The sequence below is a fragment of the Labrus mixtus genome, chromosome 3, assembly GCF_963584025.1.
Source record: "Labrus mixtus chromosome 3, fLabMix1.1, whole genome shotgun sequence".
In the NCBI taxonomy this organism is placed as follows: domain Eukaryota; kingdom Metazoa; phylum Chordata; class Actinopteri; order Labriformes; family Labridae; genus Labrus; species Labrus mixtus.
The window spans coordinates 14,757,610-15,041,174 of record NC_083614.1 but is presented as its reverse complement, the minus strand read 5'-3'; the positions used below and the strand labels follow the sequence as shown (position 1 = coordinate 15,041,174).

Here is a 283,565-nt window from a genome sequence, read left to right as displayed (position 1 = left end):
CCATTTTTTTCATGGAGGGAAAATAGGAGGAGGAATATAAAGGAGGGGTAAGAGACAGAGAGAGAGAGAGAGAGAGAGACAGAGAGAGAGAGAAAGAGCGAGCGAGCGAAGGGAGGAGCAGAAATGGAAACATATGGATGTGTTTAAGGACCACCAGGGAAGGGAAACTTGTGCATTTTCGCATAAACCCTGATAAACTCCAAATATGTAATTACACGGGGTTTAGGGCTTGTCTGTTGCCGATTCATTCAGGAATTTCTGGTTACGTCTCTCTGAGAGTTGGGGTGTAACAGGGCTCTTTATCGTTCTCAAGTGGCGGATCTGCTCGGCTTTAGTGCGGCCGAGCCTTCCACACACACACACACACACACACACACACACACTCAGCTGTGGACCTGCACAGTATGAGAGTGCCATTGCCCCCCCAACCTCTTTAACAAGGCGGTGTGTGAAAGAAGAAAGCAGTCAAAAGAAATACCTTCAACTACATAAAAAAGGCAAAGGAGTGGGGACCCTTGTAAAATACCTGCAGCACGTTTAAAGATTTCATCACGTCGCAATATTTATAGTTCTTCCAATTTCTTGTCAGAGTTTGTAGCCAATTTGTTGTGCGCCAATAAATAGACTGGCCTATTTATCAGCAGACCACATGGCAGCCATTTATGATGGCTAACAAGAGGCAGATGTGTTGTGTTTATGTTTTCACATGCAGGTTTGACGCGCTGACAGGCCGAGACAGATAGCTGAGATGTACAACCTCTGTCCTGAGTGAGGAACCGGCTGTAAACATCAGCTCTGATTAGACCGTGGAAAACACAAACATGCCTCTCTGGTCATTCCTGAGCTGTATTTGTCTTCCCATGACAAAGGTCTTAGATTTCATGCACTGCCTGCGACGCTCTAACATGCGCTGTCTAAGGGAGGGTGCAACTTTTCCTGCAGCCTGTGAGGCCTTGTGCATGTGTGATGTCTATCCCTGAGTGTAAACACAAACTCTGCCTTATGTTAGTGCATTATGTGTGCGCAAGTGTCTATTTCTTTGTACTTCCTCATGTTGTGTGTGTGCATGTTATGTGTGTGTGTGTGTGTGTGTGTGTGTCTTGAGTGTTGCCAATTACCCAAGCTATAAATACAAGATCCCCATCCGTCACTGAGTTTCTGGGTGGCTGCAGCACCGCCATAATTGGTTTCAGATGGTCACCGGGATCTTTCTCTTGCTGCTGCAGCACCGTCACACTGCCTGTGTGTGAGAGCGAGCCGAAGGGGATAGCAAGGTGGAGAGAGAGGGGGAAAAAAAGATGAGTGACAGGAGTGAATAAATACAGAGTGAGCACAGGAATAAACAAGTAGACACTAAATGTTTCGTTTGTCCTGAAATTCTCCTCAGCTGACAAGTGGTGAGCGGGGAGGGAAGAGGAGAATTTGACCTGTTAACTGTGTAAGTGCTCAAGGTTTTATTTCCATTTTTAATCAGTTTTGGTGACAGTATATTTAGGGTCAAGTTTTCACCTTTTTTTTTAATCAATAATGAATGCAAGTGTGGGAAAGAAAATTCTGCTTGTGCCAAATGACCTTAAAAACAAAAATATAATACAAAAATTAATAACCCCTACACAGTTTGACAGTAATATTTTGTAATATTACATTTTCCTAATGAGGCTTTAAACATATTCATTCATTCAGTTATACGCTTTGGGTCTGCATGGCAACTTCACCTGATGCTATGTATTTCATGGGATGTTAAGGATTTTAGTGGAACAAGGCTTAAGTGCTGTTTCTCTATCGGGTCCCTGAGGACACTTAATCAATGAACATATTAATGAATTAGCCGACTGGACCTATTGATTGACAAAGCAGAGGACACTGTGACTCAGTGACAGCTGGTGAGTGGCTCAGTCTCAAAAGGTTGGATCGAAGAGGAATTACAAGCAACCAAATCCGGGAACTGTGCCTCTAAATATAGAGCCTTAAAGAAAGAAAGAAAGAGTAGGTTAGGACAATGTAGTGGCAAATGAAGAAAGGAGTGACCTTCAGTTGGCAATTAAATGAGTACATTTGAAATCTATTCAATAAAAGCAATATATTTATTCTTGACATTTATTTTTTAAGAGGCCATGAGTAAAATAGCCTATGCACACCAACTAATGACACAATTATTGTTTATTTATAGTGACTATTTGCACCTCAAAGGTATTTAAAATATTTAAAAGACCATGCTCTAAAGAAAAAATGTTCTGTCCGTCTTTTTGACATCCCCTAGCCACTCCATGCTAATGTTTATGTCACTCTGAGAAAGATTATTTTCTAACAAACTTTACCTTTTAATAGAGTTGTCACTATACCAGAATTTAGACTTCGATAGGATTCAGGTAAAAAACAAACAATATCAATAACAAACAATATCAATAGCTGTTTCAATACCATGCCAACAAATGTAGAAGTCCTAGTCACGCAATATCGGGTCATTTCGCGTTGTTTTTTTTTTACGATACGGAAACGTTGCCGACATATTTCTGCCGTGTAGACAGTGTTCTCTGTGAAGCTTTTGGTCAAAAATACGACTGAAGATCTGAGGTATTTTTAAAGATGATTCATACTGATTCTTTTTTCCCTAGTTTTGAGATTGTATTGTTTACGACATGTGGTAACAAAATGATTTAAAGTATAATAACCTGATCAAATGGGCTTAATTACATGGGAAAAATACCCCCCACCCCCAACACACACACACACACACACACACACACTCACAATAATAAATACATTTCCTTTATTGTGAACCTTCAGGTCTACATTTTCACACACACATTTTCACCCACAGTCCTCCTCTCTGTGCACAGCATCTGTGTTGTTCTACCTGTTGTCATCATGGCCGTGGGAACAGTTTGGAGGAGATGCTGAGTTTCTATCTCTCTCTCTCTATGCTTCATGTTAATGTGAAGGCGGCTCACCAATTATGACAGACATTTCTAGTCCGCCAAGCCACCAAGACCGTGCGGACACACAGGAATCCTCCACCGCTTTAAATCCATTAAATCCCTTTCATTAGAGCGCGAGCCTCCTTGCTGCGAGGCGGGAAACTGTGCAGGGGCGCGTGCCGTTTCTCACACACTGGATGTCGCCATGCCCCTGTGCGCTCCCTCCACCACAGTCATTAAGTGCTCACTGAGGCTCTAATTGCTTCACTTTGTTGACAGAAAAAAAAAAAATACAACATCAGCACAACATCACAGCTCAGCTCATTTCAACAGCAGTGTAACTCCAACAGAGTTAGAGGCTGCCATACACTGTGACTGAGAAGGTAAATCCTAAACATAGCTTTAAAGTATGTTAGTAAGTATTCAGCAAAATATGTGTCAGCTCACATGTAATATAGATTTAGATTATATTTCATTATTGTTTGTTGTTATAGATTTTTAGTACTTGATTGGATTTTTCTGCTTGGTTTTTTTAAGTTTTAAAGAAATGTTGTAGTCGTAAAATGAAAAGTACATTTACATAAATGAAAGTACAAGTACCTAAAACATGTAAATAAGTACTGGACAAGGTAGTAAAAACTGAAGGAGAGTTTAATATAAAGATTTGGTGAACAATCACTAAGACAAAACCCTCCATTGCTGTAGCACTATATCCCAGCATGCAAAGGGGGAGTCAGAGAAAACCCTCAAAAGGTGACCAGTTACATCACATGGCGAGCTTCTACTAATAAAAACAAAAAATATATTTTTATTCTTAGATAAACACAGCAGTTTTTATTATTAATTTGATAAACACCACGTCTATCCAGCTGTGGGCTAGAAGACACTTTCAGGAGAGCTGAAGGAATTTCTTTACAAGCAGCAACCTTAACATGGGCCATTTCAGTGGAAAGTTATTTTACAATATTATTCAATTTCCTGTAATATAGTATGACACACTCTCATTTTTATTGTTTAACTGGAAAACGAGTGAAAATAGAAGCTAAAATAACAAACCCTATACTCTTGCCAGGGCAAATTTATTGCAATCCAAAACATCCAGCAGGGTCGCTTGCTCCATTTTAAATAGGAAAAGTGAGTTGTTTCTATAATGCAGTGCTGCCCCCAAACTTGATTTACACACAGGTCCATAAATCACTGTGACATTTTCAACTGTGTCAGCTGAATCCTGTTTTTCACGGTGTACTCTACACTGTCTGTCAACAAGTGATACGTCTGTGTCAGAGGGGATTAAGACATAGGGGCCATGCAAGAAGTCTTATTTGGCTTTTTTCTTTTGTTTAGCAATTGGAGGAAAAGTGGTAGAACTGCGGAGCAGAGACAGCGGGAGTACAACGGGGAGACACTGCTAGAAGAGGTGTGTATGTGTGAATGGGGGGGGGGGGGGGTTGGCTGAGGAAGAAGTGAAAGGAGAAATAAGACAGGGAGGTGAAGGAGAGGACAGCAGGCACTCATCAGAAGGAGAGCTGAGAGAGGAGCGGAGGCCATGGCGTGGAGAGCAGACACTTGTGAAAATGGAGATGTACTAAACCTTTGCTAACCTGGATCGACCAAGATAAAATATTTATATATGCTATTGTGTGACGGAGCGTCGGGCTGAGTAGAGCCTTAATTTGTTTTCCTCCGGGGTAAATTAATTCCCTCCCCATCATCAGCGGAGTGAATCCGCAGTGATTACTGCTCAGTCTCCCTCTGGCCCCTCCTGAAACAAGCACTCAAGAGAATTTAATGGTCAAAGTCCACAATACAATTATACTTCATCTGCTCCATACATTTCCATAGATTAAAGGTGAAGCAGACACACTTGAGAGGGATGAGCTCTGACTTTCTCATCCTCTTTTCCATCTCCCATCAGTCCTTTCTTACTTAACCCTCGTCTCAATCTCGTCTCTGGTGTCGATAGTGTAAACTATTCACCATAACAATGAAACAGATTTGACAAGTACAGACAGTCAAATATTTACCCTTCAGATGTAAGATACAATATGTGCCGAGTGGGTATTTATATGGAAAATGTAGATCATTCTTAACAGTGTATGTATACCATGTCATCTTGTACATTGAATGGATGCATAAACAGGATCAACAGAGAGGAGACAAGGCTGCATCTGTGGATGCTAACTATATGTAAAACACACAGTCAAAGTACAGAGTGTGAACAACATTTGCAGCCTGGCACAGATTGACACTGATTGTCATGCTATTACAGGCAAATAGCAACACTTGTTCGCAGGTCGACAGGGCATAATCATGTGTGACTTACAGCGACTGGAGAGAGCGCTACAAAGGGAAGGCAAGACGGTAGAGGCACTGGCTCTTTGTCTCCTCTACCATCTTCCTCGTCTTTTGAGTAGGAGTGAACACAACAGTAGATGATAAAAAAGATGGAAGCCACTCAAAGTTCAAGGCAGAGGTGCCCTTTCATCTATTTCAAGACAATCATGTTGGGTTCTACATGTACATTACTGCAAACTACCAATCTTAGCTTTCTGCAGAGGGAGCGACACAAGGGGAGAAATAAAGAGGTGGTGGCACAGCTAACTCATGCATATTACTATTTGCAAATAACTTTGGTTTTTGCTTGCAGGACAAAAAGGCAAATATAAATCAAAAGGCAAATCTCATCTACCCAATCTGTAGTCTTTAAAGAAACATAATTCTACCTGAGATATGTTCTGATCAACATCAGGATGGGCCTCGTTATTATTTTAATTTATCAACACATCTGCCTTTGTCGCAAAAAATGTTCTAAAATAGGACATTTACAAAATGTTACACACTATTCTGCAATCAGTGCAACACAATACTTTTGACTGTTAAGAAAGCATTGTAGTCTTAGCTAGCTGAAAGTGTGCGAGTCAAAAGTAAGTCACAAGTGATTTGCAGCCTCAGAGAGGAAGTGTTGAATTCAGTCTCCTTCAGAAAAAGCATGCACACATAGTTATTAGACAATCATTTGCCATCTAAATATGATTTGTGAATGCGAATAGCTTTTGATGTGTTGCTGGACAGCTTGAAACAATGTTACAATTCCCTTAGCAGAGGACACACCGGAGATGTAGCTCAGCTGGGGATCGAACTCTCAACCATCTGGTTGAGAGGCGACGACAATACCAACTGAGCCACAGACATATAACTAACATAACAACAAGAAAACCCAAAATCCATAAATATATACCACAAAAAAATAATACTTTCCACCCCCTTTACCAATCTATCTGGTGGACCACTCCCAGGACGATCAAGTAGTTATGTGAACACCAGGCACTCTTATATGAGCACACCCTGGGAGTGGAGACAGGTACAGGTAACCCCTAAATTCCACCAGATGCGTGTTCGGTCCATCTTTGCTCCGTTACTGCAGCGGAGGGTTTTACTTTAGTCAATGTGTGTGCTTCCACTGGTTTCACTGCGTTTCAGCTCCGTTTCAGCTCCGGCAGTCCGGAGTCCTCTATATCGCAGGGTTTTTGTGTTTTTCTAACAAGCGACACATCTCTAAACCTGTTCTCTGACGCCAGAGCATGTTATGACGTCTTTATCCTGCAAACAAAGAAGCTACTTCACTAGCATGTTTGAATCTCTTCCAGTTGGGAATCAAAGTCATTTCTGCACCGACCGTACATCACAAGGCAGATGGAGGAGGAAGTGGTGATTCAGCAACATGCATGACTCAGACCAACAGTCAGTCAGACGGCACGTCAGTCAAGGAGCCAGAAGGTCCACCACAGCTTGTCTTCAGCATTACCTTGAAACATTTTCTCAGTCATGGTGGGCCACCACAGCAGCAAAAAAATTGTAAGCGCTAAGCCCAATTTCCTTTCATTTGGCAAGTACGTGAGGAGCTGTTTTGATGCTGCTACATGCACCAAAACCACAACAGGAACCGATGGAAGAATTAACTGTAATAAAACTTACTCAGCACTACTGTCCAACGGTCATTAGAGAGGTTTTGTTATCCTGTGTTGCTCATTCTGATGAGGGCCAGTAAGGGCTATTTTGACCTCTAAATAAAATTTTATTTTTGCTTCGAGAAGCATTTCTGTCAGGTTCTTTTGATCTCTCAGCTAACCATCCAGCTCATCAGATAATCAGTCAAACAAGGAGTCAGTTGCAGGCACAGAGTAAAGTTAATAACTGTTCCTGCCACGCAGTCTGATAATAACATATGCATTACAGCCTTACAGTGGAGCAGCAGCCTGCGGTTTAATGAACGAAACCCAAGCTCCCTGTTAAACAAACAGGCCTAACCTGTGAAGAAACCTTCCACATCACCCTTTCTTCATGTCTCATTAAAACGGCTTGGACACACAGAATGAGTCAGACTCAATGGCCGCCTTCCAGTTCTTTAATCTTTCAATTACAGTTACTGCTGCTTTTCTGCATATTTTCACAAGGAAACATTAGAAGTTGCTGCTGATGGGATTTGCCCTTTTTGAGCATGTGGATGAATGATCTAATTGATTCATCGTGACACCAACACGGAAGGGGAAGACTGTCTGATAGAAAGATTACAGATAAATGATACGGGTTTTTACCCTGTGTCAGTCTTCCTTCTCATTTAAACTTTTTTCTCTTTTCTGCTGGGTCGGTACACAGAGTTCTACCACTTTCTAAGTAGAGCTCATTGCAGTGTTTTGGTGTGTTTTTTGAAAACTAAATGAAGCATATTTTTGCTAGTTTCCTGGCAACATACACTGACTTCAAAGTACTGGGAACTCTTGAATTACACCTGCAGTAATACAACTTAAATTACTTTGCCACTCACTATTTTGGAAGTGAAGTTGGAAAAAACCAAGAGCACATCTCAAAAATATGCACGTTCAACTTTATGATGACCGGATAGTTTACAGCTAACTGTGTACTAATTACTCAGGGAAAAGGAAATGGTAAGTTCCCTGCACACAGACCCTAAAGAGAGATGAGTGTTTAAGAGAGAAGAGACCGTCTGGTTATGTGGTCTGCAATGTCAAAAGTAAGACTCATCCTGCTCTTCTCACCCGCCCTCTCACTGTGTGCTTTGCCCCAGCTGCCTATCAAAAACTAATATCCTCAAATTTAACACTGGTGTTGTCCTTTGAAATTAGAAAGAATCTGTGTCTAATGCAATAAGCCAAACCTGGCTGCTGTGAACTCTAACCTCCTTCCACTGATTTCCATCTCCCCCTTTTATCCTTTTTCCTCTCTGTCCAGTCTGTGCTGCTAAGACTAAGAGGGACACCCAGGATTTAGAGACCTACAGCAAACACCCCCCATCTCCCCTTCCCCTGCTGCATAAATCGCCCCTTCCACCATCCTGCTCGGCTCTCCAGCCATTTTTAAATACAGTAACACAATCTTAGGGAAAGCTGATATAATCTTTTCTAAACTATAAAAGTCAGTCACCCAGAGAAACATCTGCACGGTCAAATTTAAAACAAACTGTCAGGGAGTCTGGTGTCCCCATAAAGAGGGAGCAGAGCGGTAGGGTGGTGGGGGGGGGGGGGGGGGGGGGGGGGGGGTACATAGAGAGGGAATGATTTTAAGGAGGGAATTTTAGTGCTTTCCATTTGGCCTTCACTTAAACAAAAACCTCCCTCAGGCCATCCCGGTGCTAGCAGGGTGAAGCTAACTCATCAGTAATGCTACCAGTCTTTTTTATGGCTGTTAGAATTACAGAGTGGTTGTCACTGTTTTACTGTCTGTTGATACCTGAGACAGCCAAATACGTAAATGTCTTCATGGGTGACTTCTTTACTGACATACGTGCTTAACACATGTATACACTGGACTGTGTACTACACAATAATGGAATAAGGTTTCAGACCAATCACCTGAGGAAATGTTTAGGGGCAAAACCCAAAATATGATAAATCAAAATTGGGTATGACAGTGAAGGACTACCAGCAAACACCAGCAACCATTTATGCCACATATGTTCGGGACTCAAAGTAGCATTCACCGCAGGTTTTCTGAATATTTTTTTACCCAAAAAATTGAGAAAGAATGAGGAAAAATGTCATATCAAATCAGGCCCTAGAAGAGGTCAGCAACCTAGACGCTTAACAGTGTGCTGTGGACCAATTTTCAGAAAAGAAAAAGGTGGCTGGATATTACTTTTGATCCGCCTACTGAGCTGTGGAGAAATTATTTTTTATAAAGTGAAATGAGACATTCAAAGATGCAGCCAGTCAGAAAAAAACAGATCGACCTTCAACTTCAAAAAGCATACAGGAAGTGTGCCAGACTCCACATATCCGACTTCAGTACACAATATTCATCAGCTCTAGGTACCTCAGGATGATAACGGTCCTTCACGGTCTCTAGAGTGCATTACACTCACGTTCTTGATCATGAGCTTCAAATTGATTTGTTCACCAAAATCATGAGCACTATCGATGGACACATTAATTTAGTGCGTTAAGACACATCACTGGGAACATGGCTATTCCCTGCATCCGGTAGGAACACACAAGCAGAGTCATTACTCAGGATGATGAAACACTGCTAAAATAAAACAAGTGGACATAGATTACGTAAATTTCATAATAAAGTATTTTGTACCTTTCTTTTGGAGGGGGGGGGGGGGGGGGGGGCTGACAGCCTCTCTAAACGAATGGTAGGGAAACACTACATTCCCATGGGGTTTAGCTCTGCCCTGTCTGTTTGTTGCTGAGTGTTGGATTGCTTTAATTGATTTAATGGGAGAGCATGGAGTCACGGTGGGAGATGGGGAACACAGGATGCTTTAGCAAAGTCAAGTGTGTGGCGCTACCTGAACTTGATCTTAGACAGCTGTGTCAGCTGTAAGAAACAGGGATAGCGATGACACATATGGCAGCAGGCAAGTACACACAAGTAAAAAAAAAAAAAAAAAAAGAGCATACATTTCTCTATCATGTATAAACACCCACAAATTCACACACTTGTTCCAAGCAGAGAACATCATGCTCCCTGCTAATGGTTTGAATAACAGCCAGAGTGGGGTGATGAGGCTTTAGCCAGTTGTGTGTGGTGTGTGTGTGTGTGTATTCTCACACAGTGTGGGGAACACAGTGGCAGCAGCCCGTGCTAATGCCACCCTGAATGGTGTGTCTAATTACTTGGCCCAGAGATAGCTTTTAGCTAAATCACCCCGCCTTCTGAAGAGCCTGTATCAACAGTGACAAGAGCCTGGACAATTACATTAGCCCTCTACCCATCCACCGGGTCCAGCACTAACAATCAGTGTGATTTGCAGCCGCTTCATTGTTGTCGTCCCTCTATCCATGACAATGATGTTTTCCCTGCTGGAGAGACGGAGAGAGAAGAATGGAGAATCTGTGAGAGAGAGAGACAGAGAACGAGGGAGAGATTGCAAAAAGAGAGAAAAGAGGTGGAGAGAGAGTGGAATAGTGCGATATGAGAAGAGAGAGAAATTGAGAGGGAGAGAGTTGTCAGTAGAGGGCTTATGTTAATGTTTTCCCTGTGAGTGTGTTGGCAGCAGTAGAGAGCTTGGTAAACCTGGGTGACAGAAGCAAGTGGAGTGAGCGGGTGACTTTAATTGATACTGGAGAGGGGTCTTTTTGCTGGATTGCTCAAGAGCCGAGCCAAACTCACCCACACTCACAAAACCACATTACGAATACAGTAGCCACCCACAGAATGAACACACCAGCCAAAGCTCCAAATCACATAAAAGCCAACGCAGAAGTTTCATTCAGCTCGACTTAGCGGCCCTTACATCTTTTAAGTAATCACATACAAAATAATCTTTAACAGTGGACCTTTCCACCAAAAAAAATGCAGAACATTCGCCTTTTTTATTTTCCTTTTCTCAACACCAGTCGCCTCACTTACAAAAATGACTTCATGCACACATGGGGTGCACACAAACACCAAAAATAAAGTTGACATAATAGTCACAAGGGAGTAACTTTACAATACATGAAAACGGGGGCTTGATGGAGCACAGGAAGACACAAAGTTAGAGGGTCAAACGATGACCCCTGAACTCTCAGCCAAGGCTAAAGTACCAGGGGGGGACACTAAACATCAGCAGGAAGTGTACAGAAAAAGAGAGGGCAGAAGACTTGTAAGAGTTGATTTTGCATTAGGAAAAAAAACCTCAACATACATAGCTCTGATATAACTGTAAGAAAGTAAAAGCTGTAAAAAAGCTGCGGATATTAAGGGATTTTTTTTTTTAAGTTTTAGACTATTAAATGCTGCTTTGATTCAAGGGAATTCTCAATATGTGTGATAGGGCTGGGAATCACAGGGTGACTTGCAATTCGAGACAATTGGATACGAGACGATTCGATACATGGCCAAAGATAATAATTTATAGTTTGAGACAATAATATAATGATCCATCACAATGTTTGATTAAATGAAAATATAGGGGCGCCGGTGGCCTAGGGGTTAGTTTGTGCGGCCCATGTACAGAGGGTATATAGTTGTATTACTGCAGGTATAATCGAATCATATTTTATGTCTTTACTTCTCTTCACCGCTGCCCTACATTATCCTGCTGTCTTTTTGTTCTTTGACCATTTCAAGTCTGTTTACCTTACCGTCATTTTGCCTCATGAAGAAGTGACACACTGGCTAGGAAATCTTTTTCTTTATTGTGTCACACGAGTCAGGATGAGGACATACTGCTGTGTTTGTATTTTATTCCTAGTATGTAAAGACAATTTGAATCCAGCAAATGACTGGCAAACTCTGCCACTAACATGAAAAGGTCTATAAAGACCAGAGTTACTAAGTAAAAGAAAATTCAATGGCTACTGCTTCAAAATTAAAACATTAATTGATATCAAAAATGGGGTATGATTTTGTGAAAAACGTTTGGATTATAACTTTAAATGCAAACGTGACAGAACTGGAACAAAGAAGGAGTTGATGCTAAATGTTATCACTGATCAAGTGGCAGTAGACTACAGATAAAATGAGTGACCTCCACAGGGTTATCAAAGTGTGATGACGATAGTGAAAAGCAAGATTTCTGTTTTAAAAGTGATGATTGCATAAGGTTACAGTTCACAATAATGTAAAAAGTTGAGCTCAGCTATATAACCCACATGTTATGGCGCTGATGTGATGAGGAAAATGGGGAAGACGTAATAATGATCTCATGCTGATAAAACTTCTTGAATAAAATTGAAAGAGAATTGAAAAGGAGCGTCAGAAGAACGAGAAGAATCCTGAGTGGGATACGGACACTATGGGGAGCCGAGTGGTGCCAAGTGGGGTTGGATCACTCGACAACGGCCTGTCCCACCCTATTAGCCTCCAAATACCCTAACCTCTCCAAATCTCCCCACCACCACCATCACAGTGTCCCCCTACTCTGTGGGGTCACACCACCCGTCGCAACACAATGACAGCAGCACTGGGGCTTACTGGTTGAATACAGAGAGAAAGAGAGCATACAAGGGAGGGTGGAAGAGAGAGAGAGAGAGAGAGAGAGAGGATGGTTGGGTGCTCTTCACTTGGAGGGCTTTGCAATCACTGCACATATTTGATGGATGCACAGTGTCATTGCAGGAGACTTAAGAGGGTTTCTTTCACTTATGAGGTCAATTTTACGAAACCTCTGATGCAAATTAGACATGCCTGTATGTTTTCTTTCAAGCTGCACTTCCATGTTGTCTACCTTTTTTTAGTCTGTCCAGCAATGTTTTTCGGTTTGCACTGATGCTCACCACAAGTTCCTAACCGATTAAATTAAGTTCTTTGAATTGAATATTTATTATTTGACAAATTGATTAGCAAAGTAAAATTTGTTGCAAAAAATCTGTATAAAAAATTGTACAATTTATGTCTTGATTTTTTAACGAGAATCAAAATTTTGTAAGAAAGTCTCCTTTACAAATCAAGCCAGAACCCTTGGTGTAATTGTGAATTCAGTCCTTAATTTAACAGCCACTTAAAGACAGTAACATAATCAGCCTAATACCATCATAAGAATATAGCAAGAATCAAATGATTTCTGTCTGAAGAGAACGCAGAGAAACTTGTCCACGCTTTCATTTTTAGCAGGCTTGATTATTGTAATGTTGTTTTGACAGGTCAGACATCCATCAGACAGCTGCAGCTCATCCAGAATGTACTGCCAGAGTCCTCACCAACACCAAGCCAGTTGAACACAAAACACCTGTCCTCAGAGCGCTCCACTGGCAGTCAAAGTATAGATTTTAAAATCCTATTCATCGTTTCTATAACACCAAATGGTCTTGGGCCAACATACCGTTCAGATCTTACAGTCCCTTATGAGGCATCCAGACCCTTCAGGTCCTCTGGGTCAGATTTACTCACTGTTCCCAGAACCACAACCAATCAGGGTGAGGCAGTCTTTAGTTTCTATCCCCTTTACCTGTGGAGCAAACTACCAGAGAACCTCTCTAAATCAGAAAGCGCTTTTAAATCAGGACACAAAACATGTGTAACTACTGCTGCTTTCCCATAAATTTAGTGTCTCTTCTCTACTTATATATTTCACTGTAAAATGGTCGTATTACAGTCATGAATGACTTTAATTAAAATGAATTATTAAAACAATTCTCGGCATCTTAATTTGCATTAGTTGAGAGTTGGGCTGTGTTGGGTAATTGGATGTCTCAGACAGCCTGTGAGCCTAATTCCTTAGAAAAACGTTTATCAGTGGATTGTTAAAGAGAATCCACTTCGATTAGGAAAGACCAGCCTCTGATTGTGTGTCCTGCGGGACAGTAAAACTTTGTGGTCAGCGACTTCAGAGCACTGTATTATTACAGTAGTACAGTAATCGTACACTACTATGGACAGACCCAACTAAAATCTCGATTACAAATTGGCGTAGTGGTAAATTGTAACAACTGTGGGTTGATATTACCACCACAGCACCCCTGGGTGGGGTTTCCAGGGCAAAGTAGGGCTGTGCCCAACAAAGAAGACTGAGCATAAAGTGAGCCTAAATACTTGGGAAGACGTTCTGGGGTGGATTGTTTAATACAATCAGAAAGGTAAGACTCTGAAGTCCCTGAAATGTACTATATGGATAAACTTGCCTTGCTGCGCCTTACATTCAACCATCATGCTATGAGAACAAACTGCAGGAAATATCAAAAAGAAACAGAACGTGTGGATAAAATGATAAGACTATTCTTCAAATAAAACAATATAGTAATAAAATAAGCGCAACCTAGATTAAGGTTTGATCAGATTGTTGGCAGTATGACTAAAAGGCTAAAAGGACAAGAGAGAGGAATGAAAAGTTGAACACTTTTGGAAGCCCCCTGGCTCCCCTGGTGTCAAGTAGGCGAACCCAGAGGTCTAAGATAACCATTCAACAACCGGAGCAGACCTGTCTCTTTCACAATTCTTTTTATCTCTGATCTTTTTCCCCATCTTGCTCTCTGTCTTTTCCGAGGCCACACAAAAGGCTTGTTGGGGTGATATAGGGTAGACGGGTTGAAAGACCGGCATGGCATTTTAATGGTGGTGGAGAGGAGGTGGTGGGGTTGGATAGGTGCAGAAGCTGAGAGGACCCCAACCCCCACCCCATCCTCTCCTCTCCTCGCGCAGACACACATACAAAAATAAACACGTACATGTGCACACACAAACATGCACATACACACAAGCACACTAGCATCATTGTAGGGGGCTTTTTTATCTGAATTATTGCCCTCAATTAGATCCCTGTTCCCCTGGAGTAGGTGAGAACAGACAGCTATCTGGAGAGGCGATGGTTGGGGGGGGGAGGCAAACCAGATGGGATCATTGCCGGACGAGGGGGATCGCATGGATACCACAAGAAGACAACTTGTCTGTGATTGGTCTGTTTAAGCACGCGTTTCGTGCAACAATTTTTGTGTGCCAGTGTAAATAGCTGAAGTTTAATGATTTCCAAAATCTTTTTGTGTACATGAAACAATGGAGTCATCCTGATTATTGCTTTGTGTATGTTTGACGTGCTGTATTGGAATCGCAGAGTAACTCACAATGCGATAGATAAAATACAATACATGAAACTTGGTCAGCGATAATGATTGTATCACGATACAGAGATTCTGCGATAGTTGATATTCCATGATATGTGATAAACTGTTTATAAAAAAATATACAAAATACGATAAATATCAGTTTATATGATACAACAGGGGCATTGAAATGTGCCAAAATTGGGCTTTAATTTATCATTTTTTTCTCCCCTCCTCTTTTCCCTTTCTGTGTTGTCTTGTTTGTCCTGAGTGTGTGTTCACCTGGAGCTCAGTGTGGAGCCACACACCTTGCCACAAATCAAGCCTGCATACCTGCGGCTCATCTGCAATCAAGCCTTATATACATATTTTTGTAATAATCTTTGAAGACTTAAGTTTTGCTGTGTTAATCTTGTCCTTTCCTGTGTCCAGATTTCCATATTCCAACGCCCAGCTCCTGGAGAAACTGAAAACCCAGACACCAAAACCCCGCTCTCACACCTCAGACCTCCCAGCCAGAATCCAAAGTAACAGACCCTGTACAATAAATAACTGCTTTACCTTACTCCATGACTTCATCGGCATTCCTTATAACAATAGTTGTTTACACAGGCAATTTGTAAACACACTTGGCACTGGCTTTAAGAGTGTTTATGCTCAAAGTGAGTTGGGTTTTGAGAACCGCTAAATGGCAAAGTGCATGAGAACAAGCCTTAGTACTGTGCCTGAATGCATCCTGTTAGGATTAAGTACCACTGAGTCTGCTCTTCAAAATTTCTGATTAGGCTGTGTAGGCACCGTGTAAAAACTTATAGCATGTTGCTATAAATGAAGTACTGTATTTTGGTTAAATTGGATTATGTATCTTTGACCCATTTTTATATATATCTTTCTTGTATCAGCAAGCATTGGGAAAAAGTATAGAAGAAGTCCTTGAACCTTTAAACATCAGTGTTTACTAATTTCCAAAAATCGAAACATAAAATCCAACAAGGTAAACTTAGTCAAAATACATGTATTTCAAATTAATGTATCCATATGTGGACTTTGAGAATAAAAAAACAGGTGAGGTGAATACTAGTGAGGTTTCAGTTGCCAACATTAAGTAAAGTGGCTGACTGAGTGCACTATTTTTCATCCCAGTATGGAGGCCGACATAGTAGTACACAGTCAAAGACACACACAAATCAGACACACCCAGGATACAGAACATCAGCCATTCCCATTGCTGCCCACCAAAGCCCACTGTTTACTCTGTTTTGTTTTTAATCACAGCAAGCCTAAACTCTAGATGTAATTTTCCACTCTGCATACACCTAAACACAAACACAGACACATAGAAAGACACATACACACCAACACATACAGTACGCTACACTCAGCACTACAATTACCCCTCAATTAGAGATAATAACAAGACCACTTCCTGACCAATCACCTGCAGCCTTGCTATGACTCACACAGTGTCGCTCCACAATCACACACATGCATACATGCACGCGCGCACACACACAGGGTCAGATGGTTTATAAAGTTAGTGGTGGATGTAGAAATTGTTGGTTATTTTTTCTGACCACCGTACTTTGTGATTTTCTCTGTATCAGGCAGGTGGAGCAAACCCTTTCCCTCATTTTATGGAGATAAATGTTAGCTTTCTGTGGTTTCCTGTATATACTGACTGCTGTCAAGACAGACACACACACACACACACACACACACACACACACAGATACACAATACTGAGACATTTCCTGGAAAAACTGAAATAACCTTTTCTGTCTGCTTGTCTCCCTCATGGATGAGTGGGAGAATACAGTCTCTTCCAACTTCATGGCTGCCACAGCTGGTGTTAAATACACTTATGTCTTTCCCTTAACCTCCAGTTTGCCTTTTATTTTCTCAAGCAAAGACATCAGAACTGCTATTGTTAGTACAGGCCTCCTCAGACCACTGAATACAGAGGCTTCTACCTGAAGGACAGAAATTGGTATTTAATCACTGACCTTATTCCCTATGCAGCCATTTTCAACTTAAGTCGTGCTCAGGCAGGGAAACCTGACTCCGAAAGAAAAACCGACATTACAGCAGAAGAATTTACACAGATTTACCACTTATTTAATCATCTGACAGTGCTGGAAGCCATAAAGCAAAAACATTTCTAAAGGAACCTTGTTTTCACTAGAAAATCTGTAAAGAGATGTTGTTTTTCAAATGTATCATGTAAAGTCTACATGAATAGAGACATTACTGGATGTCTTTTTGGACTAGTGGTTGGGATGGTACCATGGAGAACACAATGTCCTTGATTTGATTACACACAAGGTCCTTTGTTGCATGTCATTCACCCAATCACTTCGTATTATTCTAAACTGCCTCATAACTGAAAAAAAAGAAACCCATCAGAAAAAGCTGGAGTTTTAAGTTACTAAAAAACAAATATTGTAAGTAATATTTAAATAAATTTTTCATCAACTGGAGTTGTGTACTGGCTAAAGTGATCTACATAACTGATAAGCATGGGGATCATTTTGTTTATTATATACCGTCCAAAGCGTTGTCCAGCATTATGATGAATGAAATACTTCATTTTATACTTATACTTACTTATACTTTATACTTAAATACTTATTTATTTATCTGGAACTTGGGTTGCAATAAAGCTTGCATAGGCCCTGTGTAGGTGTACAATAATTTGCAAGTGTTCATTTGCATTGGAGATGCCAACAGAGGAACATTTAAATACTGCATTGTGCGGTATTATGTTGTTTTGCTTATTAAAGTAACAAACAGAAAGTAAAAAATTTAAATGGATTTAATATTAAGTTTTCAACTATTTACTGCTGTTTTCAGTATTTATACACTAACCGTCTACTAAAAAAATATTTATAGAAGAATAATCTTAATCTCAGGAGTGTTAACACCTACGCCTGACAATAATGCACACACACAAATGAACACACAACACTCCACACACAAAAACATGTTAATTTCTGCCGTGTGGCACAATATTGATACAAATCCTCAAAGACACCTCCCCCCAAATAGGATCATCTACCCGCAACATACCAAACATTAGCGGATTGACACTATCACACCGGCTATCCGGCTGAGCCCCTTTCACACATAATTACAGGCTCTTATTTCCCCCGCCAAGGGAACAGGTGCAGGGGGAGAGGGAGAATAGTTCAGGCCCACTGTCTCATTGGGCTTAGGGCCTTTTCCTGGCTCTGAGAGGCCTTTATTGACAGAGACCGGGGGGGTTACAGCGCTGATAAATCACTAAGAACATGTAAATGCCACTGCACCACATTCCGCCAAAGAACAGGAGGCCAAATGGCTACAAGTTCCTTTCTCTTTCTGTTTCTGTTGTTTTAAGACCTGACCCCTCCTACTACCCACACACACACAGACACACATGTACTATCCATGACTGATTTCTTCTGTCTCTCCCCCCATCTCTCTCCCCCTCTGTCGTCTCTCTTCGCTCCCCCAAGCAGCTAATAGCATAATTTAAGGAAGAATGTTCCCGGAGTTTCCTGTGAATTCTACCATTAGTCATCCGAATGACCTCTGTGTTCCTCCCCTTTCCCTTCTGTGTCACTCGCACAGCGCTGCTATGGAGTGATAGCTGCCTGGGGAGGAGGGAGCTAAATAGGAACCAGAGGTGAGTGCATGGTGTGTGTGTGTGTGTGTGTGTGTGTGTGCGCGTGTGTGTGCATGTGTGTGTGTGTAAAAAAATATGTGTGTAAAAAAAAAAGCTGTCCTTTTATTGTATGTACATGCATTTTGAGTGTTCTGATCAACGTTTATTTTGCATCTCTGCAGTTGCACAATGTGTTAGTATGATAATCTGAGTGTAAATGTATGTTAGAGTGTGTGTCTTTGCATATGTGCTTGTGTGTGTGTATGTGTGTGTGTGTGTGTGTGTGTGTGTGTGTGTGTGTGTGTGTGTGCGAGATGGAAGTTCCCCCACTCAGCAGGGTGTAAAGGTAGGGCCCCAGTACTTACCCCCTGACATTGAGCTGTTAACTGGGAAAAGTAGAAAAGGAGATGTGCAGGGTAGAGTGGGAGTGGGTGGTGTGTGTGTGTGTGTGTGTGTGTGTGTGTGTGTGTGTGTGTGTGTGTGTGTGTGTGTGTGTGTGTGTGTGTGTCATGGCGGGCGAGAGATGAGCCGTTCAAGAGGAGAAAACTGGGCATGAGAGAGAAAGTTTATGTTTCCACCACAATGAAAGCTAAAATTACCCGTTTATTTTCCTTGAAGCTCTAATAACAGAAGCAACTATTTGCTTTCACAGAGCTGTTACTACTTTGGCTGCATGTCTATATCGGATTTATTTGGATTTATTAAACAACAAGACGGAGAGAGAATGGGGCCACTATGCTGCACAGTTAAGACAATTACATATACATAAACATCATTGTTTACAATAAGTTGGCCTTTGCTGAGGGGAGCGTGCAATTGGCTATGGGGGAGTTGTATTCAGAAGGAAAACAGACTTCAACAAATCAAACTCCAGATGATGCAACATTTTTTGGATCTGCAAATAGATGTGGGAATCTGAAACCAATTATTTACAAAAGGAGATTGGGAGAGATTGAAAGTTGGCTTTTTAACAGATGTTTTTGTAACTCGTGACTGACTGTGGAAAGGATTCTTATAAGCAACTCTTTCAGGAGTAATCCTCCACGGAAACAGGTAATTGGTAGACCTTGCTACAATACTCCAAAATATTTATGTTTAAGTCATTGGTTCATTGTACCAGCTGTAAAGATGTATTAAACATGTTCTCACTGGATTAAAACAGAGCAGTGAGCTGATAGAAATGAGGGATCTTCAGACATAATGTTAACATGTAGTAACCTTACACTGTACAGCAGAACCGCTGGGCCCCTAAGCGGCCCTAAATCGGATTTTTACCTATCCATACACTCCTCCCATCCTCGATCCCAACACCCTGAGCCTCCGCACCTCCATCCTCCATCAACCCCCCCACATCAAAGGCCATCAATCTCCCACAGTACAGGGGGAAAGGCAAATATTTAGAGAAGGACTGAGCCCCCATAAATCTGTAGCAGGAGAGAGAGAGAGAACATGATACCGCCCCTATGCCTCAAATCCTCCACCCCTCCACCATCAACCCAGTCCCTTGCCAGTCCTAGGTCTTGACGGCTAGAGGAAGCCTTGGGAGGCCACAGGAACCGGAGAGGAAGAGAAAAGGAGGTCTGTGGCAACACCAACAAGACAGACTACGGAGATCCAAGAAGAAAAAAAAAACCCTCCCACACTGGGTAGAGACATGCACAGTCAGTCAGTCAAACAAAAACACACTCTTATACACAAAGAAAGAACTCACACACGCAGACACACACAGTATGGACACATGGACACAGTGGTGGGACTCCTCTTCTTGGCCTTTGATTTACTACAACTCTTAGTTCCACTCAAGTGAGACTCTAGAATATCAGAGCGTATTTATGTCCTTTTTCATTTGAAAACAATACGGCTTTCAGTAATAAAGAAAGGAACGCTGCACTGACAGGTCAGGGTTGGGAGGTCACTGGGCGAGTAAATTGAGGGCAGATGAGATCCTGAACAAAGCTAGGCTAGCTCCTACAGAAACTGTCCAGCTAGAGAAAAGAGGCTGTTACTGATGGCAGTTGAACGACAACTGTGCTTACAGAGAGACAAAGCTTTTTATTCTTCTGGAAAGATTAGGTTTTATACAAATATCCAGGGATGAAAGCAAATGTTTCCTATACAGAATAAATCACAACAAACAAGCTCAAGAATTTAAGGCACACGTCTCTTTTCCAAATGCCAAGAGGCTTAGCAAAAAAACCTGATCTGTTAACCACATTGTTGTAGAATTATAAAGAAATCTGATATGGAAATATACATGAGGAAGAAAGGAAGCACAGTTTAAACCAACAAACCAATACACATGCATCAATATACAGTATGAAGTCACACTGTATTTCCAGACAAAAATAAATCATGGAAAAGTGAAAAGGAGCTTTAAAAGGACATCTATAAAGACGCACAACAAAGCAGACTACATTGACATACACACTCACACAAAGAGGTGTCCCCTGCAGTCAGCTGTCAAACCAGTACGAGGGATTTAAGCAGCTTTACGAAGCTCTTGATGCCCCTACTGACTAAGCGAGAGTCCCAGGGGTGAAGGGCATTGATCCCTGGGCAGAGTGTGTGTCCTGCTCCCCTGACAGACTAGTTGATTGACTTTTTAGCCCCATTGGGAGCAGGAACAGGCAGATAGAGACATGTGAATGCCTTAACACCAGTGGGCTTCATAGTAATACATGCACATGTCATTGAGGTTGTAGACTGTGAGGACATGCATTATATGTGGGTCAAATTGTACTGACGCACAAGCAAACACATGCAGTAAGACACAGTATAAGCATGCATCACACACCCGCTTACAACTTCACCTCTGTCACCACCACAGCTGCCATATTCATGAGTGGGATCTGCACTGAGCTGCATTATCATGGCCCTGATCCTGCCTTTGTTCTGGCCTTTGTTGGCTTTCCTGCCTCTGTCAAATGTCACGTCTCTGCAGACGCTGTATTTTGAGCATCAATGTCAATAATTAGACATACAACATTATGGAAGCCTGTGTGGACCCTTTGCTCAAGACACATTGTGACATTTTTTGTGTGTAGTTTTGTGCATTTGAATCTCCTCCATGTTTCCCTAAACACAATTTTGCATCTAAATCACAGCACTTACTTTTGAGTTGCTGCTTTGATGTTGAACATTTTTAGAGTAAGGTTTTTTTTTATGTGTTAAAATAGGCCTTTTTAATTCTTCATCCTACTGTTTACCACTTCCTGCTTTCACACAGCCACTCCTCTGTAGCTTCTTCTTTTTCTCTGTTCTTCCTTTTCGTTCTTTGAAATCTAATTCTGCTACAAAGGAATCAAATATTTTCAGGTTACCAGTCTATTGATAATTTCTAGTTCTGATGGCTAACTCACATGACTGCTCCCTGCCATGGTCTTCCCTTTTTTCTCCTCTTTGTCCTTCAAACACACACAAACACACATAAACACGCACTAGATGTGCATGGGGGAGAACAACAGTTCTGGATGTTCAGGGAATGGGCCCTAATTGCTTCTTACTGATCCAAATAGCACATCAGAGGCAACGACACTTCAGTGGACCTCCGAAGAGATCTGCCAGGTTGGGCCTGTTCATTACCCTGCTGACCCCCCAGCTCGACCCCTCATACGCACACATATTACACGCACACCTCCACCCCTTCACCTACCCGGCTCATTGTCTCTGGGTTTTAATTGGAGCGATGTTCTCCATTGTGAGCGGGCTCAATGGCAGTGGAGGGCTCCATTGTGGGGCTGAATGAGGGCAGGAGTGTTCATTAGGTGAGTCTCTGAATAAGGTCTCCTGGAGGCAGGGTACTGAGAGCTGGGGGGCTGCTTGGGACCTCCGGGTTGGGTGAAACTGCATGCTCTCCTCTCTTCTCCTGCTCTCTGTCCTCCCTGCTCCTCTCCTGTTGTCTCCTTCCCTCAACAGCCTGACGCTTGGCCCTGAAAGCAGCGGCTGCGTTTGTTGGATGAGGAGTCTTTGTCTGGAATATGAATTGTAGGGAAAGAAGAGAGACAAGGATCAAAGGCAGATTGCAGAAAAAAGCAAGGGCCACCTCCTCCGATTAAGGAAGAAAGAGAACCGATGAGCCTTGGCCTGAGAGAAGTTTCATCATTCCTCCGGTTGGATTCAGAGCCAGCCCCTCACTGGTGGTCCCAACAAAAATACTTAATGGAACACTACTGTAAAAGTGATACTTCAGTGATCCCTGTTGGGAATATTCTTTACACCTGCCCTCATCTGGGGAGGTCAGGCCACTGGTGCAGAGCAACACTGCCTGGGCTAATACGGTTGCTTCCTCCTTTACATAAGCCTCAACTGGGCCACACTGCAAATGCAGCAAATGCTTCTTGTACCACGTATTTGCGCAGTAGCTGAACTCTTAACAAAAAAACTTGGCAATAAAGAGGAAAAATTACCAACTGAACTGTGGTTAAAATGAAAGCTTAGGAAAAAAGGATAATTTGTATGCCCAAAATATTACTATGCAATATGCATGCAAAATGAGTACTCAACACAATAACATACGGTATTAATGGATATTAAAACTGAGAGAAAGGAAACAGCTGGACCTTTCCCCGTGTCTTACTGAGGGAATCAGCAACATTCACAATAGAAAGACACACAGCCACATGTATAATACAGCATAGACACAGACCTACACAGCAGATTTACCCACTCATCTTATTTCTGTTTGTCAGTTTATTTCCTTTAGGGAGTCGTTTATTTGAAGTTAAAATCTACAAAATAAAAGAAAATCATATTCATCTGCTTCCTAATTGACCTTAAAATGTGCAATTTACCGTAGAAAAGTACACACAATTTCCTTTCAGTATGGCCATGGAAACCTTTTAATGCTGAAATCCAATGCCAACATTTGGTGTGACTGTTACTTTTCTCTTTCCAGACTGTTGCACTGAAACATTTAGGCTGCCACAGAGCTGACAGACTTTGGCAGACCACCGTCATCCAGTCCTCAGGCCCCTGCCATGGCTGAGGGCTCTGTTGTGAGCGTGGCGTGCAACTGGACGTCGTCTGTGTGACAGCCTCGACTTTCACACTGACCAGAGCCCCATCACCCGCTCCCTGCCCAACCGCTGATGTCACCATCCGTCCGCCACACACACACATAAAACACACAAACACACATGAAACGTCTCTGCTCTTCCACTCTCCCTTAGCCGCTACCTTCCGCTGTTTACATTTCTCTTACTGCCCAAAAAACAATACCAGACATCTCACTCGCCGCACTGAATACGTACTTGATTCACACACATATAAACACAGACCAAACCTCTGGCTTTATGCTAATCTGACATCATCGGGGAGGTGTGTAGGGTTACACAGGATTATGTGAAACACACAGAGCCAAGTCTTGGAACTGTGTTATAACTGGCGCACACAAACACATATTACTGCTCCTTAACAAGGCTGCGTTCAGGTTTCTGAAACAGGATGGTTCATGTGTCTCTCCACAGCTCCCTGACTTCAAAAAGACTCACTTTCCTCTCCTCCCTGGCTGGCTGTATTTATTTTTCTGTCTGAACAGCTCACATAAAGCCTTGCATGGACAGTGTAGCGTCTGCCTGGGTTGTCACGAGTACTGCCGCACTCTACCTCCAGCACACATCAACACTCAAACACTAGAATGAACCGTACACACAAACTGCAGGTGTGAACACATGCTGACATGTTATATGTGGTTATTTGCAGGCACATAACCAACGATAAAGTTCGTGATTCACTTAAACAAGCGACTTAATCCACACTGAGAGGGCCTGCTGATGTGGGTATGTGTTTTGAGTCCCCAGTGACGGTCTCCTGTCCCTTCCTGTTTAGCCTGAGAGTCTGCTGCAAATAAACACTCTGGGGCCTCCTCTGCTCCAGAATATGTAGACCTGTGGAGACAGTGGGGGGGCAAGAGTCATGGTTTCAGTCCCCCTGGAAAGCCAGATCAGGGGAGGCCAGTGTACGGACTGAATGGAAGGGGCATTGTGGAGGGATGATGATCCTTAACCCAAACTCACCCCAAATCTAAACTCGCTCTTTCCTCTTTGTGTAAAGGTACTCTATGGAATGTCCTTATAAACAAACACAGTTACAATGTGTTTACATCGAGTGTTTCTCACTAAACACATTGTTTGCATCCTTGAGACATAAATGATGATTCTAATGACATCCAATATTTTCTTTGCTGCCAAGAAATGAAAAAAAAGAAACCAAAACCATCACTCATTCGAACATAATAACTATCATCCGTGTTGCTGAAGACTGCCCCTAGTGTTGTCACAACTTAGCACTAAGGCACATTTTCCTTTTGTATGATGACCATGGGAAATGTTTATTTTCAGTCATTGGCCTTCTGCCATAAATACTCACTAGCCAAATCTAAAGCTCCAAATAGCCCCCAACAAATACACAAATAACTCTGGTTTGATCAATGTTTGCTGAAACTACAGGGCTTAGCAGAATAAGATCATTGTTTTAGCTATAAAAGAAATAAATACACACTTGTAATAGTGTTTTTAGTGTCTTTAGGAACACATGGACATGGGGCTAAGGGCCTGAGACATGTTGTAGAATGGATACAGAGAAATACATGAAGGGTTTTTGTCTCTACAGAAGATTCATGGCAAAACGGAATTTATCAAGGTATCAGTAAAATACTCGTTTAGCTATATCTCCCTTTAATAGTATTTTTAAATGAACAGATAGTGAGTTTTTTAAAACTATAAAGTCTAATTAACAGGTGCACATTGTCAATAGTTATTGACATATTGATATATATATTGATATATTGTTAATACTTTTCAGTAGGGGTGTAAAGGTACACATACTCGGACCGGACCGTTTCGGTACAGGGCACGCGGACCGATCCGAGTACGCCCGGAACAAGACCCACACAGACCGCAAAGCGGAAGCACACCTCAGGGTGGAGGAAGGCTGCGGCCGCTGGTATGGGACACAGCTTCTAGTTAGTAAGTTGTAAAAAAAGTTCAAACATAAACTGTGCAAACTGCGCAGATTACTAGTTCCTCGAGCCCTGTCGGTTTGGACAGTTGCATATAACCGGGATGGAGTTCTTAAGTTTTGTTTTCATTTTCAGTGATGATCCCGCTCCAACAGCGCTGCGGCGCAAAAGGGGAGGGGTCGTTGTTCAGCGGACATCGGGTACGTCGCAGGCCACACGTCCAACTTATTAAAGCACTTGAAAAGGCACCACGCGAACGTAAACATCACTGCAACTAGGAAAAAACAGACAGCCTTTTGCTAGTAATTCTGAACGGGCCAAAGCCATTGAAGTTCTTATATTAATAGTTCTGTGATGAAACTATACTGTCCCAGATGTGATTAGGTTTATTATGTGCTCAAAGGGCATTCAAAAAACTGTTGGCTTAATAAACTAAAAGGTGTCACTGTAATTAAAAGAAATATTTTTACATATAGGCTATATTAATTACTCCATTTCATTCTAAAATACTTTATTTCATTCATGTTTTTTATTTATTGGAGAATCTTTTGATGCAGCATATGTTCATTTTATGTTTTTTTTTTACAATGTTTACTTTAAAATGTTATTAAAAAGTAACCTGAGCAGTACAAGTCTGAACTGTCGATGCTGCACTTAGCACAATGTGTAAAATGGAAATTCTAAATGTTCCTAATAAAGAAAAAAAAGTGTTGCATCAGGTCCCTTTACTGTACCGAAAATGTACCGAACCGAAGCTTGAAAACTGAGAACCGTACCGAACCGAAATGTTTTCTGTTCCGTTACACCCCTACTTTTCAGAAATTGCTTGCTTCATTGCCAATGTAGGTTGCTAGTTACTGAAATAGCATTCAACTTTGTGGTGTTATATGGCTGCCCTGTCATTTGATGGACACTTGGTTTACCTGCTGCTTCTCCTTTTCAAACTGACAGAGTGCACCTCTATGACAAATCTTGTCCTTACAATGGTAGCATTGGGTAACACAGTTAAACGGGTGGAGGAAAATTTAACAAAAGGAGAGGTACTCTTCAAACAATAGCACAGGGAAATCAACTAAACCTACAGCATGCATGTATGATCGTAGTTTTATAAGATTAAGTGGGATTGACTTTCCTACTTTCCTCCGCCACCGTCCAGACTCCTGCTCTGATCACAGGGACGGATTTAGTCGGAGATAATGAATTCAAGAGCACAAACCCAATGCTGCTGCACCCAACTCCCTCTCATCTCCGACATGGAGGGGAATCACTATGACACCATCTGCAGGGATCAGAGAAGGACCACACAGCAGGAACTAAAGCAGTCATCAGTGTGAACATCTAGTTATGGTCTGACAATGATAAGATGTTATGGTAAACTGCACAGTCTGTCCCCTGTATAATTAGTCTTACTGCATGCACGGCTGAAAGTAGGAAGTGTTTTGAGAAATTGTGAGTACCATTAAGTCCGTTTTTGAGTTCAGCCGCAATTATGTTGCACTGATTCATCACTGTTTTACTCTTTCAGAAGTTTTAAAAAGGTAATGTGCACTTTTTGTACCACACTGATTGAGTCATGACAAGATACTTCTATCATTAACTTTTAGTGTATGACACCATGTCACGTGTGCTGCTCGGAACACAAGCTATGGTATTCACACACATGCACAGTTGCTTTAACTTCAGCATGCATGAATGTGCACATGCTTGAATTACTGCTGACAGGCCTTAGAAAAACTTGTCCCCTGCAGCACTGTGAGAATGTTTTGCTGGCTGCTGTGTAAAATTCTCCAGTTTGTATGTTTGCGTTTCCTCTGTACCATAAAAAGTTGGTGATGGGCAATTGGTCCCGCCCTGTTTACATCGCAAAGCTGCCACTCCAAAGGGATGAAGCAGGGTAGGCCTGGGGAGCAAAGGCTTCCCCACACTAACTCACCGCAAAGGAGCACTGATTACGGAAGCTGCAGGGAGTTTGACGTGTAAACGACTTGCTGTGGGGGACACCAGGGAGAACACAGGTATTGGTGAGAATCTCCTGCATGACAAGACACCTTCATCTCTGCTCTTTTCGTTACCTCATGTAGTCATACCGCTACTCCTATTAGGGAGCTGAATTCTGACTTAAGCCACATCACAAGGCCGCCAAACAAGACACGAGAAAAATAATTGAGGATGAGAGAAAGGAACAGAAAAAGAAAAAGAAAAGAATACTAAATACATCCCCCAGCGGTGAATATCCTGCCTGTAGGAGTGCCATCTGGGTCTGAACGTTGAAAGGCAGAGAAGAGAACAGAGAGAAGAGAACCGGGGCTTGGGTCCGTAAGAGAGGGAAGGTGGGAGTCCAGCTGGGTCCCATTAGGGCCGGACCACATGTGCCTGCAGGGAGGGGGGGGGGGGGGGGGGGGTGTTTAGTGGCGGACAGAGGGGGGCAGAGAGGGCAGCAGGGAGGAAGTGCTGAGAGCGATGGGCCTAGACCCTGTGAAGCTTTATAAGGCCTGTCGTCTGCTCTTCTCAACGGGGCCGCTCACACCCGCTGCCCAACCTTAGCCCCCTCTTCTACACCCCCCTGCCCTCGGGCACCACCAGGGCAGAACAGTATAAAACTATTAGAGGGAGGGAGACAGGACTAGACCACCCAGACACACACAGACACACATACTCATACACACAAACACACACAAACACACCCATAATGGCTACCAGGAGGAGGCCCCAGCCTGAGAGCTGCAGCTGGAAATAGAGAGGGACAGATACATGTGCACACATAGTGACACAAGCTACACACACTGAAGTGCCTCTGCAATAGGATCCCTTTAGTGCTTCATTCAAATGTCAGAGACACGTGTGACAGAGACATTTCTTTAATCTCGTCTGTATTAGTTAAACATTTTGGAATAAACTCTGAAGGACATAACGGTCACAAATGCATTCATGCCAGCACCACCTGTGGCTCTCTCCCCCCTTGTGGTTGAGAAAGGTGCAGACATCTGAGTTGCATGAATGTATATGTGTGAGAGAGAGAGTTAGGAGACAGTCAGATATTGTTCTCATGCATACTCTATACATGCCTTTATATGTGTATATGCTTAAATTTCACAGTCCTGACATATCTGACATGCCTGCAGGCTCATCTGTGTCTCTCTTGCGTTCCTACCACCCATCTCTCCATCCCTCCCTCTATCGCGCCCCAAGGGACGCGTGAGAAAAGCCCGCCTGGAATCTGAGCCCTTCCTGAAATGCTGACCAGCACCGTGAGTGGATGTGTCGACTGTGTCGGAGTAATGATGGTGATCATCACACAGGGAAACGGACAGATAATGAGCCTCATGACGGAGAGCTGTTGGTGTGGCATGTCAACATTAGCATACAGAGTTCAAAGTGCCTGAGTGCAACAGGAAATCTCAGGTTTGACTGGATGTGGAAGGGATCAAAGGACCTGGTGGTGCCCCACAGTGGCTGTGCTTCAAAGCTTCATCCAAAATAGTCATTGACAATTATTGCAATGCATGAAACAACTGCCAAAAAATTACTTAAAACCTTTTTCCCTGTAAATTATAAATATATTTACTTTCTGTGTCAGGGAAATATCAAGATATCTGCAAGATTTGTATAGGATATTGAAACTTGTTGAAATGTTATGTAAGACTGGATAAAAAGCTAAACAAAAAGAGGCAAAAGGTTTCAGAAAGCCAAAACAAAACACTAGAGCTTTTTCTTTAGCTTGAGGTGTGTAAAGGTATTCATTCAGGACAAATTATAAAACTTCAATATTCTCTCAAATATAAACATTTACAGAACTCTGCCAAGATAAGTGTGTGATCTGTGAGTGTGTGTGTATGTGTGTGTGTGTGTGTGTGTGTGTGTATGTGTGTATCTGAATTAGAGCTTATAAAATTGCTCAGACAGTATATATATCTCTCTTCTCTCGCCTCCTACTCATCCAGGTCAGGACCCTACAGCCAAAGTTAAAAGGTTTAATACTTCAGCCATTCTATCATTACAGCGTTTTACACTCCCCGTCCCTGGACTTCTCTCGCTCGTAAAGAAAATAATATTTGTCTTTCCAACTGCTCTGTGGACCACAAAGTCCTCATGTTTTATTTTAGTCAGAGCAGTAAAACCCTGTTCTTCCCCCTGCGAACCTACTTACTTTGCACGTGTGTGCGCGCGCGTATGTGTGTTCAGCCACAAAAGGAAGCACAGAAATTCGAGGTGGAGGTCAAGGCTGCCTTAGTTTTTTTACGTTTATTTCCCAAAAACTCTGAGGTGAGAAAGAGGGTTTTTGCTGTATGAAAGGAGTTTTTACTTTTATTTAGAGTTTTTTAAAGGGTTTACTTTTATCATTTACAAATGATCATGAGAAAAAGAAAACATCATTTTAAGAAAATATTCCTTACATTTTCTATTGTCCATACATTTACAGAAATTTAGATTTGGATTTGGACAATCTTTATTGTCCCCGAGGGGCAATTTGGTTTGCAACAGAGGTCTATACAGTCAATACATCCATAAAAAAACAGCACAATGATATAAATACATATAAAACATAACTACCATGGATATCACCATGATGGACGTGAGTGATATAAGGGACAAAAGACCAACAGTCCATAGTAAAAGTGTACAGGCAACAATGCCTATTGTTTATTTAAAAACCCAACAGCTGCACAAACGATCTCAGGTATCTATTTGATTTCGACCTCCTTACATAAGTGAATCTCCGCCCTGTTGGCAGAAGTCTAAACTCTGCATGCAGGGGGTGCTGAGGACATAAAGACGTGTTTGTGATTTTCCTATTTATCTGTATCGGAAACTGTGTTTTATAGGTTGAGGGGATCAAACGCTCACACTTTTTTGATAGAAATTGGATTGCATGACTTTGTAAAAGTGGTCCCTGCATAAAATATGACACATTTTTTTGTTTTTAATGCATGCATTATGTGCGTCTTTGCTTAATATACTCTAAAGCAGAGAAACAACACATAACAGTATTTTATTCTTTGTCATATTGTGTTCTTAAGTTGGTATATGTGTAGCATTGAATGTCAAAAACTTTACGATAGCCACACAAGTTGATTCATTTTGTAGATCAAAGGGCAGAAAACTAGTGATTTCCTCTGAACAAAAGTTTTGAAAGGAGAACAAGGAGAGTTGTTTTCTTTTTTGTATGCTGGTCAGTTGCTTTGCTAAATTCTAAATTTAATCACAACGGAAAGATTATTTTGTACTGCACAAGCCACAAAACCATAATTGCAACATGCAGGCATTTCTTTTAAAATCTGAAATATTCAACCTGGATCTAAGCTACATGAGAATTGAGTCAAAAGTGAATATCAACAGCCAGGGAAAGCTCAGTTTACAATGAGGTCTACCCCTTTTTTTTATAAATATAACTTACACATTTCACCAAAATAAATGTAATTGTAATGCAAGTGAGTTGATGAGCCTTATTTTTCCCGGTCAAGAATACACCTAAGTTTAACAATATATATATTTATATTGGTATTTTGTTTCTTTGTTATATGTTAAGAAAACTAAATCCTGCTGGTTTCACACAATACCCTGATGACAGTGACCGAGTAGGCAGAATCATTTTATGTGATAGGGCTACAAAACACTTTTTGTGTCATTTCAATCTATTTAGATTTCACTGTTTCATTCTCATGTTTAGAGATTATTATTAACTGTATCATAGTCTCCCATATGTGTCTCTAGGCAGCTGCAGTAAAGCATGCAGCTGAACTGGAAAGTGTTTTTTTTTTATATACTGTGTGTACAAATGGACAGAATGTGTGCACTGAATGACAGTGGCATTTCAGGAGGAGATCAGGGAAAGTGTCATTGAAGCAGCAGTGAGTGGGACTCCTGTCGTACAGAGAGCTTGACCTGCTCTCAGCTGATCCCAAAGATGAGATTAACACTGTGATAGAGAGAAGAGGGCCTCCTATCACAGATAATCATTGCTCTGAGGAAGACGCTGCTGAGTTGAATGACCTTACTGCTAAAGCACTGTTATTTCTTTGTCACTTACTCCTGACTATGTACACACAGGATGTTTTCTTTTCTTTTAGGATGACAAAATGGTTTCAAGGAGTTAAAAACCTTGTTGAAATCAATTATATAATAATAAATTAGACATATTAAAAACATTTTTTAAATCACAAATCTTGAATGAATTGTATTGTATCTGCTTCTGCTTCCTTATGTAACTTCTTATCATACATAATCACTAGATAAACTGTTTCTCCAACAACCAAACGGACCAGCTAGCTTTTCCCCAGCTGCTCCTGAGTGTTTATGCATAACACTGAATCATTAGCCACAAGTGCGTGTTTAACGCCGCCTCATTAGCTAATCAAACCAGAGTCTCAGACATACGAGGAGAGATGTCTCATTAAGTAGGAGAGGACATGATAAGATGAGAGAAGAGCCGTCTAGGGGATTATTTAAACTGTTGTGCAGTTATGTCTTTCTCTCTGTGCCAACTCAAACTAAATGAGTGATCAGGATAAATGTCTGTAGTGTGCTTATTTGTTAAAGGTCAAAGTTCTGATTTAGAAGTCGTTTTCAAAAGAGTTCATGTTTAAATCAGGCATTTGCATTAATTTCTTTTTGCAGATAATTATATTCAGAAAGCTGTTGACCTCATTTTAAAGTGATATCCCATACTGGTAATCACAGAAAGGCTACATCATTTTTGTGCATCTTAATTTATCTGTGAGTGATTTGAATAATACAGCCGAAAATAGAAAATCAGCATACATTTTTAAAAAGTCTGAGGGAATGGAAAGGCAGAGACAGGTTAATGGAGTGTGTCAGGGGTCGGCTTTGTTATGGGTATGGATTTGAGAGCGCTGGTGCACATTAATGACCAATGTTTCATCCACTTGTGTGCTAAAGCATAAAAGTACAGTCACATAATAATGGAGGCCCTCGAGTGTTTGTATCAGAGATTTTAGGTATTACATGTTTCATAACAGTTTTTCTGTTTATGTGAGAGTAGGTGTGCAGGAGAAAAGGGTTGTTTTGAGGAGCTTATAGAATGCATTTTATCATCTCTTACACAGGGAGGGTAGAGTTACAGTTCATTGTGAGAAAAGTAAATGTTATGCAGCATGATTGTGCTGTGTGTGGTGGTTTCATTGACTTTGGGTTGTATTGCAATAAGGAAATCTATAAGAAACAACGAGAGGTTATTAAACATTAACTCACATCTTCAGCTATGTGCTTTTAAAGCACTAACTTCCTTTTGTCGGCCTTTCTTCTTGTTTTATTCCCTCCGTCCTTCTGGCATTCTCTTGCTACCATATTTTCTTTGCCCCCCTTCACCCCTTTTGAATTTCTACCTGTCGAACTGCCATCTTTCCATCACCTTAATATTTGCCTTCACTATGGCTGCTCATTTATAGAACTATTATAATCACAAATGTATGATTCAAATTGAGATTGTAGGTAAGGTTCTGTGAGAGGAGAAAGTGTGCAGCGCCAAAAGAGGGGAGCTGGATTCACAACACATAATGCTGGAAATCGTTGGAAGCTGGGATTCTAAATGAACATAAAATTAGATTAATCACCCAGAGCTTGCAACGGCTTACAAATCAAACACATTCTGGGTACACAAACACCAACAGAGGCACACAAACTCCTGGAGCCATAATACGAGGTGTTATAATTCACACCTTATCATATTATGATACTGTGGACTACAGTTATCTGTAGCTACTGCAGAATAAGGGGCCAAGCTTGGCGGTCCCTTATCAGCTGTTTACAATGCCAGTAAATATGGGCTGCTGATTTCCACCTTGACAACCATCACCACCATCTGCATTAAAATCAAAAGCTGTACCTGTCAGTGAGAGAGTGCCAAACATGACTCTACGAGCTGAGGTGAGTGACAGAACAGCGCCCACTGCAGCTGGCTGAATGCACTGTCTTGTTCACTGTTATACCTTGAAGCTCTCTTCCCTTCGGCCTTAAACTGCCCTTTAAGGTTGTTTGATTAAGTGTTCGCTACATGACCCTCGGTGGGTGTCACACTGAGGTGCTCACCTGTCTCCTTTCCCTCTGAGGGACAATGATTCTGTGTGAACACAAAGGGGCATCTGATGGTGGCTGGGGAGTCATTTTTCACTTTCACACTGGAATGTCAAATCCATCTGTCTTTCTATCTATGTAGCCTGAACATGACCCAAATAAAAGATTTAACTGAAAGGGATAGTTTGATTTTTCAAGTGGGGTTGTATAAGTTCTCCTCAATAGTGTACAAATGATGGTAGACTGCAGTCAGCACATTCCCTGCTTGTAGAAGCCAGTCTGCAACAAAACATGTATAAGTCCCCTAAAAAGGCAAAAATAATAACAGCTGGTATGATTCACTGTGCTGCATGAGTAGCAATGGGAAAGTTTTGCTGTAAAAAAAAAAAAAGAAGGGGGGCCAAAGGAAAGGGCTGTTTGACAGCAAGGTGATACACTGAAAATATAGCATACATTAACACGGATAATATTTTTGAATGGTCCAACTGAGGGGGCTTAAAACCCACAAACCCATTCAAAATGATATTCAATTCAATGAAAAACTATCCATTTAAGGACCTCTGCAGAGTGCAAATGTCGTGGTGTGATTCAAAGCAATAGAGCTTTTTGAATGTTGTATGAATGATAACGAAAACAAGTTAGCAGGGGGGAAAGACAAAGAATAATAAGTTACAGAAGAAATCAAGAAAAAAGAAAGCAAATGACAGGAATGTAAAAAAATGCTCAATTTCAGTTACAGACTTTTAAATTTGGGGAACTTGAATTCTTCTTATCTTTAAAACTAGAAACATAAACCAGGACACAGGGGCAAATAAAAAAAACAGATTGTGAAACAGACAAAGAGACAGAGGGAAAGACAGACTGGGGGTTGATGTTTGTGAAAGGGAACATGTAGTGGCAGTCTGAGTATTCAGTGTCAGGGTTGGATTGGGTTTCTAGCTTCAGCGTTGTCAACACTTTCACTCCTTTCGCCTGGCTTTGCATCGCGCTGCAGCCCACCATGCATCGGGCAGGATGGGGTTCACCCTCAGAACAGGAGCTGGCGTGGGCCTTCGTGCCAAAACCACTCTGACTTTACAACACATGGAACCTGCGAACACGACACCGGCGCTGGATGGAAAACAGCATGCAGGAACAATTCTGTCACGGCCTGGGCCATCTGAAATGAATGTTCTCGCCCCACATCGCTTGATCTTGCTGATCCATCCCCTTACTCCTGCCAGGTTTGTATTCCCCCCATTCACAAACACATTTGGTCACACATGAACCCTCTGGATCAAAGCCAAATAAATCTAGAATGCCTCTCTTTTGACTCTGTGTTTACCTTATGCAGACCTTCTGCCATGTGTGCATTTGGGAGATATCCGCTAGAGAGACAGCACAAGAAGTAAACGAATCAAAAGATCAAAGATGCCGGGTGTGTACAGAATAAAAGAAAGAGCTGGGTGGGAAGATATGAAGAAAAAATGTCTGAGGGTAAAACCAAAGGAGTGAGAACATGTGTGCGTGTTTAATGTTGGTGTGGGAAGCTGATAGGAGTGTAGTAACAGGGTGAGAGGGAACAGGGTCTGTGGCTGCTAGTGTTTAGGTTTAGCTGCATCTGGTGACAGCTAGCTGTACTTGAATGTGGCTATGAGCTGCCCTCACTGCTGCTACAGCCTAAATGACAATGACTCAGGAATGCATAGGTAGCAGTATGACTGACAACTGGATGTGTGGTCGGATGGATAAATTGATCCAAAACCATATCTCAATATAAAACAAAGAAATGTCAGTTCTGAGTCAAATCACATGGGCCAAATGCCATATGCCAAATGTGGTACCTAGGTACTTTAATTAACAGTCAGATGAACAGTGACATGTACATGAAAAATGACGTGAAAATGAAATATGCATTTGTGAAATAAAAATAAATAAATACATTTTAAGAAGTGCATTGCACCCTTTGGAGGGCTCAAGTTCAGCATTTCGGGGTTGCCATTTCAATGTTTTGGAACCAGAAGTGACTATTGATGTACTTTCCGTTTCCTTTTTGGTGGTTTCAAACATTTTTTATTTATTTATTTTGGCAAATTTTCTTTAGAAACTAAGAAAAAAAATGCTAACCCTCCATACTTTAAGAGATATTATTCAGCTTTTAGACATAGCCTTGGTAGTTTAGCATAAACTTTTAGGCAAGAAGCATACACATTGCATAGTTAGTAGAATAGTTAAATTAATTTTTGATTACATTAAAATACTTTTGTTAATTTATGAGATTTAGAGATACATAAAAGCCAGGCCTATTGTTTCCAGTCCTAATGCAAAGGTAGTTTTCTAGCTCTAGCATAACATTCAGATACTAGAGCAGTGTGGACTTGGCAAGAAGGCAAAAACATGTTTTTCTCAAAATGTAAAGCACCATACTAAAAACCCTTAACCGAATATAGACCCCTGCTTGCAGTGTTTTTCTTATAAAGAGCCTGTATGAAGTGAAACACTTAAGCTTTCAATACTTGATGCCTTTTTTATTCAGCCTGGTTATTTTATGGTCGAGAGGAATGAGTTATATTGGCTAAATGCAGTTTGTTTTTTTAGGACCCGTGCTGCTACCCGATTAGAGTAGTCGTTTTGGCCTACACCTCATTCTGCAGCCAATAAAGAGCAAAACCTCAGAAAACGATCATGTGTAAGCTCTGAGTGGAATAACAATGACACAAGTAAAGTTGCGGTAGCCTATGGAAAGAAAACTGATTAAACACAAGAATACAAACAGCCTCGAGGGAAATTTGAGATACTTTTGATTATTACAAGAGAGTAGAAAGTCAGCACACTCAATGTCCGTTAACGTCATTTAATCTCGGTAGAGCCAGCAGTGTACGGACCAGCAACGGACGCTAGAGCCCTACCCAGATTTTTAAAAGTGTGGTTGTGCACCTTAAGAGTTTTGATTGTTTGAGTTTGCTCATTTTTCTACTGTTAGTGCTTTGAATATTTCCACAGTTGGACACTTAGCAAACAGAACTTCTTTCTGTTTCTGACTTTCTAACATGAACACACACATGTTGCCAATCATGCCGACCACTCAATCGCTGTCTCGTAAAGGAAGGAGACTTGACCCACTCAGTTAAAAGTTCCCAATCTCATTTGTTTGTTTGTTAATTCTTGCTGAGACTGTTACGTCATCTGGCGGGAATGACGGGAAGATCTGGGTATCTGAGAGTGGATTATTGCACCAAGTGAGGTGGTTTACAGTATATGGAGAAGAGAAGGGGAACGAGCACTGACCCTTGAGGCACCCCTGTAGATTGTGCTCTTCAGGCACCTCTCCCTTCCAAGGTACTTTAAAAGATCTCCCTTTGAGAGGTTGCACATGAACCAGCAGAGGGCAGATTATAAAATGCCAAGTTTGTGGACAGGAGTATTTGGTGGTTAACTGTCTCAAAGCCGACAGGTCTAGCAGCAATAGAACGGACGACTGACCTGAGCCACGGAGGTGTTACGAGCGGGTTTGGGCACCGGAGGGCAGAGTTTTAATGTCGTCAACCATCGTCTTGTTTTTCAATTTTTTGTTTTTCTTAAAAGTATCGACTCAGGCACCACTCAGCCACCGGTATCGGAAAAAAAAAAAACAATACGCAACCCTAATGATATGCAAATGAGGAGTAGTTGCTTAATGGGAAGAGCTTATTGAATTTCCATGTTTTGGAAATAAGGATACCTAATTCCACCTTCACATCTAAATAGCACCAAGAGCTGCGACTACACCTGGAGGAACTTTTAATATGATCATTTTATCTACACTGTCTACAAGCTGTTAGTCCACAGAATGAAATGATGATACATTTCTCCTTTTCCTTTTCACTAGGACTTAAAAACAGTCCAGAACAATTCACAGGAGCAGCCTGCATTATAAGCAGGTCAAATGTGGCATTATTTGTAGCTTTGAAAATAATTTTTCACTGCAAATGAAATGATGCTTGTGTTTGTTCATGCAGTGGTGTGTTTTTACACATGCCACTTTTAGCATAACTGTTGTCTAGATGTGCACATACAGTGTTATTGTATATCCTCTTTACTGTGAAAGTATGTGTTTATGTGGGGGCAGCTCCCAATGCAGCACTCTTTATAAACACATCAGTTGGGCTGACAGTGCACAGCGGGAGAGAGAGGGAGCCTTAAGACAGCCTGGGACAGAGGCCTCATAAAAAATCACTTCTAATTTATTTCCCCCTAAATTGGAAAGTGCACGCTCACACCTGACTAAATCATCATGCGTCAACTGGAGACGGCCCCCCACTGCACACTGGTGAAACCTGATCCTAGTTTTGCTGCACAGGCCCAAGCCAGTCCTGGCAGAAAAAAAACACAGTGTCATGCTGCATACATCATTCATACACAGTCGATAATGTTTTTTGCAGATGTGCTGCTCCTGATAGCCTCTAAAGTCACCTCCCCTTTCTGTCCACTGTGTTGTGGTTTGCATGGACTCTACATGCCCTTTTGCTCTTTCCGACCAACTTCTCTCTCTTCAGTAATTCCCACACACAGACTATATGGATGGGCCGCGCAAGTAAATTTGACAACAATTTTGGTATTTTTTATTCCTTTTAACCCGTTATAAAATCCCCATCTAAGATCAATAAACTAAAGAAAAACATCCCCTTACTCCATACTCCTCGCAAAATTGTTGCAATAAGCATCTGTGTGCTCTGCAGGTGATCAGAGAGATAGAGTGGTTCCGCTGTTCTGTCTCTCCTTAAATGTGAGCGCTCTTGTGCTCTTTTTTTTACATTTTGTTCAGCTGGTTAAGCTATTTTATTCTGTATCTCTTAGTTTTGATACATTACTGCTGCTATGATTACAGAAAGGAGTATGAAACTTTTTAAAATCGGAGATGTGTTGAATGAACTTTATAAAATGTACTGCCAATAAAGATTTTCAAAGGCAGAATGAAACGGAGCAAGGTGCTGATGTCAGTAAGGTTCTGTCCTCGGCTTGTTTGTTTTCTTTTTTTAAGGGTGTCATTCTAATCAGGATAGTGTCATTTATTACCGTGCATGCTGCTTTAAGTGATTTAGTCAGCAGCTCTCTCGTTCAGTGCACACGCAGGTGCAAGTGCATTTCTATGGTTACTGTAATGTTTTTTTTCTGGACTTTCTTTGGATATTCTGTCTCTGTTTATTAAAATACAAGTACTATAAAAATTATAGAACGCTCACTTCTTTGTAACAGGTCAAACTTACAAAATTAGCAGGGGATCAAATAATTATTTCCTCCACTGTATATGGAAAAAAGGAATTTAAACTAAAGTAAAACCAATACAAAACTACATATGGACTTTACATACTAGCAGACTTCATTATAACAATAATTGACATCTGTACATAAAATTCATCAAAATGCAGGTAAAGTAATGTTTGGTGCTAAAAATCTTATGCGGAAGACCCTCAGACACCCCCTTACCAGATCATGCCAATGGTCCCATCTGCCACAGACCCACCACCACAAGTTCCATCATTCTGTGGGAAATACTTCTACTATTTCCAACCCTTTTCTCTTCTTTCGTTGCCATTCTGCCATTTAATTCCAACCTACATCACTTCCTACCTTCCCTCCTTTGTCTCATCTATCACTCCAATACAAAGCCTAAACTCAGCTAACTTTGTCTCTGTCTATCTCTCTCTCTCTCTCATTCGTTGATTTATCATATCCCCTACTTCTCCTCATTTCTCCAGAGTTAAGTCCCCCTTATCAAATGTACTAACATATGGAATTACACAACATTACTAATGGCATTCATAAACTTGACAAACGCCAAACAACTGGGGTGGACAGTTCTACTGGAAAAGGCCAAAAAAAAAGGCATGCGTTTGTGGAATCTAATTTTTTTTTGCATGATGAGTGTTCTACTGACAGCACTAAAACAACAATGAAGCAAGGAGGCGGGGGGCTTCAGATTAAAATATATGTACTTGGGCTGCATACAATTATTTAGGGTTATAGGTGACAAACTACATGAAAGTTTAGTGTGTATTTTAAATATGTGCTTTTGAAAATAGTTAGGCCTTGCCCTTTAAACTTTCTGACTTAAAATACCACAACATTCATACACAATACCTGCCATTGTCAAACATTCATTTCATTTGACATGAAATACATTCACCTGCATCTCAACAGAATTTTACAACACTGAGAAATTAAAAGCCACCTTAGGAGTAATGTAGAAATTCACCTGCTCAGCAAAAACAGGATTTATAGTCAAATTACACTCAGTTTAAGCCAACAACAGAACAGTACATTAACAAAATTCACCTCTGTCAACCCTTACAGTGTATGCTGTGAACCATAAACAAGAGAGGAGGTTAAGCCACCTGAGTGTTAGCCTACATCATAAGCACTGCTAATTAGTCATTCACTTACCTACATCACCTGCTGGAAGGTACTTGGCAGTAGCATCCTTTCCCCTAAGAGTTTGCCTTCAGCTGTTCACCCGTCCAGAGTAATGTTACTCATTCCTCCTCCTCCTCATGGTCGTTACAGTAAATGTTTTTTTTACAATATTAACGTTTTGGTAATAATATTTTTTATTTCTGTGACTTTTAACTTCTTTGCTGAACTTTTTCGCTTCGGCAGTTTTTAATAACCATTTAATTATTGTTGTCAAACAACTTTTACATTGCATGTCTTCTTCTTCTTCTTTCAATATAATGGCGGGTTACAACCATAGACTAAAGAGGTGCATACCGCCACCTACTGTATCGGAGTATTTAGCTTGAGCTATGTGACACTACTTTACATTACATGTAAATAAATGAAAATAACAAAATAAAAATAAAACTATTAAAACTAAAACATATATCTAAATCCTATTATATAACCTTATATCTTTCAAATATGTTATAACAGCTTTCTTTGTTTTCTTTAGTCCCTCAACTGGTTGTTCCCAGTAAACCCTAAATGTTCCATTTCCTCCTTGACTCACTTATCTTTTGATTTAGCCTTATCCTCTCTTCCCTGTATTTTGTACAATGTAACATTATGTGTTCAACATGTTCTATGATTTTACATTCCATACATTCATCTGTTTCTTTTTTACTTAACAAAAATGTTTTATTTAACCCTGTATGGTCGAACCTCAGTCTAGTTAAAACTCTAGTCTCAGTCTAGTCTCCTCCCTTCTATTTTTTTCTATTTACACGTGCGCATTTCTAGATTTCTATATACTGTAGTATTTCCTTCCACTATTATCCCTGTCCCATCTGTCCTGCCATTTCTTTATCATTTCTTTTTTTTTTTTTTTACCAATGCCTTAATTTCTCCTAGATAGGCCTATATCATAACATCTTTGATCTTGGATGAATTTTTAGTTATTTTGTCTGCTCTCTAACAAAATCTCACATCTATAAGAAGTCTGTAAGGCTGCCACCCTCCGGAGGAAGCTCATTTCGGCCGCTTGTACCCGCAATCTTATTCTTTTGGTCACTACCCATAGCTCATGACCATAGGGTTGGAACGTAGATCAACCGGTAAATCGAGAGCTTTGCCTTCAGGCTCAGCTCTCTCTTCGCCACAACGGTCCGGCACAACGCCTGCATTACTGCTGACGCCGAGCCAATCCGTCTGTCAATCTCAAGCTCCATCCTACCCTCACTTGTGAACAAGACCCCGAGATACTTGAACTCCTCCACTTGGGGCAAAGACTCACTCCCAACCCGGAGAGAGCAATCCACCTTTTTCCGGCAAAGAACCATGGCCTCGGACTTGGAGATGCTAACCCTCATCCCAGTCGGTGGGATGAGGATCATACAGGGACCGGATGGCTCGTACCAACGGCCCCGGGGCCCCATATTCCCGCAGTACCCCCCACATGATCCCCCGAGAGACACGGTCAAAAGCCTTCTCCAAATCCACAAAACACATATAGACTGGATGAGCAAATTCCCATGCTCCCCCAAGAAGTCCTGCAAGGGTAAGAGCTGGTCCACTGTCCCACGGCCGGGACAGAATCCACATTGTTCCTCCTGTATCCGAGGTTCGACAATCGGCCGGAGCCTCCTTTCCAGCACCCTAGAGTAAGCTTTCCCCGGAAGGGGTGTGATACCCCGATAATTGGAGCACACCCTCCGGTCCCCCTTTTTGAAAATGGGAACCACCACACCGGTCTGCCACTCCAAGCACTGTCCCAGATTTCCACGCGACATTGAAAAGGTGTGTCAGCCAAGACAGCCCAACAATGTCCAGAGCCTTTAGCATCTCAGGGCGAAGCCACAGCCCTCCGAGCCACCTGATACCTGTCAGATGCTTCCAGAGACCCCTGTGCTAACCAAGCACGAAAGGCCTCTTTCTTCAGCCTGACGGCTTCCTTCACCACTGGTGTCCACCAGCGGGTTCTAAGGTTGCCGCCACGACAGGCACAGACGGTCTTCTGGCCGCAACTCCTAGCCGCAGCTTCTACAATGGAGGCTTTGAACATGGACCACTCAGACTACATGTCCCCAACCTCCCCCGGGATGAGGTAGAAGTTCTTCCGGAGGGGGGAGTTGAAGAGTCCATGGACAGGGGCCTACACGTTTGGGTTTGCCAGGTCTGTCCAGCAGCCTTCCCCGCCATCTGATCCAACTCACCACCAGGTGGTGATCAGTTGACAGCTCTGCTCCTCTCTTTACCCGAGAGTCCAGAACATACGGCCGCAGACAAAACAACTACAAAGTTGATCATCGATCTTTGGTCTAGGGTGCTCTGGTACCAGGTACACTTATGAACATCCCTATGCTTGAACATGGTGTTTGTTATGGCCAATCCATGACTAGCACAGTAGTCCAACAACAAAACACCATTCGGGTTCAAATCGGGGAGGCCGTTTCTCCCAATCACTCCCCTCCAGGTGTTCCTGTCGTCGCCCACGTGAGCGTTGAAGTCCCCCAGTAGAACTACAGGTGGAACCCCTTCCAGGACCCCACCCAGAGACTCCAAGAAGGCTGTGTACTCTGAGCTGCTGTTAGGTGCATATGCACATTCAACAGTCAGAGCCTTCCTCTCTGCAACCTGAAGTCGCAGTTGCCCCTGACAACACAGCTCCCAAGTTCACTGGGACACGCAAACTCCTCCACGTTAAGGTGGCGATTCTTGGAGGAGTACATTCACTGTTGGTATACATATTCCATACATATCTTCTTCATCTTTGGATCCATCTGTATACATATTGAGTGATCTTTTGTCTGCCCCCCACTCTCGTCCAATTATTGCTCTCATTAAATTTAAATGTAATTTTCTCATATTTTGATTCTACTTTTTGAATATGTATTTTCCATGTACCCTTTTGATCTAACCAAATACCCAGATATTTGAAATGATCTACTTCCATATTCTGGCCATATAACCTAGAATTAAGTTGGTCTATCCCTTTCTTTCTGGTAAATAACACATAACAGGATATACTTGGAGAAAGCTTAAAGCCCCAATTATATGACCATTGTTCGACTTTTCTTATTGCTTCCTTGTTTTTGTTTTTAGATTTTATTTTTGGGCTTTTTGGGCCTTCAATTGAGAGACAGGACATTGGATAGATCCAGAAACCAGGGAGAGAGAGTAGGGAACGACAAGCAGGACACATTCCGGACCCGACCCCGGGCCGCCCTCCCGGAGGAGCAAGGCCACCAGCGCCCCGCTTCCTTGTTTTTCCTATCACGCTTGGATCTAGTCCTCTAGCCCAGCATTTCATGTCTTGACTTCTGTTGATTGTTTTCAGCTTGAAATGGACAGGGTCCAATTTGAAGGAGTGAGGGACGACAACAGACAGTATCTGTCATACAGTAGGTGATGCTGACAATTTCGGAGCCCTGTCACCCCCAGTCTATATGATAACCGTTGGAGACTGGAAAGTCCCAAAAAAGTAGAAAAAAAATACATAGCCTACACATATATATATATATATATATATATATCTTGTGAGCAGAAGATATTAACTTCTGCAATATTTTGTCTTTACTTTTGGGGGCTTTTTGGTAGGCTAGGCCAAAAGTGTGGAGGGGCATTCAAGACATTTTGCCACATATTTTTCAATACTATAGTTTACATCTTATAATTTAACTTTTTCTTGGTCAAAGTTAATTTTATCAACAAAAAAATAAATTATCATCATAATAACTTACCATGACCTACAAAAGAATACAAGATTGTCAGATGTGTCATGTCATTTTTAGTGTCTTTCACTGCTTTTATGGCTGTCAGGCAAGGAAATTAACAGCCCAATCACCATGAGTGCCTTTGTTTGCAATTACCTCAGCAAAGAGTCATGATGAAGGGCTGGGGCTCGAAACATCACATATAGTGATATACTTCATTAAAGGTTTAATATGCGATTTTTCACACTTAAATATAATAGAAATCAAGTATATCCTCTGAAAATAACTCTGTGAGTAATGACTGTCTACAATGGGTGTAACACCTGAGTCCCACTGTCTGTGATGTTTTCAGAGTTTTTTTTCTGTTTGTTGACATAGCTGGCCCGACGGATGACTCCTCCCCTCGCGAATAAAAGTTGTTAAATTGAGGGACTAGAGAAAAGAAGAATAACATACTGCACTCACTGCTTAACTGTGTTTCAAAGGAAAGTAGAAAAAAGGAAAGAAAAAACCTTGTGACTGATAGATAGTTTGCTTCTCTTGAAAACAACAAAGTTCTTTTTGCTGACTCATCAGAGTTTATAAAGCTCAACACGGTTGAGTGACCAGTCATGCATGTGTTTTCTAAACACTGTGGTGACCTCCACCTTTCCACGACAAATACTTTTCCCCTTCATCATCTAATCGAGACTGTGGCAGATGAGTTACACACCAAACACAACAATCCCAACATGCTGTGTGAAAACAAAACATTGCTCAAGAGACTCAAAGAAAGAGACAGAAAAAAATGAACTGTGTCACTGTGTCATGAGCACTCCCACAAAAGTTAGAAAATAAATAAGAGGGTTATAAATGGGTGGACCAATACACAGTTTGCACGTAACATGAATTCATAAAAAATGTAAGTGCAAACATAGGCCTACACATTAACAGCATTATAACATTCTTGTGCTTTGGATAGAGTACCTTTCTCTCCATTCAGGCTGATCATATGAAGCCTGCTGGTTGGCTCTATGACTGACTTGCTTTCTTACCGCCTCTTTTTTTATTGCAGTTAGTGAACAGGCCGGTCATATGTTGAGGTCACTAAGAAGCAGTTTACACACTCACCCCGAGGCCTCAAGGTTAAAAGCAGAGGGCAGCTAGTTGCTGGGAGGAAGAATAGAGACACACGATGTTTTCACAACGTCGGTTTGCTGTCCATTTGGTGTTTGTTTGTTTTTCTTTTTCCCAGTCACTACATTTGTCTTTCCCTTTCTTTTTGGGTCTGTATCCTTTTCTGGCAAACATTTTAGGATAAGATTTTTAATTGAAACCAATAGGACACTTCACTATATTGCAATAAAAACACAATGCTTTAATGTGTTTCTGTTGACTATGTATTTGATACATTTTTTGGTCAACTTTTGGCCATGTCAGGTTTTCAGCCAAAGCAAGATTTGTTTTAGCTGAACAAATCCTGAGCATACAAATTGCTCCCCTTAAAGTAACTGAATATTTTTTTCGGGACTTCAGGGGCTCTGTAATAACCCCCGAAGGTCTGTTTCAAAAGTGAGCTGGGGCTTTCAAGACATTTGGCTACATATTTTTTCCACGTTACCAGCCTAGGATTACTAGTTGTGCAGACATTTGTCATAATTGTCATATTGCCGGTATTAGCCTGTTCTTTAGCGACGATGAATCAACCCAGATTTAATTAAAACTACAATACCTAATAGAGTTTACATCTCAGCATCAACATTGTTCTTGTTCAAAGTGATTTGTATTACTTCAAAACTAGATTATCATTATAACTTACCCCAAACATATTTTAAATATTCTAGTTTGCCTAATAATCTTAAAATTAGGCCTATTGCAAAACTCACATCGACACCAGATAGGTGAAAAAGTTAACTTTTTACAACTTAGTTCAGTATTTGGTTGTGGTTATGTGTTGTGTGTTTAATGGTTTAATTTAGGATCCAGTTATATTGATTAAATCAAATGCTTTAGTTTTGTATTTCATCTTTCCAAACCCTTGTTTTCTTATAGTTTTGAAGTTGTCTCTGAAGATAACTTCCTGGTTTAGGACAGTGCTCCTATGAACAAGTGTACTTGAATGCATCATGGTCTACCAAAATTTTGCAATCTAGACTATACCAAATTGGACTTTTTAATAGGGTAGGTCCAATGTTTTCTCTTTTTTCATTTTGTTTCAAACCAGCTATGAAAAACCCAACATTTGCTTGATGAATTGTTATACAGCACTTAATTTAAATCCCTGAATAGAAAGATTGATGTTTCAAATATTTTTGATAGCAGCAATAATCTTTTTAATTTTACAAGTGCAAGTCGCAATATGGCTTAACCAGGAAGTATTTAGAGATCGTTTGTGCCACATGGTATCTTTGTTTGTCAGCCGACACCCCCCTTTAAGTGAGTTTTACTTAGTATTATAATGATGCCATTTTTGATGTATGTTAATACTAAGACATGGTAAAACAAAAGTACTTTGAATTAAGTTTCTTCAAGAAACTTTCTTGACTGTTGTGATTACTTTGGTTCTCCAAATCTCCAAGACATGTGGGTCGAATACATCTTGATAAACAGGATTTTGAATATATTCTGTAACAGCCTATCAAATTGCAAGACTGTAGTCTCGAATTGTTAAAATAATTCACAAATGAAAATTGTTCTGGAAGTTCTCAATTAATTTCCAGATGGAAGTTATTAAGAGGTACTGATTAGGAAGCAAGTTGAGATATGGCTTTTGGTTCAAAGAATTGTGGGGTTTTAGGCCTGACATAACGCAGTCATTAGCCAACACTTAGCATATGTACTGTATGTAAGATGAACGTTGTCCAAAGTTGTTAATACTGAGGCGTAGCCACTTTCCTAACATCAACGGCAGCCATGGTGGTTCATTACAAAAATGCCTCAACTGCAAAACCTGAATTTGCAAATTAAACTTGTGTACGACATTTATTTTGTATATTGTGAGGGTGATGAAAATGTCAAGTCTAATGCACACCTAAGCTAAACTTACTTCAATAGATCCTTTAGCCTCAGCAGCAGACAGAACCTTATGATTTCCCTTTTCTGATGAACTATCACCTGTTAGTTTGGATTCTGTTTCTGATTTTAAAGGAAAATCATGTATTGCTCTTTGGCTTGCAAACTGTACAAATGATGACTAACTGATTTACAATGCAAGCAGCCCTATAGGGCTCAGATATAACATCCTTATAAATATATAAACATATAAATAATTCAAGGGTAAAGTGTTTTCTAATTTCTGTCTTATTTTCTGTCTTTCTATTGCTGTAAGGGATGACAAACTTTATGTCTTCTGTTCCTGACGAGATGTTCTCCTTTGGGTTACCTGGATAAACCCTCCATCAATCATGTCCTGAGTCACTCATCGACTCACTCTTTATTGACACTGTCACATCTTCATCATCACACAGGTAAAGTCCATTAAATCAAACTGGTACTAAATAAAGCTCCAAAGAGAACTTTTATCTTATTATATTATCCAGTGCAGGATTTTCAGATTATGTTAAATATCACGTTATATAGCCACATTAATCTCAGGGTTGTCAATAAGACACATGTCATTAGGAAGTGATTACATTCCTTTAAAGGTTTAATATGCGAGTTTTCACACTTAAATGTAATAGAAATCAAGTATTTCCTCTGAAAATAACTCTGTGAGTCATGACTGTCTACAATGGGTATAACTCCCGAGTCCCACTCTGTGATGTTTTCCGAGCTTTCCTAGCCGTAGCTTCACTTTGTTTACATCGCCGGGACGGCCGGCAGGCTCATCCCCTCACATATAAAAGTTATATAAATACATATAAAGCCTTTAATGTCCACAGGTCCTGTTTTTGCATGAATGTTTTTTGGGTTGGGTTGGATTTTAAATTTAATCTTGTAAGCCTCTGGGAGCCAGTGCAGAGATTTTAGTATGGGAGTGATGTGAGTCTTGGAGCCGGGACAACCCAAAGGCCTTGCTAGGTTCAAATGTAAATGTAGTTGTAAATATATCATCTGCATATCGAAGATGTGCAGTATTAAAACTTTTTATAATCTGTGCTAGGGGAAGCGGATGGAGGGAGACTAGCAAAGGTCCCAGGACCAAGCTGCTGAGAGACACCACAAGATAATGGAGAAGGGTCGGACATAAACTCACCAATGAGACAGTGAAGCTCCTGAGATATGAGATATGAAGAAAACCACTCCAATGCTTTATCTGATATTTCCACCCAGTCCATAGTAGTATTGTGGTCTTAAAGTCAAAGGTGGAACTGAGATCAAGGAGTACTAAACAGTCACCTTCATCAGCAGACATTAAAATATCATAAGAGTCCCTCAATAGAGCTGTTTCAGGGGAACACCTTTTCCAGAGCCCTATCTGAAATGTATCATAAATGTTGTTACTCTACAACACAGCAGACAGTTGGTTGCCCATGACTTTATCTTAAACTTTGGAAATAATGGCAGTTTTTATATCGGCCTTTAATTCAAAGGCAGTGTCTAGATTAGATTTCTTTCAAATGGCCTCAATGCATCATTGCATGTTTGAAGTAGGTGGGGACATAGGTGGTTAAACATCCAAGGGGCAATGAGACACCTTTGTTTTCCTATTAAGGCAATCAGATCCTCCAAGATGATAAGGTGAAAGCAGTCCAAGACAGTAGGGGAAGCAGAGAAGCTTGCAATAGGGAGGTTAGAATTTTGCTGCATGTTGGACCTAATAAGCCTTACCTTGTCAACAAAGAAGGAGAGGAAGTCATTGCAGTCATCAGTTGTAAAGCATGGTAAGGTGGATGGTGGTGAAACAATATCATTAATAGTGTCAAATACAACCTTTGGATTTCTTCTTGAGAAGGACATTAAACTGGCAAAGTAAGCAGTTCTGGGTTCCTGTACCGTTTCATTAAAGAATGCAGCAGATCTTTGAGATAAAGGCAATGCACCTCTATTCCAGTGGATTTCAGGCCTGCGATGTGCGCACAGTATCGGGTCCCAATAACTGCGCAGTCCTTGGGGCCCTTCCTTTGTCATGTACTTTGTCTCAATTAGGAATAGGAAAGACAAATTCTGCCTTGAAAATAAGTCATTTGAAGTTTGAGCCTCATTTGCTACAGAGCAGACATTAATCAAACCCATTTTAATAGAAGTCTGTGTTAACAGCACTGGAGCGTGCAATTTATACAGATCACTTGCCCACGATGGTGAAATTAACAGTCCTCCCCTTCATTCATGCTTCTTGTCCTCCAGGATGTACGTAGTTAAAGAAACATCAATCTCATTTTTGCTGAACATCAAATAAAAATGTTGTTTTTTTCATACTGTACATGTGGAGTCCTTCCTCACCCCCATAGTATTGAAGTAGATCCCCCGAGTGATGACCCAGCAACCTACAGACCAATTCCCCGACCCCTCATATCCTGCTGCATGCACAAAGGCCACTGGCCTGGCCAGGGGCAGGTGAAGCCCTCCATTACATAATGACAGAGGAAGTCATCCGTCAGTGTAGTAGAGTGGGATGGCACTCAACTATGTCCCTCTTTTTTCCTTGATTTGAGCTGTTGCTTGAAGCGTGTTTGACAGGGCAGTGAAACTAAAGTGTTTGTTTAGGCCTAAATCAGTTCTAGAGGGCAGGAAACAATCATGGGGGACTCAAATGTGTATGTGTGTCCATCCCTAATGATTTATTGTCACAAATGATCAGCCATAAATAAACAACAAGCAAGCCGCCAGTCTGTCCACACAAACAAACAAACAAACAAAAGGACACAGACACACATGCCATTAGTTAGAGTGACAGTAGGGTTTAGGATGATCAATCACAGTTACTCAGAGATCAGTGCACGCTTGTTTGGACTGCATTTGTTTGTCATATTAGTGCTTTGCGTGCATGTCTGCACGTCCGCTTGTGTTGATGTGTGTGAGCATGTGTTTTCGGTCTTTTTTATGTACGTGTTTGGTTGTTGCCAGTCTGCCTGCCTGTCATATGTGTGTGTTTCTGAGGGAGAAAGTGTGTGTGTGTGTGGGATGTAACCCAAGCCGGAGCGGCACAACACAGCAGCCTGTTCAAAGGGCCGTTTGTATTATTACAGCTTGTCCAGCTGCTCAGGACAGACAAACAAGACTTAGAGCTCTGTGCTGCAAAACACAGACCTCCCACCCCCATCACAGAAACCCCTGCGGCCCGGCCCGGCCCAGAATTGTGGCTCAAAAAAATGGACAAACAAACGCCTACAAACAGACAAACTGCAAGGCATAAAGGGGAGTTTTGTGCAGGAGAAATGCAGGATGCATTCAAATTCCAATCATCAAAAAGGAGTGTTTTCTTATTTTATTGTATTTCTGCTGTACAAAAAGATCTGTGACTGAATGTCTTCCAAATTGTATTCCCAAATAGAATGACGCAAATATTATGTTCATTATTTAAAATAGATATGGTATTCTTGTGATACTTGTGTTAACATTTGTACAGTGGGCTCCTCATCCGCAGAATTTAAAGTGTGCATACATTTCCACACCACACTGTAATGAGTAATGTTACCTCCTGTAAAAATATTGAGTCTCCATCCAGTCTCCATTTGCTTTTCCAAATCTCACACACTACATTGAGCAATGATCCTAAAAACAAAATATTGCTTTATACACACAGTGATCTCCTTAGAAGGCTGATGAAAATTAATGCCTGTATTTCTAGTGGTGACGATATTTCTTCTCAGTGTGTACTCAGTTTGCACTTTGAACATTTCTCTCTCTCTATCTGGATATCTCCACCAAACGTATCGAAATGATTGTGATTAAGATCAGAGTAAGCTAACACTCCCGCTGCCTGACACCTCTCCCTCTATCTTTTTCACTTCAACTTGTACCATTCTTCCTCCCCTTCAACCTCGTCTCTTGTCTCTTGTCTCTGGTCTCTTGTCCTCCATCCTCCTCCTTCCTCCCCTCCCCTCCCCTCCCCTCCTCTCCTCTCCTCTCCTCTCCTCTTCTCTCCTCTCCTGCTCTCTCTCCTTCTCAGACTCAGGGTCCCTGTGTGCCTGTATGTAACATCAGTAAAGCTGTCAAGCAACCAGGCCAAGGTAAACAGCCCAGCACCGGGTTCAGGGGTGACGGGGGCCGAGATGTTTTTCCTCAGGAACCCAGGGACCCCCGGAGGCTTCTGGCTGGGGCCAGGGAGGGGCCGAGGGGGGGAAGATGATCCCCTCAGTTGCCCCCCACATGAACACACAACAACGGGTCGCTCTCATTTCTCTCTTTTACAGAATCTCATTGACAAATGTACGATAAATCATCAGCACTCACATACTCCCCTTACTCACATTTTGCTGCTTATATCATCCCCGTGTTGACATAGAAATATACACATGTATGCCTTAAAATATGTCCAAAAGATACAGTATGCAGAATGTCAGAGTTCCCAAATCAAAAATGTAATTAGATTTTGTTCCAACTCTCTGCTGCTCATGGTTTTATGAGATACTTTAGGTGAACTTCTAATAGGATCTTGGCTTCTTGTTCTTCTTGGGGGAATGTGGCAATCATTTATTTCACTTGAATAGGAAAAACTAGGAGGAACAAGAGGAGAAGGAGGAGTAGGGCTGTCCAAAAAGGAGAACATGGTAGAGAAAGAAATATAGCAAAGGGAGAGGGAGTTAAACGGTGAATATGGATGGATTGATAGAAGGATATTGGGGAGAAATGATATCTTTAACCCAGGCGTGACCCCTCTCAGCCCCAGCAAGCTGCTCCCTAAGAGGGAGGCAGACAGCCCGGAGAGGGAGAGCAAAGATAGGGTCCATCCAGAGGTTGCAAATCAGAGGCAGCACTAAAAACACAGCAAACTGGGAACATGAGAGACAGGGAAAAAAGGCAGTGAGCACTGGGAGTTGAAGAAGAGACTAAAAAAGAAAATTAAAAAAAAAGTGGAGAAGGATTTAATGGAGAAAGGAACAAGGTCAGGGGAGAAAAAGAAAGAAGGGAGGCAGAGGGCGAAATTGTTGAAAGAAAACTTGAGCCAGTCAAGCCAAGAAAAGCATGTAGAATTGAATTAGGGGAGGGGAGAGCCACTGAGCAAACCAACAGGAGAGGAAAGTAGGGGTGCAAGGAGGAAGAGGAGGACCATTACCCTTCGTACATCAGCCGTTACATCCCCTGGCGGCTGCCGTTGAGTGTGTGTGTGTGTGTGTGTGTGTGTGTGTGTATGTGTGTGTAAGGAGTGGGGGGATTAGAGATAATTTGGGAGGGGTAAAACGGAGAACAGATTAAGCAGGAAGATAGGTTAAGACCAGACTTTATTACAGTCTACAGGCATGCATTTATAAGAATTTACTATCCGTCATGTCATCATTGACTTCCAATGAACTGCAACGCTTCACAAAACCTTTAATCTCCTCTTGCCCTTAAAAGCCTACCTGCGACTGGAGTCCTCTTCCTGTTCCTGTTTCCCAGCAGCCCTTAGTCATCCTGTTGCTGCAGCCTGTACCTCATCAATTTTGCACTACCACAATGGTCTGTGACAGCGTCCGTGACAGGCCCGTGACAGGCCTGCCACACGGACAGCCTGTCCCTGCCAACCAGCCCACAATACATGAGAAGACAAACAGACACGAACAACTCACTTCCCTCCTCCCAAAACTGTGTTGGCGCCTGACTGTGTGGCCCTACTCTCTCTAGTTGTAATCACTCTTCCTCTGTTAAAAAAAGAAAAACTACTCAGCTGCCATTACTGTAAAATGCAAGGGTAACACTTTGGACCTAAATTCTAGCTCTAGATATTTGAGCAAGTTTTGTTTCACTTTCATTTTCTCTTGAGGAGGAAGCTTACTGACTTCAGAAACTCCCGCACTTTTCCAAGCACCACAATGAGGATAACATTCCTATAACACATGAATAAAAAGATTTTAAAAAAATAAAACAACTACAGTCTGAATTTGCAAGAAGTGTGTTAGTGACATTTATGCTGACAAATTGTTTTCACTTTGGTCCTGGCCCATCTTTAGGTCAAACATTTAAATGTCTTATTTTCTAGAATGACATTCCCATCATCCATAGCTGACCTTTTTTGTTTATTGGTAAATAGCAAATGATAAAATGCCAACATGCAAAATGCCACAACACTTCCTAAACATCCAAATGTTCAAATGCTTCTTTTGGTTATGATAGCATTCTGATATTATTTAGCTCAAGTTATTTCTTTGCCTTAGTGGCTTAGGATTTTGGGTGTAGTTTTTGTGTCATTTTATTTAGTTGTCCCGTGAAATTGCAGGTCTTTCTCCAGGTTTTCATGTGTAATAAGCCATTTTTGCCTGAATATCTGTCAGTGTTGTGTCTATTTATCTTTCTACTGTTGGTTATCCTTTAAGCACTTTAACCTTTAATCTGACTTTATGGTTCCTTCTTTAGTTAACTTTTAGCCGTAGAAAACAATACACTGGCATTGCAATAGTATTATTGTAGAAAACAATCGGAGAAACAGTATCCCCGTACTTTGTGTCTACTTCAACAATCAATTTTAGGCCATAACAAAGGTGAAACGAGTTGTATGGACTGAGTTGGCAGGTAAATCTTAATTTATTGAAAATATACAGATCATGATCAAACATGATCGGGAAGGCATATAATGATAAAAGCTGATTTCTCTTTCATTTTGTTTGAAGGGATCTTCATCAAACCATTATTACTTCTACATTGATTGGAGAGAGCATTTTTAAATGTTGGAGCTGGATATGACCAATGAAAAGTTTACACATGGCTACCAAGCATTATCCACATACTCCACTTGCACTCACTGTAAGAACGCCATTAAAGAGAAGAATCCAAATTGAATGTTGATTACGTTGCTTTAAAAGGTTAGAAATCCGTCACCAAAGCAACAATGTCTTGGTGGTATTCTCTGAAATAAGGCATGTCGGAAGAACCGCTTTTCTTCCCTTCCTGTCTCTCCAACACACATACACACACTTCTGCTCTCAATCTGCTTAGATCTGCAACATCTAACTGCCACTTAACCTCACTTTCTCTACTTACCCATCTGCTCGCCCCTTCAGCTTCCAATCCATCATGCAGCCGCGCTTCTAGCTCTTTGAAATGACTGTACTAGTCATGAACAACATTAACCCCCCATCATAATACACACACACACACACACACACACACACACACACACACGTATGTGATAGATGCCCCTTTACCTCTACTCAGGGTACAATCTCAGCCTACTTCACCCCTGCATCAGCCTCTCAGTGTGCAGGCTGTTGTTTCTCTGTTCTACTTCCCTTCCTTTATATGTGACATCGCTCCTCCATAAGAAGCCTCAGAGTGGTCCCATCATCTTTGGCCTTTTTATTCAATTCCCCTTTGAACCTTGGTGTTTTCTAGACTTTCTTGCACATACAGAAACACAGAGGTAAAATCCCAACCCAAGAATATATAACAATAAAACACAATTATGCACCCTTCTTTATTGTCTGTGTGTGTAGACTGGGATTAAAGGATAAACAGGGGAAATAAACAAAACCACATTCTATGCATGTTTTTGTTCTTTCTGAGCCCATGTTGATATCAGTATTTATTTGAGTCTAGGTCTTCATGTGTGTGGTGTTTGAGAAGGTCTTTCTAGGGCAAAAATGCACCAGCTGCTATTCATAAGACTTTTTATGATGTTTTGTCTACCTGCAAATGCATTGTAACTCTTAACCACATAAAGCTGAGCAGGATCATCATGTACTGATGTGAAGAGAATTTTTAAAGCCTCCTGATATACTAACTTTAATATTTGCGCCATTTATAGAGGGGATAAGAGGTTAATTTTGCAGCTTTAAACATGCACAATCAGACAAACTGCACAGGACTTTCCTGCATGTGGGGCTCACACGGTTGCCCTGGAGTGTCTTTGCGTGGAGATGTAGAGAATAAATTGCCAAAAAAAAAACTACTACAGCTATAATAACACTATTGAGAAGAATATACTGTGAAAATAACAAAGGTTGTGTTACCTGTAGCCCTCCCTCTTGGTTTTTTCCTCCCTCTGACTCTTCCTGTACAATGTGCCTCTCCAGTGAAGTGGCTGCTCGTAGACTGTGATGCTGCTGACTCCATAACTGCTGTTGTGACTCCTCAGGGCTCTTATGTGCTGGAGAATCATATGGGGCTATATTGTGTGCAATTGTACAAGCACTTTTGGTCTATAACTCACGAAGAAAAATGCCTCAATCTTAGGAGACTCAAGGTTTTCATGCTCCAGAACTAACCATGTTTGAGAGCATGTTATTTTATATCAGCCAAATAATTGTTATTTTTCCGGAAATAGCACCTGTAGTTGTTTTTTTTCCATTGGAAATGTAGAAAATACCAGTGACTCAACTCATGAGCTATTGTTTGTTATCTTTAAAAGGAGGTCATTTTTAAGCATAGCAAACTGAATTAGGACCACACAAATAATATAGTAACCGTGAACACATTTTTAATTAAATCTTTTTGGGTATTAACTCATGCATTATCTCATTCAGATTTTTTACAGGTAACAAAATGATACTAATCCTGTCTAATCCCTCAAAAAAATGACCATGAAGAAGTTTCACAGTGTGATTAACGCTGTCACTTGACAGAAGGTCCTGGGCCTCACTGCTCTCCTGTGTGTACACATGTGCTTTCCTCTGGGTAAACTGTGTGCTCAGTGCGCATGCTCGTGCTCTGCAGCGCTGCCTGCGTTGCACTCTCGTGTCCAGTCTGTCGTCAGATCGACGTTGGTGGCGGGGCGCGAGCTGCCCAGAGGAGGAGAAAGCGAGGTGTTGGAGGGGTGAAGTGTGGGGGGATGAGGGGCGGCTACAGAGGAAAGATGGTAAAGATAGAAATGGACGGCGCGGACACAGTGTCTAATGGCAGATCCAGCTGAGAAAACAAAAATACCCGAGGAACACTAAAACCTGAGGGGTGAAAAATATGCGGCTCTGGCGGGAGGTCAGATTCCCCACCGTATCTAATTCAATTTTACAAACTGTAAGAAAACACGCTGCTGCTCTGTGAGCACTGCAAGTATGCACGTTTTACACCTCAATGAAACTTTTTATTTTGGGGAAAGTTGGATAAGGAATATTTTGAACAGGATACTATGCCAATATTGCAAAAGTGAGATAAGAGGCAATACATAACAGCATAGGCCTATCTCAAAATGTTGTTTTTTTTCGTAAAAAATGGCCTACTTGCCTTTACAATTATCCTACGTTTTTTTTAGATAACATTGAGATTACATATTAAAGAGAAACTAGACACGTATTTATAAAATAGCCTAATTAGAACGTCATCTGGCTGCAGTTGTCAAACTATAGGATAATAATGCAGGTATATGCCTATTTTTTCTCTATCTTTTCAGTGAGTTTGTGTAAGGCTTAAAATCTTTATTGGATAGCCTTTTTTCCCTGTATCTAGCAGTGGATGTATCCCTGCTATAAGGCAGCATGCAGAGACGTGATAGAAGGTTAATCGTGCTGGTGGTCTGCTCCGGCCTGCTAAAGACATTAGTGCTGCATTCTGGGAGAACGGGGAGTCCCATAGACAGCGCTCACTTCTCTAAATAAACATTAGTCTTAAAAAGTTTGGCCCCACGACCTCGGCGTGATCGCATTTCACTCTGGATAGTAAACTTCAATTTTATCGCGAGGTTTCTCCTACTTTTGAAAAACACACTTTCACGCTGAAAAAGATTAGATCAACAAAGTTTCATTTCCAACCTTTTTCTGAGGGGAACAGGAGGCTGCAGTGTCCCTGGCGTGTCTTATAACACACCCGAGGAGGACTAAGGTAAACTTCAATCATTTTGTAGCCTAACCATTAGGCTACATTTCTACCATTGATTGTTATATTGTATTGCTTATCAGGAAAGCAGACAAATAACAATACTTGCATTTTCTCCCATTGATTGCACTGTGACACATGTTTTTTGTAATAAAAAAATCTACTATTTGATTTAAATGTATCTATTTTTTTTATATGCAGTGGGTCTAAGAAAGAGAAAAACACATGCATTTCCAAAAACTTATTTTCACGTTTTTCGCACAGAGCCTGAGTTTAATCCACGCTGGCATGTTTTTTTTTTTTTTTTTTTGCACTTTTTTCTTGCACTCTCTTCAACCGCAAAATGCCTCGCACTGGTTCAAATGATTGCACTGAATCCTGGCTGTGAATCTGACGCGCGTGTAACAGAGGTCAAACAGAAGAAGCCATGCAGTGATCGCCCGCACCTTACTGAGCGTGTGAGAGAGACCAAACAGCAGCTGCGCCTCTCTACAACACACTAAAGTGCTGCACACTTGCCTTGCGTCCTAACAAAGCCAAGGCTATGAGAGGAGCTGAGAAGACTCATGTTGCCTAACATGAGGTCCGTTGACCCTCAGGGGGACGTCGAAAGGCACCCATTAGGTCCCCATTTATAAATATATAGAAAGTAGGCTAAATGAATGCATGGTTTCTGCATTTAATGGTTTCAATGATCCGCGATGCTTTTACCCCGTAACATGTGTTGGAATTAAGGGGGGGCATATACGGAAGATATCAGTTAACGTGAGACCACCTGAGCTCCAATGAAATACAAGAAGATCAAAAGTCTTCCGAAGTTTTTGATCCAGCAGCTGAAAGGAGATGGGAATCAAATACAAAGACAATCCAAAAATATGCCTACATAAAAAACGTCACATTAAAAACTACATTTGCTTTTGATTTGGAGGTTTTAATTGTATATCTGCTTTTTATGAGTTAATGTGACATGGTTCAGTTCTGAATACGCGCAAGCAGCTGTCCAAGCATTTAACTCTATATAATCTCTTTTAAAGGACATGCCTATGTTATTTAAGACTATATGTTTTTACACAGTGGGGTAGGCTATGTCAAATACATGGCTGATCTAATTTATCCCAACCATCTCAAAAGACTTGTAGACGAACGTGCACGTGAATGTTTTCATTGTCTTGTAAAACAGGTGCAGAAACTGCAGATCATACATCTAGTGGCAGTGAGTGTCTGATAGAAAAACAGGCAGAGGGTTTGATCTCTTATCAGTTAGGTAAAGTGTACCGAATTCCTCATCTGCAGATCTCAGCCGCCTCTACAATACACAATTTAATCTGAAAAGTGTCCCAATCATTATACATTTAATTATTATTATTTTAAATTTTAGGGGGACAATCTGATCAAAACTTTCGAAGAAATCCTTCATTCTTGTCCGGGCCTCTTTTTTTTTTAACCTAGCAGACTTTACAGTAAACATAGTCTCTCTAAAACAGGCCTGACTGACGGGTATCACCTGCTATCATATTCTGGTGATCTGTGCAGGCTAATATCTGCCGTCATTAATACCCCTGCACCTACTCCAGAATGCGTGTACGTGGTTGTGTGTGTAGTCTTATGTTTGTGTGCCGCCACTGCAGCAGGTGTTCGTTTAGTGTGTCAGAGTCGGCGGGGCGAAGATCTTCCAAAGTTAATATTGTGTTTCCAGAGAAGATGGGGAGTTCACTGTCCTCGCTTTATTTACACATTCTAAATTAATTAAGCGCAGGATTCCTCTTTCTGTTGCAAAAACACAGAGGCTACAGGGAGACCGGCAGCAGCGCTGGGGAGGCTGTGATTTATAGCGGCTGTGCTGCTGCGGAGCCGCGGCTCCACGCTCCTCCAGGCCGGGCGGGGAGCCGCGGACCGGGCCAACATTCCTCTGCGGGGGCGATGAGGCTCATCTGACTTACCACACACATACATACAGGGAGGTGGGGGTGGGGGGTAAGATGAAGGACAATTTGTTTTAATATGAAGAAAAAAATGTGAATTAGTTGCAGCGAAAAGTTGGGGGAAAATAACAACAATGTTTGTTATAGCTACAGGTGATACATCACTAGAAAATCCAACTAAAGGATAAGCTTTAGCCTATATTTTTTGGGAGACATTATGAAACAAAGTTTAGGAGATTCTTCTAAAATTTAGATAAAATATAACATATAAGTTACATTTTCAAATATTGGAAAAACAAACAAAAATAACTGCCCTTGGACGTGTTATCCAACAGGAGCTTATTTTGTACGATATAAAGAGTGTTAATGTCATGGTGAATAAAACACCCAAAGATCTTCAATATGTCTTAATCACCCCCTCTCTTCTTCACCCAAGCTACACTAATATCAACCTTTGCGAATTGAAATTCTGGTGGGCCAATTTGGATTTTTGGTAAGGGTTAACGTGTAGCTTCATAATTGCATGGCTTTAATTATATAAGTCTGTTTATTACATTATATTATATTATATTATATTATATTATAGTCATTTAATAGTTTGATGACGAGAGTCACCTTATAGCCTATGGGTTTCTCATGGTGTCCGCACGGCCTCTGTCCTCGTGTCCTTTAAGACGCAGCCCTCTAAGAGTCTTCGATCCCGGAACGTAACGTTATTGGCAGATGAGGTAAAAGATTTGACTAAACGATTTCATTTAATCTCCTGCTGCTGTCATGCGCTGTTTAAGATAGATTCCTAACAAAAAAAACTCACATTTAAAGCTAATGTCTATTATGGCTTTAAGTAGCCTAATACGTTCATCTGTTGTTTATCATGTCATGTAATTTCTTAAACTCCCATTGCAAATCCTAAAAATAGAAAGGAAAAAATATAACCCATAAGTCTCTAAATAGCCTACATTAGAGCGCGTGCTTATGCCAAAAAAGAGCATATGGGAGCGCTTAGAAATGGATGGGAATAGCCTTGTAATGTATGAATGTGTTTTTGGGACCGTTGAGTCATATGGCTGTCACTCCACATATCACTCACTTTGTATGTCATTTAAGAAAACGTCCAAAAAAAATGACTCATATCGTCGCAGGGCCTGAATTAAGACACTTTCTCTGGTGCTGAGGACGTGGGTGGTCTAAAGTGACAACCCGCCCGGAAACGGAGATTTTAGTGGACAATTAACGTGTCAAAATACCAGTGATGATGATATCCCATAGGCAGTGACATGAAAAATTAAAGGGCGTTTAAAAGATTCGCTGTGGATGTCATGATCAGTGTTTATTGTGGTTTGAGGAAGAAGTTGCAGGTCTATTTTGGTCACGAGCCTGTAATGTATAGGCTACAGCAGAGGTGAAGAGTGTTGGGACGCATTTGAGCTGAAAAACAATAAGAATGGGATCAGTTTCATATCGTCCTCCCCAGGTCCATATGTGTGTGTGCCTTATGCATTGTATCCGCTGATTGCTATTGGTTTACTCCTGGTTCCTGCCGTTATTTCAATGGGTTTTTTTAACCACCTCTGCAAACGCCTCATGTGGATTTTAATGGACTGATGCGGTGCGTAATGACTCCCTTTCAGGGGCAGTGCGCGCAGAAAACTTTCAGAGTCTGCTAATGTTTTTCCATCTCATTTACTCTGGAAATTACATAAGCAGGTTATCAATTAACATCAGGGATCCAGCGGGAGAAGCTTTAATCAGCATCATTTCCCGAATCACTATTTATCAAATGTCCTATTTGCGCTCACAGTGACAAGAACGAAAGAAAGAAAGAAAGAAAGAACGAAAGAAAGAACGAAAGAAAGAGGCTGTGTTTAAATAAAGAGAGTAGTCATGTGTTGGTTTTCGTTTCAAAGACTTCCAGTGAGCTGTTCTGAGGGAAACAGAGGAGTCAGCCCTCCCACCCTTCATCCTTAATAATCATCTGTCAAAACAGCCACAAACTAATTGAACCGTTTGCACACAGATCTGGTAAATAAAGGAGGCTACACACCCCTTCTGTCTGGAAACATGTGCTCCAACAACTCTGAAAAAAGACCAATGGGCCTGTTTTCTGTAGCCGGACGAGTCCCACTGCTTCTTTTTATAAGTTATCCCGAGACAACACAGACGACATGAAAGCGGAGCAAAGCGAGGGCCTTTAGAGAAGATTGCTTTTCAGGCTCGAAATGTGTGTGGCGGGTCTCACAGGGGACCGCTCGCTGCGTGCACATTCACTCCCCTGGGCCGGGGGTCCACACTGACAACATCAACAAACGGCCAGAAAGCCGCATTATGGTGGATTAGGATCCTGATGAAAAATGCTGCTACAAATTAGCAACGAAAACCCCAAAAGAGCGTGGGTATATCCCCGTTCACTTTCAATTACAGAGCCCGGAGGCCTGCTCACGTCCCCATTCATCTGGGGCCTTTAGAAACTGGTCCTTTACAAGCCACACAAGAGGAATACTTGCGCACTGTGGCGTGATATTCATGACTGTTATATACCTCAAGTCGTGTTTAAAATATTTAAACAGAATTTGTGCGTTCACACACACCTAAAAAGAGCCTAAATGCTTTACTGAGGGACTATTTTCTGGTCATCTTGTTTTGAATGTGAAGTAGATTATTTATATTTACAAACTACATGGTTGCAAAAGAAATGTGCTTTTTTTTTCTTTCATGAGCAAATACAAGCAAATAAATCATTTTATCAAAGGGATTTTTTAAAATAGAGTGCTTGAAAATAACTGAAATGTAACATTCATTATAAGGAGATGAGCCCTTTCAAAATAATATACACGTTCACAAAACTTCGTCAATGTTGTCAGATTAGATTAAATTCCATTTAACATAATGTGATGCTGTTCAGCCTTCTTTTGTGAAGCAAAAAAACTTTCCATTCCACAAAATTCATAACGCTAAAGATTGTTTTTCAAATTCACAAACATTTATTATTCTTGTCATTACAACAAAAAATGACCTATGAACATTTAGGTGTCTCTCTCTATTGGCAACACATGACAGACTATGTTTCACAGAATCAGTCGCGAAATAGAACGAACAACAATTAAAAAGGTTGAGAGAGGTAATCAGCTCTTTTATACCCAAAACCACAAAGCCTACGTGTCCACCGACAACATGAAATTATATTGTCACTAATTCACCGTGTACAGGAGACTCGGGGAGGATGGAGGTGGGTGAGAGTGGGAATTGTTTTGTGTCAGAAACTCCCCCTTTTGTCTCCATGTGCTTTATAAGTAAAACCTGAGTTTGTTCTCTGTCAGCCTATGTCAACAACAACAACAACAACAACAACAGTGCCAGTTTCTCACGACGCACAAAATAAAAACAATAGAAATCATAATAGAAATTCTCAATTATATATATTTTTAAATTCGAGTGACCCTTTTTAAGGATCTGTTTGTTTTCCTTTTCTCCCACTGACAACTGAAGGCCACATCATGCCAGATTGTAGATCCTTCTCAGAGTTTCTCTCGTTTTTGTCTTTCAATATTTTACATATTTACAAACCATAAATAAACATTTCTGTCATCTTACGATGGTAGGAAATTCGGAGAAACAAACCCCACTTTGACTTCACCGAGAATGTCCAGCCTACCTTCACACAGGACGACGACAGAACTGGGTTTTTAATAAAAACAGTTTCAGCGCCATTCTTTCTAGAAAGGACAAGTGTTCAGATTGGGGGTTTTGCTGGTAAAAGTCTGAGTCTGCGGTGGTAATATGCTGTCATGTGAAAGGTTCAAATGGTTGGAAGCCGAGGCCAGTGCCGGGGTCAACATAGCCAGGATCTGCGCCTGGCTGCTCGGCTGCGCGCTGTAGGAAGAGGCGGAGGAGTTGGCCGCACCGATTATATTGTCAATGGAGAAAGAAGGCCGACTCGTGGTGCTGGAGTCCGCTTTGAGAGGTGGTAAAGACGGGCTAAGTTGTGGATAAAACGGCTTTCTCAAATCGGCTCCCAAGAGGGCAGGTAGAGGATGTGGCGCAGGGAATATTGAGGCGGATGAAGGCAAGGTGCAGGGGGCGTTAGGAAACGGGAATGAACCACCTGTGTGATGGGGGTGATACGGGTTGTGGGCTGCGTGGAAGTTCTGCAGTTGGAGTCCATAGTTGTATCCATAAGGGCCGTAGCCAAACCCGGCCAAAAAGCCACCAGAGTCCCTGAGGATTTCATTCGCTTGGTGCCTCTTGAAGCGCTTCCTCCTGCGCAAGAAGCTCCCGTTGTCGAACATGTCGGCGGAGTCTGGGTCGAGGGTCCAGTAGTTGCCCTTTCCGGGGTTGCCAGGCTCTCGTGGGATTTTCACAAAGCAGTCGTTTAGGGAAAGATTGTGGCGTATGGAGTTTTGCCAAGCGGGGAATTTCTCCCGGTAGTAAGGGAATCTGTTGCTGATGAACTCACAAATCTCGCTCAGAGTAAGACGTTTCTTTGGGCTCTGCAGGATGGACATGGTGATCAGAGCTATGTAAGAGTAGGGAGGCTTCACAAGTGCACTTTTTCTGGATTTCTCACCGATCACGGAGCCCACCTCTGCACTGGAGCTCATCTGGTCTGACGGGCAGTCGGAGCTGCTGAGCCCGGGGGAGGAAACCATCTCGACTGCGTTCTGGGAGTAATTATCGTCCGAGTCATTGTCCAAGTTAAACTCGTGGTGAATATACTTTCCGTCCTTTCCAACCGATAAATCACCCCCAACCACGTCGATGTCCACATCCTCGGACAATGCAGAGTTGTCGGACATATCCGTCCCTAATGTCATCCTTGGAGACGCCGCTGCTCTTTCTCCTCTCCCCCAAATGTCCTCCTCCTCTGGTCCGGCGAGGCTCCTGAGCGAGAGAGCGCGCACACTCTCCCTCGCCCTCTAACTACCACACAGACTTCTGCTGCAGTTTGAGCTTCAACTACTGAATGCACACATGGCTAGAATCTATTGACAATAAAATATCTATTTGACCTATGGATCTGGCGACTCCTGGTCATCCGAGGCTGTTGGTGCAGTTCCGTGCAGAGTCCTCACCGAGCATAAAACTATTTTTTTTACGCGTGACAAGAAAGTCAAAGATCGTCGATCTGTAACGAAACTGGACGTTGACTTCATAAGATGTTATTTTTCCGTCTGTGATCAGTTTCTCCAGTAGTTCATTTAAAAAAAATCTGCGTTTGAATATCCAAGTATCTGTCCAAAATGTCTTTTACGCACGGGGTTGGGTAGGTATCCAGCCAGACTCTGACACTATCCTACTTAGCGCTCAAAAGGTATTTATAGGAGCATGCTGGTCACGTGGTCTTTGAGTCACTGTTACCAGGAACTAGGTGAAACTACTTTCCAAACATTAATATAGCCTACGGTTCTGCTCTTCATTGTCAAAATCTGATTGATACAATATAAATGTTACATAAAATAAGAGAAAGCAAAATCTCATAAAATCATATTTTTTTATTGTTTTTATTTTTTAAACTAGTTGGAGATATCCCTAATTATGTGCTTAACGTTTATTCAGAATAAATTGCTAATACAATAAAAATAATATTAATAAATATAAAAACTATATCTCTTTTAAAATGACATTGAAAGTTCTTATTTACTTTTAAAAAAAACGATTTCATTTATGCACGAGGGTTCGTCTTTTTGCAGTGTTAGGTGATAGAAGAATAAAACGTACTCCGATGCGGCTGAAAGGTATCTATATAAAGAAGTCTACACACAATCAAAGCATATTTAACTTTTGTTTTAAAAATGGAATCCATTTGTTCATATCCATACCGAAATGGTTTATGATGGAAAAAACTGACAAATATCTGCAAGCAAAAGGCATAGAGGGAATTTTTATCAAGGTATCGAATGGCAAATTGATTCATTATTATACTATTTATTATTATTATTATTGTTATTATTATTATTATTATTATTATTGTTATTGTTATTGTTATTGTTATTATTATTATTATTATTTATGTTTCGACATAGGTTAAGTACAAAGTGTTAATTATCACGTTTATGCTTTATTGTTAATGTTCATGGAACTGTTATTGTTAGATCGATTGCATCATTACATTAATGAAATCTATGAATAGCGGGACAGGGCTGCTGTTCTCGTGTAAATTGATGGATTTGTCTGGGATGACTTTCCCCTCAAACATTTTGGCCGCTCGCCTAATTCCCTGATCGCGTCTCACATTTGTGTTTTCCCTTGTTCAGAAGTCACAACACTTTCAGTCTGCATTTTCAACCAAATTCCCGAGCGACAAGACATGGGGAAGTAGTCACTTGCAACCTGCTCCAGTTCGTCTACATCAGGAGCATAAAGACCAGACAGACAGCAATTGATACGTGATGTGCAGGCTGACATTCCAGTTCATTTCACAGTAGAAGCACCGAGTTATTGGGATGGATTTTTACATCATCAATCAGCAGCTGGGTTGTCTTTTTGGGTTTGTTTATTTATTTATTTATTTTTTACTTTTTATACAGCCTATTTATTCATTGATTCGTCTATACATGTATTTGTTTAATTATTCGTTTATCTATTTTCTGAACCACATATTTCCCAATACATCCACATATCGTCATTGTTTGTTCTCTGCTTTATTAGTTCAGCCTGTATTGTTGGCTCTTTCTTTATTGAATGAAACAACTGTTAATGAAGTGCAGGTCAAGCATGCACCTTGTTAAATCCTCTGCTGAAGCTGTGACTGAGCCGTGCGTCCTCTTCTCTAACCCGCCAGTCACTAACATTCAAAGAGTCCTGCACACTTTTCTCCTGGTCTCATAAACAGCCCTGGTTAATATGATCGTATCTTTCTTTTCTGTTAGCCAAACTTTTTTTGCAGTACTGGGAAATAATGTCCACATTTTACGCGTTTCTTTTATTCGACCCATATCTTTATTTCTCACAATATCACAACATAAAAGTAGCCTACGTCACAAGTTCACCGTTGAATAAAAACTAAATTTTAATGTAACATATAGGCCTATCTATCGTCTTCGTTAAAATAAATAAAAGTTAAGAAATGATATTGACGATCGATAATGAAAATGTGGTCTACGTGAACCACTTAAAGATACATAATAATTCAAAAGATACAAAATGTAAGTCCTCTTTCGTGCTACAACTCTTCCTATTATCAGACATCCACCGTCCCTGCACATGTCACAGGCATTTAGTGCCACACAAGATTTATTTTATCAATAGATCTTTATCATGGGTCAATCTTAAAATTAACATCTTTCTGTAGAATATTTCCGGTCCTTTCAATTTCCATCCCCATTCCAAACTGGTTTCTGGTCTAATGGTCCCTCCTGGATGAAGAGGTTTCTCGCCGTCAGGTCTACTGTTTGTGGTATTAAAGCGCCCTCTGCTGTTGATAAAGGGAATGAAAATCCATACAGTAATGGTTGTTGGAATAAGAAACTGGTGCATATTTTCATAGCCCAATCTAATTTGAGTGATTCAAAGAGTGGCGAGACAAGTCACAGACCTGGCAACACATTACAACAAGGTAGACCATTTTCTGAGTTAACGTAGATACCAGGGAACAAATAAGGATCCATTGGAGAACTAACTGCTGGTTAACCAAGAGTTAAAGAGGAACCCCTTAATTTAGATTGACAATAAATAAATGCTTAGTTCATAATAAAATGATTGAGGAACCAATATGGCAATCTTACTGAATGTTAATAATCAAATAATAATTTGTGCCAGGCTGTCGGGATATTAAACAGATGAACCTGTGCTGCATGTTTATCTTAAATTAACTGCACTTTAGACACTCAATGAATGACTGTGGTGCTAACTCTATGCTGCCTGTTTGATTCCTTGTCTGTTTTATTAATCCAAGCTATTTTATAATATTTTGTACTGTACTTTTAGAACTGATTTTACTCCTTAGTATATTTTTAGATATCTTGATGTGTCTATATGTCACATGTTTTCTGGCACACTGTTTGAGGCTTGGAGACCGGCATTTAGTCTTTTTCATGTATGCAGAAACATGAGCAAAATGGTAAACAAACAGAATCTTGAATCTTGTGTATAAGTTCATCAGTTGACTGTATGAATTTATTTATTTAATAGGGACGATGGAATTTCGCATAGTTTCAATACAGAAACTGATGTGCTGCACGGAGAGTTCGGATCTACCAGAGTTGGGCCTTTGGGTAAACAAACTGAGTAGAGTAAAAATGTTCAACATTCAATCACATACAACCACATATCACTATATGAGTATTCATTAAAATGTAGTTTAACATTTACAACAATATGACAATACAGAAATAAACCAATTTGAATATCAGATTTAAGATTCAAGTTGAACGTGGGTAGCTCTCTGGTTTGCTTTCAGCCCACATTTCACCTTTTTTAAATGTAATTTTAGTTCAGATGTTAATGTGTTCCAGAGTTTACAATCTCTGATGGAGAAAGCTGATTGTCCAAATGTAGAGCTGCGTAGTTGTATGTTAAAGTTTCCATTCACCATGCTTCTTACTTACACTCTTTCTGTCCTGTCTTTGAACACATCTGGGGAGAGGTTCAGGGGCTAGATTGTTGATACATTTTAGAACTAATTTGAGGAAACATAATTGCATAAAGCGCTCCAAATTAAGTAGGTTGTGTTTTTTCAATATGTAACAGTCCACCGGACAGGTTTTTTTGTCTTTTATTTTCCGGGCCTGGTTGTGTGGTGATGAAAGTTTTCTGATTGTGGGGGTGAAGCTTGAGTCCAAACTGTCATGCACAATGGGAAATGAGAGAAAATCATTGAATGCATTAACACCTGTGCTGCCTGAGTTGGTATGTAGTAAAGCAGCTAAGGTTTCTTTTGATTGTTCTTTGTTTCAAAAGTATAATCAGTGTTGAAGTGCCTTAAACCTGCATACATTCTAATGTTCAGGAAAGGGACACTGCTACTGGTTGCAAGAATTCAAATGGTAAGAAACCATTTGAACTACCTCAAAAACTGACACTGAATCAGAGCTCTCTTACGATTCAGTGCAAACCACCTCTGCGCGCAAATGCTCCAACTTTGCCCTTCCCCCTTCAAGTGAAACCAACACTCACTGCAAAAATACTCACATCATTTCTGGTACTAGCAAAAACAAATCAGGTAATGGGAGTTAATTACACACAAGATGTATAACAGTTGAATCATTTCCAATCAATTCTGTGTAAGATTTGCACTGATCCAACCAAGCCTAAATAGGTTTACCCTCTGCATAGTTTGGCATGGTCTCAGTGCTGATATGTTGACTAGAACCGCTGTAATGATTCATGATCACAACAAACCCACCAAGTAAAAAGAGACTGATTATCTTGCTTTTGCTTCCATCTAGTGGGGGGAAATATATAACATAACATATAACAGCTCCAAACATGTTGTCTAATCTGCAGCTACTGAAAACACACTTGTTGTGTTTCACAGGAGGCATCATGAGGTTTGTCTGGTTCAGAACAAGCCTCACTTCGAGTCTGACTGGCGGAAGGACTGCTTTAAAATCATCTGTAAAGCTACCGGTCATGAAATATCAGAATCATTAATTAAGTATTCCTGATTCTGATTCTGAAATATATGGATCAAGGTAAATTCAGCTCTGTTTTTGTTTTCATTAAGATTTCCTGGGGCGCTGGTGGTGCAGTGCGCAATGCACACGTCCCATGTATGGAGGCTGTAGTCCTCCAAGCGGGCAGCCCAGGTTCAAATCCAACCTGTGGCTCCTTTCCCACATGTCATTCCTCACTCTCTCCCTCCCTGATTTCCGACTCTATCCACTGTCCTATCTCTCAAATAAAGGCACAAAAGCCCAAAAATAAATCTTAAAAAAAAAAAAGAATTCCTTACACTCATCAGACACTGTCTTAAAATCAAACAAGTCATGTATAAGTTTTTTTTTTTTTTTTAACAGTAGCTATATATTTGATACTAAGCAAGGTCAGACAGACCCAACAGGTGGACTTGGGCTAACATGTGTTTTTTATTTTTATTTTGGGCTTTTTAAGCTTTTATTTAAAAATAGGACAGTGGATAAAGTCACAAATCACAGAGAGAGAGAGAGTGGGGAATGACGTGCAGGAAGGGAGCAACGGGTCAGATTTGAACCCCGGCCGCCCACTTGGAGGACTACAGCCTCTGTACATGGGGTGTGTGCACTAACCACTAGGCTACCAACGCCCCAACATGTATTGTTTTTCCCACTAAAAAAGTTGGAGGAACAGTAGCTGTGACTCCATATAATGATTTATGATCTATTCTTTATCCATTTCTGATTGTTTTGAGTGACCCCCACCACAATGTAGCATAATGTACATTCACCTCTGCACTCCTGTAGATGCAGATGCAATGAATAAAAGCAGGGCATCAGAACATTTAGTAAGGCTATCATGATCTGTAATATTAACAGTCCTACTATAAGTAATTGTCTAGCTTACACCAGGCCAGTAAATGTTTTGTAAGTTTCACCTTTGGCCTCGGAGCCATATTGATCACTACAGACGTTTATAACCTCAACAAACAACACACTGAGAGTTTTTCATTTCTACATTGACCTCTCTGTCTCTACTTGTAAATTGCTTTTGTGAGTTGTTCTTTTTGGACAACATTTATTAAGGTCAACATGTTACCACTGACACAGTCACAGACTTATCTCTCCATGCTTCAAATTGTAACTCTAGCTTCAAAGAATGAACAGCCTGTTTTTTTGTCACCAGCAGTCACAATTAAACTATCTTTCATGGTTTTTAAATGATTTCAGATGAAGCACTTTTCACAAATAATGATAAGCGTGTGACTTTTTGGTTTGTTAGTCATGTTTTCAGGTTTTGATCAATTTTATTTATTGAGAGTTAATTCATGTTTAGCAGTTTTCATTTTTCCAAACAAAACAAACAGGGAAAAGTAATCAACATGCAGTTTGAACCCAAAAAGCTTACTGTAGATAATTGTTGAGAGCTGAACAATGAGCTGATTTGTGCTTTTGATACTCGAATAAATATTGAATGCGCACTAAAAAATGTATATGTAAATCCATTACAAGCCTTAAATATTCTGAGCATCTTAAAACTCATAGATATAGCCTACCATTTAACATCAAATCAATCAAATGATCCTAAAAGTCAAAGTTAATAAACGAAACTCTTCTGGAGGGTATATAAAACAAAATAAGGAATATATATAGGAAATTATCATAAACATTTTATTTATTTTTTTAACAAGGGAGGTCAACTGTGACAAAGGTTGTGTGCAGGTGTTAAAAACTAACAGATACTCCAAAGTGTAATACTGAGTTAGACATTTCTGTCTTTATGATATGTAGAGGGGCTGTGGTGCAGATTGAAGAAGAATTTGAACATTTTGCATCACCGATACTTTATTTCTACAGGTGTTCCAGCTCCAGTTAATTAATCGATAATACTTTACACTACTATCATTTGAATTATTTTTTTTCTATTCTTTCTTTTAATTTTGTGATGCTTATTATTTTTTTTAAACTGTTAAATATTTTGACTTTAGGTAAGCCCTATAACTTATTTCCCCCCTTGTGTCTTCTTTGTAGGCTACTACATTTTACATTAACACATTTGAATGGAAAAAAACATTCACCCTTTTAAATAAAAAAAAAGAAAATTCATGCTGCTTATCTAATGTCTACCTTTGGTTAGTAAATGAAAATATATGAAACATGATCCTTCGAATACCGTTTAATTTCTTCAACTAGATTTGTTTTACAACATGTCAAAATTGTAATTTCTCCATATTTCCTGTATTGAATACTTATAAAGAACAGTGAATCCAGGACATAAATGTAGTTATTTTGTCCAAATAGCTTTAAAATGAATAACAGGGTACAATGTGCTACGTTAGATAAAACAGCTAAATACAAGCTAAATAAAACAGCAGCATCATTTTCTCTTACCGATTCTAATCATTCACACAAATAAAGACCACATTTATTTAACTGTAAAAAAAAAATGAATTTATTTAACGCGACCTGTCGTCAGCAATATTAACACACTTTTCTAAAGTAAGTTTGAATACATCAACATCAGCAGACTTAAAAGATGCAACATACACATATAAACTTCAAAACGAACTAAAACACTAAATATAAGAGGCGCAATAAAAATAAAAAAACTGAGAATGGTCAAGAATGTGTCAAACGGATCTCAATGGCTTTTAAAACAGGAATGTTTTATCATAAGGCTCGGTCCTTCAGTAGGCTATTGTGGGTCTTCGGATGTAAAACGACTCACCAATTTTATCACAGGAATTTACAAGTAGTCTGTTGAATAAATCTTTGGTAAAATTATAGCTATTGGTCAATAATACAAAGAAATGGAAAAGGACTTTGTGACGATATCAGACCTGTAGGCTACTTTTAGAGGGAACAAGGGCAAATGTAGTCAATTATAATTAATCAGGGTTTCGAGGGCGTATAATGTCTCACATGTAGCGCTCTAACCCTGACGCAAAATTGGCCTGTCTCATGTAGGTGTTGTTGTAGGAGTTCATGGGGCTCGAGAGGCCCAGCAGCTGCTCTGTGTGATCCGCGCACGAGCCTGGACGCAGGGCTGGCAGGGGCAGCCTGTTCCCGGAGCAGTACACCTGAGAGTTTCCGGGGGAGAACCCGGACTGGGTCATGGCTGGCAAAGTTGGAGGGGAGGCCGGCGAGGAGTATGGGTACGCTCCACCGAGGTTTGACGTGAGGTTCCCGGTGTTCCTGCTCAGCATGTTCGCAGAGGGATTAACAGTCTGGGTTTGGAAGCACGCGGAGGGGTCGGTGCCGGTGACTGAACAGCTGGAGGTCATGGTGCCGAGGTCAGCTCCGCCGTGCAGCCCCAGAGCTTGGGAGTTTAGATCTCCGCCCTGCACCGCTGTCTGCTGGCTGATGATGTTGTCGATGCTGAACATGCGCGGCTGGGCTTGTCCAGAGGTCTGGTAGTGATGCAGCATGGCAGGATGCGGGGATGTGGCGGTCAGCTGGGACCCATACCCAGACCCTATCCCCGCGTACAGGGTGTTGGGGTACGTTGGCCTGCCCATAGGGGTCGGTGTGAAGGCGCTGGAGCTCTGCATGTACCCGGGGTAGGTGCTCACATCTGTGCGCTTGAACCTCTTCCTCCTCCTTAGAAAGCTTCCATTATCAAACATGTCCTCAGCCGCCGGGTCTAACGTCCAGTAGTTCCCTTTCCCGGGTCTGCCGGGCTCCCGAGGGATCTTCACGAAGCAGTCGTTCAGGGTGAGGTTGTGGCGGATGGAGTTCTGCCACTTCTTGGAGTTCTCTCTGTAGAAAGGAAAACGCTCCATGATGAACTTGTAAATGCCCCCCAGGGTGAGCTTCCTCTCGGGGGAGTTTGCGATGGCCATGGCGATGAGGGCAATGTAACTGTAGGGAGGTTTGCCCCTCTGGACGGGCCTTTTCCTCCGCCTGCTCCCCCCAGTTGGCAGGTGCTCCTCGGTCTGCCCCAGGGCGGCTCCATCCTCTGTGTTGGGGCTGCTCCCCCGGGGCTCCGACTTGATCAGGATGTTGTCCTTCGACCGTGCCTGCAGCATGAGAGGCGGCGGAGGCAGCGGAGAGTCCAGACTCACGTTTGGGGACATGACTACAGGACTTGCCTCCGCGGGCGAGTGCTGCGTCTCTGCGGTCATGTTGCACATGCCAGAGAAGTAAGAATAACTTGCCAGATTCATAAAAGAAACAAGTATTTCTCCTTTTTTTTTTGGAAAAACAAAGTTCAGAAAATGCCCTTCAGAGACACAGGTGACGGAACACTGCTTTCGACATAAGTAGCCCCTGTGTGTCCTGCCCTGATGTCTGGGTGGTTTGTGTCAGTCCAGGTGAGAGGGAGGCGCTGACAGTTATATAAAGCAGGGCAGGTGTGACGTCACTAGCTAGAGGCAGAAAGACAAAACCTAAAAGGACATTTTAGTAGCCTACCCCCCAGACTCATGATATCCCTATTTGACAACAAAATCACGCTATCTTTATAGAGTTCAGGTTGTTTTTCTGTCACATGGATTCAGTTTTCTGTGTTCTGTCCTTCCTAAATGTTTTTAGAAAGGGAATCTAGGAAAAAGGGCTTGTTAAAGCTCACATAGCCCACAGTAAATATCCATACTTCCTGCTTAAGTGATGAGTAAAAGGCCAAACCTGAACATTAAAAGAAAAGCCACTAACAGAGATTTACTTATGAGCCCTCCATCCCTCCATCTCTATCGCTCTCTCTCTCTCTCTCTCTATCTGTTCCCTCACTGCTTTCACTGCCAGTTCTGTGTATATCCAGGGCAGAAACAACACTCACAGAGCTGCTCTGTGCTACTCCAAACCCAACAGCCAATCCACCAATTGAAAGATAAAAACAAGCCACTGAAAACAAGCAATTGAGCTATCAAAGCTTTTGGTGGAAGAAAAGTAAATATCCCTTCATTTCATTTTCATTTTTGAAGAGTGATAATCAAACAGACCCCTGGCCCGACAGAAGAGGTGTTATCTTATGGATTTTTAAGTAAAAACACACTTCTGCACACAATTGCTTCGCAGGCAAAACCCTTTAAACACAAACATGATAGTGCTTCTAATTGATACAGACAAATAGAGGGTTGGAGGTAATTAGAAAGGTACACAGGGAGCTGACCTGCTGCCACCACTTTAAACAACGTGATGAGAGTAGTTTTTTTTTTTTTTTTAACTGTTGTGAATTTCTTGATGGAGATCGATAGAGACTGCTGTCATCATGTGCATAAAATACAATAAATAATAATAATAATTGAACAAAAGGACAGTACTTGTAAAGCAGATCAATTTATTTTATCTTGGGCAGAACAACCAAACGTCATCATAACTTTTTGCAAAGATTGCATGGATTGTGTAATATTCTGTAGTTAGAATTAATTTTATCCAGAGCCCTGGACAGAGATTGTTTTAAACTGTCCTTAGCACCATTAGTTCTAGCTGTTGAAAGTTTCAAGTAAATTATGTCCCGTAGTAAAAGAGTCCAATGCTTTATCTTGAGCTTAGTGTGGGGGCTTCCATCTTAATACTAAGAGCTTTTTAGCGGCTGTTGGACCTAAAAGTAGGAGTAACACAGTGGGTGACGAAGAAATACTCATTCCTGTAACATCAGATAACATGTGTGATACTCTAGACCAAAAATGCTATACCTCTGGACAGTGCACATTACATAGGTTCCCACTTCATTACAACTACATAACGTGCAAATGGATGACAGGCAAAGCTGAAGTTGGGAGCGTTTTCTTAGAGTTAAATCAAATCTATGGATGAATTTGAAATTGATCATTTGATAATTGTAATTATGGGATGAGAGAGACACATTTTACTGAACTCTTTTCTAATTAATGGGCTCCTGCAAGTGATTTAAGTCAAAGTTCCGAACCTTGGTCACTCCCATTGACCAACCTGTAATTTCTTGTACATATTAGACACAAAGCCCACACCTTTGGTTTCGGTGAACATATAAATAATGAGTGGATGTGTAGTAAGAGCTCCTTTTCATGGGACCCTATGAGCTTGAAAGACTGGCCTCAGCTGCAAGCAAAAGAAAAATGAGGTTGATGGTAAGTTATAATTTCCATTCAGATCCTCAAATGATCTTAGGCCATCATTGTTGATGACGTGAGAAAGAGTGTTGATACCACCCTTTAGACCAGGAAGGAAAGGCCATGGGTCTACGATCTAGACAAAGTAGCTTTTTTTTTTTTTAAATCGGCATATGTGTGTGCCGTTTCACATCCCAGTCCCCCAACTTTGCAGCATGCTGCCAAATCATTATACAGTGAGATATAATGGGTCTAAAATTTTCCCGGGCCAGGAAACAGGACTTCATCCAATTTATAAGGACTGACAATAGAACGTTCAATCTCGAGCCATGGTGTACTTGGGTCCTGAGAGAACCTCCTTTTAAGGGGGCGAAGCATTAAGGATATATAATACAACTCAAAATTAAATCCTCCTTGTGATTTCCTTTGGCCAAGAATTGTATTTTGAAGCCTTGGACGCCTTCCTTTCCAGATCTACAGGCCATGCTGTGTATAAAAAATTTGATGGCCATAGTCATTCCAAAGCCATTAAACATAACTATACAATTTCCCCTTCATATCTCTGCCAACACACAGTAGCTGGTTACCCACCACCCTCACAGATAGATCAACCCCTCCCCAACCCAGCCACAGCTCAGACACCACTAAGCCCAGCTAGCGACTCACAGCCAGTGGCTAACAGCTTCAGACAAGCGTGGGAGCGGGCTGTATCCAAGCAGGATCTGCCCCCAGAGCTGCCAGGTCAGGCAGGACAAACAGGGGCTCAGGCCAGGAAATAGGCCCTCTGCCTCAGGGCCTGCGGCCTCTTACTAATCCCCTCTCCTCCTGAACCGGCCCACTAGAGCCTCCCTGTACCTCACTGCACCTCTATGCTCTGGGTGCACACTTATACAGGATGATCAGTTTGAATATTTTGGACAAAGCACAAAGTACCAAGAAGCACTTGCATGTAGAACTGTGTTTTCTAATATTAGCTTAAATTCCAAATAATGCATGCAACATTTTTACATATACATATTTGATAAAATGGCAGTTGTAAAGTTTTCATGCAATCTCCTGGAACCTGGGTCGGTTTTAGGTACTTCTCTTCTTCTCAAATGCATTTGGGTAAATGTATTCCTCATGCCTTCTCCACGGTAAATAAACAGTGGTTCATGTAACAATAGCATCAAACTGAATGCCAAAGACCTGTGAGGAATAGAAAGAAGGTTGTCCAGTCTTGATTTTTTTCATCTTTAACAAATTTCCAAGTAGCAATAATTCCTGTCTCCTTCTGATTTGCACAAAGTAATCCATGCATCTATTTTCCCACTTGGACCACAGTAATGCACTTTATACCTGTATCAGCCCAAGCACCCTCAAAGGATCCCAACTTGTTCAGAACACAGCTGCTCTAATTTGAAATGGCACCAAGAAATGCAAACATATAACCCCTAAGCCCGATTACACTGGCTGCCTGTTTTTTTTCTCATTGATTTCGAAATTCAATGAATCAGTTTCAAGGCTTCATATTGTGTTGCTGCAAACTGTATAAAATGTATATTGACATTTAACTTTCCTGAGAATTATTGAAGATAATAATTATAAAATAATTATAATAATAATAAATAATAAAATATAATTGAATATCAGTGGATGAAGCTCTGCTGGTTCTTCCCAGTTACAAAAATTACAGCGCCTTTGTAGTCTGAGCCCTCAGTCCACCGAGCACTCTGCAGATAACAATTAGTCAGGGCACATCTTAAGCTTCTTTTAAATCCTCTTTTGAAACTTTCCTTTCTGCTATTTTAAACCTGTCTTATATGTGATGCTTTTTATTCAATTTCTTTTTTATTACTGTACTTTTTGTAAAGCACTTCACAACCTTGTTAAGATAGTGCTATATAAATAAAGTTATTTATACTATTATATACTATAACAAATATCATTATTACATATTTATATTTATATATAATAACTATTCTAGAGGGATATGCAGAGTTGCTGAGTAAACACTTAGAATTCATTCAATCGCAAAGTGGCTCCAGGGGACAGAGAGGTGTGGGGGTGCCTGAGAAAAAGAGAGGGAATAAAAGAGTGAAAGACAGAAAAGAAAGAGAGGGAAAGAGAGAGAGCAACACACGAGAGAGCGCAACCTTTTTCTTGCTCAAGCTCATCAAGTACGGGCCAGGGCTCCTGAAAACGCAGGGATTACCAGGGTGCTCGGGCTGTCCTGGCCTGGGCCGCCTCTGCTCACTCCTGCACTGCACGCTACAGTGCCCTGCTAAAGCACTGGACATGGTTCTCACACACACACACACACACACACACACACACACACACACACACACACACTCGCGCACACACACACACACACACACTCGCGCGCACACACACACACACACACACACACACACACACACACACACACACACACACACACAACTAGTCATGCTTGCTGTATGGTGCTCACCTCTCTTGCAAAATGTTCTCATGGATGCTTAACAGACACAAAAACATTGATACATGCAAACATAGTCTTTCAAACTGCAAATCTACTACACAATCAGCAAATACATTCTCCTTGTGCAACAGATAAAAGGACCTCAAATTTATTTTATTGTTACTTTCAACTTCATTTTAATGATAACTTTTACATTTACACAGCTATGGAAACATAAAACGTTTGGTATACAAAAAAAATTACTACATTACTGTAATCATGCACATACACATATACCTGTAATGCTGTTTAGAACGTAGCCTACTATTCTTCAAGTTTTTTCTTGTATAAAGTGTCCATTGCCCTCAAGACACCAAAAGGAAATCCCCCAGCCTCCAGAACTACAGCAGGGATGCAGCAAGGTTCATCCTCAAGACTGAACACAAAGCTGAGGTCACATCCTGTGAAGATAAGAACAGTAATTAAACAGTTAGGAGATGAGCAATGCATGGATGAACTAGCTTATGGTCATTTGATGGAGACTGTGGTGCTGCTTTGAGGCAGGCAGTTCATCTCAACAAAGTGATTGTGAAATAAAACAGCTTAGCTTAAGTCTACCTTTATACTTCTATGTGTGATCTAAGAACAAGGGGTGAAGGTAATGGCAAGATTGGTGACAACATCAGATGAATATACAAATATATTACCAATTTAACACGCCATCATGTAGCTTTGGAAAGAGCTAGGCAAGCTGTTTCAAGAGGATAGTTAGCTTAGTTTAGTACAATGATGGGTAACATTCAGAGAGATCTACCTTGGCTATGTCCAAAAGATTAAGGCTCAAAGGAATTCATTCATCACACTAGTCGCCAGGAGAGGCAGGCTAGCTTTATAGAAAAAGATCACTTAATGTTGAATAATAATCATAAAGAGGATGAAACATCTCCTTTTGCATCGTCTAAAGGATTAAGCACCACTAAATCTTACTAATTTAGCACCAAATTTGGATAGAGTCAGGCTTGCTTGTTTTCCTTCCAATCATTATACTAAGGTAAGATAAACGTCTGCTTGCTCAAGCTACATGTAATAGACAGATATCAATGACAAGTGGTATCAATGTTTCCCTTTACTCTCCGCACAACACGAAGAAACCTACTTCGCAAAATGTCTTACTCTTCTTTTAATTGTCATTTAGAAAAATACAGTAACTTAAGTTCCTTTAAATCTCTTTAACTTAACACATGTAGCTTGAGCCAAGCTAGCTGTAGCAAAGAGACATTTAGCTTAGTTTAGCATTATGTTTGGAAACAGGGTACACCTCTACCATGGCTCTATCCAAAGGATTAAGCACCTCTAGATGTCACAAATTTAACAAATAATATTTTCCTTTGAACAGAGCTGGGATGCTGTTTTACCCATGTTTCCAATCATTATGCTAAGTCGTGTCAACTGTCTCCTTGCTGTCATGTTTAACAGATATCTATCTTTTCTCCTTAGTCCCAGCCACAAGATCTTCTTACTGAGCTAATTGCAAGTGTTGGTTTTTTATTTATTTATTTATTTATTTTACCTTTATTTAACCAGGAAAAGTCTCATTGAGATTAAAAATCTCTTTTACAAGAGCATCCTGGCCAAGACAGGCAGCACAACAATGAACATAAATACAGGAATCACAAAAAGGACCATTCATCAGAATCTGTCATAAGTCATCAGCAACAAAGCGATCAAAAAAGGGCAATACGAGTTAGCTAAAACATCTACAGTCAGATATTTCTGCCTCCAGATCATGAAGACAACCTTTAAAAACATTCAAGGAAACCAGCTCCTGAAGATTTAAAGTATCTTACAGCCGATTCCAAGAAGAGGGAGCAGCATACTTGAACGCCCTTTTTCCTAATTTGGTACGGGCTTTAGGGATGGTTAGAAGGTGTAATTCCTGCGAGCGAAGATGGTAACTTCCATTACTTTTTTGAAGTATGTAGCTCTGTAGGTAGGATGGAAGCAGACCGAGAATACCCTTATGAATAAAAATATGCCAGTGATTTAGTCTACGTGCAGACAAGGCAGTCCAACCAACCCGAGCATACAAGGAGCAGTGGTGAGTAAGGGCTTTTAGATTGGTGATAAACCTCAGTGCCCCATGGTAGACAGTATCCAGTGCATGTAGGCTTTGCGAGGATGTGTGCATGTAAATAGCATTGCCATAGTCTAGCACTGACATAAAAGTGGCAGCAACAAGTGTTTTTTTGGCCTTAAATGAAAAGCAAGACTTATTTCTAAAATAAAATCCTAATTTTAACTTGAGTTTTTTTACAAATTGTTGAATGTGAGGCTTAAAAGAGAGCGAATCATCAATCACAAATCCCAGATATCTGTATTGAGATACAGACTCAATTTCAAAGCCCTGAAAGGTGGTGATAGCAGGAAGGTTCAGTGGCTGGATTTGGAGTTCGAGAACATCATGAGTTTCGTTTTATCAGCATTCAGCACAAGTTTTAAGTCACACAAGGTATGTTGTACAGTATTAAAAGGAAGTTGTAGCTGACAAAGGGCCTGATTTGGTGTAGGTGCAGAGCAGTATATCACAGTGTCATCAGCATAAAAGTGGAAATTTGCATTAATAACATTTTGATCAAGACTATTGATGTATAAAATGAAGAGTAGTGGTCCCAGGACTGATCCCTGGGGCACGCCTTTGGATACTACAAGGGAGCTAGAAGTGATGCCTTCTGCCTGCATGCACTGAGATCTTCCAGAAAGGTAGCTTCCAAACCAGCAGACCACTTTGTCTGATAGTCCTACGCTACTAAGTCTTTGCTTTAGTATTGCATGATCCACAGTATCAAAAGCCTTTGATTAATCAATAAAAAGCGCTGCACAGTGGTGTTTGTTGTCCAAAAATTCTATAAAATCATTGACCACTTTTAAGGCCGCTGTAGTTGTGCTGTGATAAGATATCAGATAAGATATTGTTTGATAGTAGGAAATATTTTAGTTGTTCACTCACAATGGACTCCAGAACCTTAACCAGGACCGACAATTTGGAGATGGGTCTATAATTATTTAAGACTGTAGGGTCCCCCCCTTTCAACAAGGGAAGAACAAATGCAGATTTCCATATAAGAGGAATTTCGTTTGTGTCCAGGGAGAGATTAAAAAGATGTGTTAAAGGTGGTGCGATAAAATCAGCTGCCAGCTTTAAAAAGTAAGGTTCTAAGTTGTCAGTACCTGCAGATTTTTTTGTGTTGAGGAGTTTGAGAGCTTTGAGCACTTCTGAGACTGTAATGACTTGAAAACTGAAGGATTGACTACCTGTAACATGACAGTCAGAAAAAACAGTAGGGGAATTGATATGCCTATTGCTAAAAGAGTCAAACAAGGAGCCAGAGGCTATAAAATGTTCATTAAAGACACCAAGCATTTTGGACTTATCGGTGACTTTAAGTGAGTCTTTAATGATGCATGGAGGAAGCTCAATTCCATTTTTATTTCCAGCCAGGGATTGAATTGTCTTCCAGAATTTCAAGGGATTGTTTAGGTTGCTTGAGGTTTCTGTGAGGAAATGATCAGCTTTGGCTTTCCTAATTGCAACTGTGAGAGCATTGCGCATCTGCCTGTAAAGCAGCCAGTCCGAATCCAGACCTGATCTCCTGGCTTTTGCCCATGCTATATTTCGCTCATGAAGTGAGTTAGATAACTCTGGAGTGAATCATACATTATTTCGACCTTTAACTCTGTACTTTCTGAGGGGAACATGCTTGTCCACAATTTTTGTGAAACCATCATAAAATAATTTCCATGCACTTTCAACATCAGGAATATGATGCATTTTCTGCCAGTCAAAATTAAACAAGTCATGAAAAAAATTTTCATGTCACGCTTTATAATGATGCGTGGCTTGGTTTTGGGGATTTTTGTATTTCTCACTGAGGCAATAACACAGTGGTCACTAATGTAATTTGCAAAAACAGAAGCGGGTGTGTATTTATGACGAGTGTTTGTTAGAATAAAATCTATTAGAGATGATTTTTCTGGACATTTGAGATTGCGTCTAGTGGGGCTATTGACAATTTGAAAGAGGTTTAGCGAGTCACAGTAAGCTTTAAAATCATCAAGCTTACTGTGACTTGCTAAACCTCTTTCAAATTGTCGATCATCTCAAAATCATCTCTAATAGATTTTATTCTAACAAACACTCCTCATAAATACACAACCGCTTCTGTTTTTGCAAATTACATTAGTGACCATGTTGTTTACATGTTGGTAACGGATGTGTTTGCATATAGCTTCTGTAACCATTGTTATGACTTGCCTATATATCATTGGATTTGGCACAAAATGACCGGCGGAATTGCCCGATATTGTAAAGTTAAGAGGTAAACACAGCTTCACCATGGTCAGCCAACAAAGAGAAGCTTAGCCACTTAATACTAGGAGCCACTGCCTGACTGTTTATGCCATCCCTGTAACAAAGGCCTCAAAGACAAGAGCAAACAGTGGAACTCATACACCCGTCTGCTCTGGAGAGCGGAGGTATAGCCAGTAAGAAGAAAATAAGTTGTGTCTCTCGTGAAAGGAAATGGCCTTAATCAGAAAAATTTGTCTTTTTCCATGTAAGATCAAAACAAAAAGGAAAACAGTAGCTGATTCAGCAAATTTTCAGTTCACCAAGGATTACAACTCTGTTGAATCCCTTCTTGAAGCACTATTATAAGATATAGAGCAATGTGATTTAGTTCAGATATAACTAAACGCTTCAATTTGTGCCTGTTGGCTTTACTGTATAAGGCACTGTGTATTTGAGGCATTCCTGTACTGTATGAGGCACTGTGTATTTGAGGCATTCCTGTAAAGACTATGTGGACCAGACTGGCAGACTGGGCTGTGATGAGTAACAGCTTACCACAAGGGGAAGAAGGGCAGGCGTGTGGGCTGCATGGTTGGCTTGTCTGTGTGTGGGTTATCATGCGTGCACATATGTGTTAGAAGAGCTGACGACAACTTGCCTTTCATTCAGCGCATGAATTACAGCATTTTTTATCTTGCATTTCTATTGGCCTGCTTTAGAGTATCAGTGAGGTCACAGTGACATAAATGAAATCTGACGTCAGAGTTTCGGAGCAGAGAGAAGTGCAAATGAGGTGGGCTTAAACAAGAGACAAGGACTTTCATTCAGTGACTTCATGTGTCCTTATTGTGCTGTCTTTCAACATGCACTTTTCAAAATTTCACATCTGTTCCTCTCCATTGGACTGAATTTTCTCATTTATGCCAGAGAAGAAGAAAAGAAAAAGCATCTTACCAAAAAATCATTTGTGTTATTTCATCACAAGGATTACTGATGAAATCCAAAATAGTCCATACTGCTCATATCGCCATCATCAACTTCACTTGTTGTCCACCTCAAAGCAGCTTTTGGTTCGTGCATTGCTTGGTGCTGAGAGATGGACAGCCAGCTTCGGACACACAGCAGCCAGCCTCAAGGCTTTATTACACTGGGAGGGAGAGAGGAGAGCAATGATAAGACCCGGCCTTTACAAGGACTGATAATATGCACACACATCACGTTTGGCACACACACACATACCTGTACAAAAACAGGCATGTATTTGTGAGAGATTTGTTTGAGTGCCAAAATGTTCAACCTTTTTCTAGAAATGTTATTAAAGGAGAAAGGTCATCATATAACTACCTGGATGTTGTCCATCTTATGCACTAACTGTTTACAAATTATATAAAATATATAAGAACCTAGGATAAATTAGTCAAATCCAAATTAAAGCCAATATAAAACCCAGAAAAGCAGAAATGTATTTTTTTCTTTTAATTTTGATTCCCACCAACTTGTAAAAGGTATTGTTTATGCCTCAACCCCCAGTTGTTTATCCATCCCTGCTGTAGAAATGGCTGAGGACCAAAGCTGCAGACCAGTGTTTACCTCCCAGTTCCACACCCGCTCTCTCCCCATTGTCTCCTCTGTCGCCCAAGTCCAGCTCAGACAGGTGGGATCAGCACCTATTATGTTCTTTAAGACTCATGCACACAAATAGCGTCTCAACTGCAGGTGTAAGAACTTCCTAAGCAGATACCAATACTCATGGTATGAGGACGTAAGGTTAATGGACATGAGAGGAACCAATCCTCAATGACTCAAAACAGCAAGAAAAACAAAACAAAAAAATAGGCATATCCTCCTACATCCTGGCTGGTTGGAGCCAATACAACTGATATGGACACATTTAGCAGACAAAAAAAACAAAAAAACTTAGAGGTGTTTATCAATTTTATCCAGTAGAGACATGTCAGAGACACAAACTTTTAAATCATTTGTATTTAAACTGTTAAGGACTGTCTGTGAGTGTGCTTGTACACTGGCAGTGAATGATGCAGACCCTTACACCCATCTAGTGGTTAGGTCTACTTATAACACTTTTGATGTGAATTCAGTGAAAAGAAGATCATGCCTCCCTTAAAGCAAGCAGAGACAACTTTGAAAAAAAGAGCTTGTCAAAACATTTTGGATAGCAAAGCTGTTTATTTAAATTGAAATATCTCTCTCATTTTACCTTAAATCAGGACACAAAGACCTGATTCTTACTTATCTGGAATCGGACCATCTACAGTGTAATAGTGAGTTGCTCTGTTAGATCAAATATTTCAGGTTTAGGGCATTGCTGTGAGAACCTTTTTTTTGTAAATGAAGGACTTTCAGCTATTTATCTGAAAAAAAAGAAAGAAACAGAAATAAAAAGTAGACGATTTGCCTTATTCACTGTGGTTGGAGCTGTCACACTCATTTTTGATGTAGCCTAATGAGATCAATAATACCTTTGGATAGGCTATTATTAGAAATACCACCAACCCTTGCCCATAAAACACACATGTTATTAAAAACTCAGTATTAGGTATATTTAGACATAATTTCATTTGTAAATGAAACATTGCAGTACGACCTGCAGGTTTAACACTTACTGGAACGAAATAGGACAGTGATGGATGAATAAATGTAGCTGATTTATGTGGTTCCTTTGGAGAGAAAATAAACTGTTGTTTATATTGTAATATATATTTACGGCCTTTTTGTTTTAAGGTGTATGTTGCTGTTTTCAAGAGTTGCAGGTGGCAGCATTACACATCTTTAAAATATAATCAAGAACAATTACTATGAGCGCCCAAACCCTCCTCTACAGTAGATGTCAGCAAACACTTTCATTTCTGTGCAATCCGAAATAAATGTACGAAGAAGATCAGCGGAACCAAAGTATGACTCCATGTTTCTACCGGATTATAAACTATGCCACACAGGCGGTTTTCTTCAAAACATTATGGCGTCGAGAAGAACATCAACAGTGCCAAGTGGTTTTAAAAATCCCTCTACCGACTCCAAAAGGTAAAACCTTCGGCACTTTTCCCCTCCTGTGGTTATTAAGTTTAACTTATTTCGCAATTTTTGGGCAATTTATCTATTTCGGTTAACTTCGACATTCTTTGTTTAGCATTAACGAACTGGTTCTTACTGCCAGACTATTCATGTGGCTAATAAGCAGGGTATAAAAACGAGTAAAATAAGGCGTGTTTATGTTCCCCTAAATTGAAGGAAAATGGTACAGGTAGCTTAGCTTTCATTCAGTCTTGAATTTGACGGCAGCCTTTGTTTATTTCAGCTCAAAATCTGTGACCGCTGCTACCAAACCCAACAACAGTGGAAATGGGAAGAAACTTGTTAAATGTAAGTATCATCATTTTTTTTTGTCACTAATTGGCGCATGCTCACAATTCTCATCAGTACAATTACTATATTACTTAGTGAATTGCCACTCAATATTTCTAAATTGATACTTTGCACTACTTTGTGTTATCCTCCTACAATAGTATTTAATATAAAATAAGCCTTTGCAGGAAAGTTATAACAAAAGTATCAGTCCTGACTGGCATCGTTTTGCTTAAGTTGGTGTTTCAAATGTAGTGTTCCTTTCTCTCTTATTTTTTCAAAATGTTCTTGTTTAAATAAAAATAGACAGTAAAACACATGTCGGTTTATAATCCACAGTAACATGACCAAACTAAGAAAAACAACAGCTCAAATCCACTCCATTTCACAGGAGGTGAAGGGAGATTGTTTATGTTACAGGTTGATCTTAGGTTTACATTCAGACTCGGAGGACTCCTTATGAGACAACTGCAGAGAGATCAGCCTCAAGATAATTCAGATAGGGTTTCCAGACTTTGTAAAACATCCGTTATGTCTCATGTTTTTGCATGGGAAAATACTTTTGGTTATTCCAAGGGATCCAGTTCAAATATGACACTATGCCGTCCTTTAACAAAAGGGCCTTCATTACTAATACATTGTAAGAATATATCTTTTTTTCTTGCAGCAAAGGTGAAATTGTTATATAACCTTTAAACAGCTACAGTGGTTATATTGCTACTCTAAGAAGAGACATAGGATCCAGCTCTGAATTTGTTTGAAATATTATTCACATTCGTGAAGTATTTCCGACCAATATTTCTGCAGATTACGACATGACCATTAACACCATAAACAGGGGGTTAACCATTTTCTGTGTTAAAGACACAGAGGGGAAAGTGAGGGATTAAAAGAACGCCTGTGCCTTGGAGATATGTGTGTATATATATGTGTATTCTATATTTCATTGTAGAGTGAGCTCAGGTTGTTAAAACAGCATTTCTACAATTACAGATACCTCAGAGTGATCCATAAGGGTTGAACTCTTATTGATGTAATGTCTTACTTATTTGTAAGAAATTAAGAAGTGTGGTAAAGTTTTTGTTGTTTAAAGGGTTGTTAATTATTGGAGTAAATGTGGAAGTTAAGGTTGATCTCCCCTCCAAATGGCGGACTGACGGCTATGCCTCCAGAGCATTGATTAAATAGGATTTGCAAAATGATAATAATGTAAGCTTCATCAGTTCTTCTTCTGTCTATTTCTCTTACAACCTTTCATTCATCTTTAGCAAGTGGGACTGTTGTCAAGTCTCGATATATGCAGGCCGCTGAGAAGTCATCTCTCTCCAAGGTAATTATATTTTCTAGGTTATTGTTTTTTTTCATTTAGCATTCATGTTATATGAGTCTTAAATCATCAATAGCATCTGTCTAAGCTCTTCCTTTGCCGCACTCTTTTTCTGTTTGTTTTTTAAATAGTCACATGTTTGATAATACACATCAGTTCTCTTTGTGTACCACTGTTCCTGTTGACAGAGTAATTCACTAACCAACGAGTCAATGGCTGTGCCACCGAGGCCTCTTTCACCTAAACCCACTGGTGTCAAACCAAGGTCGGGCACTCCACCAAGACGCTCAATGGCCCCACATGCTATAGCAACAAGTAGGTTCTTCCTATGAACATTATTGTGAAAATCAAGTCACACAGTTGTCTATGATTAGTGATTACAGTTCTTGATTTTATTGATTAAATATAAATGAATCGTGTGTCAGGTACCTGTGAAGTGCCCTTGCAGCAATTATGTTAACTTCTAAGAACTTTCACTGATTAAAAAGGGTCTTTAGTTTCCGGTATACAGGCTTCTTGTTACAAGCAAATGTTAATGATGTCCTTCTTACATCAATGATGTCACGTTAAGCTGAGCCATCGCTGCTGGTGAAAAGTGTTCTGCAGTCCACATTCGCAGAAGGATCATGCTTTCGACCAGATTTTGACATGTCTGTCATTAAAGGTAAACCGACTCAACAACCTCACATGCTTTGTTATTTACAAATGGAAGTACCCGTATTCTTTTCTGTAACCCTTTTTCTTCAATCTTTCTCTGCAAGAGAAAACAGTTATTGAAGGTGCAGCTGAACCCGAGAGAAATCCAGAGAATGAAAAGAGACTCATTGAGATGCAAACATTTTTACTGGCCTACCTGACAGCTAAGGTGAGTTAGTCAAACATTTTAGTTTAATTTATCTGCTAGGCAGGGAACTGCTTTCATTGTATGTGCTCTAACCAATTATGGTTTAATTTTTAGTGTAATACTATCCTCTCATTGTGTATGGAGACTTATCCACTGTAATTGTTTGGGGAATAAACATCTTGTCATAGTCTTATTATGTGAATGATTTAACATAAGTTCTTTCCTTAAGATGGAGAGCAGTACTGCGAAGCTAAAAGTGGAGGCAGAGGCAAGGATTCTGCAGGAGATGGAAGAACTAGAGGCCCTACATAAGGAGGTTCACAGCAAGAAGAAGCAGTACCTCCTCATGGAAAAGAAGAGGCTCATAAATGAGCTGCTGGATATGCAGGTCAGAGAGCCACTTCTTTAGTAGTCAACATAGCATAGTGTTCAATGTTAAATTAAAGAACGAATGAGTTTTGAAATATGGTTCAAAGCTTTCTTAAAGGTTTTTTAAAATCATATTTTCAATATTAAAGTAAAAAACTCACTCAGTGTACATGTGAGAGATTATATGAGTACACCATTCTCATTCTGCTAATATTATTGTGTTTTGAACAGATTGCTGCACTGACTCCTGTAGCAGAAGCTGCCAAGCAGTTCACAACAGATTACAACACTTTCGCCCGGGCAGTTGACACCACCCGACATGAGCTGCCTGTCAAGAATTTCTACATTGACGACGACAGAAAGGAATTTCTAGGTTGTTTTTACAGTTATTACATTTCACAGAATACCGTCTTTGATTTGTTAGCAATAGTAATAGCTTTTAGGTATATAGCACTTGTTTTTGCAAAGTCACAAAGTGCTTCACAAACAGCATTAACAAATGTTTTCACAGAGAATAAAAGTTTTATAGAAGAATGTTTCAAGAAGACATTAAGAAGTAGAGAAATCAAAGAGTCTTGCAAACTGGATTTCAGCAGGTAGCTCGGTCCATAGTTTGGGAGCTAGGACTGCAACAAATCAACAACCCTTAGTCTTAAAATAGGCTCTGGGTACAACCAGCAAACCCCTATCAGCTGGTTTCAGAAAGCACCCAGTCTCATAGGGGGTTCGAAGGTCAACAATATAGATCTATTGGCTTGGTCACGGCGTGCTTTCAAAGTTAGTATTACATTTTTTAAATCAATGCAAAGAGGTCAGGATTGGGGTTATGTGGTTCTTGAGTACCAGTATAGAGGACATTTAAAAAGTCCCAATGTGACAAAACAAATGCAGGAACCACCTTGTGTAAGTCATGAAATTGTTTTATTTTAAAAATCAACTTGAGCAGGCAAAAATACAAGTCTGAACAACTTTCTTTACCTGATTATCAAAGGAAAGTTCAGAATCAAAAACAACACATTGGCTGCTTGTAGTTGGCTAGATGTTTTGTGAAAAGGGTCCAAGTTTTCCAATAATGTTGCTTGGGGTATTTGGTGAAGGCAGGTGGTAAGTAGGTGTGATCTACAGTGTCGAAGGCTGCCCTCAAATCTAGCAGGACTACAACCGCACGTTCTCCTTTGTCAGCGGCAAGGAGAAAGTCCTGTGACACTTAAACTAAAGCTGTCTATACTGCGCATGGCCCTAAACCCACACTGATATGTTTCCAATATGCTGTCTGCACTCAATTAATCACTGAAAACAAAAACTGCACCATCAGAACTGTGTGCAAATGTATTTATCAGATTCTTGCTTCTCATTGTAATAGGTTTCTGGTTTTATCTAATGCTGTCTTTCTCCAACAGACCTTAGCACTTCAAATGAGTGAGACAGGCACTGACAAAACAAATACAGTAATCTAAATTGTAATAAAATTAAAAAATAATCTTGCCTTGGCACATATTGGCGCGCTGTATAATGTTACTGTTATTAATACAAATTTGGTGTTCAAGTTTTTCACAGGATATTGCATTTTAAACAATGGTGTTTTGGATGTTGATGGTATGTCACAAGCCAATTGAAAGTAAATTCAATCATATAAGGATTATATACAATGTAACGTCTGTATGCCTTGATAAATACTTTATTAAATGTATTTTGCAGGGGGGAAACAATGAATGATAATCTTATCCCTGTGTTTTCACCTATATTAGAGAAATCTGAAACCTGCCTAAAGGAATGTGAGAAGTTGCTGGTGCAGTGCACAGATGGAGATCACAATGACAACAGCACTTCTCTAGAGAGCCTTAAGGACATGAAAATGACATCAAAGGACATCAGTCAGCAGCTATCAGGGTATGCACATACTGTATATGGAGAACTTGACTTTTGAATGCCTTGAATACACTGTCTGCTTTTAATTGACTGTTTTATGTTTTTTGTTCGTATGCTCCTTCTATTTTTTAGGGCATGTTCGGAGTTGCTTGAGATGTCATCATTGGTCTGCCGCCATACAATCCAGGTCCAGCAGGCCTCAGAGGAAGAACAACTAGGAGCTGCAAGAGCTCAGGAGCTCTACTGTCTGAAACAGTGAAGGATACCACACAGCATGAAATACACAGTACATGCACTTTTTATATTTGTAACATTTTAATGTATGTATGTGTTTTAATGTATAGTCTAATGTCTGATTTCTTTGGAGAAAGAAGAAACAATAAAAATATGCATTTGTATTGAAAAAGAATCCTGTGCGGTTGATAATAAAAACTCAACTCAACTTTATTTATATAGGAGTTTACTCACAACACAGTTGATCCAAAGTGCTGAACAGTGCAGATAGAGGAAAGACACAGACAAGAACAACTACAATCTAAATGATAAAACAGGTAACAATTTTGTACAGTGTAACACAAAACTTGTAGAGCTATGGATCCCTGAGCTTGACGGGTTATTGAAAATGGAAGGAAATTGAGTAGAAATATGTTTTAAGGTGAGTCCTAAAAGTCCTACTAGTGGGTGAGAGTTTTATACAAGTTAAATAAATTTGAAATAAGTTACGCACAATTAATCTGCTTATTCAGTGGATAACAAATTATCGAGTGTGGCTCGGTGTGGTTTTGGCATTCCGGATGTGACGTCACATCAAAACATGAGTGACACATTTCTATTGGATGTCACTGAGAGTGCCGACCATTGTGTTTTTGAAAGTTCAATGAACCGCAGGAGAGCTCCTCGTCGCATGTGAGTGTATTTGTCTTAAAATGTGTATGTTTAGCATTATGTTGAGACTATCACCCAAAGCAAAGTGTTAACTTTGTTTGTTTAAAGCTTTGTTATCGTAGAAACGCTCTCCGCTAGTTATCTCTTTTGCTGTAAGCTAACTGCACATGCTAGCTAACTCGATGGACAAGTAAAAGACAAAATCCTCGTTGTAGCCACTGTTACTTACAGCTACTCATACCTAATACTTTGTTATTTATGTACAAAGCTAACAACTGTAGAAATGTTGCCTTTCTTTACTTCGAGGCTTAATTTTTAACAAGTGCAGCCAAGATACAGTTAGCATGACATCCATAAACAAAGCCAACATTAAAACATGACATCCATAAACAAAGCCAACATTAAATCATGACATCCATAAACAAAGCCAACATTAAAACATGACATCCATAAACAAAGCCAACATTAAATCATGACATCCATAAACAAAGCCAACATTAAACGAGTTTCTATTTCAGGTGCTCTGTTATCCAAGAACACGTCCTAAAATTAAGTAAACTTAAGTTGAAATCATCAAAATGTAGTTAACTTTAACCTGTAGTATTTTAGTACCATGCATTCAAACATCATAGAATTTAAAGGAAACCATACCAAGTCAGTTGTAACAAGCAGACTTGTATAAGAGCTGGTATTTTCTGTTGTTGGACGAGATGCACTTGGTGCTAATGCTTGCTTTTATCCAATTTCTTATCAGACTGCATTTTCAGTTATTAACCATCCTGTTTCCCCATCAGCTATCACTCTCAGAGGAGGGGTGCGCAATCAGAAGGAGGATGGAGACAGAGGAACGAAGAGCAAGGTCAAGGAAAAGCACAGGTGAGAGAGGTTGAGGAGAGTCGAGAGCAGCAGGGGAAAGAAACCGTGCCAAGGGGAACATGTCAGACCATGTGCCCCGCTCGGGAGTTGCGAGACCGCGAGGCACAGAACCGCCTTCATCGTTTTGAGATGTTGGCAGGCACAGAAAGAGATAGATTGCCCAAGGGAGACCCTTTGCGTGCCGTAAAAGAATATTCCAGACCAGCAGCTGGGAAAGACTCGACTAACCCCACTCATCTCCGTCCACCTGCTGTGTTGCTGAAAGCTGTGTGTTACCTAATTGATGACATTGCTGCATCCACAGACCTGCACCCCTGGACTGAGGCTAGTAGTATTTACATATCTTTCCTAGTCAGTGATTAAAAACCCCATTAGTTACAGTTTGTCTGAACCAAACTCTTTATTATTAATGTGTTAATGAATTATTCAGTTAGAATTGTGTTTTTTTATCTATGCACCCTTAAAAACAGTTCAGCATCATTTGAGTTTTGTTATATCTCATGTATTTCCTATTTGCTGTATATAACCACACAGGAAACTAATTTACGAAACATCATCTTACAACATGTCCAGAAAACGAAACTATTCTTTAAAGAACCGAAATGACCAAACTACAATGAAATTATATGGAAAGTGTAACTATTCAGCTTAAGAAAGTATTTTTTTAAAGCAGATGTTTTGGACTGTTGTACTAAAGATGCGATCATGGATACTTAAAACCTAAACTTTTCTCAAGGTACTGTGCACTTTGTAATCGACATGTTTTTTTTTTTGCTTCTAGGTGTATAGCTTTGTCTTTGATCGGCTTCGTGGTGTAAAGCAGGATATGATCATCCAGAGGGTTTCGGGGGTGGACTGTGTCGCCATCTTAGAGCGGACAGTGCGTTTTCTTATTTACTCCTCTTACCAGCTCTGTGGTGAGCCACTGCGACTCTATGACCCACGCATTAATGACATGCACCTACAGGAGAATCTGAGCTGGCTGTTGGATTGCTACAAAACTGGAACAGGGCTGAACCCCAACCAGGAGGAGTTCCAGGCTCTTGGTCTACTGTACAACCTGGGTTGGTTAATACTTGAGATTTTTCTTTGGTGTATTTGCATCCAAGTCGAGGCATCATATAAATGAAAATCAGAATTTTGACTTTTGAGAAGTAATTCCCCAAAAACTACCAGGGAAACACTGTCTACATGTGTCTGTGCATGACAGCTATCTAGAGTTTTGCTACTGTTTCTTCACAACATAGAGATAGACCATGAAACCTCAGTGAAGGGTTTTTAAGGATCTCATGTTATCAATATGATTATCTACAGATCCTTTTCACAGGCTAGCTGTTCCCTAGAACTACAAAAAGATTGTTGCCACATCTTTTGGTTAGATCGCGCATGGATGCAGCACTGCTATGATGGGGCCATGTGGCTGCTAAACTATTCAATGTGAATGAAGAAATTTTGTAACTATCACAATCAAAGACAGAATAACTGCAGTCAGAAGTTGATCTTAAGCTTCTTCTGGTCTTAGCAGATAAGAAATGGCCTTTAAAAGAATATGTTAACTAGTTAGGGAAACAAAGGTTTATTGCAACAAAATTAATAAAATGTCTTCTTCCTGATCTCCGCAGGTTCAGCTCGTGTTGCACAACACATCATGGAGCTCCCTGAGCGGCTGCGCAGCTCTCCTGCCATTTCACTTGCTCTTTCCATCAACCAAGCTTTCCTGGAGCGAAACCCTGTACGTTTGCTGCGATTGTCTCAGAGGTTGAACTTCCTGCAGAGCTGTGCTCTGCACCGTCATCTGGTGACCTGTCGTAGAGATCTACTTCTTATATACAGCCACGGACACAGCAGCCGCAACTGTCGCTTTCCTCTTGATAGAATGGCTCAACTCTTGTCATTAGAAACATCACTTACAAACCAACTCTGCCAGGTGTATGGAGTGGAGGTCAACCAGGACAGCCATGTGGTTTTCTCCAAGACTACTTTCACTGAGCCTGAACAAGGAAAACTGCATTGCAAACTGTATCACAACATAGTGGCTGAGAAACAAAGTGACCTCACCATTGGGAGGATTATTCATGGTTGCTCTTAAGACGAATACAAGGGTAAAGCAGTAACAGATGTGCACTTTATTTATATTAGAAGCAATTTGTTCCTTTTAGGACATAGAGAGATCCTGCTTAAAGAAACTTCAGCAGTGCCAGTGTTTAGCTTTGGATTATACAACCACAATGTAAGATTATACACAACGTTAGTGTCGGTGCTGTTGTTGATCAAAGTGTCTTTCACACTCTACCTGAGAGAGGCTGGACAGATAATAAAGTTCCTTCCTTTGTGCCTGAAATACTCTTAAGATGTGAAAAAAACTTGATATTGTAACTGGTTATTTTAATAATGTTGAAATGTTTTATTTATGCAATGCCTTGTTTTTGTAAAATATATTAAACATTATCCTGTGCAACAATTAATTCATGCTAATTAATACAGTACCGCAGGCATTTCAATGACATTTCTTTTGTAAAAAAGCTTCTTTTTTTTTTTAATATCTTAACGGTGCACTATGTTTATTTGGCAGTGAAATTTGAAAGTTGGAGAAGGGAAACAATTCTGTGCTATATTTTCTGAACTAAATGCACAAACTGTATTCAAAGGAAAGAATGGGTCCCTGGAACACTGGAGCTTAAAAGCCACCAGAAGAGTTACGGTTTCACTGTCCTCCACCATAACTTGCAGCTTAGCATTTTATCTTCAAGCAGTGTTCCAGGGATCACGTTTTCGTCTGAGGACAGTTTGTGTATAGAGTTAAAAAAACATCTACCACAAAATCTGTAAATTTCTCCAACTTTCAAATTTCTCTATCAAAACTCCGTAGTGCACTTTAACTTTGAAGGATTGTGTTGCGGTTAAGCACATTCACCACACGAGGGCAGCAGATATCTTTATATCTCGTCAACGCACTCCAGCAAGAACTAAAAATAATAGACATGTATTTAGATCATCCTACTTAAAAGTGATTGTTTCCCATTCCTCTTAAAGCGTGTTTCACCATGTTGGTGATCGTGCGATGTTGTCCCGTGCAAAACGATCAATTTGCAACATCTTGACGTTTTGAGATGTAAACTGAACCAAAGTCTATGAACTGCAGGTAATTTATGGTGGTTTCAGCAAGACACTGGGGTTAGTCATGCTCTCGCTGCACAGAAGTGAGAGGAGGTATTGACGTGAATGAATCGGAGCCTGACGCCGATCGCCTCCTGATTCGCTGTTGCAGGAGCGGAAAAGGAGATCCGCAGGCTCGAAAAAGATCCCAAGGAACAATCGAGGAAGCACGAGTTACACGGATTTCTACTTGTCAAACACTGTGTTTGTCTGAGACATTTTCGCTCGCTGCTGTGGGAGAACGCTTACAATTTGTAATGCTGAAATATGAGAGAACGGAACCGGGGCGGGTGAAGGCACATGGGAGAGGACTGTCCGTGTACTCAAGGCTCTAAGAGGGAAAACACGATTTGCTTGGAACTGGATTTGGCGAAGTGGGATGTCTACAAAAAGTTGATGTTGGGTTCCGGACGAAGCTCTGCACACCTTCCACACCAACCAATTCCAATGGATAGATAGAGTTAGTGAGTGGTAGACACAGACTGTTAGAGTTTCATTTAACTTTTTTACTGAGTTTGAAGATCCAACCTCCTTCAGAGTGGAGAGTCAATATTCAGCATTATCTTGGCTACTGAGGCCAAAATGTTGCGATTGTCTTTGACAGCTTTGAGTCTTTCATGGATTTTGTTCATTTGCAACGTGAGCAGAACTTTTGCACAAGAAAGACAGTAAGTATAGCCCGTGTTTGCATGCGTTTTCTTTAAAGGGTTGTATGGTGCTTTAAACCTACAACAAGCATTTCCGATACTCTTAAACGAACCTTATAATTGACGAAGCAGTTATTAAGCCACACAGTTTCAATATCAACATATTGATTATTCAGCGTAAGAAGCATTTTTATCCCTTTTACTGAATATCTGCAGCAAGCATCTTGGTCATGGATGTTTGTATGATTTAATGTTATTACATACAATGACATTGTAACATACATTTTTCATTCATGTTCTTTTCAGGGCTTCTGGGTCATTAGACCTGAGAGCACTAAAAGTGGTATTTTGATAGTTTTAGGCCATGGGCTGGATTATATGCAGCTTTTGGAGCTTTTTCATGCCAATTAAGATGATAATAGATATTTAAGGTAATGTATGTGTATGGCAGCAAGCTTTCTCATTCTGTTTATCCCTCCACACCCAGAGACAAAAGAGGTGAATTCACTTTTGGCTCTTTGGTCCCATCACTCAGGCTACTGTCAGCTGCTTGGAAGCTTAATCCTGTCCTGAGATTTTTTTTTGATAATAGAAAAGAGACGTAAACAATGCTTCAAGGAGGGATGAATCACTGACAAACCTAGTCTTAATCAACAGACAGATTGTTCGATTTTTTTGTCAAGTTAAACAGCTAAGCAGAGGGTGAAATTTGGGCAAAGAGCATAAACCCATGTGACTGAACTAAAAAGAACTGACAAAACAGAACACAAATCTTTCTCAGGCTCTGGTCAGCTCTTAACTGAGGGCAAATTTAGCTTAAAAAAAACAATAAGAACTTGAGAACATCAAGCCATGTGACTGAAATAAGCATGGTCTCCACCACCTGATCCATGCTCATCCAAAAGCTGGTTAAACTCACTGTAGATCAAACGTACAAAGTCAATTTCCTCGTATTATCTTCCTTTTGCCCAAGCCTTATTTTCCAGGGGATTTTCTCATGACTTTTTCTCTCTCAAGAACTGCAATTGCCTCCGGCTGAAGGTCTGTAGTGCCGTAATGCCAACCACCTGATCCTTCTCTCAGGCATGCAATTGGGTTTGTGCTCAAGGCTTTGCTCAATTCTAATTTGTGTGATCTTCGGTTAGGTTTGCAGGGGGTGAGCAGGCCTTTTGCCCCAAAAACTAAGAGTTAGAATGACCAGACAGGCACTTAAACAACCACACAGATATTTTGGTCTGCATTGTCTGAGGTATAGAGCACTGATACAATTAATATATATTTTTTAAATCAACCCATGTCCACATTAGTATCTCCCTTATACTGGAACTCTTATCGATGAATTAAATACATCCAATTGCCCAATCACAAAAAAACTTATGCCGCTTTACTGTAGACTCTTGTTATACCATCTAAAGAGCCCCATCATCAATCCACCAACTAGAAAGCTCTTTACAATGGAAATGAGTAACCTATTTTTAACAGGCAGAAACCTTGTGCAGAACCAGACTCATTGGTGAACAGCCATCTGCCAGGACCAGCTGGTCCAAACTCCCCCAGTGTTATTCTACAGGATCATGCTAACAACTGCACTCATTATTCTTACTTTGCTGCCTGAGAGATAAAACCTCTCTTCACCAGCTGATACATTCAATTTAAATTTTTGCCAGACCATTGATAAGCATCCAAAGTAGTCTTTGCTCCGTGACCTCAGTGACAGGCCCCCCTTTTCTCAATTAATGTAAGAGTGACTGTGAAGAGTCTCAGTCGTTGTTTTGCGAAACAGACGCCAAGCTTCTGTCAGAGGTGCCAGACCACCCAAGGAGAACACACGAGCGGAAAGCTCATTGGCCAACAGGTACTGTGTCCCTGCTAACCACTGCAATTAAACCTGATCCTGCCACACAAATCCATGTGGAATGTCCCCGTTTGTACGAGGGTTTTTGTTATGAATAAGTTCATGTGGACATGTGTGCTGGTCAGGGATGAAGTGAGAAAACAGCAAGTGTGATATGTGAATATTCTTTAGATTCCCCTGCATGACTTCTTTCAAAACAAAATGAAAATCACAATAAATCCAGAATAGTGTAGCAAAGTGTGTGTCAGTGCAGTGATGCATTTTAGTTATGTTGAATTAATTTGTTCTCTGACGACCTCTGACTTGTTCCTTATCTTCTGCTACCAACTCACTTCTACTCCCCCCCCCCTCTGTGTTCTCTTATGTCATCTACTACAATCTCAACTTCTTCCTCACTCCCCTCGCTCTCTTCCTTCTTTTTCCTTCTTCTTTCCCCACCCCCCCTCCTTCCTCCACCCTTTCCACCTCTCAGGGGTTATCTGGTCGCTGCCCCCTCTGTGTTTCGAGCAGGCGTGGAGGAGAGTGTGAGCGTTACCATCTTCAATGCAAAAGCAGAAACACGCGTCCAAGTGCAGCTGGTGGTGAAGGGGCAGGCGGTCGCCCACAGCCATGGCTCAGTGTTTGGTGAGAACAGACCCTTGATCTAAGGTTACCCTGGCACAATGCAACATTTTTGGGAGGAAAACTTGAACTAACAAGTTGGAATATGAGACATTTCTCTTGTAATAATGTCCCTAATGTAACATAAGGATGTTGACATCACACAGGCAAACATACCTGAGCAGATATGGCTTTCATACACATTTTCTTTGATTGAAGGCATCAGATTGGTCCATCCCACCAGAAACTTAGTGTATACAGTGTGTGATTTGTTTGGCAGCACATTAATAAATGGTGCTAGCTCTACCTCTGTGTGGCATAGAGACTGGCTGTGGCTGGATTTCTCATTAAACCAGGTTGGAAATCTCCAGGTGAGCTCAGCCATAGTCTAGCATAGTTAAAAAAATAATGGATAATATAAAGGGTAGATATCAGCTACAAAGCTGGGAGAAGAATATAAAAATGTTCCCCTATAACTTATCTCATTGTTTCTATTTCAGATAAAGGCACCATCAAGCTAAAGGTGAGTCTAACTGTGTGTTGTTTTCATAGCATAGTACTAAAGTGCATACGTGCCGCTTTCCAGAGATGTTAAGAGTGCATGGCACTGTTAAACCGTGACAGCTGCACAGTAGTGAGAACCCTCTTGTCCGTTGTGTGTGCATTCCTTAGGCAACATGCAAATCAACACTAACATTATTTGTAATGCAACATCTGTCTCTGCTCATTCATTGGGAATAAGGTAACAGCCTCGATATAATATGCAACAGCTGTTGACGTGCATGTATGGTCCGCCGCCCCCGAAGGCTGGAATAGATCAATCTAGTATACACAACTCGATTCTTCCCTTCTGTCTCTCTCCCCTCCCTGTAACCTCCGCCTTCATTCTCTTGAAAAACTGTAATGCGTACTGTGTTGTGTTATAGCTTGGCATCTTTCTCCTGTGTTTGACTTCAGTTCCGTCCTTAAACTGTTAGTTATGGGGACTTGTTTAAAGTAGCATAGAGTAAATGCCTCAACCCTTATCCTGCTCATTTGATCTACTTGTGCATCTCTGTGCTAAAATTTACTCGGTTCGTGTGTGTGTTCGTGTGTGTGTGTGTGTGTGTGTGTGTGTGTGTGTGTGTGTGTGTGTGTGTGTGCATGTATGCTACCAGGTTCCCTCTGGTTTAAGAGGTCAGGCCCATCTAAAGGTGTGGGGCAACCGTCACCTCACAGAGGGAGGCTACATCTTCCACAACTTTACCACCGTCACATTGGAGAGCAAGGGCACAGCTGTCTTCATCCAGACTGATAAACCTGTCTACAAACCCAAACATAAAGGTTCCCTTATTGTACACCTGGTAGTTTAGTTGTTATAAAGAAATGAAGAGAACTTGCATGTTAATGCTACGTTTAACTGGCATGAAGGCATACTGTATAAATCCATCAAATTATTTCAGACTACAATTCCATCAACTTGATTCAGCTGTTCAGTTTTCGCCCATTAGCTTCTTGTAAGGCTGGAGAATTATTAATTAGAACAGGTCTGTCATATGCATTACGGTCTGCATATTTAAATGTTGCTTACCTGCTGTATTTAACAACGTTTTTTTCTATTTATTCTTTTAGTGCTCGTCAATGTCTACACTGTAACCCCCGACCTAAGGCCAGTGAATGACAAGGTAATTCAAATCTTCTGTCTCTATTTTTTATAACTCTGGCCAAAGAGCAACATAATATTTAGCATGGACATACTTTTCCAGCTCTAATTGCTGGAATTACAGGGAGTAAACTAGTCTGCTGTGAGTGCAGAGAATTGTACAGTTACCTCTTTACAGGAGCAAAGCTCGAGTCGTTTCTCTAGGAATGCCAGCAAAGGCTCCTAATATACTGAGGAACTGTGCAGACAGACGGTTTATTGATGTTTGCAGCTATGAATGTCTGCTGTGGGTAAAGGGAAATACTCACCTTCACAGATGGATGATTGTTGCATTAGGAAGGCGTGTTTAAAAACATTGGGAAGAAGCTTAGGGTCCTCTCCAGGCTTTACAGTTTACATTGAAGTCATAACGTCTTTTCCTTGTCTTGATCCCTTTTCTGTTTCTCTCTCTTTTCTTTTCAGATTGAGGCATATGTTTTGGTGAGTGGAAGCCAGCAGGACCACCCAAGGAACAGTGGCAATTTTTTTTTGTTCCCAGCCTGGTAGGAGATTACAGAGCAAAAGTCAGGGCAGCTCACCTAGATAACAGGGTGCTCTTTGGAACAGCACGAGGATAAACAACATGAAAGGAACCTCTTCTCTTCCCTAGTCTTCTCTTGGTTTAGTGCTTATCACTGCCCTACAAACCCACACATAATTCTTGTGCCTGCCTCAAACTTCCCGTCCTTGATCATCTATTGTCTCTAATGGGATCTTTGGATGATTGGAGGACAAATAACAAGCTGCTTAAGAAGCAGAGGGGAGTCCATGTTTGACTTATGGCTACTAGAAAGCACATCGGTGCAGCCCATGAATCACCTGAGGAAAAAGCTGTAGATGTATTCTGAGCCAGGTCTCTGGGTCAAGTTCAGTTCAAGGGTTGTGAGACCTGTTTAATCACATGCAAATGAATGACTATCACGCAGAAGATGAATACTTAAATGTGTTGTCTTAACGATGATTTGCTCTCTCAGGATCCCAGAGGATCCAGGATGGTCCAGTGGAAAGGTCTCAAATCTATATGTTGTGGTGAGTCCCAACTTCTACTATATATTTGCACCATCCGAATGCGTCATGTAGATTCAAACCTAATTTTTAAACATTTAAAATGAAGTAGTAACATTTCTACAAACATGGACATGCATTGTAGTTCTATGACTTCTCATCTAGTTTTTTAGACATTAAGAAGGACACTTCACTATTCTCTGTGCATCCCTGTAATTGTTATGTCAGGTAAATACAAGGTGGTACATACTGTGTATGGTTAATCATGCATGGCATACAGGCAGTGCAGGTGTTAAAGAGATTTCTTTGTCCTACAGGGGTTGTGAACATGAGTTTCCCTCTGTCCGACCAGCCTGTGCTTGGAGAGTGGTTTATCTTTGTGGAGGTGCAGGGACACACCTACAATAAGTCGTTTGAAGTGCAGAAATATGGTGAGGCTCTTTACATACAAGATTGTTATACAACATTGTTTATCAAGAGTTCTTTTTAAAAACATCTATTTTTACACATTAGGCATTTTTAATGGCTCTGTAGATCTTTTTGTGTCTATGTTGATATTCAGTGTTTTGTTTATTATTTGGTGTTCTAATAAAACGTTGAAAGTTCCTTTTAGCAGCTTTTGCAAAAGGTGTAGCTGTTGAGCGACATAATAAAATGATTATCCAAAATATCAGACTAATCAGGAGTAAAAAAAGACAACACAACAAAAAAATTTGTAAAATACTAAAACATTCTGTCTTGTCCCTCACAGTGATGCCCAAGTTTGAGTTGGTGATCGATCCACCACAATACATTAGTGATCTGAATTCATGCCAGCAGGCTTCTGTCAGGGCCAGGTAAGTCATTTCAAATTCAACTTCCAATAACACTCAGCCAGGGAGAGGGGTTGCAAATGAGCCATGGCTAGAAACCTGTATGTGTGGCATCTGCTTTGTATTTTAAATATGAAGCGATGCTCACTGCATGTGTACCTTAAATAGACGAATAAAATAAATGCATAAATCAAACATAAGTCTTTGTCTTTGATGTCGAGGTCTTCCTTTTTTACCCACCATCCTAAAATCCTGGTGCTGCTGTAGTTCTGTTTTTTATTTTTCACATTTTTCTATTACATACACTTTAATACTTTGAATGTATTTCATTAGCCACTAACTATTCAATTCAATTCAAAAACCTGTATTTGTCCCCGGGGGGCAATTCAACTATGGGTGCATTCTTAATATTACACAGGTATACCTTTGGGAAACCAGTTGCAGGGAAGTTGACAGTGAATATGACGGTGAACGGAGTGGGCTACTACCGTCATGAGATGGGTCATCCTGTGATAAAAACCATGGAGGTCAGTGTATTTATTCTCTGACGAACAAATATCCTATTACTGCCCGTTAATGAGCTTTGTGGAAGTTATTAGCATAGTCAAGTGTTGCATTACGTTTGTTGATTGTGTTTTCTGACTGTTTAGTTATGGTTGAACTTTTCCTGTTGTGGCTGAATTTCTGCTAACCCCCCCAAAATTATTATAATGGTCATAAAAACATTGAACATAATAGAATAGCACTAGATTAATGTTCTGCACATTAGCATTAAACAGATGACTCCTCTACTGTTCTCAGATAAAAGGCTCTGCAAACTTCAGCCTGTGTGTGAAGGACATGATGCCCTTAGATGTAGCCGATCACTTCAGGGGCACTGTGAGCATTTGGGCGGCAGTGACCAGCGTGGATGGGAGCAGGCAAACCACATTTGACGATTCAACGCCCGTCCATAAACAGCTCATTGACATAAAGTACTCAAAGGACACACGCAAGCAGTTCAAGCCCGGTCTGCCTTACAAGGGAAAGGTGAGGCTTTTGACTTTGAATGCACAAAACAAAAATGTGGAACTACGTGTTGCACTAAAGCAAAACAAAAAAAAAAACACAGCCTGTTGTAATGTTTTCCAGCTTACTTCTTTACATACTTTTGCCAACAGAGCTTAATACTTACCCATTTTTTCTGCAAATGTCATTTCGCCACAAGCTGTTGCTTTAATCTCTCTCCCTGCAGATTGAGGTGACCTACCCCGATGGAAGCCCTGCTGATGGGGTGAAGGTGCGTGTCAAGGCGGAGCTTACTCCCAAGGACAATGTCTACACCAGTGAGCTGATCTCTAAGGACGGGCAGGCCATCTTTGAGATCCCCTCCATCCCTACTGCTGCCCAGTACGTCTGGCTAGAGGTCAGTGGCTGTTGTGGTGGTAGTAAGATGATTATTTTTAGCTAATCTTATTGAACCTATAAAATGTTCTTTTTTTTTTGTCTGATGAAGACCAAAGTGACATCCATTGATGGGAAGACAGTGGGAGACCAGTACCTGCCCAGCTACCTGTCCATCAGTAGCTGGTACTCTCCCAGCAAGTGTCACATCCAGATTCAAAGCCCCAGCTCTCCTTTCAAGGTAAGTGTTTAATTCTTTTTCGTAAAAATTTTCCAGGCAACGTTTTGTGAATTTGGATTGTTGTGTTCCACATCCGTGTTGTCGCTTTGGCTTTGATGCTCATTTTGTGGCTATATTATTATTCTGATATCATCAGTTACATTGCAATGTCAGTGCATTTGTTCCCTTCTTTGTGCAAAGGTCGGCCAAGAAGCAGAAGTTGCTCTCAAGTCTACCTGTCCCTGTAACTTCACTCTACACTATGAGGTGACATCGAGGGGGAACATCATCCTGTCAGGCCAACAACCTGCCAACATGACGGCTTCCCACCGAGGAAAAAGGGCTACGGTCATCTTTGACAAGAACATCCATGCCACCCAACTGCCTCCTTCTGCCTCTGGTAAGAATGTTTTTTAACCATGTTGATTTAACAGATGCAACATGTACTTTTAGGATCTACTTTTATTTATAGAACCAGGCGCTAGAATGTTAAATATTTGAGCGTTATGTATCAAGAGGTTTATTAGTAGTTTCACTGCAGTAACAGACGGTAGACCGGCACTTATCACAGCATCGCTCCGTTTACTCACTGCTCTCCTGGTTTTTCCTTTTTCTGAATGTGCGAGCCTCTTCATTTTAAAGTCTTCATCAGTATACCTGTGTCCATCCCTTTTCTCATCACTCTGTCAGGTGTCGCTGGCTCCTCCTTTCAGGTCGAGGTGGACAGCTGCGTGTCGTATCTACGTTTCCCAGTTAGCCATAGCATGGCCCCCCTTAGCCGTCTTCTGGTCTACTACGTGAGGGAAAACGGTGAAGGTGTCACCGACAGTCTGCAAGTCCCTATCCAGCCTGTCTTTGAGAACCAGGTTTGCATTGTCTTGAAACATAAAGCTTCCTTGTGCATTGTTCAAACATTACCGCCTCTTTCTCAGCTTTTTCCATATTTGTTAACACCAAATAAACGAGTGCTGTACTGATTTTTTATTTATTCAGTACTATTCACTACAATATAGTGCAAAAAGAAAAGACAAAAATCCTCTGTTATACTTTAATTTCTCCAGAGAAAGGAATTTTTTACTAAAACATTTATGTTGGATATACATGTGGTTTTATAAGCAGCTTTTTTATGTAATAATTAATAAAAAACTTGGCAGAGTATGTGTATACATTTTGAATGTGAGCCCACGTATCCACGCACCAGCTCTATCCACCGTGTAATATCTGTAAACAAACAGCTGTGTTGGCCTGGGAGAGCTCCCTGGTTCCTGCCTGCATTAGGTGGAGTTAACTCCCTGAAGTATTTACAGCTCCCTGGTATGCCATTACAACACTCTCTCTCTCTCTCTCTCTCTCTCTCTCTCTCTCTCTCTCTCTCTCTCTCTCTCTCTCTCTCTCTCTCTCTCTCTCTCTGCATGCATGTTTGTGTGCATGGGGAGGAAGGGGTTGTGAGGGGCATGATTAGACAGTGGCCATGGAGGCTGCAGGCAGATGAGTGGGGTTATGACAGGAGAGGATGACAGGTTACAGAGTGGTGAAAGGAGGGCAACTGAAGTGATTAACGGGGCTAATTTGTGACTATGTGCTGTTGAAAAACAGTTCTGGTGTGTGAAAGTTTATGGCTGACACTCACCACCCCTCCTTCTTTCAAAGCCTGTAGTTTTCCACTCTGTCTTCAAGTTCCCCCACCATAACTTATTAATGTTCTTCCACTGTATATGATGCAAACTTGCTACTGTAGAACTGTCAGTACCATCAGCCAATTTTGCAACAGTTATTTATTTGATTTGCAGATTGACAGAAAGAAAATAAACAACATTTTTTGAGTGTATTCTAGTTTCCACTTTTAGTGAACATTTGAAAGACCCATTAGTTTATCGTTTAACTTAAAAAAGTAAAGGTTGCATCCCTGTAGCCATGTAATGGTTGAAAGTAAACGCATTATATTGTGGTGTAGAGAATTTGTTTTGAAAATGCACATTTGTCCATAGAAATGCTCATCTTTGGCATATTGTCTCTTAATTTGTGTTGGCTGTTTGTAGGTGTCTGTTACTCAGTCATCAAACGAGTCCATGCCAGGAGACCCCATCACTCTTAATGTCAGGGGAGAAAAAGGCTCCTGTGTGTGTGTGGCCACTGTGGATAAGAGCCTCTATCTATTAAAGCCTGACTTCCAGATCAGTCCAGACAAGGTCGGTTCCCAAGGTTACGGTAATATTTCATCACAATCATATACACTTTTTTCCTAGTAATAACGACATGGCACTGAAGTTGAAACATTTTTTTTTTTAGTTTAACATTTTTGTATAATTTTTTTGGCACTGCCACTTTACATGTGACTTAGCTTATTCTAAAGAAGGAAAAAGTTATGTTTGTTACATGTTATTTTACAACACTTAAACAAAATGATATAACATGTTTCTTCATAACCCGTAAGGAAGTATATAACTCTGAGCTTTGTTTGTGTTCTGTCATGAATGTGTTCCCTCTGACCAGGTTTTTAAAGAGCTTGCAGATTTTGACGTTTCCGATGCCTTTGGAATTCCTAAAGATGACGGACACTTCTGGTGGCCTGGGCTGTCATCAAAGAGACGCAGACGCTCCTCTGTGTTTCCCTGGCACTGGGACATCACCAAGGATGCCCGCTTTGCTTTCACTGTGAGAACACACATTACATAAAAAGTTCACAGTGATGTCACAGGGATGGGAAATTGTCATCTTCCTGTGAGTGTTTTTTTTATTGTCTTTATGTTTAAACTCAGGAAACAGGGCTGGTTGTGATGACAGATATGGTGAGTTTAAACCACCGGCAGAGCGGAGGCATGTACACAGATGAGGCCGTTCCAGCCTTCCAGCCTCACACCTCAACCTTAGTGGCTGCCATGCACTCTCGCCAAACGCCCAGGTACTGCACCTATTACAGAGCAGTCAGAGGTTGAATCACTCTGAACTCTGAACTCTGATGAAACACAAGTATTGTCCACTTTCTACTGAGGTAGCTATTTGAAAAAAACTACTACCATACCAAGCTCATTAAGCTTATCATTCTGTGTCAGAGTGTGCTCTTTAAAAATTAATTGCTGCTGACTTTGAATGTGCTACTTTTTAAATCACCTGTCACTTATTCCAATACAATTACTGTAACCAGACCACACACTGTTACACAGGGAGGTTCTCCTCTGAAAACAATGAGACAACAAACACAGGAGAGAGCAGTAATTACCTAATGCTCCCAGGAATTATGTCCTGTTAATACACATTTCAGTATTTGTTATGCTTGGGTTGAATAAGGTCCTGGAAATGAGTCATGGACAAGCCGAGAAAAACATGACAAAAGAAAAGAGTTTTGTTGGTTTGTCCATGTTTTAGATCTGCATTCCTTTAAGCCACAAATACCTCTCACTCTGATGATAAACATTAAACACATGACGTGACTTAGAGATTGTCAGTGTGGAATTCAGGATAATACATTTTCCAATTAAGATGTTGTTGTTATTGTGAGCAGCTGAAGCCTTTTATTGATGTCAGCTTGTGTTTTGTTTGCAGAGCAGAGAAGCGTAGGCGTACATTTTTCCCAGAGACTTGGGTGTGGCACTGCCTCAATGTCAGGTATTTTAATTTTTATATAAATATTTTTCTGTGTGTATGTGTGTGCGCGTGTGTGCGCGAATATTAGTGCATGTGCATGAGCATGTTTCAAGCCTGAGGCTAGATATAAAAGGTACACCAGATTGCCTATCATTAAATGGGATTTAATCACAATCTGAAGGATTTAGAAGAATATAAATAGGAGAAGAGAGGACAGGGGAGGAAAGTTATAAAACCTTTAAAGATGAAAGAGAAGCAGGAGGGAAAATTAAAAAACATTGATTGCGTGAAAGGGAAGATGAAAAGATAACAACGGGGGGAGAAACAGAGTTTTTAATAAAAGAAGAAAGGTTATTAGAAAAAAGAAGATAAGGAGATGCTAGGTTAGGACCAAAAAAAGGTTATCTTGAAAGGAAACCGTGCGAACAAAGTCTAGTCAAAAGGTAGGGTATGCAAGAGGCAAACATTCCTGGAACAAATAACCAGCACATATCAGGGACTGTGACAACTACCATACCCAAAATACTCAAACACTGGTTAAAAACAAACCAAATAGTGCTAATGCATATTGTCTGATCACTCCTCTTATGCCCATTCTCAGGGGCTTAACATTTAGCATTTTAACTAGTGTATTTTAGCTGGGTCTGTTTTTTTTTTTGCAATGTAACAAATTTAAAACAGTCTGTGAGCTTCTCCGCATGTTGTCTTGCCGACTGTCCTGTGAGGTGAGGTGTGTGTGTGTATGTAATTGTACAGAAGTGTGTGACTGTGGGTGGAATGTAGCTATTGTGCTACTGCCAGCATATTCACATTGATGCTTATTGATTGAATAGTAGGGGGATTGGTTGGTTAAATTGCACTTTCCTAATTAAATCAATTCAGTAAAATAAAGCAAAATAAAAGATAAGGGAGAAGAGGGGTAAGAGAGTATTGTAGCTTGTATGTGAGAGGATGGATCCATCACTCCAGCTGCATCCAGGTTTTCCCCCCTCTCAGTGTGCATGTGCCTCATTTACTGTAACGTGGGCGATCTTGGACCAAACTGTCACTTTTTCAACAGCTCTCTGCATTCATGTTATGCCAGTATAAATGTACTGCCCATAGATTTCCATATGCTTGATTCCCCTGGATGGCACTTACACTCTGCCTAATTTCCTGTCATGTGCTAAGCTCTGATTTCCTTTAAAAGTCTTATTAAAGTGGATTTTGGGCAACTTTGATCAAAAGGAAGGGTGTACACAGAGTGTTTCAAGTTTATTATGCCCTGTGTCCGTTTGCCAAGACCAACACAAAATACGTGTAGCCAGTAATGATCTCAGCTTGTTTGAATCAAAGAGACAGATCAGGCCAACATCTGACTGTCCCTCCTGCATATCCATTTAAAAGTGTTTGCTGTACTTTCATTAGTGCAGGTGCTGATGTTGACACAGGTGGTAGTATAAAAGTAATCTACAGTACTTCATCAAGCCTGTCCTTGTAGTCAGGGCTTTTTTTTTTTATTGCATTTCATATAAGCAAAAATATTTTTATTTCACTGTCTTGTGAAGTTATATTATGTATCAACATGTGTCACTTACAGCTCTGAAACTGGGGAGGCCGAGCTGCGATTGGATGTGCCTGATTCAATCACCACCTGGGTGACAGAAGCTGTTGGCTTGTCTGAAGAAAAGGGTCTGGGCATAGCAAAGAGAGCAGAGCTTCATACCTTCAAGCCTTTCTTTGTTGACTTCACATTACCCTACAGCTTAATCAGAGGAGAGCAGACCAAAGTTCCTCTCACGGTCTACAACTACCTGCCAACCTGTGCTGAGGTAAGATGATGAAGGAGAAGGCAGAGAGACAGAGAACAAGTTACTTTAACCCTTTATGTGGAGGTGTTTTTTTCTTTGTTTTCATGTAGAGACAATGGTCAGGGCCTGATCACACATACATGGTGTTGGGAATAAATACATAATAGTGAATAAATAACCACATAAGGATGGATATCATTATTGGCAACTTATTATTGAACAAAAGCTGATAAAGAACACACCCAGGAGTCTGATTTTAGTTTGGCTGGTAGGACCAGGTTAAGTCCTATAAGATGGTATTGTATCTTCTGTTCTGTATCTGTGCCTCATGACATATCCTTCCATGGCTCACTCTAATTGTCACTTTTCTTTCTGTTTTCTTATAATCTGGTGATCACAAGTTGTAGTGCATCGTCTTTGAGCAGCTTCTTATGTGGTGACATCTAACATTTAATGTTGTTTTTTCCTCTTTAAAAAATATCTTATTGGCACGACAGCTGAAGAGATTCAGGAAATACTCTACCAACTTAGCTACAGGTGCCCAAAGATCAATTTAATCTAATCATATTATTAGGAATAATTGCTCTATTCTGGTATGTGTTACTGACATAGATAGGAATATTTACCAAATCATTTTTTTGGGCCATACTGTCCCTACTTGTTTGTGTTAATAACAGCTAACAGTTTCTGACTGTGAATGGCATGATGGTGAAAGAAATGTATTTAAAAGTCTTCCATTTGACTTAGTTAACATGTTGGCTTAAAGAGTGTTTTTTAGAACGTTATTGTGTGTACTGGGCTCCTCACTCTACCAGCCTTCAGTGGGAACCAGCATCAACAAGCAAAGTGCATGGGGAACTGAAACACATAGTCAAACGAGGGTTGAACTGCCTAACAATCAAAGAGATTTTTGAAAAGTGGTTCTATTACTGTAAAAACAATAAAAGAGTCTAACAATACGAAGAATAAAAAAGCCTATCTGTAAAGTACAGTAGATAAGTCAAGTCCACCTTTTTAAACAACCAAGTACAACTGCTGTCAGATGACTTGAACATCTGAACATTATACCACACATTGGAATTAGACAAAAACACTATATGTTTACAGTTAATGGTATAAAACATGCAAACCACCGTAATGGTCTGTATACCTGCATTCAGCAGAACCTGTGGCATATTATGGAAAAAGTGTTGGTAGGTAGGCTGAAGGGAATCGGGGATTAGATGTGGAAGCCAAAGGAAGCACAGGTTTGTAATACTGAGATTACCCTAGAAGTACCGTATGTTTCAGAGCTTACTTTGAAAAGCCCTCTAAACTCTGTTTTGGCTTTAAACGGGTTCATCCTGCACTCCACACAGATGACATCATGATGTTTGCAGATGAGCCTGTTAAATGGCCTGTGCGTGTGTTGCCCTGATGTCATGTTAGGTGAACATGCAAACCAGCGTAGCCCTTCCTTTGATGTCCACCCCAGCAACATGTGATTCCTATATTTTCTGCTCTGTTATTTACGACTTGTGGCGTGTGGATGAAGAACAGTTAAAAGATCACTCCGCATTACAGAGCCCTCTGTGAAAATTGGACGATGAGTGGAACATAATCCTTCAGGGAGCTTGAGAAGTATGAGTCAGACAGCATGGAAAATTCACAATGTGATTTAAAAAATTCTCCATCGCTTTGAAAAGCTTTGAGGAAAACACGCTATATGAGGGAGGGGTGTGCCACGAGAAATGATGTCATCTGTGGTCTGTCAGAGGAGATCAATTGCTTCTGATTTGTCTCTTCCTCTCCTCTCCCTTTTTTCTCCTCTTTCCTTCTTTCCTCTCGCAGGTTCATGTTAAAATCTCAGTTCCGAAAGGCATTAAGTTTGTTGGCCACCCTGGAAAGCACCACCTCACCAGAAAGAAGTGTGTGGCTCCTGGAGAGGCAACACCGACATCTATTGTGCTGTCTTTCACTGAACTGGGGTTCGGAAACATCACAGGTAACTTACAATAAACCAAGTAAATAAACAACAATCATAATCAGCGGGGGGGAAAGTATGCTTCATCTTTTGTTAACTTTAAGTATGCCACAATTGTAAAATTTAAACAGGGGGAACTTCTCTAAGGGTAAGGGATATGCAGATGCAAAGTCATGGCACTCCAGTCAATATATGAGCAGTTTGTTCTCGGGCAAGTGCAGAGAGTATAGTCCGACCCATCTCACATTCTTCACTCTGAGTATGAGCTCTTATTAAATGTTTTTTCAGGCTGTAGGGGTTGATGTGAAACAGTGTCACGGTGTTCTTACCTTCATCTTATCTTTCTCTCTTATTTATTGATTGAGTGTTTCTTAAGGAGATGTTGTGCAATATGGGTGATGTGCAATAGGCTATATGTTGTTTGTTGTTCTCATTGATATGTGCTTCTCTGTTTATACGTGGAATGTTGTTTGTTTCTATTGTTTTTATTTGTTGATTCTATCAACAAATATGTGTTACACTGGAGTCCAAGAAAAACTTCCCCAAGGGGACAGTACAATAAAGTGTATCCTATCCCCCCATCCCAACCCGTCCCGTCCCATCCCATTAGTCCTGTCCCGTCTTGTCCTGTCCCGTTCATCCGCTGCTGTCCTGTACCATTAGTCCCCTCCCGTCCCTGTCCCATTTGTCTCGTCCTGTCCTAATACCATGACAGTTGCAAGGCAAGGGTCATAGGGCAAATTAATGTATTTTAGCTCGTTTTCAGCCAATTAATTACTGTTTACAACACGAGTGAAATACATTTTGTCCAGACTTGCATTTAAGCTGCTGGTACACTTTAATTTTTACTGATAGGAATGAAGTAATGCGTCAACAACTACTAAAAAACAAGTATTTTAATGTCCCACAATTTCTGTTGCAGTCAGAAAAGAAGCAGCATTTTGATATTAAGGTATATCATCTAAATAATCCTATGATTCAATCGTGCTAGATCTTGGAAAATACATTTTTTGTTTTCTTTGATTGCCTGACACTTAAAAGATAGCAGCTTTCCACAGAGGCCTCAGTATGAAGCCTTACAAAAAACAAAAAGGCAAGCTTTTGACTTGAGTGATCTCTGCTGGCCAAGGAGCTGAGCTGTGTGTGATCTGGTCACTCACCCAGAGTTACAAACAGTCCCCTCCAGAGCGCATGTGAGAACAAAGATGGCCAGCAGTGGGGGAGCAACCAGAGCTGTACTGTGACAATCAGTGGCATGTTGATGAGTTTGCAGGTCACTGGCGGTCAATGGGCCCCCCATGGCCCCACTCCTAGTCCTCTGGCCCCTTGCGTTTCCCTTTCAGTACACACACACAAAGAGACACCACTGGCACGGGGCCACATTTCCAACGTGCTCCACAGCAAGTGAACTGGGAGTCCTTGGACAGCAATGTTTGTCCTGTGTAACGTTTGATGATGTCCACAAAGGACTCATCCAGGTGTGGCCACTTTTCATCAAAAACACTATTTTATGTATTCCCCAAATCCCTTAAAAGTGTGTCATTATCCTTAAGATATATACAATGTAACTTACTACATTTTCATTAAGATATATTTACCTTACTGACTAGACTGGCTAAACATTGTTAACCTGTAGAGACAATCTGCAGTTCTGCAGTACTTTTTCACAATAATTATTAACAGTTTGAAGTGTCAGAACCACCAAAGAGCTTTATGCGGACACATTTAATGGGATGGGATGGGACACATGTGCCATGGCTGAAGGTGACCTTTTTTGGCAACAGAACCAGAACGTCTTGTTCAGCCTAAGCGCCTCCAGCCCTACTATTTCCATTTTGTTTTAAAACAAGTGCTAGATTTAGATGTAATCAATTTAAAGAGTGAAGTGGGTAAAACCTAAACCTATTGTGTATTTGAAAAGGAATGCCAACTTTGCATGTTTATTTTTGCGTTGGTTAGGGACCTGGGGACTGACTTTGGGCAACTCTTGACAACCAAAAGGGTTGATATCATGACTCAAGTTGAAGCAGGAAAGCTGATTCTGGTCTCTGTTGGTCCTATAGCACGTGCGATTGCCTACAGTGAACCAAGCTGCTGTTCAGATGGACTCCAGACCGGCAAAACAGGCAACACTGTGGACGAAAGAAGGACCCCAATTGGCCTGGACTTTGTCCGCAGGACTGTCCAGGTGGAAGTAAGAGAGATTATATTTATCAGTGATATTTATCAATGATCATATGATAAAATATATTTCTGTATTCAATAATATGGGTAGAGTTGTGTTGAAATTATCCATCCAAACATTTTTTTTATTTTCCTCTTTTCATTTTCTTTCCTGTGGCTGTCTTGTCTCTTCTTCTCATTCTCGTTTAAGCCTGAAGGTCTGCCAAGAGAATACACCTACAGTGTCTTCTTCTGTCCCAACGGTCAGTGTGGAAATTAACATTCCCTCCCAATGAGAGATCACAGTTTTACCTTCTACCTTATTAGATTTCTAAATTTTATTTTGTTTGACCATACCAAAGGAGGAGCGGAGGTTGTGAAAATTGTCAATTACACCAAACCTGATTCGTCTGATGTGACTTACTTTTTCCATATTCAGAGAGAATCCACATTTCCACCCCAAACAAGTACGAGTATCAGTATGTGAAAAAGCCGGCCAAGATGAACTACTTCCAGGTGGCAGTGAAGACCCACAACGATGCACATTTTGCCCTCTCTGCCAGCCCCCATGACAGTGCAGAGATGCTGGAGATTGTGCTTGGCGGAAGGCAAAACACTCGCTCTTGGATCTCTGTGGGCAAGATGGGCGATCCTTTAGTCAGTGCCTCCACTTCAGGTATCCTCTCTTGGGACGAGTTCCGCAGCTTCTGGATCAGTTGGAAGGGAGGCGTGGTACAGGTAAGGCGATAGAGGGATTGTTTTTGATTATACATTAAGAAAATATATAAAGCTTTGGACATCCAACTTCCCTCAAAAATGCAGAGGCTACAGCAGAGACTTGGATTGATGGTCTTCATATAATATTGTAAAAAAATATTGACTGTTGTACAGATGAGCACACAAACCTTTCAATAGATTTGTTAAATCGAAGTGTGTGAAAAAGACTCAGCAGACCAGAGGGTCCGTGTGTTAGAAAGCCTGGCCCCAATTTTACGGGCATGCTTTCCTTAAGGTCAAGTTCAACAGGCTTACTGTATAGTACTGATGACACTCAGTGATCCCTGGCCTTTTGCTAGCATGGTATCCTTTGTGTGCCACACTGCTACCAAGCCCCAACATCAGCATCACACCTTTCACCAAAGACAGCAGCTTAAACCTTTTTTATAACAAGTCAATATTCAAGATTCAGCTTTTTTGGTTGAATGAGCTGTAGATCATGGCTTTGGTTTATTGTGATTAAACAGTAAAGCTCTAGTAAAAAGAAGAAACTGTGCTCTATCTGAGCCGGTACGTGTGTGTGTCGGTGCCTGTGTATGGGGACGAGTGAATCACACTGGCATCACCAACCTTTAGCAGGGGGACATGTTGGAGTTTTTACTATCTGTTTATGCTATGTTTATTCTGATTCTTTCAGGGAGTACTTGTTGTATGAAGAAATGAGACATAAACAAATGCTTTCCTAACCCTAACTCTTGTCCCCAGGTGGGCCATGGTGTACATCCATCCAATGAATCAGTCATCCTCCAGTGGGCAGGCCAGTTCCACGGACAGGTGTGACTCTTAATATCATTAATAATACAACATCCTATAGTTGCTGGACTCTGAATTTAGAGATCATTATACAACATTTTGTTTGTCTATCCAGGTGCGTTACATAGGCTTCTCGACAGGCTGGGGCTCAGTTGGCGAGTTTAAGATCTGGAAGAAGGAAGACTCTGATGAGAACCACAATGAGGCCTTCACTCTGGGGGTCCCACACAACATGGTACCTGGATCTGAGAAGGCCACTGTGTTCATGATCGGTAAACCTTTTTTTATGTTGGCATGCAATTACATGTTATTGTGTAAGAGTCATTTAATGACACCATACTTCCATTTAAGTCTTAAGCAAATCCAGAAAGCTTTGCTTTAAAAAGGGTACATTCCAATGAAAATAAAAACATACATTTTGAAGTGTGTTTTCAACTATGTGTGTGTTCTGTGTTTGTGCCTGTATTAGGGGATGTTATGGGGCCAACTCTCAATAACCTGGACAAGCTATTGAGGCTTCCCTTTGGATGTGGGGAGCAGAACATGATTCACTTTGCCCCCAACGTCTTTGTTCTCAAGTACCTGCAGAAGACCAGACAACTCAGTTCTGAGGTCGAGAATGAAGCTACTGACTACCTTCTGCAAGGTAAAGACACTGAAACTCAACGTCTCTAGCTTTCACAGTGACCTCAAAGAATAACATTTGAATGCAAACATGTCCCTAATGGGTTTAAGATGGCCTTAAGCTATGAATATTCTTGATTACTTGGTATTTAAATGACCCATTTTGTAGTACTTTGTTCATTTGATTTGCTCTCCATAATGTTTTGATAAGATGTCCAGAAAATGTATATAATTTAAATGTATGCATTTGAAACTTATTATCAGGAGTTTAATATAAAATCACACAATCGGTTTTCTTTGACTACTTGTCATGACAAACCTGATGTGTGGGCCACTGGGCAGATAATTAAAGACGTGTTTATCTGAAGCTGTGCTGCATTCACAAAATCTTGCTGACCTACCTCTAATTAGCCGACAGCTGTTGAAGTAGAGGAAAGAAAAGGGTCAATTATGTTCTCCGAGTGTGCCCTGAATCTCAACAAGTCAAATCCCTTCAGGCCTGACTGTCAAAAAAGTGACTTAATGCTGAGCGGAAGGAATGTTTCCTAACTCTTGGCAAGTTTTGCGTTGTTGTTGGGTTTTTCTGGAAACTATTGGAATGAGGTTTACCTTGGATAGCAGATTGTGTTTGTGGAACCCTGGGTTTCAGAGGAGCCTTGGTCTGGCTGGCAGTTAATACTTTGGATCACAGATTGGAACATGGATGTTGTTATTCAGATTTACCCGGACCAACCACTTCTCCACCTCCTCTGTTTCCCCCTCTCAAAGAATCACTCACCTTCAGTAACTCTTTCATGACTTTTTCAAGCTAAACCAGGGACAGGCAATCCTGCAGATGGACTTTAGAGAGTTACTCACAAGCCTTGGACAGGTTGCAAGTGGTTTTTACAATTCTAAGATCAGAAGAGAGATGAAGGTTGACATTGAACTAGCGAAAGGCTCGCTCCCTGCTTGAAAAATGCTTATTTATTTACCTATTTTGTCATGCAGTTGGACAATGATAAAAAGTGTATGGCACATGTTTTTTATTTCATTACAGTGTGACCTAAACAACCTGTTTGTATGTTATGTGCGCACCAACAACAAGGTCATTCTGAAACACTCATGGTATATTTATATATGCAGATTTTGTTTGTTCTGCACAACACAATGTTGGCTTACTAATGGTATAGTTTGATATTGTGATGTGAACCATGCAATATTTAATTTTTTTAGAACTAGTTTCCCTCCCCAGAAACAGTTACTCTGTCGTTCTTTGGGATAGATGTATATCTAGTTTAGAACATTAAATTAAATATTCTATTTGTATTGATTATGTCAAAAACATACCTCTTGCCCTTTATGCAAGTTTATCCCATTAATTACAGTGTGTGTTTTTTTACAAAGTCAACACCATGTCTCAGTGATGTAGTGACAAAATGTTGAGTTGAAGTCCTACAGACTCGACAGGTTCTATGTTTTCAGGAACATATCTTCTTTACCCCCATCCAGGCTACCAGAGACAACTGACCTACAAACGGCAGGATGGATCGTACAGCGCCTTCGGGGAGAGGGATTCCTCTGGCAGTATGTGGTAAGTCATGGTGGGTGTAGCTGTTAAAGTTTACTTAACTCATACCAGACTAACTATGCCTGGGTGCAGCCATATTCTCCAGCTTTAACTGGGACATAGGTTGCTGACAAAAGCAATGAAGCTTGTGTCAACATCTCAGCATGCTGATCTGAAATTAATCTATTGCTGTTTAAATAACTGGTGAATGTTTATTTCCTGTTAACACTCTCTGGTGCACGCAGGCAAACAAAACCATCCCATGATATTCATAATATATAAATCAATGCTCTTCATTGGGAGCTCCCTTGGGCATACCTAAAGTTGATTTATGAGCTGAGGTGGATATTATGATGTTAATAGAGCTAACACTGTGAAACAGCAGGTTATATAAACAGCAGCGGATCACAAACTAACTGCCAGAGTTTATTTGCAGTTAATCAGGGTTCATATCAGTGGCACTGAGTGGACTCATGCTGCTTTGGCCCCACAGACAAGCTTCTTATGCCAATATTGGAGACTGTGCTAGAAGTTGTCTGGAGCCACTTTTGCCAAATGGCTCTCTACCTTTTTTTTGACATTAACTAGAACATGTCAATGAAGCATGCCTCTGAATGACTCACTACCTGGGTGTAATTGGTAACATTAAACTTTGTTCTAAACTAAACTAGCTATTGAAAACTTCTCCTCTGGATGACTTTTAGAGGATATGATATAACAAGCAGTGTTTGGAGTTTTCTTTGGCACCCAAGGGAACAAGTGTGGGTTGTGGGCACAACTTCGGCGGTGAACTTTCAGTAAATCTGCATCAGACACTTAATGAATCCTTCAACAACATTTTTGCATCCAAAACAAGCCAAGCTTTGGTTTTTGTTCCAGGGTTCATGAGGAGAGTAATGCATTTACTACCTGCTTTAAAGAACCAGTAATTTAGTGTTAATGTATCTGGTTGGAAAAATTAGATAGATTGAATATACTGACAAGGGCTGGCAGTAATGGTTTGATGTGCAAAGCTGGATTTGTCCTGCACAGGGTGATCTGAAGGTTCACTGACCTTCGGGTTAAATATGCAACATTCCCACACTAAATTGCCTAAATCAGAAAATTACTTTATTCCAGTAGTTTTAAACGTAATGCCTAAACCTCATCCCTCTTTCAGCCGCAACATTCATTCACAATTTGTAGAACAAGTTTTCTTTAGCAATGTTTCTTTCCATCTTCTTCCACTGGGTATATTAAATTACAAGTTTCCTATTTCCCAACAGACAAAGCTGAATCATGGTGTAACTACACACACAAAAAAATTCTTCTTTTTTTTTTCACAAACTTGTCAATCATGCTTTCCTCCTTTAATAAATATTCTCAAGAGCGGGGCAGTATTTTTTTTTTTCATTTCCCTTGAGAGTCTTAGTCCTTGCCTCTACATGTTGAGGCTGGCATGGCATTTGTGTCTGCCCAAAGACTGATCTGACAGCGTTAGCATAGTTGGGGGGGCTGAATACCAGAGATGAAAAGAACTGATATTTGCTGCTGTATTTACCTTATAGCTCTTACCAGCCCTGGCCTATATCAAACTGTCAAGCCAATATTTCTCTTTTTTGTTTGCTGTAGCTTGCCATTGAGTAGAGGTTTTTATTTGTTAAATTAATTATATTATAGGCTTGATAAAAGGCTGTCATCCTCTGACAAATTACAATTTATAGACAAATGACCAAATGTTTGTAGAGTAATGATGCTGCTGTAAGACCGTAAATGACTCCATGGTGGGATGAATAAAGGTTGATCTTATCTTATCTTATCAGCCACAGCCATTCTTTTTACTGGTGTCTTTTTTTAAGATTTATTTTTGGGCTTTGATCCCTTTTATTTGATAGGACAGAGGAAAGAGTAGGAAATCAGGGAAAGAGAATGGGGTATGACATGTGGGAAAGGAGCGGCGTCAGATTCTAACCCTGGCCATCCCAGGATGGAGGCACGACTAAACTGTTAGGCCATCTGGAGCATTTACTACTGGGTGTCTTGATAGCATCTAATCAATACTTCTATCCTGTCATTAGTCGTGTGTGATCCTTTATGTTTTAATAGAGTAACAGTAAAGTAAAAACTAATCTCTATATATTAGTGGCTAGCTGAGGCATTATCTGTGTGTAATGGGTCAAATTTAGCTGCCAGTGTTACAGTATTGTCCATATTTTTGCTTCTTTTGGACCTGATGTACTAGCCATTTGATTCAAAGTGAGTGGCATCCGTATGTGAGATGAAGATGAGATTCGCACTGGTATTAGGAAGGTTCTGGATTTGGTTTGGTTGTCTTGGCTGACATGCCTCTACAACATTGCATGGAGGTCTGACAATGACAACGTGCCCGTGGGATAGCAGACTGGAGTGGTGATTTCCCATTTTTAAAAAGGAGGACCTGAGGTTGTGCTCCGACTACTGGTGTATTACATTATCACGCTTCTCAGCCTCCCGGGAAAGTTGAAGGGGTTGAGCTCAATGTCAGCACCTCCAAGTCTTAGGCCATGATGAGATTCATGGTTTGTGTCAACAGTAATGTAGATTTTTTTGTAGTCCTGCTGACAAACTAACAGCTACAAAAACACGAGACAAAGAGAGGTGAAACACTTTGTCCAACTCTTATAGATCCCCCTTTCAGCTTTCAAGCATTATGCTTTATTATGTACCCTTATTGGTTGTCTTAACAGAAACCCTTTAAATCTACCCTTTAAAGCATCAAGCTGGTGAGGAGTAGCTCAGAGATGGGGTTTTGAACAAGAAGGCCAGAAAACAGCAGAAGAAAGGAGGAGGCGGGGATCCGTAGAGGGTGACCCCCAGGAACGAGTGGTGGAAGTTAGCTTGTCTACTGATTCCTTACTTCCTCAAACTAAATAATAGCTACACTTTCCCGTACCAGTCTCCCTCAGGCCTGTCATTTAAAGCCAGTGACACAATATTACTTAACATTAAAATTTACGGCAGGCTTGCGGCTACATCCCTAGTTTTACCTCAGAGAGGAAATAACATCTAGGTTCCAGCCAGGGAAGATTTAATGTTTCGCCTTATGAGAGCAAGGTTCTGTTTCTTTCCTGCTCATCTCCCCTGGTGCTCATTCTTGGATTCCGCTCTCACTTATGAGCTGTGTTGAGAAACTAGAGCACGACCTGTTTATTTATTACCTCATTTCCATCCTGTGTTTCTTTCGTTGATGGTAAGCAGCTTGCATCATCCTATAAGTCGTTGTGGTCAGGGGTGCTGTAATGGAATGCCTTGCTGCCATCACTGAGGGGTTGTTGGCCAAAGACTGGAGCTCTCGATCACTACCGGGAGGTCTGTTGTTTAAGGATGAGTGTGTGTTTATTAGCTCAGCCATGTCCCCCAGGGCTAACCTTGGCCTTTCTCTGTGGTTCCTCTGGTCCTTCTTCGTCATGGCCAACAAAAACCACTGCTCATAAACTTTCAGTTGCACTCCCAGGCCAGCTAGATTCACAACCTTCATCCCTGGGATCCCTGCTTGTGTAAGTTACAGCATGTTTTTTGGGGAATCTCCAATGGAGAGAGATACTTGATTACCCTGTGTGAGATTTCAATTTCATCTTTCAACACTCATCTGCTCCCCTCCTTCCTCTGCTTCCTTTCCTTTCTGTTGCCTCAGATCTGTCAGTACATACTAGTTCTTTCTCCCTCTATCTTTGACAAAAACATCCCCCCATTAGCATTTTTCTCTACCACAACCCCTCACCTTCTGTCAACAGATTGAAAGAGAGTGAGTTGTTAGAAAACTTCTCTTGCCATTGAATAAATGATTTCCCTCTCAAACTCTCCATAGTTAAGTGTATCTGAGGGATGTGCCGGCACATGTTATAAAGGATCTCCTTCCTCTTTCCTCTCCCTTCCCTTTCTCTAATCAACCTTTATCTTTCTCACCCCTCCAACCCCCTCCCTTCCTTCCTCTAGGTTGACAGCGTTTGTGCTGAAGTCCTTTGCTCAGTCTAGGGGTTTCATCTATATTGACCCTGAGGAGCTTTGTGCTGCCAAGTCCTGGCTCATCAAACATCAGCGAGATGATGGCTCATTCCCTGCCATGGGACGCATCCTCAACAAAGATCTGCAGGTACATGCTTGTGCCTTGATGGATTTAAACTAGCAAATCTCAGTGGCATTATATGTCATCAAAGAGAGATCGAGATGAGAGATTTCTTATTACACCCTGAGATAATGATAATACAGATTGTGTCTGCCAGGATAGCATTCCTATGATCCCATGAGTCTATAAACTTTGTTTTCAGTGTGTTCATGTGTCAAGTATAAGATAACTCAGACCACCATCTAAGATCGCTTGAGAAGATCTGGAAATTACATTCCCAAAGAAGATAAATAGCCTAAATATTTACACTAGGGGAACACTGAGGGCTCAGTGTTTTGCACTAACATCGGTATTACCATGGTGGGCATTTTCAAACACGATGCAAACAACATGAAATTAACTAAAAGCTAATCTTGTTGCCTTTTTTATTTTCAGGGAGGGATCCATGGGAAGATCTCACTTACAGCTTATGTGGTTGTTGCTCTCTTGGAGACAGGGATAACCACGGAGGTATGTCACTTCCCTCTCTACCCACTTAGTACTAAAGGGTAGAATGAATGTTGGAACTTTTCCTGATCACTCGCCCACAACAGATGCAAAGGTACAAAAAAATAATTGACTTATGATGACAGCTGCTTTAAGGGAGGAAACTTTTTAGTAAACAAGTGCAAAACATGCACTACCTGTCCCTCTTGCACCACTTATTCCTGTAGCCCATCCAAGCAGCCTGCTGTGAAATCAAGCCCAGGTCATGTGTGGACCTATCTCTGCATTCCTGATAGCTGTGAAGATGGATGTGCTGGCAGTCAGCCTACTCATATTTGTTATGCCCCAGTGCTGCTCTTCTAATACCTAATCATGTTTTGGACTACATCAAAAGATTTATCCTGACATGTAAAGACAATTATGTTCTGGAAAAGACACCCTTCCGTTGCATTCCTTGCTATCTTGTTCTGTTTTTGTCTCAGCTTCTCGACTTTCTTTCTTTTTTTGGGGCGTAATTTAACTTTATTTTGTCGCTAATAGTCATCTTCACTAATCAAATACTGGCACTATAGCTGCTGTTTAATCAGTAAAAGACTTTAGAAAAGGGAGATGTTACAACATAAATCAAGTAAAATCCTCCTTAAAATGCGTTGCTCACTCTGACAAGATGCCACTGAACCTCTGATTGTTTTTGCCTTTGATCTCTCCCCCTGTCCACATGGTTGACTCTTTCTTTAGCATTTCCTCTCCCTGGCTCCTCTCCACCACCCCTGCTATCTTATCTCAAAGGTTTTTTTTTCTTCTCAGTGTGTCCCTTTACAACTGATAAAAACTGACAAGGTATCCTTCACATCAAAGCAGAACCTTCAACCCCACTCCAATTTCATTTAATTAAAAGATGACTGCTGCAATTACAGTGAGTGGCTCTGGAGGCCCATCATCTCATGGATGAGAGAGAAGGTCACATCTGCATGAGATGAAAGTCAACTCTCCACTTTTTAATGGCCAAAATGAACGCTTGTTCAATAACTTCAACCCAGCTGAGGAGCAGTTGAACAAGATGGTGGTTGTGATAATGGCATGTGTGTTTTTGTCTGTCAGTGTGTGTAAAGGCATGCCATTGGTCCGGTCATATCAGATTATCTTGATGAGGAATATGAATTGTGCAGTACAAAATAAAGACTAGCATGAAAGAAAAGGTTTGCACAGAAAAATCTAAAAATATGCTGTACAAATCCAGCCTGTAGGCCTATAAATAATGGACAAACCTCTGTGATGTCACACATTGGTATATTGACTGCAGTTTTAATGCCTTGAGTCAGCATTTTGGCTGCCGCCATGTTTGGGAGGATCAGAAGTGATTATTTAGAGACTAGATGGTGCTGCTGGAGTGTAGCAAGAAGTTACCAAACATAGGTTGTCAAAGCTAAACAGCCCGTGCTTTTTCCTCATTCACTAGCTGGATACCGAGCTAGTTAACCATCACGTTTCCCTCACAATGTCATTATATTTGTGGAGGTAGCTAGCTACAGTCATTTATCAGACGTAGGAAACTAAAAGAGCTTGTGAAGAATAGCAGATTTGCATCCCAGCATCTCCTGTGGGTGTGCCACTGAAAACATTACTTGGTAACTGAAAATAACCTGTCTTTTTTCGTCAGAAAAGCCTGTTGTCTTGTTGAAAAAGCCAACAGCATTCCTGACTGCTCTGGAATAGCACATAAATGAATGTATCAGAAACACTTCACAAGCTTACGTGCCAGCAGTCCACATTATTGTACAACATTCTGCACAACAAAGCCTTTAATAGGAACAATATGATGAACATGCCCCTAATTATACATAACTTTAAGCTTTTTTGTCATCCATCCAGGTTAGTAATACTCAACTTTGTGTAGTTGTCTTGGTTACAACTATTAGATATTAAAACAAAATGTTTTTAACATGTTGTAAACCCTTTAAGTTCTGCTATACAATTGAATACTAAATGTGGAGTCTTATTGGGATTGACTCATGTTTGTAGCCAGCCTAAAGTGGCCACAAGAAGAACTGCAGTTTTGACTTCTTTCTCATTTGCTTCAAATCTCTTGGTTTCTGCTTGAGCAAACAAATGTTCTTTTGACAGTGTTAATATGAAAACTCCACAAATACTGAGACGGGATTCGGGAAAGAATTTTCAAATTTTCAGTTTCATTAGCTGAGTCACTCCTGTATATCAGAAGTTGTACTGCAGATATATACATCAACAACCAATCACAAATCCTAAAAAATTAACATTCTGTACAGTATGAAGCTATTGAGCAAAATCTTTATTAAAACAATTTATGTGTCGCCTCTGGCCCAGGAAGAGAAAGTTGCAGTGGCCAAAGCCAAGGATTTCCTGGAGAGCAACACCTACTCTGCTGATGACCCTTACACCACGGCCCTGTCTGCTTACGCTTTGGCTCTACTCCGCAGCCCTTACGCTCCGCTGGCGCTGCGCCGCCTAAACCACATGGCCATCACACAAGGTACTGCAACAGTACAACAGCACAGACCTGTCACCGCCTCTACCTTGAGGCTCCTTGTGGTTTAAACAAGCAGTCAGGCACAGGTTCTATGACAGAAGTACGGTAACTGTAAAAAGAGCTGCTGATGTCCACCAGCTTTCATTCAGTCCACTCCTCCCTTTCCCTCTCTGTTTCTTATCTCACTGTTGGGTTCCTCTGGCCATTTCCTTCTCTTCCCCTTGACTGAAGCTTTCTGCAAGTTTTGGCAGATTCAACATAATTTAGGGGGACACAAAATGTTTTTGCTTGATCACAATAATTTCTATCCCCAAGTGTAATGAAGGCACAGGGTTTGTCTGCATAGCTGCTAAAAGATTCACACAGCTAGGATATTGATACAATGAGTCATTTGATACAGGAATGCCGCCCCTTCACCTCCTATGTCTCTATCTGACTTTGTTTGTCTTTGTAGATGGACTCACTCACTGGAGTCTGACTGGCAGCACTATGACAGATGAAGACACTTTCATGGGCTTCAGTGATGGCCTGTCTCAGTCAGGTATACTGCTCAAGTGTAACATTTAACATTCTCCTAACTATGAGTTTTATTAGAAGAATCAGTTACTGCTCCCTTGTGTTCCCTTGGTCAGATCTGATATTGTCTGATTGCCCAAAATTAAAATTAGAATTTTAAAAACAAATGAACTTGCTTTTTCCCAGTGGTGTCAGCAGAGGTGGAGATGACAGCCTATGGTCTTCTGACCTACACCCTCCTTGGGGATGTGGCTTCTGCCCTGCCTGTGGTCAAATGGCTCTCCCAGCAGAGGAATGCATTGGGTGGCTTCTCATCCACGCAGGTATCCCTATTTCTCGGACGTCTCTTTTTTTTTTTTTTTCATAGATTTTTGCAGCATCATTCAATGATATTTTTAGAAAACACAGTTTTTTCCCCTTTTCCCTGTACTTTCTCTCTATTTGAAAATATAATTAGCAGTAGAATAAATGACAAAAGTTATTTTTTATTTGTTTACTCTCTTGTTGAAAGCCCCTTTGTTAATGTTTGAACCTTTGTCCGTAAAATGTATGTTCATTTTTTTAATGTGTTTATTTATTTATACTTTATGAACCTCTGAAAATGAATGAACATAAGCCATTACTACTTCAGTCAGAATATGCTTCATCTATCCAGAAGCCTAATTGTCATTGTCCTAAACCCCTGTACAGGACACCTGTGTAGCTCTCCAGGCTCTGTCAGAGTATGCCATCCTGTCCTATGTTGGGGGGGTCAACCTCACCATCTCACTGGCATCCACCAACCTCGACTTCCAGGAGACAATTGAACTTAACAGAGACAACAAAAAACTCCTACAAAGTGCCAAGGTAATAGCAAAGCTAAAGAGAACCAAAGATTACAAATTAAAATGTATTCTTTAATGGGGGATGCTCAGTTAAATCAAATGGATTGATTGAAAAGATTATTTTTTTATTTCCACTTGTGAACCTTATTGCTTTGATGCACTCTAGAAACATTTCCCTCTTTAATACAGTGATTTATGATAGCAGTACTCACCAGAGCCATGCTTTGGAATGAAACATTAATCTCTGGGTTTCTATGTTCGGCTGTTTAGCAGCCAAGACCTTTCCACACTGCCAAACCAAACTGGGCTGGATTTCCCAAAAGCACCTTGTTGGTCTGTTGATTTAATAACTCTGTTTTATTAGCCTGGTTGCCCACACATTACAAACTTGAAGTGTGGGCAAGAACAACCTTAGCCGGAGCACTGTGGCGTCAGGTCAGCCCTGCTGTGTGAGTAAAAGTGCTCCTGTAGACAGCCAGAGCGGCTCAGGTGAGAGAGCAGTATTTCTCTGCTGGGCATGTTCCTCTGCTGTGATTAGTGGTGTCAGCTTAATTGGGGGCAATTAAGGCCTGCTGGTTGGTAGCCAGGGAGGCACTAGTGGCAGTGCAGCAGCCTACAGCATTCATTCACTTGATAAATGACTCATTCACCTCTCTCTGCCTCCTCTGACTCTCTTTGTTTCTCTTCTTTCCTCTGTCTCTCTTTTATTTCCCAGATCCCCAGTATCCCCACAGGCCTTTTTGTCAGCGCAAAAGGAGAAGGCTGCTGTCTCATGCAGGTAATATATAACTTAAAAGTATAAGCTCTCACATGGTTGGAAATCAAACCATGATGTCATGCTAACTTCATCTGCTTACAACAAGAATCTGGTGATACCAGAGGGGTTTTTTTTTGTCGCCTCCCAATGCCCAGATTCCTCTTTGTAAATTGGAGTAATCTGGTAGAGTTTAGTAGTTGCTTTGGAAAGTGTTGATTCCTGTGGCCCCCTGGTCATGATTCTGTTTACATCCTACCTTGGTACAGACAAACAGAACCCCCTTTCATAAACAGTAGAAGTTTTTTCCTTCTTCTGGGTGATATTCTGTCCTCTTGTCTTATCACCCATGTTTAAACATTTGCCTGCTTTAAAACCAAACAAATGAATAAATGGAAGAGAAGATGTTTACCTTTTTTTTTGGGGGGGGGGGGCTTAAATTTGACTGAGGCAGAGCCAGCTACAAAGCAGTGGATGTTGTGTCTCTGCTGCACAGTGCCTGAAACATCTTCCAACTTGTTCACCTCAGCAAGTTTCATACACACAAACACACATTTCCTTTCTTCACACTCCCAGCCCTCTCTACTTTCTCTCCATCCACACCTCTCCGTGCGTCAACACACTCCTCTGACAGGCCCTCAGGCCAGCAGCACCTGGGCTCTAATGAAATACAAGAGCGGGCAATCAAAGAGACCGGCCTGAGTGTGTGTTGAAGACGCACTGTATGTGATGAGTATACGTCCTGTGCCTCGGGATCATTATTTAGTAGCTTTGCAAAGGTCTCAAATCAGTGTGGATGATTTATTCAGAATGTGTACAGGTCTGGGTATAATAATCTTCTGTGAAATTTAAAAGAGCATCAAAGCAAGACGTTGTCCTCAGGCTGAAATAGAAGACTTCTGAATGCATGTCTTGTGGCCAGTGAAAATGATTTGTGGTTTATGCTATTAAGGGCTGACTATTTCTCTCCCCCCCCCCCCCCCCCCCCCCCAACTTTTTAGTCCTCTCCAGGCTGGAGGTCCTAAATATTTGAACTCAAACTACTAGTAGTAATAGCAGTAGTAGAAGTAGATTTTTAACATGTCATGTACCAAAAACGGGGCCCAGCTTACATGGGCTTACAAGCCTCTGAAGAACAAAGCAGATACAACATAATGAAAGAAAAACACAAATATATCACAGAACAGGTCAAACAATGACAAACCACAAGATCAACACAAGGTTGCTTTTTAGACATTAGAATGTCAAACACCTTTTTAAGCTGCTATAGTTTTGTAAATGAAACATAAAGCACTGTTGAAGACCTTTTAACACAAATTCAGCAAGCTAAAGCACATTTTGTGTTAACAGGTACTGCAGTCTATCTGCGTATTTCAGACATAGAGAAAAAATCGGGACTATGGTCTGACATTTTGTGTGTGTGATACAAGGACAAGAGAACAAAAAGTACATTTCACTTTGCAACTAGGACGAAGGCAATCAATGAGGCCAAAAATGTTGAAGGAAGTTTTACACAATTTCTTTTTTCATGATAATTATTACAATTGAAGTTTATTTATGAAGCACCTTTAAAACCAACGTCACAATGTACTCACCAGAGTATAAACAGCACAACAGTAAAACACACAACAATAAAATCCTATTCAAACTATGAAAATAAAAACAACAATGTAGCAATACATCAAGAAGACAGAGACAATAAAATAGAAACATCGACTAAAGGAGACAGTTAAATAAATAAAACAAGCACCACTTGAACTGGCGACCCTCCGGTTCACAACCCAAATCCCTACAGACTGAGCTACTGCCGCCCCTAATTATGTAAGGAGGGGGATTGGGAATAGTAGCTGAAGTACTAACTTAACACCTAATGTCCAAATGGAAATGACATAAAAGAACTTAATAAGAAGTCATTGGGTTTGCAGATATAACACTTCAGAGTAATACGTCATGATATTTGGCCTAAAATTAGCATTAGATTATTAGTTAAGAGCAAAGTAATAATTCTTCCTAAAGGTGACCTGAATGGATGTACAAAAGTTGTAACTATTCATCAAATAGTCTTTGACTCATTATTACACTAAACAACCACAGATGTAATCCTCATGGTGGCACTAGAGAAACATTTAGGAGATTACCATGTGATCAGGGGGATCAATCCTTTGATTAACATAAATGTCTGTACATCTGGGGTTCTGTCTTGTAGATGTTGTGATATCTTTTCACAGGAAAAGCCAGGGGATCAAGGAAGTCAATAGGGCACCATGAATGCCTGTACCAAGTTTAATGGAAATACATAAACTACATTTAGTATTTAGATGGATATCAATCTTCAACAATGTACTCCCATTTCATTTTCTTTGTCTGTAGATCGATGTGTCTTACAACCTACCTGACCCAGTATCCAAGCCAGCCTTCCTGCTCAAGGTGGACCTGAAAGAGCCTTTTCAGGAGCGACACCAACAGCCTCCCTCCTCCTCTTCATCAAATCCCCGTCACCCTTCCTCGCGTCCGCGTAGCCGTGCAGACAACCGCTCTGAACTTAACCGCAAGCGGCGGGCACCCATTGATGACGATGACCCGGCGGCTTACCAGGACAAAATGGATTTCCACATATCTTTAGAAGTCTGTGCCAGGTACAAATAAACACAACATGTACAAAGACGTTGGCTTGGCACATATGTAAAGCTCTGCCAGATACGATCGGCCATTTTCAAACTTACTCTCATTCTCTGTCTAGGTGGCTTCATTCAGGCTCGTCAAATATGGCTGTCATTGAAGTTCCGATGATTTCTGGATTCCGGGCAGATGTTGAAAGCCTGGAGAGGGTATGCAACCACATGAGTATACATGCACATACTTTCAAAATGTTGATATGTAGTACATCCTCTTAATATTATAGAAACCCTTTGAAACAAATTGTTGCTTTAAGTTAGTGGCTGGCAGATTGCTAGCCAGGCATTACATGTTGTAAGTAAGTGACCAAACAGAAAGGCAGGTAGAAAGAGACAGATGGGTCCACATCTGCAGGCAGCTGTATGAAAAGCAGTATTTTCATGGCATTCAACCATTTTTTATCATTTAATTGCAGACTTTTTTGAAAACTCCAATATCAAACATTCACCTCGACCAGTATGCATCCTTTGGCAACTTTCATAAAAACACACATTAATACTATGGATATGCATATTGATTGTTGGTGTTGGGAGGAAGAAGTATTTATTGGGGTCGAGGGACTCACATGCTCACTGGTCATTCTCTCCATTGAAATTTCTGGACAGAGCCAATCCTAAAAAGGCTTAGTTTCTAACTGCTGTGTGTTACACACATGTGCAATGGGAAAGTATTTCATGTGTGTTTTTGTGTGTCTTTGTCACATGGAATGGTCATTAAGGTGAAGGGGATTTTTATGGTGTTTTTTCATGTATAAAGGAGAAAGACCAGTCAACTCAGGCCCTGTGGAGTTACAATGTCTCGGGTTTAGAGGCTGTTTGACCTCTCAGTGCCTACAAGAGCAAACACACACACACACACACACACACACACACACACACACCTCATTGCAACCTCATGATGGACCTTAAATAAAACTTGTGTAATTTAGAACGGCAGAGGGAACAGAAATACATGTTAATGGACAGTAGATTAGACTGAAGGAGCAATGGTAAAAGGATTGACAGGCCATTTGAAGAATGGTTTAGTTATTGTGAATGAGAGAAAGTGATGTTAAATGTAAGGGCAGGATCCTGGTCAGCTCCCCAGCCACCCATCAGAAGCTTGTCCCTCATTACTAGATAATTATGGGCCTTAGTCTGCAGGCTTCCAAGTTTAAAAGAGCCACCTCTCTGGCTACCTGGGGAGATGTTAAACACTTGCACACACACATACTCACTCACAGTGTGTGTGTGTCGGTCGAGGCTGACCTGAGTTGCAGTGGCTAACAAGCTCAGTTTACACTCCTGCTGGCCTCCCTTGGAGTTTTACTGCTGCCTGCCTGACTGCCACTTGCATTCCTCAATTTATGGTGGCAAGCTTGGCTTCTGCAGTCATGTCTAGATGCTTTCATGGAAGCTGAAGTCATGAATGATTTGTCCAGTGACTGATTGAGAATAACCACAGCCTCTTATCACCCAATATAATGAGCTTAATTTAACATCTGGGGACACATTGAACATATAATGTTTGAGCTATGGGACGTCATTGTCAGTGTTTAGTTGCTAGATAGAAAACAATGCTTTTTTTTTTTTTAACACAAGGACAACTTGTCTGGTGTGTGCATCTCTGTTTGTGTGTATGTGTGTGTCTGTGTGTGTGTCTCGATGGCGCCAGCTCAGGCTGAGCACCTCATAAACCCCTACTCTCCAAAGGCTGCCACCTTTGACAGAATGAAAAAGCCCCCCACGGGGGAAATTAACTCTGCTGGCTCCCTATGTATACTCTCAAATTTGCAGTAAACAACTTCCACATTTCTCATTCAAAAAGTAAAATTAACAAGATATGGTCATGCATGTCTGATCCAGCTATATCCACCCAATTTGTGAAAAGGGTACATAACCACCATTCTTGGTATAAATCAGAGATTGGGCTGTCCCAGAGAAAAACAATGATCCTCTGTTGATTTCAAGTCATTTAGGTCGAGCTAATTAGATGACCTGTGCTGTATATTTTCACTGATGGCCATGTTGTCACGGTGAAGTGCATATGTTTTTATTCTACCATGTTGACTCTAATAGTTGGGGGGTACTGTACCTCAGGCGTACATTTTGAGTTTACATTTAAGTTTCAGATTCATACTCTAAGCATGTAGTTTGCTATATGCATACATACAAGATAACCTACACATTTTCTGAACCAATTCCAGCACTGAGCCAGACCATAATGTTTACCCTAACAGAGTGACTTGAGTCCTATTGTGTTCTATCTCCAAAAGTTAAGCTCGATTTTTCTCCCACCTGCCTCAACAGCTGCTGATGGACAAGCGAGTGGGTCTAAAGCGATATGAGCTGAACGGGAGGAAAGTGTTGTTCTACTTTGATGAGGTGGGTTTAATTCTAGTTCCTCCATGTTGTGGTCATCAGGAGTCAGTGTCAGTTCAAAGTCTATTTTATCTGTTGGATGTTTTTGTACTTATTTTTCTTTGTTTGTCAACCTTTCATAGATTCCCAGCCAGTGTATGACGTGTGTGGCCTTCCAAGCTGTCAGGGAATACATTGTGGGCAAGACAGCGCCTGTTCCGGTTAAGATCTATGACTACTATGAACCAGGTGTGCCTCTGATGAATATTTTTAGTACCACTGTTTAAAGACAGAGAGTTGGAAAACTGTCTAACTTACCATGATTTATGAAGTGACTTCTTTTTTAGTGGAAATGGGGAAGTTTATGATGCAGTTATGGTGAGTGTCATCATTGTTTTGTGTGTGTGGATGTGTGAACGTGCTGGTGTGGGTCTGTGCTTGTTTTGTAGCCTTCGAGGCCACCCGGTTCTACAATGTTAGCGAGAGCAGTCCGCTGGCACGGGAGCTCTGCGATGGACCCACTTGCAACGAGGTGGAAAGTTCAACCAATCAGTGGATAGGTGAGACTTGTGCTAGGAGTCTAATGATTAACAGATGCCCAACTTCCATCAATCTTTTAAAAAAAAAAATGTTTTTTTATTTCAGGTTTTGTGCAGGCCAACCAATGCAATAATGTGTTCGGATGTCTGGAGGAGGAGCAGTTTGAGCGCTGCACTTGCTACAGGGACTGCGGTTACGATGGGGAGCCAGTTTGTGGGTCGGACGGGCAGCTCTACCAGAACCAGTGCCAGATGGAGGTGTTTGCCTGTCGAAATGGGACACGTATCAAGCAGGTTCCGTTGACCCAGTGTCCTCACAGTAAGAGCTCTCTTTATTATAAAAGTCACACTCCATTCATTCATGCTGCTGCTTGCACTGCTATACCCTGCTTTAAGACCACATAGTCTGTTGACGAATCAGCGCTAAGCAGGTAAGGTTAAAACGGGAGATGTCATGTCTTAAATAGTGAACTCACTACCCACTGTAGCTACATGAAAAACTAAAGTGGGGATGAAAACAACTTAAAACAAAGATGGTGGCGCGACGCAGAGTCCCAGTGCTCATGTAAGGGCAGCTTTTGTAAGATTTTTTTGAGGACATTAGCTGCCGGGGACGTTCAGAGAATTTTAGAGGGTTAGGGTCTCAAATTCATAAAAGGGCCTTTTTTTAATGAAATAAATATATTCCTGGAATGAAAAATGTTGTAAGACTTTTCAAGGAATATTCAAATATATTAATTTAAACAATGTCATGACTGAGGGTAGTTTAAACAGTGATGTTTATTTATTTTATTTCTGTATATTTGTCAGGGACAATACATGTAGGCATTGTTACATCTAATTAAAGTGCAACAGATGCAATGTATATAGTACTTCTAGCCATGGCTAATTTGCAGTCCTTGTCCCTCATTAGATAGATGACATTTAATCAATCATACATGCAAAAGATGTTTAGGAGCCCTTTCTGGAGTTAACAGTGTGAAGAGTCACTCTTGTACTGTGGTCACTGCCAACACAGGTAGATTCCTTCTTCTAGTGTGAGGAGCACAGCTAGAGTTTTAACTGCAACATGAGGCCTCGGCACAGCAGGTTGCCGCTTCAGCTGTACTGGAGAAATGTAGGACTGTTTTTACAATCAACAAAAGCTTGAAACTTGAAAGAAAGAACTTGATGTGCTAAGACAAGCAGGTTTACTCTGCCAACACAGACCCTCAGCAGCTTCAAGTTTGGTTGTAGCCAATACACATTGTATTCAAATTAATGTTTACCATCCCAAGCAACTCTTACCAATACCTCTGACATCTAACCTGCAGACACTCAGCTTAATACTGCTGGTGAAGATGCACTTCCTCTCTCTCACCTCCCCTTCTTTATTTGGGCTTTTAAAAGTTTATTTTTGGGGGGGGGGGGGTTGCCTTTATTAGATAGGACAGCTGAAGAGAGACAGGAGATGTTGGGAGGAAAGAGTTGGGGATGACATGCAGCAAAGGGCCGAGGTTGAATTTGAACTAACGGCCACTGGGATGAGTACTCTAGCCTCTGTACAAGGGGCTCGCGACATAACCGCTAGACTATGGGTGCTCCGAATTTGGGTGGCTTTAAGTGACACATTAACTCACACACTTTAATGCTATCTGGGTTTTGTTTTATAGCAATGACAGTCAAGGTGAATTCTATTTTATTTGTGCTGTGGCAATAGAAAATTACACTGGCAGGACTGAAAGTTCAGCAAGGATTTGTTAGGGCAAAACAACAAATTGGCTAACATGGACACAATGTCCGACTGAGTCAATGTGGCAAAAGGCATTCAGCTTCATTATCATTAGAAACACTTTAAGACTTTTAGGAAATTGTAATTGAGATGTCTACATTTTACTTTATTTTGGAAAATGAAAGATATTCTTATACTTCTACTCTTTCTGCTCGCATCTGTCTTTAAGATCTGTCTTTCATCACACAATGGGAGTCGAGCCCCCAGACGGACCAACACTGTGATCAAAGTAAAACCCTATAAAAGGCTGCATGCTCCTCACAATCTGAACTGTTAGTATCTCAGTCTAATCAAACTTTATCATGGATTCTTAACAATGCAACTTGTTCAAAATTAATTGTGCAACCCCTTCAGCATTTAAAAATTAAAAAAGCATGTCAAAAATATCGATACTTGGCCGCCATGACACAATTAAATATCGCCACACAAAATATTGCGATACTATGCTGAATCGATTTTTTCCCGCCACCTCTACTAATGACATATGTAGACTTTTTATGTATGCAATAGGTGCTTTGTAAATCAAAGACACTGAAAAAACATCTCACAACTTTTCTCTCTCCAGAGGGAATAAATGTGTCTGTATAGGTGTGTGTTCTCTCGATCTCTTGTGATCTTGTGTAATTTATTGGAAGCAGTCAGTTGTCTTTGATGTATCACAATCTGAGTGTGTAATCGTCCGCATGCCCATTGTTCATTTATCTGTATGTGTGTGTCTGCACGCACATGCACGTGTGTCTACGCTCATCTGAGTGCCGTGATCTGAGCTGTAGAAACAGCTGTTCAGGTGTTGAGCTGATTACTGGATGAGTTTTCTAAGGAGAACAACCCTCCGCAGCCTCCTCCCCCCCCCCCCCCCCACCCCCCCCCTTTTTTTTTTTTTTTTTTTGCTCTCTGCTGTATTACAGGGCTCTCTCCAAATGACAGAGTGCTTTTGTCCTGCCCTTTGAAATCCTTGTCACATTCCTTTCCGACGCACAGCCCAACAACAAAGGAGACCTTCATGTTGTGGAGCAGATTGGAAAAAGGCATAGACAAAACTTTGGTGGGAAAAGACCTTAGTTTGTGCCAAGTGGTTCATGCTGTAGTTTATCAAAAGAATTAGATTTTTGTTTCAAGTTCCCCGACATTGTTTGTTTGTGTATGCTTGTGTGGGGGAGATTCCTGCCACCATTTTCCTGTTTTGAAAAAGAAAAAGATACAATTTGTTTCCACACACAGCCCCTCTGGCTGCTATTTCTGGACGGGTTTTGATGCAGGCCTCTGTTGAGACTAAGTGTACATCATTATTTTGCCAAGAAGTGTTGCGCAGTGGGCTGGATAATGCTTCTGTGCAGTATTTAGATTATGCAACACTGAAACTCTGTTGTTTCTGTTACTAGTTTCCTTAGCTGCTGTGAATAAAATGTGAATACTCTAATGTGTGTTTTTATTTCCAGTGGCTCCCACAGTGGAGGACAAGCAACCCATAACACGCCAGGAAACTGAGCAGCCCTCAGTGCCCGTACACACAGGTAACCTTAAGAACTGCACCTTTCCCAAATCATACGCCCATTTATCACTCACTTCACATTTTTTCAAAATCACCTCTTGCTTTTTTCTCCTGCTTTTAAACTTTCGCTCCATCTGCCTGTTTAGGCCAGAAATAACCAGCACCAGGGGCAGTAGCACTCAATAGATATCAGACTCTCTCACTCACAAAGTTGAAAGTTTCTCGATTAAGCATATTTGAGTCAGCAGTATGTTTTATCGGCCGTCTGAATGCTACAGCTTTGATTGTTGTAGGGATCAATAGGTCAATCCGAGCTCCTGTGTCAGCTCAATGGAATGGAATGGAAAATGGAAAAAGTTGAGACGTCAATCATGTCATGTGTTATATGTATGTAGCATTTAATTACGCTGCATGTTACTTCTTCTGTGATGTAGGTTATGGGAGTTCACAAGGGCGGGAAGAAGAAAGAGTGAGAGACAAAGAGATGAAAGGGTGCATGGGGGATGTGGAGCCTGAAATCAAAGAAAGGGGAGAAAGAGAGTCAAAGAGGGATGAACAGGGGACAAGATGAAAGTGCAAAAAAAGCGGGGCTGGAAGAGAGAAAGGACAAGAAGAGCAGATACCTAGGTGGGGTATGTGGCAGAACATTCCCAAGCCACCTCATCATGTCTACAACCGGTGTGATAAATAGGAGGATAGGTTTCACACTGCGGGCTTGATTGTTGCTCTGCCATGAGCTTGGAACAGCTACCACTTTCAGAGAGGCAGCCAGAGAATTCCTGTAGGGAAGTTTGGCTGCATGTGAAGGGAGGATGTGGCTGTGTCACATTTGGCAACAAAAATATAAAGGGGCACTGTTAATCAGAAGCTGCTTGAGCATGCATACTGTACATATATGCTGTATGTGTTTTTACTGATAAGTAACATTAAGGTCTGTGTGTGTGTGTGTGTGTGTGTGTGTGTGTGTGCGTGTGCGTGTGCGTGTGCGTGTGTGTCTGTCTGTGTGTGTGTGTGCGTGCGTGTCTGTCTGTGTGTGTGTGTGTGTGTGCGTGCGTGTCTGTGTGTGTGTGTGTGTGTGTGTGTGTGTCTGTGTGTGTGTGTGTGTGTGTGTGTGTGCGTGCGTGTCTGTGTGTGTGTGTGTGTGTGTGTGTGTGTGTCTGTCTGTGTGTGTGCGTGCGTGCGTGCGTGCGTGCGTGCGTGCGTGCGTGTGTGCGCGTGCGTGTGTGTGCGCGTGTGTGTGTGTGTGTGATGTGGCACAGCCTGCACTGACTTGTTTTCTCAGCCTGCAGCTCCCAGTAGCTGCTGCTCACAAAGCTGCTCTCAGTCAAAGGTCTCCTTAGTTCAAAAGCTAACACTTCACACAAACAGCAGGAAGGCTGCACACACACACACACACACACACACACATTTTACATCATGCAAAACATACCTACCCAAACTCATCCATACACGTGAACACACACTAACCTACAACAAGGTAACCCTGGGATGATTAGATTGAATTGAAAGTACTATGAAAACACTGTCATTGTAAACCATTAGATTGCTGACAACATGCCCGCTAAGTGCACTCAGAATGTAATAGGTGAAGGCGGGCTGTGCCAAGGAAATGACAGTTTCCACTGGAACAGTGGAGGAAGCTCTGGAATTAGCTTCCATGTGCAGACTTGTCTTATGAGTGAACTCTACCAGAGATCATCATACAGTTTAGGGGATGCACACACTTAATTTGAGAAGAGATTTTCCCTTGACTGCATGTAATTTATACATAGAAACTTTCCAATTTGTGGAATGTGTGTGTGTGTGTGTGTGTGTGTGTGTGTGTGTGTGTGTGTGTGTGTGTGTGTGTGTGTGTGTGTGTGTGTGTGTGTGTGGGGGGGGGGGGGGTTAATCCTTACCTTAAAGTGCGATATTCATCCATACCATTCATCATAAAATAAATATTTAAAAAAGAGCTGTACACTTATCAAACCAATAGTGACTTTGAAGTAGTATACAACAGTATGTCAGTATGTGAGATCACAACATCAAGCAGAGAGGGACCCCTACTGTCTGTGTTAGGGTACTACTTAAAGAGCCTCAGATTTGGTAAACAAACAGGAGTCGTGTTTGCATCCAGAGCTGCTCACCAAAAAAAAAAAACACTTTGTATGTCCTTGGGTTATGACAAAGGAAAAATGTTTATTTTCTTTGTAAAATTAAACAACCAGTTATTCTAAAATCTACTATTGGAAGTTTTTTATCTGGTTAATAAGCCGAACAAAACCAGACAGAAGATTGACCTTTGATTTGTCTTTCATGTTGAACCGTGTCCCAACTTGTAAAACAAATGTCTTATAATGCAACGTTCATGTTGGCCTTGCTAACTAGCTACATCTTGCTTTTGGATTATTCGGACGAAGACACAATGTTGTTAAATGTATCTTTATCAATAAGTTTACTCTTTCAGCATAGCCATAATTGTTAGTAGTAGGCTACACCAGATGTATGAATGTTACTAAAACAAAGTTTTCAAAGTGTATTTAGCTGTGATATGAAACTGAACAAATACGTTCAAAAGAACATATGAAATACAAAACACATTTATAAAAGGACCATACACCACCCCATACAACACATACACCTGTTCCTACTAGAGAGCACAAACAGGACGATACACCAACCGTACATATACACACACAAACAAAGATGAACTAGCAGCCAAAGGCACGAGGGAAAAGCAACGTTTAAAAAATGCTCTCCACATCAAAATCTAAACAACATCAGGCATACATCTTTTGTCCACAGGGGAAACCAAACAAGGAAAGAAATAATGCAACAGTTAAATGTTCAGGGTTTACGTTTTGCCTTCTTTTTGTTGCTAAAGTCTCATTCTCGTTCTTTTTACCCTGCCCTAATGTCTCCAGGTGAGGAGGAGCAGGGTTCCATGGCAGAGGTGTCCTACTACTCCTACGAGTACGACCCGGACTCTGAGCCCTTCCTTGCTGATGCAGACGGAGGGGACCAGTTTGACCTTCCTGAGGGTGGAGGGGATGTAGAGCAGAAGGTGCTCCTGCAAGCGAATACCCAGCAGCCCACACTGGACACAAAGAACATCCCTGAGCGATGGTACAATCTTCTCCGTCTATATATTTTTGTGTCAATGTTATTAAGGGTTTCTGAATGTCTGGAAGATTTAATCTTGTGTTTAAATAGCTTAGAGTCAGTAGTAGGTATTTATTTGTATTTACGGATATTTTTGTGTGTGGAATGATCTTGAAAGGTTCTCATTAGAGATTTATATTTCACTGTTAAAGGAAGAACGTGCAACATTTTACACATAAATACAATATATATATCCTCATGTCTCTCTGAGTCATGACTGTCTACAATGAGTGAGAAGCGTGAAACCTGCCAGCTGTATTGTTGTCGGGCCGTGTTTACATCATGATTACATGGACGGGACGGCCTTGTGTATAAAGCTGTTTTATTCAAGGACTAGAGAAATTAAAAATAACATAGCCTACTCACTGCTTATTTAAATGTCATGTCAGTGTCTTTAGACCACGGTCATTCCGTGTCACTTTATGTGCAAAATGAAGCTATGAGTGAACCAAAGTGTGCTAACATTAGTCTGCTTTTGCAGCTCAAGCAAAGGACAAAATTTTTCCACCGCTTGTGCTTAATAGTGCTTTATTATGGTGCGTTCTAATTCATAACTCCTTCATGTGAGCGCGAGTGGAGAGTGGTTGGAGGCGTGTCGCTGGAGGAGAGCGGAGGCTTCAGAATAACGGAGGTGTCGCCAAACAGCAGTACGTTTCGGTTTAATGCTGGTGCTAAAGGGCGACATCTACTGGATCAAAAAGTCGCACATTCTTCTTTAAAAAAGGTTTAACATTATCTCAGACAATCCTGCATTTAAAACGTGTCCTGTTTCTTGTCGTCCACAGAAACGCTGAAAGACTGAGGCCATACCCACCTCCAAATTGTACATTATTTGTGAATATGCTAGTGAATGGAAAGAAAGAAGAGTCTTGGGACTTGCCCTGCCAGAAAGAAAGAAAGAGATGGTGGAGTCTGGAGAAAAGTGTGTGTGAGAGTGTGTTGTGTCATTTTGTATGTAGTCTGTGTGGATGCATTTATACGTATGTGTGCGTGGTTGGATGTTACTATGTACGGTTGCTGTAAAGCCAGTGTCCTCCAGACTTCTCTTCGTCCAAACTCCTGGTCACCATTGGGCACCATAGCGTCTTTGTTATTCACTGTACTGCCTTTATAATCACTAGAAGTAATAATCAAGTATTTATGTTTGTAATTACACCTGACTGTAAGCAAAATATTTTGTTATTTTCTATCTGTGGTATTTATTTGTAGTTAGAGGTCATATCATTTTCTGTTTTTTTTTTGTTTTGTTTTGTTTTTTTCTGTTCTTGTTTTTCTTTGCCCGTTCATACAGTCTACTCTTTACTCTTATGGTTCTTTGAGTTCAAACAAAAGATATATACTGTCAAAGGCATTTTTTGTTCTTTCATAGCAAGCTTTAACCCATTCCTTGAATTGTTGATGACATTCCTGTGCTGGTATCCTGCTGTAAAAGACATATGCTAACCATATGCTTTACAGAAACATAAGCTCAAATGTATTTCTTTTTTTTTTTTGAATTTTTTTGGAGCTTTTTGCATTTAACAGACAGCGCAGCAGAGACTGACAGGAAACATGAGGAAAGAAGAGGACTGAAATGCAACTGAGGCCACAAAGCGAACAGAAGCTCAGTGTATGTGGGCCTCGGGTTCACAAGGATGCATCAATTCAAGTGTTTCTGGAAGAATTCAACCGAAACACCCACAACATCTACTCTCAAGTCACCTTTCACCTTACCTACCTTGAGATTTGATTGTACAGTTCATAAGCTATTTTTGTTTGTGTTCAATTTAAATTTTTAAAGCAATAAACTGAAAAATCAAAAATTACGTTTTGAATTAATGTAAATGGACCAAATTTGATTCAATGTAGTCCCTATTCATTTCAGATATTGCGCTTTTTAAAACAAACAAGAATAAAATTTGTATACAATCCAAAGTTCTGGCTTTGTTGCCTTCACACTCTCTTGCTTGATGCTGCTGTGGTTAATTAGCAGACAAGGTGGCTTCTACACTTTTCACCACACTTTCTTCTGTTTTAGCTAATGCCATCACACTTCTAAAACCTCTGCCTGTGCTTTTAGAACAGGAAGATCATTGCAGATGCTGCAGAGTACAAAGAACTGCCTCAATAGCAGAGGAGCAGCAGTGCAGTTTTTTTTAGTTTGAAAGCTGTGTTTCTCCATTTCCTTTGAAAGGCTAGTTAAGTCTGGAGATCATTTCCTGTCAGCAGTGAGCTGTGTTACAGCCCGTCTGTTTCAGAGGGCTCTCTGCTCTGATAGCTGACTCTCTGAACTCTGGATTGCTTCTGCTTTAGAGACAAAAATCATGTGCATGTGGATATAAATGTATGAACTCCGTGTACTGTACATCTGTAGGCTTCCCTGTGGACTGCATGTGTTACCAGAAGCAACAGCAGGGAGAGAGTTAGAGCTTGTTAAAGTTTAATGTTTGTTTTCTGCACATGTCACTTGTCGACCCTCTCAGTTACTGTGGCCTCTGGCTACTCAGGCCTTCAAATGAGTCCTTAAAATCCCAACTTGTAATAATTAAATGGGAGTAGAGGAGATCAAAGACAGCCAAACAGCATCTGCATATTTAGTTTAACCTTCATTTAAAGAAGAGAAACCAGAACATTAAGAAAATAGGACAAGATATACTTAAAGTCACTGTAGGGAATTTCATCTTGGACTAGCAAAGTCACATCTTTGATATTAGTTCGGGCTTCGGTTTCTCCAAGTATGCTGCACTTCATCCAACCTTGCATCTGTGTTTATGGAAATGTGTGAAATTGAAGTTGAAAGTTACAGATACAGCAGGATTTACCTCCCCAGCTTCAATGGAAAAACTGTGCTCCGTTGTTGGCATTGGACCAGTGCAGGGGACCTGGACTCAACAAACTGTCTACAGCAGTCTCTGTGGCAACGGCATGCATGGCTGAAGAGTGATATTGTGTCTCCAGTCTCCACACTGTGATGAGCAGAAAGAGTAAAAAGAGAAAGGAGGGAAAGGGGGATCTTGGTTTGCAGGGGGAGCTAGCATTACATGAGAGCGAATCGGAGTGATGACATTGTTCCTTAGTACCAGCTGAGTGCACCTTTACATCCAACTCTGTGCAGGTAGGGCTATTCATCAGTCTGAGCCCCCCCACATGGGAAGCTGCTGGACAAAGGGACAAACAGGCAGATAATTAAAGCGCTGTCTTGTGTAGAGCCTGCTCTGCTGCTGACACTTCAATATGTATTATACGGCTCAGGTTTCCTGATTGTTTCAGAGGAAATTAGGGATTGATTCTGGATCATCCAGGGGTCTGGGTTTCACTGTCGTCCAGGACAGGTATGATGCTGCAGCCAGGAGGTATAATACAGTGAAATCTGAAGGAAAAAAACAAAAAGATTGACATGGATTGAGGAGTTAGGCTCTTCTGAAATGCTCATTTGATGACTGAATTGACAAGTATGCTGCCTGACTGCTGGAAAGGAGGAATCACCTGTGGAAAGATGCAAAAACAAAGCGTTAAAGTTTTTTTCATTATGATAAGGTCTTAAATATCATTATTTATTTGGGCTTCCTGTTGTCATGACTGAAATAGAGTATGGATATTTCTGTAGTTATGGCTCGGTTGAGATGTTCCTGAGTGTTCTAGCCCTTCAATAAAAAGTCAAATGGAGAAAAAATACCCAGTTATTGCAGGACGGGAAAAAGGTAGGTCCAATGATTTAAATTTCTAATCCATGTGTATAAAAGCGTTTGCCCTGCATTAAGGCATTAATATTAATATCTACTTCATATACTTGGTTGTTTTCATGATTTCAAAGGGGATATGTTGACTTGAGCAAAGTAAAGGACTTGTCAGTGTGTAGACCTGCCAGGACTCGTTATTTTCTGTGAAATATGCTACCTCCTGCTCTGCTTTCTCACATGTACCTGAACACCTCAATGCTGATGTCATGTGCAAACTATATGCTGCTTTTTTTATTGCTTGTTTTTCTTTCAAATCTAAACTGCTGTTATATTAATTGTTTTGAGTAATTTTAGAAGGCATGTTTGTTTATAGTAGGGTTTCTTCTCTGTGAGGTTGTTTGTTAAGGTGTATTTATATGTTGGTTCTTTTCTGTTAAACCGCTGGACAGCATCTTGTCTTTCAGATACATCAGCAATATGACAAATAAATAGACTCAAAATATCTTCTAATACAAGTCATGATTTAGTGTAAAACTCTCCCTTTCTGATAATCTTTGTCATTGTGTTCTGTAAAGTTATTGTACTTCAAAGTGTGTGTGAATGTGTGTGTGTGTGTGTGTGTGTGTGTGTGTGTGTGTGTGTGTGTGTTGGCCATCTCTCTATTTAATACTCTCTCTCTCTCTCTCCCCTATAGGGCCAGGGCCTGGACGTTATGGACTTCCTCCCACCATTGGATTTATTGGCCATGACTTCACTAAGCTAACCAGCCCTGCCTATTCTTTTCATGGCAGGATGAGTGACAATAGTGAGTCCTTCATTTCTTACTCTATTGTTAACATTAGCAACTAACTACAAAGTTGTTATTCACGTGAGTACTTACACTTTTGGTTACAGTCCTGGTCAGAACTTTGACATTAAACCTTAATTAATATACCGGTACGCCAATGACCTAAACTTTTAAGTGGTGGTCATCCTTAGTGGTGTACTGTCACATTAAATTCAGTAGGGGGAGACAACACTTCATAATTCTGAAATGAGCTTCACTTTCTCATGTTCATACAGAAACTTTATTTCAGAAGCATGGCAGGACAAAAACAGAGTGACAAAAGATACATTGATTTGATCATAAATGTGTACTTTCCTTGCAGTGTATTGTGTTGACTCAAGTCCGGGGCCTCAGTATCATGTTGACGCAAAAATGACTCGTTTTGGAAGGGATGGAACACCTGCATACTCAATGTTGGGAAGAGTGAAAACTCAGAGTAAGTTTCTATTTTTTAAAAGGAAAAATATTGTCCTTAATGCACAAGTTTTTTTCTCCCACATGTTAATTTATATGTTGTTGTCAGGATGTATTGATTTACACTAAAACCAAACTAAGAGCTCCAATAGAGTGCACAATTATTTTGGACAATACTTCTTGATGTAGTTTGAGATGTTACGACGGAAAATCTGAACCACCTTTTTGACCACGATCCCTGCCATATGCTGTTTGTTATTCTAGTTTTTTTTTGTTTTCTAGAGGAGCTACTCCAGACACCTGGTCCAGGTGCATACAGTCCTGAGAAAGCCCCACCATGCAACCTCCAGCGCAGACCCCCGTCCTACACAATGAGCGCTCGCACTCACTACCGAAGCATCGACTCAGTACCGGCTCCTAACAAGTACTCTCTCCCTCCACTCATGGGCCCTCAAGTCCCAAACAAGCCAGCCAGTGCCAGCTACACCATGTCAGGTAGATACAGCACAGGGGGACCATCTGTGGATTTGGCCAAGACACCAGGGCCTTGCAGATACAACAGCACAGACCCCAGTGTTTATCTAACCCGGCAGCCAGCATTTTCCATGCTGGGGCGTCACAGCTTACCCAGAGATGCTACCAAGAAACCAGGTCCTGGGACTTACAGTCCAGAAAAAGTGATTGTTCACAAAGCAAGAGCACCAGCCTTCTCCCTGGGCATCAGACACTCCGAATTTGTCACTCCACTGGTTGTCAATGTCTCAGACTGAAAAATCATCCACTCCTTAAAATGACAGAAAAATAAATTCTGCAACTTGGTGGGGGAAAAAATGAATGAGCAAACATGTGAGGAAGTACATTTTATTACATTCTTTCAGCAACACAGAACTGGTTGAATCAACCAGTGACTTACTTTCAAAATTTATAATATCTACAAATAATATTTACAACACAAACAAGTTTAAAGAACAGGAAATATTCAAAACATAGAAAGCTCTCTTGAGAAAAGGATGGACATGAGGAAAATGAAACCATAAGACGGTTTGACCTATCAGAAAAGAAATTGATCGCAACAATATGGCATCAAAGGAGGAAATTATACTTATCATAAAATAGCATCATATTGTACAGATGGAATGGAATAAAGTCATTTGCCTCTCATTACCTCTAAAAATTGAGGGAGACGTAAAAGAAAAATCAGAATAGAAAATGTTGTCTACACAATACATTGGAACATATGTAGAGATGTGTGTCAGAGATGTAATTTCCAAAATCAGCAAAAAATACTAGCAGGCGTTTTACAGATGGCTCCTGTTTAATCCTTTGGGAGAGGTCTTCTGAAAAGGAGTATGTGTGGCTCTGGAGAGTAAAGCAAAGGAGAGGTTTTTATCAGCATTACCTTACAGTACACTGATTACTCCATACACTGGACTATAATGAACGCAGTTATACGTGAGTATAAGCTTATACTCTTGGAGTCCCCTCAGGACCCGGACAGTAAAAAGGGATTACATTGCTGTCAATTATAACATTAATTTGACATTTGAAATTGAAAATTTGGTAAATCCCAGAAGAATAGGCCTACACAAACTTGTTCTTGCCAAAAGACATTTGAAGCAATCCATAAAGTGTCATGATTTTAATTAAAGGGATACTTCACCAATTTGCATTAAGCTTTGTATCATTAGAAACCTGGTAGTATTTTTGAATGGTCGTGCATCCCGCCCTCATTTTCCCGAGACTGTAAATCTTTGTATTTCTTGTCTGAAAAGGAGCCTCCGATGACGCAAAAAACGTCACTTTGCGTCATCAACGGCTGTTGTGGTTAGCTGGGTGAAACTACATCGCTAGTTCCTCATATTTTCGACCACTGAAGCTTCAGACTTATCACAGATCAGTGGGTGGGAACTCACTCCCAGAATGGAAACTTAACATCCGCCATATTGCTTGGAAGCTATGCTAACAGGCTCTGTGGAGAAAGCTGATAAGAACCGTCAATAGCGAAAAAAATTACGTTTCAACTTCAAACTGATATGGATGAAGGGGATTTTGAAGGTCTTGTGCTCGAATCGGATGTTCGTGGATATCTCTACGAGCGGCAATATAGCGGCGAGGCGGCTGCTGCCTCCTGCCTCGGCTGCAGCGGTGAGGACGAGGAGCCCGGGGCGGCTCGAGCTGGGGCAGACTCTCACTGTTTGCCTATGGACACAGACATAGAGTCTGTTTTCTGCCAGGAATTTCCAAGATGCCAATTCCTTCAGGAAGAAATCTCGGAATCAGTTGAGGAAACGGCAGTATGTGTTGTAGTAAATGTCTGTAAACCTGACCTTAGTGGGAGTAACCTGCAGTGCTGTGCATTCTGGGATTTGGTGTCTTTCATCCACATGAGCTAAAAAAGACACTTTCTGCCTTTTCTCGGTCAAGAAGGCACCAACTTCAAAATGTATTTCACATTTCTACAACATAAATGACCTAATGTCAATACAGATTCATGTTTCAACAGGTGAAGTATTCCTTTAATACAGTGGTTCCCAAAGTGGGGGTCGCGGCCCACTGGGGAGTCGCGGAACACTGTTAGGAGGGTCGCGAGATTCCTTTCAAAAACATATGAAAATGGTTTAAAATTTGATATTTCACCCATTCATTTGAAAATACAGTAGGTAAAAAAAATAGTCTTAAATTAGTCTTACAATAAATTACAAAAATAATACAATGGTGTTTGGGCTATTGTTTGCTGTTTTAATGCCAGTGTTTTGACCTAGTGTGTCAAATGTGGGGTCCCAAGTATCTATCACCGTCATAATGGGGGTCGCAAGCTGAAAAGTTTGGGAACCCCAGCTTTAATATGTGCAAACCTAATTTTGACAACCTCCCTCTGGGCAGACCAAGCCCCTCCCCATTGCAGAAAATGACATTTACTTTAGCTGAGCATGACAATGTTTTTGTTTTGCATAGGATATGGACTACTGATTATTACACTAATCTGACAGACCAGTAGCTATTTGCATGTACAGTTGGGGTGTTTTAAGACAATAGTGCATGGTAACTCACCCGGTTTGTGAATCATGTAGTGAATCCAGCCCTGGCTCTGTTGCACCCCCAGTCCCCTCCACTCGTCTTCTGCCATCAGGTGGGAGGAGGGCACCAGTTTAGACAGCTGCTTTGGAAGCACCACATGTCTATATATGGGAAATAACACCGTTAAAAATTACTTTAAAAAGAGCCTCAGAAACACCTAAAAGTACAAAAAAAACACAAATCTAGCGCTGACCGAGCATTGACTGTAAAAGCTTCAGGAGTAAAAACTTCATGTTTTAAAGCGTCAACACCATCAGAACCAAAACGATAAAAAGTTACCACATATAGCAGAGGAGTGGACCTGTTAGCTCAGTTGTTTTTATCGAGTAGTTGCTTGTTTTGAGACACGATAAACATCACTTGATACGCTGTAACATTTTGTATTTTTACTTCACTGACGACGCCAGCTGACGTTAGCTTAGCAACGAAGCTAACAACGTCAATCATACCTGTACTCGAACTCCTCGTCGTTGTACTTGTCAGAATAGAAAATCTGTTTTTTCGACATGTTCGATTGATGATAAAGGTTAAGGCTGAAGTCCAGAGAGCTTCTTGCGCGATGTAAAGTAGCTTGCTTACTAACTTATATGTAATATTTGCGAGAGCTGCAAGCTGCTGTCATCTGCCGCTGTTTTCAAGGAACAATTCAAACACCAACGGTTCCCCGCTCTCCCCGGATTGGTCGAGGCAGCAGCACGCGGTGTTTCTGTCTGGTAAGATCGTCTATGTTCTGAACGATGAAGCACTCTGAAGCTTTAAGCGAAACTTTTCAACGGGCTAAACATGGTTTGCAACAGTAGGTGTATTTTTCTCTGTACATTTAAGACATAAAATCAAGGTGCTTTTTCAAGTTTTGTTTTGCAGCCTTTAGTTTAAATACGTATTAGGCGTTTTGGACAGATGATATTTGAAGTAGTTTTGGAAAGTTTCTGGTCCCTATCCTGGAAGCTTTTTCTTGCAGAGAAAATGTCTTCGCCTCGTAATTTTCTCTGCGGCTTCTTGACCACGAGGGGGTGGGCAAAATAGGGTCGTGGGCAAAATAATGCAAGACCTATCATACATGCAGGAATTCGACAACATGAGTATGACTTTTCTACTCAGGAGGAGCTCATATCGATTATGCTGGAACATGTCAGTTGTATTCCTGGTGTAAAAACAGGCAATACTACGGGAGGCATCTCAGAAAGTAAGCCTTTATAGATAAAACAGAACATGTTGGTTACAAGTATAAATCTAAGTCTACAACAATATTAGACTTTCTTTATTGTCATTCAAATTGTACCTTACTGTGCAGATCAGAACGACATTTCGTTGCAGTTGGCTCATCATCAGTGCAGGATAAAAACAGCAACAAGCATTTACATAAAAATAAAAAGTGCAAACATAAATAGGTAATTAGGTATAAAATAAACTATCAAGGCTATACAAATACTATAGAAGATATAGACTACATAATACAATTTAACGAGTTTGCAAGTCGTGGTAAAACATGAGTCAAAGATGTTTCCAACCAGGACTGATGGAATAGGCCTACATCAAAATTAAATGTATTTTACAAATTTAATTCATGCTATTTTACCAGAAAAAGCCTATCTCTGATATTTACTATTCCAGGAGAAGCCTATTTCTATAAATGAAATATAAATGGCTGTGCTTTACAACAACCCCTCTTCTATTTCACATATTTCCACTGAATTCAGATGTAGGCTTTACACAAATATATTACTTTTCCCAGGCAATCATTCACATTTGGAATAAACTCTCTTTACATGTTAACCTGATAGTCGGGTAGAGTTAGAGGCATGTTGTAACAACCTGTGTTATTCTTAGATGTAATCACTGCTGTCAGAGTAAGTGCTGCTAATGAGTAGTGTTGTATTCCCAGCATGATTTGTTCCACTTGTTAATGCAAACTACTCAAGTCAGGAGGTAAACGTTAACTCTTACAGAATATCACAGTGCAGTTAAGTGATTTCAATTATTGTGTTTGATCAAAAACAGATTTGTTATTGGTGAACATTAAAACCTACTACCAGCTTCAAGTTTTTGCTTGTGCATTTTTGGTTTTAAAATACTTTCACTAGCCTAAATTTGTAGTAAATATGGCCAGGTCTGTTTTCTTTAGTAGTGTGCTGCTGGTTATTTGTTTTTGTGGCTAGAACAAAGGACAGTACATACTGAAGACAGTTAGATACTGGTACATTTGTCAACATGCATTGATTCCTTCTGGTTTATCAGTAACTTTTTCCACTCTGTGGCCAACAAATGGAGTGATTGGCTGTTTGGACGAAGGTGGGGTGTCAGTGTTAGCTGTGTCATTATGTTTCAGAAGGTGGTTTGTTCGTTGGCATTTTCCAGTTTATTTGTGATGTCATCTCCTGGTTAGTGAAAGAAATTGTTCCCTGAGTTAACTATAGCTAGCTCTTATACAATGAATGTTCAAGATTTTTTTTTCTCTGATCAGAGTCATTGAAAGTTCACTGAACTTGCACTGATTGTCACCCTTTTTCTCCACAGAGCCTGACTTAAAGGTAAGCTTCCTGTCTCAGATTTCTTTCTAAATAATGTTTACAAGTGTTGTGTCAGCAGGATTTAGGGTTGAAGATATTTTGGACAGTGGTTTGCTCTCTCTATATATATATATATTTCTTTCATGACACTGTCCAGGCTGAACGTAGGACTAGACAACTTGATTAAATTCAAGTTCTTAACATAAACTATTTGAGCCTCTTGTTGGTGAAGATGCTGTTCTTGCATCAGTAAATTAGACTTCTTTCCAATGAACAGACTTTTGGGCCAATCCCAATCATTGCTTTCTATTTGCAGGTACCGGTACTTGTTTTGGGACACTATGAATTCTAAAAATGTTCTTTTAGCATTAAAGTTACCTTTTCTTCTTCCTTTTTTAAATGTAGCTGTGCTGAATAACCTCTGTGGTGGATCATACCTGTCTGACATGATAAAAGAAATCAGCTTCACCTTTTAAGACTTTTTCTTGGTTTAACCTGTGTGAAAATGTGACCTCATCAAAATAAAGAAGCTGTACTTTGTGTTTCACTGCATGCCTTAAATCACCTGAGTGTAAGATGGAAAAATACATTTGAGTGTGGAAAGGGTTTGACTGGAATGAGAAAAGGCCTGAGGTTACAGTGCAAGTCAAGAGCTAAGAGTTGCTAAGAGAATTTAGACAGATGGGATTGGGTGGACATGTAGTCCCTTATGAGTTTGGCTACATGGTTGCCTTTGTTAAGTTTGTATCTATTGCTAAGACAAATGGAATTACACAATCACTCAAAACACACATATTAATACAAAATGCACATTAAGCAATTGGACTAGACTTTTTCTCACATACAGCAATTAAACAAAATATGTTTCTTGTATGTCAATTAACATTATCAGTAGAATTCTTTTTTGGTTATAGTTTAACACAATATATTGTGTACATTGAGCTTCAATCAAATGCATAATATTCCCCTATTCTGGCTGGTAAAAGACAGATGTTAATAGATTCATTACATTGACAGATAACATTCACAACACACTGATAGATAAAGGAGGCAGAAACATTGACAGTAGGGACCCATTAAAGATGACTAAATCCATTTACATTTATTATATAGATTTTCTAAAACCGTGTTTTTCTTCCCTATAGGGATTCTGATATCTAGAAGTATCATAATAATATTTTGCCTCTTGGGTCTCAAATTCAGTATTTATCATCGTTCTAGAGAAAAGAGTGTTGACTCCCTTTGAGTCAGCAAAATTCATTTGCAGTTTAACCTTAATTTAAAAAATATATTGATTCTTGATGTGAGAATCTGTGTGTGTGTGTGTGTGTGTGTGTGTGTGTGTGTGTGTGTGTGTGTGCGTGCCTGTATGTGTGTCTGAGGCTGGGTGGTTCAGGCAGATGTGTTCTAGCTAATACAGTCTGAGAGCAGCTGGGCAGGGCAGGGCTAATAGACCCAATGACATCATCCACGGAGAGAGAGAGAGAGAGAGAAGGAGCAGAGAAGCGAGCAGCCTTAGGCAGTAAAAGGAAGCAGGCCGGCTCAGACAGAGAGGAGCGTGGCATGAGTGTGGGACAGTGTGTGTGCGTGTGTGTGAGCAGGAGAGGAGCCTTCACTTAACAAGGATATCTGAAGGATTTTCTCTCTAGTTTTCTCCTCTTATTCCATTACACCTTTACCCCGTCCCCGTCCCCATCCCCACCCCCCCTCCCTTCCCTTTCCCCTCCTCATCCTCTGGCAGTCATCCCCCCTCTCAGTTCCTGCTTCTAGCGGCTCCTCCGGGCATGCTCCTTAAGCCAAAGTATGGCCGCTTCCGCAACGAGTCTGTGACCTCCTCCTCCGACGACCTGATGCAGAGCTTAGCCATGAGCGGCAAAGTTGTGGCCACACCGGTGGTCCCCTCCTCCAACCCGAGCCTCAATCTGCCTCCTCTGGATCCCAGTACCAGATCCTCCTCCTCTGCTGGGGCTGCAGCTCTGGCCGACTCACCCTGCCTGGACGGGGAACAGGATGCCACCACTACCTTTTGCATGCTCATCCCAAGGATGCCCCAGTGGAAGTTCTCAAACTCTCTGCTTAGTCGGAGCCCATCCAACTCCAGCTCTAGCTCCAGTTCTAGCAAGGACTCAGGGAAGGCTTCAGCAGCTCCTTCCCAGAGCTCTGTCTCCCTTTCCTCATCATCACACAGGCCTGGTGGTGTGACCTCTGCCAGTGGCCCTGTGGCCAGTCTTGCAGCAGTGCTTAACTCCTGTGACCCTGTGTGTGTCACCCCCTGTTCTTTGCAGGCCATTCGGGGGCAGAGAGCAGTAGCAGCGGCAAATTCTGCAAATTCAGGAGGGCACAGATTTGGGGCCACAGAGGCTATGGCGAGCCCTGGGGGATCCAGCAGTGTCAGGTCAGGAATGAGCCGCCGGACAAGGGTGGAGGGCATGTGGCTTGGGGGAGAGGAAATCACCCAGAAGGGAAACTTTATCCACAAACCCTCTCAAGGCTGGCTGCACCCTGACAAGATGATTGCAGGACCAGGGGCCTCTTATATCGTAAGGGTGAGTCAGTTGGCTATTTCTTTTTAACTGCTGTCAATTTTAAAGGAAAATCCATGTAAACATCTACACTACATATTCAGGATTTGTTTTGAAAGTAAGTAGTCATTATCTGGTGCTCAGATAAAAATGAACCGTGAACAGGAACAGAAGAACCATATAATTTGATGACCCTATTTAGAGATTGCTCTTCCTGTATGAAAAACAAAAGGAGAGCAGAGTGCCATGCAGTTTGTTATGCTGCTCATGTGGCGAGGGCTGGGGAATACATAATTTAATCCAGATAGATGGCTTGGTGTGGCTGGCAGGGAGACTGCGTCAGGATAACAAACAGGCGTCAGGGTGGTGGAAGATAAACAATGGAATTATGTGCACAGACTGTAGTCAGGCTCATTATTAGCTGCACTGTTTATTGTAGACTATACCAGATACTAATAAGACAATAACCATCTGTGTTAATAGTGCATACAAGCTATGTCTGATGGTGAGCTCTCACAGTAAGCTTGTGGGAGTGGTGTTCTTTGTGTTGTTTCAGGTTTGTTTACAATAAGATCTTATCCTTACAATGTCATTTAAATACCCCTAGCTTAATGAATATCACATTTAATTATGGAAAGTATCCTTGTACTAGCACATCATTTGAAACTTAAATAAATAAATCTATTTCAAAGTTGTAATAATAGGCTACATTAATTAATGAGTGAGGACACTTTAAAGCCAGTCTGCTATACTGCACCTGACACTGTCGCACTGCAACCACCATTAAGAACCTGGTGCCCTCTTTTAATGTAGCTCTAATGTGTGTGTGTGTGTGTGTGTTTGTATATTTTGTGTTTTAAGTGTGTTTAATGGTTTCTAAAAGGTGCTATCTTGTATAAATGGGTTACTGTGTGTTTAAATAGCATATATTTGCTTACGCATGTTAGAGACAATTTCTTCCTTTTGCATGCAAAAAGTAGAACATAAAGTATTTTCTCTTCTCTTCTGACAAAGGAAATGTTGTCTTTTTAAGAGATTGTTTTTTTCCTTGTATTAACAAATAGTCTAATGTAGACGAAGGGATACGATCTCATGCAGACGTCGATCTCAATGATCTCCCTTTATCCATCCCCAATGCCTTTTTTCCACCACTACCCATGCCCCTCCCCCAACTAAAGACATGGCTCTTGATTAGCCCAGTCTGGGAGCCAAGAACACTTTTCAATGGCATTATACAGGCACCATTCATTCCTATATTCAATTAGGTTTAATCACAGTCATTTGCGTCATGTGATGTGGAAGAGGATGCTCTGATCAGTGTGGGAGGGGTCCCATGACGACTATGTGTGCTCTCTGTCCCTCTCTCTCTCTCTGTCCCTCTCTCTCTCTCTCTCTCTCTCTCTCTCTCTCTCCTCATCATGCAGGGCTTTTCCAAGATTCCTAACAAGTGCTGCTCTAATAACTGATCAATAGCTGGGTTAATTAGCAGAGCTTTTATCAGGTTATTGTTGTCAAGTGAAGGTGTACAGTTATTTAAAAGGACCTGTATGTTTGCAATGTATTTCAGGGGTGGCTAAAGCAGCACTATAGGTGCAAATCAATAGTGAATCTTTGCATAAAGAGGTACTTGCTGCATGTATTAGTGTCAAAGTGACAGTAGAATTCTGCTTTGCTGTGCCATTTTTAATCAGCATAGCTAACAGTGCACAGCTCTCTCTCTCTCTCTCTCTCTCTCTCTCTCTCTCTCTCTCTCTCTCTCTCTCTCTCTCTCTCTCTGTCTATATTTCGTTCTAGTGCCCCTCTCTCTCTTTCGCTCTGGTATACACAGACACACCCACGCACTATCCTGTGCTGGGGAAGATACAAATATGATTCTGAGTACTTGTTTTTTTGTCAGGCTCTGTGTCTGGCCTGCATCTGCCACCTTTGACAGCCAGGACACTGCAGCAAGCTTTAAAGAAAGCACTGCAGCTGCCAAAGAAGCCATCATTCAGAGAGCTTTGTTCAAACCAGACTGCTATCAATATATCGTGCTCCCTAACAATCTTGTGCAATTTATCCTTGTCAAATTATGAATAGAGACAATGTCATTTTTATTGCTTCATCTTCGAGAAAGGCTCTTTCATTGTGAATTTAGTGGTTGAATGCTCTTAAATCTGCTCTGAGTAGTGCATCAAAGTATGAAATGGGATGGCATTTTATTGTCCACAACATAAGAAAATACGTCATTACCCTCAGCATGAATTAGATTCAAGACACGACAGTAGAGGACTCGCTGTCACCGCTTTGCAGATACTGTTTGATAACATCCATCTGGCTTCAGTATCTGTTCATCAGCCACACATTCATCCTAACACTAACTTCTTTAGCTTGCCTTAAATTAGAGGTAATATAAGAGGATATTGAAACCATTATTCCTTTTTGAAGACAGCTGTGATGAAAGACATTTTGAATGGGCTGCTATTTTTATTTAATTTTTGTGCAGGATTTCTAGGAAAGTCTTATTCCTGGGAATATTGTTTGAGACTTTGTCGAAGGAGTAAGAGTGCAGATTTTTGGTGATAGAAGAGGAGATGTGTTGTATCAGGAGAACAGTGAGTAACAAAGAAGGTATTAGAAAAAAAGAGATACAATTTTCCTGATGGAAGACTTCCCCCTGTCTTCAAATCTGGTTAGAAAGCTCATTTAGCTCCCAGCCTTGAAAGGTTGCTCTCTCTCTCTCTCTCTCTGTCTCGTTCTCTCCTGCTCTTTCTCTCTCTCTCTTCCTGTATATTTTTTTCATAAGGCTGCCACAGGTTTTCTGTCTGCTGTCTTTTTCCAGTCACTTGCAATGCTGGAAACTGAACTTAATGTGACATTTCATAATTCATCAAAAGTCCTGATGGAGAGAGGATCTAAATTATGTGGCATTTGTTATGCAAGAGATCATAAGGTTTTTGTTTTTGAGAAGACATTTACAGCTATTTCTTTCATAATCAATTGTCACAGCCACAGTCATGTATTTGTGATAAAAATGTTACTGTTATCTATATTTATATGTTGTGCTTTATCTCAAGACAGTTTACAAAGAGAGCACGGTCTAGACCTTCCTGTTTTATATTATTCACAGAGACCCAACATTAATCCACCATAAGCAAAGCCCCTAGCAACATTTACTCAGTAACAGTGGCAGGCAGTCTGTTATAAGGAAAACTTCCTCATAACAGAAACCTTGAGCAGAACAGACTCATGGTGAACAGCCATCTGCTTCGACTGCATTTGTGGGATGAGCAGCAGAGCTGAGTTTGTGGGTTGCGCCCATTAAAAACGTACAAAATCTTCTCTGCCAATGCCAAACAGCTTATTCTGCTCTGCTGCTTATCCCACAAATGCATGTTCCTTACAAATGAGGCACAATTTAAAAGGAAAATAAACAGGCTTTCTAATGGTATAAGATTTATTGCCAAGAAGCCTTGTTACAACAAAGAAATAATCTACCAAACACAAATGTCCTTCCTTTTTGTGTAATGTTTATTTTATAAGAGTAACTAAACCCTTTTCAGCTAAAAATCTATGTATATTGGTATTAAGTAGTGTTGTTGATCACTTTGGTTTTGATTCTCAACATTTGAGTACAAAGTCATTTAATTCTACATATTTTGACTAGCTCACCCAACTCAGCAAACAGTGGGGAGTCAAGTGGATTGAAAGAATTGCACAGTTTGGCTATCACTGAAATCTAAGTGGCTTGCTGTGAAATATGGCCATAGTAAAGAGAAAAAACGAGGTTATTTGTTTAAATATGTTAAAGCCTTAAAATTAAAATCCTCTTGGGGGCATCGTCTACCATCGTCCTCTCCTGCCCTTCCATGTCCTCGGCATCGACTGTCTCAGCACTCACTGCCTTCCCCTGTTGTGGTCTACAGGAGACTCAGGAAGAGAGAAGTCCTCTACTTCAAATGACATTTCTGTCGTATAATTGCCAGTGCTGCTTCTAGAGTCTTCGCTCGTGGCTTAATAACCTAGCTAAACTTGTGAATCAGTTTATGTGTGGTGTGTTTGTGTCATATAGACTGTATGATGTTTAGGTGATGATGGCGAAGGAGTGTGGGCGTGTCTTATTCCCCCCATCCCTGTCCATGTTGACACATTGACATCTACATTTTTAGAAATTCCAGGGTAGATGCACTTCATTTAAATTTGGTTCAGTTACCCTTTAACTTACTTACAACAACTATAATGAGTTTTAAAATGTGTAGGACTGATTGTAGTATTCATACCAGTTGGAGTTGAGCAGCTCTAAGATTCACATGAACATTTATAACAATGATAGAAGACGGAAGACTGACCACTTATGCTGTAATGTGAAACTCACTGTAATGCAAAAAACACATGCACTGATCTAAGACACAAACACAGTCACACCCTCAGCATCCCCCAGAGGCCTAAGAAGCTGGCCCTCACCGGGATTTGGAGCTTTTACGGCCGTGTTACTAATCCAGTCAAGGTGCCATTAGCACCCCAACCTGACATACATTAGAAAGCTGCTCATCTTGCTGCTACCTGATGGAGTACACTTTAATGGCCTGTATGTATGTGAGTTAGCTTATGGCGCAATGTCGGACATATGCTTATCAATAGAGGATTACATTTTAAATCCGCACAGGATGGCTGCTTTAGAAGTGCAATCTTAGCTATACATGTTTGATTGATGTGTTTAAAACATACAGATCTAAGTCAACTACACAAGTAAAAGTGTTCAGAAAGCTGAAAAAAAACATAAATTATTTTTCATTGTGAGTTTTAAATCCAGTATTGACTTGTGAGGTGATTCCACATTTCTACTGCAAGAAACAAAACTCAACATGAGTTTAGAATTAATGGATAAAAGCCTCTCTTGCATCGCCATGAGCTTAATTTTATTCTTCTCCAACATGTGTTTTTTTCCCTCTAAGAAGGACATTCATCCATCATTAAATTAAAAAGAAAAATACAAACAAACAAACAAAAGATGAAAAAACAAATGTTGATGTGTTCATAAACATACATTTATGCCCGCTGTAATTTGTTTCTTTTTGCAGTACATGGGCTGTATTGAAGTACTGAAGTCAATGCGTTCCCTGGATTTCAACACACGGACTCAGGTGACGAGGTAAGCCATGGTGACAATGTCTTTTTGTCGTGGTGAGTCAGGAGAGTTTAATATATGATGCAAAGGATCAACTCAAACAGCAATCTCAAATTACAAACAGCAGGGTGTCAGTTTTTGGCTGTTACTCATATTAAGAGTTGGTATATTATTTCAGGAGTATATTCTATCAGAGATTTCTCCACCAGTTTTACTGGAAATGCAAGCACTTAAAAATAAAAAGGAAACAAAAGCAAAGTCACAAGGATTTTGTACAATGGCAGCAATAAACTGTTGTGTGTCCAAATTTAGAAATGAACCAAACAACTGTTTAACGTGCTCAGAGGCATGACATGAGAACCATACCTTTGGGTCATGTATGTCTGTGTCAATGTGTGTGTTGTTCTCTACATGAGATGTTATTGTTATAAAAGCAGGGTTCCTTGTCTCATGGGAGACATGCACTCTCTCACTCCCTCTCCCTCTCTCACTCCTCCATAATCGATCGGCTGTAATCTGAGCCTACCCAGTAGCCTGTGCTTAAGTGCAGGGGGAGGAGGCAGCAGAGATGGAGTGATAGAGAGGGGAGATCTATTATTGATGATGTTTGCTAATGAGTGTGGAAAGCTGCAGTGGACCCATGAACGCTCACTGCTGGATAATGTCTGCGGTTGTAACTTGTTCAGGAGGAGGAGGAGGGAGAAAGTGAGAATAGTTCAAAACAAAACATCCAAACATACCATTAGTGAAGGGAGGGACCAAACTGAGCATAGCAGACTACACCAGGTTTTATTGTGGTATGAAACAGGCCTGTACTATATGAGAAAAATCTGCAATGTGATATTAAATTGTTCTATATGATGATGATATGACGTGTTAAAAAATAAAAAAACGTTCAAGCAGGCATATAAACTCTAATTATTGATGTCTATCTGCGGTTCTTACACAGTACCTGTCCAGCATCCAAAATAATTCCAAATATCTGTATTTTTGCACCACCAAAGTGACACATAAACCTGAGGGTAGTTGATAGCTACTTATTTGATAAGCAAAATGGTGTGAAGGCATGATACATATAACCAGGGGTGTATCTGATAGGAGAAAAATATACTCAAGCTGGATGAGAAAGCGTGATGTCTTTATATAAATCATTTTCTTTCACTTTTTTTTCTCATGGCAATAGAGGCATTTGTGTACTGTGCATGTTCATATTGCGATGACGCTGAGATTTGGCTTAATTGTGCAGCCATGGTATACATTGGAGCATTAAAGCATTTAAGTCATGCTTGATGCAGTAAACATTTATTTATGAATGTGTTTATATTTTGCATCTCTGCAGTCCTTGCCAGCTTTTAAAAAGAACTACCACATTTTCCAGTGATGCTAACGACATGAAGCTTGTGTCTCTGAAATCCTGGGGAATCTTGAGACGGGCCATCTGTCCCACAAGGATCAAAAATCAATGATTGATGGTCTTAATCAAGCTAACAAACTTTGCATAATACACAACTGCATCATAAGCTGTTTTCACAAATGCACTCCTGAAAATCTCTAGAAAATGTCAGGCAGGCTGCCCCTTAAATTTTTCTGATTTGTTTGTTCACACATGTCCCTCACAGCGGTAGGGGGGGGGGGGTCCTCAGGAGGCAGTATATGACTAAGAAAGAGTCTGACACTATATTCAGAATTTAAGTATATCAGTGCTAAGTTGTAGTTTGAAATATATTCACAGTATCAACAAAAGAGTACAGAAGAACAACCTTGTCGCAAGGTTGTGGTGAATTTTCCTGAATATTTCCAGCTGCATTCTCACATCAGTTTACCCCTTACCCCTCAAGCTGCTCATCCCGAAAATGTCAGGAAGTTTTTAGGAGTTTGTACATGTGTGAAAGCCCTGTTAGGGAATAAAATGTATCTTCATTTATTCTAGATGGAACTCCAAAGCAGCAGAGCCCTTGTGTCAGCTTGCTGTCTTGCATTTAAGTGAATTTTAGTTTTAATTTCCTTGGAAACTAAACCAAAACACTGAGCAATTCTCACAATTTAAAAAATGTCCTTCAGCTCCTACATTGTAAGAAGATGCATTCTTCTAACAGTACTCTCTGTGTCATGGTGTTGAACAGCAGCAGTAGTGCTAATGAGGCCCAGCATTTTATTGCAGGAATGAAACTGAAGCTGCAGACAAAAAAACAACAACAACAGCCCATCTCTCCTCTGTAACTCCTCCTCCCTCTGCCCTCTTGTTAGCATGAGTCATTGTGATGTTTTTCAAAAATCCCTGAGAAGACCTTTAGTCAAGATGGGGCCTGGGACGCTGCTTTTTAAATATTTACAAGCCACTTGATAGGGGCAGCAGGCTTCTCGACTGCTGTCCCCGCTGTCCCCTGGCAGTGGAAGCTTGAGCCTCAAATCCACATTACGTCTCTCTCCCTCCGTCAGACACACAGGGGACAGGAGCTTTAAGAGCCCATTAGGCAGCCATTCCCAAGAGTTATAGCAGCCTCACAGCAAAGTGGTAACAAATCTGCAAAGAGGAGGGCACTGAGAAAAAGAAAATGCTGTACTTAATAAGCAGTAGAGAACATGGAGCTGCACAGACCCTAAATACTCTATTTAAATGAGAGTACATTACTTCAAGCTCCTTTGAAGAGTATTTAGCAGAGGTTAGGTATCAGATATTATGTTTGACGTTGCTATAAACAACCTATTTTAAAATTTCCTCATCAAAGATTCACATTAAGTGATAGTTTTGTTCAAAGAAATCAGGTGAAGGTTTTTCATCAGAAAATTCTACATTTGCGTGTACAAGACAAGATCAAGGTATCCTGTTGTCCACAGGGAGCGGCAAAATGAACAACAAACCGAAGTTAAACACGAGGTTGATAAACAATCACTGTCGACCATTAACATCCCTGGTACACACTACTGCTGGAAGCATTTTCTTGACCTTTGAACTATGATGGGTCTGTGACCTCTGACCTTAGTCAGAGGGAGGGAACACAAAGCTTTTGTTCATGTTTAACTTCAGGTTTGTGCTTCAGTGTGATGCGGAATTGCACGTGTTTGGTGGTTCTGACTTTACAAACCTGTATTCTCAGTTTATACTCTCTACTGTTCTCATATTAATTATGAGTTTCACGGTCAACCAAAATCCAGGTGATGTTTTTGGTCACATTTTTTTTTGGTGTGTCTTGCAACTATTTCATCAGTGACCAGTGTGCCTCAGTACAGTCTGACCATCTGACCATTTCTCATTCCCCTTATTAGGGAGGCCATCAACAGGCTGTGTGATGCTGTGCCAGGAGGAAAGGGAGCTTGGAGGAAGAAGGTTGATAGTTACTTTATTCTATCTGTGCATGTTGCATTACACTGTCATTAATAATTACTAAACTGGGGCATCATTTCAACGTACTGCAGTGGTTATGAGACTGTGACTATGAAAGAAATGTTGTCTATAAAACAGTCAAATACAGTTAACACAGTCTAATATTTGGAATCATGTCAATTTTTAATGTTATTTTGATTTTAACAGTATTCATTTTTTTCCCTTTTCCATGCAGGCTTTTAACAAAGCTCTCCAGTCCATCATGGGAAAGAGTAACCTGAGATTTGCAGGCATGAGTATTGCAGTGAATATTTCCATAGATGGACTTGGTCTTCTTATCCCCACTACGAGACAGGTATAAAGCTAAATTACTATCATTTCACAAATGTTTTTACGACTGATATTCAAGAGTTTCCTCCTCTCTCTCGCATATGAATTGATGTCTTGAAAACATACATTTTTTTTTTTTTGAATAGTTACTGGAAAAGTAAACAGTTACAGTAACAATCTTAAACTCATCACATTTAATCATCTTATAATTTACAATCTAAAGTCTTTTTTCCATTTGTTTTGTAGTCCACAACTAGATGACTCACAGATTTTTAAGTAGATTGTTGTCAAAACTCTGCCTCAGTTTTGTCCACTTGTCTCTTCCAGGTGATAGCACACCATCCCATGCAGTCCATCTCCTTTGCCTCAGGGGGCGACACGGTGAGTGCAGCCGTTCACTGCCTGCTCTCCTTTATGATGTTGACGTTCTGGCACACTGCACATATTTTACTGGATTACATTAAACTGGTTTCCAATCTCATGACCCAATAATAAATGAGGGCTTTAATTTAGTTATAATAATTTATCTGGTCTAATTGAATTCTTCCTCTTGTCTCTTGCAGGACACACCTGATTATGTTGCGTATGTGGCCAAAGACCCGGTGAATCAGAGAGGTATGTCTTGAGAGGGTTCACCCTAAGCCTTTTGGAAACAAAAAGATTAAAAGTGGACCTTACCATTAAATTTACTACAGGGGTTCATTAAGAATATACACGGTTAAGAATCGGCCCCATTGAGGTGCCAGTTAAGCTCAGTGGTACAGCCGCTATAAGTCACGGTGGCAGTGTGTTCAAATTTGACCTTGGCCCATTGCTGCATGTCATTCCCCACTCTCGCTTGCCAACACTTCCATTCCTCTCTTCCGATCCTGTGCAATAAATGGTAACAAATAAATAAAAAAAACATCCACAGTGAAATGAACACCTACGACCTTACTGATGATGACGATGGTCTTGATATTATTAATGATGATGATGGTAAAACTAATGCCCTTTGTGGCATATTTAATTATATTATATATCGTTTTTTTTGTCTTAATCTGTTGTTTGTGGTCTTCTCTTTACACATACCACAATACACAAATGGGGCCCCATAGTTCAGGTCGCCCTGAAATGCTGGCTCCACTAGTTTCCTGTTAGGGCCTGGTGAAAGCAGAGGGTGAAGTGAAAAGTCAAAAATCTTACTTTTATAAGATGACAGTCTCAAGAAGATAAGAAATGACATAGTTTTTAAGATTGGTGTCCTTACTTTATTAATGACAGATTTTGATATATATACCTTTTGAATGTCTGTTTCACTTCTCAGGTTTGCTCTAGACTACGTGTGTTTTTAATTGTGTACATTTCAAAAACTGACAATGTTATTGATGAAAATTTTGCTTAATTGCAATCAATAACACTCTGTGAACATCCAGTCCAAATTTGGTTACATACTGATCTTGATTTCCAAAGATATGTGATAAGAAGCTTTTCCTTTGGAAGAATCCTTAACTTTTACTAGTTTTTTGGTAAGATCCAAAAGTCAACCCAAAAAAGTAATTTTGCAGTAAAACATTATTATACAAACATCCATTTCATAAACCAGACATGTTGAAATTAGGACAAAATGTTGTTGTGCTTTGTTTAACCTCAAGAAGGCGTTTCTCAATTTTTAAGGGCCAGATTTACTCTACTAATCTTTTATTTCTGTCCCCTTCAGCGTGTCACATCCTGGAGTGCTCAGACGGTTTAGCGCAGAATGTCATCAGCACTATTGGACAAGCCTTTGAACTGCAGTTCAAACAGTACCTACACAGTCCTCCCAAAACCATGGCATCTATGGACAGGTAAGATACTAGCATAACAACTTTTATTTTTTCTTCAAAGTTTGTTTGTCCCTGTTCTTCAAATCTTTGTCATCTGTGGAACTGTGACACCTAAAAAAAAATCCTTAATAAGACAAACTTCATGCTTTGCAGAAATAACTTATATAATATTTCCCAATAGCAACATTCTGACAGCTACAACTAAGCCTATGCATGTGTCAACAATGCAGTGTAAAAGTGAAGGCAGGAGGGCGGCCAAAGTTCAGGTCTGACCTGTGGCTTCTTTCCCCCCATGTCATTCCTCACTCTCTCTCTCTCTCTCCTTGATTTTGGACTCTATCCACTGTCATATCTCTCCTATAAAGGCACAACAAGCCCCCCCACCAAAAAAAGAAAAAAATTCTAAATGTGAATTTCCCCTCGAGGGATTAATAAAGAATATCCTGTTCTTGTTCTAATCTCCTTGTTATCGGAGAATGTAAAAAAAATCGTTGAAGATTTGAACTTGTCCTTTTTGCAGCAAAAAAAGAAGAAGAAAGATATGTTTTGTTTGTTTTTGTCTTTTTCATTTCCACCTCATAAACCAGACCTACTTAACAACTATGAGTCTCTCTGCTGTTTATTAGTAGAAGCAACATTTGTTTGTGTTGTGCTCAAAATCTGGTCCTCACAGAACTTCTCACCATTTCAACCAAACTTTTTTGCAATGATGCCAGTGCAAAGAAAGACAGGAGGAACAGGAGACTGTTTAGACTTTTCTATTCTGGTTTACTTCCTGCTGCCAGAAGCATCAGCAGCTCTGTTGATCTATATAAATCTCTGGCAGATTAATATTGATCACTTTCGGATGTGGAGATGTCATCTGATCAGACTGCATTCATTTGAGAACCCAGATCTCCTCATCATTATCATTACCAATAATATCACTATGAAAAGTTTACAGTAGTTTACATTATAAAACTCATGTTATAGCAGTAACAATGATGTTTTCGCTCTTATTTTAGAGTGTCAGTTGTGCATTAAAAGATGATATATTCCTTATTATAATTTGGTCATCCTCAGGTCTGTCAGGACAGAAGAGCTGATGTGGGGGGAGGAGGAGGAGTCCTCTGAACATGACTACTACAACAGCATCCCAGGGAAGGAGCCTCCTGTTGGAGGAGTGGTGGACTCCAGACTGAGGACCAGTGGATCAATGCTGGGTCACATCCACACCCAACCACAGGCAAGCAAGACAGCAGCACAGGTAAATATCCAGTCAGGACTTTTGAACAACAGAAAGTCCGGTCAGGTTCTGGATTCTCATCTGGTTGCCTTAGCTGTGTTGGACAATTTTTTAAGATTATTTGCAAAAGCCTGCCTAATATGTAAGAATGAGATGCAACCATGCCACCTAATGCAGTCACAGATGTTATGAGAGGTCTGGTTAGTATCAAGGAGCGAATGACCAACCCTCAACAGAAGCTGACTCAGGACTTGAGGAACTGAACTGATATGTTTTCCTGCTGCTCCCCTGTATCATTTACATTAAATTAAGCAGTAAAAGCAAAAAACATATATGCCACAACTGTCCTACTGACAAGTCTACACCATAACTACCAAAGACAGAAATGATTAGATAAAGAGCGGCTCCTCTGTTGCCAATATGGTGAGAGAAATCCCTCTGTCTCTCTCTTATAGCAGCTTGTTCAGAATATGGTGACAGGCTTTAGCTAACGTTTCAAACAGATTGCTCCAAAACTGCATTATGCAGAGACAGGAGACTTGTCATTTAGGTTTTCTGATACAAATGTATTTGTTTTCTTGCTGTATGTGTGTTCATAGATGGGCTCACCAGCCAGGAGGGAGCCGGCATCTTATCCTCCTGGTCAGCTGTGCTATGAACTTCACTGGGACACAGAGACAACCAGCGGCTCAGGTGAGACCCCTTGTGGGAAAACACAGGTATAACAATTGGGACAAAAATCTTGCTTGAAAATGAAGGAGAGAAGATTTCTTAGTGTAGTTGATAGTGAAAAAGGGTTTAATAAAAATGAAACTTAAGTTTTTGGTTTGACTTGTAGGGTATGTAGATGTGTGTACTTTTAACTCTCACAAATGGTGGATGATATTGTGAACTATTGTGGATCAAGCCAAGTAGTGAATGCACTGTGCCATCAATGGGATTAGATTATTGGATCCTTTCCTGGCCATGACAAGATGTCTTCTTCTTGTAGGCCTCATCCAGTGGAATTTGAAATACACCCATACAATGTTTGATCTTACATAGAAATAGACTGTAAGGAGTCTGTGGTGTCTGACAGAAGACAGTATGTAAAGCTTTGATTTTAGCCACTAGAGGGGGGCAAAGACTAATGTCTGTTTAAGTTAACCACAACCATAGTTAATAAGAACACACACAAATACATACACATGTCAAGAGCTTACGCATGCATTAAGACTATGATTCTTTGCAGGTCTGACATCAGATGGGTACCTGTGTGCAGATGGACAGGCACCAGGCGGCAGAGATTATGAAGAGCATCAGTACGTTAACACCCAGAGTCTGGAAAACCTGGAAGCACTGGCCATGGGCCCTGATGGACACAGAGGGTCCAGGGCCCCGGACAGCCCAAAAAAGGACCTCTTTGACATGAGTAAGTCTTTAAGAGACACATTCTTTGAGAACACAATTTGAGAATTCCTGATAGACTGTATTGGTATTTGTGAACCGTCATTAATTCCTGTAGGGCCCTTTGAGGATGCTCTGAAGCTCCACGAGGCCTGTGGTGGAGCCGCCGGGTCCAGTGTATCCACTACAGCAGGAGGAGTTCGAGTCATGGAGGACCAGTGGCCCAGTCCTCCACGTCGTCGAGCTCCTGTTGCCCCAAATGAGGAGCAGCTCCGCAGGGAGGCGTGGTACCACAGCCGCATGAGCAGGCGAGATGCAGAGAGACTCCTGGTCCGGGATGGAGATTTCTTGGTCCGGGAGAGCACCACCAACCAAGGACAGTATGTGCTAACCGGAATGCACTGTGGTCTCCCCAAACATCTGCTGCTTGTGGACCCTGAGGGAGTGGTGAGTCTGGCAGCGAGTTATGTGGTATTTTTGAGTGTTAGATTGAGAAGTGAACACAGTAACTTACATCGTCCTCTCTCCTGCTGTCCTCCTTACAGGTCAGAACCAAAGACATGCTATTCGAGAGCATTAGCCACCTCATCTCATACCACCTGCAGAATGAGCTTCCTATTGTAGCAGCAGAGAGCGAGCTCCACCTCAAACAGGTGGTCAGGAAGAAACAGTGAGTCATGTGACCCTGCATGTGATGGTGAGCATGCAGTGAACTCTGTCTTTACAGGACTCCTTAAATAATCAGGCTGATAATACGGAGTTGATGGTAAACCTTCATTTATATTTTAAAATACTTGTTGAAGAAAAATAAGAACTGGACTGATATACAGCATGTTCTGCTAAAGCACGTCTTCAAGAGCATGTACACTATCTGGTTGTTATTATTATCTCATCCAAGCCTGAAAATGAGGTTTAATTCATTCTCAAAAATGTGATCTTCTTTGTTTTTACATGTCACAGATGGATACTAGACTACCCCATGCAAAATCTACAAAAAACATAACTTAACAGCATTTATCCCGGATGGATGTTTGGCTGGAAGAATGGATAACTCTGATAACTTTTTCCGTAAACAATTCTACTAAACGGAGCAAAGCCTCTGACATCCTCCTGTACGTCTTCTGCTTTTGGACTGTCAGGATGAACAAAAAGGATCCCTCATCTGGCAACAACTTCTCAGCATGCAGTTACAGTACTAAGCTAAAAAAGAAAAGAAAAGAAAACAGACTCAGCAGTTTGATTTTTTTTATCCAGTGAAAAATCATTATCTACCAACGTCAACTGAAGACTGAACTTCAGAGAATCAAATCAGGATTTGATCTACGGATGGGAGATGTCCTACATGCCTCTATCGATGAAGTGCTTCCAGAAACATCACACCTGTTGCCCACTGAACAAGTAACGGACATCACAAGGACAAACTTATGTGATGTAATATCTGGGACAAACTGTTATCAAACTCAGATTATATGAGGATATTGTGTAGGTCTTTCTGCAAAAGAAATTGGACTATAAGAGACAACTGGGGGGAAAAAATCGGATTATTACACATAAAAAAAGACTGTTCATGGTTATTTTCAGGTCTTCAGTACCTGACTCTGAGATGGCACAAAGGAAACCCCCTTAACACGAGTCAGTGCTGGGTGAATTAGCCACATTCTTCTGCCTTTTTTCCTCTAAATACAAAACCTCTATGTAAACAGCTGACTGGATATGGAGTTTATTGACTTGAAAGTGGGAAGTTTAGTCACATTTACCATAAATATGAGTCATTTGTGTTGTGTTTGTAAGGGCTGTTAATAATTTAAAGTGTTGTGTAAGCCTGAGAACCTGTTACTGGTCAAACTGCACTAACATGAACGCTCTATCCTGAGTTAAAAGGACTTCTCTATAAAAACACTCAGTATATCCATGCCTGTATTTCCACAGCCTCACTTACTTCAGTGCCTTAAAGACTACAGAGACAGGCGTGTGTCAGTGTATATAATATGCATTTATGCTCCTAATGCAAAACACTAGTTTTCATGCCATGCCAATGAATGACTGGACAAACTTCAGGATGATTAAGCTCTTATTCTTGTAAACAGTGACGTAAGCTGCTCTTGTTTTGTGTGTTTAATACGTCTTATTGTGTCATGAATGCTGTTGTATTTGTGTGCGTCTCTCACAACAATCCCCTCAATTTAATGCAAGCCATAAATAGCATCGGTCTGCAGTGATTGATGAGAAAGACTGGGGATTTTGGACATTAAATTAAATCCATTATTTGTCCCAGCTCGGGAATACACGACTGTATTGATTATCCTTATCCCACTTCTGTCTTTAATGCTCAGTGATTTAATTCTGCTTTTCTAGCCAATTTCTGGCAATCTAATACTCAGAAATCTTCCTGGAGGTACGCCATATGCTTTTTGCATTTCTCTTCGTGTAATTAGAAACATGTCTTTATTAAGGCCTTCCACTGTTCTGGGCTGCAGCCTCATGAATGCACAGAGAGATGAGGTGAACAACAAGGCCTTTAGGGAGGTCCAAATGTTTGATTATTTCAGATCTCCTTTTTGCTTTCTCAGGAATTTTTATTGGACCTTCTCTTCTTTGATTAACCTAAATGGCTGTTTGTCAATAAAAATAATTGAAAAGAGGGTAACTAAGGAGAATGGTTTGTCATTTGTGATTCTTCATAAAATCTTAGCCCCACTGATTGACTTTTCATGTACACATGCTGCAGCCAAATTAAGACTTCAGATTTCCATCATCCAAAAATAGATGTGAGGCAGAATGTAAAAGCTGATGTAACCTAGAGAACCAGTTTATGAAGCAGGGTTAAAAAAAAACAGGATCAACAGTAGAGTAACTTAGTTTTCTTTTTTATTAAAACAATCTTCTATAAAACATTCGACATCTCACACAATCATTTCTATCTTCTTAATATAGACTCAAATCACATTCCCCTCCTGCCACCATAAAAAAAACCTTAACTACAGGCTGCTGTAATTAAAGTTTTCCAGCCATGAAAGCACTCCACAGCTCCTCTTTCACTGTCTGGTTACCCTTAAGGTTGTTGTTTAGGTTACTGTAATGTACACATGCAGCTATGCCTTAACACAGATCAGAAGTATTTGGCTTTCCGGACAAGTTCTCCATGATACTAATCATTACAAGCGGCTGTGCAGGAGCAGCTTGACGCTGACCTGTATAGAGGCCGGATATGGAGAGTGTTTTCAGATGTTTTTAGGTTCAGTGTCCCGGCTGTGACATTCTCAAGATTTGGAGTAGTAGGCCCTGCACCTCATCATCCATTCGGCCCTGAAAGGAAACAACAAACAATAAAGGAAAATGAAGTTTCTTTATTGGTTCATTTACTAAAGTTACTGTTAATGTCACCGTAGGGAAATTTGTCTTGGACTCTGTCCTGAATATTAAGTAATTCCAAATGTCTTTATTTCATGTTTATTTATATAGGGACAAGTATGCAGTAAGTAAGCTGATGCCACATACTACAGAATGTATAGCCAATGTAAAGCTAATTTCCGATGCCAGTCCCTAGATAGGACTTTAAATCTGCCAAATGAACCAATAAGTTGATAAATCTACTGATCAACAGTGATGCTTCAGTCCTCTACCTGGGTGAAACAAAAGTAATTCTGTGATCTCGTACACTCTGTACTCACTGCTACCAGACACCTTAAAATGGGTCAAACTGAAAAAAAAATGCTTCAACATCGCAGAAACAAGAGGGTCAATGACCCCAAAACGTGGACCTTGCCTTCGCTGATAAAAGCCAGGTGCATCAGAAGTAGAGATCAGACTGGTAAGCCTACACGGACAGGTTAGGAAGGTTCAAATACAAAGACCAGAGACCAGATGAAGGCCTAATGACTGGTGTGAAAGAAACAGCACAGAAAAACTTGTCTTGCCAAAAAGTATGCAGAGGAAGCAACTAAATTGACGGTGTTCTCTTAAAGGTCAACGACACCTGAATGATCTCTCATTACAACCAACACGACAAAAAGAAAACGCTAATGTCTACACCTTGGTTGTGGAATATGATGAAAGTGATCTCCCTTTCCCCTGCACCTCTTCTGAAATTTCATCCACTTTGTCTGGTAAGCAGAGATGGATGACAGATCATTTTCACTCTTTATTGTCTTCTCCACAAACAGAGGCAAAGTCAAATTCAGCAGACTTATTGGCAGTGCAGCTATTTGTTCACATTTCATTAAAACAGACATGCCCCCCCCCCCCCCCCCCCCCCTCTAACAACAAAGATTTTAGTCTATCTTTGCACATTGGTGTGTATGTGCACATTTAACTGACCTGGACAGCTGCCAATAAATGGGAGCGGTATATAGCCACCACCTGTTTATGCTTTCTCTCCCAGTCCTGCAAAGACAAAATGTTACTGTCATGTACGGATTGGAGTTTTTCATACATATCTGTATATTTCAATTTTGAAATATTTTAAGTATTTTTATTATGTTCTCTTCACCTGTAGCTGCTGTGTGAGTATGGCAATCCTGTTCTGCCAAGCCACTTGCTGCCCTGGGTTCCCATGATGAGTGGATGAGGAGGAGGAGGTGATGCCCAGAGGAGGTGACAGAGCTCCCAGGGCCTCCTTTAGTCGAAACACCTCCTTAGACAGCTCCGTTATCTGAAGACAGGCAGACACATCAGTTCAACAAACTCACAGGTAATTTAAAGGCAGAACCTTGTGGAGCAGAACCCTCACCTTGCGGTCCTTCTCCTTGACCAGGCCCTGGGATTCCTGGATGTCCTTGTGGAGCTCCTGGATGTGGCTGGATTTGGCCTGTAACTCGGCTAGCTGCTGCTGCACTGTGGCCAGCTGGGACTCTGCAACCTGCCGCTCACTTTTGTTAAAGAGAGCATCCCGTTGCACCTGGAACACCTAGACCAGTGTAAGAGCAACCTGTCACCACAGCAAGGAAAATCTATCTATGCAATGACTCAAAAACAGAGGCCTTCTGCTTATGTAGAAGTAGAGTCAGAACCATGTATTTAAATAGGAAGTAATATTCACAACAAATGGAAACATGTTAGATGTTTTACCTGTGCTGTTTATTGCAAAAGCACAGGTATTGCAAAAAATCAGAGTAGTGTGTTTTTATGACAATACAGCCTCCCTTCCCAGCACAATGTTACATGGAAGAATATGTGGTCATCTCAGAGATGTTTTAAAAATAAATATTCAGTCATCATATGCCATAATTAATTTGTTGGAAAAAGGATTAAGCCCTGTGTCCACCTAGCGTTTTTTTTTCTCAGCGTCAGCGTCTTTTTTCAGTTGTTTTCAATGGGTAGAGGGATTCGCAGCAGAAAGCAACCACTTGGATGAAAAGCGCAACGCCCAGCGTCATTTTTTCAAGCGCTCTGCCGTTTTGTTAGAAACTCTAACAACTTTTCAGAAAGGCACTGTTGACGTCAGGGGCGCTCTTTTCAAAATGTATGATATTCCCTGTATTTTAGCCTCCTACGTTTGGTATGTTGTGCTCACATTGTCTTTGCTCTGTGTCTGCTGGGGTAAATAACGATCTCAAATATAAAAACATGCAGCATAAAGTAACCGAGCCGTGTCGGGTCATACAGCAGCCGTTGTCAACCAACTGTTGTCATAGAAACAGGATGGAAGTGCAGCGCTTTTCTTCTCAGCGCACAAACACTCCCGAGCGTACAACAAGCACTTTTCTGCCCGGAAAAATCGCTAGGTGGACACGGGGCCTTACGCAGTATACAAGGTGAAAGTTTTTATGTCTGACTGCCTCTACCCAGTTAATGGGGAAGTTATTTTTAGAAAATCATTAGGAGCTTATAATGCACATATAAAGTACTTCAGTGCTTCAGTAGGCACATACAGGATTCACAGGGATTGATGAAACAGAGGGACGCACTGAAAAGAGAAAGTAATACACATATGAATAATGTAGAGGCCATAAAGAGGCCTTCATGGAACACGGCTCACTTTGTGGTGAACACAATAAGATCTAATGCAACTTTAAATGGCAATAGAAGGGATTTGAGAAGGTACACACATAAATGCAAACACACTTACCTCAGTGCAGGTTTTTTCATGTTTGCGAGTGAGATCGTTGAAACGGGCCGTGATGGCGTTGATTTCAGCCTGCAAAGAGAGCCGCTGAGCTTCATGGTCCTCCTTAGAGATCAGACCCTGTTCTGCAGCCTTTTGGGACTTCAGCTCTCGCAGCTCCATCTCCTTATCACTCAGAGCCTCCTGAGCTGCTGCTGCACTGCTCTCACTGGCCTGCAGGGAGTGCTGGAGCTCTGCCTGAGAAGCAGGAAGCAAAAGGATTACCTGATTACCTCTTTAAAAACAGAAATGTTCTGCTTGTAATGCTGATAATTTAAGCAATATGTAAACAACACACAAGCTCCTAAATAGGCCTGAGAAAACCCTCAAACATATTAACTCAAATAATTAAAATAATTAAACATTTTAAAGGCAATTAATTACCATAATATGCATTGTCATAGAAAAACATACTGTTATCTGCAATAATATTCTCTGCTTTCATTGGAAATCAATGATTAGTCATCAACAGTTTACCTTTTGTCCCTTTCTTAATTTTACCTACACAACCTTTTGATATCAGCAAACAAATATCTGCTACTAGCTGACAGGCTGATAATGTTTCCCCATTTAAAATCTGCTTCTTCATAATGGGTCATTTATATTTTGAAAACTAAATCACACATAATGGGCAGCCATTTTAGCACAAGGTACTGGTGTGTCTCCATCTCCTCCTTTCCACTAGGATATCTTCATCATCATATCAGTATGTACATTCCGCTGCCATGGGAATTTTTCTTTCTGCTACCCCCTACCACCTACTGTAGTCAAAAAGAACATGTCTGTCATGACAGCCACAACAATACATGTCCCATTACAACAATAAAATTAAGGATTTCTCTGGCTTTGAAAACTGTTGGAAATATTTGAATACTGAATGTGAGTACTCGTTGAGTACTTAATGTAAGTACTCAACAAAAATAAATATATATATAACATAGGTTGAGTATATTTTTTTATTTCTACATATTGTATCTTAAAAGTTCCTCATTTTGTAGCTTTGAGTTTGAAATGACCACCTCGGACCACAGGGTGGATACATATTGTTATGTCTCTAACCTGACTTACAGGTCTCTTTGTGAGCTACTTGTCACAGTTATCCACACATTCAAACACATGCTGCTGTATTGTCTCGTTTTCTCTAAATGGGACTATTTCTCAAAGGGGAAAAGTTTACTGAGGATATAAACCATCTTAGAAGTTGTGTCATATCCTCCTCTGAATAAATACAATTTTCCAGTTCCAAGCCGGCCACATTAGAAAGAATGCAGGTTTATGGCACTCCCACATTGGCTTCACTTTCGAAAGCATATGGAATGTCCACTTCTTATATAAAGTATGGGCCTTACATGAAATTAAGGAATATTTCATCTTCTAAAAGAACCCAAACACCCCTATACTCCAATACCACCCAAGATCAGTCTTATTATAAGATCTGACATTTCCCATTCTGACCTTGATTTTCTCGTGCTCCCCTTTAGGTACAGCATCCTGCATGACCTCCAGTTTGGCCTCGAGTCCTGCAGCCTGCTCCTCAGCCTGACTACGCAGGGTCTTCTCCTCCTGGAGCTCCTGCAAAGTCTGAGCCAGCTGCTCTGAAACTGCAGACAGCGCCTCCTTATGCTTTGACAGAGGCACTGCGTCTTTCAACTGTAGGGCATCCTGTGCCCGACCCTCTCGCTCAGCACACAGGCAGTCAAGGGCCTGGGACGCTTCCTGCCTCGCCACCTCCAGTTCCTCTCTTACAGCTGCCAGAGAACGTCTGGAGGGATCTATTTGGACAGAAGCGTGGTCATTAAGAAAATACAAAGAAAGTCAGTCTTTTATCCTCTTTTAAACCTGACAATAAACTTAAAGTAGAAAAATAACAGCACACCTGTTATAACTGAGGGCTCCGAGCTCTCTGAATGCTCCTCCTCCTCTTCCTCTTCTTCCTCCTCTGTTCTTGGAGGCCTGAGTCTCTCCAGATCAATGAGAGCAACGTTGAGCCTTCTAGCAACCTCCGCCCGTTCCCTGGCAAGCTGCTCACACTGGAGCCCCAGAGTCACCTGCACCTCCTCCAACTCGGAGCGGGGCACACTCTTTCTCAGCTGCCCCTCCAGCTCTGCCACACGCTCCTGTAGACGTCGGACCCGATCTCCTTCTCCTGCCGTTCCTCCTTCTTTTGCTGACGTCCTACTATCTGCCAGGTTTGCCTCCAGGTCATCCAATTTTGCTCGGAGGAGCTTCAATGTTTCAGTCTCTTCTTCTTCGCCGTCTCTCTCGTTTTTCCCTGTAGATTGTTTCTGGGCCAGAGCAGCATGGAGTTCCTTCACTTTCTCCATCAGCTGTTTGATTGTGTCACTGTCCTGGCTGCTCTGGACCATTGCCTCGCCCCGTCCCTTAGCTAGCTCCTCCTCTAGCTCCGTCACCCTCGCTCTCAGCTGCTGTGCCTCTTGGCTGGGACCCTCCTCTGCAGCCCCAGACACGACTTCAGTCCCACCACCTGCCACCTCAGTATCCCTCTCACCACACTCCACTGAAAGCACCCCAAGGCGCATCTGCTCCTTCAGCTCCTCCAGCTCTGACTGGGAGGACGCCAATTGCTCCATAAGGCCTCGCAGCTTCTCCTTCAAAGCTTTGATACTCTCTGCATCTGAACTCCCTATCTGAGACTTCTCATCAGCACTGCAGAACAAGACAAGATCATCAGAGGTCTTTTTTTTCTCTTAAAAACAAACTTGCATGAGAATATCCTAAATTAAATCAAACCATAACACTACCAGGAGTCATTCGTGTACTGACCGATTTTGGAATAATACCATCAGTTAATTAATTATACTTTTGTCAGGTATTTGTTTATTAATTAACAGTACAAAAACTGAAAGGTACTCTTTTAACCAATATATTAGATGGATAAATGTATCAAATTCTTAATTTTCAGAAAAGAAAAATCAAATAATGTTAGCATTTTTTTATTGCTGCCAACTACCGGTAATTGATATACATACAAAAACTTGTCAACATTACTTAAGGTAAAATATAAAAATTAAACACAACTAAATACTTTTACTCAAACCTAAAAAATAAATATTTTATTTTAGACTCTTTTGTTATGCAAGTATTCAGCAACAACAATGTTTAAAAAATTAGAAATATCAACCCAAGACCCCCATAGAAATCTATGATGGCATGCTTTCATTTTTTGCACCTACGCCTCGCCTCAGCCTCCTGCATGCTGCAGGGAAAATGTAAATGCTCAGCATTTTTAAAAATGGCATTGACAGAGGCCTTGAGCAGATACTGCTGAGATTTTACAACTGATATTAGCAAAGGTTTGCACAGCTCCGTGTGAAGGACTCAACTAATACAGATGAGTTCAAGGTCAAGTGACCTGTGATGGCTTTTTCAGTTTTCTAGTCATAGATGTGCCTGAATGTATGAACAAAGCAATTTTACCACTCCTCAGCCACACTGGACAATTCTTCTGAAGCCTGGGTCTGAGAGAGACGCTCCTGAAGAGCTTCAAACTCCTTCCTCAGGGTCTCGTACTGGACCAGGGGCACAAAGTCCGAGCTGGAGGTCAACATGTCTGTGTCATCCTTCTCAAACATCTCCAGCATCTGAACACAATACAGCGGAAGGTAAATTTGTGATGAAGGATTTATTTCATCATTGATTTATTTTAAATTTAAAGTGAATACAAACCCCCTGGTTAAACAATCCATTAATAGTACTCCCTGGTTTACTTACGTCAACATGAGTTATGGAGTCTTAGTCATTTCATTCTCAGAAGGAGATTTTAGTTAGTACTTTACTTCTGTCTTCCCGCACAGACTCAGACCCTCTTTGCTCTCATATAACTGCCCTACATTCTTGTCTGACTCTTTTTTCAAACAGCAGGTTAAACTGACAGTCTTGGCCTCAGTCACCGCTATTCTTATAGAGTTGAATGAGAAGCAATACAACTAAATATTTAAAGAAAAAAATCATCCTTCATTGCTCAAACCAGAATAACACATTCAGTGAAGTATGTCTACAATATGCCCCCATGTCTGCATCTGATGCTGTCCTGTTCTATTTATACTTGTGTGAACACTGCCTTAACACAGCAGAGTACCAGAGAACACGGTCATAGACTTAAAGTGGTCATGACTAATGCTTGAGTCAGGGACATTCAGCCATCTCTGAACCAGTCTCTTCATCTTCAGCTAACGAACCGTAAACTGTTCACTTCACCAGTGGAAAAAAAAGGTTTGAGTGCTTTTTAATGAACATCTCATTTTCAAGATTTTTTTCCTATGTGTGTGTAGTAAGTGTGTAAAGATTATGTCTGTATCTTGGCATATTCACTCTCATGACCTTACCTGCACTTTGAGAACTAGCTCAGAGTTCTGTGAGGTAAGTTCCTCTATTTGATTGCGCAGTTCAGCAACAATCTTTGGGTCTGCAGGGGCTAGAGAGGGGTGGGCCGAGTCAGTGTCCTCCTCACAAGTGGCCTCATCTGGGGAAGCAGAGGCTCTTGAGCGCTTGGAGAGCAGCTTCTCTAGAAGGAAAATGAAAGAGCAACCACAACAACAAAGAAATCTGTGTACTTCAGATGTGGTTAGACACAAAGCAATACACTAACTCATGCATGGAAACACATGCATGCTTTCTTTAAGGGCCTGGAAGTGCTTATTCACAATCAGATAGTCAGCCAGATAGCATACCTGGGAAGTCCAACATTTCATCCATGTCCTCAGAGTCACTGGTCCCAATGCCATTGTATCCCTTCAGCTCCTTGAGGAGATTGTCTCTCTCTGCTTCTGCCTCCTCTAGACGCTGTTTTAGTGTGGACAACTGAATTGCACATATATGTGTAAAAATGGTGGTCCTTCACAAAAATGTACTTGTCTCTCGTACACTCAGAGCTCTAACACAGAGGTATACATTTACATACAGAACAGTACCTCCTCCAGGGCAGAGAGGGCGCTCTGTTGCTGCTGCTCCAAGGCTTTGATCTTCTGAAGCAGACGGCCTCTTTCAAGCCGCAGCCGTCGTATTTCCTCAAACACCTCTTCATCCTCTGGCTAGCATGGAAAACCACATTAAATAAGGGACACTAATAGTCTAAATATTAATGAAGATCAAACAGCAAGCACAGCCAAGAGAAAGTGAATCGTACTCACCTGGGCTGGTTGCTGTGTTTCAAGAGGCTGTGGAGAAGGCGACTGGGACTGGAGCCTGGGGGACTGGGCAGGTGGAGCTGGACTCCTGGGCCTTGGGGATGGGGGCAAAGCCTGGATCTTTGTGATAGGGACAGAATAGGATGAATAACGTTATTAAAGGCACATTATTCTTTGGTAAATCCCTTGAGGACTAATGCTGTATTAGACAGTTACTACCAAAGAGATGATTGTTAAATTGACATCAATATGGACACAGTTGTATCTTGTTTTCAGTCATGTAGTATTATATGGGTCTTTCTTTTTTTTTAATTGGTCGACTGGGACTCGCAATGTAAAGGTGAGACAAATATTTTGATTCATCCTGAACGTAACAGTTCTACTTTCTAATTATGTTAATGAGAAATTCTTGTTATGGAAAATCGATTCATTTCATAGTTCACAATACACTGTATGCAACTGTATAAGTATTGATAGTAGCCTGTGCCATTTGCTTGAAGGCAGGGAACCAACGAAGGAGGTCAATGTCCCCTTTATTTATACTGAAAGTGTACATAATGTTTCCATCCACTGAGAGGTTTCTCACAGTACCTGAAGAGGAGAGCGGGGTGGTGGAGGAGCTTTCCTTTTGCGGGGGGCTGTGCCCCCTAGCATGGATGAGGCACCTGAGGGAACTTGGGGGTGCTGCGTGGGGGTGGGAGGTTGATCACAGACAAGCAGAGGTCAAGCTCAACTTAAAAACGGGGAAAACAGAGGGAACTTAGATAAGACACAGTGTCGGCAACAAATGGGGACCGCAAGCCAATGAAAAGAAAGCAGAACACAAAAACAATGACCTCATATTGAAGACATGCACAATATGATCAGCCAAAGAAGGCCATGATCTCATTTGATGGAGGGAGTGATCCATCACACGGCTATGCAACATTACCTCCTCGCCTGCGCCCTCAGCAGCTATGTATGCAGGAGGAAAGAGACACAAGAAACTTAAACCTGAGACACGAACATGTAGTTTATATTAGTGCCTTGTATGAACAACTGTAGAAACCTCAAAAGTTTTATTTAAAACTAAGGAGGTCAGGCACCATATGCACAAAAATCTCCTTTTCAAACTAGCCACACATGTTTTTTACATATCAACAGTGCCTTTCAGGAGATACAAGTGGAACAAGAAGCCTTGCACCTTTTTTTTTAAACCCACTTTAGAATCACACCCAGCTGTGCTCCTGATCCACTTCCTTCTATTACAGTAGTTTCCTGGGGGAGTAGACACTGCCAGGATCCAGAGCAGCGCACACACACACAGAAGTCATACAATGGGGCTGATAATCTGTTAGACGCTGCTGCCCCGTGTTTCATATGTCTGTACCAGTTTATATAAATAAAAATGGACGTCTTATTTATTTAACAAACCTTACTTTATTTTAATTGTAATTATTAATTAATAGAGAAAGAGAGTATCTAAAGGGCAGCACGTCTTAATTGGGAAGGTCTTGTGACAGCAACCACTGCTTTTAATAAAGACTACAGGCCCTCTTCTGTACCTGGAGGTGCTCCATTCTCCAACATATGCATGATGCCTTGGTTGCCAGTGGTTACGCTGTAGTCCATGGCTTTGTGTCCAAGAGCGTCAATCAGCTGTGTGTTGGCCCCACCTCTCAGTAGAGCTTCTACTGTCTCAACACTGTCACTCTCACATGCCAGCATCAACGCAGACCTGTTTACAACATATCATAAACTTAAAGTTAAACAGCAAATAAACAATGCCATTGAATACAAGTTTGAACCTACAAAAAGTTTATTTTAAAATAATCAAGGCTTTGTTTCATTATGATTTGTAGGACACCTTTACCAAATCTAAGGCACTGAAATTTCCTATTGAATAGCAGCCTGAAGAAATATTGGTCTTTTCACTCTGTTAACTGAGGGATAACTCTCTAATCATCCTGATGTCCAAGTTAAAACTAAAGCAACTGACCCCTGCTGGAGGTCTTGACCTGCATCCTTCCAAACCCAGCCCATCCAATAGAGATGTTCTATGGGAATCCATCCTATGTCCTAACCCAGACAACCCATCTGCTTAGACAATAATCCTGTGTGAGTTTTTTTGGGTTCTAGCTTAGCTAAGAAAGCCGCTTCATGACCAAGTCTGCCTCAGCAGGCCTCCCACTGTCAAACCCTCTGTTTTTTCATTTAGGAAAGCTTTAGCCAAAACTACATGAGAGCAGGCAGTAAGATATTAGAGGACAGGATGGTGGCCCCACTGCCTCACCAAACCCTTACTACCACACAGAGGAGGAGCAGAAAATCTCTCTAGGTGGTTATCATACATTTTGCAGTACCTTCCCTGGTTGTCTTGAATGTTTGCGTCGGCACCTCGACCAAGCAGAAAGACACAAAGCTCCACTCTGCTCATCTGTGCTGCTAGGATCAAAGGGGTGGCCCCATCCTGACAAAGACATACACAAGATTATTCAAACATGAAGGTTCGAAAACACAGATCATTTATCATGTTGTCTACTGTGATAGGTCAGAGCAAGGACAAATAAAGAATCAGTGAAACCAAGCTCAAAATACTGTAATAAACTTTTCAGCTTGCCTCATCCAGGACATCCAGACTTGCTTTAAAGTCCCACAGGGTCTCTGTACAGGACAAACAGCCACTGACCGCTGCAGGAGAGCATCAGAATAATGGTTAACACTCAGATCAATATATTCAGAATAGCCTGTACTGTATGAAGTAAAAATGAAATCACTAATCAATGCTCTTTGAAATGTGCATGATAGATTAAGGATGAATTTGAAAGTTCAGTATTAAGATTGTGTTTCCTTTACAAACTTAAAAACACGTCGAATCGGTCGGATCTATGACTTTGCAGAGTAAGTGTTGTGTCACCAAACTGGTGTTCTGATCTGTCAATGTTACCTGCGTGATGAAGCGGTGTCCTGCCAATGGTGTCAGTGCAATCCACTGCTAATCTCTCCTGTCAAAGAAAATAGAGGCAACAGCAGAGCACAGCAAAAGATAAACCGTTTGTGATAAGAGCAGTCTACAATATTATTATGTCATCAACCGGTTGTTGAAATTTTGTGTTTTACCTGCAAGAGTCTCTTTAAACACTCCGATTGGCCGTTTTTAGCTGCGAGATGAAGGGCACTGAAGCCTGGGGATAATTTATAAGCAGATCATGACGCGTATGATTCAACAGCCTTGGGTTGAGAGATAAAAAAAACTTTGATTGGATAATAAAATATCCTACCAGCTCCATCAGTGATGTTGAGGTCTGCTCCCTGAGCGATGATGACCTCCAGGCAGTCTAGCCGCCCTCGGGATGCACAGAGGTGGAACCTGCAAGAAGATGAAGGACAAAACATGTCACTTTAATCATTATAGGTGAGGATGGATCATTATTTTGTATATCAAATTTGATTCTAAAGAGCTGTACAACTCTAACCTCTCCATCAGTGTTGTTTGATCTTCAAATTAATTTACACTCTTTACAATGTAAGAAATTGCACCTTTTCTAATTTACAGGAAGCAACAGTAGAAGTACACTAAGTAAAATCTAAGAAGAAGTTAAATATACGTAAGGAAGCTTCTAATGAATGCACCTATCCTTCAATTAGATAAATAAGGTACCCGACTTACGCTGACTTGCCCTCTCCATCCAGCTTGGTAGGGCAGAGACCTTTTTTGGCGATAAGAGCCATAACTTTGTCCGGTTCATTCTGCTCCACGGCCTGCAGGAGCCTCTCATCACTCTTACTCCAGTCCTGACTCTGAGGGGGCCAGGGCAAAAGAACAGGTCAGCACCCTGAACTGCCCCAAGGGAAACTGATACCAAAATGCATTACTCATGCATGCAACACAAAAACAACATGTGACTATGCAGCCTTCAGAAATATCAGCCAAAAACAATGTGCAACAAAGTTTTACAAGTTACAAAAAACTTCCGAAAAGACATACAAAAATGTAAAAAGAGGGATAAAGGTGATCAATCTTTGTGTGGTGGATAAAGATAGAGAAAATACCTACTGGAAGCGGCAGCAGACTGAAGCAAGGACAGAGTCGCTTCATCAGGCTAAAAACAGGCTGCTGAGGATCCATACCAGCTAGCAAGGTTTTACACACACTTCACTAAATACAGCTACTGAGCACCAAGCCACCACTGTGTTTCCTGACTGACAATCCACTCTGCATCATGGCTACATAACAAACGCAAACATTTTCATTAGTTTCTCCAGTGAACTCTGCTTTCTTTGACATACCCTTAAGAGGTCAAAACATCAGAGTGAGCTACATACCAGTGAATTTATAATCCTCTAATGAAGTAAATATCGCGCCACATTACAGCTCTGATACGCACACTGTGTCACAGCTATTTGCTGTCCTCACAGCAACGTCCCCCCAATGCAAAGCTCCCTGTCCGCATCCAAATTGTGATCCAGTCATCCTCTTTCGGTTGCTTGCAGAGATACAGCACCGGGACACACATAGCCAGTCCTCAGTACCCTGCAACTCTCTCACACACAGCCACCTCCTTCCTCCCCTCGCTGTCCTCCTTTCTCTAACCTATTAATTTCTTTTTCTCCAGAGCAGGCTTCATCCTTCTCTCCATTATTGTTAGTTTTTAGTCAGGTCCTGCACGGTACCCCCCTGGCAGCGTCACACTGTGCTGTAGATCTGTTCCTCTGCAGTTACAGAGCTAGGCCAGTGTGATGTGAGGACTCAGCAAAAAGAAGAGAAACTGAGCTTGGCTCTGTTCGGCAGGTTTGGATTGTTATTTACAGGGAGGAGGGGATGTACGTAGGCAACAAAAAACAAGCTAATATCTACAGTAAGAAATACTCTGAGGAAATGGAAGTCTCATTGAGACATGGTTACGGGTGAAACTCGTACGTATGTTACAGGACATTTATTTATACACAATTTTTGTAGTTGGGTAGTTTGACTGTTACATAAAACAGGCCCCCTGAGCAGCTAGCTCAACAGCCTAAGATCATCCTTATGATCCTGGTTATCTGTATGTAATAACCTGGAGGTAGATTTTCTCCTTATGGCAACAAACAGTACAAAGTTGTAAATGTGCCAAAGCATCATCAGGACCCTAATTCTTATTTAATTTTTTTTTTTAAATCTAAAGCTATCAGCTGCTATTTTGTCTGCAGGAGCATGGGCCCAGTGCTACAAGAATGCAACAAGCAATTGGATAAATTGAGCAGGAAAAATGTTTACTGGTGGGCAAGCCTTATATTCCAAAGTTCCTAAAAAGTCACATAGAATATCTTAAGGGTGACAGCAGGAAAGTGGGGATTCTTTCATTGTCTGTGCATGCTTGTGAATAATTGAAGGCTACCTGAGATCTCTGGTTATAGCAGCAGTCTGGAGACAGCCCTGCTCTCCTGCTGCTGCTCAGTGACACTGAAACCCAGGGACCCCCATACTAACAACCTGGGATCTTTATACATGTCTACTTAATGTGGAGCAGATTCGATATTAGGTCAATACACAGCTTGTGTGACCCAAACTCTAAATAGAAAACTGGTGTAATAATTTTCTTTAAAAAAACAACAACAACTATACAGCCTCCTATGTCCATAAAAAGATGGTTCTTACCTCGTTCTTTTTAAACTTTGCCTTCAGACTCTTCATAATGGGTTAATAGCCTCAGTCTCAATACAAACACTGCAATGATAAAGGCAAAAGGTTGACATTTACAGCTTATTTCGTGTGTCTTATAAATGGGTCATTATTATTAATGAATAATCTGTGACTCATTCGTCACTTTGTCCCACCAACATGGCAACATGTGGTTGTAGCAAAATGTTAGATATAGACTACATAAGGACTGTACCAACCAACAGCATGCTTACAGCCCTAATATAATTATAACACTTTAAACAGAGGTGTAAAGTGAGCAGTCAAAACGTGCACCTACCTGTAGGGGTACCGTTCCAGGTAAGTGTCTCTGACTCTCTTCTGTCCCATAAGCTTTTCTGTAAAATACTGAAGTCACTGATGCCTCGAGGACAACGGATATGCACCCGCCCTCGTCGCATATCAACCAATCAGCAATGCGCAAAACACCGGATCAGTGTTTGATTGGCGATGATTGATGATGTCTGTCGCGTGCAGCTCAAACATGCCAAATGCGTATCATTTTAAAATTGTGTGAAGAAGTGAGGATTTGTAATTCTGTGATTAACAATAAGCTGAAAAGACTGTAAACTGAAAGAGTAGCATTCCGTCACGTCCTCTCATTTTGTCGGTGTTTTCCGCCACAGCAGTAGTACTCTTATCTAATAATGAAACACAGTGGGTTGTGATAAAGTTCCTTACTTTGGACATTTTTGCCAGCCCAATCACTGGCACGGACAAGTAAGTTCAACCAATGACAACATCGGAAAAGCTGGACCCGGAAGCCCATTGAACTGCAATGAAAAAGTGAGGTTAGTGGAAAATTAGTAGGCTACTGTTGTATATAGGTCTAAGTGAACAAATGAACACTGAACTTTGTGCTTCATTATATTTTTATATTGAATATGGTGATAGCATAGGAATTTGGGCCTAAAGTTTTTTTTTTTTTTTAGGCTTATACCCTACATGTAGGCTATTGGGCTGCCCGGTTCTTTGGTCATGTAGCCGACAGGTGACACTTTGACAATTTCATTAGGCTGTGAAGTAAAATCAGACCGGTCCATGTTGACATTTCAGAATGGATACGTGCAATATACACAAACCACCAAATGAGGGCAGTAAATACAAGGAAAACGAAACCTACAAAATCTATTCCACCAGTAGGCCTACAAGTCTTTGGAGCATCTTACTAGCCCCAAATTCGTCTGAAACAGTCATTCAGAACATATTTAAATCAAATGCATGAGTTTGAAAGAGAGCCGATAATGATTTGTGTCAGGCAGCACCATGACTGTCTTGAGCCACTGATGCTTTGCAGCATGTTTGTGAACATTTCATATTTATAAATGATGCAGTTCAGCTGGGAAAGAGCAACAACTGAAAGCTGAAGTTTAGAGGGAATGTCACATCCATATTTAGCACTTTATAATGAGGGCGTCTTATTAATTTTGAAATGTTCCACAGCGCCTTGTGCCTCTGCAATTAAATCTTTGGCTCCTATGCAACAGTGTATATTTTGAACACATTGACTGTTTTCCTTTCTGAAAGTCTGTTTGAGATGATTAAATTATCTCTCACTGTGATGTATACTTTCCATTTCTACCCCCCCCCCCCCCCCCCCCACACACACACACACACACCTCCCCTCTCTCCATGTGTACTTCTCTTGCAGAGTCTGACAGTGCACCTGTCTCTTTCTGTCTTTCTTCTAATTTTTTTTATCCCTTGCTCAAACACAGTTCTAGCTTTCACTTCGAGCAAGATGGATTCAATTTTTGTGTGCTCTATGTTTCTGGATTGGATGGGTTAAAGGTTTAGGGCAGGAAGATTGTGCAGATGAAATGGGGGATGTGTCAGAGGAGGGGGGTTAGGAGGAATATGATTGGTACATTCAAAGGTGATACAACAGCAAAAGCTGCAAAGGTACGGAAGTATCTGTGAGTATGATGGGCAGGGTCCCTGAAAAACCAAAAGATGCTTAGTATAGATGAGAGGATGAGATTTTAACTTGGAACGTGGAAATAACTCATTATTTACAGGGCGATGATCCCTGTATGCAGACACCTTCTTCAATCAAGATAATTTAACAAGATATGTTTTAGCTAATTGAATGAATCGATCTTATCCCCAGAAGATAAGACCTCTCGCTCAACTTAGCCTCTCGATCTTGATAAACACTAATTCTCACAATATATGAATCTCGCTCCATGAGTTTTCGACATTACCATGCTCTAGTTCTGTTAACATAAAAACATCTTTTTAAGAGGAAAACTGAGCAAAAAGGTGACATAAACATGAACCCTGAAGAACTACTCCAACAAAACAAATTTAACAGGTCTTTGGCTGAAGGCTTATGTCATGCCATGTGCTTCTGTTGTCACTTTTAGAGCCTCATCGGTTAATCAATGGGACTGCTGGGACCTCGAATCAGGTTGCAATAACACACTCTTTGAGACCTCAGATTTCCTAAACATTTAAGGACTCTTTTTTTTTTTTTTTTTATCTCAATGACCCTCCTTTAGGATCTGCAGCCAGTAATGGGAGAACACAAGAGCAGACAGACATACTTAGGCAGGAAGATATGGAGGATTTGATGGCATACTGTTGATGGTTGTGGTCAGAGCAGTGGGGGTTGATTCTAGCTCAGTGACCTCATCCAGCCTCCTGCCTTGGGAGAAAGTGAGCTCATGAGTGTCGTAAAGAAAGAGGCATTTACGGTCTTTTAACAGACTTAGATGGCCGTACCCACTGTAGCACACAATCCAATTTGAAACTTGGACCTTGAATAATGGAACATCTGTGGGAGGATGAAACTCATTCAGAAAGGAGGACGAAACAAAGGGAATGAAACAAGCACTCAACAAAATGTTCAACCAAGGTGGACAGGATTCAAAGCTCTTCGTCATGTTGTTTCTTTTGTGTCTACACCTCCATCTAAACTTAACAGCGTTGTTCATGTTGCCGAAAGGATGATGGGATTCTCCTCCACCAGAACAGCTTTGTTCACCCTCCAGGCGTTTGTACTAGAAAAGTGCCAAATATTTTTGGGGAAAATAACCTTAAGTGAAGCTAAAACAGGAAAATTCTACTGTGATGTCACTCTAATAAATAATTCACGTCTTTGGAGCACATTTCGTGCGAACTGTTTTTTCTCCTCAGTTTCAGATCCTCAATTGCTCTTCCCGTGCAGTTGTGATTTTGCAAGAGGATGAGTATCTCCTGTTGAAGCCACTGTGATGTGCAGACATTTCAATGAATGAACGGTCGGCTGACTGCGAAAGAGAATAGGAGGATATTCCTCTGGGAATGAAGCACCTCCCCTTTAATCGCTCGACTGAGTTTGTCTCGGAGCTGTAGTCGTTCACTTCACTAGTCTAGCACACGTTTGCCGTCAGAGGAGCACCGGAGGATTTGCTCTTGTTTTGTTCAAGAAAGCGGCTCTTTTTTTCTTTTCTTTTTCTTTTTCTTGCTTTTGAGGAATAAAAGCGCGAGCACTTCTCTGTGCCGTTTTGTTGCGATCGATATGAAGAATCAAGAAATAAAACGTCCAAAGTGGCCGAAGGACTGAATAGGATTGGTAAGTAATGTGCTTTCACCTCACAGCGATCACTCGTGTTTAAATCCATTATGTTGGGATCTGGTTTAAGTGGAAGTTAAAGAAAAAAAAAAGCAAATTTTGCGTGGAAATATTTCCAAATCAGAAGAAACTAACTGTTTGTGAAATTACAAAAGGAAGGCAAACAAGATGTGCGAATTTAACTTTAACTTATTTGATTCCTGATAGCTTATAAACTGTCATTCCGTTTTCGTCTACCCATTTTTTTCTTTTATCAGTTTATAAACCGTAATTGCAGCCTCTGGGCAAAGTCCAGATGCCCACACGTTATTGCTCACTGCGTAAAACAAAAGGCGTGCGTAAAGTCCAGCTGTTGGTGCAGTTAAAAGACACATGGGTGCATGTAACCGTAGAACTGATTGTGGATGTGTGATCAAGAGAAAGTTGTCCAGCCCTAATCTTACGAGAGGATCAGGATTTGTGGATTAATCGTGTTTTGAGTGTAAAATACTTGTTTATTCTACAATCTTTTGATTGTCTTGTCCTGAAAACGAAATGGCACACTGCTTAAATCCAACACATATTTCACAGAATCACTTAAGAGACTAAACTCAATAATCCACATGTGTGTCCCTGTTTGCCCCCTCCTGCAGCTTCCTGCTCTCACTCCACAACTCACAAGAAGCAGAGCTGCGATGGCCAAGTGGCTGAAAGACTACCTGAGCTTCGGCAGCAGGAAGGTGCCTCCTCAGCCGCCCACGCCTGACTACACAGAGAGCGAGATTCTTAAAGCATACCGCCTCCAGAGGGACCTTGACTTTGAGGATCCATACGAGGAATCTGAAAACAGACCCAGAGGCGAGTCTGGGACTTCTGACCCTGCTACACCTGTGTATGGGTCTCCAATGAAGACATCCACTGTGGATATGAAATCTCCCAAACACAGACTGATCAAAGTGGATTCACAGGAGCTGGGGCGCACCAAGATCCTCCTCAGTGCCATCTCTTTAGAGGACCAGCAAGAGCCTGTAAGAGCCCCAGTTCTTAGTGTTCGTAGGTGTTGAGAGCGAAAAGCAGGTGGTGATAGCAGACATTTTTGTATGTGGTTGCTCTCTTGTAAAGTGGAGGAGGCAAGTAAGTGGCTGAGGATAAAAGCACTCATGCTAAGTTTCCATCTCTGTGACAGCTTTATTGATCAGAGTCCATAAGCAAGTGACTGGTAATGTTTGTCACAAATATGCATTGTTTTCATAAATCACATTACATCCCACGCGGGACATAAATTCGCTACCCTAGATGGAAGGAAGAATTATTGATAGCTTGAGCGGACCACTGAGTCGGAGAGGGTCACAGTCCCATGAGTTTATGTCCTATCATAAATAATAAATGGGGTTTGGTTTTGCAAGCTGAGAGAGCCCCCTGTATGTGCACATGTCGGGGGCCATATACAGCGCACTGCATGGTGATATGCCATGGGCTACAGGGAGGTATAATTCATACTCTGTCACCAGGACTGCAGTGACTTTCCTTGCTTTGTTCTTTGGAAAACAACAGACAGAAAAAAAAAAAGGCAAACAGATGTTGAGTGAGCTGCTGGAGAAGAAGCGAAAGTTTTACAAGGAAATGATCTTCGCCTTCATTCAGCTCACATATGCTGAGTATGTTAAGGAGAGTTTCAGGCTTTTCAGCGCAGCAGTTAAATCCATGACCTGGCTCATGGAAAATGCTACAAGTGCGAAAGTCCTGAAGTGGATTGAAGTAATAGTCTTAACTCGAGTCGATAGCTCCCCCTCTTTCTCTACCCCACTCCCCTCCTGCTCTCATTAATTTCCCATGCTCTGTGGGAACATCCGCACTCTAATTAACATTGCAGATTCCTGTGCATCGATAGGTATCCTGTTTCTAAAACAACATGGGATTAGGATGTAGTTTTGGGAAGGCGTGTGTGAGTTTAGCAGAAATTTGGGAAGAGAGTCATACTTCAGCAATTTTCTTTGTCACAGAAAGAGAAAACAAGGTGTGTGTGTGTGTGTGTGTGTGTGTGTGTGTGTGTGTGTGTGTGTGTGAGACCATATGGCTTCCTTTGTAGCTGTCAGTTTGCCAGCTGACCATTGCTTTCCTCCTGTGCTTGCATGAAGGAACAAATACTCCCCACAACCAAGCAGCACCCTCATTGCTCTCTGTGTTCTCCACTTAAAAATCTCAGCTTCTGAACACAGGGTGATTCAGGGCTGCACTTCATGTTGCTTATTTGTAGCAATAAAGATACAATAGAATGCCATCTTAACAGCTTTTTAGAGGGAGCTGTTTTATAGCTAGTCTATATATATATATATATATATATATATATATATATATGGCTTGGTTTTGTGAAGTTGCACACAAATGGTGCAAATTAGAGTCTTGATTCTCCAGAAGTGTTTTGGCTGTAATCAAACATGTATTTAACGTGCCACTGAGCAAGGATATGATTGCAATTTCAGTCCTGTGCTGCTTTCTCTAGCTTGATGAGCTATTGTGTCCAACCGTTCGTCCTTTTTAGCTTTTATACAGACTGAATCCACCAAATCACTAACAACCCGGTGTTTCAAGTGGAAATGGAAGTTTTACAAAAAGCGGCTGTGAACACTCTATTAAAATCAAATTCATTGTTGCATGTGATTAAAGCCTTAACACTTCTATGCACATTTACCTGCAAGAAAGACAAATAAAATATTTCTTTATGTCTTCATTTATCATAGCAAGCTATAGAGGATAGGACATTTTTCTCTAAGGGGGTTGAGGGAGGTTAATGTTCTTTCAGCAAAAAGCCTTACTTCTTGTTTTTGGTCCTTTAGGTGGTGCCATCAGCCCCGCTGGCAGGAGACACAGATTACTCTGACCCGTTTGATGCTCGCTTAGACCACAGGCCAGAACCAGATTACGGACCTGCTCCCTGCGAGAACAATGGCTACATGGAACCATACGAGGCCCAGAGGGTCATAACAGGTCAGTGGACTTACTATTACTCAGCAGTCAATCTCTAATGTTCCATGTTGTTATCATAGCTGTTTGGGTTTAAGCTCCAATTCCATTCCCTCTAACTTCATCCTCTCCCCATTGAACAATAAAAGAGTGAGTTGGTCTCTTACAGGGTTAAATTCAGAACATACGTAGTATTACAATCTGAAAGATAATTTATTGCATTTCAGGTTCACCAAATCATCAACAAAACATGGACACTGCCAAGACTATCATTGATCCATACACAATGTCACAAATTCATTTTTATAACCACAACACAGAGATGTTTAATTTCCCTTTTTTATGCTTTATTACTCTTCTTTTTCTTTCTGCTTCTGTAGAGAACTCTATCTTATTTACATTTTCCCAGGTCTTTGTTCTAAAAATACAGGTTTAAAATGCAGTACTGCTCATTAATTCTACTTTAATGAGTCCATTTGTAAGTAGAAAGCGTTGCCTGTTTTTAGTTCATCCCAGGTGGTCTATTTTTTCTCAGCCTCACAAAATGTCATTTTTACAGATGTGCATCCAGGATCCATTATCAGACCCTCCCTCCTTCTTCCCCTCCGATTCTCTCCCACATCATCCACTATCGTTTTCCATTTGTCTCTCCTCCCATAACATCTCTGTCTGCCCCTTTGCACCACACACTCACTGCTCTGTCCCAGCCCCCCCCCCCCACACACACACACACACACACACCCCACTCCTCCTCCTCTTCTTACTCCATTTCTCTGTCTCTCTTCATCTTGAGGGGCTCTCCCAGGCCCTAAGGGGAGTCTGGCTGTGTCTCTCTCATCTGGCCTTTAGCACATTTTCTGACCTGTCCTCCTCTTTTCTGTCACATGTGCTGCTTCTTTGCTGATTAAATTAACTTTAGAATATGAGAATAAGAGTGAAAGTGGCTTCTTTCTTCTTCTTTTTTGCCCAACTGAGAAACCTTCAAGAATATTTTTTTTCTCTTGCTGCAGCTGGATGAAGCCATTGGAGAGATGAGATTCTTGCTGTTGATGGCAGAGCACTTGGGAAATCATTGTCACTGCTCTTTCTCTGACTTTGAATTGAGCCTGTCACTTCAGGGCTGTCTGTCTGCCTGCTTTTGTCTGTCTGTCTCTTTGTCAGTCATTGCTCATCAAAACACAGCAGAGCAGAGAAGACAGATGTGAGATTGGAATAGTAATTATCTCAACAAAGACTGTCCTGAAAAGACATCTGTGTTTATTTCAGAATGTACTTTTAGGTAAGAAAAAACATCTTCAGTTTATCATTTAGTTTATGTGGACACAACTTCTCCATTTCCTGGTCTGTATGCATTAACAGTCCTCCTCCGTCCTCATTTCCCTCAATTTCCAACCTCTGTCATTCCCCCCCCCACGCTTGTGTTTTTCCTCCATCATGTTTCCTACAAATTTCTCATTTTATTTCCCTCCATGCCTGTTTTTATCTCTCTGCCTTCATCTTCTCTATCTCCAGGCTGTGGCTTACACTGCGGGCTCCCAACGCAGGTAGAGCAGCGCTCAGCCCCACTGTGCTTCTGTCTCAATGACTTAACATCAAACGATGACAGAACCCCCCCCTCCATCACCTCCCTACCTCCCCAGTCCTTCTCTCCCATCACCCTGCTCCTCCCCTTTACTTCCTTGCTACTTCCTTTTTCCTTCCCCTCCTGCTTCTCTCTTCTTGCTCGCCTTGCTCCTCCTCTCTTTCAATTTTTTTCCTCTCCACCCTCTTATTTATAAGCTCAGGGCCCTTCCCCAGGGTCTCCAGTTGGTCGCCATGGTGACTACAGGGTGTCATATCGTGTGAAGGTTAAAGTTTTTCTCTGCCTTTCACCATTGAACACTTCCATTAAGGCTTTTTTTCCTTCTCACATGAATGCATTGCTGCTGGCTGTGTGCACAAAAGATGCATACTCCTTCATTTTCTCCTTCTCTCTTACACCTGTTTTTTAAAAGGTACATTTTTCGGTCAACATATCAAAGCACCATTGCTTATTGCTGTTGCAGCAGCTAAGAGACTGCCATTGATGCATTCAGAAATCAGATTTCATTCCCGCGCCTCTGTCAATAATATTAAAGCCTTTTATCTCACGGGCATATTGGTCTCCCCACAGCAGTCGCAGGTGCTGAGAATCTTTTCTTGGTTGGAAACCACTGGGAATTTAATGAAAGTGTTAAAAGGCAACATGAATGCTGTTGTGAGCTATTCTAGATTGCTGCTGGGTTTCTTGATGGACATTAGAAGGGGGGCTGGGGTTGTCTACAGTGTTGCTACTCAGCATCTAGCCCAGGGCCTCGTTAAGCCCCCCCTATATGAGATTCTGAGCCCATGGCAAGCTGTGCAAACATCATTTCTCTCTCTCCCTTAATTCGAGTCATGTCAGAGCTCAACAGGCATTTTAATTACTTTCTTGTTTAGAATAATGTCAGTGTTGTGCATAAAATAACATCATGGCTCCTGGCAAATATGATTTCTTTATGCTGTTTGTTTTTCTTGCAGACTGATTAAAAAAGCAACACATCCAGGAAAATCTTTCAAAAAATCTTACTAAAATGTTTGCATGAATGCATGGTTGAATTAATGCTTTTTTGCATATGAATCATCACAGAGCTGCAGCGAGGACCAGGAGGAGGGCGATCCCGGGGCGGGGTGCAGCTCTACGACACACCTTATGAAGACGAGCGAGGCCAGCGCCCTGGTTTTCTGTACGGGGAACCTCAGGAGGAGGGTAAGGAGAGCAGCAGGCTGCCGCAAGATGATGAGCGACCAGCTGATGAGTACGACCAACCCTGGGAATGGAAAAAGGACAACATCTCCAAAGCTTTTGCAGGTAGGCAGAATATGTATCACTGTATTCTAAGAGAAGATAACCAAAGTGATGTGAACATGACAGCTCTTCTGGAAATGTTAATTTTTTGGTTATAGAAAAGCTGCAGGATTATCTTTCATTTTATTTTTGTATTGGCTATTTTACATATATTTTCATGATGTGAACTGTCTTACAGAAACTTCTTAAATTGTTTTGGTTCTGGCTTGCAGCAGCAATGCTAAAGAAATCTTCACCTTTCCAAAATGTTTGAGTGAGATGTAATACAGTGTACTGATTTGTATGGAGAGCATATTATAACTGAAAACCAAGTTTCACCATGATCCTGTACCTACTCATGTACAGATGAGCACTCCTTCCTGGATGTCAAACACAAACCTTAAGAAAAAAAACAACCTTTTACTTAAGAAAGGGATTTTTTCATTTGAACCAGTGAAAATAGTTAAGAGAGCGCTCAAAGGTGCTGTCATGAAGACCGAAGCCCTCCCAGGAGCAAACAGAGTGCCTTGCTGCTGATACTACATCGTGAAACACTCATCTAACTGGCCTGACCTTTAATGTAGTGCCTGCATCCCATCGCCAATGCATTTTTTGTCAGACAAGGAGAGAGCTGTGACCGTCATTCTCAGCTAAAATGACACAAATCTTTCCTTTCTAAATTCGAACACCTTCTTGTTACTATTGATTTTGTTCCTTCCACACATGTGAAGGGCTAGAGTCACAACAACCTCTGAGATGATCATTTGAGTTGACAGAGACGTCTTGTGTGTATAAATGAGAAGCGATGCAGTAGACGTCATTAAAGGAAGGTTAGCAGTGGCACGCACATAAGGCAAGGTTCATTCTCTTTCATTATCATCACATCAGCAGTATTTTGAAAATAATTGGCATAGTGCATGCACTATTTTTAAAATTGCACAGTCAGTGCATGGCACATCTCATCTCATTATTTCTGTCTACTGGATATAATTGAAGGAGAGAGTAAAGAAGTAGTAAAAGAAACAGCAGCAGACTGATAGCTCATTTAGGAGTGGATCGGAATAAGGCATGCCTGGTCAAGTCCACTTAATTGAGCTGCATCTGCAAGTCACCGAGGTCAAGGTGATGGGATAATAAATCAACCTCTCCTCCTTTGTACTCCTCTTCATTCCTGCTTTCCTCCCCTTCTCTGTCCCCCATCCTCTGCTTGCCCCCCCCCCCCCCCCCCCCCCCCCCTTTCTTTTTCTAAGTTAATTACATGCCTGCATGTGCATGACTGATCTGGTGCTAATAAGAGTCATGGTCAGCAAACCATTCCCTGAACACTCATGCATACAGAGATAGTATCCATTCACACCGGGTTCATGCTCAATTCACATGAAACAGAGAGGAGCAAAGGAAGAGAGACCGTAACTTATTTGAGAGTGTGGATAATTTCAAAAGAGGTTCATGACAGTTAATTTAAAAGCCAATATCACCTCTCCCCTACTTATCACTCCTTCCTTGCCTAACCGTGGTTTTCTTCCTCTCTGGCTTGTTCTCTTTGTGCCTCATACAGTATGCACTCCTGCTGGGGAGCGCTTACAGCACCATTAGAGGAGGCAGTGGAGGAACACGCTTGTGCGGCTCGAGTTGTCTGACCCCTTGTTTTTTCCATTTGGAGTCAGCACTCTGAGCTGGCGTGCTGTCTGTCTGAGCCTACCAGAGCACTGAAGTGTAAACACACAAACAGTATTTTCCATTCTCACATTTAATCCATATTCCCAGACCCACTCTGCGTTGCTAGGCACGACCCACACGTGGGGGGAGAATGAAGTAAAAAAAAAAGAGACGGAAAGAGGGGAAAAAGAGATAGGAGGAGGTATGAAACAGAGACGGACAGAGAGAGAACATTTCTACAGAGGCTCCAGAGAAAGCTAGATGGAGAGAGAAATAGAAGGGGACGTCCAAGGTTATGTTTGGTGGCAGCTCAATGGATGTTTGTGAGGGCCCAGTGTTTCAGAGGGGAGGGGCGTCAGGGAGAATTAATGGTCGGGGGCTGTGGCGAGGTGAGGAGATGGGAGAGAAGGGGGAGTCAGGGCCGTTGTGGCAGGGTGCAATCAGTCATCCGCTAACACAGGCACACACTCTCACACATATATATACACCACCACTGCAGCGCTGACAGGGCCATCCCTGCAGCCCTCCCTCATTCTCCCTGTGGATGTGACACACTCACTCAGATAACCCGCTACAGGGGGCAAAGGGGGGCATCACAATCTGCCGGCAGCCCCTCATCATCACCTTCTCACACACACTTACACACGTGTGGATTCTCTACTAGGTTTCTCGGCTCTTATTATCAGGCAGCTAATTGAAGTGTGAGAAGAGGTTGTGTGCATGTTGGCACAAATAAGTGTAAGGGTGTGGGGGTTGGAGGAGATGGGGGGGTGGGGGGGGGGGGGTGGATAGTATAGCTGCTTCATAAAGTAGATGTGTTTGTGCGTCAGACAGAATCTTTTGTAATTATGATTTTTCACGGTTTTTCCATGCTTTTTATACAACCGCCTGCCTGAATATAATTTTTTGGCTATTATTCAAATATAATCCAAAATAAGTTTGCCTCAGAAGCATTTTTATTTATTCCCATTTTGCTTCATCCAGCTCAATGAGGTTGAGCCTCACCATTGCCAGAGGGGTCAGAGACCTGACAGGCCCCTCTCAGTCAGCAGGGTTTTAATTACAGCGTTTGAAAGCTGTCACAAGTCGCCATCATCCACCTCAAATTACGGCACTCATTAATTCCTGGAAGTCAATACACAGTCCAGCAGTGAGATATGGGCCCTGCAGACATGAGCACCAATTAGTGAGCTAATGGAAGGCACAATTTCATTATCTATCTGGTGGCCACACCTATGAACAGATGAATGGGTGTAGCATGTTTTTTTTTTAGTTTTATTCTTCAGCACTGGAGCTCAGAGTCATTTGATGCAGATGATGGTCGTCTAGAGGTTGAAAATTGGCTACAGAGAGAGAGCTGGAAATCTTGATGGGCAAGGTGAATGGAAATGAATGAATAACAACGCAACCCTCAGTAATTACTATTATGGCGCCATTGAGCAAAGCACTTATCCTCCACTTGTTCCAGTGCAGCTGCTCATTAGGCAACAGCAGAAGAGTGGAGCTTTAGAGAAAAGCTGCTGAGTGTGAATGTGTGCATCATTAAAGCAAAAGGATGGTGGAAAATCTGTTTTTTTTTTATTTTTCATATGGGTTTAGGTAAACTGTTTTCAGAACTAAAAAGGAAGTGAAGCAAGATGGCTATAGGGGTGGTTTTGTCAGTTGGTTGGACAGTCCACCACCCTGGTCTGGACTGAGATATCTCAAAACTTATTGGATAGATTGACATAAAATCTTGTGCAGATGTTAATGCTCCTGAGAGGACAAATTCCTCTGACTTCAGTTATTCTCCTTTGGGAGTCCCCACAACATAATCATCTTGAAATTTGGAACAGACATCCATACTCTCCTCAGGGAAACTTCGGTAATCCCATTGACTTTGCATTGAAATGATCATCAAGAGAGAATGTCCAACACTTTGCTTTAAGACCCAATCTCTGCAGAAATACACATTCCCATTTAGCTCAAAGTGCATTTATTCCTGGGTGACTTAACAGAGCCACTGGTTTGGCTTTAGACTCTACCATCAATCTGCAATCATGACACATGACTTTAGGAATGGAGCAAAAGGTTGCAGGTGATTATTATGAAAGAAGAGAAACACTTTCTCAAGAATCTGAAAGCGATATTTGAAGGCCAAAAGCTATAGATATATAAGATTGCTTTATCTTTATCTTATTCTTGGAAGCTGGATACTGGCAGATGCTTCATACGTTCATGCAAACAGGAGAAAAAGGAAAGTTTAGCCAAGCTTGCAGAGACACCTTGACAGATGGTCAACGTGTATATTTGTGTTGTGTCTGGTTGCCTGGATACATGTGCGCAGACAGGACAGTAACAGGTTTCCTTGTTTATTCTGCATGTGTATGCCCGTAGGTGACAAGAAATTCATGCTCGTGTGTTTGTGTGTGCAGAAGAACATGCAAGGGAAGAACTGAAAGGAAAATGATTAGGTTCTCTTTTCTGATGAGGTGCTCCTCTCTGTTGCTCTAAACAGGCCCTGGGGGCATCTGACCAGACTCTTCATCACTTTACTGTCACATTTTCTTTCTCCAACCTTTGCTGCTTTGCGTCCTCCGTCACCTTTACTGACATCAATGAAAAGGAAGGTCCTTTTTAATTCCCTACTGCCAGATGAAAGGAAGGAGAAGGGATGATGGAAGTAGAGTAGGGTAAAAGAGAGGGATAAGAAAGGGAAAATAGAAAAATGAGATAATGACGCACTTAGAAGAAGACAGGTGAGAGAAGAATTTCAATACAAAGGGAAAGACGTGAGAGCAGCATGGAGCCACAGGGGGATGGATGTAATGAAAGACTGGAAAACAGATATACAGACAAGATATTTTTCTTTATTATAAAAATCGAAATGGCATGACTTTAATAAAGAGGAACGTGAGTGGATGTGTGAATGTGTTTTTCCTTCACTGGCATAAGGTGTTAATCATCTGTCCTTATGGGGGGCATTTTGCCCAGCAGAAGGTCTTTGTGTAGAGAAGACGGGATGCCGTTTGAAAAACAGATGTCTTCATTAATGGACCCAATCAAGCTGTTCTATTGTCTTTGTCTGCTCCTCCTTTATTACAACAACAGAGAAAACAGCTGGTGTGCTTGAAAAGTCAGTAATCTTTCACTCATGGCTATATGCGTCCCGTGCGCAACACAGAAAAGAAAAACTAAGCGTGTGCACTCCCTTCCCCCTCAGATAATTTCTGGTAATTGTTAGCAGGTAGCTCAGGCGCCAGGCATTTTGGCAGACCACAAGTCCACCGAATTGCTGTCACCTGTATCATCAGCTGTGTTTAATTGGGAGACAGACCTGATGGAAGTAACACTCCTTCGTTTTAGAAATACTAACTAAAGTGTATTAGCTTTTAAATACAAATCATGAATACAAGCTCTGAGCATTGGTGATGGTGGGCCTTTGTCAGTAAACCATTAGTGTGTCTCATTGTCCTGTATTGGAGCACAAAGTGCTAACAGCCCTCTATGTATTACTGATCCACAGGTTTCTATTAGAAGTGAATGGAGGCCAGATGTTCCCTGCTCGTAAATGAATGACTTTGTCTGATCTATTGTGTGTTTGTGCTAGCTTGGTATCCAGGCTTTTGTCATCCAAGTGGGATTCTTCGTATCATTGTGTATTTGTGTGTATGTTCAGCTTTGTGCAGTGTTGAGAGCTGTTCAAATCTAATTCCCATATAGGTTCTAATAGTTCTTGGTGGGGAACTGCAGTTTTAAGGATAATTATTGTTTGTTACCCTGAGTCATTTTAATATCAATGTATGTTAAATATAGAAAAAAAAACCTTTGCACATCCATTTCATAATATAGGTGCATAGGGGAGCAATGTGTCCATCACAAACTTAAAGGGAAACTCCCACACAGAATATACATTTATGTGAAAATTAATTTCTTGATTTAGGTTTCATTTATTTTGTCAGATTGTGGAATTATTCATCCAGAGACACAAGGTAACAACTTTTTTTAAATCATAAAACTGTGAATTGACTAGCAACACACTTCTCAGCATGTCACATCAAGTGTCTGTGCTGTTTGATGTTATAAACAAACTGAGCAGTCACTTAAAAATAGACACAGCGGTATGAACTTGTGTCTTTCATGCTGTTTTATTCTGTCTTCTAAATGTCTGTCCACTATTGGCTGTGTCTTTTATGTAATAAAAGGGAGGTGATATATATTGCCATTTTGATATTTTATTCCATCCTTACTTGAGATGGGTGAAATGGATCATACTGCAAGAAGCAAACTTTTTTTTTTTTTTTGCATATTTCCTAAGCAAAAATGAGCAAATCAGATAAAGTAGTGGAAACAGTTAAAATTGTCTCACCACCTTCAGCTCAGTGTTCTGCTCTCTACTATTTCGAAATATACAATTAAGATTCAATAAAACCAGACCAAATGACTTATTGAGCTTGTTAAGAGCAAACCCAACACTGGAGAGGAATCTTGATGGAATGTTCTCTTTCTGTATAGAGCAGCACTACCTGAGCTTATCTCTAACTCCGATGGCTGTGCACATTTATGATCTGTGATAAATTGTCTTGGCTGCCCCATTCTCTTTCTCTCTCCGTCCTTCACTTGGTTTTCTGAGCTTCTCATTTACACCCCTCTCTTTCCATGTGTCTGTCTCAGTTTTGCTTGAGAATACGAGGTGTGAAATGTGTTTTGCTGGTGAGTGGACAGGCAGCAGAGTGTGGCAGTCGTGTTGCTATACGGGATGTCAGGTGGATGTGTGAGCGCACACTTGTGTGTTTGCGTGCGTGTCTCCCATTGACGGGTGCCAGGCCACACTTTCATCCTGGCTTCGGCGGAGGTGCGGCCCGCTCCAGATGGGACCATTGTACTGCGCCATGCATCAATAATTCACCGAGAGCCACAGAAAAGTGGCGGAGTGTGTCTGCCTGCTCAATAATTAACCAGGGAGGGAGGGAGGCATGTATGTACAGCCCGGGTCTCTCTCAAACGCCCATTCAAATGGCCTTTGATGTCGCCGGCCTTGGGGGTCTTTGGATTTGTCGGCTCATTAAGACATCACCCCTCTTTCCCTTTTATTTGTTTTGTAATCCGTTTTGGCTGTGAGCGGAAGCTGCATGTAAGGTGTGAAAGAAGGGAATTGCATAATGTGTCTGCGTGTGTAAGGCTGCTGTAATGACTGCCATGCTATATAATGAGCTATTTTCAGCTCTGACTCATGTTGCACCTTCTGCTGCCCTCCTACTAGGACAGTGAAAAAAAAGCCCTGATCGCCCCCCACGCTCCTGTCAGACTGCACTGTGCGTCCCAGTGCACAAGAAGTCACGCTTTGTTTCGGTCTCCTGCTAGTAGACAACTTTCTAAAGTAGATTCTTTCAGATGGCTATAAATAATGCAGCTCTGACATCAGATTATTTTCTTTCTTCAGTCTTATCGCACTTGATAAATAACTCATTTTCACTCAGTAAGAGGACGGAGGAGTATGAGAACATTGTTTCATCATGACAGGAGGTATGGCCGACCACATTTCATGACAACACATCCCTGCCATAAGCACGCACATGCTGCCTCACTTCTGTCTTCCATATATCACTTTCTCTCTCTCTCTCTCTCTCTCTTCACATTAAATATTGCACCTGATTTTGCTCCCATTTCTCATCACCGCTTCTCTTGTACATCTTCCATAACTTAACTTTTCTTCAAACTCCATCTGCTGTTTTCTCACTCTGTCGCACAACTTTTTTTTCCCTCTCTCCTCCTCCCCTCTACTAGAGATGAGGGAGTTGTCGGAGTTGCCCTGGCCTGCCCCGGTGGGTCAGATGGAGGAGGAGCACCCCGTCAGAGAGCAAGGTGACCTCCCACCCTGAACACAACCCTAACCCTCCCCCCCCCCCTTTCTGCCTTCCTTTGTCACCCCAAACACACACATAAGCTTTGCCACCCTGACCTTCATGACCCAAGCTGTTATCCTACATCTGCTCTAACTCAACCCTAAACCCCAAGCAGCCTACATCTGCACCACCTACATCTGTCCCTGCCTGCAGGGCTTGTTGGGTCATTTGTGGTTTTTTTTGTGTTTTATTTAAAGCACTCCCATGTCTTGCTCTTGCATCAGCCATGTGTTTAAAGCAACTTCAAAATAAGAACGTCTGCCTTGTTCGTGTCAGAGAACTAAGTAGTGGGATGGTAACCTTAATGTTTAATTGAAAGTTCTTCTTGGTCTCTTTTTTTACTAAAAGCAGTCTCTACGTGTATAAACAATTTTGTTCCTAGGGTTTTCAGGATATTAGAATTTTAAAATTAGATACTATGCTGATTAAAGCTCCTGTGAGTATCTTTGTGTTAATTTGGCGCCACATGTGGACAAAGTAGTACATCTTATGTCATCCTGCTTCTTTTATCAATGAAACTAATCACACATTGAGGCTATTTGCTTTGTAAAACTTTTAAAAAAGGTTATTTCTTTAGGGTGTTATTATATTTTTTATCTGATATCTACTACCCAGCGGCTTTCCAAATGACCTTATAGAAATACTCAGTATTGTCACTGATGGTCTTGTTTGCTTTTGTAGGTCATAAATAGGGATCAGTATTAATTTCAGGCTCCTTACAGGAGTTTTCAAATCAAGCTTTACCTGTTTTGATATCACAGCATCAAAAATAAGTCCTTGGCACCCATGACTTGGTGATTTCTTGTTTTTGCCAAATGCAGGCAAATTTCTTCCCACTCTTTTAATAGTAAATTGTTGCAAAAACATTGCTAACATATTTGTACAATTTAGATCGGGCTCTCTTTTCTGCTCGCGGTAGCATTTGGTAAAAAATAAGACAGAAGAGCTTTCTTTTTTTTCAAGCTGCAGAACTCTTCAATTACTATTGATCATTGATTTAACTGAAATGGGATTGGTTTTAAGACACACAAAGTATCAAAGTATTGAACATTTTGACAAACTTGTTTGCTCCTTAATCAAAAGAGTGTGTAGAAAGTAATCTGCCCTGTTCTCTTATCAAAAACAAAGAAGTGTGAAAGAGCCAGCCAGGGAAGACGCCAACATCCAGTCTCTATCTGCCCTCAGAGACATTTTTTTTATATCCTTTATTAATCCCTGAGGGAGTGTTGATCATAGTATTTGTGATGATGCTGATAGTTTAACAGTGGCACCACAACCTGTTTTCTTCTACTTGGACTCCTCCGTCAGAGGTCCCTCTGCATCATGCATGGTTTTGCAATAGCCGGATGTCTGCTGTTTACCCAACTCTTGCTGTGAGGTTTAATCCCTTTTGATCACAGGACCGTGTAAATACCATGACTCACTTTTTCTGTCCCCCTTCTGCCAACAGTGCAGTTTGACGGCGCTGAATGGGACCGCTCCTCGTCGCCCACAGACAGGTTGCGTCCTCCGGGGCCCAGATCCAGCCCACTGGCAGGAGGGGGGATGAAGTTTCGAATGCCGCAGGACGGCCTGTCCACGGTTGGGGAGAGAGTGGACCCAACTCTGCCTCTGGAGAAGCAGGTGTATGTATGCAGTCTGCTGTTAAATCCATAGAAGCTACAATTACACTTATAAGTATGTGTCACTGTAGAGTCGACCACTCTCCTGTTAAGGTTTAATCAGATTAAGAGGCCTAAGAATACAATTCAATATAAGGATATTACCTTGTTTTAGAAGCAATTTGAAGTTGCCCTGGTCATGCAGTTGACATCTAATGAAATCAAAAAGTATCCGTGTTCCCAAGAACATTTGCACATTGGACGCTCCAAGTACAGTAAGGAGTGAGATGTTTAAAGGCTTTATATGCGATTTTTTGATCCAGCAGATGTCGTCCTTGAGCTACCAGCATGAAACCAAAACAACTCGCGGTGCATTGTTTTGTTAGCATGCTAATGCTAGAGATCTTTATTATGCTCGTATCTTCACACTGCATGTAAATTTACCCGGAATGAGCGTGATCTAGAAACGCAGTTAAGCAGTGAGTACAGTATGTTATTCTTCTTTTCTCTAGTCCCTCAATTAAACAACTTTTATTCGTGAGGGGAGGAGTCAGCCGGCCGTCCCGACGATGTCAACAAACTGAAAATAGGACTCGGAAAACTCGGAAAACATCACAGAGTGGGACTCGGGTGTTACACCCATTGTAGACAGTCATGACTCACAGTTATTTTCAGAGGATATACTTGATTTCTATTATATTTAAGTGTGAAAAAAATCGCATATTAAGCCTTTAAAATCCTGAAACCTTACTCAAAGCCTTGATATTTAAATTGATAGAAAAACATGGTGGTGTTTTTACTGAGCAGCACTCATCAGAGGCGACAGAACTGCAAAAGGTTAGAATAAGGACTAATTAAGTCAGTGCATTAAAAACACACATTTTCTCTGGTCTTGTAATTTCAGACATCATTGGTGTAATTTATGTGCAGTTTCTGTGCAAATAAAGAGTTGTTTCCTTAATGAAATCCAAGCACATAACACCCCTTAAGCACACATTTGCATGCGCACACACTTTGTTTGAATCTCAAACACATACATGCACATATGCACTTGAGGATGTCAGTTAATTATTATGCCCCATTACACCCTGATGATCTCCAAAGGGCTGTGAGAGATTTGTGTTTTCCTTCAAGTCTGCCGTACACAGAAACCTCATAAATGTCAACATTTAGAGTTCAGTATATCTAGCCAAATCATCAAGAGAACATTTCAAAAGCTAATTCTTAATTTGCCAAATATTTGAGATATGACCAAATATCTGCTAAACCAATTTCAACCCAATCAGTATCAAGTAGACTTTGTTTTTAGGGTTAATTAGGTTTGTTACCATGCTTACACGCAAAGCTACGATGGTAAATACGATCAACATAAATTGTTAAGCATATTGCTGTTGTGAGATAAGTACAATTAGTTAAAGTACTATTAAAACTGGAGCTGCTAACATGGCTGTAGACTCTGATTCTAGTTTCATACTTTTGAAAACAAATGACTGTTATCATTCGTGTAGTCATTGTCACATGGTGAAGGATCAATGTATCTGATGATGTCATCACACCTGAGGTCACAACTCTTTCCTTATCTTATCGTCTGTTTTTGTGTGTGTGTAATTTCTATCAGATGGTACCACGGTTCACTGTCGCGTTCAGAAGCAGAGTCGCTGTTAACGCTGTGTAAAGAGTGCAGCTACCTGGTGAGGAACAGTCAGACCAACCGCTCTGACTACTCCTTGTCCCTGCGGTAAGATATACATATACATATATATATATATAGATATATAGATCCTCCAATGAACATCTATACAATTTTCTTGCACTCATCTCTTTTACCATGTGTGGGAGTTTTGTGCAAAGAGTGTGTGAAGTCACCTGAGCAATAGATCTCATAAAGCAGTCTCCCCACCTCCCCATCTGTCTCCCCCTTCCTGCCTCACTCCCACTCAAGATCACCGCAGCACTGATTCCTCTCCCGATACTCATTTGCAGGGCACAATACTGCTTATCTGGTCAAATCCCTCTCTTGTAATTACGACCATGATCCATCGTCCCAGCCTCACCCCGTTCTCCCATCAAGCCTCTCTTCCCTCCCCATCCTTGCCCCCCCCCCCCCCCCCCCTCTCAGTGGCCTTCCTCCTCTGCCCCCAGCGGGCTTTCTAAGTGGTAATCAGGCAGGTAGAGCACACTTCAGTGCACACATCATCCTCCCCATAATCACTAATGAATATGAATCACCTTCTGTGGGCCACACAAGAAGGGGATAAGGGAGTGAGGGGGGGCAGGGGTACCACTGTGTTGTGCTGACATATAAACAAGCTTATGCATTACTCATTTACATGAGTAGAGTGAGTTTGACAAACACACACCCCCACACACACACTTGCTCATGCAACAAGGTCACTACTGGAACTGGTTTCCCACTTAGCGCATGTGAGGTTTGGAAAATCTCTTGCAAAGATACAAAACCTATCCACGCATATTTTGAGATTTATAAGTTGAAACTGTTTTTCATTAAAGTGCCATACTGCTATTTTACAGATAGCAGTATGGCACTTTAAAACGTGCCTCAGCTCATAAATATCAATCACACATTGAAGACTCTGAATGTACGAACACAGTTTTAAAGCGTAGAAGGATAACCAGCAGCTTTTGTTTTAAAGTCCCCATGAAACAGGAACTTCGAGAGTATCTAACTGCTGCGTTGTGACTTCATTCCAAATTAAACAGGATACAACCAATCACAAGATAGAAAGCAGGACATGACGTGGGGATGAATTTGATTGGATGGTTAGCTTCAACAAAGCTTTTTAATTGATGGAATATTTGTAAATGCCTCTGATTGCAGGATGAGTCATCAGACATTTGAAACATTTTACCAGAAGAGAGAAGAAGAAAATACAGTTCTTTTGCTGTAAAACTACTCAGATAATTCTTTATTGACATATATTCGGCACTTAACGGCAGAAAAATGAACATTTAATACAGGAACACTGGAAAATGTATTTTTCTTTTCATGGAGACCTTTAGTCTAAGTTTGGTCAATGTTGTTCATGATATTGTTTTATATGTCGTGTAGAATCGTCTGCATGTTTCAAATTTGTGTCTCCCTTTATCATAGTCTCATATGCAGAAGTCCATGCATACCTAAGGACTACAATATCCTTGAATGTAATCTTGTGTCAGTTATTCCATCATGTCTTGGACTAGGAAGTACGTCTTTATCAGGCTGTTGTGACTGGTTTGCTTCACAAAACTTTTTTTCATGAAGGCCAAAGGAGAGATATCTCCTTAAATCTTTAGAGACAAAGGTTAAACTCCAAGAGCTGGCGTTCCTTGGAAAAGGGAATCATACCTTGTAATCAGACAGTGTGAGGGCTGATGAAGGTTGTTTAATTAACGGAGACAAAATGCTGAGCCACTCTAAAGTGAGTCAGCAGCACCGAAACAGAAAGGCCTGCCAGATATAACTCCACATAAATATTTATGAATGACTGAGGCATTGGTAGGTTCTAATGTAGCATGAGATACAAAAAAAAATCTCCCAAAACAAACAGGAGTGAATGAAAGCACTCGTGCTGAAGCATCAGAGCTCCAGAGGCCAGTGGGCCGTTTATACTCTGCATGCTGTTTGTCGGTTTGTAGTCACCGTGAGCTGTTTGCTTTCACTGCTCTTTCACTTCAATTTGGTTTACTAGAACAATGACAATTATAGTGACCGTTCCAGCTCTTGTCTTTTCCTCTGCTTCTATAATTAGATTTTCATTATGACTGGCTGGCTGGCTTTTAAAGGGGAAGTCTTGTAGTGTCCGCCTGGCACTTAAAGGGAAGCGACCAGTGTGTTTCTCTCGGCTCAAACGCTCCTCGTAGTCCAGGGTTCTTCATTCTTGCTCTCTCTAGGTTTGTCTTTCCTCTATGTGCTGTTACACAGCCCATCCATCCATCATAATACCCCTGCTGTCATAATTTGTGGCAGGGTGTTAAATCTTGTTTAGAATTGTATTCCCAAAGTGCACGAAAATAAGTGAACATAAATCTAGGCTGTCTTTTTCTGTGTCTATATGTGACAAATTGTGTTGAAGGTAACATGATGCTTTATGTGTCCCGTATTTCATGTCATTGCTCCTTTTCATTGTCTTCTGTTGGGATCTCTCCTGCTCTTTTTTCCCTCTTGTCTCCTTCTTTTATTAACCCATTATTCTTGGTTTTTTTTCCTCCTCTCAGGAGCTGCCAGGGTTTCATGCACATGAAGTTCACAAAATGCAAAGACGGAAAGTACGTGCTCGGGCAGAACAGTCCTCCGTTTGAGACCATATCAGAGGTCATCCACTTCTACACCACGCACAAACTCCCGATCCGAGGAGCCGAGCACCTGTCTCTGCTGTTCCCCGTGCTCGTGCAGACACTCTGATTGACCCTGAACCTCCTCCTTGAACTCCAGGGTTTTATTGTGATCGGACACTTGAATGTTTTTTTTTTTAGCTCTCCCGAGCTGAGAAAAGGACCCTGTTCTCTTGTTGGACTGGACTACTTTTGATGACTCAAATGCCCTCACCCACCACTGCTGTTGTACCTGTGCCAAAAGTCTCTAACACCCGGGGGATTGATTTGCATGAATTGCAATACCTGAACTTTAGGCTACCCCTCTCTCATCTTCTCGCTGAGCAAATATGGGCAGACTTTAGGGCATCGGAAACTTCTCCTTTTTCAAATGTATTTCTGACTGAAACGCAGAGGACGCTAGCAGAGCTGTACCTGAGAGAGGGTATGTAAATTGTGAATGTACCGTTGCCCCAGTTTACAGAAGACCTACAGAAGATTGAGATAGAATTACTGCTGTTTCCACAAAAACACCTCACTTACACTTGTTAATATATTGCTGTTGTCAGGTGAAAACCTTGCTTGTCATATTTGCAGAATTTTCAAGTTTATACTCTAATCAATAAATTGAATTGCTGTGTATAAGACGAGAAACGTTTCATCCACAAACCTTTTTGTAATTTCTGGGGGGAAAAAATCTGAATTTCCAATCAAAAAATGTGAATCTATTTTCAAAGATGTAATGTTTTTAACAACAGCACTTATATTTCAGATGCTTTTCTACATGCAGCCACAGATGTTCGTTTACATCTAGTCTGCTCTTCACCGTCATGCTGCTGCTGTACGTTCACACCCATGACTGTATATGATTATGGACAGCGTGTCTCCTCTTCCCATTGTTCAAAAGTGAGGCCAAAATTCCCTTGCAATTTATGTTAGACCCTACCACGGCTTGACGTCCCATCCTTTCTGCTAACTTAAACACAAATTTAACTTACCGGTAAAACATCAAAGATCCCTCAACTCGGAAAAGAACAAAGTAGAAACGCTGTGTTATGGAAAGTTTAACAACTCTTGCACTCATGTTCATAACATTTCCTCTCACCGTTCCTCCGCTGCATCCAGTGCAAAGCTGACAATTATGATGTTTTACCCCTTTTTATAGCATCATATAACAAATTTGTACTAAAAGTTTCAGAAAAGTGCACACTAGCTAAAATCAGCTCGATATGAACTAACTTTTAAGACAGAATCCAGGTTTGAAAAAATATTGTTTAACTTATTTTAGATTTTTTTCTAATTTGACCCATTTCTTATTTGTTAACATGGAAGAGGCAGAGTGTATGACCTACCCTGCAGCCAGTCAGTAGGGGGAGCTCCAAATATTTTGGCTTCACTTTTGGGAGCTGTAATGTCGTCCATATTTGTATGCCGTCTAAAGTTGGCACATCTCTGTGAGACCTGTATCTCTTGTTGGTTTCTTACTTTGCATTAGGTAGACATTGCTTTGGTTCATAAAAGCAGCCTGTCAATGCTAACATTGTCTTTTCTGATCTACAGGCTAAATCTGAAAAAAAATAATTCTAATCAGTAAATAGTGAATTTTCAACAACAAAAACCTCACAAGTTTTGGCCACATTCTCAGACTTTCTACGTATTTTGAGCTGGCAAATTCATCCAGTGACGGTTGGTATGAGTTAAATATTTGCCATTTTGGATCGGTTTCCTTGTCTGCTGGAAAAATCAGTTTAGAGCCAAAACACTTGAAACCATTGAAAATGACAAATTGGAAAGTTGTTATGAATCATGATTATTTAAGTCACTGTTCCTCAATACAAATGTCTATATTGAAGGGTTGATTGATTGTTCCTATATTGGATATTTTCTGCCACAAGTAAAATGTGAAAGGATGTTTAATTTACCTCCTGTGTTGAAGCATGTCATCTAAATTCCAAGTGTTTCTTTAATGTGATGATTCTTCATATAGATCTTTAAGTTGAACATTGGTTCCCAACCTGGGGGGAACTGAATTATGTTTTTTTAAATAACCTTTGTTTATTTACCATTAAAACAGCTTGTAGATATGCAACCTTTGTACAAAAAGGTCACATTAGGTAGCCTACAGTACTTTTGATACTCAATCTTTCAGATTGTCTTTTGTTCAATTCAAAAAGAAAACATACCCAAATATTCAGAAATCATCAGATTTCATTCAATAGCCTCATTTTCCACACAGAAGGAAGGAAAAAGAGACACAAAGGACTTGGCAAGATTGCGTGCTGCGCACACTCAGATGCACACACACTTGCTTTCCTTCATCCATTAACAGCATGGCTGGGAGGGAGAGGGTGAGGACTGTTGGAGGGAGGGGGGCTGAGGGGCGGTAAGGCAGCCCTCATTATTGGGGCTGCGCTGCACTGAAAAGCACTGGGATTGCTTTCATTACGGAGCCAAATGAAATAGCAGAGGCTGATTACCCGCGTGACGGAGAGAGGAGAAAAACTGGATCCCTTTCTATTTGGGAGAAAAGAGTGAAGGGAAGGAGGGAAAAGAAAGAAGGAGGGAGACACTCCCTGTCTGTACTTCTCCTACAAGACTTGGAACAAGTGTGTTTGTGTGCATGTGTGAGTGTTTGTGAGTGTAAGCGAGAGAGACGGTGACATAGAGGGGGGCTGCTATAGTCCCATTTTTCAAACATGGCTCCCCAGGGAGAAATATGAATAATAACGACACAGGAACTGCTGCATGTAAAAATCAAACAAATATCACACTCCCACTTCTCTGTTTTTTTGTACAGCTCTTACCGTTTGTCTGCTCAGTATTTCTAAAAGGGAATTTTAAACTCTATTTTTAGGTGTACATTCATTTCATGTAGGTTGGAAACAAATGACACCTTCCTCCCAGCATTTTAAGTTTGTGTGTATGTGTACAACTGTGTGTGTTTGTGTGTGTTTGTGTTTGTGTGTATGTGTACAACTGTGTGTGTTTGTGTGTGTTTGTGTGTTTGTGTGTACGTGTACAGCTGTGTGTGTGTGTGTGTGTGTGTGTGTGTGTGTGTGTGTGTGTGTGTGTGTGTGTGTGTGTGTGTGTGTGTGTGTGTGTGTGTGTGTGTGTGTGTGTGTGTGTGTGTGTGTGTGTGTGTGTGTGTGTGTGTGTGTGTGTGTGTGTGTGTGCGTGCAGCTGTCATATCAGAATCAGGGTGTGTGTAATGTCAGATCTGGCAGCTATGCAGTGACGGCAGCTGTTAATTCATCAGACGTGCTTGGAGGAATGAACACCTGTGATCAGTACATAGCGAGAGAACATGTGAGGAAACCACAAAACGCACACACATGCAGAGCTTGAAAGAATGGTGTCTATAGTTTTTGCTGACACTTTTCACTTGTCAGTGTTAAAAACACAGGTATAAATTAGAAAATTAACTGGGGCTGAATTCCATTTATCTGCTTTGATTTCAGGGTCCTGGTGTTGTGCATTCTGGCTCAAGGTGGGTTTATGTCCTCGTGGGACACTCAGTCAAAAATGCTGTAGCTGAAAGATCTATTGCCTTAAAAAAACAAAAGACAAAAAACCTCATAACTACATCAAACATCTGACCACAAAATGGAAATGTACTGATGGTGACTATGAAAGCAAATATGGTGACATGTTGCCCTTGACTCTGTCATAAGAAAACAGTTTGATTTAGAAAATTTAGCTGAGGTTACCAGTCAGGTTTGATGAAATAGACTCTGTGTGTCTTAAATCCTTGATCACAGGCTGAAAAGCACTCCTACTGACGCCTTAACTGAAATTTGTGCTAAAAATGGTTACATTACCTCTTTAATTATTCAGTTACAACTGTTAGCCTTTAAAGTCTGTTATCAACGTCTTATAAGCAATGAACTCGTAAATCAAAACAAAGACCACACAGCGTTGTATTTTTGTAGTTTGGCTGTATGTCAAACTGAATGAAAGTGATTTTATATATTATTCAGAATTTAAAGATATTTGCATCATAACCTGATGAGTTTCTGTTGTTTACCGCTAACCTCAAATACTTAATTTTAAGTTAGATGCAGATTTGTAAAGTTATGAATTGTTAAACTCTGAATATGTATATATATTCTAACCTTGTTTTTTGTTAGAAATTGTTAAGTTATTGGTAATTAAAGATAAGTAGGATGAGTCAGGGACTTCAACCTTTACATAAGATGCACACTCTTGGTCTGTCATGCGTTTCTCCTCCTGCAGTTGCTCTTTCATAAAACCCACAAACCTCCGGGCTGCTTGCATGCACAGAGCGAGGGACACAGCCAGCTGTGCGCACACGCTCAATGCAACCAGTGAGGGACAGGACACGCATGTGAGAATAGAGACTGCCGTCCTCCCTCTCACTTCTCCCGGGTCCCAGACGTGCTAATCCCTGCAGTTGTGTGAGGCAGGCGTGGAGGAGATGGATTGGAGGTCAGTGTGAGCAGGTGTGCGCAGACTGTCGGGCTCTGCCAGAGGACTGCAATCAGTGAAGGTTTGGAGTGAAAGCAGCTGCTGCTGTTTGGGGGATTTGTAGAGAAGGGGAGATTTGGAAGAGAATGCTTATCCACTTCTGCCATCTATCTGTAATAATGTGATGGCAAAAATGGAGATTGCAGAGATTCACAAAAGCGATGAATGTATAACCTTTTCTTAAATCCGATAGGCAATATTTATTTTTATTTTTCAGAATACAGCAGGAAAAAAATCAGGATCAGGACAAAACAGACTCCATCTGCCACATAAAAATCACAAACAAATGGCATCAACATCACACAGTGAGAGGTCATACAATGGTACGATACTTTCAAGTCTCAATGTCCTTGAAGTTTATTCAATTTATGATGCAAAGCACTGAAAGGTCTTCCTACCAGATTCATTATGAAAAGCTAGCCAGCCCTGGGATTTACTTTAACTATAGTTTAATTAGTACTACTGTTACTATATCAATCAAACTTTATTTGTATAGCACTTCTCACACACACAATGATAAAATGAACAATAGTTTTTGTTTAAGAAGAAATACTGACCTGAAAGGATGAACCAACCAAAACAATCCATTAGCAGGAGGCAACAGGCAACATAAAAAAAGCTAAAGTTTTTAAAGCTTCTATGAGGAACTTATGGTTTGTAAATTTAAGCACCACCTGTGGACAAAGGGGGGCCTCGATCATCTCTTTGTTTTTTGACCAAACAAGTTTTTTGTTGATGGGTTGGGGGGGGGGGGGGGGGGGGGGGAGGCTATTGGAAAGGACAACTGAAGAGAGACAGTGGAATGACATGCAGCAAAGGGCTGAGGTCTGTGACGAGGACTAAAGCCTCTTTAAACCTAAACACCAGACCAACACCCCATCATCCTGCTGTCTTTTTACGGTCAGATGTATCACCTATTTTGAATATTTGCAGTTCAAAATGTAAAAAAAACAAATATACTAGTGTCACACCTACTCCCCAGCTGTGGTTTCAGACATTAATGGTAACTATATAGAAATAGTATTTCTATATGCTTGGCTTGTTTGGTTTTAAAGCTTTTAAAGAGGCATCAATATTAATTGTAGTCTTTTTCATAACAGGATATTTTTCAGAGTCATCCACAGACATGAAAGTGGATGTGCAATTATTCTCCCGCCCTCAGGAGAAAAACATACTGACATTCTGACTTTGAAAAAACACTACTATCCTAATGCAGAGCTACATGGACATTTTTGAACCATTAATCATATTAGTTTCAAGAAATATGTCAATTTAGGGATTAGTCAAAAATGAGAAAATTCATTGTCAACAATTTTGAGAACCATTTAAAGATTAGGATCACTTAGGATGTAAAATATGGATCGCTGGTTCCAGCTTCTGTCGTAGCGGCTTTTTTCTTAATGAGATTGTATTTTAGACAAAAAAGCTATTTTAAAATTCTACCTGAGGCTCTGGGAATATGAGACAGACTTTTTACAGATTTTCTGACATTAAAGTGAGCAATTAATCTATATTTAATTGAAGTATAACTAATACCTGATAATGAATACTACAGTGCTACAAGGCACACATTAGGTGTAACACTCCAAAATATCAAGCTATCCCAGAAAGGATGTATTTGCTGAAGCTTCGGGAAATAGAAAATAGAGATAGGACTGAGCTGAGACGTAAAAATGACTGTCGGATCAAATATTCTTTTGTTACTGTAGTAATCCTGCTGTAACTCAACTGGAGTGTACTCGATCAGCTCTCGAAAGGAGAATTAATGGCAATGGGGTGCTAAGGGGGACGCTGGGAGGAATGTCCACCAATCCAAGTCTCAGCCGGCTCCTTCAGATATCCTCCTTCGATGTGACCTTCTTCCCAGCTGCTCCTGGGATAAAGCCCTCTGATGTCAGGGAGCTTATCACCAAAGTCTGCACGGGTCTTCAATCTCTTTGTTGCTCATGTAATTACACCATATTGAATCGGAGAGCGAAGGAGTTAAAGGTAGGGGAGCAGAATCATTACACACCATCAGCTGTATAGGGGAGAGAATGGTTTCAGCCTGGAGGGGGGTTCGGCCTCAAATGGGACCCCTCGCCGCTCTCCGCCTGGCCCCACTCCACCTCCGAGATGCTTCAAAAAAGGGGCTCGAGGATAACAGAAGTGTTTCATACTGGCACAGTCAGGGAGCCTGGACCAGATGGAGTCTTTGTTCCTTTTCTCAAACACACACCATAGCTCTGAAACACACAAACACATACATGTCGGTCTGCACAACACCATGCATGCACCCGTCCTTCCCACACAGCAGCATAAAGCCAGGATCATGATGACAGGGGGTGGTGTGATTCTCTTGTCCTCTGTCGTGTTCACATTAGTCATATGCAAATAGGCATTGTGCACAGAGAATGACTCAAATCCAGCGTGTCTAAATCCTCAAAGAGGGCCGGTAACGGCTATTTAGTTAACATGATTTATTAAGGTGTGTGACCCAGTTAGCACATGCCATTAAACACTGTTTGTTTCAGGTGTGGTGGAGAAATGGAAAACGTATTTCTAAATGTCCAAAGGAAGATGAAACCAGGGACAATGAGAGTGTAAATAGTCTTCAATTTGTGCATTTCAATACATGACATTTTATGCCATAAGTATTTTTGCCCTATAACAACCATGACTTGAACACAAAAAGTCTGGATATAAGTGTTTATAGTCTGTAGTCTTTAAATAATTTGGACTAATATGTCCAACTGTATTTTGTTCCTTTATGTGTTATCTTTCTTTCTTTGCAAACTAGCTACAAATATAGTTTTATTTAACCACAATGTCTCGGAGCAGGAGAATGATGGGAGAGGGTAACCACTTAAACAGGAATGCTGAGACTACAAACCGCAGAACTGAACGTTTTAGCATTTTCTAACGTTCCTGATGGCATCAGGGTTTTCTTATTCCAAGCCAATCCAGGAAAGAGAGCATTCGCACATGTCTGTCAGGAAGCAGTCGGTGACCTTTAAGCTGGAAAGGCTCGGCTGGTACTCTGTGTCCTCACTGTCTTTTTCCATCAGATGTGCTGGTGCGGAGCAGAGCCTCATCCTTAAGCTGAGGTGAGTATGAAATGCCAGGCTGTCAGCTCCTGTCTGCTCTGCGCTGTGTAATGTGGTATGAACAGCAAACTGTGCTGTGATCAGACCATTTATCACTTCAAGTCAGAGTAACCTTCACTGCTGCAACCAAATAACCGAATAATTTAATGTCTTTATACCAGCATTTATAAAAACATATTCTAACTAGCTTTTAGTTTCATATCATATTTCAGAATCATGACTCTAAAAGTGAAACCCTTCTCTGAATATGAAGTCGGGATACCTTTTGTGCACATCTTTTAAAATATGTGCAATCGTCATTGTTATTAAAGCTCCTGTCAGGAGTTTTTATCTGTTATGAAAAAGACTAAAAATAATACTGATATCTATGTATAGTGACTGATATATGAACTACGATAGCTTATAAGAACATCAGCAAAAAAAAGACACTATTTCTATACTGTCATAATAAATGCCTGACACCACTGCAGCCAGGAGTATGTGTCAGACAAAGTGATTAACAGACTTTTGTTTCCAAGGCAAAGATTCTTAACGTCTGGTACATTTGACTGTTAAAAGAAATCAGAATGAGATATTTTGTTAAAAAGAACCTCTAAAACATGAGATGTGGACGCTTTGTCCACAGGGGGTGCCAAAATCAACATGAAATGAAAGTTCCTCACAAGAGTTTTAAAAGAGGAGACAAATACAGTATACTGTATCTCATAAAACATCAAACATAACCTCGGCCAGAAAATGTGTTTTTGTGTGTGTGTGTGTGTGTGTGTGTGTGTGTGTGTGTGTGTGTGTGTGTGTGTGTGTGAGAGAGAGTAAAGAGATCAAACAAAATGGGCTTTGGCACCCTTAGTTCCAGAGCGTATATTCAATGATGAGCGTATTTCTCAATAACAGGAAGTGAGATTCATGCAGTATTCCTTTCATGACTAATAGATACCTGACCTTACTGAGCTGAAACCCCGAGTTAAAATAAATATCAAGAGTTTCTCTGCATTATTCATCACAGATTGACCCAGGTCTACTTGTGAACGGGAATATGAGACCGTCAATCAAACCTCAAACCATTAGCATATTAAATGAGTGCAGCAGGTTAAATCACATATCTGAATAGTAAATTATAAAGTGACAAATCACAGGGTTTATGCATCAATATATGCATGGCTGAAGCCTGTATGAGAACTTTGACTATAAAAGACAAACCCGTGCCTGCATTTACTATTTATATGGGACAAGAAGTGCAGAGAAAGTACCCGTTTATGTGTTTTCTTCATTACATTAAATGCAGAGGATCAACACAGACATGTGTGTGAGGAAGCAGGCAAGTCATTGATTTAATATAAAAACATGACACGTGTGAAAAGCTAATAAAAGGGGAATAGGATTTTATTGTATTTGCTATAATGGTATCAGGCACTTCAACACCCTAGGCAGAAATGTAATTTACAGTCTACCACCATTAAATACTTCACATCCAACACTCCTATTCACTAGTGGTTAGTTGACGTCTGAGTGGTTTCTAGATATGCTGATGAGAGGAGAAAATGTTCATTACTGCAGTTATTACACACATTAATTGATCTCACAGTGCAGCAGATGCTGACAAAGTAGCGCTGAACGCAAATGTGAATGATGAGCCAGTCCTGGTGATGAACAGCTGAGTTTAAAATGTTCACTGTGCAGAAATAGAACCCATCAGACTTAAATAAAAACACTGCTCTTTCCGTACACCATTATCATGACAAACTCAAAGTTCTTGCACATTGTTAAAATCTAATGATGCCGTTTTCTCTCCTTTTTTTAGTCATAAGACAACGTTTCATGTGTGTAGTGAGCATTGCAGCCTCTAGAGGCCGCTAGTCAATTTTTCATTTTTTTTTCTCTTGCAGTGCATCAAATCATAACACAATCAAAAATGAAATCCTAGTACCGTAGTGTTTTTTATACACACAACCTAATTATAACACACAACAAAACATTATACTAAAAGTATTAAGATTGCAAATGTTTTCACAGAAAATAAATAGTTTGCAAAATTCAGTCGTGATGGAAAATGCAGGTGTTTAAAAAATACTTTCACAGCACAATCAAAAAAGTGCCCTATTTTGATCTTTTCTTCTTAGAATGACAAAATGAAACAAACAAATACACAGACACAACAGTATTAAAGTTAAATATGTTCAATTGTTGCGTAAGCAAGTTTTCACAAAATTGACTTAAGCCAACAGATTTAATTTTGGGCTTGGTTTGGTCCATGTCCCAGAAGTCCTATCGTATTTCATAGGTTTTCGCTGTCTCAATCAATCCTTCTGGCGTTATGGATAATATTGTTAACTGCTTTCTTCATCTTTTTTAACAGAAAATAATTCCTTCATCGTATTGAAGTTGAACTTTCCATAGTGCATAAACAAAAAGTGGCAGATAGCAGGAGTATATCAGTTCGATTTTCGATTTCTGTGTGACTGTAAGGCCTCTTTAAGGTGCTTCCAATCAGAACTTACTGAGAGGCGGTAGAGCCCCTGCTTTCACCAGCACAGCTGATAGCAGGTCTGCAGGTCCTGAAGGATGGGACACGGCAGTGGCAGAAGGATCTACATGCTTGTTGTCAGAGTTCACAGGTGGAAGACTCTTCCCTCTACCCAGCGTGGATTTTCCCGCTCCACTGCCACCTCCACCCAAGCTGGTCTTGCTGTTCTCCGCTGTGGGAATGATGGTGCCCAGGTGTGGGTTTCCCATCGCCGGAGTCCCAGTGGAGTCCATGCTGGTCTGACAGCAGCACAGCAGCCTGAAGAACGCCGCCCTCATCTCCCTGCTGGACAGAGTATAAATGAGCGGGTTGAGGGCCGAGTTTAGCACAGCCAGGGCGATGAACCAGTCCACCTGGTAGAGCACAGGGCATTTATCTGGACTACACCCAACATCCAGCAGCAGCAGGAGGAAGAGTGGGGTCCAGCACATGACAAACACTCCAAGAACGATAACTACAGTCCTCAGCAGGGCCAGCGAGCGCTCTGAAGGCCGGCTGCTCACCCTGCGGCCGCTGGAGGTCACAAGTCGATAGATCCTGATGTAGAGGATGATGATGGCCACCAGGAGGGCGCTGAACACACTGATGCAGAAAGCCACGTAGCTCTTAGCGTAGAGTGGCAGAACCGTGGAGCAGGAGGCCCGGCTGTTGAGGCAGTTCCAGCCCAGGCTGGGCAGAGCACTGAGCAACACTGACACAAGCCAGCAGGCTGCAAGAAGTCCTAAAAGTCTCCCTCGTCTTGCTGTCTCACATGGGCGCAAACGCACCATTGTCATGTGCCTCTCTATCCCAATAGCAAGAAGACTGAATGTGGATGCACTGAGGGCCACGAACATGCTGCCCTCTCTGGCCAACCACTGCACTGGTGTCAGGAAGAAGGTGTTTCTGCCTGAAGTAAAAATGTTTACCACGTAGGCCACACCAGCCAACAGGTCTGACAGTGCCAGGTTTCCTATCAGGAAGTACATGCGGCTGTGGAAGCGCTTGTTCCTCCAGAGAGCAAGCAGCACTGTCACGTTCTCCAGAACAATCAGCACGCAGATGAAGAGCAGCACAGCCATCTTACAGGCCCCGCTGCTGCGAGGCCGGTCCCACTTCCCCGACTGGTTGTAGTGGCTTACGATGACTGTGTTCATCCCCTCCTCTAATGCGTTCCCCATGCTGTCTACTCCCTCCCTGGGCCTTCCTCGGTCACACAGCAGAGGGCGCCACAGCACTGGATACAGAAGAGGGAGGCTAGGCTGCTCAACCTGGCAGGGTCACGACTGGCATCTTAGAGCCTCTTTAATGACCTGTCAGGCAGAGCACAGCAAAATTAAATCTTTCCATTCACAAAAAAGGAAACCCAGCAACATATGATAATTCAATAAAGATTTCAACAAATCTCTAAGGAATCTCAAAGAAATGAAACAACTCTAGATGAAGAATCACCAAAATGAGCAAACTGGGAATAAGTACAAAAACTATCAGGCGGACCTACTTCATATAAAGTAATGAAACAAGGAAAATGCATTACTGCGTTACAAAGATTTAAAGTCTCTCTTTCTGAAGTATCTTAACCAATGAAGAAGCCACTTGGAATATATTAATAACATAAAGCAAATATTATAAGTAGACTACAGTGAACTCGATGAAATAAAGAGGAACTGTATGGACATTACATGTTTTTCTTTATTGCCCTGTTAAACAGGGAGCGTTGCAGTTCTCGCTATTCGTAAATCTCGTGCAGTTTCCTAAACGTTATCACTTTAACGTTCATATATTTTGAAGTTCATTGGCTAGATATTAATCCAGAAATTACACTTCAGTGTGCATGTAATCCGGTGGTTTATCCTCATAATTACGTTCAATTATGAAACCCCACATTTAAACACGCTCAAACAAATACAATGATTGATGATCCTTCTTAGAACAAAACTTTAAGTGACGTTTGAACACTACTTAAACGTCCTACTTCCTCCCTACTTGTTTGGAAAAGTTGCTGGAATGTTAATGGAGAAATAATTTGGAAACTACTTCACCAACTTCCCATACCAGACAAAAAAAAAAAAGAACACCAAGTACAGTGTATACACAGTCTATTCAACACTGCTGTAGTAGGTAACCTTTCTTACCTGCTGGAGTTCCTGGTCTCATCGCAACATCCCTGTGCTGAGGCGAAGTTCGCAGAACTTTGAAGAGTTTTCCCTGGTCAAATAAAAGAAGAAAGATTTCCGAAAAATGAATTATCTTCGACGTGAATTCAAACGTTCAAATCTTGTCTTCGGTGGAATTAAAGTTTCCACTCACTGAGGTATTTTATTCCAAACGTCAACGATGTAATGTGTCATGAACTTTTCTGTGTCCTCTCCAAATTGAGACTCTCCCCAGCTCCTCTGTGCGTCCTGCTCAACCAAAACACTCACCCCTCCCAGCCTTTGGGGCGGGATCTCTCCCCCCCCATTAATGATGTTTCGGGAGTCAAAGCCACGCGTGTCACTCTGCCAAACGCTGTACTGTTGTCCAGATGTGTCACTTTTTGTCATTAAACTTGATTAAGTCTGGTTGAGTTTGATTGATTAGGTTTTCTTGCTTAATTTTTTGTAAATTTGAAGAGTTATGTTTTTGTTTACTGTAAGTGAGAGATCTGCTGACGCTTTCAGACAAGAACACCTAATTTGTCTGTGTCATAAAATTGCAGCACTTGTCCCAACATAGTTTTTTGCCCTGAGGCATTTAGTGCTTTTGGAAGTTGGGTCACTCCCTTTCAAACACTCTTAATCCACAGTTCTGCTGTATTTGCACTGGTTGTTTGTTTACTTGACATACCCTTTAGATTTATATGTAACTAATGCATATTGTTTTTAGAGTCAGAAATATTGAACGATCACCACCTCTGTCCAACAAAGTCATACTGTACGTTGGCCAGAAAAATTAAGTAATATCCTATCTCAGTTCTGACCACTTTTTCATTAAAACGGACATGTGTGTTTCATTTCCTTACTGTGGAGTTCATCACCTCCACTGACAGCCAAAGAAGTTGCAAGCCGTTATGTTTCTGAGATTTGATGGATTATTGTTTTTCATGCTCAAATAAAACATGGGTTTCACTTTGCTCCTTCAGAGTGTGAGATAGGTCAGACCTCTCCCATTGGAGCCAACTGGAACTGATGAGAAGGGAAGAGTCATGATTTCCTTCTCCTTTTACAATCTTTTATGAAGTGTTATTCTACCACAAAAATATGTCACTGATTGAAAAGACTGTGAGGCTGAACTCTCTGTAGTAAATGGCTTGATCTGCAACTAATGGAGTTGAATGTCCATTTGCAAGAAATAGGTCAGTTAATATGTCATTGGCTCAGAGACCGGGACACCACAACGGTACTGGTCAGTTGTTGCAGAAAGATCTGGATTAGCACCCAAAAAGGACATAACAAACATATTATTTCTTAAAGAACTAAAGCATAGGTCGTTTTGTCAAACATATTCCACACCATATCCCCCTTGATACCAGTCAGGCTTTTCACACTTCAGGGTGAGAAGACTAGACCTTGATTGCGTCAAGCACACCGCAACAAGACATCAGCAATAGCAAAAAAATCCACTGGATGTCCATGGTTTTGAACATACTCTGGATCCTGTCCCTTAAACTCTACTAAACGTTCACCCTGCCCCCATCTTCCATCCCCATTAAGTTCCCATTATTCCAACCACTGGATGGTGCAATGGCTGGAAACAGAAGGGTAGAGGCTTTATCTCTTTTGTTAGTGTTATGCTGTGCATTTATTACAGTTTTCCCATATGACAGTCTCTGAGTTTAGATTCCATGCTTTCAAATTCAGCCTGGGAAAATGAGAGAGCAAGAAGTAAAAAAAAAAAATCCCCAGATCGGAAAGGAAAGCAGGAAAAAGTTATGCAGGATAAAAAACAGATGTTGGATAATCTTTATCAATGTAATGTGTATAACTATGGGTGGAATGTGACTATAAACATTTAATCAACTTTTCTGTTCTACCACTACATCTATTAAGTAGCTGCAATGACAACGTAACCATTTAACAAGTACATTCTTTAAAATACATTTTACAATAGAGTTTACAAACAAAGCTAACAAGACCTTTCAGCATTTTTATTTTGTAGCTGCAAATTAACCATTTAACAAACAAATTATTTTACATATGTACATTCTACAATAGAGTTTACATACCAATCTATCTGTTTCATCAGTCCAATATAATCATTAAATGCACAAAAAAGTATGAGTTATTATTTTAAATAACCTCTCTGTCAACCATAATAGAAAAAAGCATAATGCAACCAAAGGTAAGCAATGTCATTTTACATTACATATGGTATTGTATGGTATTGTAGCTTATCTTATTGTAACGTGGAGTAAAGTCATGTGACGTACATTTACGTCACATGACGTGATGTTGCCTTACATAATGTTATGTAATGTAACATGAAAATATATATCTAGAAATACTGTTAGGGATATCACCTTAACTCTGGATAGAAAAGAAAACACATGGTCTATTAAATGACTTGTTTTTTTCAAGCTTTTGTTCGTGTTTCAGAAGGTTTATCAGCAGAGAGAGAGGCACTGCTCTCCTGGAAATTACCTCATGATACAAGCATTTTGAATTACTGTTTCTATCGTCCAAAGGACTTTCAATTTCAAGTTTAAACCAACATTGACTGGAGGTCCTTTACAGTAAATGACTAGAAAATTGAAAAATATTCAAGCTATTTCCTTATCTATTTTGATGATCAAAGTCCTCAAAATAGCTTTTAATAGCATTCTTATGAGACTGTTTTAACAACTGTTGTTTCCAGGGTAAAAAAACAACAACATTTAGTCTAACTATAAGTTTCAACTGTTTTGTAAAGTAAGATAATGTTTGAGAACCAAAAGGACAAAAACTCAAAAGTGCTACATTTTATAGAAAGGAGCAGGATTTTATATTTGGTGTTTTATTAAGTTTAGCTCAATGATATGTTATGCCTTACCATGGCTAAACTGATAAAGTGGACATCTTTATCTGTGCATGGGTTGAAATAGTCTCTAATACAGTTCAGAATAAACTGGTTGTGAAGCTGTTGCTGTGTTTTCCTTTCTTATCTTTTATTTGCTGATGGCCGTTTTATTTTTTTAAACTGTCCATCTCTTCGCTTTTTGTTTTTGCATTCCTTGACTTTGCTGGATTAGAAAGGCAAAAATAGCAAAGAACAGGCCGGGAACTGAAACTTTGATGGATGACGGTACAGGCTAATGGAGACTGACAGCATTACAAAGTGCTGATAAAAAAGAATGGGAGATGACAAGAAGGAGCAGAAGATGAAGGATTCTCTCTCACAGACCCTTTGGTATCCCTGAATGTGAGAGGTTACAGCTTGTCTGGCCTTCGTGCATATGTCAGCCTGGGCATTTCAAATTAATAAATGACCTCCAGTAATGTTGACTTTACCTTGAGTAGCTAGAGATGTACAGACACTCTGACAAACCATTTATAACCATACGAAAACATCCCAAAGGCCCTGGCTCTACGTTGTTCCAAGCTAGATACAGACTTCCTGGATGTTTGGTTCTGTGGTGGAAAGAGGAAATGTGGCTACAGGTCATCAGATCATGAAAAACCAACCTAGTTGCCAAATCCCATAAAAGTTTGTGTTACTGTTGTCAACGTGTTTAAGGTTTTGTGTGTGTGGCTTGTGTGTGTGTGTGTGTGTGTGTGTGTGTGTGTGTGTGTGTGTGTGTGTGTGTGTGTGTGTGTGTGTGTGTGTGTGTGTGTGTGTGTGTGTGTGCGTGCAGCAGCATTGTGAGTCAGGGCACACTGACGTAGGCTCATATGGTGAGTGAGAAGTTTTGGAATGTAAAGTGTGGTGGGAAGCAAGGAGGAGCTACAGCTCTTAGGCCTCATGGGCTATCACCCCATTGCCCTCCACTCCTGCAGTTTACCCACACCCACTGAAAACTTTCTAAAAGACTCATAAAATGTATGTTCCTTCAGAGCAACAAGCTGAAAAAGAATCATATTCAAATATGAAATAGACCTACAGTTGGAGTCAACTAACTATTTGAACAACAACTGGTACATCTCATCACTTAATAACTCTCAGTGATTGATGGACCCTGTAGCCAATACAGTTATTTTGTAAGAGATGTTCAGTTGTGGTTTAGGGCCCAAAATTGCTGATAGTGTGCTGGTGATGCAGAGGACAGCATATAACAAATGCATAAACAGTACTAAATGTGATTGGCTCCTGCATATATGGGAAAAATGCAGGGAGAGAGAACAGTTTTTGTATTGGAAAACAGGGAAGGTTTTTTAATGATCTTATCAGGGGGGTTTTAAGTGTTTTTTTGGGGGACTTTAATTAAGAAAGTAGGTAATGACAGGGGAAAGGAGCCATAGTTTGGAAACTGCCTGCTTGGAGGACAATAGTCTTCATGGGGTGGGAAAAATAACCGCTAGGCTATCCAGTGCCCAATTACAATCAAATTGTTGAGTGATCATTATGCTGCAGAATTTTCTGCTAACATATATCAATTCTTAATATGCCTACGTACTTCTGCGATTACTCCAGTCATAATTATTAAACCACAAAGAGATGATTTCTAATTAAAACATAAATAGTCATAAACAGTATTGCAGAATTCTCTCTTCTTTTTTTTTTTACATTCCTTAACTAATTACTTTTTAAAGGTCTGTTTACAAAGGGCAAATATTTTGAATGGTGTATCCCAAAGTTCGAGCTTATTAGATTCACATTTCAACATTAGTCAAAGTTAAAGTTTACTGGGACAGATCCAAACTGTAATTCAGCAGTACACATAAAAACCTGTATGCATGTATGCAGTAAATCATACTTAACATACTTGCCAAAAAAAAATCACACCCATGTGTGTCAATGAAGCAGGACCCACACATATCCCATGTTGTGGATATTTATGGAATATATATGTCTGACAGCTGGGGTGACATTTTGATAACTGAATGGACCATTTTGCTTGTGACGAGTTTAGAAGTTGTGCAGAGTTAAATTGAGAATCGACTTATCAGTTTGGATCAGCGAGCCATCAGTGAGAATTGTACTTACTTGCACACATGTACTGAAACAATACAATTTGCTTGAATAAAAGAGAAATTTGTAATCTGTTGTGAATGACAAACTAATTAATCAGAGATGTGAGCCTAATGTTTTGAGAAAATACTTTTCTCATTTGAGAATTGAGCCAAAGTGAATGAGAATGAATGAACTGTACAAACAAACCAGTCCCAAACCAGATATCTCCATGGGGTTTTCTGGAGATATTAATTGTGTTTGAATGAGTCTGAAATGTATGTAGTCTGAGCCTGGTGGTACTTCATAATATTTCAAATCATTTTGTTGTATCCCCCCAGATTGATTTAAAGGTGACCCCCCCCTCACAGTTTACATTGCTTGGTCCAAAGAAAACGTAGACAGTGACACTGAATTAAGATCACCAGCCCCAGACTCTGTAACTGTAGATTTGATAATGTGCATCTCCTTTACAACTAAAGACAACTTCATCTCGGTATTCTTGATATAGAAACCCTTACTATATGCCGCAGTATTGTCATTTATTTAATTGATTTTCTACTTCATGAATAACTCACTAACCCTGTTATATTAGAGCTTAGACAGTTCCAATACTATCCATATCTCAAGAGCCATCACATAGTATTTTCTTGTGTGTAATATGGGGTACATCTCTGTCTGAAACCATGACCAGTGCTCTGACGGCTGATAGTGTATCTGGAGCAATGGTGCTGCTGGTGGGTTATCAGTGGAGGTCTGAGGTCTTTAAGGGCACAAGGTGACTGCTTGTCTGAGAAACAGCACGGCTGGTCCTTTTAGATAACCTTTTTATCTGCATCCAGCTGAAAATAGCAACATCAAAGGATGCACAGATGGAAGGATGACTGGATTGATGGAGGACAGATGGATTTTAAATGTATCTCCAGGGTTGGCCATTTGTTAACTGGTCTTTTCAGAAAATGCTGGTATTCCTTCTGTTGGTCTCGATTCAGTGGAATTCATTGACTTTGTTAGCAGGACAGTTTCATGAAAAGAAAAAGAGTGCTTATAAAAATGGAGACATATCTGAAGTCTTTATCATGGCTCTCCCGTCTTCAAGATGTCCCCATGTCTGTTCTCACACTATCACTTTGGAACTTCCTATGACAGGATCTTTATGGTGTTATTTATTTTCTTTACAATAGGGGGCCTTAAACACAAAATAGCCTCCAAGCCTTTGCTATGCCAAAATATGTCAAAAATAACTGACCTCAGTCGTGTAAACAATCATGCCTGATTTTCTCAGAACTGCTTCTCTGATGTCTGGGAAAACTTGTGTAAGTGTGTGTTTGTGTGTGAGAGAGTATGTATGTGTGTACGTGTGTGTGAACCCAAGATGAATGAGTCCATGCAGAAAATGAGTTGAGCGTGGGCATGATTTATGTGCTTCGGTTGACGTCTCTTTTCCCGCCAGAGTGATGATTTCCATTCAGTAATTGCAAACATCAAGTTGTCGATCACCTTACAGAACAGAAAATGTGCATCCTCAACATGCAGGAATTTGTGAATTCTTATTTTGGGATGTTTGTATATCTTGGCTGACTCTGCTATGCCTGTCTGCTGTTCTATAAGAAAGGGTCAAAGGTACATTTCCCTTGAGACCATGACTAATGGTGACAAAGTCCAGTGTTTGATACTCCACACATGTTCCTCTGACTCCCCAATCATACACCATCTACTACCCCCACCACCAATCTCTCTTAGCCCACAGACCCTCCTTTGGCCCTGCTCTAATCCGTCGCTTTAAGCTTTCCAGAGAAATGAAGCGAGAAAGAAGTAACCCACTGATAGAAGTAGGGCAGTCTAAGTCTCCAAATGTCACCAGTATGGATTTAGAATCACTCTTACCTTATTCATGTGCTTACCTAAAGCACATGAATGTTGTCTCCCCATTGTCACAAGGTTTTACAGTATATTGCTTTTGACTCGTCAACTGTGCTGTTTGTGAGTTTTTTTTATTTTTTTAAGTGAAATGAGACATTCAAAGCACAGCAGTGTCACTACAGGGAGACACTGCAGATGCATGATGGTAGGTGATGTCATTACCTTAGGCCAGGCCAGGCTTGCTCTTTCTAAGCTAACTAGCTTACCTAACTGGATATACTTTCTGTTAAAGTTAAGGTTAAGCAATATGTTCATTTGTGATATAAATACCCCCCCCCCCCCCGATTGCTGTTATTTGGCTGGTAGCCTAGAGGACATGGCTTATCAATGAATCTGTTGGCCAAGGTGTGATAAGTCATCAGGTTAGCAGTGTCGGCGTGTGATCTGAGCTCAGCAGCAACTATTGTCTGTTGCTGAGACACCTATAAGCATTTTCACCTCCAGCTTAGCATTTGTTTTGGACCAACCACACCAATCAATAAAACTTTAACTAGATCAGTCTGCAAACACTGTCTGGGCTGGCTGCTCATGGGGAGCTCCTGGTTGTTGATGTCACCAAGTTTAAGTTTAGCCAAAAAAAAAACCACAGCCCTCTGTAACAAACTCATACTTTATGTTGGGTGCAAAGAGCTGACCTCAGTTATTATCGGAAAATTATTTGGGCCTTGTCCACGATCTATTTGTCTTGAGATAGTAAGTCATTTTGGATTAGCAATGCAAGTATGCTGCTTTGTAAGTGTCTGTCATGTAGTGGTGCTTGCTAGTAACTGTCTTGTGATGTTTTAGTCCTGATACTAAACGTTAGCATTGGTCATTGTGGGGGAGGAGGGAGTGACCCATTGTTTATAATTTCCTCCTTTTTTGCTGTAGATTTGAGTGAAAATGTGTTTTCTGTAACAGTCAAGTGTATTAAATTTGGTTGATGGTTACCTGTTAAGATAATATTAGCGCTTGTGGGACTTTATTTAGCATTTTGTACTTGTTTTTCACTTTTTTAGTAACCCGCTCGTAGCTTGAGCAAGCTGCCATCATTGAATAGCAATGAGCCCACACAATCAACTGCAGCTGTCCCTTCCTTTCAGACTCAAACTTTTAGGTTAGCTGAACAGTCAATCTCCCAACAATTTACTATAAAAGTGTGGATACTTTTTTTTATCAAAATATTACTCAAAAACTGTAGAACCATTCCTTCAATATCAATATCCTCCTCTTTTGGTCAAGATGCTCACTCCATGAAAATAATAAAATAACTAATAAGACAGCATTGTTCGAGAATTAATTCCTGATTTTTGTCATTGTATTAATATTGCCATATGACAACTAACTTATTACTTTTTGTGATTTTGAAAATGTCATTAATTGAGTACCACACGTCAAGTTTTCATTCCAATCAAATTTTCTAGGAAAGTATTGGTTTTCATCATGTGTTTTTTAAAAACACAGTGAGACCCTTTAGAACTCCATGTGACCATATGATACTGTGTTATAGTATGTGGGCATATTGGTTTGTACATTGTAAGTACAGAGGTATTTTCCCAGCATGTGACCCTTCCATAGTGGCTCTGTGAAATGAATGGAGTATGTTTGTGAATGAATTACTGTGTGAATGGCCATCAGTCACAGCTGGGCTAACAGCCCCCTCGCTCTGTGGCGTGTGTGGAGCGGCGATGCTCCACATAAAGAAAGGCTCGATAGAGATCTGCAGAGGTAGTAAAGGCCACCACGGTGAGCGCTCAACCAGCAACAACAATAAGACAGGTCTGCAATCGGGTATGGTCATCCTTAAGCTCCCCGGCTCCAGGGACACGCTATACAGCATAAAGGCTAAAAACACACACTTCACATCTCATTACACAGGGCAACTGTGACAGCTGACTGAGTGTCCAAAACAGGTCAACTCCAACAAGTTTACTCAACAAAATGCACATGAATAAGTGTAAACAGAAGAAATAATTGACATGCTTTAAGTTAATGAATATGCAATGGATACAATTTAAATTTAAGCAATGTTGGACAAAAAAAGGAATATACCATTTTATAGTTAGCTTTTTGTACATTGTCGAGAAACATCTTACTTGAATTTCTGTATGAAAGACTTTATACCTTACAAAGTTTAATGTTGCACTTTGCAAAAAATAGGCTGCTTCTGTTTGTTTCACTGCTATGGTTGCAGTTACTTTACAGGAAAAGGAGGATCTTTCTAAATTTATAAAATTACTTCCCCTAACTGGATGTTACCAAAATCAAAATTATACCAACATGGAAATGCATTGATAAGAATATTTAGTTATTATAATATAACTGACAGATTCCACCATACCGTGGGCACATTTTACTAAAAGGTCTTACTTTGAAACCTGCAAAAAAAAAGTGATAATACTGAAAGTAAAAGTATTGTAAGTATTTCATTTTTTATCTGAATCTGTTACAAAAGTTGATGAACATGTTTCACATCTGAATTAACCATTTTAGTGCTAAATGTTCAACCATTTAATACTTTTAAATAAGCAGAGCAACTATGGCTTAAAAGTAATGTAGTTTTATCATTCTTTAATTCTATCACTTATTATTTTCATTTTGAAGGGACTCATTCTGTTTGGTGCATGTTCATGTTGTCTTTGTGCATTTTGCTAATACCATTTATTTATATTTCATTTTCAATACAATTTTCAGCCCAGATCTTTTATTTGTAACATACCTTCTTATACATTGTGCCATGCTTTGTGGGGATCTGAGAATTTCTTTAATCCTATAACTTTGAGAGGTCATGGGCAAAAAGGCCGTCTTAATGTGGAATAATCATTTCCACATGAATCATTTATACTCTTTAAAAATTCTGTACACAGTAATTTGGAGAGGTCATCCTGAGCATCTGTTGGGCATATGTGCTTTAGTTCATCTGTGGAGTCATACAAATCCCTATACTCACATAACCAGACACACAAACAGTGGAGAAACTGGCCTGCAGTGCTGCGGTCCACATGTGTTTACAAGTCTAGCACATTGAAGAGATCACAGCTGTCTCCTTCACCTCGAACCCACCAAAACTGTTCCCCACATCTGTCCCAATGTCTCTGCCACTGTGTGGTGGTAGCTTCAGTGGTCCAGAGCAGTCAGAGGCGGTCCAGCAGCAGCATGCTCCAACAGTCATTGAAAAAGGTTGACTGTGATGGTCATTGGTTGTTTATTAGTTGTTCATGGAGTGTGAAGTGAACAAGGGAGAGGAGAGAACGGTAGTAGAGGTGAACAGGGGTTACATGGAGGGAATGTGGAGTGAAAATAAACAAGGAGAGCTGCAAATAGTGGAGCCAACAATGGTGTGTCAGATCCTGAGCTTTATGTGCCCTCTGTACAAACAGAACCGTCTGCAGTCTGAGATTATCCTGTTCATGCTTTGGACCACCTTATTACCTCCTCAACATCTTTCTGACAGAGCTAAAGCAATTCTATCAGTTGCAAAACCTCTTGCGCAGACATACATAGAGGCACACAACTGCTACGGCATTAGCTTTGCCTTGGACCTGTTTCCGTGGGGTCTAAACCAAAACAATCAAACTACAAACACAGGAAAGGGAGCATATGTGTCCAACAAATCCAGCGCCTTTATGAGCCACTACAAATGCAGAGAATGTTTTCAGATGCACACATTTCTTTAGCATGGTCCATGTTCTAGCTGTTATCATATATATTTGAAATGCTTGAGCTTGCAAATCTTAATCATGCTTAATCATGCTTATTTAGATGTGTTTGCTTTTTTGCACATATATTATAACATCAACCTGCCACACTGTGACATACACCAGCAATGTTTGGTTTTACGTCACCGGGTTAAGATATGCCATATGATTAAGTTTTACCGAGATGGATTCAAGGAAAACATAACAAAACTTGTATTCCCAAAGAGGTAAGGGCTTTCTGGACCTAATGTTTCCTCTGCAGCTCTCACTCTGCTGGATTGTTTTTCATGGATGCAGACCAAAAGATAAAGACGTGACCTCTCAGGGGACTGCCAGCTCTACAAGAGCGTCACCATGGAGGCACTCATTTGCTTGGCATTCTTGCTGCCTTGGAAAATTTCAGTTCAAATATAGCCTGAAAGAGTTGAAAGAGAAACAGCCGAGGGGGGAAATTAACAAACTGCCATTGTTTAAAATTACAATGGAGGTCGGTACAGCCCAGGGAGGTTTTTTTTTTTATAACATTGAGCTTGTGTTAATTTAAAGAATTATTATTAAAGACATGCCGTATTTATAAAAAACAACATTTTTAACTCACTAGGAAGCATGATTTGGTTTGTTGGGCAATGTCTGTAATTGTTAAATTGCAGCTTTTACGCTTAAGCCCATTTGATTCATATTATTCAGAGAAGTTCTGCACAATAATTCTTAATTCCCTTGTTATTTCAGTAAGTAAGCGATGTTTTTTTTTACTTAGCATTTATAAACTTTACTTGGATAGAGGTCTGAGTGTAAGTGAGTGTTTTATGCGGTCAGATGAAGCCTAAGATGATTATCACCACCATCAGTTGAACTGGTGCCCACTTAGTTGTGAGAATAAGCTTTTGGATTTTTTTATGATTAAGGAGGGACATGTTGCAAGCAGGGCTGCACAGTGGCGCAGTGGTTAGCGAAGAGGTCCCTGGTTTGAATCCCTGTCTGACAGGGCCTTTCTGTGTGGAGTTTGCATATTTTCCCCTTGCATGCGTGGGTTCTTTCCGGGTACTCCGGCTTCCTCCCACAGTCCAAAGACATGCTTGTTAGGTTAACTCTACACTGCCCGTAGGTGTGACTGTGACTGTGGCTAATTGTCTGTCTCTATGTGTCAGCCCTGTGATTGACTGAACAGTCCAGGGTGTACCCCGCCTCTCGCCCAATGACAGCTGGAATCGACTCCAGCGCCCCCCCCTTGCGACCCTGAGCAGGAGAAAGCACTAAAGATAACGGATGGATGGATGTTGCAAACTGTGTTTAATACTAGTGTATTACATGAACAACAATAGAGTGACATAGAAACTGTGAGCTGAAGCTAACATGCACTCTCTGCATTTGTTCATTTATCACACTTTATGTTGCTATCACAATATTGAACTATGTAACTGCACATTGCATATTTCTTTCAACATTTCAGGCTTAATTCAGAGCGTTGAAAACCAGTGACCGTTAAGTTGTGATGTAATATTTCAAACCACTCTGAGCACATATGATTGTGTGGGGGGAAAAAGGGGGCTGGTTACGATGTCAGGTTAACTGTGGATTCAAACAGTGGACCAGTTGTGCGCTGTATCTATGGCACATGTGTGTACACAGCAGTGAGTCCTGGGTGTGAAAGGCCCATGTGTCTGGGCGTCTGTGACTTAATGACACCACTTACTGGCCTAATTCACACTCAGTTTCTTGTGCGTGCTGAAAATAAAACAACAAGCAGGGAAATCCTTCGCACAGAGCATCAGTTGTGTCATTCAAATTGGAGGTGAACACTTTTAGGGTTCGTCTTTGACCTTCTTTGATCCTTCCTCGGGCCAAAATAGAAATCTGTTTATCCTTTTATCCAACAGACATCATCGGGCATGTTTTCACGTCGGAAACCTGAAAAGTGACACCTTTCCCAAACTAAATATTCTTCCGAAACAACTTTGCTCTGGAGCTACGTATGAAGGGAATTAAGACCTTAAATGGTAAATTTAAGAGGAGGAGTTCAAGAGTCACAAGCACGAGAAGAGAGGGATACAGGGATTGGAGGGTGGAGAGAGCCCAAAACAGGACAGGGCAGAGACCGAAACAGCTTTCCACTCCTGTGTTTTTATTTGAGGTCATTGTGTCTCACAGGAAATGCCCTCCACTGTTTCCATGAAAGCTTCTTCTTCTTCTTCTTCTTCTACGGTAAAATTCCAGCATCCTATAAATAAAATGAGGAAAACAAAACATACTGTCAGGTCATTACTGTAACTACACTTTACTTGCTTTTATGCTACACTATTCCCGATATTAATACCAGTGATGCTACAGTTTGTTATTGTCACTGTAATTTCTCATGTTAGTAATACGTGTACAAAACATAAAAAAATAGTAGTAGTAGTAGTAATAGCTGAAAGTGTACTGTTATTGTAAGTTTTCTTTTCCATGACTGCATGATAATAAATTGTGCTTTGATAACTCACACTTCTGCGACATTGTTTTGCCATGAAACAGCTTGTACTCATGATTCAGATCCTGTGCTCCGCAGACACTGCCCAGCCAGGCTTCACATATTAACCGTGGTGTGTTCACACGCAGAGCGCTACAATACACGGAAACACAAGTCTCCTGAGCCCCGTGATATCACCTTTGAATGTAGCGATCGTTCCAGGCTGAATTATGAGGCACCATAAAGCTCAGTACTTCCGGGCTCGGTTCCTCTGTCGTGACAAAAGCTGTCACAAATATATCAGTCTTTGTCTTCTTTAGATAACAAGTGAGACCTCTCTGCGGATTTTCTTCTTATAGTCATATTCATCACCCCCCCTGCTTGTCTCACAAGGCAATATTAAACTGCATATTTATATTACTCATGAGACTGAGAAGCAATTTGAAATAAAACATGGAAAGGAGGTTCTTCACTGCTAAGACAACAGTGTACCAGGGAGGTGTGCCGCCGGCTGCATGACCTCCTGTGTTTTGCTGTCTCTTTGCAGTGTGTTGGTATAGAGAGGGAATCTGAATGGAAGACCTAAATCCCAGTTAATCTGTCAGAGCGCTGGGAGAGCTGGGCACTCCACAGCCTCACTATCTGGTCATCAGCTTTGTACTGGTCTGCTGCCGGCAGCCCCACTGAGACACAAACATCCTGTTTAGAGAGGGAGGGGGAGAAAGACAGAAAGAGCAGCGAAGAAGTGTCAGAAAGTGTAAAGAGGGGGCACTGATTTGAGAATATGCTTTAAAAGTCTCCCAGGGACAATGAGTTAGCTACAGTGTTTGGCTTCAGTGTAGTTAAGAAACACTCAATAATCTTTCATTCATTGTAGTAAATGCAAATCTTAGACAGAGACATGCAGTGAGTCATATTAGTATGCATGCAGAAACCTGAGAGAAAACAGAGCAGACGGCAGACAGAAAATTATCCCAATTATGACTCCACTGCACTGCTGGTAATCTCCAGTATCCCGTCTTTAGTCACAGAGGCTCAAATACACAAATTATGGAACTAATGCTCTCAGGATAAACTACCATAACATTTGTTAGCTCAACCATTGTGAAGCTAAGTACCTGTACACAGCTCGGACAGGTTGTTGATTTGGATAGGCTGAAGTAAAATTGTTTGTTGCCAGTTGAAGTTTTCAATTACTGAATCAACCCATGCACAGGACAACACTGCCCCCTTGTGGAATGGTAGTTACAGAGCTAGCGCATACAACCACATAGACTCATATTTACATGGGGCATAAAACAGAGATGCACTATTGAAGATAGACAGAATATAGAGTAATCTTAAAAAGATGCAATAATGGACATTTGAACTGCAAGTTCCAGTAAGGATGTGTCTTGTACTGCAGTTACAGCTCAAAGAAAATAAAAATATGATATATTAGAATAAATAAAATATGATATATAAGAAAAAAACCTTTTGATTTACAGTGATCAACATTTCAGTGTCCCACATGTTCTACTTTTGAAGTATTATATCCTGGTCTCTATTAAGAACTTGTTCTTGGGGATTCAAACCTTGTTCATTCGAACTATATTAGCTGTTTGCAGATTCATGAAGCTGATGAAGCCTTATCAACTTTAACCAAAAAATGGAATTAAAGAGAAAGATGTTAGTAAGTCACCTACACACTTTTTTCTAGACATACTTATAGCAAAAGCATTTTAAAGAACGGGCACAGTCTCATCAAAACAGTTTATTTATCAGTGATCAGTAGTTCAGATATATACTGTTATATAATCTCTACATGATGACAGTGGTTTACAAAAACATGTGCTGCAGTGTGACATTTAGCACACATGTGCACTAGCTGACTGACTGACTGCAAGATGACTGACCAAATTTCCCCGCAGTCTATAAGGACCATAATGTTACCACTGAGTACATTTAGGTTTCCTTATTGTGCAAGCATATCCATTATAGAGGCAATAATTTCCACCTTATAGACGTTATATAAGAATGTGCGTATGTTCTTTCATGGTTTTGTGGCTACATGGTCATTTTGTCATCATGGGTGAGTTGTGGTGGTTGGTCCACATCCGCTGATCACCATGTGCTCTATGATTTACTGTTAGCCAGCCAACACACACAATTCATGGTGACTCCCATGAAGTAAGAGAGGAATGAGGAAACAAGTCCTTCCTTCTATTCTTTTTCGATTAGTTTGTCAAATAAGGAACTATGTTAGATGTTATTTCATAATAGATGGAACAAACAAGGAGATTTGGCTGAGTTGTCAATGTGGAAGTAAAACAACAGACACATCAGCTACTGAATTGTATTACATTCATTCATTCATTCAACCTTTATTTATACTCGAAAGATCATTGAGGGGCAACCCTCATTTACAATGACAATGAGTCATTACAGAAATAATTAGAAAACAGACATTAAATCAAAAAGAAAAAAAGGGGACAGATAATACAAGACTGCTAAAATCAGTCTACAAAAGTCTAAAGTGTACTAAGATAATAAAGCGAGTACAAAACTGCAATGAATAAACACCCTTATGTAAAACAGTTACAAACAGAGATTGGGAGGCTTAAAATCAGGTTTCTAAAATGCCCAAAAGGTAAAAGTTAATTTCCCTCAAGAAGACGCTGTATGTTGTTCCAAGAGTCCTGTGCAGAATAAGAAAAAGCAGATTTTCCCAGTTCCGATCTGACTCGAGGAACATTCAACTGTAAACGCCTTGAGGAACGTGTGTGGTAATGCCCAGTCGAAAGATGGATAAGTTCTGTCAGGTATGAGGGTCATTTTTCTGTGAGAGCTTTATAAATAAAAAGATGCCAGTGCATATCACGTCTTTCTGTTAGAGATGACCATCCAACCTTGTTATACAAGTTACAATGATGTGTAGGGGTCACCTGTGATAAATCTTAATGCAGAGTGGTAGACAGAGTCGAGACGTTTAAGCGTTGTTCCAGGTGCATGCCTATAAATAATATCACCATAGTCCATGATAAGTAACATTACAAGTTACATGATAAGTGTATTTCACCTTCTCTTAAAGGAATACTTCACCCGTTGAAACATGAATCTGTATTGACATTGGGTCATATATGTTGTAGAAATGTGAAATACATTTTGAAGTTGGAGCCTTCTTGGCTGTGAAAAGGCAGAAAGTGTCTTTTTGGCTCATGTGGATGAAAGACACCTAATCCCAGAATGCACAGCACCGCAGGCCACTCCCACTAAGGTCCTCTAGTTCAGAATCAGAAATACTTCATTAATCCCAGAGGGAAATTTGATCGATACAGTTTCTCCAAAATATACAATATAGCAGTAGAAATATAGTAATAAAAACATTTACAGACAAATTTACTTCAACACATAAGACCATTTCCTCAACTGATTCAGAGATTTCTTCCAGAATTGATCTTGGAAATTCCTGGCAGAAAACAGACTCTATGTCTGTGTCCATAGGCAAACAGTGAGAGCACCGACACTACCAGTCCGCTCCAGCTCGAGCCGGCCCGGGCTTCTCGTCCTCACCGCCACCGACAGGCAGGCCTTATGTCTCGGCTGCTGAGCTGGCAGTGGCCGGCGGCGGCCAGCAATATAACAATATAGCCGTGAGACGGTTGCTGCCGACAGGCCGGTCTTGTGTCGCCCCGGCGGTCAGCGACGGCCCTGGCGGCCAGCGCTAGTGGCCCTGGCGGCCAGCGACAGCACCGGTGGCTAGCGCCGGCCAGCTGCCGCAGCAGCCAAAACACAAGACCGGCCTGTCAGGAGCAGCCGTCTCTCCGCTATATTTATATTTTTTCACCATTATCAGCTTTCTCCATAGAGCCTGTTAGCATAGCTTCCGAGCAATATGGCGGACGTTAAGTTTCGATTCTGGGAGTGAGTTCCAATCCCACTGATCTGTGATTGGGCTGTAGCTTCAGTGGTCGAAAATATGAGGAACTAGCGTTGTAGTTTCACACCGCTAACTGCAACAGCTTCCAGTGACGCAATATGACGATATTTGCGTCACTGGAAGCTCCTTTTCAGACTCAGAAATACAGAACTTTCCAGTCTCAGGGGGAAATGAGGGCGGGATGCATGACCATTCAAAAATACTACCAGGTTTCTAATGATACAAAGCTTAATGCAAATGGGTGAAGTATCCCTTTAAAGTCTGTGAAGATTGTGTTGACATTTTTTCTCAATGTTGCTGACATTAAATCTAAAAAGCAACATTTGATTACTTGTAGAAAGTGAACACATTTTTCTGCTTTTCATTGTTTATATATGGTTATTATTGACTGGTATGGTATTTAACTTGCCACTATTATAGTACAGCACATTAAATCACATCAAGATCCATTAACATTTCCTATCATTGAAAAGACGTCACATATGTGAGTCATACACAGTCATATGAAGTGTCATAAGAAGTCTTATATGCCTCATGGGATCTTATTGTGTTTTTATGGTTAGAGATGAAATGTCAGTAAAATCACTCACTCTTATGACAGCAGTGGTTGCCATGGTAACTCTTAGACAAGATCAGAGATCAGTCATTGGTGGATCCAGGAAAAGGTCAATCCTCATTCAAATTGGTCTACACAGAGAAATCCTTCAATATAGGCAAATATCTGGACAGGAAATGTCATCTTATTTGTTTGTATTTGCATATTGGGAAGGTGATCACTATTTACGCGCCATCGTTTCGACATGCGAGCCACCCCATGCATTCCCACCATCAAGGATATCTCAAGGCAGAATTGTAGTTATTTCTTAATTTCATATGAATGGAGTTTATCATGGAACCATACCTAATGTGAGCTGAGCTCTGTACTCTGATTTCTTCAATGCAGCATTTAGCAGGTTAACAAGCCAAAGCCCCTCCTGCATCTGCAGATGTTCCCAAGTCTCCATCTTCATTTCAGTATGAGAAAGGACTGAAGAATGGAGGGTAAGAGCAAATAAAAGCATGTTTAAAATATGGTGTGTCGAACAGAGTAACACTTTGCACACTACTTTGAGAACTACTGTACAGTATGTTAGTGTTCTTTAATATTGAACTATTGCTTTCTTCCAGTACCTTTTTCAAATATATTGCAATTTCTGAAGAAAAACATTATCTGGGGAAGTTCTTACACTGCAACTCCTTTTGTTTAACATTTCCATTTTTGTCTGCAATTACACAAAATAATTAAAGAAAATAACAAAACTTTTATATTAGTTTATTCTTACCTTTATTGCAAAAGACATATACCCTTCTATGTAAGCCTCTTGTCTTTTTCCTTTTTTTGTCAATATTTTTGCGCATGGTATATTGTTAAGCATGCATATCAAACAAAAAAACAAAACTACATGGGTGGCCTGTAATAGAAAAGTGATGCCCATGTAGCTTCTTTCTGCTCTTGCAAAAACAAACACATGTACATACCGCACAAACACACTCAGTTGCACTTTTGTGAACAGTTCTTTTCTTATTCACACAAAAAAACACATAGTAAAATACCCCAAAGAAACAAGAGATACAAAGGGCTACTACTAAACCCTACTAAAACCCTTTCACTGGGGGTAATAAAGAGAGGAGAGGTCTCTTTATGAGGGAGGGGATGACTGTTAATGAACTGCTCATATACTGTCCTGATTCAGACAGATTAACACAGTGACCTCTCACATGTGGAAATAACTATTTGTGTGTTACAGCAGCATGAGTTATGTTTATTTGCTGGTGAACTTCAGATGCTTGTGTGATGTTTCTTGTTATTTAAAACATCTTTATTTGTCTCTCCACTATTCAGGTCAGCAACTTTTTGTTTACCTGTTGACTTCACAGAAAAACAATTGTGTGGCTCTGAATTGATATCTACTATAGGTTTTGTCTCTTGTTTGAACACTATGCCCTGCTTTTATGTTGAAATGCTTACTGTGCAGTATAAAACACAACCAACTAAACATCTACAGTTCTTTAAACGCAATGCACCTAAGAATGAAAGCAATTTAGATCAGCTTACTTTCAGAGTGACCTATAACATATAACTATGTACACACACACAAACACTCACACACACACACACTTTAGAGAACAAACCCAAAATTATTTTGTGACGCGTAACAAACCTTTCATGAAATTCATTCATTTTTCTAGGCTGATGAATAGACCAAACCTGACACAGTTAGAAAAGCTAGAACATGCAGGTATACTCTCCAAACAACTAAATGTGCTTTGTCCTGTTTGCTTTGTGTGCTTAAGCCTTTTGTTGAACCAAGTTCTTTTCTCTGCAATACCTTTTGGCACCCAATGGCTGAGGTGATGTTGACAACTGAACAGTTGGAAAATAGGTCTTGTTGACTGGAGAGCATTGTACAATAGCCTATTTTTGAAAAGGGCAAGCTCCCCCTTTGCACATTGTCTATTCTTAATAATAAACACTTAAGTGAAGTACAAAAAATAACAACTATATCTTCCTTAAGGAGAATAAGGGAATGTTTTGAAAAGCATGTGAAGTTATTTCAGTGATCAAGCCCTAATTAAGTTTGTGCAATAGGACTTTATGAGTGAGCTACATTTGTTTATTTTAATCTTTATACACTTTAAACAAAATAACATCAACTTGAAGTAGAAGAACATACATCTACACATACAACATGCATCTTTTCACTTCTAAGAAAGCTCTGTAGCTTTTATCTACACAGGGACTAAAACAAGTATGTATTAAATAAGATCCAGCTGTAGACGAACTAATAAGATCAGTGTGATGCCTTCTTCTTTACTTTAAAAAATTCTGCCTTTATTAACTTGACCTGTTAAGTAAACTGGATTCATGTGTAAATTATTTTGCATGTTAGGAAACTCCAAAAATGAAGGTCCATAATATTTGAAGTTAATATCATGTACTTTTTTCTTTATCCTGTTTTATATAGGATGTAAAACATAGGCCTATACTGATTCTAAGTGGGGTATATTTTATGAATCATCATCATATGATCAGTGTTTGCTTATTGTGGTCGAACTGTGTCACATGTGGTCAAAATGCATTAACTTTGCCTCGGGTATCTCATGATAGCTGTCATAGGATGAGGACAGACTTTCATCTTTCTCTGAAGATCGTGTTCTGTCCCTTCACCATCTCACATACAGCCTATAGACTACTAGCCTGTAGCCCCCATACGCCATAGCTTACATCAAGATGTTGCAGATTGCATGCTTTCATTTCAACATTACATTCAGTGACAACAAGTTTGAGGTTAATTTGCATATCATCTTCAAGAGAAACTGGTAAATGACGTCGGTTTCATCTTAATTAATTTTACGTAGCCTACTTCATATAGACTATTAGCCTATACGGTTTTTTTTAAATAACAGATTTTAATATGGAAGTTGAATTTAACAATTTATTCCGAGAGTGAGGGGTAACTTTAAAAACAAACTATTTAAAAATAGTTTTTTTTTTTAATGCCAGCTGTAAAGCCTTAAAAAAAGAGAGTAAATTACTTTGAAATGAACAATATAACTCCGCACCTAAAGTGTAGCACAGTCGCTGTTGCTGAGTCGTTGCGGCAATAAACGGAGCTGTGCAGAGAAGCAGACCTACAACATCCGGGCAATAGTCAGCTTGCGCAGAAACGGAATGGCGGAGGTAAGTGAGCGAAAACGAGAAATGTAACGACCCGAATGATAGAGAAACTGGACCGTATTTAAGACTTGTGTCACTCCGTTAGGTACACATGACTGTCGATGGGTTTACTCGCCGTTGAGCACCACCTGAAAGAGGGTTACTACGGGGCATTTTAACCGGGAAGCGGAGGGAGAAATGGAGAACGTCTCCAGCGTATCGCCTCTCTCCGCGTTCTTGGCTTTAAAGAGCCATTCCCTCTGCCTTGGTAGTAAAGCCGGGGAGACAAAAGGGAGCCCGGCAGGGTTTAATACAGTGGTGCTGAACTATTTCAGGTGTGTCCCGGCGACGAAGTGGATTGAGTTAAAACAAAAAGTTCGAGGAGATGTCACGACTCGGCGGCGGTAAACTCTTTCGGAAAAAATGAGAACTAGTTATTTCCTTCTTGCTACTCGTAGTGAGCCGGGGAGAGGAAGAGACGTTCAGCACCAAGTCACAGGAAAGCGCCCCTGGTCAGACAGACAGCGCCCGATGAGTTGGGAGAGGCACGTTGCATTAATATTTGGGGTTTTATCTAACTTTAACAACTTATTTGCCCAGTAAAGCTTTCGTCAGCATTATAGTGCAACGAGTGTTAGGAGCAACTCGGTGTGAACATGGTTTTACAGCCTGTCCTGTTGGCTACTACTAGAACTTTTTTCACCTCTGTATGTGGTCCCAGCTTGCACGCCTTCAGCAGAGACATGCGTCACACTTTGACTTAAATCTTTTTGGCTTGAACTTGTATATAAAAAAAACATGTTTATGTAGAAGATAAATATCCCTTTAGGCGTATTGAACCTGCAATTTGCTCTGCTGTGATTTTAAAATCTATCAAAGCACAAACAAACAAAAGATGTAGGAAGTTGTGGATCATTCTGTTGGAGAGTCAAATAATCTATGAAGTAAGGAATTTTAAAGTTGTTTCACTGACAGTCCATGTATGACCCTGCAGCAGGTCTTCTCGGTCATAAAGGGCGGCCTCAGAGCCAGGAGTCAACTGATTTGTAATGGGATGAGCCACAGGATCAGCCACTATCTGAGCCCTCAGGTTTTTTTGTGGACATGTGCGCACTTGGGCCACAGATGCACAGAGGAATGTGTGTCCATTGTTATACACCCCTTGCTGTTTCTTTACATGACTACATTACTGTTTTTAATGTCTGTGTGTGTAGGTTGGTGAGAGGCCCCTGAAGGTAAGCGTGGAGGTTGTGGCCTAGAGGAGACTGGATGAGGAACAGAGATGGAGGCCATCAGCAGGAGAAGCAGAAGTTTCAACAGGCCTTAGAGGAGTTGGAGGCAGACTTTCCCCCCCATGAAGATGGCAACGCAGTCCCACACTGTTCGCTCAAGTTCAGCTGTGTCTGCAAACATAAAAGTTAGTTACCATATTAAATCCACATTATATTAAATATTTTGTGAACATCTGGAGACCCAACATTATTTACACAAGTAAAGTCTAAAAGACTGGCAAACATTATTTCCACAAATGTTAACAACATTCTTTTTTAATAAGTCATTTGAGGACCAAAAATCCTTCCTCACCCTATGTAACAGAACCCAGAAAAAGTTGAATACAAACAGAAAAGCATGCACATGTGTCTTGGATGGTACAATTTCCAGTGTTTGCTGTTGTTCTCCGTACTATGACGTGTTCACAATATTTAAGTCAAAATATGGAAACAACATGGACCAGTCTTGAATTCCCCTAAAACTGTATTCGCTACTTCAGTGTTTTGTTTGACCAAAGACTATTGAACATGGACAGAAACAGAATGGTGTGAACATTCAACAGAACATAAGCACAAGTCGTTCTACAATATGTGATTCAATGAAAATGTGTTTATTTAGATTAAGTGCAGGTGTGGTGTCAGGATTACAATCTTGGCTGGGCCTGTTAATATCAGAAGTTAAAAACAGTTCCCCCTTCCTGTAGCCTACTATATTTTAAACTTTTAAAGACCTTGCTCGTGACGTTTCTTTGAAACGATATATAGACAGCCTTTTGTTCACCTGAAGACTACTCATATAGGTCTATTTATTGACACCCAAGTAAAACATGCTGCCCTTATTGCCAATGCAAAAATAATGTTCGGTAAAAGTAAAAGCCCAATGCTATTGTTTTTTTTCTATGGGTGTTAAAGACTAATACAACATCTTCTCAGAACACTGTTGTGTAACTTCTATTAAAAAACCCTTTTTCACGACCATAATGGATAAATATCTGTTTATGTTGATAGTGGGGAGGGAGAGATATCATATCGTTGATGGGTGAGCTACACTGACTTTAAATTGGAGAGTGTCTAAAGAGTCACGAAATGCAAACCAAAGAAATAGTGTTTTTTTTATTTTGGCAAACTTTTTATTTTATTCAAGACACTTAAAAGTGATGTTACTTTTTCAAGAAGCATTGATCACAACATGCTTAATCTGAGAGAAAATTGAAGTAGCACTTGTCTATTCCTTTTGAAGTGTTTCATTTTGGAAATATTTGCCATTTCACATTTAAAGATTGTCCTTGAGATCTTTGAACTGACAGTTGTCCCCCTGTATCTCTCCGTCTGTAGGCCAGTGAGCTTCCTTTAGAGGAGTTGCTGGCTCTGTACGGCTACACAGTTTCAGATCCAGAGAAGAAGACCTGTCCCATGGCTGCCAGCCTGCCAGACATGACACTGGACAAGGTGAAGTTAATCATAAAGAATGGGAAATTTGTATTTATTATTATATTTAGTGTATTTTGTTATTTTTTGCTGTGTTGTTCTGTTCTATATATATATATGTTTGTTTATTGTACAGGATCAGATAACTGAGGATCTCTTTCCCGGGGAGGAGGAAGAAGAATCATCAGCCGATGATCTCACCCCCTCGGTCACCTCAAACGCCTCAGATCTGCTCTGCCGCCTCAAAAGTAAAGTACACACAAAACATACTAAGAGATAAGAACATGACATTTAAAGTTTATCTATTCTTCCAGTAAACAAAATTTGTATATGCACACTATGGTCCTTTTCTGATTGAGAGAGGACTTGCCTTGAGACTTTGTTTACAGTGACATATTATCTCATTGTTTGATTTTAAATCAGTGCTTTGCTGAGACTGGAGCTTGCAGAAAGCTTTGATTTGTCTGTTTTTTTGTAATTCATGGGACTAAAATAACTGCCTTGTATGTCAAAGAAACTCAAGTATTTCTGAACTGAATAGGCTTCTTAGAATAAACAGCCTTTCATAAGTAGGGATTCAATGTAAACAGCCACAGTATTTGTGATGAATCCATAGAAAATGATCAATTCTGAGTATGTGATGGGTTTGCTGCTTAGTATCCCTTAAAAATCATGGAGGGATTGACTGAACATATGGTTTCTTTAATTTATTGCCCAGTTTAGAATTAGGTGGTCACACGTTTAGTTTACTTTGACCCCTTGTCTGTCACATATTCATAAATGAAATATTTCAGGAACTCCTTGAGAGTATTTCATTACAGAGCTGGAACTTAGTCCACACGACCCATGGGTGAAGTAAATTGGTCAAAGGTCACGATGACCTCACAAAACTTTTTTGTGTCCAAAACTTACATTTTAATTTGCCAATGATTACAAAGAAAATTCCACACAAATCCCAAATAAGACAGAATTCTGATTATTTAGTTAGAAACACCTCGAGGGATTTCTTCAAAATTGGCACAAATGTCAACTTTTAATGTAGGCAGGGCCTTCACATAAGGAGCTTCATATATCCTCTATTCTGTAGACTATCTAACAGTCGTTTATGAGGCCGATTCTGTCTTTTCACTGCTTTTATAAATGTTTCTGATGGATCATGATTATGTCTGGTTGACATGTCTGGCATTATGTCATTAGTATAAGAAGTATCCAAAGGAATTATATAGTATTTTACCGAAGCCTTTTCCCCAAACAAATTACATAGCCATTCAACAATCAGGTAGAATGGAAACAATCATCTAAGAAATAGGCTACATTACTCTATTTATAATAGATCATATTATGTATTTAGTTAAAGGCTTTATATGCAATTTTTTGATCCAGCAGATGTCGCCCTTGAGCACCAGCATGAAACCAAAACAATTCATTGTTGTGTTAGCATGCTAATGCTAGCGATCTTTATTATGCTCGTATCTTCACACTGCATGTAAATTTACCCGACATGACCGTGATCTAGAAACACAGTTAAGCAGTGAGTGCAGTATGTTATTCTTCTTTTCTCTAGTCCCTCAATTAAACAACTTTTATACATGAGGGGATGAGCCGGCCGTCCGTCCCGGCGATGTAAACAAACTGAAGATAGGACTCGGAAAGCATCACAGACAGTGGGACTCGGGTGTTAAACCCATTGTAGACAGTCATGACTCACAGAGTTATAAAGCCTTTAATTATGCTTTAATCTGCAACTTAGGTGCTTTTGGTTTTGTTTACAAGCAACTTTAATCTGCTCCCCCAGCTTTCCATCAGTTCTATTACCGACATGCGCACACACACCCACTTCTCTATCCCACTCCATCTTCTACCTTGTCTCTATACCTGTGTATGCGATCTTTTGACAATAGTTGGCAACAGCAAATAACTCTCCATTGTCACCACGTAGGCGAGCCTCAATAATAGCATACATCGTATCGTAACAATCCAAACGGTGTGGAATTCAGTGCATGCGCTTCAGATGCTACTAGAAAGACATTTGCGAGCAGTACAGAGTAACAGTAGACTGTCCATTAGCGGATGGTGATCTTATGCAGATAAAAAACTAATACAACTATTTTAATGGCTGGCAACTATACCTGGGGTCGCTCAGTTTTTTTTATGTGTTGAGGAGAGGGAAAAAAGGCAAGCAAGTGATCTAGACTTATGTGGTTCATTCTGATGTGCCGTTTCCAACTAGTCTGTCCTGCACTCAACTGTGCAAACATTTATATAACATCCATCCTATAGTTTAATATTTCTGTATTATGAGAGCCAGACTTGGAGAAATTTTAATATTTTGTGTGCGATCTTTGCAACCCCGTGCCGAAATTCAGGCACTGTTGAAGGACGAAATTAAATTTGTATTTTTAGGGTACTGTGACCTCAAAAACATCAAAAACATACTTTATTATTATTTTTTATTTTTTATTTAACCTTTTATTTAACCAGATAAAGAACCCATTGAGATCAGGATCTCTTTCACAAGGGTGACCTGGCCAAGAGGTCAGCAGCACATGTCAAAAGAAAAGTTACAATTAAGTGACAGTACAGCTTAACAATATAGTGTTTTCAATAAAAAGAAAGTGTGGGAGCTGTGACACAACAATTTAAGATTTTAAAAACACAGGCACTGTTCAATGGTCTCACGCCGTCTGTCCCTCAAGATAGAACGGAACGCTCCAAGTGGAATAAGTTGAGGGAGTTTTAGTTCAGTCTGTAGAGTATTCCATGCCGAGTGGGCAGCAAAGCTGAAAGCTCTTTTTCCTAATTCAGTCCTTACCCGAGGAACAGATAGAACAAGTGTAGTACAAGAACGCAAGGCATAGCGACTGCTTGTTCTCCGTAATAAAGCACACAAATATAAAGGAATCAAGCCTAAAAGAGCCTTATAAATTAGGGTCAGCCAATGTGCGTATCTGCGTGCACTCAAAGAAGGCAAGTTCGATTTCAAATACAATTCACAATGGTGGGTGAGACGACTACAGCCAGTGACAAATCTCAGTGCCGAATAAAAAATAGTGTTCAAGGACTTGAGACATTTGGATGACGCACTCAAATAAAGCAGGTCCCCATAATCAAGAATGGGCAAGAAGGTTGCTGTCACTAATTTCTTTCTGACCCTGAGAGAGAAGCAGGTTTTATTTCTAAAAAAGAACCCAAGCTTCATGCAAAGTTTAGTGATAAACTGAGCTTTAAATGAAAGCTTCTGATCTAGGATAAAACCCAAGTACTTGTAGTTTAAAACCGGCTCTATAGGTTTTCCTTTAGATGTTACAATATTTGTAATGTTCTGTGGTAGCACCTTTGTATGAGGGAAAACCATGAGCTTGTTTTTATCTGTGTTTAAAACCAATTTAAGATCATATAAACGCTTTTCAATAATTTGTTCAGAGCCTTCCTTAGATGCACTTTATGATTATGAAAAGACACTGTGAGAAACTGTAACATGACTGATTTATGGAGGCATATAGGCCGTTCTCTTGTTATAGTTGTTTTGATGTTCATCCTGTCTATCAGTCATTTCAGAGCTACTGACTGCCGTCTTTGTTGGGTTTCACATGAAAAACCACTGATTTAAATCTTGTTAGCATTTAATTATTTCACTTTCAGAATTTTTTGTTGTTGGAAACTAAAATAGGTAGAGATCATTTGAAGATATTTGAAGTTAAATATTTTAACATATTTTTTTTTAAATGAAAGCCTCATCCTCCTCTCTGATGTTTTGTCCCTCAGGTGGAGACAAAGACAAATTAGTCAGCTCATCAGATGAAGACTCTGACGATGCCTCTATTCCCTCCAATGAAGAGCACAAGGTAGACCACTGAGGACGATCACATACATCACTTAATTCACACCTACAGCTTCACTCTGAATCTAACTTAGACACTATAATCCTATTGTAGATTCTGATGGAGGCTGATTTGATTAATGGAGAGTAAATTGCACAGAAAAGCTGTCATAAAACAAATGATCAGATTTCAACAGAACCATTAAAGCCACATGCAACTCACAAAATGTTTCAGTCATGTATGAAACTTTCAAAACCATTACAGACTGTATTTGTTTTCTTCCTTAGGAGATCATGGTGGGCTCTATGTACCAAGCAAAAATCCCTCCACTTTGTCCATATGCCTACCAGGACAGAGGTAAGCAGCTGAAAAGATCATTCATTACTGGTAGAGGAAACAGGTTTAACTGCTCTTCAGTATTTATTATGTCTCTTATGCTTTATGCACCTGCTCATTTCCGGTGATTATAGCCCCTCTGTGTAGAATCTGATTGAGATGTAGAATCATCTCCATCAGAATCTGTCTTTTTGTCTTACTCTTAATCAGTTTTCTTGCCCTTCTACCCTTCTCAACCCCCCATCTTGTCCCCTGCCCCTTTCTCTGCTTATCACCTCATTATCTTTACATTCCTGTGTTGCTCTAGCCTACAGCAGTGAGGACCAGTTGCTGTGGAGGCCAGATGTTCTACCCATGCAGGAAGTGGAGGAGTTCTTGTTGTATGCACAGAGATCGCGTGGCCAGGAGGGGGCAGCATGCTTACGAACACAAGGAGACACTGTCCAAGACAATGAACAGGTAAGGTCCCTTTAAATTGGAAAATGTAATGTTACGCTTAATCATTAAGTTGCTTCATTTTAATTCACATGCCTTGTTCAATCTTTGTCAGCAGCCATTCTGTGACAAAAAGCAACAATGGCCGACTCCTGTTACCTCAACAACGCAGTCTAACCTTCCCAATCTCTTGATTCACAGGCCCTGTATGAACTAGTGAAATGCAACTTTAATGCAGAAGAAGCACTTAGACGGTTGAACTTCAATGTGAAAGTGTTAAGTGGTAAGAAACTTCCTGTTTGTACTTTTTCCTACACTTATAGTCGACTAAAAACACAAGTGACAATAACAGATTCAACACTTCTCTAATAATAAAATATTATTTATAATTACATGTCACTGTTTTCAATTAAAGTAAATTTCACGACATACATATTTCTGACTTCTCCAAGCTGAGAAACCAATGTACCTCTGTTTGACTCCTGAGGTTTGAGTTGAGCAATTCAGTGACAAACTAAGAGAAGAATATCATTTTATTGAAAAAAGCAAGGCATTAGCTTGTCTTCTAGTTTAAACAAAACTCTCTCATGAAGAGACATGTTCCAGAAAAACAGCTTAAGGGAGCCTGAGGTCATGCGTTGAGCTCAATAGTCTGCAAAGTACTATCCCATACTGTATGTGAAAATGAATACTTGAGTCCTTGGAATTAATTTCTACCGTCAATCTGATTTTATCCAATAAATTCAACACCAGCTGATGACTCCCGCTCACCTAAAGAGGAAGAGTTCACTGATCTGACCTACTGACCTCTTGTTCAGCTGTGAAGCTTCACTTCTACTCCAAGATCTTTGCTGCAGTGGAGTTGAAAAAAACTTCTTATTGATATATCGGAGAGAAACAAATGAGAGACATCTCATCTGACTTTTCTGCAGCTAGCTTTATCAACACAAAATACAGGGCAAACCTAGACATTGACTAGCCATTTCACAGAGTAAAAAAAAGAAAAAGACTACAGTATTTCCCACACATAGACTATACAGTATATGGGTGGGCCGCACAGGTACTTCAAAGGCAGCCCAAGTATAATTTCTAAACATCCAATTTGTTTCAATTTTTTTCCATCCGTATATGATCGTCATCTAAGATGGACAAACTAGTGGACGGATGAGTGTAGCGTCTTTATGTTCTGCAGGGAGAGAGAGCAGGAGATGTCCGCTGCTACCTTCCTCTTTAAATGCATTGATTTATGAGCGATCTCATGTTAAATATGAACCTCGTAATGCCTTTGATTTAATCATTTGTGTACATGGTTGCTCCCTACACAAGGCTCACCAGTTTTGATAACAGAATCACGAGTGAGATTTTTTTAAAACGGGTGTTGTTTGGGCGACGTTGTAAATTGTTCTTACGATGAAGTGGATAGGTGCAGCTGTGTGGGTGGATATGAGAACTGCAGGGAATCAAGAAGAACAGATTAAAGATGTTGTTCTTCTTTCAATATATACTATACAGGTATAGTGTAATACTGTGTGAAACCCTGGACTATAAAATAAAGCTAATGTTGTGATGCCTATATACGCTCTTGTTTCCACTTCCTTTAGAAGAGCTTTGTGCCTGGAGTGAGGAGGAGTGTAGGAGCTTTGAGCAGGGTTATCGAGTTTACGGGAAAAACTTCCATCTCATTCAGGCCAACAAGGTGAGTATGGAGACGAGATGAAGGGACCGTACAGTCAAACCTTCCTTTTAGTTTTTGCTCAAACCTTCCTGATGAAATAGCTGCTCAAAGCAAGCAAAATGTTTTCCTCCTCGTCAGGTACGAACGCGCTCTGTTGGGGAGTGTGTGGAGTATTACTACATGTGGAAGAAGTCGGATCGTCACGAGTACTTTACCCAACAGGCCACCAGGCTCAGCCGCAGGAGGTACAACCTGCAATCAGGGAGCATGTAAGTAGTGTTAGAATACAAATTACAATATTCCTTTAAGTCAAACCAAATACTAGATTTGTCAGATAAATATATATATATATAAAGAGTGGAGAGGCATGTACTTCTGCAAATGGGCTGCTTCTAGCAATTTTGTCTTGATTAATTGATATTCTGCCACCCTCTCCAGCTTTTTACTGTCAGACACACACCAAGCTAAATTTGGTTGTGTTATGTGTTGCAGGGAGGATGGAGAGCAGGACGGGGAGGTCGGGGAGCTTGAGGGCAGCAACAATTCTTCTGGCTTGTTGTCTCACAGCTCTGCCAGGCAGCTTGAGTCCCCATTACCACCTCAGTCGAACCTGGACATGGACAAACAAGGTAACATTTAGAGGTGTTCACTTACAAGCTCCTTATGTTGGCAAAAAACGCTGGTAACAGTTGATACCATAATTTGCTCTCTAAAAATGGATCCAACGTTGAAGCAAGGGTTACAGCCATAATGGTCATATTGTAGCAATCATCAAATAGTTACATCGAGACAGAAAGGTTATCGTCATGCTCTTTCATTTGGAAATTAAAGCATCTAGTAAACCGGTCCCATACACAGCTTGCCATGGAAGTTTTTGGTGGTTTTAACAACACTAAAATCAAAAAGAGCTGAGGACCTCCACCCATCTATTTGTATATAAACCATTAACATACCATGTCAGACACATTCTCCAAATTACTTTATTTTCTGTTATTTTAAATGTCTTATTTTAATTACATGGTTTGCTTTTTATTTTGACATCACATTTCCATGATGAAGCATATTTATGTCTCACCTCCTTTGTTTTCCCTGCTACTTTCTTGCTTTTTGTCTGTCTTGTTGTGTTTATGCATGGCTGTCTGCATGTTCATGTATCTATGTTATGTGCATGCACATCTGGGGACATTCCAGAGGAGGAGGGCCGTCCCCGGCGAAGACGGACTCCCCGCTTTCTATTAAAGCCATGAACTCGGTCCAGACAGGCCACAGAAAGCAGGCTGGGCCTGCAGGTAAAGAAGGCAAAAGAGAGATTGAATTAGAAATAGAAAATGAATGTTGTTATGTGGATTGGATATAATGTGATATAATGGCTAATCTGTAGCCAGAAATTGAACTCTGTTTGAGTTGAGAGGGACAGAGTTGAATGTAGAGGGGAATAAAGCATCATCTGCAGTAATTGCACTTGAGTCATCTTTTAGATAATATGAGATAAATTTCAGAATTATTCAGCATTTGTCTTCTTGACTTTTGTATGTGTTTAAAATTCAGTTTAGTGTATTTGATATTTACCGTGACATCTGCTGAAAGAGTATCTCTACTGAAATAAAATGGTAATTCAATTCAAAATCGTTGTTTTGTAACCAAAATTTAACCAAAATCCTTATATATCACTAGAACAGTTTAAGTTGATTAATATGGTTATAAGTATGGCACATGTGCTGACCTAGTGAAACAGACAAGTTGTAAACATGTTTTTAGCAACTTTTAGGGCAATTGTGAATAATATCATGACGTAAATAAAAGTCATAAAAAAAAACTAGTTTAGGAGCCCCTTTTTATTCATGTTATGTCAGTCGTCTTCAAAAATAAAAGACAAACGCAGACACCATGATTAAAAGTTTCTTCATCAAAGTGTAACATTTATACATTAAATTAATATTATATATTAAAGCTAGTTTAAATGAAAGCATACAGTAAGTGAACATTATAGGAACAAAAGAAGCAGTTGTAGATTGCAGGAGTGCAGTAATAGTGATACATGTGGGATGTCTGTAATCTCTTGTTCTCTTGTACACCTGTGCAGATGGTGAGCTGATGATGGGGCTGTCAGACCTGTGTGGAGACGAATGTCCACAGCAGCTGTTGGCCTGTCCCTTCTCTCTCCCGCCCATGGATCCCCTGCGGCACCCTGGCTCAGGCACTTGTTGTCCCTCAGCTCCAAATCAGCTTCTGTCCCAGCCCTCCCCTCAGAACTCCCCGTGGTCCTGCGGGAGTCCTCTGTCCTGCCACGCCGACCCTCGCCTCCAGAGCTCATGTTTCTACCAGCTTCACATGCGGGGTGGACCTTTTGTTTCCGATGGTCTTGACTGTGGTGAAGAAGGAGGTGTGAATGTCTCCCCATTTGGGATGCAGCTGGAATTTGGCCTGCCGTCTGTCTCCCATCCCTCACCTGCTGTCCTCCCATCACACTTCCAGGCATTTGGCAGCCTGTTGCACCCTTCTTCTGTCCAGCATCCCCGCTCTCTCACACAGTGACTGCTCATGGGAAAATGTAATCTGCGGGGTGCCTTGTATCTGGATTTTGGACAGTCAAAGACATGAAGTGCATTTACCTAACTTTGTGAAAAAGGATGGACCTAGAACCTGTGTTGAGGGATTACATGTTTGTCTGAACCCCTTCTTTTAAACTGAGACACTTGAACCTCCTCTCCGTTGTTAAATAAAATGTTGAATTCTTTACTTTCATGTGTTGATAATGTGTTTAATAACAGTTTATTTCCACAATCTTTGCCAAAACAGTGCAATTAACCAGCAGTAATTTATACATTTCTGTGAATTCTAGGTGAGTGCAGGTGGTAAAAACTGCAGTGACCATTCAAACAATCCAGAAGCATCATGGTTATGATCAAGGACTGATGATGTTCACCACTGTTTCTTTTTATTTTATTTATCTTGATGTAAATGTTAAACTGCTGCTTTGTTTCTTCAAAATCCTTCCAGCAAGAGCCAGTGATCGTTTTCTTTATGTTTGTTCTTATCATTGCTCAGATGTTTTGCCTCTGCAGCTCTTTGAGATCACCCCATGGAGAGTAAAATAGGGACTTGTTTGAATACACAGTGTAAAGAAAAGGATTGGTTTTAAACAATAGAATTGTTTATTGTTCATTATGATTAAATGACCTCTATACAGTCTGGTTATTTCCCTTTCAGACCTTCATGTTTTATTCACTTCAATTTTTTTTTTCACTCCACCTGTCTGGCATTTTATTTGCAGAAGTGTTTTTTTTCACCATGATTGTTTTTTGATAAATGAAGAGCAGAAATGTAAATCCTCATCTATGTCTAAGATTTGAACATTGTAGTTTTTACTTTTGCTTCTTGTTTGCTTCTTGTTTGATGATTAACAGGTACAGGCACAACACTTAGTAAACATATTTCATCACTGTAACTATAATGTTTTATTAACGATAAGAGCCCAAACATTCAGCAACTGTGATAATCTCTAAATCCATTAAATGATGAGTCAGTCTTTCCGCTATGAACAGGTGACTTACAAACAGATCAGATAGAAAAACTATGATCTACATTTAAGGGATTAGGACACAGCTAATTGTTAAAGTAAAATCATGTGTAAGATCATCTTATTGAATTTGGCGTTACATTGATGGGGTTAATATTGTCAGAGTTTTAGAATTCGACAAACCCACATTTCAACATGGAATAAACAAATATAGCCTTTTCTACTCGAATGTCTCCTTAACTGACCTATGCCAAACTTAAAAAAATACGGAACAATGTCACATATTTATCGGTATGCAATACTTTTCTAATATTAGAGTTGATACTTCAAATATAAAGAACTACATTGTGAAGGCCCAGGTTTCTTTTATTCAATTTCCGCTGTCAGACTGTCATGAAGTTTTTTTTTAGAATAACAAATTTTGTGTATCAAGTCGTAAAAACATATGATGTATTTTCTTATGCATGTCGGTTATGTTTAAGTCACAGGAATAGTTTCAAGGAAGAAAAAGATGTAGCCTCACCTTCTTCCCTTCATCTTTGTTACCAATATTTCTTGTTTCTGTCTGTAAATGTGGCGCTCTTTCTGTAATTCCTGTTCAAAGCAAAGCCGGTTGCAGTTCAATGTTCGTTTTGTCTTGGATTGTTTACATGGGAGGGGTTCAGAACAAGACCATGAAGGCAGGAAACAGCACTGAATCACTGCCAACTCTTTATGTTTCCTTTTCCTTTAGCAATTTATGTATTATACAGCTTCTGTTATGTTTGTTTATAATTATTATATTTTGTAAAAAATAAATAAAATGATTATGTTTAAAAAGTAAAATGGGTTGGTTTTATAAGTAGTTATTTTAAAAGTTGATAAAGCACCTGAGCTTATGAGATTTGTTATAAGCAGGAAACCTATTCATAATAACCAAAGTGTAATACACATGACAAACAGAGTACCCCATGCACAGCCAACTGCAGTTCTCAGGTGCTGAATGGTTGCAGGAACATACAATGAAAAAATAAATTAACCGTGGCACACTGATAATTACTTTACTGTTACTTAATTGTGCAGGAGCAACATGTTTCACCTGAAGCTTCCACAGGTTCCCCAGCATCATCACAATAGGGCTGGTTAAAAAAATCGATTCATCAATGCATTGCAATTATTATTTTCCCAATTTAATATCGATTCAGGGAAATCCTGAGATGGATTTTTCTTTTGTTGTAATGACACCCCTCTCCACTGGGTGCACTGTGGGTGCTGTGAATTCAGGTCAGGCACAATTTTGCACTTTAGATCATACTGTACTTTCACGTTTTATTCTTTGTTTGTTAAAGAATAATGCATTATAAATACATTTTTGAGTCAGTTTGTTTTAAACAAATACAAACACATAATTATTTAACAAATATAAGAAGGTACTGTGAGTAGAATCGAATCAAATCGATATCGAATCCAATCGTGACCCAAAGAATCGAAATCGAATCGAATTGTGAGGTTGTGAACAATACCCAGCTCCACATCACAATATATATGAACGTCGCATAAAACGTTATTTGTATTTGTTAGATTATTTCTTTGTTGTAACAATGTTTCCTTGCAATAAATCTTGGAAAGCCTTCATTTCCCTTTTAAGTGGTGCCACATTTGTAAGGAACCTGCATTTGTGGGGGAAGCAGCAGAGCTGAGTAAGTGGGTGAAAAACTTGGCAAATCTTCTCTGCCAATGCAAACAGCTTATTCTGCTCTTGCTATTGACCCTTGTTTTGAGCTTCTGATACCCCAGGTGCTGACAATCGGGTGCCTGATTTGCACCTGATTGGCAGCACGCGTGAGCATGGGCCCTCCTACACTGGTCAGTTGGTGTCTGCTCTAAACATGACACGTTTGACTGATCTGGATAGGGCCTGTGCCATAGGGCTACTTCAAGCTGGTGTCCCGTACAACCAAGTTGCAGCATTATTTGGAGTGAGACCTAGTACCATCTCCAAACTGAAGGCCAAGTTACTTATAACAGGGGATGTCAGAGACAGGCCGTGAAGTGAGCTTCCCAAGAAGACAACAACCCAAGAAGACTGTTTCCCAAACCTGTCAGCACTTCGTAGGCAGTCTTCTACAAATTTGCAGTCAAGGTTTGTAAGACGTTATGGGCGACAGCTCTCTAGCCAATCTCTAGCATGCAGCCAATCTCCGGTCTCATAGGGCTGCCAGGAGGTTTTTTGAGTTTATGTGGTTTGTTTATAATTTTAACTTCTGAGTCTGATCAGACACAGGCTCTGTTGGACTTGGAGGTGGAACAGGTATCCTCATTTCTAATACCTGGAAATTCAATAAACTCTTCCCACTGAGCAACAACTCCTCATTTGAATATCACACAATGATGATTTCTGCTTCGGTTAAAATGTACATTGCTATCATTTACCGCCCACCAGGGTTTATTCTGAATGATTTTGTTGTGGAACTGGATATGCTACTCTCAGAAATCCCTTATGATGGAACACCACTGATTGTAATGGGAGACATGAACATACACACTGATAAAGCCCAGGCAACAGACTTTCTTGCTCTCTTTTGCTCATTTGACCTCACGCAGGTCCCAACTCCTCCAACCCACAAAGCAGGCAACACTCTTGATTTAATCTGACTCTGAACAGCTGGACAGCAAACCTGACTGTCATCCCTCTGCATCTATCAGATCACTTCTTTATTCAATTCACAATCTCCTTGCCGGAATTCCCTCAGGCACAGCCACAAATGGTTTTATACCACCGAAACATTCGATCGCTTAAGCCAGCTCAGCTGTCTAACAAGGTAATGGCTGCTATGCCTGCCCATAAGGTCTTTACCGCACTCTCTACAGACGAGGCTACAGACATACTCTGCTCCACACTAGCCTCATCTCTGAACAAACTCTGCCCTCTAGTGTCAAAACTCCTCTCTGTCAATGGGTGTGTTCCCCACTGCATTCAATCAAGCTCGGGTCACCCCTCTGCTCAAAAAACCCACACTAAACCCAGCCCAGGTTGAAACAGACCAATTTCTCTTCTGCCCTTTCTGTTAATTATACTCCAGCACACAGTCTTTAATCAAGTCTCTGAGTTCCTGTCCAGAAACAATCTGTTTGACCCAAATCAGTCAGGCTTTAAGCGGGACCCCTCTACTGAGACTTAGCAACGCTACGAGCTGCCAGAGCTGTGGGTCAGTCCTCAGTTCTATTACTGCTAGATCTGTCTGCTACCTTTGACACAGTCAACCATCAAATCCTCCTGTCCACACTCTCTGAACTTGGCATCTCAGGATCTGCCCTCTGCTGGTTTGTGTCCTACCTCTCTGGGCGATCCTTTAGAGTGTCTTGGAAGGGAGAAGTGTCCAAAGCGCACAGCTTATCCACAGGGGTACCTCAAGGGTCAGTGCTTGGTCCCCTTCTCTTCTCCATATACACAAGCTCACTTGGTTCAATAATCCACTCTCATGGCTTCTCATACCACTGCTATGCTGACGATACCCCGCTCTTCCTGTCATTCCCGCCAGACGATGTTACAGTCTCAGCAAGAATCTCGTCATGCCTTACTGATATCTCTAAATGGATGAATGAACAGCACCTTCAACTCAATCTTTCAAAGACTGAGCTCCTTGTCATTCCAGCCAGTCCCTCTATGCAACCACAGATCAATATCCAGCTTGGAACAACCAAACTCATGCCCACAAAGTATGCCCGGAACCTGGGTGTCATGATTGATGACCAGCTAACATTTAAGGTTCAAGTAGCCTCGATTGCCCGGTCATGTCGATTTGCCCTGTACAACATCAGGAAGATCAGACCTTACCTGTCAGAACATGCTACACAGCTCCTGGTACAGGCTCTTGTGATATCACGCATCGACTATTGCAACTCTCCACTGGCAGGTCTTCCTACATGCACTTTCAAACCCCTGCAGATGATACAAAATGCAGCAGCACGACTGGTCTTCAACCTACGGAAAAGAGCACGTCACTCCGCTGTTCATCTCCTTACACTGGCTCCCAGTTACTACTCGCATCAAATTTAAAACTCTGCTGCTCGCTTACAAAACAGCTACAAAAACGGCTCCTCCTTACTTTAACTCTCTCATCCAGGTCTACACTCCCTCCCGCCCACTACGCTCTGCCAATGAAAGGAGTCTGATCCAACCTTCACAGCAGGGTCCTTAGACGCTAACTAGACTCTTCTCCTGACTGATTGATGATGATGATGGTAATGACGATGGTTTTGTTTGATAACGACGACTTTTAAGATGGTTTCTATACTGATTAGAACAAGAACTGCCGTCAATATCGTGCTTTGCCTCTGTGCAATGCCTGTCAGCACCTGTGTGTCCAATCGGACTCAAAGCTGATCGTTTTCACTTACTGACATTGTTTCCTTTTTTCTAGATCTTTGCTTGTGTTGTACTTACTCTCTGATGTACGTCACTGTGGATAAAAGCATCTGCTAAGTGAATTGTAGAATTGTAGAGTCATTTTCAGTAGGCCCTGTTAATTAAAAAAAAAAATCAGAAAACATGTCTTGGACACCGGTTGCCAGGTGGTTAATTTGGGCACCCCATGTGCAGTAGCCCTCGGAGCAGGTTCAGGTCTGACCTGTGGCTCCTTTTCCCCATGTTATTCCTCACGCTCTCTCTAGCCGTTTTCACATATGCACTCCGGATAATATCTAGATATTTACAGGAGGACTTCTCCAGAGATTCTCCTGACCTAGCCGTTCACGTATGCTCCGCACAGCGGGGGACTTTCCCTGTCAGAGGGGAGGGGGATTGGGGATTGTGTGCCTTTATATCAATGCTATGTGTAGTCCAATGGAATGACAACATACACAAGAGAACGGAGAACAACATACTGACGAACAGAAAACATAATGCAGCTGTTTAATTACGTGCACGAAGATCGTAGAGGTCGCGTGCAGACACTTTAGGCAGTGACTGTATATAAACGTCATTCTCTTTCCATTGGCTCAAATTGAAATCTCCGGAGTATATGCAGCCGCGTTCAGACATCAGCTCACTCGGATTTTCTGCAGATAAGATACTAGGGGTCTGGCCGGAGAAACTCCGGGTAAAGTCCACGCGAAAAATGCGGCTGTTTGCGTTCACACATAGCCTAAAGCCCCTTCGGGTAGCCAAATCTTTTCAGGAGATTTCCGTATGTGTGAAAAGGGTTTCTGGCCCTGATTTCCAATACAGTTTTCAAATACAGAGAAAATGTTAGAGTGGAGGACCTTATAAATAAAGGATCAGGAGAATCATATAGTACCCAGCTTTATTTATGACTCTAACAGCTCTTTTCTGGAGTTTAATAATGTGATCAATATTTGTTTTGTATACATTTCCCCGAACCTAAACACAGTATGTAATATATGGCATGATAAGTGAACAATACAACATATGTAGGCATTTCTTATTCAATGGTCCTTTATTTTGTATAGAATGCCGATAGATTTAGACAATTTTTGTTTAATGAATTCTATGTGCGGTGTTTAATAATTTCATGATCTATGATCACTCCGAAATGTTCTAATGTGTTAGAAGATTTCTGCAGTTTTTTCTTACCACTGTAACATTTGCTGCTTTGCTAAAGTGCTCATGATGGATAGGCCGGATCTTTGTAATATAGCAATAAGTTTTACCTGCTTTTTGTAACATAACAATGAGTAAGGTCTTTTACCTGCTTTTTGTAAAGTGTCTTGAGATAACACTTGAGTTGACGCTATACAAATAAAAATTGATTGATTGATTGATTGATTGATTGATTGATTGATGTGTAATGAAGTGGTTAGAGGAGCCTCCTTTGTGAACCAAAATGTAAAATGTAAGTCTTTATTTAAAACAAAGTCTTGCATTGCATTTACAGACAGCAAACAAAGGGACAAAATAAGACATGCACATCCCATTAAGAGCATTAAATTAAAGGAATGTTGAAAGAAAGATTTGGTAAAGTAATTTGGAAATAGATTTAATGATAAATAACTGGCTGATATTTTGTTGCTTTGCAGCATCAAGTTGCAGAAAGAATCTTCGAGGCTGCTCGCCTCGTTTTCACTACTGTTGTTTGTTGAAGCCTTTGAGATTGAACCTGTCCATTCAGGCATTCAGTGGAGCTGCTTGGCTGGTTGATCATGTTTAACGATCATTTTCAGTACAGTCAGGCCACCAAAAGACAGAGCAGATCAACAATTTGCTTACTTCTTACAATTCATTTTCAACGTTATATTGCCAACATAGATAAGAAATGTACCTTAAGGGAAATCTGTCCAGCAAACATCCCCCACCTGTTGGATATAAAAAAAATCACACACAAGAAAAAAATAAAACTTTGACAACAGAATTTCAAAAGGTGCTAATAAGATGAATTCCCTTTTCCAGAGTGGACAGACATGCATGTGGTGTTTGTACAGAATAAGATTGAAGAATCAACAATGCACAATTCTTTTTTTACAGAAGTATACACAAATACACACTCACCAAGGGTACACTCACCTGTTGTGATTTTGTGCTGCTTTCCAGTTCCAGCCATTGGCCTTCCACTGCTCCTGCATCCTAATGACCCTGCTTTTTGCCTTGGAGTATATCTTTGACTACTAAACCCCTCCTGAGTCCATGTATTTGGCCATAGGCTGTTTCCTCATATCCAGGCTATGCTAAGCTGCAGCAGCCTCTTTCATAACCTCTGTAGAAGCACACCTAAAACAATGTATCATCGTAAGCTTTATGTGGCGACAGGGGAGCATTTCAAATCTTAGTCTGTGAGCAAAGAGCTCCTTTTCGAATGTGATCACCTTTTTGATTCTGATTTTCTGTTCACTTCTTATTCACCAGTATCATGTTTAACAATCAATTTAACTTCATGTCTCTTTGTGCCCTTGATTTGTTTCTCCTGGCAAACAGTATACAAAATGCCTTACACTGACACATGGAAACAACTTTCCTGTTTGTAAGGCCAACTGAGACAGGAACTCCAACTAGATAAGAAATATATTAGAAGTTCTCTCTTGTGTGACAAGGGACAGTGTTTGTGAAAGTAATGTCATGAGAACAAATACCTGCCATTGAAATACTGTCTAAAATGTATTTCTGTTAGCTTTGTATTCATATGGAGGAGCCTTTCAATGTTAATTCTTAGTGAATTTACAGGATTTGCAAACCCTGACTGCCTTGCTTAAGCTAGAAGAGAAATACATTTGTGTGTTTTAATTATTCCAAAGTATGCCTATATTAGATTTTAAAAAAGAAGGCTTGGAGTTTCTAAAAAGCAGAAGAGAAATTTACAAAAACAAACATGCATATTGCTTACTGAATTATCTGACCTTAGTCATTTGATCTGTTGTAGCAGATTTTTCTCCTTACACACTCCCCTCTGCTTTCTGGTGCCCTCTGCTGGTAGCAGGCTGCATGTGAAGGAACAGGCCAGCCTGCGTCTTCGGAGGAGCAGCAGCGTGGCTTCATCACCCAGTAAAGCCTCAGCTGTCATATGGAGAACACAACAGGTAAGTTCAAACTCACAAAATGTAAGACACAGTAAGAAGTAAGTGTACATATGCACTGTCAGAAACTACACTGTCACTCATCATCTTTCCAATTTCAAGAGTCATCTGAAGCTGTGGCTCAGAACAAACCTGTTTAAGACCATGTATGTCTAACCATCTATTTTTAAATATAACTATATACATACATCAACTTGTGGGTTCAGTGCTGCTTTATGTTGAATACGAGTCATTTTGCAGGAAGTTCAGATTGCCAAACATTTGAAGTCATTACAATCATCAGTTGTCTTCAACCACTGAGGAACTATTATCTCTTTGAGTCATGTAATATCAAATGTGGACAGAAGTTTTACCAAACATGAATATTACTTTGACTACAATTTGTGCAGTTAAACACTTAGAGTCACAATCCCTATTTTTGAATAAAATGAAAGGACTTTTCATCCACCATTTCATATTCTGGTACAGTTAAGTGTTATCTCTAGATGTTTCCACAGCAGCAGAGACAGTGCAATGAGAGAAGCTTGAATTTTAAGTTTAACAATGCTGTAAAGTTGGAGCTTTATTCACAGATTCACAAGAGAGCATTGACTGTGTTTCTAGCAGCGCATGGAGGGACACAGTGTGACAGGAAAAGCCTGCATGTGACGTAATTGCAACGATCCCTTTATCTCATGTGGCCTCCTGTTTTCCAAGCCAGCTTTTACTGACTGATAAGAGCCAAACAGCAAATATGCTATTCATTTGAGAGGAATAAGTGAAAAGTGGCCATGTAGCCAAATAAAAAGTAGAGGTTTTCTTCATCAAAAAGAGATAATATAGGGAGCCGAAAGCCTATTGGTTAGAGTGCACACCTCATGTACGGAGGCTATAGTCCTCCAAGTGGGCATCCCAAGTTCAAAGCCCGTTAGAATCCCAGTTTCTGACTCTATCCACTGTCTATCCACTCTATCCTATCTCTAAAATAAAGGCATGAAAGCACAAAAATAATCCTTAAAAAAAGCTTTAATACCCATAATGTCTCACAATGACAGTGATGGCATTTTGTTCCAAGGCTACAAATGGAGAAATGTTAAGAAAAGATACCACACACTACACTTTATGCTACTTATTGCAAGGATAAAGTTAAATATCTGACCTGCAGTTCTTGATCCTGCACTCCCTTTGACCTACTGGACCTCCATCTTTAAAATTAGGATTAAAAGATTTTAAACAGAGGAAGAGCTTCAACTTTAGCTTGTAAATAAATTGTAGACAGTTTAGTCAATAGATGGCTGTATAAAACAATTCCAGATGTATGAGATGTAGGCAGTTAAATAAAAGAAAAAGTTTTGTGGCTGAGTGTGGGCCGGGGGTGCTTGGTGATACTCAAAACACTTTGAATCCACATCTCTAATCTAATCCAGCAATTGTCTCAAAATTCTGCCTGGTCTATCTATTCAATCGACCTCTGCTTCACACAAATGTCGTTCTTTCAAATACAGACGAGAGACACCCCCGATCTTGCTTGTGAAAACAGTGTATGCTCTTGTTAACAGGCTGAACTGACTTCAGGGATTTGCTTTACATTAACTACACATTACATCCTCCAAAAGACTTGTTCTCTTTTAAATCACAAAGCTCAACAAGGTGGCTGGAATAAGAAATATCACATATGTAGACACTTCCTAACAGAACAGGACCACTCTTGTGAATCTGTTTCCAGCACAAAAAACCTGGGTGAATCTTGAAATCTATGTCGAGTTGATTTTTTTTAATAGTCTTTTTAGAGTGTCTGCTGGAATCAGCTTGCCACTGTCAGAAGCAACCAGAAGAGGGCAGGAAAATCCCAGTTTCAATTATACTCCTTCCACTCTTATCCTGAAGTCCCAATACTGCTGTTTTGAATTCCTGATTTTCTTGAGTATGTCATTGATGATTGGTTTCCATTTCATTACATTTAAATGTTCAGTTATACAGATAGATAGAAACTTATTTTGATCCATTTGATATTCAGTCTTAAATATGTTTAGGGTCGATTCAAGCTGCAATATCCAGTGTGCAGACGATTATCTACATAACTCAAGGGTCTTGGGGGGTTAAAATGATGTTTTTAATGCACAAAGAGTTCAATCTTCCTGCAAAATCACGACTAAAGCACTATGGTGGTCTCGTAAAAACTCCAGGTGGGGAAATATATCCTTGCTGCTTGGAGCTAAATTAAAGTTTTGCCTGGAGTCATCCTGGCATTCATGCTGATGTTGCTGCAGTTCCAAAATGGCTCATATATCATTGTTGTTGTCACCCACCAAGTGAGATCAGCATGAGTCCACCTCCCACTGATGTGATGGTCGTGACTTATCTGTTTGGACTTTATGAGGAACTTGTTTGCTTTGCAGTCGAAAGGGGGGTTTTGCCCTGGTACTCCCAACAAAACTGGTCAGTTGGAGTGTATAATATCCTGTGGAGCTTTCAAGGGGAAACTGGGGTGCATGATGGGATGAGGTCATTCAGGGCTCTGATAGATGTGAGGAATAAATGGAGGCAAATTAGGCAACAATCCTATTGTGTTGCTGTAAAATAATATGTTTACATGTGCTTGATTAAGACATGACTTCATAGGGATAAGCAGTCAGGCTTTGACCCCCCCCCCCCCCCCCCCCCCCGCCGCTCATCTAATTACTCTGTGCTCTGTGAAAACATTTATTTTCATCGTAACCATAAAGGGATTTTTCTCCTGACTCTTTCACTCCCGTCGCCTGTGCGTAAAAAGTGTCTGATCTGATCGCCAGAGAGGAGCCAGTCAAGGCAGTAAGGAGGAGGGACCAGAGTGGTGGCGTGGTGTGTGTGTGTGTGTGTGTGTGTGTGTGTGTGTGTGTGTGTGTGTGTGTGTGTGTGTGTGTGTGTGTGTGTGTGTGTGTGTGTGTGTGTGTGTGTGTGTGTGTGTTCAGAGTGAGAGAAGAAGTTATTCTGGATTCTCCCGACGCCTCCAGCGCTGTGAAATAGAGGCTCTCTGCAGTTTTGCTTCTGTAGTCTACGCACAATAAGCAATGAGCACAGGAAGACGCACGGATCCAGCGCTGAGTTTTTTTTAACGCGCTGTCTTTTTAAGGAAGTTCCACACCTTCGCTGTCAATGTCAGCACAGGTAGTTCCGAGGATCCCGGAAGAACTCGTAGTGCAGGTTGGCAGGTTGTTTGCATAGCCTGTACTTGTGTTGCAAAGCGAGAGCGTGCTCATGGACTTCTTAACTCTACCCAAAAAATAGTTATCCTCGCGTCAGTTGTCATATTTTAGAGTAAATGAACGCAAAGGAGATGAAGGAGCTAAAGAAGAAGAAGCTTTACGTAGTGGTGGACGTGCTGTGTGTTATAGTCGGTAAGTTGTGAAGTCTAACTATACGTCAGCATAATCTGACTTTATTATCTGGGAATTGTCTGTTCAGTGTTGTCAGCGGGTTGAAGATACGATCTTTGTGATGACTGCACTTCGTTGCCAGTCGATGGGTGTGTTTGTGTTTGCAGCCATGGCAGCAACTCAGGAATCTGGGTAATAAATGTGTTTATTTACAAGTTAAAACCATCCCCAGGATAATACGGAAGCGATTTTATCAGAGTATCTTATCTTATCTCTCTTAAATGCAAATGATTCCCATGCCCGAGTCTGAAAGTAAAAGAGCAGCCTGTCATCTGTTTGTGAATGCAGATCCAAACAGCAACCTCGTCCACTCCTGGCAGCGATGTGGCATTAAATTGCACCGTGTGGAAAGAGGAAATATCATTCTCTTTCCTCCCACAGGCCTCCTGCATGCCTCATACTCACCAAAAACTTTGCAGGATTTGACAGAGCCTCGGGAAGCTGAATGTTTGTTTATGGAAATGTGATATGCATGTGTGTGCCCTTCTTCTATATTTTGTCTGCCAGGTTTCTTCCCAAGAATGTTCCCACTTCCCACATTCAGTGCATTGCTCAAGATGACTTCCACGTTGCTCCATAGACTATTGTTTTCCATCAAAAGTCATTTTTAAACCACTTATAAAGGAACAACATGTCCTCTTTTCTCATCTCCTTTGCTGTAGTAACTAGATCACATCATTACTGTACAACACTTTCTTCTTCTTCACCCTCTGGGAAATGGTTGAAATAATGAGATGTTAGAAAGTGAATCACAACCATGACACATATTGTGGTTTTAGTTGTCATAATTTATATTTTACTTTGAATCTTTAATGAATGGGACTTAACATGATGTGATACTGTGCAATGACTGCATGCACTGGTTTTCAATAATTATAAAACTTTTCATTCACATGTTTCTAATTGAAAAATAAATCAGGAATTAATAAAAGGTTAAATGGTTTGCTCAATTAGAGGATATATAAATTGGCACTAAAAAATAAATAAATGTAAAAAAACCATTTATATATTAAACAACTTTTAAACTAGTCAAATTAAACAAATAAAACAATACTTCCTTACTTTCAAATAACGAATCAAAATCTATGATCAATGATCATATTCAGAAATATTAAAATCAGCCGTTCTTAATAACCATTTGCATGACACCTTTCATCCTCCATTAAGACGACTATACGCTTATCATAACAGCAAACTTAAGAACTCCTCCCTGAGCCTTTCAGATAATGTGTTTGTGTGAAATGTAACACTGTGGGACTTATTCTGCATTAATGCCGCCAGCCTCTTACTGACGTGTGTTGCGTTACATCGTGGCGTTAGCGATGTGTTCACCTCTTGTTGTGTCTGTTCCGATGACGATGATGAAGTTGGATGGGGACCCGGGACGAAGGCTCATGAATGTGTGGATGTGCTCTGCTGTGCAGTTTTTAGCTCGTCCTCTTCCTGCCGGGGGTTACAGAGCTGCTGAAGCTGATAAGTCGAGCCATTTCGCTGTCACATGTCTGGGATTAACGTCTGGGCTGGGTTTGGTTAGTCGATCGGTCAGTCAGGTCTGGAAGCAGCATCCCACCCTGATGCCACCCACGTCTCTCACCCAAACACTCGTCAAATCAACCTCAAGCTTATGTGCGGTTTCCCCAGTCATGTAGTAACTACAAGGTGGAGCTTGTAATTACGTCCACCATTAGTCCACATGGAAACTCGGTTTGGTTTTGTCTGCATTTCTTATAGTAAACCAAAAAAATCCTGTGTAAGTCTACCAATGGCAATGTCTTTCCTCTATGACTAACATCAGCAATAATCCTTAGCTTTTTTCCTCTTCAACAATAGCTCTTTACCTTCACTATACTCACCTCTAAATATTAATCTTGTGTAGCATTATCCTAATATTTATACAATTATTGGTGTCAGGCTTGTACTGATATTAAGACATGGTATATGCAGATGCTGATAGCAATCAGTATCAGGCATGTAGAACATCGATGCCAGTGTTGGTTACATCCCAGCTTCATTGCTGATATTGAAGCCAGAATCTGTATTAGACATGTATCGATGCTAATATCGATACCAGTATCGTTGTCAGGCCTATCCTGATTCTATCAGTATCAGTTTCTCGTTCACTCATACCCTGCCATACCCAAGTCAAACTAAAAGTGGCCATATAAATGGATGAGCATTTAAAACCCATTCTCTAGAACTGTAAAAGAAGAAATCTGCTGTAATGTGGCTGCCAACAAAGAATAATTTTCAATTTCAACAATTTTTATGTCTGAAACATTTGATCTACTTTTCAGATATCTGCCCCAGTCTTGAGTTTATTGTTCATGGTCAGCTCTCGTCCTCCATTCTTTCTTCCCTGTATTCCTCCCTTCCTCTCTCTGTGTAAGTCTACACTCAGCACAAATAGAAGGTGGGTGTTGGCTGAGTGCACAGAGAGGAAAGGCCGAGCTTTAACCTCTCCCTGCCCACAGCTCCTCCTATTTGTAGGTGCAGCATTGCAGGTGGAGGCAGTATAGGAGTCAGAGGAGCAATGTGACTCAGCTGCTGCTGCAGGGGACATGAATGTGAATGAACTGTGAGCTATGAGTAATGTGTTAGAAACTCTAAAGTAATAAGTAATGTGTGTGGCTAAATGGCCTAAAGGGAAGGCAACACACTCTCATGCAAACTTTTTCTTTCCATTTGTTATACATTAAAGTAGGTTAGGACAAACCGGTTGTGTCAAAAGGCTATTATGTCATTGATTACAGACAAACACGAACACACAGACACACACACACCAAGGACTGCTGTATGTAGAGTGTGCAGCTGAAGTTGAATATTTTCAAGTTTGTATCTCCCAATTGTGCAAAAAGACGACGAAAAGATGACACTAGCTTGTTTTTATTTTCCATTTGTTAAGTGTATTGAAGTGAGATTTAGCTTAAAACCATAATATTTTCTACACATTGTGCAGAGAATATTATAGATATAATATTATAGACACATTGTTTAGGGATATATGGTAGAGAACAAGCATTCAAGTTGTTGTTTTTGCCAAAGGCTGAAATTGTTCTCATTATTAAATTGTGCAATAATGTTTTGTTATTGAATGACCTATTAGCTGGATGTCTATTTGAGTGGCTTGTTGAAGCCGTTTAGCTGTAGGGTCTCAGAGGAGCTGGGCCTCTTATTGCAGTTTTGTTGGGAAGACAGATTGTTGAAACTAAAGCCCTTTGAACAAACAGACTTGTCCCTCTGAGACATTTGAGCTGCCTTTGCTTCTTTCTTCTTCTTCTTCGTCTTCTTTTGGTAATCATCTTAAATGCATGGGGATTTGTGGTAAACTGTCTGGTAAAAAAAGAGTCTCGTCTCAATCTCGATTTTCTTAGTTTTCTTTTCAGAAATGTGTTCTCCCATAACACACAAACACTTACTACCTTTTGACAGGGACCAGAGTTCTGCACAATTTTGAGAAAAAACTCAACAACAGCTTGATTTAGTCTCAAATGCACAAATTATAGTTTCAGGATGCATTTTGCAAACTTGGAGAAGTTTAAAAAAGCAACAGAAAAACCCTGCATCAATTAGCTTTCCTATAAGCTCAGTATCTTCCATGACAGTTCTACTCTTGAACTCCTCCTGCAGACCTTTATAGTTTAGGTTTAAACCTGTGTGGCGAGCTACTTTGATCCCCTCCAAAAACCCAAACTCTTTGATTTCCACCCAAGATTTAGCCTCCCTCCCTCCCACCGCTCTCACAGAACCTCCACTTGCCACCCTGTCTCCTTCTGCACCGCTTACAGCTAAGCACGCGTGAATGATGCATGGAGCGAAACTGGGGGATTAAAAATAAAGAATGGGCAGGAGCAGGATTTGGTGTGACTGGTGAGGTTGGGCGTTCCTCTTAGAATTCCAGAGGCCAATGCCGGCGGAGGTTGTAGGCTCAGCACATACCTTCCACATGAGTCAGTCGGGTTCGGGGTGAGACAGACAGAAAGAGAGTTTGGTTGTTTTGCTACCGCAAACCATCTTTGAAAGGTCTGTAACATCACCTAAGATGTAGAGCTTTGGTGCTGCATGTTTCTTGCTGACATCTGAACAAACGCGTGCTTGCGTTGAAGATAGGAACAAACAGGAGCAAGAAAGAGAAAAGCAGGAAACAGTCACTGTAGCTTAAAGAAGAAGTTGAAGCCAGTCTCCTTCCTTGTCCACAGTTGAAAGTGACAGACATCGGAGGCATAAACAGTGACATTGTGATCAAAAATAAAGATGCCAAATATGGTGTTCATTTGAGAGACTATCGACGGAAGGAAGAGATTAATTGGAAGATGCTCGCTGTGTGACTTTCACAGTGGGGAAATGAGAGTGGAAGAAATTAGACGGAGGAGTGAATGTTCCAGCTGTGACCCTGAAGGAAACTTTGAGACCAAAGAGGGCAGCCCGGGGGCATGAGAACACTCCACACACACCCATCATACATCACACACACACACACATAGAGGTTTAACACGCCTTGAAAATGTGCATAATTAAACTCCAGACTGTATGTTTTTCAAATTGAGGAGAATAATTGTCCCACCACATGGTCTTACAGGTGCAGCAGGTTATGTCAGAGAAACCAGGGCAAGTAGGTGTGAATCAATCTCGAACCAGTCGCAAGAACTTCCAGATGATCCTGGTAGTTTGAGGAGTCCACTTTTCTTTAGAAAGACTGAGAGGGAGACAAAAAGTATATAAAAACAACTGAACCGAGAGAGGATGTGACAAGCCTCGAATGTCAACCCCAGAGTGCGATTGTGGTCCGAATGCTCCGGCATAATTGCACATCTCCCGGCTAAATAAAGCGACGTCCGGTTGAGGCCTCTATATTTACAACAGAAGAAGTGTGTGGGAGGACGCTGGGCTCAAGAAAATGACTGACAGAAAAGATCGAGCTGCAGAGGGAAGAATGAACGACTTTGAAAAGGATGGAAAAAACTGAATGGAGGATGTGAATCATCTAGGGTGGAAGGAATGAAAGAGTGTAAATCTGTTCTCACACTGACATCTTTGTTTGTCTCTAAATGCTTACATCTTCCGTTATGCTTTTCGGACTGTTTTATACTCTTCTGACCCTGTAGAGTAGACACTTGCCCATTGTATGTTATTATTATTGCTCTATTAGCAAGGGGAGCCAATGGGGTGCTAAAGCTAATACATGCTAATATGCAGCCAGGTAAATTATAAGCCTTAACCTTCCAAAATTTTTAATATTGCCTCTGAAATGGGTTCTAAATCTAAAACCAGGAAGGTCCTACATCCTGAATCCTGCACCTTCAAACAGGATCTTTATAATAGAGGCTCAGGTTTGGTAGATTTCTGACTGGCAGCTGGAGATTACAGTCGCTTCCTGGCTGCATTCCAAACTGGCAACGTTTTCCTCCTTCTATCTGCAGAAGCAGGTGTATAGAAATAAGTACCACTTTATCACATGTTATTTTGTGTTTTCTTGTTAAAAAAAATAAATGTTGCTGTACATGTCTGGGTTAAGCTGAACATAGAGACACCACTGGGTCTTTAAGTGGAGGCAGCTCCGGGTGCAGTGTCAGTTATGGGGTTGTCTCGTGGTAGTCTGGGGACCTATGTTGTCTGCCCAGAGGTCTATTTTCTGCCCGTATGCTTTGGATGTACGTGTGTGTCAGCTTTTTAAAAGAGAGGCTTGTTTGTTTCTGGCAGATATTTCACAGAGGCTCTGCTCTGGAGGCACATCTACACACCTCAGGATGTACCAGTTCTCCCCGTGAGAGAAGACCAGACTCTTTACACCATTTTATATGCAAGCTTTTACACCCAAACTTGTAAAAATGTCTGTTAAGCTAAGGTCAACACAATTCATTAATCCAGAAATGAAAAAAATACATTTATTACAAGCCAAGGGAGGGTTATTTAAGGCCAGGTGCCCTGACTTCACTCAGTCCATGAACTGTGTCAACTGTCAAAATCCAAAGTTTGGTAAAGCAGATTAAATATGCAAAATAAAAAATCTATCAAGGCCATGAGCGTTTGGCTAAATAAAGAAAACAGCCTACAAGTAATAGTCAAGGTTGTAATGATGTTTGAAGTACAAGCAAAAGTTATTGAGTCTTTTTTGAGTTGCTAGGTGGAGGAAAGGGACATGTTTCATTAGCTGCTGGCACTTCTCTGAAGATTTTCACTTCAGTTTTCTCTCTCTGCTGTGATTAATGACTCTGCTCTGGCTAGTGTTAAAAGGTTCATAAAACAGTTTGAAGTTACTTTACCATGTGACTCCACTGTAGGATTAATGAAGTCCTTCTGCCACTTAAAAGTAACATTCACAGGGCGCCGGTTAGCCTAATGCTATCCCTTATGTAGAGCGCTCAATGTTCAGAGGCTATAGTATAGACGCAATGGCTGTGGGTTCAAATCCGATCTGGCCCTTTTCTGCATGCCATCCCCCACTCTCTCCTCCCAGCATTTCCTGTTTCACTACAGCTGTCCTGTCCAGTGGGAGCAATGGCTCAAAACTATATAAAAGAAAAAAAGTAAGATTCATCATTGCTGTATTTAGTAAATAAACCTTCACCCTTACTTTGTCCTGCTTGGTCTTATACAAAACTTGCTGTTATGTAGGAAAAATACGTGTTTGTTTCCAGTCAAACAAGTCTTGTCTTTGCTTTGTTTGTAGTTGCAGTTTGTTTTTGCGGTGGTGCTCAAACAAACATTGAAACATGTATTTAGAAGTGTTAGTTGGCTGACAAAATATGTTGAATAGAGACAGATTTCATGCTAACATGTCTCCCATAAGCAATTGATCCAACCCTGTGCACCAACCCAACCATGGACAGTTGTTTTCATATCTTGTAATACAAACTGCCTGATAGTGTTGTGCTTTTGAAAATATTGTTTCAATATTTGACAAGCGATGTACATTTCCCTCCCAGCCATAATGGATTTAAATAGACTGTAAATGATTAAAAAAAAATAAAAAATTTAAGATATTTAACAAAACTTTCAGGATTCAGAACTCCTTGCAAATGTTTTTTTTCCCCCCACCCAAATCAAATCCTCTATTTCAAACAAAGCAATTGGTGGAGATATTGAGCCCTTTATAGAATATATCGGAACCTTTAGTCAGAGACCAAATAGGCTAATAACTCTGTAATGACACCATATATGATTTTGCCCTATTGAGATTCAACAATTTTTCAACAATGTAAACCAAAGGCAGTTTTTTTTTCTTGATATTCTGATCAGTTTCTCGACAGCTAGAAGCAGGATGCAGGATACAGATGTATGACCTAAAAGCCACTTCAGTAAATCCATATCACTGCTGCTCCCGGAAGACAGGATGTTAGTTAAACACAAAAGACCCCATATTGTGTTGCTGGGACAAACAGGATTTCAGTGGTTCTAAGAGGAAGCTTTGAGGAGTAAGACAGTAAGACTTTTTAAACAAAGTCTACCATGTCCTGACATGGCTGATGGACTTATAAACAGAGATCCAACATACGCCTGGTGGATAGTGTGGTGGGAAGTTGCTGTGCAGGGACATCTGTCATCCAGCTGCTACTACTGCCAAAAGTTCAGTATTCATTGTTTCCACTTAAGTTGGTCAAAGCAGTGCTTATACATTTGGGAGGTAGGCTATATTAGGTTTTGGCAAAATGTTAGATTGATATCACACTCATATCTGTATGTATGGTGAATATGTAGCAACAGAGCAGCTAGCAGCTTAGCTTGGCATAATGACTGAACACTGGGGGAAACTGCTAGCCTGGCTCTGTCACTAAATAAGTAAATTCCCTTACTGCTAAGTTGCTAATTAACTAAGAAATGTCCCTTATAGTTGCTGCATTTCACAATTATCAACCATACGCAATGACTCCTTTACAATGACATGCAGTGTGAATCTGTTTTCTGTCTGACATCGTACTATCCGAGGTGTCATTAGATGAGTACAGACATTGTGCCAACAGCACACATGTTCCTCACAGACACCATACAGACAAAGAACCTTATTGGCTCAGTAAAGGAGGGCAGCAGCAAAACAGAAGCTCTGTGTTGAGAGTAGAATATACAATAGAGCTCTAAAGGATAAACACATAACTGCATGTGACTCATGGTAACCCAACCTTGCAGGAGCTGCATTTACAGTCGAGCAGACAAACAGGATGATAAAAAACAACGTGTGATAATTCACTTCAACACTGTAGTCAAATATGGAAAAGTCTTATCTGCATTTGAGAAAGGGATGAATTATTATTCCCTATCTCTATCAGACACAGTTCTGTTGCTTTTAACACTCTAAAAGGCAGGGTTAAAAAACAAACAGAAAAAGGCTTAAAGCTCTGGTGTTTAGTTACCCTTCAACAGAACCAGGCTAGCTGTCTCCTGTCTTTTAAGCTAAGCTAACTGCGGGCTGTAGCTTCACAGGGCACAGACATAATGAAGGAACAAATCTTTTCAGGTAACTCTCTGCCAGACAGCAAATTTTGTACCTTTTTATAAAAGCCTGGCTTGCTGTTTCCCTTTTTTACAGTCTTTCTGATAAACCACCTTAAAGAAAATTCTTATAACTGTAAACACACCAGGGATGTTTCCCCTTGATTCCAGTCTTCATGCTAAGCTAACTAGCTGCTGGATGAAGCATTTCCACACAGACACAAGAGGGGTGCCAACCTTTTTATGTCTCCTGCCAGTAAGGGTTTCAGCAGTTGTATTCATTGGTGTTTTTTTTTTTTTGTGGCATGCATTGTGAAGTTTTTTTAAAATTCCAAAACATTTAAATAATTCACCACATCTTTTGAACTGCTTTTGAAAAAGCACATAAATGCTGTTTTTTTATTTTTTCAGTATTCAAACATTTACAGTAGGTTGTTATTCTATATTAATCATAAGAGGTTTCATGCTTGGCGCAGCTGAGCCCAGATCCACCATCCAGTTGTATATTTTCCTTTAGTCTCCATCAGTCTCGCTGGAAGTCCTCCTGGAATTATGTCAGCTGCAGACATTTTCTGAAAAGAATGGGAGGGGTGCACTGCTCATTTACACAGGAATGTAATACTATTGGTGAGAGCACTTTTCAAAGTGCTCTCAGTTGTTTTTCTTGCGTTTAGAATGTGGCGGTACAGCATTTCCACAGTGGCCCCAACACTGTCTGTCTGCATGTTATGGATAGTGTCGGTGGTGGACTATTAGGGCGTAAAGAGTACATTCCTCAGTGGGACTGAAACTCGTAATTATTTCCATGCTTAAATTAATTATTAACATGTCTTATTAAATGTCACAAATACTGATACCAGTCACAAAATACAGGGCTAATGTTTTGGTATTGCTTTTTTTCTGCTTGACACTCTTCACTGAAAGCACTCAAATACCAAAGACTTTATGGATGGCAAGAAAACTTTGACAAATCATTACAAACACGTATATCTTTTAAATATAATACATTCACAATTGTTGGCACAAAAAGGGGTTGAAAAAAGTTAGAGGCCAGGGACAATTGCTATAGCGATTAGAGTCAGTCGCCTCTCAACAGGAAGGTCGGGGGTTCAGATCCCCAGCTCTAACAGCCACATACAGAGTGTCCTTTGGGCAAGACACTGAACCCCAAATTGCTCCTGCTGCTGCAATGGAAGCATGTGAATGTGTATGAATGGATGACTAATTATTGATGGACACTTTAGAAACCTCTGCCATCAGTGTGTAAATGGATAAGTGTGACCTGTGGTGTAAAAAGCACTTTGAGTAGTCCGAAGACTAGAAAAGTGCTATACAAGCTCAAGTCCATTTACCATTTATAGGTCAAAATGTTGAACAACTTCTCATGCCTGGAAAATAAATGTGACATCCACAGAAGGTCTCACAGTATTTGTAAAATGTTTTGCTTCTCGTTGGCCCAGTTTGACATAGTTAGTCCAAATCTGTTTTAAACACTATCATTCTCTGATGATCTTGAGGGGAGTTTGGCAAAAAGAACAAGCAAAATATATTCTAGAAAATGTATTCAACTGCTTGTATCTATCAGTACAACTCTATAAAGAACACGTCTTAAAATTGGAAGTTTTACTCATACACATATTTACAACTACAACCTGTAGTGTGTGTGTGTGTGTGTGTGTGTGTGTGTGTGTGTGTGTGTGTGTGTGTGTGTGTGTGTGTGTGTGTGTGTGTGTGTGTGTGTGTGTGTGTGTGTGTGTGTGTGTGTGTGTGTGTGTGTGTGTGTGTGTGTGTGTGTGTGTGTGTGTGTGTGTGTGTGTGTGTGTGTGTGTGTGTGTGTGTGTGTGTGTGTGTGTGTGTGTGTGTGTGTGTGTGTGTGTGTGTGTGTGTGTGTGTGTGTGTGTGTGTGTGTGGTCAGAAAAAATATAAGAGGAAGAGAGTGTGTGAATAGTTTTTTTGCAAGGATGTTTTTACAAACATTTCAAGGACATCTGCCCTGCTCACAGGAGCCTTGGGAAGCTGTTTTGCAAACAGCCACATTATTCAGACCTCGTATGTGTTGTGTTTGCAGTCATTTGTGTCCAGTCTTGTTCATGTTTATTCACTCCTTGGCATCATTCAGCTCCTTGCTGTGCATTTCTACCCTGATATTTACCTACTGGATGTATTTTCTCCCTGTGGGTTGTTTTCAGCGTAGGGGTTTCAGACCTTGAGACCTGAGAGAGAGCGAGAGAGAGAGAGAGAGAAAACAATTTAGCTGTGCTTAGAGAAACATTTTTACTTCCCTGCTTTGGAATGATGTCATGTCTGAAAATCTGCAAGACCAAGACAAATGTGTTATTCCAAAACATTTTTTTTCCTAAATATGGGTTCCTTAGACTTGGATTAACTTTGTTCCTTCAATCATTTCAGCAAAAACATAACTTCTCCAAATAGGTTAACTCTAATCCATCTCAATAAACTGTTGTTGTTCTTCTGGTTTGTTTCTCTCTGCAGCGGCACTGCCATGCCTCATCATGACCCTCGTCTTTAAGCCTTACATAAGAGGGGTTTACTGTGACGATGAGAGCATCATGTACCCCATAAAACAAGACACCATTACTCATGGCATGCTGGCGGCGGTCACCATCTCCTGCACTGTCATCATTGTAAGTGTCATAGAGGGCTTTTTAAGTCCCACCTCAAAAAAGCCATAAATCATAGAAAGTTAACGGAGCTGTGGTCACTTTTCAACATCCTGTGCTGTTCGCTCCATTACTAAATTGCCTCAAAGAATTAGGCAATGTGTTAAGGTATAAAAAGGAAAAATAGTTTAATTCTAATGAGGCAGATGAAATACTAACTGATTGAATATCCCTAAACTCTTTCTTCTGTTGGCCTGTTCCTTTAGATCTGCTCTGGAGAGGCTTATCTGGTCTACAGCAAGAAGATTTACTCAAATTCTGACTTTAACCAGTATGTAGCTGCCCTCTACAAGGTAGTGGGTACCTTCTTGTTTGGAGCAGCTGTCAGCCAGTCGCTCACTGACCTTGCCAAGTTCACAATCGGCCGCCCCAGACCCAACTTCATGACCGTGTGTGCCCCCAAGGTCTGCACCGGATACATGCAGGTGATCAACTGCACAGGCAGGCCTCAGGATGTCACAGAGTCCAGGTAGGGGGAGAAAATCTTCACATTAAACTTGTGTTATTGTGCATTGAAGGGAAAATATGTTTAATTGATGCTTTACATTAACGTCAATGTTCTGGTGTGGGATTTATCCAGAAGATCAAAGCAAAAGTGCATCCATCCAGACATTTTCCTTACCTCCTATTCCTGTGATATGATTCAATTCCAATAGTTTTCTTGAGATCTCCACTTATTTATCTCATTATATGCAGATAACAATTCTAGTTTTCTTGTATTAAACGAGTTAGCTAGAGTTGTTTTCTCAAGCTCTGGACTTATTCCTTTAATTATCACGGGATTTTTTTTACATAATAACAGATTCATTATGTCATTATCTTGAGAAGAAAAAAATTATAATCTGATTTTTTTGTAATAACAGGATAATTTCTGGTGATCTAGGAAACAAAAGAAGGGGTTTGCTCATGGTTGGGAGCACAGTTAATTTTCTGAAAAAATGATGCCCAAAAGACTCCAAAGTTAAGACGACTTTTCTTCCTCAGATTGTCCTTCTACTCTGGCCACTCCTCTTTCGGGATGTACTGCATGCTCTTCCTAGCGGTAAGTTCTGCTCAAAACTCATATAAACATGTCTCTCTGTGTACAGTAAACATGGAATAATCTCCTTGCTATGTCCCTACAAATATGAAGTCATAAAGTCATGAATCAGGCTTAACAGCCCAAAGAGTCATCTGATAAATTGCTTCTCCATTTGGATCTAAACTAAAGGCAGAATTGTTGCGAAGAAGAAAAGGCCCAAAGAGGCAGTTTGTGCCTGTGGACTTTTAAAAGAACAAGGCAAGAGTTCAGAGGAAGAATGTGTTTACTGAGAGAAGTGATCTGGAGGCCTCTGCTGACTTTTTCCCAGCAATGATCAAGGAAAAAAGCATGTGCTGTGTTCTGTCTTCCAGACCCATACAGTTCATTACCCTTGGCCTCGTCTCTTTGTGCTAAAAGCCAGGCACCAGTGTGAGACCATGAGGCTCAAAAGGCCAAACTATTCACTTTGTTCAGTCCAAATAAAAAATAAAAAACAGTTTTTGAAAGAAATGACTTCATATCTTAAGGTAGTGTCCAGGAAAATAGTGCAAGCAAGCAGAGCTAAGCTATAATAACCAGCATGTGTCTTACAGTGATGAATGCAGAGTGTGGCAGTGCCAATTTTTTTGCACCTTCAACAGCAGCCCAGCAGAAGCTTAGAGAAGTCAGTTCTGTTGCCAGGTTTATAATTTTATGGAAAGTGGTGTCTTCCAGTAAAAAAAAGGTGGTTTCAGTCCATAGAGGACTTCAATTTGAGTGGTCCTTTACACCTTTTTTTAACAGGAATACATTTTGAGGCGTTGTGTTTATCATCATTTGTTTTTTATTGTTTGAATTAAATATGTGTCTACCCTTATACCTGATGATACAGCATGCTGGTCTTTTCAGTACAAATGAATAATTTGTCTTTATTTTACTGCTTTTTTTGCTGCTGACAACATTTTTGTGTAACATTATCTAAATAGATAACACCAATTATGACACCTTTTTTTCAGTATTAAAGCAAGCTGTTACAAAAGGAAGGAACCCCTGAATAATAACCATGTCTACCCCTCCTATCTCTTTTTTTTTTTTGTCTTTTCGTCATTCAACCCACCCCACCCTACCTTTCCTCTTCTTTTCGTACTCACTATTTCCCTGTCCAGCTCTACGTGCAGGCCAGACTGGTGGCTAAGTGGGCAAGACTTCTCCGGCCCACCATCCAGTTCTTCCTGGTGGCCTTTGCGGTGTATGTGGGTTACACCAGAGTCTCTGATTACAAGCACCACTGGAGTGATGTGCTGATGGGGCTGCTGCAGGGAGCACTTATTGCTGTACTTAATGTGAGTCTCCAAGACAACCTTTTTCTTTTTTTTTTCAAGTACAACATTGTCAAATTTAAAAATGTCTACATTTTATGTCCATGATATAACGTGTAACATCTGGTGTGTTCTGGGTGTAAAGATGCTTTGAGGCTAACGCCTATTTAGATAAATATGAGTTTATACACTGAAAATACTGTGATGTTGTCAGCTGAAAACTTTACATTTGTTCTCTTCTTTAAACACAGAAGTATTAAAAACCTTTTTTAACATATCATTTTCTGTGAAGTAGCTACAGCCTCACTTGATGACATGGTAACTTTGAGTCCTACTTCTGTGGTTTCTGGCTTGAGAAAAAAGCAAACACATGTGGAACTGACTAGGTCCTAAGAGTGATGAAGAATGAGAACTTTCTGTCGATGATACGCCCTTCAAAGCCAAATCATTGCAATAGATCCTATATTTCAGCTGTACTTCAATCTTGATGTAAAAATTTATATAAACAGGAAGACTAAGGGAAGTGAAGTGTGACAGCAGCACAGTGTGACTGGATACAAAACCTCACACTCACACTGGCATGCTCTCAGGCAATCAGTCCACTGTTTTCACTGATCCCAGCTGGGAACTTTATTGTTTGGCCAATTCCCTGTTTGGAATGAGCCACTGTCAGCACCGCCTTGTGGAAATTCTGGAATGGTAGTGTGTGTGATTCTCCTTGTGTTGTGTGTGCATGTGTGTGTGTGAGTGTGTTTGTGCATGTATGATTAATTGTGAAGTCAGCCTGCGCCTTTGGCCTTCAACGTGCTGTGTGCAATTAGAGACCCTCCTGGGCATAGTGTTTTATGGCCTACAGGGGTTGTGCCCGCTCTCTGTGTGTTCCTCTCAGATGTGTGTGAGTATGTCACTCACCAGCTGCGCACAGACCTGTCCAGACACATGTAATCACAGTTTCCAGCCCAGCCCCTTCCCTCCTCTGTATCCTTCACATGCAAATATTCCAATCTCTGTGGGAACATTTTTCCTTCAGTGACCAAATCTAACCTCCTTTTCCTGTATTTTTCCCTTCTTCTCCACTCTCTGCAGGTGCGTTTTGTGTCAGACTTCTTCAAGAAGCGTCCTCCACATTGCACCAGGAAAGAGACGGCTGATAGCGATGAGCCAGAGAGGAAACCCAGCCTGCAGATTGCGGACTCTGACCATAGCAACCATTACAACTATCACCACAGTCCAGGCACAGTTTGATATGGGCTGATTCTAGGGGACAAAGGCTGCAGGCTGTAGACCCTAAACCTAAAGTGATAAGGTCCCAAATCTGGGTCTTCAACCTTTTATTGTGCAATCAACAGTGTGTAGTTCAGGGAATAACCTGGGTCATTGGCTTTCCTGACTCCGCTGCAGACTCCTGATGCAAAGTGAGAAGTCAAATTTTAGAATGTTTTTATAAATTCTGACCTTTGTATATCGTTTAGAAAGGAGTTGAGTTAGGATCCTGGTCTGTAGCTTGCAGCTTCTAAGCCCTTACTTCCCTCCCTCTTTGTCAACCACTCACACCACCCTCCTTCTCCCCAACCACTGGACTGACTGAGAGGGGGTGCATCTCATCAGCAGGTGCATGAGCCCCCTCTCAAAGACGCCATAATGACCTCCTTTTCTCCTGTAAGAGAGAGAGGGGCATATTATTCCTAAGACATCATTGTTGATGTTTCAGTGTATGTGCGTAAAGCTGCATTAAGTGAAAGACTCCAAACCCACAGCAACAAAGCTATGATATATCAAGATACACTAAGTGCTCGTGGCTAATGTGTGTTAGCTGCATGCAGCAGAAACAGAGGAACATGGGCATCCCTTTATGAGTCCTTTCCTGCCAACTGACAATTGTTATTCTGACTTTAACGTGCCTCTATGCCACCACCTCCTTAAAAAAAGGTTCTCAGGCTGTGTTTGCAGGGAAAATGCTCCCCACAATTAAGTATATTGGGTGAAACAGCCTTAAAATGCCTGAATTCTGCCCAAATCTGGGATATTTAGATTTGGGTTTTTATGCTGAGTGGGTTTCGCAATAGAGGCAACTATTTTAATCGCCAGGAGTTTATTGATTTTATGGAGTTTTATTAAGGTTTTGGTATGTTTTTATAATTTTGTATGTAGACAACCACATTTGTAATGTAATATTTGAAGCAAAAAAACACAAGGATGTGAAACATATTGGTTAAGGCACTGTTTGTGGATTAGCTTCATGTAGTTGCACCTTTAGTCTGGCGCCTCACCGGAAGAGCGTGTGTCAAAATAAGAACACATTTTATTTCAAATTGGCAAACAGATCACAATATATTCGATTTTTTAATTGTATTTGTTTGAAATTGAATGCCACACATACTCTGCTCAAAAAAACAGAGATGTACCGTTTATGGACTTTACCATGATCCAGACTAGAAGCATCATTCAATGATCTAACATTACCTGACAAATTGTTTCTTCCTGCTTTCCTAACTGCCTCACAAACAGGTCTGAGGATCTACTCTGACAAACAACATAATGTTTTTATAAAGTGACCATACAGGCTTGTCATGCCTGGTGACTCAGGCTTTGTAACCCTAATTCACTCTCAGTGGATTTTTACGCCCAGTAGTTATTCTTACTGCTGTCTCTTAAGTGACATGTTGTAGTACTACCCAAGTTTCTCAAAATAAGAGTCTTACTTCTCACTCGGCTGTAGGTATACTTTTCTAAAATGCATAAATTGAATTGTGGTGTTTTTCATTGAGGTTTCCCCTGTGTTAAACGGACTGCAGAGGTAGAAACCATTGGAACAGATCTATGTGTCATACCACTACTATATTTTAAATTAAATGTCAAGAAATATGGCATCGATCTTTCCTTCTATTTTTTTAAAAGTTTTTTTCTAATATTAATCAAATAAGGACGAGACAACCATTTTGAAAATGGTTCATTTATTTGAAATATCAGAAGTTCTTTAGTTAGTCATATAAGGTTGGAGTGCTGTTAAGGTTTTTGTGCAATCACCCCTGCTTGCCACTATGAGCCACAAATACTGTATATAATAATGCTATAAGATGAGTTTTGTGTTGTGTGAAGGATGTATATATATATATATATGCTTGTGTGTTTGTATTTCACATGTAGGTACAGTACATTTTAATTTCACCTGTACAATGTGCTTTGGCCCGGGACCTCTTAGACTAGCGGCACACAAACGGATCCAATTCCAGGTCCAAACAAAATCCAGATGCCTTGGCGAGGCTTTTAAAGGCTGTTGTGACGATAAAGGGTTACATACTTTACCCTGTTTTTGAAGTTTGTAACACTGCTCCATTCCCACTTCAAAGTATGGTCTGTGTTGCCTTTCCCCTTCCTGTGCTGATAGATGGGGTTAATTTGGGAGTAAGATCTCCTGTACAATCCTCGTATGCAGACCCCTGACAACACATCAGACAGACCGCAAACCCGATAGGAGGGGTAAGACAGGAAGACGAATAGACTCTCACCTGGTTGTGATTGTGAAGCCCTGAAGCTGAGAAGGGACTCGAGAAAAGGTGGGGTACTTTGAGGGGAGTGGGGTATCCCATGGTGAACTTGGGTCCCTGTGGACTTCTTCACATTTAAAACACAGATTTACAACAAGACACAGCTGGAACTGGTTGTGGTGAAGTGCCTTGTGTGCCCCCTCCCCTGAACCCCTACATCTAAATCATGTGTGCAGCTTCACTAACAGCCCAGAGGAGGATGTAGAAACGTCATGGTATTTGATTCCCCTCCAGCTTCATGGAAACCGAAGGTTCTCAGCTGGCGATGTGGCTCCATGTGTTATTGTGCTTCATTGAATTAATGCGTCTGAGGAGGCACTGGTTGTCCAATCTCCTGTTTGTTTAATTCAAATTGTTTGCTTTTTTTATTAAGTTTACATCAATAGGTTCTAAACTAGATGATTTTAAATAAAGCTATTATACACATACACTTGTACTGTTTTCTTTTAATGTATACATACATGTCACTGACGTTATGAAAGAATTATACTGGACCTTTCTAAACTGTTGATACAGGATCTGAGGTTTAAAATCAATTCTTGACTTGATAGGTGATGATAAACATGTTTCCTGCATAAAGGAGTCATTGAAATATGATAAACTAAATGATTACCGCATCAAGAATTCAATATGTTTGAGTAGAGTTCACTGTTATGCTTAATAGTCAAGTCATAATAAAAACTCCTCAGCCCACAAGGTCAGAAGTTCAGGACATAGTTGGTGTTTTAACCATTTGTTTCATTTTGTGTTTAGAATATTGTGAATTTCATATTTATTTAATTCTCCATGAAAATGTCTAGTATCTGCTCTCAGAATCCTGATAACTTTGGCTTAATTTGGCCAAAAGCCACATATTTCCTGTTGTGCTGACCACGCTATGCAAACATGTTTTGGCTTGGTCAGCCTAAATAACATTTAGCCTGTGGAGCTACATTTGAGATTTTGTTTTACCCGCTCAATCTATTGTCCCTGCAGGCAATATATTTCAGAGGAAAAAAATACTGTTACATAGAAGTGAGTAAGGTAAGAGACAGAACTACATGTAAACTGTTAGTAGCACATGTTTTTGGTGCTTTTGCATTACAAAAACATGTAAGACAGCCAGGCGAGTGACAGATTAATGACATGATTGTCTTGTGCATTAGACAAATTCTTGTTAGGAGAATAATTCAAACCAAGTGTTGAGGATTTAAGAGAGGTGAATTGAGTCTCTTGTGTAGCCTCTAGCCAGAGAAAGGAACGCTGCACAAAAATAAACATACATATTTATCATGAAATAAACATTGGACGTGTGGACATTTGTGGGAGTTTCTTTGGCAGCGGTATTGAAAACCAGTCATCCCTCATTTAAAACAGTATTACTCTGTTACATGTTGGGAAATCTTTGAGTCTATTTTTTTTTTACTATATTGTCATAAGCCTAAGTAAATACAGGTTTTAGGTATTTTATTTACATGACTATTAAGCCATTTAGCTTCTTCAGTATGATTTGCAACTTTTGAGTTCATGGCTTTTGTCATAAAATACTGAAGCTAAATCAGTGAACCTACAGGCCTAAAAGTAAATGTTTAATATCTGCTCTGCAAATTTAACCCAAACCAAATGAAGTTTGGATTGAACTTGCACATTCCATCTAGAATCATTTTGAAAGGCTTTATTTATATGGTGCAATATTTACTTTGAAGCTATTGGTCCATATAAAGCATAAAGTATGTTTGCTCTGCAAACAAAAGTTTCCCGACAAATCCATTTTTAAAAAAAAGAACATTCCTTAAAATCTTGAATCCTGAATGGTTTGGTCCACAGGAGATGAATTCTTTATGATATTTTTAGGGCACTTTATTTTATTTAATTCTAAGAAGAAAGTGAAGAGAGGCAGGACGTGTTGGGAGGAGAGAGTGGGGGTGGACATGCAGCATGTGTTAAGGGTCAGACTCAAACCCAGGACAGCTGTGTGGGCCGTGGAGCCTATGCACATTGGGCACACACTCCAAACACTGAGCCAAACTGGCGGCCCCATGGGATGAATTCTGTGAATGACCCAGAGCTGGGTGGGAAGTGACTCTTGAAATAAGCCATTTAAGTAAAATATTAGTATTAAACACCAAACAACAACAACCTTGCACTGAAGCAATAAAGCATGACAGAAAGGATTCAGTTGCCAGTATTTTTGATGCTGTGGTAGTTATATAATTGACTATTCTGCCTTCTTTGGTCAGTCTACGCCCCTGTTGGTGGCAGCCAACTGGAAACAGCAATGAAGAATGAATGATAGACAGCTAGAACATTTGAAGTTGAAATAGTAAGTCAATTGTTAAGTGTTAGACTCTCTATCAATTATTTCAAACAATATTTGCATAATTTAGTAAGTAAGATTGAAAGTGGCATCATAAGATGAGTAGCATGACTCAAGCTCTGGGCAATGTCCCCCTTAAGCTTCTTATGCTCTGACACATAAGAAGAGAATAAATAGGCAATAAAAAAAGTTAAAGAAATTGGAGGGGATTAAACCTGAATCAGACATTCAGAACAGTTTACATGATCATAAGTGGATAAATGAGATACACAGAACTGGTCTTGTTCTTCAGCCTCTGTTCAATTTAACTTTATTATTTTGCGGCTTTCGTTGAGCTGGAACTGTTTACATCCAGTTCTCAGCACCCAGAAAGGAGGAAACCACCTCAGAGAATGTCACTTAGTGCTTCACTGTGACACTCACTTTCAAAAGGGAAGCCTTATAACCACGGCAACCTCTGACCCTCTGTGTCTAAAGACAAACGCTAATACATTGATATACTTAAAGGGGTAGGCGTTTTTTGGATATATCATTTTACATGAAGGGCCTCTGAAACCCTAAATGAAGTCTTTTATTCTGTTTTTATGAGATGGATTTAGTTTTGGAGGGAAGAATTTGAGCAGATTAAACTCAGATGTGTACAGAATCAGATGCACAAGTAACTATTATTAGGTCACAATTGTCAGAGGATTTAGTTTTGTTAAGTGCACCCGATGTAAGTATGTTATATTTCAGAGCATTTTGACCAGTAACATTATTCTGCAGCATAGATTCAGAGGTGTTAAAGGGAGCAGCTTCTGTTATTTTCTCATGCTGTAGCTGGGTTGAGACCATTTTAGCTTGGCGCTGAATTCTAGCAATTAAAATGCCTCTAGAAATGAGCAGCTAGTCTCTGTTGTTTTTCTCCATGATAGAAACAGCCTAGTCTTCCTACTGCACTGCCAAAAGTACTGCTACTGCAAATAGGAACACTAATTAACCCTTTTTAGATTCCAAACTTAGTCATAACCACACACACACACACACACACACACACACACACACACACACACACACACACACACACACCATAATTTATTAATGCTAGTGTCATGGCCTTGTGTAGTCTGAATAAAAAAGTATGAATATGCTACTTTATAATTAAGCCCACTAGACCTAAATCAGATGGAACCACTGGTCTGACCTTGATGTGCCGAGGGAATTATTTAATATACCTAGATTTGAAATTTTACTGAAGGTCATTGTGCCCCTGAATTGCATTTCAATAAGGCAGCTACATATTATCTTACATACATTTACAATAGATTTTGGCCCAAACACCTCCTTTGTAAGCTTTCCATAGGGCACCATCTGCAACGTTGTCACTTAGAAATATACACAATCTGACAAAGGAGCTTTATCATTCAAATTAAGGCTCATTTTGGTCCAATAATTTGTCTTCATGACTCATAGGTAGATCAGGTTACAGAGTCTATAATAGTGATCACAATAGTCAATTTTTGCATGAAACTGCAGCCAGAAGTTGAGCAGAACTGTAGTCCAAACTCACTGTGTAACAAAAGCCTAGCTTGTAGCCTGTGGCAAGCCAGCCTGGCATATTGTAAGTTGCCTACCCGTTGAGACAGTTAATGGGTTATACTTGAGAAAGGCCTGTGCATGCTGCTGTAGCAACTCATGATGATTTCTAGAATGACTAAGTCAACAGGAGCAACCCCATTGCAACTTGAAGATATTCACTAGCCAGGGGCACCACCAGGGAATTTTGGCTCCATTAACAAAAAAAAAAAAAAAATTATATTGAAAAGAAATGAACTACTCTTCCAATATTTCTAAGGGCCCCCATCAGTCATGGGCCCTTAGAATCATCCTAACAGCCCCCTGCTGTATGGGCTGAATTTAAACTCTATAGAGCCCTTATTTATGAGGACTTTCATTTTAACTGATCTTGTTACGATGCCTTCTTTTTATTCTTTCGGGTCTCATCCTGATAAGCAGTCAAAGTAGTTTGCTGCAGACAAAGTGAAAGTGTTGCGAGATGATGAGATAAAACAGATTATAATCTATAAATCTCTGTTTCCAGTTCACTGTTCTCAGCTGCACTGCATATTTACAGACTCAATACAGCAAACATCACTTTTTTCATACTATTGCCTTACTGATTTTTTTCCTGTTCATAAACAGATTTACTACAGCTGAACCGCTTTATACGAGGTTTCTACGACAAAGTACCAACTAAGTCCAGTTAAATCATGAATTTCCTTTTTTAGGTAATTGTCCAATAGCGAGCTGTGACTCATTGGTCCACCAAGAACTTTTATACAGACACTACTCCTACTACCTTTAATTGTCCCCAGTTTTTTGTTTTTTTATTACTTCAAACAAATATCTGTCCTCTTGTATAGGGACCATTACTTCATGAAGATTGATAGAGGGATTACATCATCCACTGCAGGTAGTTTAAAATTGTTTATTTATTTAATCTGCTGATCCTCATGCAACCTTAAACTCTGATTGACTCAATGACTCAAAAGAAGTTTCAAAAGCCAGATCATTGAGGTTACGTATCACTGAAACCAGTGATAATGACATAATAATTCATTCTCTATGATGCATGCATGGTAATATCAGGCTTCACATGATGCCTCTATCTGATTGTAGTTTGGTATCCAGTGTGAAGCAACAACACTCATATCTAGATCATGCCAACATTATGAAAAGAACAGCAAGCCAGGATAAGCGGTTGCTACGAAATGTAAACAATTAGGCCACAAAAATCTCTCTTTCATTTCCAATATAACTTGGACATTGTATCTTTCATGTTCAATTTTGTAACTGAGGAAAGGGAGTTCAAAGTCAGTGTGAGCTGCTTAAAGAGACCTTTGGTTGGAGTGATGCAACCATGCAAACTGTCAAAACGTATTTCATTTTCTAGCGATCGCTCTACTTTAATCTTATTTCACTCTTACTGGCACAGTCCTGCTAGAAAGCAAGAAATAGTAAGTGAATGTAGCAATGCAGGGGCTGCTTTTGGCTGTAGTGGAGGTGGTCGTAAACAGTCTGAGGAGGTATCTACGGCTCTCTCCTCTCCAGCTTCCAGTCTCCAGACTCTTGGCCTCTGCATGTTGTCTTGGACAGCACTTCTGTGCTTGGGGGCCCTGCTGCAGGGGCCCTGTCTGGATAATGCTACATTTCTTCCAAGCAGGAGAGAGAGAGTCTGGGGAGGAAAAGAGCAGAAGCAGCTTATCTGGCTGCTAGCCATCCTCACCACCACCACCAGTGACCCTGATGAGGGATTTATATATATATATTTACTCACACACCTTTCCTCTCCCCGTGGCTTGGGGTTTAGGGACGTTCTCCCCCTCGACCCTGCAAGCCATGCAGGACTTTATAGATTTATGGTTGAGAGGAAATGTCCCGCTGTGACATAGTAGCGACACAGAGGGGTAAACAAACCTCAGCTCGGTCGCTAGAGGCCGAGTGTGACAGGGCCTCTGTTGGGGAACAGCCCAAGGTCCTGTTTCAGGCCGGGATGATGTCATACGAAAGGAGCACAGCACCGTGTAGCCCTGGCAACGAGGATTAATACAGGGTCTTGCTTTTACTGTAATGCACATGACAGATTAATCAGGAAAGGTGGAGTCTTGTTACTGTTGTGTGTTTACACAAGAAAGAGACACACTAATATACAGTGAGATACTGTAGAGCGATCATGCATGGGCTAATGCAGAGACCACCCATGTGGTCAGCTAGGGATGATATATGCTAATGCTGACATTATTAAACCCATTACTTTTTAAAAGGCTGTTATGTTATGTTATGTAAGTTTCCAGATTTAGATTGCAGAGTTTTATATATTATCATATGGGGGCCAGAGAGGAGATAACAGCCGAGCAAATGTTTGTGTGTGTGTGTGTGTGTGTGTAACCTGATAACGAGCTTTACAAATAGGATTCAAACTCCCTGACTCATCATTTGCACAGTTTAGGGGTGGCACAAAAATACCAACATATTTTCCTAAATGACACTTTCACTGCGATTTTTGGGAAATCCATCTTAACAGTGTGACGTGCTACTAAATCAGTAGCATTGAGTACACAGTAAGTCACGCTCTGTGGGTTATGAGGGTGTTGTACATCAATCTGAAGATGTCATTTAGCACCCCTGTTTTGATAGTTACTCCAAATGTGGTCTGTCTTTGTGATTATATATTTTCTGCAGGTGATAAATCCCAAATCTGTGCAGGAAATTGTTTCAGGCCTCTAAAATTTCTGTCGTCATTCAAGTTACTCTAAATTACAATATTAATAAAACAGACTTAGGACTCATATACACGAGCATTTGTGCATCTAACAGATCTCATTCATTGGATTTTAAATTGCATTTGTCTCTATGTTTATCTGTTGTGCATGTACAGTATCAGCAGCAGAGAGAGAGGGAGCACAAGGGGAAGTGGGAGGCCTGGGCCTGCATGCTCAGCAGCCAGCTGAGTCTCCCATGGAAAATACATGATGCCTTACTGCGCCAGAAATCTGCAGATTGAGGGGGAAAAGTGAATGAAGGAGGGAAAATGTTAGGGTATACATGATGCTGGCCAAGAAGGAGAAGGAGGAGATGGTTCATTTTCCTCAAATTCATCAAAGTCCCAAAGAAGGGAAAGTGCTGTTGAAAAAGAACAGGATATAGGAAAGGGGAAAAGAAACTTGCATTTTGCTCGGTAATCAGAAAGTAATGCACAGAAAGACAAAAACAAAGTTTAAATATATGGATGAGTTTTCGGATTGCATTACAAAAATTGGTGTAAATGAAGTACATAATATAGAAGTTGTGCTTTTCCTGTCATCAGATAAGCTGTATCCTTTAAGAGTTATACTGTTATGTTGAGGTATAATTGAAACGTCCTCGATTTGACCTGATGATTTAGCACTTTGGAAGTAAGAAATACATTGTAAGGATAAAAACAGGGCAAAAAGAGCAGCAAAGCAGAAAGTAGGAATACATGTTTTCCTTTAAGAATGTGGGACCCCGACCCATCAACAACTAGATATGTCTATGCTTGGAGACTACTGCGAGAATAACTTCAACCGTCTGCAAAATACAAGTTGAAGGGACTTTTATATTACTTTACTTTTCAATATGGAAAAACCCTTCGCACATCCACTTCACAAGACAGGTGCGTATAGGAGAGCAATGTGTCCATCATAAACTTAAAGGTAACTCCCGCACACTGTCTAACTTGCAAACAAACGTTTCGGTACTAGACCTTCATTGGGCAACAAGTCTTTTCAATGCAATTATCAGGATGACGAAAGAAGAAGAAGAGGACGAGGCAGAGCAGTAGAAGAAGTTAAAGCCCAGAATGGTTAAAGGTTTGGACAAAAATAATAAACGAAGTCTGCCGTCATATAATCTGAACATCAGGCTTTGTGTCATTTTAGTTTTTACTGCACTGATTACTATGAAGCATGTGCAACAACAAGATGAGAAGGTATCCTAACGGCCCTGACAAAGTTTTAGAAAGGCTTTATCCGAGACAGGTAACACCATTGACTGAACTAAAGGATTGCTTATTAAACGTTTTCATGAAAAACTAAATAAAACTTGACCTACATCATATTTTACACAATACCTTTCTGTAATGCCAACCTTTCATTTTATTTAATTCTTCTATTAAACCTTTATTTAACCAGGGAAAATGTGAACATACTGGGGCCTGACTGGGTGGTCAACCAGTTAGGCTATAGATCAGAAAGGTAGCAGTGAGGGTGTTATTATCCAGGATTTAGTTTTATTGTGACTTCCACAATGGCTTAAAGATGATTAGTTTTACTGGATCTAATGGAGTTGATCCTTTCATAGCCCGAAGGATTGTGAAAGCAGCATTAAGAAAATAATTCCTAATTTCTCCTCTGAATTAAGATAAAGCTGTCTGTTTACTGAGCCTATGCTTCTATTGTGGCGTCACACACACACACACACGCACACACACACACACACACACACACACACACACACACGAGTTTTATGAACGCATGTGTTGGGTTGGTTTGGGGGAAGGCTAATGTGCTTGACATACAGACATTTCCCCATTTTCAGTGTAATAGCGACATCGTGTGGCACATATTCGTAGTTGCAGCATGCTGCCGAAAAATGCCAAGCGTGTGCAACACTTGGTCACTAACGGTTTCAACCTTTTTCATCTTAAAGACGCTGCCAAGTGAAAATAAAGATTTGATTTATCTGCACAGAGAA

At 40.7% G+C, this 283,565-nt stretch overlaps 13 protein-coding genes and 1 long non-coding RNA gene across 18 annotated transcripts; 9 read left to right on the top strand and 5 right to left on the bottom strand.

The window, feature by feature from the left end:
- The first annotated feature begins 45,997 nt into the window (after window positions 1-45,997).
- Window positions 45,998-51,836, top strand: LOC132960150 (uncharacterized). The gene is made up of 3 exons (XR_009667204.1): window positions 45,998-46,055; window positions 46,948-47,086; window positions 50,671-51,836. It is a non-coding gene; the product is annotated as an uncharacterized LOC132960150 (long non-coding RNA).
- A 9,488-nt stretch (window positions 51,837-61,324) lies between these two features.
- On the bottom strand, window positions 61,325-63,659 carry foxd2 (forkhead box D2). The gene has a single exon (XM_061033158.1). It carries the CDS (start codon window positions 63,175-63,177, stop codon window positions 62,080-62,082), a length of 1,098 nt encoding a protein of 365 aa, XP_060889141.1. The 5' UTR covers window positions 63,178-63,659; the 3' UTR covers window positions 61,325-62,079.
- Window positions 63,660-69,628: 5,969 nt separating this feature from the next.
- foxe3 (forkhead box E3) lies at window positions 69,629-72,222 on the bottom strand. The gene has a single exon (XM_061034996.1). The coding sequence runs from the start codon at window positions 72,099-72,101 to the stop codon at window positions 70,854-70,856; it is 1,248 nt and encodes a 415-aa protein (XP_060890979.1). The 5' UTR covers window positions 72,102-72,222; the 3' UTR covers window positions 69,629-70,853.
- An 11,449-nt stretch (window positions 72,223-83,671) lies between these two features.
- Window positions 83,672-88,956, top strand: haus8 (HAUS augmin like complex subunit 8). The gene is made up of 10 exons (XM_061033155.1): window positions 83,672-83,779; window positions 84,054-84,118; window positions 85,369-85,430; window positions 85,616-85,742; window positions 85,999-86,091; window positions 86,189-86,292; window positions 86,501-86,659; window positions 86,872-87,013; window positions 88,389-88,530; window positions 88,642-88,956. The coding sequence occupies exons 1-10, from the start codon at window positions 83,715-83,717 to the stop codon at window positions 88,766-88,768; spliced, it is 1,086 nt and encodes a 361-aa protein (XP_060889138.1). The 5' UTR covers window positions 83,672-83,714; the 3' UTR covers window positions 88,769-88,956.
- A 352-nt stretch (window positions 88,957-89,308) lies between these two features.
- sac3d1 (SAC3 domain containing 1) lies at window positions 89,309-92,735 on the top strand. The gene is made up of 4 exons (XM_061033157.1): window positions 89,309-89,415; window positions 90,189-90,594; window positions 91,052-91,334; window positions 91,893-92,735. Exons 1-4 carry the CDS (start codon window positions 89,324-89,326, stop codon window positions 92,357-92,359), a joined length of 1,248 nt encoding a protein of 415 aa, XP_060889140.1. The 5' UTR covers window positions 89,309-89,323; the 3' UTR covers window positions 92,360-92,735.
- A 787-nt stretch (window positions 92,736-93,522) lies between these two features.
- Window positions 93,523-137,878, top strand: cpamd8 (C3 and PZP like alpha-2-macroglobulin domain containing 8). The gene is made up of 44 exons (XM_061033154.1): window positions 93,523-94,094; window positions 96,401-96,552; window positions 97,029-97,051; window positions 97,686-97,851; window positions 98,140-98,192; window positions 98,633-98,650; window positions 99,184-99,238; window positions 99,532-99,645; window positions 99,966-100,050; window positions 100,445-100,553; window positions 100,828-101,055; window positions 101,261-101,431; window positions 101,522-101,650; window positions 101,831-102,029; window positions 102,320-102,495; window positions 103,669-103,818; window positions 104,123-104,284; window positions 104,389-104,531; window positions 105,173-105,235; window positions 106,794-107,025; window positions 108,835-108,988; window positions 111,031-111,161; window positions 111,342-111,393; window positions 111,570-111,868; window positions 112,613-112,681; window positions 112,776-112,932; window positions 113,130-113,306; window positions 114,776-114,857; window positions 118,788-118,944; window positions 119,353-119,427; window positions 121,747-121,912; window positions 122,364-122,450; window positions 122,612-122,748; window positions 123,116-123,271; window positions 123,965-124,027; window positions 126,374-126,639; window positions 126,744-126,831; window positions 128,968-129,042; window positions 129,162-129,267; window positions 129,468-129,578; window positions 129,664-129,876; window positions 132,768-132,842; window positions 135,727-135,928; window positions 136,750-137,878. Coding segments are annotated over exons 1-44 (5,613 nt in total). The 5' UTR covers window positions 93,523-94,008; the 3' UTR covers window positions 136,751-137,878.
- A 2,537-nt stretch (window positions 137,879-140,415) lies between these two features.
- Window positions 140,416-141,633, top strand: cimap1d (CIMAP1 family member D). The gene is made up of 3 exons (XM_061034799.1): window positions 140,416-140,428; window positions 140,772-140,917; window positions 141,151-141,633. Exons 1-3 carry the CDS (start codon window positions 140,416-140,418, stop codon window positions 141,631-141,633), a joined length of 642 nt encoding a protein of 213 aa, XP_060890782.1.
- A 75-nt stretch (window positions 141,634-141,708) lies between these two features.
- On the bottom strand, window positions 141,709-144,610 carry cks2 (CDC28 protein kinase regulatory subunit 2). The gene is made up of 3 exons (XM_061033156.1): window positions 144,391-144,610; window positions 143,915-144,042; window positions 141,709-142,222 (listed from the first exon to the last, which is right to left on the bottom strand). Exons 1-3 carry the CDS (start codon window positions 144,447-144,449, stop codon window positions 142,179-142,181), a joined length of 231 nt encoding a protein of 76 aa, XP_060889139.1. The 5' UTR covers window positions 144,450-144,610; the 3' UTR covers window positions 141,709-142,178.
- Window positions 144,611-144,991: 381 nt separating this feature from the next.
- Window positions 144,992-164,746, top strand: shc2 (SHC (Src homology 2 domain containing) transforming protein 2). 3 transcript variants are annotated; one of them, XM_061033151.1, is made up of 14 exons: window positions 144,992-146,472; window positions 148,193-148,997; window positions 154,034-154,104; window positions 157,348-157,408; window positions 157,641-157,760; window positions 158,063-158,116; window positions 158,299-158,350; window positions 159,435-159,561; window positions 160,603-160,786; window positions 161,365-161,458; window positions 161,997-162,176; window positions 162,270-162,598; window positions 162,697-162,821; window positions 163,112-164,746. In XM_061033151.1, the coding sequence occupies exons 2-14, from the start codon at window positions 148,236-148,238 to the stop codon at window positions 163,152-163,154; spliced, it is 2,202 nt and encodes a 733-aa protein (XP_060889134.1). In that variant the 5' UTR covers window positions 144,992-146,472; window positions 148,193-148,235; the 3' UTR covers window positions 163,155-164,746. The 3 variants fall into 3 exon arrangements, with proteins under 3 accessions (XP_060889134.1, XP_060889136.1, XP_060889135.1); XM_061033153.1 differs by having other exon boundaries at window positions 144,997-146,472; window positions 148,737-148,997; XM_061033152.1 differs by lacking the exon at window positions 144,992-146,472 and having other exon boundaries at window positions 147,159-148,997; window positions 162,697-162,848.
- Window positions 164,747-165,002: 256 nt separating this feature from the next.
- On the bottom strand, window positions 165,003-178,053 carry ankrd24 (ankyrin repeat domain 24). The gene is made up of 21 exons (XM_061033150.1): window positions 177,438-178,053; window positions 177,051-177,181; window positions 176,662-176,750; window positions 176,501-176,565; window positions 176,328-176,385; window positions 176,001-176,071; window positions 175,744-175,850; window positions 174,946-175,118; window positions 174,333-174,355; window positions 173,405-173,521; window positions 173,186-173,305; window positions 172,946-173,075; window positions 172,601-172,779; window positions 171,693-171,856; window positions 170,131-170,921; window positions 169,710-170,026; window positions 168,219-168,452; window positions 166,881-167,057; window positions 166,641-166,802; window positions 166,469-166,534; window positions 165,003-165,457 (listed from the first exon to the last, which is right to left on the bottom strand). Exons 1-21 carry the CDS (start codon window positions 177,507-177,509, stop codon window positions 165,389-165,391), a joined length of 3,315 nt encoding a protein of 1,104 aa, XP_060889133.1. The 5' UTR covers window positions 177,510-178,053; the 3' UTR covers window positions 165,003-165,388.
- Window positions 178,054-182,369: 4,316 nt separating this feature from the next.
- On the top strand, window positions 182,370-202,514 carry shdb (Src homology 2 domain containing transforming protein D, b). 2 transcript variants are annotated; one of them, XM_061033129.1, is made up of 8 exons: window positions 182,370-182,616; window positions 183,249-183,623; window positions 185,433-185,583; window positions 188,207-188,428; window positions 195,830-195,907; window positions 197,399-197,573; window positions 199,168-199,287; window positions 201,765-202,514. In XM_061033129.1, the coding sequence occupies exons 2-8, from the start codon at window positions 183,291-183,293 to the stop codon at window positions 201,949-201,951; spliced, it is 1,266 nt and encodes a 421-aa protein (XP_060889112.1). In that variant the 5' UTR covers window positions 182,370-182,616; window positions 183,249-183,290; the 3' UTR covers window positions 201,952-202,514. The 2 variants fall into 2 exon arrangements, with proteins under 2 accessions (XP_060889112.1, XP_060889121.1); XM_061033138.1 differs by lacking the exon at window positions 195,830-195,907 and having other exon boundaries at window positions 182,371-182,616.
- Window positions 202,515-210,793: 8,279 nt separating this feature from the next.
- s1pr3a (sphingosine-1-phosphate receptor 3a) lies at window positions 210,794-214,332 on the bottom strand. Its single transcript, XM_061033142.1, has 3 exons — window positions 214,242-214,332; window positions 214,067-214,139; window positions 210,794-213,244 (listed from the first exon to the last, which is right to left on the bottom strand). The coding sequence occupies exon 3, from the start codon at window positions 213,110-213,112 to the stop codon at window positions 211,916-211,918; it is 1,197 nt and encodes a 398-aa protein (XP_060889125.1). The 5' UTR covers window positions 213,113-213,244; window positions 214,067-214,139; window positions 214,242-214,332; the 3' UTR covers window positions 210,794-211,915.
- Window positions 214,333-234,566: 20,234 nt separating this feature from the next.
- Window positions 234,567-247,969, top strand: mier2 (mesoderm induction early response 1, family member 2). 2 transcript variants are annotated; one of them, XM_061033121.1, is made up of 13 exons: window positions 234,567-234,682; window positions 235,873-236,075; window positions 237,265-237,378; window positions 237,494-237,605; window positions 241,123-241,202; window positions 241,466-241,535; window positions 241,822-241,973; window positions 242,151-242,232; window positions 243,551-243,645; window positions 243,763-243,893; window positions 244,117-244,253; window positions 244,816-244,913; window positions 245,708-245,843. In XM_061033121.1, exons 2-12 carry the CDS (start codon window positions 236,013-236,015, stop codon window positions 244,869-244,871), a joined length of 1,092 nt encoding a protein of 363 aa, XP_060889104.1. In that variant the 5' UTR covers window positions 234,567-234,682; window positions 235,873-236,012; the 3' UTR covers window positions 244,872-244,913; window positions 245,708-245,843. The 2 variants fall into 2 exon arrangements, with proteins under 2 accessions (XP_060889104.1, XP_060889097.1); XM_061033114.1 differs by lacking the exon at window positions 244,816-244,913 and having other exon boundaries at window positions 245,708-247,969.
- Window positions 247,970-257,564: 9,595 nt separating this feature from the next.
- plpp2b (phospholipid phosphatase 2b) lies at window positions 257,565-275,447 on the top strand. The gene is made up of 6 exons (XM_061033145.1): window positions 257,565-258,006; window positions 268,963-269,114; window positions 269,357-269,619; window positions 270,135-270,192; window positions 271,317-271,493; window positions 272,556-275,447. Exons 1-6 carry the CDS (start codon window positions 257,931-257,933, stop codon window positions 272,712-272,714), a joined length of 885 nt encoding a protein of 294 aa, XP_060889128.1. The 5' UTR covers window positions 257,565-257,930; the 3' UTR covers window positions 272,715-275,447.
- Window positions 275,448-283,565: the final 8,118 nt, after the last annotated feature.

Coding starts and splice junctions, on each gene's coding strand:
- foxd2 (XM_061033158.1), bottom strand. CDS start 63,177: ATGACATTAGGGACGGATATGTCCGACAACTCTGCATTGTCCGAGGAT.
- foxe3 (XM_061034996.1), bottom strand. CDS start 72,101: ATGAATCTGGCAAGTTATTCTTACTTCTCTGGCATGTGCAACATGACC.
- haus8 (XM_061033155.1), top strand. CDS start 83,715: ATGGCGTCGAGAAGAACATCAACAGTGCCAAGTGGTTTTAAAAATCCC. Junction 84,119..85,368: donor TGGGAAGAAACTTGTTAAAT/GTAAGTATCATC, acceptor ATTCATCTTTAG/CAAGTGGGACTGTTGTCAAG. Junction 86,660..86,871: donor ATGAGCTGCTGGATATGCAG/GTCAGAGAGCCA, acceptor TGTTTTGAACAG/ATTGCTGCACTGACTCCTGT.
- sac3d1 (XM_061033157.1), top strand. CDS start 89,324: ATGAGTGACACATTTCTATTGGATGTCACTGAGAGTGCCGACCATTGT. Junction 90,595..91,051: donor ACCTGCACCCCTGGACTGAG/GCTAGTAGTATT, acceptor TTTTGCTTCTAG/GTGTATAGCTTTGTCTTTGA. Junction 91,335..91,892: donor TGGTCTACTGTACAACCTGG/GTTGGTTAATAC, acceptor TGATCTCCGCAG/GTTCAGCTCGTGTTGCACAA.
- cpamd8 (XM_061033154.1), top strand. CDS start 94,009: ATGTTGCGATTGTCTTTGACAGCTTTGAGTCTTTCATGGATTTTGTTC. Junction 102,030..102,319: donor ACTGCCTCCTTCTGCCTCTG/GTAAGAATGTTT, acceptor TCACTCTGTCAG/GTGTCGCTGGCTCCTCCTTT. Junction 103,819..104,122: donor TCCAGATCAGTCCAGACAAG/GTCGGTTCCCAA, acceptor CCCTCTGACCAG/GTTTTTAAAGAGCTTGCAGA.
- cimap1d (XM_061034799.1), top strand. Junction 140,918..141,150: donor TTTTTAAAAGGAAAAATATT/GTCCTTAATGCA, acceptor TTTCTAGAGGAG/CTACTCCAGACACCTGGTCC.
- cks2 (XM_061033156.1), bottom strand. CDS start 144,449: ATGTCGAAAAAACAGATTTTCTATTCTGACAAGTACAACGACGAGGAG. Junction 144,043..144,390: donor GACGAGGAGTTCGAGTACAG/GTATGATTGACG, acceptor TCCCATATATAG/ACATGTGGTGCTTCCAAAGC. Junction 142,223..143,914: donor CTACATGATTCACAAACCGG/GTGAGTTACCAT, acceptor TTTACTCTCCAG/AGCCACACATACTCCTTTTC.
- shc2 (XM_061033151.1), top strand. CDS start 148,236: ATGCTCCTTAAGCCAAAGTATGGCCGCTTCCGCAACGAGTCTGTGACC. Junction 157,409..157,640: donor AGGGAGCTTGGAGGAAGAAG/GTTGATAGTTAC, acceptor TTTTCCATGCAG/GCTTTTAACAAAGCTCTCCA. Junction 158,117..158,298: donor TTGCCTCAGGGGGCGACACG/GTGAGTGCAGCC, acceptor TGTCTCTTGCAG/GACACACCTGATTATGTTGC.
- ankrd24 (XM_061033150.1), bottom strand. CDS start 177,509: ATGGATCCTCAGCAGCCTGTTTTTAGCCTGATGAAGCGACTCTGTCCT. Junction 173,306..173,404: donor AAACACAGCAACCAGCCCAG/GTGAGTACGATT, acceptor TTTCCATGCTAG/CCAGAGGATGAAGAGGTGTT. Junction 171,857..172,600: donor AGCTAGTTCTCAAAGTGCAG/GTAAGGTCATGA, acceptor TATTGTGTTCAG/ATGCTGGAGATGTTTGAGAA.
- shdb (XM_061033129.1), top strand. CDS start 183,291: ATGGCCAAGTGGCTGAAAGACTACCTGAGCTTCGGCAGCAGGAAGGTG. Junction 183,624..185,432: donor TAGAGGACCAGCAAGAGCCT/GTAAGAGCCCCA, acceptor TTGGTCCTTTAG/GTGGTGCCATCAGCCCCGCT. Junction 185,584..188,206: donor GGCCCAGAGGGTCATAACAG/GTCAGTGGACTT, acceptor GAATCATCACAG/AGCTGCAGCGAGGACCAGGA.
- s1pr3a (XM_061033142.1), bottom strand. CDS start 213,112: ATGGGGAACGCATTAGAGGAGGGGATGAACACAGTCATCGTAAGCCAC.
- mier2 (XM_061033114.1), top strand. CDS start 236,013: ATGAAGATGGCAACGCAGTCCCACACTGTTCGCTCAAGTTCAGCTGTG. Junction 236,076..237,264: donor CTGTGTCTGCAAACATAAAA/GTTAGTTACCAT, acceptor CTCCGTCTGTAG/GCCAGTGAGCTTCCTTTAGA. Junction 241,203..241,465: donor CCTCCAATGAAGAGCACAAG/GTAGACCACTGA, acceptor TTTCTTCCTTAG/GAGATCATGGTGGGCTCTAT.
- plpp2b (XM_061033145.1), top strand. CDS start 257,931: ATGAACGCAAAGGAGATGAAGGAGCTAAAGAAGAAGAAGCTTTACGTA. Junction 269,620..270,134: donor CAGGATGTCACAGAGTCCAG/GTAGGGGGAGAA, acceptor TTTCTTCCTCAG/ATTGTCCTTCTACTCTGGCC. Junction 271,494..272,555: donor CACTTATTGCTGTACTTAAT/GTGAGTCTCCAA, acceptor CACTCTCTGCAG/GTGCGTTTTGTGTCAGACTT.